The 288,358-nt window shown below is 44.0% G+C and overlaps 4 protein-coding genes across 7 annotated transcripts; 2 read left to right on the top strand and 2 right to left on the bottom strand.

Moving 5' to 3' along the window:
* The first annotated feature begins 7,169 nt into the window (after positions 1 to 7,169).
* Positions 7,170 to 8,437, top strand: LOC138671532 (basic salivary proline-rich protein 1-like). The gene is made up of 2 exons (XM_069759708.1): positions 7,170 to 7,366; positions 7,468 to 8,437. The coding sequence occupies exons 1-2, from the start codon at positions 7,170 to 7,172 to the stop codon at positions 8,435 to 8,437; spliced, it is 1,167 nt and encodes a 388-aa protein (XP_069615809.1).
* Positions 8,438 to 10,805: 2,368 nt separating this feature from the next.
* On the top strand, positions 10,806 to 129,302 carry POU2F1 (POU class 2 homeobox 1). Of its 2 annotated transcripts, none has more exons than XM_069760594.1 (16): positions 10,806 to 10,887; positions 90,321 to 90,383; positions 92,244 to 92,344; positions 94,050 to 94,103; positions 100,951 to 101,070; positions 107,674 to 107,853; positions 107,957 to 108,083; positions 108,580 to 108,674; positions 110,882 to 111,055; positions 113,325 to 113,466; positions 114,071 to 114,216; positions 114,482 to 114,661; positions 118,314 to 118,422; positions 119,799 to 120,144; positions 121,035 to 121,123; positions 128,768 to 129,302. In XM_069760594.1, exons 1-16 carry the CDS (start codon positions 10,833 to 10,835, stop codon positions 129,070 to 129,072), a joined length of 2,286 nt encoding a protein of 761 aa, XP_069616695.1. In that variant the 5' UTR covers positions 10,806 to 10,832; the 3' UTR covers positions 129,073 to 129,302. The 2 variants fall into 2 exon arrangements, with proteins under 2 accessions (XP_069616695.1, XP_069616696.1); XM_069760595.1 differs by lacking the exon at positions 10,806 to 10,887 and adding an exon at positions 79,360 to 79,630.
* Positions 129,303 to 140,410: 11,108 nt separating this feature from the next.
* On the bottom strand, positions 140,411 to 266,696 carry CD247 (CD247 molecule). 2 transcript variants are annotated; one of them, XM_069760592.1, is made up of 8 exons: positions 266,635 to 266,696; positions 167,224 to 167,327; positions 158,474 to 158,527; positions 158,100 to 158,174; positions 153,569 to 153,598; positions 150,830 to 150,883; positions 143,415 to 143,456; positions 140,411 to 141,939 (listed from the first exon to the last, which is right to left on the bottom strand). In XM_069760592.1, exons 1-8 carry the CDS (start codon positions 266,657 to 266,659, stop codon positions 141,880 to 141,882), a joined length of 444 nt encoding a protein of 147 aa, XP_069616693.1. In that variant the 5' UTR covers positions 266,660 to 266,696; the 3' UTR covers positions 140,411 to 141,879. The 2 variants fall into 2 exon arrangements, with proteins under 2 accessions (XP_069616693.1, XP_069616692.1); XM_069760591.1 differs by lacking the exon at positions 266,635 to 266,696 and adding an exon at positions 239,883 to 240,067.
* A 473-nt stretch (positions 266,697 to 267,169) lies between these two features.
* Positions 267,170 to 281,078, bottom strand: CREG1 (cellular repressor of E1A stimulated genes 1). Of its 2 annotated transcripts, XM_069760589.1 has the most exons (4): positions 280,748 to 281,077; positions 270,175 to 270,294; positions 269,913 to 270,097; positions 267,170 to 268,154 (listed from the first exon to the last, which is right to left on the bottom strand). In XM_069760589.1, coding segments are annotated over exons 1-4 (597 nt in total). In that variant the 5' UTR covers positions 281,039 to 281,077; the 3' UTR covers positions 267,170 to 268,153. The 2 variants fall into 2 exon arrangements, with proteins under 2 accessions (XP_069616690.1, XP_069616691.1); XM_069760590.1 differs by lacking the exon at positions 267,170 to 268,154 and having other exon boundaries at positions 269,912 to 270,097; positions 280,748 to 281,078.
* Positions 281,079 to 288,358: the final 7,280 nt, after the last annotated feature.

Genomic DNA, 288,358 nt, shown 5'->3' with positions numbered 1-288,358 from the left:
TAGTAGTTATATTCTTGTACATAGGAGCAGTATTATAGTAGTTATATTCTTGTACATATAGAGCAGTATTATAGTAGTTATATTCTTGTACATAGGAGCAGTGTTATAGTAGTTATATTCTTGTACATAGGGGGCAGTATTATAGTATTTATATTCTTGTACATAGGGGCAGTATTATAGTAGTTATATTCTTGTACACAGGGGCAGTATTATAGTAGTTATATTCCTGTACATAGGGGCAGTATTATAGTAGTTATATTTTTGTACATAGGGGGCAGTATTATAGTATTTATATTCTTGTACACAGGGGCAGTATTATAGTAGTTATATTCTTGTACACAGGGGCAGTATTATAGTAGTTATATTCCTGTACATAGGGAGCAGTGTTATAGTAGTTATATTCTTGTACATAGGGGGCAGTATTATAGTAGTTATAGTCTTGTACATAGGAGCAGTATTATAGTAGTTATATTCTTGTACATAGGGGCAGTATTATAGTAGTTATAGTCTTGTACATAGGAGCAGTATTATAGTAGTTATATTCTTGTACATAGGAGCAGTATTATAGTAGTTATAGTCTTGTACATAGGAGCAGTGTTATAGTAGTTATATTCTTGTACATAGGAGCAGTGTTATAGTAGTTATAGTCTTGTACATAGGAGCAGTGTTATAGTAGTTATAGTCTTGTACATAGGAGCAGTATTATAGTAGTTATAGTCTTGTACATAGGAGCAGTATTATAGTAGTTATAGTCTTGTACATAGGAGCAGTATTATAGTAGTTATAGTCTTGTACATAGGAGCAGTATTATAGTAGTTATATTCTTGTACATAGGAGCAGTATTATAGTAGTTATATTCTTGTACATAGGAGCAGTATTATAGTAGTTATAGTCTTGTACATAGGAGCAGTATTATAGTAGTTATATTCTTGTACATATAGAGCAGTATTATAGTAGTTATATTCTTGTACATAGGAGCAGTGTTATAGTAGTTATATTCTTGTACATAGGGGGCAGTATTATAGTATTTATATTCTTGTACATAGGGGCAGTATTATAGTAGTTATATTCTTGTACATAGGAGCAGTATTATAGTAGTTATATTCTTGTACATAGGAGCAGTATTATAGTAGTTATATTCTTGTACACAGGGGCAGTATTATAGTAGTTATATTCCTGTACATAGGGGCAGTATTATAGTAGTTATATTTTTGTACATAGGGGGCAGTATTATAGTATTTATATTCTTGTACACAGGGGCAGTATTATAGTAGTTATATTCTTGTACACAGGGGCAGTATTATAGTAGTTATATTCCCGTACATAGGGAGCAGTGTTATAGTAGTTATAGTCTTGTACATAGGGGGCAGTATTATAGTATTTATATTCTTGTACATAGGGGCAGTATTATAGTAGTTATATTCTTGTACATAGGAGCAGTATTATAGTAGTTATACTCTTGTACATAGGGGCAGTATTATAGTAGTTATATTCTTGTACATAGGGGCAGTATTATAGTAGTTATATTCTTGTACATAGGAGCAGTATTATAGTAGTTATATTCTTGTACATAGGAGCAGTATTATAGTAGTTATATTCTTGTACATAGGAGCAGTATTATAGTAGTTATACTCTTGTACATAGGGGCAGTATTATAGTAGTTATATTCTTGTACATAGGGGCAGTATTATAGTAGTTATATTCTTGTACATAGGAGCAGTATTATAGTAGTTATATTCTTGTACATAGGAGCAGTATTATAGTAGTTATATTCTTATACATAGGGGGCAGTATTATAGTAGTTATATTCTTGTACATAGGGAGCAGTATTATAGTAGTTATATTCTTGTATATAGGGGCAGTATATAAGTACTTATATTCTTGTGTATAGGGGCAGTATATAAGTACTTAATTTGGTAAGATAACTTGTAAATAGGTTTTAAAATAGTTCTTTTTTGAGAGAGAAATGTTGTGGGAGCAGTTGATATTTTTTGCCCCAACTCTTCTTTCCCGTTCATACAAACGGTCTTTTCCGTATGGGGCGAGGAGCAAGGAGAATATGATAGGACCATTAGTCAGTGGAGCTGCCAGCAGTGTGTGGCTGCACTTCCATTATTGACCACTGGCAGCACCAAATCCTTTCTAATTACGCCCTCGTGTTTGTGCCAACAGCTGTAAAACCTGCCTCTGCCAAAACGTAAGGGGTGACCTTTGTAATAAAATGAATGCATAAATAAACCGCCTGTATAAGTGGCAGATACCGCTTTGTGATCTGCAGATGAAGAGCTCTGGAAATGTTTATTTTGCTATTGTGTTGTACCTTTTAAATGCAACAAATGTTTTATTATTAATGTAACGCGATATTATTACAGGTGGGACGACCTTTGTGAAAATATTTAGGACGTAAAAGGCTTTGATGAAAAAACTTCTTTAGGAAAATTTTGCATGAGTCAGATTGAAAATTTGCTGCCTAAACTGAGCGGCGCAGCACGGTGTAGCATCCATAGCCTGCACATCACGGTGTGACCCCCAAGGCAAGGGAACTTCAGCGGTATTAGTCTGTCCAGATTAGGTAAGAAGAAGCGATTGTGAATCAATGTCACCGGCTTTGGTGCAATGGAGAGGCCCCCAAAAGGGAACGGTGTAGGTGGTGGCCATAGACAAGTCCTCTCGCCTTATCCTTCCTGATTCTTCTCTAGTTTTGCAATTTTCTCTGTGTCATTTTAACAGCCCCCCCCCCCCCCAATATCATGGGTCTCAAATAAATTGGGCTTGTCATATACGTCAAAGTGACTTTTCAGGTCCCCTCCAGGTGCGCATGCAACCCTTGCACACCCCTGGTACATTCAGGTGGAACAAGTCCAATTTCTACAAGATGGCGCAAGAAGGTTTGTGGAGTCTTCAAGTTCAGTCTCCAGGACATGGAGTAGATACCAAGACGTGAGCCATTACGTAAGGAAAACCGTCCATCAGAGCATCCATCCATCGGCAGGGCATCCATCCATCGGCAGGGCATCCATCGGCAGGGCATCCATCCATCCACCGGCAGGGCATCCATCCATCCATCGGCAGGGCATCCATCCATCCACCGGCAGGGCATCCATCCATCCATCGGCAGGGCATCCATCCATCGGCAGGGCATCCATCCATCCATCGGCAGGGCATCCATCCATCGGCAGGGCTGGCATATGCTCCTTTGTGTGGGGAAGAACAGGAGGAGCATGGCGAGAGCAATACAAAATACCTTCCAATGGCTACTGGTGACCAAACTGTCAGAAACAGGCTCAATGAGGGTGGCATCACGGTCCGATGCCTTGTAGTGGGATCTGTACGCACCGACCGTGCAGCTTTATTGGTCTTTGCCTGGAAACACCAAAATTGTCAGGTCTGCCATTCTCTTCGCAGATGAGAGCAGGTTCCAAATGAGAGAGCACGTGACCAACGTGAAAGAGTCTGGAGACGTTGAAGGGAAGGTCATGCCGCCTGCAACACCATCCAGCATGACCAGTTTGGTGGTGGTCAGTGATGGTCTTCGGGACACCGCACAAACCTTCACGATGCCAGCGGTGCCCTGATTGCTGTGAGATACAGAGATAAAATCTTCAGGGCCATTGCCTTATGCTGGTAGAGAACCAATAATACCGCATACAAAAAAAAACAAATTTTGCAATACTAGGACCGTATAATAGCACTATACAAACAGTAATACTACCCCCATACAATTATAGTATCATAGAAGTACAGGTACCTACAGTATTCACTAGTGAAGTAATTCATTTTAACTTTTCTTCTTCATTAGGTGCAGACCGCCATCACTTCTTCCAACCAGGACTTGCCTCTGCATAAAGTAACAAATCCATAGCGGATCACTTCTTGAGCACCCTCAACGCTTTTCCCCAAAATTCTACAGTAACAGTGTTGAACAGTAATGGTATACCCCAAAATAAAATACAATGAAGTAGTAAAGCACATGTCCCTTTTGTGCCGGCCAAAAAGTAAATTTGCCCCCAATATTGACCATACAGTAGACTTTTAAATGTATTATGCCCAAATACAAGTTAAAATCCCTCTTTGTGGCTCTGATATAAAATGGGGAAAATAAGTATTGGATACTCTGCTGATTTGGGAAGTTTTCCCACCTACAAAGAATGGAGAAGTCTGTAATTTCTATCATAAGTACACTTCACCTGTGAGAGACAGAATCTAAAAATAAAAAAACAGAAAATCACATTGTAGGATTTTTACATATTTAATTTGCATTTTATTGCATGAAATAATATTTGATACAATAGAAAAACAGAACTTAATATTCGGTAGAGAAACCTAGAAACCTTTGTTTGCAGTTACAGAGGTCGGACGTTTCCTGTAGTTGTTGACCAGGTTTGCACACACTGCAGCAGGGATATTGGCCCCCTCCTACATACAGCTCTCCAGATCTTTCAGGTTTCGGGGCTGTCGCTGGGCAAAACTGAGTTTCAGCTCCCTCTTAAGATTTTCTATTGGGTTCAGGTCTGGAGACTGGCTAGGCCACTGCAGGACCTTAAAATGCTTCTTACGGAGCCACTGCTTAGTTTCCATGGATGTGATTTGGGTCACTGTCATGCTGGAAGAACTAGCCACGACTCATGTTCAATGCTCTTACTGAGGGAAGGTGGTTGTTGGCCAAAATCTCGACATGCATAACTCCATCCATCCTCCCTTCAATACTGTGCAGTCATCCTGTCCCCTTTTCAGAAAAGCACCTCCAAAGTATGAAGTTTCCTCCACCATGCTGCACAGTTTGGATGGTGTTCTTGGGGTTGTACTCATACTATTTCTTCCTCCAAACACGGCGAGTGGAGTTGATACCAAAAAATCCTATTTTGGTCTCATCTGACCACATGACGTTCTCCTATGCCTCCTCTGAATCATCCAGATGGTCATTGGTGAACTTCAAATGCACCTGGACATGTGCTGAGTGAGCAGGGGGACCTTGCGTGCTCTGCAGGATTTTAATCCATGACGGAGTAGTGTGTTACTAATGGTAATGCTTGAGACTGTGGTCCCAGCTCTCTTCAGGTCATTGACCTGTTCCTCCCGTGTAGTTCTGGTTTGATCCCTGATCTTTCTCAGAATCATCCTCAACCCACGAGGCGAGATCTCGCATGGAGCCCCAGACCGAGGAAGATTGACAGTCATCTTGTGTTTCTTCCATTTTCTAATAATTGTGCCAACAGTTGTTGCCTTCTCACAACCAAGTTGCTTGCCTATTGTCCTGTAGCCCATCCCAGCCTTTTGCAGATCTACAATTTTGTCCCTGGTGTCCTTAGACAGCTCTTTGGTCCTGGCCATGGTGGAGAGGTTGGAGTGTGATTGAGTGTGTGGACAGGTGTCTTTTATACAGGTAATGAGTTCAAACAGGAGCAAATAATACAGTTAATGAGCGCAGAGTGGGAGGCTTCTTACAGAAAAAGTAAGAAGTATTTGAGAGACAGAATTCCTGCTGGTTGGTTGGTGATAAAATACTTATTTTGTGCAATAAAATGCAATTTAATTATGTATAAATCATACAATATGATTTTTCTGAATTTTTTTTTTTTAAAGATTCTCTCTCTCACCGGTAAAGTGTACCTACGATAAAAATAACAGATCTCTCCATTCTTTATAGGTGGGAAAACTTGCAAAAATCGGCAGCGGATCAAATACTTATTTTCTCCACTGTAATGGCAATACTCCTCATTGTGGCCCGCTTACAGTAATAATGTCCCTCTATGTTGCCTCTATATATTAACAATTTCACCCTATCTGGCCCCTATGAATTAATAATGTCCTCCTCCGACACTCTCGTACATTAATCTCCCCGTAAAAATACCACAAACTGGGGTAAAAAAAAACAAAACAAAAACGCTATAAGTAAAATGTGCTGAGATGTCTAAAAAGCTGCAAACAAAAAAGTGAAGTAAAATAAAACTAATAAAAATTGTACAAATATTCTGGCTTTTAAAACACATAGTGACTTTTATACTTTTGTACAATGTTGAGGGATCGTTGCATTTCCGGAGGCTTTTGTGGCACCTGGTAGTTGTTTTTTTGTGCTTTTGCTTCCCCCCTTCCCCCTCTAAGAGCCATAATTTTTTCAGTTTGCCATCTACATAGACGTATGAGGGCTGTTTTACTTATTTTTTTTTAGGTACGAGCTGTAGTTTTGAAAGGCAGAATTTGTTTTACAATATAATGTACTGAAAAAATGGCAAAAAAATTGCGAGCGAAATTGCGGAAAAAAAAAAAAGCAATTCGGCCATTGTCTTACCGTGTTCATTGTGACGTAAAAAGGAGCTGGCAACATTCTCTAGGTCAGTGCAATGACGGCGATACCAAACTTGTATAATTTTTTTTTTTTTTTTAGTGGTGAAGAAAATGTAGATTTTTTTTTTAATTGGTTTGTGTCACCATATTCCAAGGCCCCTAATATTTTTATTTTTCCGTCCACGTAACTGTTTTTTTGGGTGGCGAGCCGGAGTTTTTATTGATACATTTTTGGGTGTATACAGTGTCTTAATTGATTCTAATTGCAATTTTTGGCAAAGTTACTACAAACAGCAATTCTGGTCTTTTGATTTTTGTTTTTCTCTTTACAGCTTTTGTTGCATAATTTAATTATATAGTTTGATAGACTGGACTTTAACAGGCATGAAAATAAGAAATGTTTAATTTTGAGATTTCCTTATTTTTAATAAAAGAAGAATGGGGCGGTTTGAAGTTTAGTTTTTTTTCTTAATTACTTTCTTTTCTTAGTCCCTGTAGGGGTCTTAAACCTGCAATAGTCTGATCACTTATAGAATATACTGTAATACCAGAGCACCTTACAAGAACTACTGTATACAAGCAACACTCTACAAAAACACCACAAGACCTGCCGCTTACCGGAAACCCTCCATAAGGCCTTATGTATAGGGGAAACATCCCAAAAATACATAACATGCAAATACAAACATGTATATACAGGGAACACTTCACAAGATCCTTCACATACCGGGAACACCCCGCGAGAGCTGCCATATACTGGGAACACGTCACAAGATCCTTCACATACCGGGAATACCCCGCGAGAGCTGCCATATACTGGGAACACCCCACGAGAGCTGCCACATACAGGGAACATCCCGCCAGAGCTGCCGTATACTGGGAACATGCCACGAGACCCGCCATATACCGGAAACATCCCGCGAGACCCGCCATATACCAGGAATATCCCACGAGGCCCGCCATTTACCAGGAACATCCCACGAGGCCTGCCGTATACCGGGAACACCCTGCGAGGCCTGCCGAATACCGGGAACACCCCGCAAGGCCTGCCGCATAGCGGGAACATCCCGCGAGAGCTGCCGTATACTGGGAACATCCCACGAGACCCGCCATATACCGGAAACATCCCGCGAGGCCCGCCATATACACCAGAAACTTCCCGTGAGGCCTGCCGCATACCAGGAACATCCCGCAAGGCCTGCCGTATACCAGAAACTTCTTGCGAGGCCTACCGTATACCAGGAACACCCCGCGAGGCCTGCCGTATACCAGGAACACCCCGCGAGGCCTGCCGTATAGCAGGAACACCCTACAAGACCTGCCGTATACCGGGAACACCCCGCGAGGCCTGCCATATAGCGGGAACACCCTACAAGACCTGTCGTATACCGGGAACACCCCGAGAGGCCAGCCGTATAGCGGGAACACCCTACAAGACCTGTCGTATACCAGGAACACCCCGCGAGGCCTGCCATATAGCGGGAACACCCTACAAGACCTGTCGTATACCGGGAACACCCCGCGAGGCCTGCCGTATAGCGGGAACACCCTACAAGACCTGACATATACCGGGAACACCCCGCGAGGCCTGCCGCATACCGGGAACACCCCGCAAGGCCTGCCATATAGCGGGAACACCCCGCGAGGCCTGCCGTATAGAGGGAACACCCTACAAGACCTGTCGTATACCGGGAACACCCCGCGAGGCCTGCCGTATAGCCGAAACACCCTACAAGACCTGCCGTATACCGGGAACACCCCGCGAGGCCTGCCGTATAGCGGGAACACCCTACAAGACCTGTCGTATACCGGGAACACCCCGCGAGGCCTGCCATATAGCGGGAACACCCTACAAGACCTGTCATATACCGGGAACACCCCACGAGGCCTGCCATATAGCGGGAACACCCTACAAGACCTGTCGTATAGCGGGAACACCCCGCGAGGCCTGCCGTATAGCGGGAACACCCCACGAGGCCTGCCGTATATCGGGAACACCCTACAAGACCTGTCATATACTGGGAACATCCCACAAGCCCTGCCGTATATCGGGAACACCCCGCGAGGCCTGCCTTATACCAGGAACATCCCACGAGAGCTGCCATATACCGAGAACATCCTGCGAGACATTGCCATTTTGGACAAGCTCTGACCCGGTCATCCAGACAGAACATTCTGGCCCTTGTCGCTCATATCCTTCCATTTGCCTATTTTTCCTGCTGCCCCTTCAGACTCCAGAATGCGACGCTGGTCTGCAACCTGACATATTCCAGCCCTGACAGGCGCCATTGTCATCATTGTCCGTGGTTTTAATCTTCCAGATGATAACTGTGCATTACAATACGGTTTATTAATAACATTTATCACCGGCGGCAAAAAAAAAAAAAAAAGTTTTGTAATTTCCTATCGCCTCAGGACCACAAAGGGTTAACGGTGAACTTGCGGCAGCTGCTGGGTTCTCGGCACAAAGGATCAGTCATTCTGTAAGTTTCTTATGTTCTTTATTACAATGGGGTTTCTTTAAACAAACACAATCCTGGTAGAAGAGAGAAGACGAGTGCGGACACGACCGGCTGCAGGCAAACACCGCCGCCGTGCCTGCAGAGCCAGCGCCGACACCACAAGGCCCAGCATCTCCAAGAAACTTTATTCCTACCTATTACTACCTCATGATGAGGCTTGTAGTCCCCAATATAGGTAGCGTTCTGTACAGTCCTGAAAAGCCAGTGGTGGAACTACAAGTCTCAGCACACCTGTATAGCTTACAAAAAAAATTGTAATTACAGTGCATGATGAGACTTGTAGTCCCCAATATAGGTAGCGTTCTGTACAGTCCTGAAAAGCCTGTGATGGAACTACAAGTCTCAGCACACCTATATAGCTAACAAAAAAAAAAATTGTAATTACAGTGCACGATGAGACTTGTAGTCCCTCTACAATCCAATGCAGCTTGGCTTACCAAAGAGAGGAAGAAAATTATAAGTGGATGATGAGGATTATAGTTCTTACATAGTCACTTCGCACTGTATTACTGCATACCTTATCAGACTATAAAGGTCTCCAAGGTATAAGCGGATGCTGAGACTTGTAGTTCTCCACAGACACTCTATACTGTTTAACCAGAAGTCTCAACTAAGTAGAATGAAGTGAATGATGAGGATTGTAGTTTTACATAGACCCAGCATGTCCTGGAACCACAAGTCTCAGCATATCTTTACCAGATAATAGAGCTCTCAATTATAAGGGATGCTGAGGATTGTAGTCCTGCAAAGATGCGTAAATTGTAAAACTACGAGATCCTATACTCCGCATACCTTGCCAGTATACAAAGGATACTGGGACTTGTGGTCCCTCCTAGATGCTTCAGATTGTTGAACCAGCTTGATTTACCACAATCATCCGACCCATAAATCACCTAGAAGTGAATGCTGAGCATTGTAGTCCGTTATGGATGCCCCTGGATTGTGGTACTACAAGTCCCAGCAGATACCTTCAAGTCATTGATCAGCAGACGCTCCAGACTGTGGAACCACAACTTCCAGCTCACCTTACCAGCACCTGACGCATAAGAAAGAAGTTATAAGGAAATGCTGAGCTTTGTAGTCCTTCAAACATATCTTAGATTGTAAAACTGCAAGTCTAATCCCGTCCTGGGACCACAAGTCTCAGCAAACCCTACCAGCGTTTATGATCCAGAAGGTGGAAGTACAAGTCTTATCTAAAAAACAAAACAAAAAACAGTTATAAATGGATGCTGAGGATTGTAGTCCTGCAGAGATACTTTAACCCCTTAGTGATGTATGTGTTTGTCACAGGTTGGGTGAGGGGCTTCTGGCGCCCACCTCTAACAGCAGCGACCAGAGACAGCGCCGATCGCTGCTGATTAACCATAGAAATGCCACAATTTAAAGGTGGTGTCCTGATCTGTTACCATGGCAACCGGCCACTTTCTGAAGACTCAATCTGATTTATGAAAAACGTAAAAATAAAGCTAACCCATAAAGTAAAATAAATAAAATATCAAAAAGCCAGAATTATTCTTTTTCGGTCGCTTCATATCCCCCTGAATAAAAAAAATACAATAGAAAGTGACCAAAACATCGCACGTACCCCAGAATGGTATCAATAAAAACGAGAGGGGGGGGGGAAATTGTGGTCTTAAAGGGTTAAACGGTAAAACCTAGCACGTCTCGTCACTCTCAGACGTCTAGAAGTTTTATCAGTGCTCGCTGAGACTTCTGGTCCCTCCTGTATACTTTCACAGCCACCTGTTTCCGCCGTCCTCTCCTCCGCGCATGCGTGCCGCTAAAGCGCTAACAAGCTCCACCCACCTCTGAGCACCTGCAAGGCTCAGACTCACTGACTGACAACGGTTATGGGCGGAGCTAAACTTTGTCCTCTTTGTGGCTTTTTAAATAAAGCATTTTGATGACAGAGAAAAAAAAAAAAAACTCCTGAGCAGCAGCAGCAGCAGCCTGGAGGAGGAGGAGGGGGCGCGGGCAGGGGGAGGGGTCAGCGGCCGGGCGATTTTGGTTAAAATATTCAAAATGGCGGACGGAGGAGCAGCGAGTCAAGATGAGAGTTCAGCGGCAGCGGCAGCAGGTAATCATTACCGCGTTTTACATATTCATATTCATACACACACACGGGCGACTTAGCATAATTTATTAGTACTCCGGATTATTATAATTAACGTCGGGGGTGGTGGGGGCAGGACGGGAAATGCACCGGATCCCGGGGAGACAGGAGGCTGCAGCTGCAGCTGCAGCAGGAGAAGCACGGAGGCGGCGGCGGCGGAGGAGGATGAGAGCCGTCACCCAGAGCGGGGACCGGGGCCAGAGGGGCCACGAGGAGCACTCACCTGTAATAACCTTATAATGGACGAGTGCAATATATGTATGGACGCGGCAGGGGGGTCTACATCACAGGGACCCCCGGAATAATACATCAGGGGGGGGGTCTACATCACAGGGACCCCCGGTATAATACAGCAGGGGGTCTACATCACAGGGACCCCCAATATAATACAGCAGGGGGGTCTACATCACAGGGACCCCCGGAATAATACAGCAGGGGGGGGGTCTACATCACAGGGACCCCCGGTATAATACAGCAGGGGGTCTACATCACAGGGACCCCCGGTATAATACAGCAGGGGGGTCTACATCACAGGGACCCCCGGAATAATACAGCAGGGGGTCTACATCACAGGGACCCCCGGTATAATACAGCAGGGGGTCTACATCACAGGGACCCCCGGTATAATACAGCAGGGGGGGGGGGTCTACATCACAGGGACCCCCAGTATAATACAGCAGGGGGGGGGTCTACATCACAGGGACCCCCAATATAATACAGCAGGGGGTCTACATCACAGGGACCCCCGGTATAATACAGCAGGGGGGGGGGTCTACATCACAGGGACCCCCAGTATAATACAGCAGGGGGGGGGGTCTACATCACAGGGACCCCCAGTATAATACAGCAGGGGGGGGGTCTACATCACTGGGACCCCCGGTATAATACAGCAGGGGGTCTACATCACAGGGACCCCCGGAATAATACAGCAGGGGGGTCTACATCACAGGGACCCCCGGAATAATACAGGGGGGGGGTCTACATCACAGGGACCCCCAGTATAATTCAGCAGGGGGGTCTACATCACTGGGACCCCCGGTATAATACAGGGGGGTCTACATCACAGGGACCCCCAATATAATACAGCAGGGGGGTCTACATCACTGGGACCCCCGGTATAATACAGCAGGGGGTCTACATCACAGGGACCCCCAGTATAATACAGCAGGGGGTCTACATCACTGGGACCCCCGGTATAATACAGCAGGGGGGTCTACATCACAGGGACCCCCGGAATAATACAGCAGGGGGGTCTACATCACAGGGACCCCCGGAATAATACAGCAGGGGGTCTACATCACAGGGACCCCCAGAATAATACAGCAGGGGGGTCTACATCACAGGGACCCCCGGAATAATACAGCAGGGGGTCTACATCACAGGGACCCCCGGTATAATACAGTAGGGGGGTCTACATCACAGGGACCCCCGGTATAATACAGGCAGGTCTACATCACAGGGACCCCCGGTATAATACAGTAGGGGGGTCTACATCACAGGGACCCCCGGTATAATACAGGCAGGTCTACGTCACAGGGATCCCCGGTATAATACAGCAGGGGGGGGGGTCTACATCACAGGGACCCCCGGTATAATACAGCAGGGGGTCTACATCACAGGGACCCCCGGTATAATACAGCAGGGGGTCTACATCACAGGGACCCCCGGTATAATACAGCAGGGGGGTCTACATCACAGGGACCCCCGGTATAATACAGCAGGGGGGGGGTCTACATCACAGGGACCCCCGGTATAATACAGCAGGGGGGTCTACATCACAGGGACCCCCGGAATAATACAGCGGGGGGTCTACATCACAGGGACCCCCGGAATAATACAGCAGGGGGGTCTACATCACAGGGACCCCCGGTATAATACAGCAGGGGGGTCTACATCACAGGGACCCCTGGTATAATACAGCAGGGGGGGGTCTACATCACAGGGACCCCTGGTATAATACAGCGGGGGGGGGGGGTCTACATCACAGGGACCCCTGGTATAATACAGCAGGGGGGGGTCTACATCACAGGGACCCCTGGTATAATACAGCAGGGGGGGGTCTACATCACAGGGACCCCTGGTATAATACAGCGGGGGGGGGGGGTCTACATCACAGGGACCCCTGGTATAATACAGCAGGGGGTCTACATCACAGGGACCCCCGGTATAATACAGCAGGGGGGTCTACATCACAGGGACCCCCGGTATAATACAGCAGGGGGGTCTACATCACAGGGACCCCCGGTATAATACAGCAGGGGGGGTCTACATCACAGGGACCCCTGGTATAATACAGCGGGGGGGTCTACATCACAGGGACCCCTGGTATAATACAGCAGGGGGGTCCTGTCCTCTGTATACATCATGGAGACCCCTAGTATAATACAGCAGGGGGTCCTACATTCCGAATATATCATTATATTGTGATATTAGCTGGAGACCCCCAGTAAATTGCAGCAGGGTGGTCCTATAATATTCAGGCCGCTCTTGTCTATGACCTGTGTACCCCAGTAGTGATCTCCGCTGGATATATAATGTTATAATGTCCAGAGACTCTATAATATACACTGGAGGGGTCATGGCTGCTGTGTGTAGTATACAATGATAAGAGACCCCCGTATACAGTGCCAGATACCTGCTGTATATATAATAATGTCCAGAGACCCCATATACAGCAGCATAACCACTATATATAATGACCAGAGACCCCGCATACAGTGTGGTACCTGCTGTATATATCGTTCTAGTGTGTGGAGACCCCCGCATACAGTGTGGTACCTGCTGTATATATCGTTCTAGTGTGTGGAGACCCCCGTATACAGTGTGATAGCTGCTGTATATATCGTTCTAGTGTGTGGAGACCCCCGCATACAGTGTGGTACCTGCTGTATATATCGTTCTAGTGTGTGGAGACCCCCGCATACAGTGTGGTACCTGCTGTATATATCGTTCTAGTGTGTGGAGACCCCCGTATACAGTGTGATAGCTGCTGTATATATCGTTCTAGTGTGTGGAGACCCCCGCATACAGTGTGGTACCTGCTGTATATATCGTTCTAGTGTGTGGAGACCCCCGCATACAGTGTGGTACCTGCTGTATATATCGTTCTAGTGTGTGGAGACCCCCGCATACAGTGTATACAGCGGTGGAGCCTGGTGTGGTGGTACCTGCCGCACGTTCCCTGTGTGATATATTATGTATACGATGTGTATTATAATGGCGGCTATTATGTATTCCCCTCCCCCCTCATACATACACATTACACATCGTATATAATATGGCTGTTATTCCCTCTTGCTGTTCCCGCTGGTTCCTAGCAGGATAACTCCCATCATCCGCACCTGCCCCTGACATTAGAAGGCGGCCCTCGACCTGCGGCTTCCAGAAAGCCCCTCGCAGCCCCTGTTAGTTTTTTTTTTTTTTCTCGTTCCTTATATATCTGTCTGTGTCTGCTGCATTGGTGTCCTCGGGGTCCGTCTCTCGGGGGGGCCGCAGTATAATCTTATGATGAATATGGCGGTCACTATCCCTCTATTTACTTTTTTTTTAGATTGGTTTTGGCTGCCGGTCATCTATGTACCCCCCTATCTCTCCTCCACGGACCCCCTAATATAACTATATACATCTATTCTAGATTCCTAACTTTCCCTGCCCCTCTCTGACAGTACTATCACCCCAGCATCTCCTCCTAGTAATAATCTCGGCCTGTCGGGCCCCCCCCCCCCTCATTATTACCACCATTAATATTCCCAGAATCGTCCCGGCCCCCTCCTCCTCCTCCGTCAGGCCTCAGGGTGATGTTGGCCGCAGCTTTGCCCTCTACCTGCATATTATTACCTTCTCCGGTGCGGGGGTCCACCTATATAACACATGTGATATCATTTTGATAAATCCTATCGGGGGTCCGGATACAATGGGGGGCTGGTGCTAATGTCCATCTGTAAATAATGGCGTCTCCGATTTTATCCTTTACCGTCCGGCGAGGAGAGCGGATCCATGTCTAATGCCGGACTGTGATGTAACATATATATATATATATATATATATATATATATATATATATAATGTTACATTTATTTCTGCAGTGCTGATGTTGCTACAAACTGTTACTATTCATTTTGCAAAACAAATAGCCTTTTTTTTTTTTTTTTTTGATACATTGGTTTCTAGATTTGCTCAGTGATACATGACTTTGTCTTCAATTCCTCCTTTAAAGAAAAAATATAATATTTAGGTTTTGTTACATTATCTTTCTCCTTTTTTATGTCTTTTTGGGGTCTGCAGCCTCCTGTGACAGTTGCTCCTGTTTCCCCGCATGTTTTCGGCTTTGGATTTCCTCCCCCTGGTCCTTCTAATTTTACATATTCATTTCCGTGCTGGAGGTTTAGCATACTTTTTTTTTTTTAAAGGGACCACAAGTCTCCTGAATAACCCCATAGCCGCTGCTTTCATATGGTGATCTCGGTTGGAAGGGAGGGTTCCGCCATTAGGGGTCCGCAGGGTAATATTTGGGCCGGTGACGAGAACACATCAAGCACTTTATGCATTATTATTATTATTATTTTTTTTCTTTAGTGGCCCAGAGTCTCCCTCTTTCTCCCTCCACCTTCTCTCTTGTATGGGGCGTTCCCAGTTCCACCAGTAACCAGTACATTACAACAAAGCTTTAGCCGCATGGATGACATTCATGTAAGGAGGTGGAGTGGGGAGAGACATGTAGGAACCTGTAAAAGAAAAAAAAAAAAAGACAAATCCCATCATTTCCAGCGTTTCCGGCTCAGGTGTAATTAATGGCTTCTATATCACAGCGTAGGGACAAAGACGTGGATTTTCTGCGGGGTCAGAGGGCACCGACTTCCATTTCTCTTATGTTATGGCGGCCGGTGCCTGAGGTTACGGCTTTGTGATGCAGATCAGACACAGAACAGAGAAAAAAAATAATAATATAATATTATAAAACTAAACTTGGTAATGTATGTTCAGAAAGTGCGGGTTAATTGTAGGACCCCTCCTGTCGTTATTTCTGGGCAGTGATACCCTGATATTTCCAATGTGACCGCGCGCCCCTCACTTTGTGAACACACACAGCACAAATTGACAATCGGAAATGGAATATTATACACTTGATTTATTTTTTTGTCACCGCATGTTAGGCCTCAGCCGGCTCCTCAGAGGACAGATAAGGAGGTCAGGGTGTCACCCCGTTCCTACATCTATGACGGCGGGCCACTACTGGCCGTGTTGATAAAACGGTAACACAGTGTTCCATCGGAGCGGCAATTTTTGGTAGAAACCATTTAGGCTTCCCATTTTAAAATGTATAATTGGGAAGGATAAAAAAATGTTTAGATTTGCAGAATTTTCTGCATGTGAAAATTGGCTGCATTTATGCATAGATTGCTGCAATCTATCCTGCTGTGAAGAGAAAAAAATATATTTTTTTCATACAGCACAACTTTTTGAGCAATGCAATTTATATTCTAAACTTTATTTTTGTGAATATATATATATATATATATATAAGTTGGAACAGCATCCAAGTGTTATGCAAAGCTTTCCCAACCAGTAATCCAATGGTCTCCAATAGTAAAAAAAAAAAAAAAAGGAAAACCGCACAAAAAACTGAAGAAAAGAAGTGGACTTTATTGCCTGAACGGCGTGGCAACGTTTCGGATGTAATATCCTTGAAAAAGGATATTCCATCCAAAACGTTGCCACGCCATTTTTTTCTTCAGTTTTTTTTGTGCCGTCTTCCTTTTTTTGATTATATTTTTTGATTATATACTCTTGCATTGTACAAGAGGCCAGTTGATTGCAACAATCGGCGCAGCGTTCTATCCCGTTATTCCATGCATTGCATCTCTTGACCATCTCGGAGGGACCTATTGCAATTTTTCATCCAGCGCCTCCGGGTTCATGAACTGAATATTATTATTAATAATATTTATCATAAATGGTGCAAAAGTGTAGTAGAAGCGGAAATAGAAGGGGCAGAACACTAATGCGCTATGCCATTCAGGGTCCACAGAAAGCAGAGTCACCATCTCTATGATCACTGTCATGGCGGGCGGTAGTTATTATTGGGCTTTTTTTTTCTCTCTCAATAAGGCACAGCCTAAAATCTGCGAATTTTACAGCAAATCCACTCTACAAATACGAAGCGTTTCATGGTGATTTTTTTTCTGCGGATTTGCCTTAGATTTTCGTCCAGGCTTTGCAAATCCGCTGCATCATTTGCCGCGCTACATGCTTAAAAATGGCGGCGCTGATCAGTTTTTGGTGCAGATTTGTATTTTTTTTTTTTTAATGTAACGCTTTATACTTTCCACTTGCAAATCCACGGTTCAGACTTAACATTTTCACCGCTGGTCACTCTCTGCGGCACTGCAGGTTTTTTCGTCTGAAAAATCTGTCGGTTTAGGGAGAACATCATCGTGACGAGCAAAACTCAAATCAAGAGGAAAAAAAAATAATAAAAAAACCCCCTGGTTCCTCCGCAGATGGGCTCGGCGTGGTGCGCTGCAGACTTATTAATAAGGCGGCCTCCTGAATCCCCATATAGCGCCAGGCTGGCCGCACTGTGCCCCTCGTGTGCCTGCGTCTAATAATAATGCATGTGGCCGTGTCTGCCTGCTAACGAGAATGGATGGCACGTCGGTCATTTGCGGCGACCTTGGAACTCTGCTTACGCTTTTTTTTTTTTTATTAGTAAAATAATAGGTTGGCTTTTTGCTTTTGTTGGGTGAAATCTGACAACCCATAATTAAAATGAGGCCCCTGCTGTGGCCGCCGGGAGAGGGAACATCCGCTGCGATGGCCGGGGCGATGCCGCTGGGGACGAACTTCTGTATCCTCATCTGTTACCTGCATGCGGCATATATACAATTTCTCATACGGAGACTTATTGGCGCGGATTGTTTTTGGGTTTTTTCTATTTACATGATTTTATCAGAGCCTTTTTTTTTTTTTCTTTAGACCCCTCTAAAAGGAAAAAAAAAATGCTTAAAATTCATAGCGCATTATTTTAATTTTTTTAGTATGGTACATTTTATACATACAATTTCTCAGCCCTAAAATCAAGTCTATAAAAGGCCAAACCCAGAGCGTGCGACATGTTGAAGAAGGCGCTACAATCCAAAAAGTCCATAGGTTTTTATTTATCTGGCTGCAAGAAAAAAAAAAAAACGTTCCAAAATGAGTGGTGTGAACATGGCGGGCGTCTCGCAGGTGACTTGGGTTATTGTGATGCCACATGTTGTCCTCTGGCCGGATTTAGAGAATGTTTCATAAATCCCCATGAATGAAAGCCGCCGGTGTCTGATGATTTTTGTCGAGAAATTGCATTTCACCTATTTTTGCTGCTCTGAAAGGAGCGGACGCTGGTGGTCCGCAGGCCGTGGCGGATATTAGTCAATGGCCGCACTATGGACCATCTGCTGGATCACTGTAGGGCCCAGTTATGCAGCAATTGGGGGCATTCTTGGCATATTTGCCGCTCAGGCGTCTGGAAAAATTGGGTGACCATGCAGGAGCCATATTTGATGTAGCTGGATATTTCCTGTGATCCAGCAATAAATAATACAATCTCCATCCCCAGTGACTGTGTAGTAGAAGCTTTTGTTCTATAGGATTTGCAGGACTGAGGGGGTGGTATGGCTTATACAGGGTCCTGGCCCTCCCATTGGTAATGGTGCAGTCAGTGGACAGATGCATTTAGCTGGCTATGAAGTTGGTAGCCAGGGCTCAGTGCAGTTGATAGTGGTTCATGTAAAGGCATCATTGCAGGTTTTGTTTTAGCAGGAATTGGGTTAGAAAGGGGTTTTGAGGTGGCAGCAGGCAAAGGGTTAAATAGCTGGGGAGCAGAGGTTGCAGCAGCAGCAGCAGGCAGTGGATTAGGGAGCAGGTGTTGCAGCAGCTGGCAGAAGGACAATAATGGCTCTAGCAGGGGCTGCAGAAGGTTAATGGTGAGGGGTTGCTGCAGAATTAATAATGCTGGGCCAGAGGTTGCCGCAGTGTAATAAGAGGAGCAGGGGCTGCAGCAGGCAGGGGGTTAATAGTGGAATAGAAGGGGCTGCAGGAGGCAGAGGGTTAATAATCCTGGAGGAGTACAGCAGGCAGTGGGCAAATCATGATGGTGCAGCATCCAAGCATATAAGGGGTAATGTTGAAGAGGCTGATGTGGCAGAAGGCACAAGGTTAATATTCCAGGTTAGGCAGAGGATGTAGCGGGTAGAGGGCTAATCCTGGAGGAGCAGGGGATGCAGCACACGCAGGGTTAATCATGGAGGAGCAGGGGGTGCAGCAGGCACAGGGTTTATCCTGGAGGGGCAGGGGGTGTGCAGCAGGTGCAGGGTTAATCCTGGAGGAGCAGGGGGCGCAGGGTTAATCCTGGAGGAGCAGGGGGTGCAGCAGGCGCAGGGTTAATCCTGGAGGAGCAGGGGGTGCAGTAGGCGCAGGGTTAATCCTGGAGGGGCAGGGGGTGTGCAGCAGGCACAGGGTTTATCCTGGAGGGGCAGGGGGTGTGCAGCAGGTGCAGGGTTAATCCTGTAGGAGCAGGGGTGTAGCAGGCGCAGGGTTAATCCTGGAGGAGCAGGGGGTGCAGTAGGCACAGGGTTAATCCTGGAGGGGGTGTAGCAGGCACAGGGTTTATCCTGGAGGGGCAGGGGGTGTGCAGCAGGCGCAGGGTTAATCCTGGAGGAGCAGGGGGTGCAGTAGGCACAGGGTTAATCCTGGAGGGGGTGTAGCAGGCACAGGGTTAATCCTGGAGGAGCAGGGGGTGCAGCAGGCACAGGGTTAATCCTGGAGGAGCAGGGGGTGCAGCAGGCACAGGGTTAATCCTGGAGGAGCAGGGGGTGCAGCAGACACAGGGTTAATCCTGGAGGGGCATGGGGTGCAGCAGGCGCAGGGTTAATCCTGGAGGGGCATGGGGTGCAGCAGGCGCAGGGTTAATCCTGGAGGAGCAGGGGGTGCAACAGGGTTAATCCTGGAGGGGCATGGGGTGCAGCAGGCACAGGGTTAATCCTGGAGGAGCAGGGGGTGCAGCAGGCACAGGGTTAATCCTGGAGGGGCATGGGGTGCAGCAGGCGCAGGGTTAATCCTGGAGGGGCATGGGGTGCAGCAGGCGCAGGGTTAATCCTGGAGGGGCATGGGGTGCAGCAGGCGCAGGGTTAATCCTGGAGGGGCAGGGGGTGCAACAGGGTTAATCCTGGAGGAGCAGGGGGTGCAGCAGGCACAGGGTTAATCCTGGAGGAGCAGGGGGTGCAGCAGGCACAGGGTTAATCCTGGAGGAGCAGGGGTGCAGCAGGCACAGGGTTAATCCTGGAGGAGCAGGGGTGCAGCAGGCACAGGGTTAATCCTGCAGGGGGTACAGGGTTAATCCTGGAGGGGCAGGGGCTGCAGCAGGCACAGGGTTAATGAGGGCGGCGGGCGTATTTGAATAAACATGTCCGGGTGCGGGGGGAGGAGGCCGGCTTGTACTGGCGCCCTCCCCCGGCTCATGTATAGTAATGCCGCCTCCTGCGCCGCCCTGTTTATGTCTCCTGTGCGGCCCATGTGCTCAGCGCTTCCCTGTCCTCCCCAGCACAGCGCCCCCTCCCGGCTGCTCCATCCGTGCCTGCTCCATCCAGGCCTGCTCCCAGCTAGTGCTCTCTGTGATCAGCCGGGAAATAAGCCTGCTTCTGCTGGGACTTGTAGTTCTACTGCCCATTATCCGTCCACTACATGGAATCCTTGCAGAATGCTGCCATACACATGATACCTGGTGTGTTCTGCTGCAGTCAGAGGTTGTGCTGTGCACAGTGTGCTGGAGAGCGCCCGCCTCTGATACATGTGCCCACTTTGTATACAGTGCCCCCTCTGTGCCACAGTCACCATTGGGGTCAGGGGTTACGCTGACCCGGCCGGTGCGGACGCTCCACCGTGGTCCTCTGTGGAAGGGGTTAATGTGCAGAGGTGAGGCTACCTGTGACTCAGTCCTGACTCATGGACCCATCACAATGGGGAAACCTTCTTCATTCATAAAAAAGGACTCTGCGGTTTGGCGCCTCTTTCCAATTAATATTTATTTCCTCCTCCCCCCCCTCCTCTGCACCCTCCCCAAATAATTGCACTTTTTTTTCATTGTTTTTAATTTCAAAATCTTAAATAAACCTGGGGGTAAAATTGCCCAATATTATACCTTTTTAAAAAAAAAATTAACACTGTTCCCCCTCCTTGTCCCGTTCCCCCTTCTTGTCCCCGTAAATGTGCATCAGTCTCCAGGGCTTCTGCGGTATCCGGGCACCGAGAAACGTTTAGGGGGGGCTCATGCAGCACCAGGGAAATTTGCAGGCGACCAGCAGGGCCCCTTATCTTTAGGATCCCAGTAGCCCCTCTTCTGCGGCTCGGCTCGTTCACCGCCCGGCCTCTGGGGCTCTGCTCGTTCACCGCCCGGCCTCTGGGGCCCTGCTCGTTCACCGCCCGGCCTCTGGGGCTCTGCTCGTTCACCGCCCGGCCTCTGGGGCTCTGCTCGTTCACCGCCCGGCCTCTGGGGCCCTGCTCGTTCACCGCCCGGCCTCTGGGGCTCTGCTCGTTCACCGCCCGCCCTCTGGGGCTCTGCTCGTTCACCGCCCGCCCTCTGGGGCCCTGCTCGTTCACCGCCCGGCCTCTGGGGCCCTGCTCGTTCACCGCCCGGCCTCTGGGGCTCTGCTCGTTCACCGCCCGCCCTCTGGGGCTCTGCTCGTTCACCGCCCGCCCTCTGGGGCTCTGCTCGTTCACCGCCCGCCCTCTGGGGCTCTGCTCGTTCACCGCCCGCCCTCTGGGGCTCTGCTCGTTCACCGCCCGCCCTCTGGGGCTCTGCTCGTTCACCGCCCGCCCTCTGGGGCTCTGCTCGTTCACCGCCCGCCCTCTGGGGCTCTGCTCGTTCACCGCCCGCCCTCTGGGGCTCTGCTCGTTCACCGCCCGCCCTCTGGGGCTCTGCTCGTTCACCGCCCGCCCTCTGGGGCTCTGCTCGTTCACCGCCCGCCCTCTGGGGCTCTGCTCGTTCACCGCCCGCCCTCTGGGGCTCTGCTCGTTCACCGCCCGCCCTCTGGGGCTCTGCTCGTTCACCGCCCGCCCTCTGGGGCTCTGCTCGTTCACCGCCCGCCCTCTGGGGCTCTGCTCGTTCACCGCCCGCCCTCTGGGGCTCTGCTCGTTCACCGCCCGCCCTCTGGGGCTCTGCTCGTTCACCGCCCGCCCTCTGGGGCTCTGCTCGTTCACCGCCCGCCCTCTGGGGCTCTGCTCGTTCACCGCCCGCCCTCTGGGGCTCTGCTCGTTCACCGCCCGCCCTCTGGGGCTCTGCTCGTTCACCGCCCGCCCTCTGGGGCTCTGCTCGTTCACCGCCCGCCCTCTGGGGCTCTGCTCGTTCACCGCCCGCCCTCTGGGGCTCTGCTCGTTCACCGCCCGCCCTCTGGGGCTCTGCTCGTTCACCGCCCGCCCTCTGGGGCTCTGCTCGTTCACCGCCCGCCCTCTGGGGCTCTGCTCGTTCACCGCCCGCCCTCTGGGGCTCTGCTCGTTCACCGCCCGCCCTCTGGGGCTCTGCTCGTTCACCGCCCGCCCTCTGGGGCTCTGCTCGTTCACCGCCCGCCCTCTGGGGCTCTGCTCGTTCACCGCCCGCCCTCTGGGGCTCTGCTCGTTCACCGCCCGCCCTCTGGGGCTCTGCTCGTTCACCGCCCGCCCTCTGGGGCTCTGCTCGTTCACCGCCCGCCCTCTGGGGCTCTGCTCGTTCACCGCCCGCCCTCTGGGGCTCTGCTCGTTCACCGCCCGCCCTCTGGGGCTCTGCTCGTTCACCGCCCGCCCTCTGGGGCTCTGCTCGTTCACCGCCCGCCCTCTGGGGCTCTGCTCGTTCACCGCCCGCCCTCTGGGGCTCTGCTCGTTCACCGCCCGCCCTCTGGGGCTCTGCTCGTTCACCGCCCGCCCTCTGGGGCTCTGCTCGTTCACCGCCCGCCCTCTGGGGCTCTGCTCGGTCACCGCCCGCCCTCTGGGGCTCTGCTCGTTCACCGCCCGCCCTCTGGGGCTCTGCTCGGTCACCGCCCGCCCTCTGGGGCTCTGCTCGGTCACCGCCCGCCCTCTGGGGCTCTGCTCGTTCACCGCCCGCCCTCTGGGGCTCTGCTCGTTCTGTCTCCTCTCCCGCAGCAGACGCATGTGACGAATGTTGGCACTTGGAAACCTTTACAACAATTTTCTGCTCTCAAATGGTTCATAAGAACCTAAAAGTGGAGCTTGTAAAGAGATCAGCCACACATCCTTAACTCCCAGGCCGCTCATGAGACGACTGCTGTGAGCGCCAGGGTACACGCGCCGCGCCCGGGAACAGTCAGAGTCCTGCTGAGACCTGGTGCCGCACTTTAATTCTCCCGCAGAATCCTTCATTTACTGCTTTTTCAGTGCTAGGAATAACAATTTTGTGTGGAGAGATGTCACCCGCGCTGGCAGCGCTCCAGTCTTCTCCCTGGGCTGTACTGGTGCCCATCTCATTAGCTACGTATCGTCCTGGCTCACTGTTTATTAAGACGGCGGACAATTATTTAGGGGTCTAAAATTAGGGTCTGATAGGTTAAGATATACAGACCATCATCTGGCATCCAATCATTGCAACCGATAAAGCTACAGTGAAAATAAAAAAAAAAAAACACAAAAAAAACTGCCGTTTTGTGTTCACAGCTCCCATGCAGACTATGCATCTCCGTGGTAACCTCAGACCCATTCTACTGTGCAGTCTGATTTTTTGCAGCGTTCATTTAATAAAGCAGATTTGCTATGTTATTCAGAAAGAAGGGGAAGGACTGTGGGGTCAGACTACGCCGAGTTTGTTTTGTGGTCTGTTGCTATGGTGACTACGGAATCTGTAGAGAAAAAATAAGGTTGCAAATTTTTCTTAAACTTGTGGAAAAATTGTGAAAAATTGTGTTTTCTTGTGCATTGAGATGTAAAAGATGTAAAGGAATTGGTTTGATGGTGGATATGACCTTTTATAACCCAAGGCTCCACAACGCGTGAATAAACCCTAATAATATAATAGGGTCCCAATTAAAGGGGTAATGCAGATTGAGAATATGGATGACACATCGGTAGGGTAGAACATCGTTAGGGGTCTGACTTGTTTTTTTCCATCAAGTTTAATGCTGTAACACGAAAGACAGTGGCTGCTATGGAGATGGCACGATGGGTACAGTAAGGGGGTTGCAACTCAAATAGCGTCACGGCCACCTAGTAATGTGGGGGAACCCATAGTCTGACTCACCCACTGTTCTAATATTAATGCCCTCCCATTATTTGTGAATCATTAAACTTCTTGTTGCCTAAAGCCACCACTGGGGGGAGCTCACTGCAGACAGTCTCATTATATAGGTTGAAAGAAAAAAAAAAAAAAAAAAAAGATTCAGATCGATCACATTCCACCAGTTCTACATTCTCTCCATGGCTGGATTATTTATAAATGGTGGCAAGCGAAGGTGTTATCTGAGCATGCTCTTGTGCTGGCCGAGTGTCTTCAGCGTGCTCGAAAAATATGTCCCCCCACGGCTCCATGTCTCGCTGACAGGTGCAATGCATGCAGAGATTGTCTACCAAACAGGCTACGGTGACTCTAACATACTCCAGCACGCCGAAGACCCTCAGTTAGCACTCGAGCATGCTTGGATAACACCTTATCTGAGCACGTTCACTCATCACTATTTATAAACCCACAAATTAGAGCTGTTAAACCTTTGCGTGCACAAAAAAACCCCCTCTAATAGCTGTCTGGTCGTGTAGGAGCAAAATACTCAGGTTGATGGAGCAAAATACTCAGGTTGATGGCATTAAATTGCTTCCATGTGGTCATTCATGCCGGTGCTCCGGGGCGGCACATGGTCACCTCTCATACTTGGCAGACGTGTAAAGGTGGATGAATCGACAAAGAAACTTGTTGCCTCTCATAGACAATTCCTTTCTTTGTGTGCCCTGTGCTGGAATGATCAAAACTCGCCCCCTCCCTGCCAGCTGGGCACTCAGATTCTTCTTATTATTGCCCCTGACCCTCCCAACCTTCTTCTAAGGCCGCCGTCACACATGCGAGTTTTACGGACGTAAGAGCGCAGAATCTACGTCCGTAAAACTCGCAAAAAATACGGCACAATTATTCTCTATGCCCCTGCTCCTATCTGCCGTATTTTACTGATCAGTATTATACGGCTTTCTACGGCCGTACAAAATCGCAGCATGCTGCGTTTGTCACCGTACTGCGCAAGAAATACGCCAATGAAAGTCTATGGAAGCGTGAAAAATACGGATTTCACACGGACAAGCAGTGTGACTTGCGAGAAATACGCAGCGCTGTTAGAGAGAAAAGCCGGTAATTCAGTGCGGTGTACAGTAAAATCACACTGACAGCTTACAGTAGAATAGGTAGAATAAATGTGTACACATAGAATAGGTATATATATATATATATATATATATATATATATATATATATATATATATATATATATATATATATATATATATATATATATATATATACCTATTCTATGTCAGTGAGACACATATATGTATATATATTAATATTTATTCCAGCGCTATACAGCTTGAAAGCCGGTAATTCAATTACCGGCTTTTTCCTTCTCCTTCCTAAAACCCGACATGATTTGAGACATGGTTTACATACAGTAAACCATGTCTTCTCTCCATTTTTTTTGCAGATTCCACACTACTAATGTCAGTAGTGTGTATCTGCAAAATTTGGCCGTTCTAGCTCTTAAAATAAAGGGTTAAATGGCGGAAAAAATTGGCGTGGGCTCCCGCGCAATTTTCTCCGCCAGAGTAGTAAAGCCAGTGACTGAGGGCAGATATTAATAGCCTGGAGAGGGTCCACGGTTATTGGCCCCCCCCTGGCTAAAAATGTCTGCCCCCAGCCACCCCAGAAAAGGCACATCTGGAAGATGCGCCTATTCTGGCACTTGGCCACTCTCTTCCCATTCCCGTGTAGCGGTGGGATATGGGGTAATGAAGGGTTAATGCCACCTTGCTATTGTAAGGTGACATTAAGCCTAATTAATAATGGAGAGGCGTCAATTATGACACCTATCCATTATTAATCCAATACTAGTAAAGGGTTAAATAAAACACAAACACATTTTTTAAAATTATTTTAATGAAATAAAAACAATGGTTGTTGCAGTATTTTATTCAACGCCCAATCCAGTCACTGAAGACCCTCGTTCTGTGAGTAAAAAAACATAATAAACCAACAATATACTTACCCTCCGCAGATCTGTAACGTCCAACGATGTAAATCCTTCTGAAGGGGTTAAAACATTTTGCAGCAAGGAGCTGTGCTAATGCAGGCTGCTCCTCGCTGCAAAACCCCAGGGAATGAGGCTAAAAATAGATCAATGATCTATATTTAGCTTCATTTGCGGTGAGGCGCCCTCTGCTGGCTGTTCATAGATCGTGGGAAATTACCTAGAAAGCTCCCTGGCTTTCTAGGTAATTTCCCACGATCTATGAACAGCCAGCAGAGGGCGCCTCACCGCAAATGAAGCTAAATATAGATCATTGATCTATTTTTAGCCTCATTCCCTGGGGTTTTGCAGCGAGGAGCAGCCTGCATTAGCACAGCTCCTTGCTGCAAAATGTTTTAACCCCTTCAGAAGGATTTACATCGTTGGACGTTACAGATCTGCGGAGGGTAAGTATATTGTTGGTTTATTATGTTTTTTTACTCACAGAACGAGGGTCTTCAGTGACTGGATTGGGCGTTGAATAAAATACTGCAACAACCATTGTTTTTATTTCATTAAAATAATTTTAAAAAATGTGTTTGTGTTTTATTTAACCCTTTACTAGTATTGGATTAATAATGGATAGGTGTCATAATTGACGCCTCTCCATTATTAATTAGGCTTAATGTCACCTTACAATAGCAAGGTGGCATTAACCCTTCATTACCCCATATCCCACCGCTACACGGGAATGGGAAGAGAGTGGCCAAGTGCCAGAATAGGCGCATCTTCCAGATGTGCCTTTTCTGGGGTGGCTGGGGGCAGATATTTTTAGCCAGGGGGGGGCCAATAACCGTGGACCCTCTCCAGGCTATTAATATCTGCCCTCAGTCACTGGCTTTACTACTCTGGCGGAGAAAATTGCGCGGGAGCCCACGCCAATTTTTTCCGCCATTTAACCCTTTATTTTAAGAGCTAGAACGGCCAAATTTTGCAGATACACACTACTGACATTAGTAGTGTGGAATCTGCAAAAAAAATGGAGAGAAGACATGGTTTACTGTATGTAAACCATGTCTCAAATCATGTCGGGTTTTAGGAAGGAGAAGGAAAAAGCCGGTAATTGAATTACCGGCTTTCAAGCTGTCTAGCGCTGGAATAAATATTAATATATATACATATATGTGTCTCACTGACATAGAATAGATATATATATATATATATATATATATATATATATATATATATATATATATATATATATATATATATATATATATATATATATATATATATATATATATATATATATACCTACCTATTCTATGTGTACACATTTATTCTACCTATTCTACTGTAAGCTGTCAGTGTGATTTTACTGTACACCGCACTGAATTACCGGCTTTTCTCTCTAATATATATATATATATATATATATATATATATATATATATATATATATATATATATATATATATATATATATATATATATATATATATATATATATATATATATATATATACATATACATGGATCACTTCTATAGCGGTATGTTGGTTTTGCTAGCCTGCGAGAAAACCACGCAGTACGGATGCCATACGGATTACATACGGAGGATGCCATGCGCAAAAAACGCTGACACACCCTGCCTACGGAGGAGCTACGGACCACTTTTTTCGGGACTTTTCAGCGTATTACGGCCGTAATATACGGACCGTATTGTTTTACGCTGTGTGTGACGCCGGCCTAATAGTCTAATAATAGAGGAATTTCCTGCAAATAGTCTATCAGTAATGTTCCAGAAATGGCCTGAAAATACCCAGAAATGTCCAAACTGTGGAAACAAAAAAGTAGAGAACAGGGTTCGGTTCTTTCTTCCGTATTCGTTGGCATAAAGCTGTGGACCAAATGCTATTTGCTCATGCTATTTTGATACCTCTATGCCCTTTCCTCTCTTTTGGTTGATATACAATTTCATTTTGCTGATCCTTGCACCCTCCTGCACTCAGAGACCTTAGATTTGAAAGTCCTGATCTGCCAAAATATTTCACAAAAAAAAGAAATAACACATCTCTGGTCATCACACCTATTGCCCAACACGACTGAAATTTTATAATCGCTCATTGACACACCTGAAACGTTTGCAGCAATTACTGGCTTTTTTTTTTTTTCTTCACCCTCTTGCACTTGGAGACCTTAGACCCACAAGTCTTTATAAGCTAGATAGGAAAAAGGTGTTACAAAATGTGGGATGTCTCTGCTTATTATGCAAATTGCCTTCTGCCATTGGGTTTGGATGCAGGGTATGTATGAACGGTAAAGATTTTTTTGCCAAATAAAGATGAAGCATGTGTAGATTTAGGATGTCCGTGACGCAAGAAGTCTTGTGCTCGTCCTAGCATTGCACCACCAGTGAGGACAGTGCCATTCTGAGTGTGCGGAAAGTTGTGTGACCCTCTTTCTGGGCATAGGATATGTGAACTATGAACTGGATTTTGGGGTCTCACCCCGGGACTTGGGAATAAGAGGGGAATGCCCTACGATGGGTAAACATGGCAGATTTGTCTTCAGCGCCTTTCTCTGTTTGCCGCCCTCCCTAAGTTTTGTTTGTTTTGTTGCTTGCCCATAGGCAAGCGAGGAGAGGGTGGGCTTGGTCCCCTCTGCCCTGGGAAGCCCACCCGGCAAGTCCAGAGTGACCGTATTTGTGCAGTAATTGTTCTGAGACTTCTTATTTCTTCTTCTTTTCAGTAGAAAGGTCTCTGCCTCCCTCTGATCAGGGCCCATTACCGCATTCATCTCCTCCGCTTCGTCTTGGTTTGAGGCCTCTCCTCATAGTTACCCTTTATTGAAAGACGTGGGGGTCACCGCTATAATTGGGGAGTATCTTCGTGTTTTCCTTTCCACTCATTCGGAAGTTGTCAAGGCTGACCAGACCCTCAAATGTGTTTTTTTTTTTTTTTTTTTCTTTTTTTCTTCTGAATTGTAAGAACTTCGCTCCCTAAAATGCTATAAAAATAAATTGAAAAATTGGTTATCGGTCCCTTTGTACGCTGAATATTTAATACTGCGAATGAAGGCACAATATAAAAAAAAAATGGCCGCTCGTGCCATAGTCACGGGGCCAATTACAAATCTTTTCTATAAGGAAGCCGCCCCAGGCTAGGGAAAGCTAGCGGTATGCTTCACCTGCAGCGGCCACTACAGGGCAGATATGGTATTACATCAGAGCAAGTGAGCGTGTCCTATACACGACTGCATGGTTCCCGGGAGGACGCTGACTGGCAGACCTGTCATGGACGTCCCAGGATGGTGGCCAGGATGATATTGGGCTAGCTGGGTGGCCCAAAAAAAAAAAGCATAGGACAGATAAATGTGGGGTCCGTTTGCTGAATCCCCAACGATTTATAAGATGTTGTATGCACTTATCCTTACTAAAAAAAACAAAAAAACAAACCCCATCCTGGGGGGGATCCAGCTTAGGACCCTTCTTGTCAAATATTCTGCTCCCCTTTAGTCTTGTGCGGCGTGTAATACCTAATTTCCCCTGCGGTGGGCGCTGTGGGGTTTAGAAGTCGATCATCTGATTACCGGGCAGATTCATTTCCAGGGGATGTAGGGAGAAGTGTTTTTTTTTTTTTTTTTGCCATGTATATACGTTTTTATTATTATTACACAATTGTGTGTGTGATCCTCTCCTACAAAGCTTAATCTATGAGGTTGATATTCAGCATCGGCGTCTTCATACAGAGCTGTAATCACAGCGCGGTTTGCAATGGATCCCGGCCGCGGTTCTCGCACACGTTTGCATTGTGTCTCATTGGTTATGCTTTTACGCCTTTTGAAATCATTTCCAGCGATGTAAATGCGAAGTAGGTGTCGAAGTATTCTTGAAGGAATTCACATTACAAACAGGTTATTGTTGTAGCATCAAAAAGATTTGTCAGGGAATTTCCATGTAGGAGAGAATCGCTGGTGGCTCTGGTGTTACCAGGTTAAACACAAATCTATTAATTTTTGAAAAGCTCTAAACTCGTTCTGCCGCTGCCGACACGGCACAATCCCGATGTTACAGACTCCACAACTGTCTGCCGGTAGCGGGGTTTATTAAATGCGGAGATACAAGTTGTCAGACGCCGCACAGATCGTACCATGGATAAGATGGTGTGGATTATCAGAAGCCATTATAATCATTCTTACACCACGTCTTCAGTCACTGTGCACATGCATTACTGATCTACCGATCCAGCGTTACATCCTGTACTATACCCCAGAGCTGCACTCACTATTCTGCTGGTGCAGTCACTGTGTACATACATTACATTACTGATCCTGAGTTACCTCCTGTATTATACCCCAGAGCTGCACTCACTATTCTGCTGGTGCAGTCACTGTGTACATACATTACATTACATCCTGTATTATACCCCAGAGCTGCACTCACTATTCTGCTGGTGCAGTCACTGTGTACATACATTACATTACTGATCCTGAGTTACATCCTGTATTATACTCCAGAGCTGCACTCACTATTCTGCTGGTGCAGTCAATGTGTACATACATTACATTACTGATCCTGAGTTACATCCTGTATTATACCCCAGAGCTGCACTCACTATTCTGTTTAGTGCAGTCACTGTGTACATACATTACATTACTGATCCTGAGTTACATCCTGTATTATACTCCAGAGCTGCACTCACTATTCTGCTGGTGCAGTCACTGTGTACATACATTACTGATCGTGAGTTACATCTTGTATTATACTCCAGAGCTGCACTCACTATTCTGCTGGTGCAGTCACTGTGTACACACATTACATTACTGATCCTGAGTTACATCCTGTATTATACTCCAGAGCTGCACTCACTATTCTGCTGGTGCAGTCACTGTGTACATTCATTACATTACTGATCCTGAGTTACATCCTGTATTATACTCCAGAGCTGCACTCACTATTCTGCTGGTGCAGTCACTGTGTACATACATTACATTACTGATCCTGAGTTACATCCTGTATTATACCCCAGAGCTGCACTCACTATTCTGCTGGTGCAGTCAATGTGTACACACATTACATTACTGATCCTGAGTTACATCCTGTATTATACCCCAGAGCTGCACTCACTATTCTGCTGGTGCAGTCACTGTGTACATACATTACTGATCTACCGATCCAGCGTTACATCCTGTACTATACCCCAGAGCTGCACTCACTATTCTGCTGGTGCAGTCACTGTGTACATACATTACATTACATCCTGTATTATACCCCAGAGCTGCACTCACTATTCTGCTGGTGCAGTCACTGTGTACATACATTACATTACTGATCCTGAGTTACATCTTGTATTATACCCCAGAGCTGCACTCACTATTCTGCTGGTACAGTCACTGTGTACATACATTACATTACTGATCCGGAGTTACATCCTGTATTATATCCCAGAGCTGCACTCACTATTCTGCTGGTGCAGTCACTGTGTACATACATTACTGATCTACCGATCCAGCGTTACATCCTGTACTATACCCCAGAGCTGCACTCACTATTCTGCTTGTGCAGTCACTGTGTACATACATTACATTACATCCTGTATTATACCCCAGAGCTGCACTCACTATTCTGCTGGTGCAGTCACTGTGTACATACATTACATTACTGATCCTGAGTTACATCTTGTATTATACCCCAGAGCTGCACTCACTATTCTGCTTGTGCAGTCACTGTGTACATACATTACATTACATCCTGTATTATACCCCAGAGCTGCACTCACTATTCTGCTGGTGCAGTCACTGTGTACATTACTGATCCGGAGTTACATCCTGTATTATACTCCAGAGCTGCACTCACTATTCTGCTGGTGCAGTCACTGTGTACATACATTACATTACTGATCCTGAGTTACATCCTGTATTATAACCCAGAGCTGCACTCACTATTCTGTTTAGTGCAGTCACTGTGTACATACAGTGGGTATGGAAAGTATTCAGACCCCTTTAAATTGTTCACTCGTTGTTTAATTGCAACCATTTGGTAAATTAAGAAAGTTCATTTTTTTTTCTCATTAATGTGCACTCTGCACCCATCTTGACTGAAAAAACCCCAAAAATGTAGAAATTTTTGCAAATTTATTATTAAATAAAAAATGAAATATCACATTGTGATAAGTATTCAGACCCTTTGCTCAGACACAGTCCCATGCTCTCCATTTCCTTGTGATCCTCCTTGAGATGGTTCTGCTCCTTCATTGGAGTCCAGCTGTGTTTAATTAAACGGATAGGACTTGGTTTGGAAAGGCGCACACCTGTCTGTATAAGACCTCACAGCTCATGGTGCCTGTCAGACCAAATGAGAATCATGAGGTCAAAGGAGCTGGCCAAGGAGCTCAGAGACAGAATTGTGGCAAGGCACAGATCTGGCCAAGGTTACAACAGAATTCCTGCAGTACTCAAGGTTCTTAAGGGCACAGTGGCCTTCATGATCCTTAGGGTATGTTTCCACGTTCAGGAAACGCTGCGTGTTTGACGCTGCTTAGAGGTTTGACGCTGCTTAGAGCTGCAGCATCAAACACGCAGCGTCCAGATGTTACTGCATAGTGGAGGGATTTAAAGAAATCCCGTCTCCACTATGCGTAAACGGACATGCGGCGCGTCTTTTCAGAACGCAGAATGTCTTTACAGTGCGGCGATGCTCCGTCGCCGCGCCGTAAATTTACCATAGACTATCATTAGATGCGGTAAAATCGCATCTAATGATTAGTCACATGCGTAGTAACTGCGTAAACACAGCTTACTACGCATGTCTCCTAATTTACATGCTGGCGTACCGGTCCCGCATCCACTGCAGTTCTCTGGATAACTTATTGCGAGAACTGCCGTGCACGTGACCGGGAGTTCTCTGGTTACTAGTCTGGTTCTCACAAACAGCTGATTGTGATAATGCTGTAGTGTAGGTGATCGGTGGAGAGTAATCTCCGGCGATCATCTACAGGCTCTATGTCTGGATGTCAGGCATAAGATGTAGCACAGCCGGCCTCGTCTAGACTGTGTGCACATAGAACATGCACCACGCGACATAGAACATGCACCACGCGACATAGAACATGCACCACGCGACATAGAACATGCACCACGCGACATAGAACATGCACCACGCGACATAGAACATGCACCACGCGACATAGAACATGCACCACGCGACATACACTACATACATATAGACATAAAGTACATATAACATAGAGTACATACTCACCATCACCTTGTCACCTTGATCCCCGAAGCCATTGCCACCTGTAAAAAATATTAAAATAATAAACAAACAATATACTCCCTGATCCGCAAAAATCCAATTAAAACTGGTGTCCCACGACGATCTCCCGTGGAGAGTAGCCGCCACATCAGCTGATGTGACCGCTCTCCAGGGCTCCATGAATACATTGAAGGAAGGTATCCTTCAGCAATGTATTCCTCCGCCTCTGTGAGAAATAGTCTCACTTGTGGCACTGCTGTGTGGGAAAATTCCCACACAGCTTTGCCATAAAGTGAGACCCTGAAATCAGGTAACCTCTCAGTGATACACTGCAGGAGCCATTGTCTCCTGTCAGTGTGTCACTGGAGGGCCTATAGATCAGTCACATCACCCGATGTCACTGTTCTATAGGTGAGATCGTCATGGGACACTCATTATTAATTGGACTACGGCGTAAAGGTAGTATACGGTTGGTTTATTATTTTAATTTTTTGCAGGTGATGGAGTATGGTGAGATTAAGAATATTAAAATACTGGCTGTGTGTTTTTATTTTTAACTCTTTCACTACTCTACGATTAATAATAGATAGGTGTCTTATTGACGCCTCTCCATTATTAACCGGGCTTAATGTCACCTTACAATAGCAAGGTGACATTAACCCCTTATTACCCCATATCCCACCGCTACTCGGTAGTGGAAAGAGAGGGGCTAAGTGCCGGAATTGGCGCATCTTACAGATGCACCATTTCTGGGGCGGCTGCGGACTGGTATTTGTAGCCGGGGGTGGAGGGCAATATCCTTGGCCCCTCTCTAGGCTATGAATATCAGCCCGCAGCTGTCTGTGTAGCCTTTCTGGCTATAAAATATAGGGGGACCCCACGTCATTTTTTTTGGGGGGGAGGCCCCTAATTTAATAGCCAGTAAAGGCTACGCAGACAGCTGCGGGCTGATATTCATAGCCTGGAGAGATGCCATGGTTATTGCCCCCTTCCCAGACTACAAGTATTGGCCCCCGGCCGTCGGCTTTCCACCTCTGGCGCAGAAAATTGCGCGGGAGCCCAAGCCATTCCCCCCTTCCTTCTTTTTTTAACTTAAATTAATTATAGATCGATACGATAGATCGATACGATAGATCGATACGATAGATCGATACGATAGATCGATACGATAGATCGATACGATAGATCTATCGTATCTATTTATCATCTATCTAGCTGTGTGTAAAACATTCTTCAATGGAATATGTAAATGAAGAGGTTGGACAAGAAATGACATCATTTTTTTTTTTTTTGTGTATCTTTATTGAGTTTACTAAAACACACACAAATCCGCATCAAAAAACGCATGAAAAAGGCAGGTGACCTGCCAGTGACCTCAGGTGCAGATTTGTTGCAGATTTTACCTCCGTCAAATACTGATGCAATCCTGAACGTGGAAACATACCCTAAAATGGAAGAAGTCTTCCTAGACCTGGCCACCAGAAGTCTCCCTAGACCTGGCCGTCCAGCCAAACTGAGCAATCATTATTATTATTATTATTATTATTATTATTATTATTATTTATATAGCACCATTGATTCCATGGTGCTGTACATGAGAAGGGGTTACATACAAGTTACAAATATCACATACAGTAAACAAACTAACAATGACGGACTGATACAGAGGGGCGAGGACCCTGCCCTTGCGGGCATACATTCTACAGGATTATGGGGAAGGAGACAGTAGGTTGAGGGTTGCAGGAGCTCCGGTGTTGGTGAGGCAGTAGCTCCGGTGTTGGTGAGGCGGTAGCTCCGGTGTTGGTGAGGCGGTAGCTCCGGTGTTGGTGAGGCGGTAGCTCCGGTGTTGGTGAGGCGGTAGCTCCGGTGTTGGTGAGGCGGTAGCTCCGGTGTTGGTGAGGCAGCAGCGGGGTCAGTGCAGGCTGTAGGCTTTCCTGAAGAGATGAGTTTTCAGGTTCCGTCTGAAGGATCCGACTGTGGTTGATAGTCGGACGTGTTGGGGCAGAGAGTTTCAGAGGATGGGGGATATTCGGGAGAAGTCTTGGAGGCGATTGGATGAGGAGAGAAGGAGGTCTTGGGAGGACCGGAGGTCACGTGAGGGAAGATATCGAGAGATTAGTTCAGAGATATATGGAGGAGATAGGTTGTGGATGGCTTTGTAGGTCAGTATTAGCAATTTGAACTGGATACGCTGAGGGAATGGGAGCCAGTGAAGAGACTTGCAGAGGGGGGAAGCGGAGGAGTAGCGAGGAGAGAGATGGATTAGTCGGGCAGCAGAGTTAAGGATGGACTGGAGAGGTGCAAGGGTGTTAGCAGGGAGGCCACAGAAAGGATGTTGCAGTAGTCAAGGCGGGAAATGATGAGGGCGTGCACAAGCATTTTACTCCAATCATGGGAGAAGAGCCTTGGTGAGAGGTAAAGAAGAACCCCAAGATCACTGTGTCTGAGCTCCAGAGATGCAGTAGGGAGATGGGAGAAAGTTCCACAAAGTCAGACTGCGGCCCTCCACCAGTCGGCCTTTATGGCAGAGCGGCCCGACAGAAGCCTCTCCTCAGTGCAAGACACATGAAAGCCGCATAGAGTTTGCTAATAAACACATGAAGGGCTCCCAGACTATGAGAAATAAGGTTCTCTGGTCTGATGAGATAATAATAATATAATAATAATAATAATTTTTATTTATATAGCGCCAACATATTCCGCAGCGCTTTACAAATTATAGAGGGGACTTGTACAGACAATAGACATTACAGCATAACAGAAATACAGTTCAAAACAGATACCAGGAGGAGTGAGGGCCCTGCTCGCAAGCTTACAAACTATGGGGAAAAGGGGAGACACGAGAGGTGGATGGTAACAATTGCTTTAGTTATTCGGACCAGCTATAGTGTAAGGCTCAGGTGTTCATGTAAAGCCGCATGAACCAGTTACCTGCCTAAGTATGTAGCAGTACAGACACAGAGGGCTAATACTGCATAAAGTGAATGAGAACATGATGCGAGGAACCTTTTTTTTTATTTTTTTTTTTTTTTTATTATAAATAGGCCACACAGGGATAATTAGGTTAATGCATTGAGGCGGTAGGCCAGTCTGAACAAATGAGTTTTTAGGGCACGCTTAAAACTGTGGGGATTGGGGATTAATCGTATTAACCTAGGTAGTGCATTCCAAAGAATCGGCGCAGCACGTGTAAAGTCTTGGAGACGGGAGTGGGAGGTTCTGATTATTGAGGATGCTAACCTGAGGTCATTAGCGGAGCGGAGGGCACGGGTAGGGTGGTAGACTGATACCAGGGAGGAGATGTAGGGTGGTGCTGAGCCATGGAGTGCTTTGTGGATGAGGGTAGTAGTTTTGTACTGGATTCTGGATGAGATGAAGATAGACCTTCTTGGTGATAATTCTAAGCGGTATGTGTGGAGAAAACCAGGCACTGCTCATCACCTGCCCAATACAATCCCAACAGTGAAACATGGTGGTGGCAGCATCATGCTATGGGGTGTTTTTCAGCTGCAGGAACAGGACGACTGGTTGTCATTGAAGGAAATATGAATGCGGCCAAGTACAGAGATATCCTGGATGAAAACCTCTTCCAGAGTGCTCTGGATCTCAGACTTGGCCAAAGGTTCACCTTCCAACAAGACAATGACCCTAAGCACACAGCTAAAATAACAAAAGAGCGGCTTCAGAACAACTCTGTGACCATTCCTGACCAGCCCAGCCAGAGCCCTGACCTAAATCCAATGGAGCATCTCTGGAGACACCTGAAAATGGCGTCCACCAACGTTCACCATCCAACCTGACGGAACTGGAGAGGATCTGCAAGGAAAAATGGCCGAGGATCCTCAAATCCAGGGGTGGAACACTTGTCATTCCCAAGAAGACTCATGGCTGTACGAGCTCAAAAGGGGCTTCTACTCAATACTGAGCAAAGGGTCTGAAGACTTATGACCATGGGAGATTTCAGGTTTTCTTTTTTTAATAAATGTGCAAGCTCATTACTGGATCCACAGACTGTGGCGCTGTACAGACCTCGTCACGCTCTGCGGTCCAATAACGTCCCGTTCTCCCTGCCGGTCCCGAGACTTCATTGGAGGTGTCGTGGATTCTTCCAGTAGTCTTGGCCGAGCAGAGGGTCTCGGTTATGGTGCTGGGCGGTGGTGTCTTGTAGTTTGTCTTCAGTAACTTTGTAACTTCTTTGCCGTGGTGTCTGGTTTGGACCCTCGCCCAAGTCGCCTCTTGTCCCGGATTACTGATATCCCGTCCCCAGAGCTGTGATCGTACCCTGTGCTGCACATTATTGGCGCTGCATTCGTTCAATGCACATACCCCTAGAGGCGCGTCTCCCCCGGCGCGTGTACCGCTGGTTAGACGTGGGCTTTATGCTGGTGTGGTCCCTGTGTACAGATATTACAAGTGCTGATTTCCGCTCCGTCAGTTTCACCTTAGCCAGCAACAATCTGCTAAATACAAGTCTGTCGGCTCCTGTTTACCGGCCCGAAGAACAGAAGTGGGGGCAGAACAATGTCTGTAAATCACTGTGCAAATCAATGGCGCTATACAAGAGCGAAAACTAATAATTAGTAATAACCTGCTAATATGATCTTTCTGTGCCCAAACACTAATCCTGTTGTTGGCAGCACATTACCTGTTCACACTGTGCACACTGCTGCTGATAATAATTATATTTTTCATGACCTAAACGATCCAGTCTCCCAACAAATCAGCGTCTTGCTCTTTTGTCGGTTATCCGCAGACAGTTTTACACCTAGGAACGCTCGTTCAGCCACCATTACTGATCCTGTACAGATCCTGAGTTACATCCTGTATTATACTCCAGAGCTGCACTCACTATTCTGCTGGTGCAGTGACTGTGTACATACGTTACATCACTGATCCTGAGTTACATCCTGTATTATACCCCAGAGCTGCACTCACTATTCTGCTGGTGCAGTGACTGTGTACATACATTACATTACTGATCCTGAGTTACATCCTGTATTATACTGCTGCACTCACTATTCTGCTGGTGCAGTCACTGTGTGCATACATTACATCACTGATCCTGAGTTACATCCTGTATTATACTCCAGAGCTGCACTCACTATTCTGCTGGTGCAGTCACTGTGTACATACATTACATTACTGATCCTGAGTTACATCCTGTATTATACCCCAGAGCTGCACTCACTATTCTGCTGGTGCAGTCACTGTGTACATACATTACTGATCCTGAGTTACATCCTGTATTATACCCCAGAGCTGCACTCACTATTCTGCTGGTGCAGTCGCTGTGTACATACATTACATTACTGATCCTGAGTTACATCCTGTATTATACCCCAGAGCTGTACTCACTATTCTGCTGGTGCAGTCGCTGTGTACATACATTACTGATCCTGAGTTACATCCTGTATTATACTCCAGAGCTGCACTCACTATTCTGCTGGTGCAGTGACTGTGTACATACATTACATCACTGATCCTGAGTTACATCCTGTATTATACCCCAGAGCTGCACTCACTATTCTGCTGGTGCAGTGACTGTGTACATACATTACATTACTGATCCTGAGTTACATCCTGTATTATACTGCTGCACTCACTATTCTGCTGGTGCAGTCACTGTGTGCATACATTACATCACTGATCCTGAGTTACATCCTGTATTATACTCCAGAGCTGCACTCACTATTCTGCTGGTGCAGTCACTGTGTACATACATTACATTACTGATCCTGAGTTACATCCTGTATTATACCCCAGAGCTGCACTCACTATTCTGCTGGTGCAGTCACTGTGTACATACATTACTGATCCTGAGTTACATCCTGTATTATACCCCAGAGCTGCACTCACTATTCTGCTGGTGCAGTCGCTGTGTACATACATTACATTACTGATCCTGAGTTACATCCTGTATTATACCCCAGAGCTGTACTCACTATTCTGCTGGTGCAGTCGCTGTGTACATACATTACTGATCCTGAGTTACATCCTGTATTATACTCCAGAGCTGCACTCACTATTCTGCTGGTGCAGTCACTGTGTACATACATTACATTACTGATCCTGAGTTACATCCTGTATTATACCCCAGAGCTGCACTCACTATTCTGCTGGTGCAGTCACTGTGTACATACATTACTGATCCTGAGTTACATCCTGTATTATACCCCAGAGCTGCACTCACTATTCTGCTGGTGCAGTCGCTGTGTACATACATTACATTACTGATCCTGAGTTACATCCTGTATTATACCCCAGAGCTGTACTCACTATTCTGCTGGTGCAGTCGCTGTGTACATACATTACTGATCCTGAGTTACATCCTGTATTATACTCCAGAGCTGCACTCACTATTCTGCTGGTGCAGTCAGTGTACATACATTACATTGCTGATCGTCTGCAGGGGCACATTTTTTCCTTTATTAATCTGATCGTACTGTAGTCTTTAGCTTGATCCTCTCAGTAGCCCATTTGATTGTCCCAGTTGCCCGGCTCCGATCTCTCCTGGTGTTGATGATTTTCTCTTGTCTTTCCTTCTGCCCCCTGTATTATACTTTCCATGGTTTTGCTCTTGGTGCTGTTTTGATGATGTTTTATCCCGGTGTCGGCTCTTAACCCCGCGGTTCCGGGTAGATTAGGAGCCTCTCATTGGCACATAATACCCAGAGCGATTAGAGGAATGAGCCGCTGACCCAGTGACTCGCTCTCCGCTGGCTCCTCTTCTCCCGGAGTGACAGCTCCTTATTACACCGCCAGCTGATGGAGACACAAAGGTGTTAAGTTGGGCACAATCCATTTTGGAGACAGAAATGAAATCGTGGTTTATCAGCGTCTGCTCCTCCTCACAGGAACACGCAGAGAGCCGGGGCAGAAGTTACACAATGAGACGCCACCGCTGCTGTGAAATAATGGAGCGGCGAACCTAGCCAGTGGCTTATAGAAAATCACGTATGGATAGATCAAAGGTCTGTGCAATAATGTAGCGATCGCGGAATCCGAGGATCGTTGGACTACTTGTTAACTATCACATTGACACATGCGCTTTGTGTCCGGACGATCAAATCGCCAATTTTCTATGATTTTCATGATTTTTAAAGAGGCCTCCGGGTGAACATATAATAAATACATGTGATATGTTCCTGGCTCCCTAAAAAATGGTAGACCAAGCTTGGTAGTTCCCCTTCTTTTAAAGTTAACATTAAACCCTTCCTTATTGATCAGTCGAAGTGCACCGGTCACTCCAGTGTATGCACAGGAGAAATCGCTATTTCTGCCCATTTTATATGACTTGTTTTCTGCATTTTTCTCCGTTTTCCCTTCTGTAGTCTCTATCTCTAATTTTTAGTTTTTTCTGAGCTACTGGGTGCAGAATAACTGGTATGATGTTTCTCATACATATCACACACAGATAAGGATTCCTGCTCTGCTGTCTCTATGTACCACGTGCTCAGAAGCAGTATTTATGAAATTATACAGCTGTACTGTGCTGAGTAGCTGTGAATCCAGCATCCATCTCTGGGAAGAGACAAGACATTCAAAAGCAGCCTCATGTATAACTATAAAGTACAGAATTGTGCTGTCACTGTAAATCCAGTATCCATCTCTGGGAAAAGACAATACGCTAAAAAGCAGCAGTAGGACTATAGAGAGTAGTATTGTGCTGTGTAACTGTGAATCCAGCATGCAGCTCTATGGAGACAAAACGTTAATAGAAAGCAGTGGCGTTTAAGACTCTATACAGCAGTACTGTATTGCTTAACTTTGAATCCAGTTGTGGGGGTATTAAGAGACCCAATAAAGCAGCAGCATTTTGTAAGAATTCATACAGCAGGACTGTACTGTATATGTGTGAATCTTTCTCTGGGAAGTGATAAAACATTGAATTAAAGCTTTGTGTAGAACATTATATAGCAGTACTGTGCTGCATAGCTGTGAATCCAGCGCTGTGAGATAAAAAAAACCTTACTAGAAAACATCAGCTACATGTAGGACTTTATACAGCAGTACTGTGCTGCATAGCTGTGAATCCAGTGCTGTGGATATTAAAAAAAAAAAAACATACATGAAAACAGCAGCTACATCAGTACTGTGCGGTGTAGCTGTGAATCCAGCTCTGGAGTGGCGATTGCATGATCGCTGAAGCTCCTGCATTGTCTTAAACTGCTCTGTTTCCCAGCAGTGGCAACCACAGGTAAGATGTAGTATTGCATCCTCCATTCAGATTACATATTGCTCTTAAAGGGGCCACTGAGCGCGGCTTCTGAGAGACCTGCACTTTTATAAGCTGCTTCAGTTCTTAGTCCACTGTGTGTCCTTTTGTGTAGAGCCAGTCGCCTCTTATACTGACCGGCGCATTTTTATCTCAGTTTTATTGGGCTTTTATGTTGTTGTTTCTGGTTACCATAGTAACAAAGGTTTTTTTTTTGTTTCTGCTTGGGAACATCTTGCCGTGTCTCGTTCCTTGATTTTCTGCCATATTTTGCAAGGGCAAAGTTGTCAAAAGAAGCGGAGTCCGCTGCGTACTGCCGACACCATCCAAGCCACAGCAGCGCTATATTGTCCCTTTAAAGGGGGGGTATGTGAGCTGGTCACATGATCTGGGACCCCCAGCTAAACCTAGAGTGGAAATGCACTGTTTCCCCTGCAATGCACTAGACTGATACCCTTCCCTTCCCCCATGCTTTACACTGCAGCTTTGCCTTATAATCAGAAAATGTATCTATTCACACTAGTTTATTGTTAGAAATCTCGGGGCTCAGTCTGCAGTCCTCCATGCTTTACACCGCAGCTTTACTTACTCACATCGGCCAGAAAGTACAAGAAACTAAATCGCCGATGAGAAGATGATCTTGAGTCCACGGAGGGGGCCGATCCTGGAGCCATATTGGTAAGTTGGAGAGCCCCCTGAGTTTTGCATTTCCGCGACTTGACATGAGTTAGGTGTCCGCAGTCTTGTGAGCCGCAGCACGGTGCAGCTCGTCCCCCCGCAGCACGCTCCACTCACAATTGTCAATTTTTTCTTTTATCCCCTTTAGAAACCGAATTTGTTCTGAATGTCAGCCCGTGTGGAGGCCTTTGTGCTCAGACTCGCCCCTACTGGGACTTTCCTGTAGCAGATGGCCTTATGCATCCTGCAAGCCATTTAGTGAGATGGGGGCTGGGTCACGGGGGTCTCCTCACTTTGACCCCTCTCTGGGGTTTGGTCTTTAGGATGTTGGCGTTGACACGGCCTCTAAGTGACAGCATTACGCCCAATGTTGATGGACTTTTTTTTTTTTTTCTTTGCTTTTTGACCCTGTTTATCATATATACTAGGGCACAGCATGACGCGTCAATCCCGGGGAAAAAACCCTAATATTTCATGTGTCTGAGACCAATCTTGTTAACGATGGTGTTAAGGGGATCACACTCTCACCATCAGCTGGCAGGGCGGTTGGGTAAAAAGTAATAATTAATATACTGGCCTGGAAGTATGAGACATATACAGTGGGGCAAAAAAGTATTTAGTCAGTCAGCAATAGTGCAAGTTCCACCATTTAAAAAGATGAGAGGCGTCTGTAATTTACATCATAGGTAGACCTCAACTATGGGAGACAAACTGTGATTTTCTGGATTTTTTTTTCTCATTGTCTGTTTTTTTATCATTTTTTTTGCATATTATGGTGGAAAATAAGTATTTGGTCAGAAACAAACAATCAAGATTTCTGGCTCTCACAGACCTGTAACTTCTTCTTTAAGAGTCTCCTCTTTCCTCCACTCATTACCTGTAGTAATGGCACCTGTTTAAACTTGTTATCAGTATAAAAAGACACCTGTGCACACCCTCAAACAGTCTGGCTCCAAACTCCACTATGGTGAAGACCAAAGAGCTGTCAAAGGACACCAGAAACAAAATTGTAGCCCTGCACCAGGCTGGGAAGACTGAATCTGCAATAGCCAACCAGCTTGGAGTGAAGAAATCAACAGTGGGAGCAATAATTAGAAAATGGAAGACATACAAGACCACTGATAATCTCCCTCGATCTGGGGCTCCACGCAAAATCCCACCCCGTGGGGTCAGAATGATCACAAGAACGGTGAGCAAAAATCCCAGAACCACGCGGGGGGACCTAGTGAATGAACTGCAGAGAGCTGGGACCAATGTAACAAGGCCTACCATAAGTAACACACTACGCCACCATGGACTCAGATCCTGCAGTGCCAGACGTGTCCCACTGCTTAAGCCAGTACATGTCCGGGCCCGTCTGAAGTTTGCTAGAGAGCATTTGGATGATCCAGAGGAGTTTTGGGAGAATGTCCTATGGTCTGATGAAACCAAACTGGAACTGTTTGGTAGAAACACAACTTGTCGTGTTTGGAGGAAAAAGAATACTGAGTTGCATCCATCAAACACCATACCTACTGTAAAGCATGGTGGTGGAAACATCATGCTTTGGGGCTGTTTCTCTGCAAAGGGGCCAGGACGACTTATCCGGGTACATGAAAGAATGAATGGGGCCATGTATCGTGAGATTTTGAGTGCAAACCTTCTTCCATCAGCAAGGGCATTGAAGATGAAACGTGGCTGGGTCTTTCAACATGACAATGATCCAAAGCACACCACCAGGGCAACGAAGGAGTGGCTTCGTAAGAAGCATTTCAAGGTCCTGGAGTGGCCTAGCCAGTCTCCAGATCTCAACCCTATAGAAAACCTTTGGAGGGAGTTGAAAGTCCGTGTTGACAGGCGAAAAGCCAAAAACATCACTGCTCTAGAGGAAATCTGCATGGAGGAATGGGCCAACATACCAACAACAGTGTGTGGCAACCTTGTGAAGACTTACAGAAAACGCTTGACCTCTGTCATTGCCAACAAAGGATATATTACAAAGTATTGAGATGAAATTTTGTTTCTGACCAAATACTTATTTTCCACCATAATATGCAAATAAAATGTTAAAAAAACAGACAATGTGATTTTCTGGATTTTTTTTTTCTCAGTTTGTCTCCCATAGTTGAGGTCTACCTATGATGTAAATTACAGACGCCTCTCATCTTTTTAAGTGGTGGAACTTGCACTATTGCTGACTGACTAAATACTTTTTTGCCCCACTGTATATACAGCGCCACTGAATGACTCTGTACACAGACAGCTCCAGAGCTCCCCCTAGTGGTGGCTGTGGAGAATATTATCATTAAGCTTGAAAGCCATGATGGAGGATTGTGTTTTTTTTTTTTTTTTTTTCTTTTAGTTTATGCACAATATATTATATATTCATGTGGTTTTTTTTTATGGACCCACAGTACCTTTGACTCCTTTGCTCTGCTGTGACCATGGATGTAGGCTTGATGGATGGATTAGCACTTGTCACTTTTAGTTAAGCTGAATCACACCCTTTCGCTTTCGGTCCATTACTGATAAGGTTCATTACGCGCAGCATGTGACTTATTCCCTTGTGTATTTCTAGGCTGTATTTTTATATACGTGTACCTCTCCTGTTTATAGGCTGCATTGTAATGTACGTGCACTCTGTGCATTTGTAGGCTGTGTTTTAATATTCATGGACCCTATGTATTCCTGGGCTGTATTATAATGTATGTGGACCATGTATAGTTATGATGTTCTAATGTACAGATCTCTCCCACCTTGTCTCTATAGGCTTTTATTAATGTAGTGGGCCCTGTCTATTTACAGGCTGTATTTTATAAAATACCTGCACCCTGTGTACTTATTTATGTGCAGTATTTCATTATACTTGAACCTAAAGTATTTCTAGAATGTGTTTATACGTGTTATGTTAATGGATGTGGACAGTGGACATTTTATAGGCTGTGTTCTATTATACTTTGACCCTGTGTATTTTAAAGGCTTTTATAAAATACGGTATCTTTTGGTCTTGTAAATGTGTAGGCTGTATTCTAATATACCTGGATTCTGTGAACATTTATAGGTTGTGTTCAAGTGTTCTCGGACCCTGTGTGCTTAAAAACTGTATTCAGATATGCCTGGTCTTTATAATTATGTATAGGCTGTAACTATATAATTGTCTAAGGGTCACTTCCTTCTGTCTGTCGCGGATATTCATTGGTTGCGGCCTCTGTCTGTCATGGAAATCCAAGTCACTGATTGGTCGTGGCAAAACACCCACGACCATTGCGATGGCCATAGTCTGGCAGTGAAATGGCCGCTGCTTTACTGCCCTGCAGTCAGCGCTGAGCGCTCACACAGGGTTAATGCCCGCGGTCCATTAACGCAGCTAATAACCCTGTGTGACCAACTTTTTACTATTGATGCTGCGTATGCAGATCTAATGTTACAAATAATAACAATAAAAAAAAAAAAAGGTTATTCTCACCTTCCAAGGTGGCGCGCTGTGCTCAGCAGTACAAGCGGCAGGTTCCGGTGCCAAGGATGCTATGCGAGAAGGACCTGCCATGATGTTCATGGTCATGTGACCGTGACGTCATCACAAGTCCTGCACTCATACCAACCCTGGGACCGGAAGCTGCCGCGTGCACCGCACACAGGTGCCAGGACTACATGGGGCCTACGGAAGGTGAGTATATGTTTATTTTTTATTTTAAGTCTTTTTTTTTTAACCACGCATATAGTGCCCACATTGCTCTATACTACGTGGGCTGTGTTACATACTGCATGGGCCCTGTTATATACTACATCTCTGTGCTATATACTATGTAGCTGGGCAATATACTACGTGGCTGGGCAATATACTACGTGGCTGGGCAATATACTACGTGGCTCTGCTATATACTATGTAGCTGGGCAATATACAATGTGACTGTCTAATATACTACCTGGCTGTGCAATATACTACGTGGCTCTGCTATATACTACGTGGCTGACCAATATACTACGTACCTGTGTTATATACTGCGTCACTGTGCAATATAGTACGTAGCCTTTGCTGTATACTACCTACATATTCTAGAATACCCGACACGTTAGAATCGGGCCACCATCTAGTATATAGATGATGATAATAATAATAATCTTTATTTTTATATAGCGCTAACATATTCCACAGCGCTTTACAGTTTGCACACATTATCTTCGCTGTCCCCTATTCATCTTTTTTAAATTTAAAAAAATTACAAAAAGGAAAATGGTCCAATGCAAAAGTTTGTGTACCCTGCAAGTTTAGTATTGAGTAGCACCCCCTTTTGCAGGTATCGCAGCTTGTAAACACTTTTTGTAGCCAAAGTAGAGTCTTTCAATTCTTGAGGGATTTTCCTTCATTCTTTCTTGTAAAATTCCTCCCGTTCTGTGAGATTTCCGGGTCGTCTTCCATCCTCTGCTATTTTGAGGTCTAGCCACAGATTTTCAATGACGTTCAGATCAGGGGACTGTGAGGGACATTGTAAAACCTTCAGCTTGCGGCTTTTGAGGTACTCTCTTGTGGATTGTGACGTGTTTAGGATCATTATCCATTTGTAGAAGCCATCATCTTTTCACCTTCAGCTTTTTTTTTTTTTTTTTTACAGATGGTGTTATGTTTGGATCAAGAATTTGTTGAAATATGATTGAATCCATTCTTCCCTTTACCCTTGAAATGTTTCCTGTGCCATTTGCGGCAACACAACCCCAAAGCATGACTGATCCACCCCCATGCTTAATGGTTGGTGAGATTTGCCTCTCTAGCAATCCTACGAGCAGCTCTCACTGAAATTTTGTTTGGTCTTCCAGACCTTATCTTGACCTCCACTGTTCTTGTTAGCTGCCGTTTCTTAATTACATTTGAAACTGAGGAAAGGGCAACTTGAAAACGCTTTTCTATATCTTCTTATAGCCTCCTCCTGCTTTGTGGGCCTCCACCATTTTCAGAGTGCTAGGCAGCTGCTTAGAAGAACTCATGGCTGCTGGTTTTTGGCACTAGGTTAGAGGAGGCTGGGTTTTTATAAAGTTGGAAATTGTCATCACCTGACCTTTCCTAACGATGATGGTGAACAAGGTTACTTAAGGTCTGAAAACTTGGTCAAAGTTTTTGGAGCAAAGAAATCTCAAAGGGTGCCCAAACTTTTGTATAGTCCCATTTTCTTTTTTGTAATGTTGTAATACACCTCGGCCCCGTGTATGTATAGGCTGTGCCCCCGTACACCTGGGCCCCGTGTATGTATAGGCTGTGCCCCCGTACACCTGGGCCCCGTGTATGTATAGGCTGTGCCCCCGTACACCTGGGCCCCGTGTATGTATAGGCTGTGCCCCGTGTATGTATAGGCTGTGCCCGATACACCTGGGCCCCGTGTATGTATAGGCTGTGCCCGATACACCTGGGCCCCGTGTATGTATAGGCTGGGCCCCGTGTATGTATAGGCTGTGCCCGATACACCTGGGCCCCGTGTATGTATAGGCTGTGCCCCGTGTATGTATAGGCTGTGCCCGATACACCTGTGCCCCGTGTATGTATAGGCTGTGCCCGATACACCTGGGCTCCGTGTATGTATAGGCTGTGCCCTGTGTATGTATAGGCTGTGCCCGATACACCTGGGCCCCGTGTATGTATAGGCTGTGCCCGATACACCTGGGCCCCGTGTATGTATAGGCTGTGCCCGATACACATGGGCCCCGTGTATGTATAGGCTGGGCCCCGTGTATGTATAGGTTGTGCCCGATACACCTGGGCCCCGTGTATGTATAGGCTGTGCCCCGTGTATGTATAGGCTGTGTCACCATACACCTCGGCCCCGTGTATGTATAGGCTGTGCCCCGATACACCTGGGCCCCGTGTATGTATAGGCTGTGCCCCCGTACACCTGGGCCCCGTGTATGTATAGGCTGTGCCCCCGTACACCTGGGCCCCGTGTATGTATAGGCTGTGCCCGATACACATGGGCCCCGTGTATGTATAGGCTGGGCCCCGTGTATGTATAGGCTGTGCCCGATACACCTGGGCCCCGTGTATGTATAGGCTGTGCCCCGTGTATGTATAGGCTGTGCCCGATACACCTGTGCCCCGTGTATGTATAGGCTGTGCCCGATACACCTGGGCTCCGTGTATGTATAGGCTGTGCCCTGTGTATGTATAGGCTGTGCCCGATACACCTGGGCCCCGTGTATGTATAGGCTGTGCCCGATACACCTGGGCCCCGTGTATGTATAGGCTGTGCCCGATACACATGGGCCCCGTGTATGTATAGGCTGGGCCCCGTGTATGTATAGGTTGTGCCCGATACACCTGGGCCCCGTGTATGTATAGGCTGTGCCCCGTGTATGTATAGGCTGTGTCACCATACACCTCGGCCCCGTGTATGTATAGGCTGTGCCCCGATACACCTGGGCCCCGTGTATGTATAGGCTGTGCCCCCGTACACCTGGGCCCCGTGTATGTATAGGCTGTGCCCCCGTACACCTGGGCCCCGTGTATGTATAGGCTGTGCCCCGTGTATGTATAGGCTGTGCCCGATACACCTGGGCCCCGTGTATGTATAGGCTGTGCCCGATACACCTGGGCCCCGTGTATGTATAGGCTGTGCCCTGTGTATGTATAGGCTGTGCCCGATACACCTGGGCCCCGTGTATGTATAGGCTGGGCCCCGTGTATGTATAGGCTGGGCCCCGTGTATGTATAGGCTGTGCCCTGTGTATGTATAGGCTGTGCCCGATACACCTGGGCGCCGTGTATGTATAGGCTGTGCCCGATACACCTGGGCCCCGTGTATGTATAGGCTGTGCCCGATACACCTGGGCCCTGTGTATGTATAGGCTGTGCCCGATACACATGGGCCCCGTGTATGTATAGGCTGTGCCCGTTACACCTGGGCCCCGTGTATGTATAGGCTGTGCCCTGTGTATGTATAGGCTGTGCCCGTTACACCTGGGCCCCGTGTATGTATAGGCTGTGCCCGATACACCTGGGCCCCGTGTATGTATAGGCTGTGCCCGATACACATGGGCCCCGTGTATGTATAGGCTGTGCCCGTTACACCTGGGCCCCGTGTATGTATAGGCTGTGCCCTGTGTATGTATAGGCTGTGCCCGATACACCTGGGCCCCGTGTATGTATAGGCTGTGCCCCCATACACCTGGGTACCGTGTATGTATAGGCTGTGCCCCGATACACCTGAGCACCGTGTATGTATAGGCTGTGCCCCCATACACCTGAGCACCGTGTATGTATAGGCTGTGCCCCGTTACACTTGGGCCCTGTGTATGTATAGACTGTGCCCGTTACACTTGGGCCCCGTGTATGTATAGGCTATGCCCCCATACACCTGTGCCCCGTGTATGTATAGGCTGTGCCCCCATACACCTGGGCCCCGTGTATGTATAGGCTGTGCCCCGATACACCTGTGCCCCGTGTATGTATAGGCTGTGCCCGTTACACTTGGGCCCCGTGTATGTATAGGCTGTGCCCGTTACACTTGGGCCCCGTGTATGTATAGACTGTGCCCCCATATACCTGGGCCCCGTGTATGTATAGGCTGTGCCCGTTACACTTGGGCCCCGTGTATGTATAGGCTGTGCCCCCATACACCTGTGCCCCGTGTATGTATAGGCTGTGCCCCGATACACCTGTGCCCCGTGTATGTATAGGCTGTGCCCGTTACACCTGTGCCCCGTGTATGTATAGACTGTGCCCGTTACACTTGGGCCCCGTGTATGTATAGGCTATGCCCCCATACACCTGTGCCCCGTGTATGTATAGGCTGTGCCCCCATACACCTGTGCCCCGTGTATGTATAGGCTGTGCCCGTTACACTTGGGCCCCGTGTATGTATAGGCTGTGCTCCCATATACCTGGGCCCCGTGTATGTATAGGCTGTGCCCGTTACACTTGGGCCCCGTGTATGTATAGACTGTGCCCCCATATACCTGGGCCCCGTGTATGTATAGGCTGTGCCCGTTACACTTGGGCCCCGTGTATGTATAGGCTGTGCCCCCATACACCTGTGCCCCGTGTATGTATAGGCTGTGCCCCGATACACCTGTGCCCCGTGTATGTATAGGCTGTGCCCGTTACACCTGTGCCCCGTGTATGTATAGACTGTGCCCGTTACACCTGGGCCCTGTGTATGTATAGGCTGTGCCCCGATACACCTGTGCCCCGTGTATGTATAGGCTGTGCCCCGATACACCTGTGCCCCGTGTATGTATAGGCTGTGCCCGTTACACCTGTGCCCCGTGTATGTATAGACTGTGCCCGTTACACCTGGGCCCTGTGTATGTATAGGCTGTGCCCCGATACACCTGTGCCCCGTGTATGTATAGGCTGTGCCCCGATACACCTGTGCCCCGTGTATGTATAGGCTGTGCCCCGATACACCTGTGCCCCGTGTATGTATAGGCTGTGCCCGTTACACCTGTGCCCCGTGTATGTATAGACTGTGCCCCCATATACCTGGGCCCCGTGTATGTATAGGCTGTGCCCCCATACACCTGGGCCCCGTGTATGTATAGGCTGTGCCCCCGTACACCTGGGCCCTGTGTATGTATAGGCTGTGCCCCCGTACACCTGGGCCCCGTGTATGTATAGGCTGTGCCCCCGTACACCTGGGCCCTGTGTATGTATAGGCTGTGCCCCCATATACCTGTGCCCCGTGTATGTATAGGCTGTGCCCGTTACACCTGGGCCCTGTGTATGTATAGGCTGTGCCCCCATATACCTGTGCCCCGTGTATGTATAGGCTGTGCCCGTTACACCTGGGCCCTGTGTATGTATAGACTGTGCCCCCATATACCTGGGCCCCGTGTATGTATAGACTGTGCCCCCATACACCTGGGCCCCGTGTATGTATAGGCTGTGCCCCCATACACCTGGGCCCCGTGTATGTATAGGCTGTGCCCCCATATACCTGGGCCCTGTGTATGTATAGACTGTGCCCCCATACACCTGGGCCCCGTGTATGTATAGGCTGTGCCCCCGTACACCTGGGCCCTGTGTATGTATAGGCTGTGCCCCCGTACACCTGGGCCCCGTGTATGTATAGGCTGTGCCCCCGTACACCTGGGCCCTGTGTATGTATAGGCTGTGCCCGTTACACCTGGGCCCTGTGTATGTATAGGCTGTGCTCCCATATACCTGTGCCCCGTGTATGTATAGGCTGTGCCCGTTACACCTGGGCCCCGTGTATGTATAGGCTGTGCCCGTTACACCTGTGCCCCGTGTATGTATAGACTGTGCTCCCATATACCTGGGCCCCGTGTATGTATAGGCTGTGCCCCCATACAGTGGGGCAAAAAAGTATTTAGTCAGTCAGCAATAGTGCAAGTTCCACCACTTAAAAAGATGAGAGGCGTCTGTAATTTACATCATAGGTAGACCTCAACTATGGGAGACAAACTGAGAAAAAAAAATCCAGAAAATCACATTGTCTGTTTTTTTAACAATTTATTTGCATATTATGGTGGAAAATAAGTATTTGGTCAGAAACAAAATTTCATCTCAATACTTTGTAATATATCCTTTGTTGGCAATGACAGAGGTCAAACGTTTTCTGTAAGTCTTCACAAGGTTGCCACACACTGTTGTTGGTATGTTGGCCCATTCCTCCATGCAGATCTCCTCTAGAGCAGTGATGTTTTTGGCTTTTCGCTTGGCAACACGGACTTTCAACTCCCTCCAAAGGTTTTCTATAGGGTTGAGATCTGGAGACTGGCTAGGCCACTCCAGGACCTTGAAATGCTTCTTACGAAGCCACTCCTTCGTTGCCCTGGCGGTGTGCTTTGGATCATTGTCATGTTGAAAGACCCAACCACGTTTCATCTTCAATGCCCTTGCTGATGGAAGGAGGTTTGCACTCAAAATCTCACGATACATGGCCCCATTCATTCTTTCATGTACCCGGATCAGTCGTCCTGGCCCCTTTGCAGAGAAACAGCCCCAAAGCATGATGTTTCCACCACCATGCTTTACAGTAGGTATGGTGTTTGATGGATGCAACTCAGTATTCTTTTTCCTCCAAACACGACAAGTTGTGTTTCTACCAAACAGTTCCAGTTTGGTTTCATCAGACCATAGGACATTCTCCCAAAACTCCTCTGGATCATCCAAATGCTCTCTAGCAAACTTCAGACGGGCCCGGACATGTACTGGCTTAAGCAGTGGGACACGTCTGGCACTGCAGGATCTGAGTCCATGGTGGCGTAGTGTGTTACTTATGGTAGGCCTTGTTACATTGGTCCCAGCTCTCTGCAGTTCATTCACTAGGTCTCCCCGCGTGGTTCTGGGATTTTTGCTCACCGTTCTTGTGATCATTCTGACCCCACGGGGTGGGATTTTGCGTGGAGCCCCAGATCGAGGGAGATTATCAGTGGTCTTGTATGTCTTCCATTTTCTAATTATTGCTCCCACTGTTGATTTCTTCACTCCAAGCTGGTTGGCTATTGCAGATTCAGTCTTCCCAGCCTGGTGCAGGGCTACAATTTTGTTTCTGGTGTCCTTTGACAGCTCTTTGGTCTTCACCATAGTGGAGTTTGGAGTCAGACTGTTTGAGGGTGTGCACAGGTGTCTTTTTATACTGATAACAAGTTTAAACAGGTGCCATTACTACAGGTAATGAGTGGAGGAAAGAGGAGACTCTTAAAGAAGAAGTTACAGGTCTGTGAGAGCCTGAAATCTTGATTGTTTGTTTCTGACCAAATACTTATTTTCCACCATAATATGCAAATAAAATGTTAAAAAAACAGACAATGTGATTTTCTGGATTTTTTTTTCTCAGTTTGTCTCCCATAGTTGAGGTCTACCTATGATGTAAATTACAGACGCCTCTCATCTTTTTAAGTGGTGGAACTTGCACTATTGCTGACTGACTAAATACTTTTTTGCCCCACTGTATACCTGGGCCCCGTGTATGTATAGGCTGTGCTCCCATATACCTGGGCCCCGTGTATGTATAGGCTGTGCTCCCATATACCTGGGCCCCGTGTATGTATAGGCTGTGCCCCCGTACACCTGGGCCCTGTGTATGTATAGGCTGTGCTCCCATATACCTGAGCACCGTGTATGTATAGACATTGTACATACGGGATTTCCTTGGCTTCTCATCAAGTGTCTTCAAGGTCACAGAAAAGTGGCTGTCAAAGATGCCAAGGTGCAGATGTAAAAGCTAAAAAGTATCAGAAGAAATGACTTTGGTCAGAAGTTTGGGGCTGGAGCTGCTTCCAGAGTCCGGTGCCTTTAGCCAGGCGTGATTGATGCTTGAAAAGTTTTTTTTTTTTTTTTTTTTAAAGAGGAAATTCGTTTGAAGGCTTTTTCTTTTATTCCCTTTTTCCCCCCATCCCCCCTATCCTTTTTTTTTTTTTTCTGAGCCTGTCAAGTTCAAGAGCAGCTCAGATGCCATGAATTAAATGAAGCACAAAAGGGGAGAGGAGACCCTTTTGAAGAACAAAGAATTCCTATTAGGCTGCCGTGTTCTCTCCTGACCAAAGGCGCTCCCTACATGGCTGCCATTGTTATCCATGGCCTGCACATATGGTAAATACAGTAGGCCCTCGTTACTCGCCTCTCGGAGTAAATTTCCATGCCATGCCTTTTTATTATTTTCTTTTTTTTTATTATTTCTTTTATTTAATTTGTATAGTCATTTAGTCACTGTGTGCAGATCAGCTCTTCCTCCTCTTGGTGGGGTCCATCCACCTCCTTGTATGAACTGCCAAAAAGGAGTAACCATTATAACCAACCATTAAGAATAAATGACAATAGAGGTCACAACTCTTTATTGAGAAAGGGAACAGAGCTCTACAGCCTTCAATCTAGTGGGTCCATCACCTGGTTCTGCTGTACTGACTGTTTGTCACTATTTGTGCGGTTCATTGCTGTCACCACAGGTTATAACTACTATAATACTGCCCCTATGTACAGGAATATAACTACAATAATACTGCCCCTATGTACAAGAATATAAATACAATAATACTGCCCCTATGTACAGGAATATAACTACTATAATACTGCCCCTATGTACAAGAATATAACTACTATAATACTGCCCCTATGTACAAGAATATAACTACTATAATACTGCTCCTATGTACAAGAATATAACTACTATAATACTGCCCCTATGTATGTACAAGAATATAACTACTATAATACTGCTCCTATGTACAAGAATATAACTACTATAATACTGCCCCTATGTACAAGAATATAAATACAATAATACTGCCCCTATGTACAGGAATATAACTACTATTATACTGCCCCTATGTACAAGAATATAACTACTATAATACTGCTCCTATGTACAGGAATATAACTACAATAATACTGCCCCTATGTACAAGAATATAACTACTATAATACTGCTCCTATGTACAAGAATATAACTACTATAATACTGCTCCTATGTACAAGAATATAACTACTATAATACTGCCCCTATGTACAAGAATATAAATACAATAATACTGCCCCTATGTATAAGAATATAACTGCTATAATACTGCTCGTATGTACAAGAATATAACTACTATAATACTGCCCCTATGTATAAGAATATAACTACTATAATACTGCCCCTATGTACAAGAATCTAACTACTATAATACTGCTCCTATGTAAAAGAATATAACTACAATAATACTGCCCCTATGTACAGGAATATAACTACAATAATACTGCTCCTATGTACAAGAATATAACTACTATAATACTGCCCCTATGTACAAGAATATAACTACTATAATACTGCCCCTATGTACAAGAATATAAATACAATAATACTGCCCCTATGTACAGGAATATAACTACTATAATACTGCCCCTATGTACAAGAATATAACTACAATAATACTGCCCCTATGTACAGGAATATAACTACAATAATGCTGCCCCTATGTACAAGAATATAACTACTATAATACTGCCCTCTATGTGCAAGAATATAACTACTATAATACTGCTCCTATGTACAAGAATATAACTACTATAATACTGCCCCTATGCACAAGAATATAACTACTATAATACTGCCCCTATGTACAAGAATATAACTACTATAATACTGCTCGTATGTACAAGAATATAACTACTATAATACTGCCCCTATGCACAAGAATATAACTACTATAATACTGCTATGTACAAGAATATAACTACTATAATACTGCTCCTATGTACAAGAATATAACTACTATAATACTGCCCTCTATGTGCAAGAATATAACTACTATAATACTGCTCCTATGTACAAGAATATAACTACTATAATACTCCTCCTATGTACAAGAATATAACTAGTATAATACTGCCCCTATGCACAAGAATATAACTACTATAATACTGCTCCCTATGTACAAGAATATAACTACTATATTACTGCTCCTATGTACAAGAATATAGCTAGTATAATACTGCCCCTATGTACAAGAATATAACTACTATAATACTGCCCCTATATACAAGAATATAACTACTATAATACTGCCCCTATATACAAGAATATAACTACTATAATACTGCCCCTATGCACAAGAATATAACTACTATAATACTGCCCCATGTACAGGAATATGACTGCTATAGTCCGGCTGTTTTTCCTTCGTAGTAGTCTGATTTCTATGTTGTTTCTCAGTTTTCCGGTGACCTCTGATCTGCTGCTCGGAGATGCGTTATACTTTCCGATCTCTTGCTATGGATTGAGCTGAGACTGTCAGCGGCTGCAGATTTCTGAATGCTGTGACTAGTGGGGTCTCTGGTGTTGGGGGGTGGCCAGTGATTTTGTCCTGTATTATGGTAGCCGCCTTATAATGACACCTATACTTTGCCCTTAGTGTGGTGCGTCTTATGGACGGGCTCCTCTTCTTCCATGTTAGTCGTGTCCTCTTATCTGGCTGCCACAGATTCCTGCGTTTCGCCTCTTGTGTGGCGGGTTATGGTTTGTGCCACTAGGGTTAACGCCATCTTGCGACGAGGACGCGGCATCTGCTGGTTCAGTCATCTGTTACGTTATCCAATTACTGGGTGAAGCCTCCAGTCTCCCGCTGCTCCGGACAACCTGTGGCAGCGGCTGTGAATGCCGCTATCTGGGGATCTGTGTAACTTTTCATCCTCTCCTGAAACCCACAGATAATTGTGTTATTTTCTATATTTAACCCCTTAGCGACCGCCGATACGTCTTTTAACGGCGGCCGCTAAGGGTACTTAAACCATAGCGCCGTTAATTAACGGCGCTGTGGAAAAAGTAAATAGCGCCCCCCAGAGGCCGATTTTTTTTTTTTTTTTTTTTTTTTTTTCTGGGGTCTCGGCTGCCGGGGGTAGCCGAGACCCCAGAGAACATGATTCGGGGGGGGGGGGGGGGGTTTAACCCACCCCGCATTTGCGATCGCCGGCAATTAACAGTTTACCGGCGATCGCAAAAAAAACAAAAAAAAAAAACACGATCTCTTTTTAATTTCTCTGTCCTCCGATGTGATCGCACATCGGAGGACAGAGAAAAGGGGTCCCAGGTGGCCCCCCAATACTCACCTAGCTCCCCCGATGCTCCTCGTGTCTCCCGGTAGGCGCCGCCATCTTCAAAATGGCGGGCGCATGCGCAGTGCGCCCGCCGGCCGGCACCGGGAGAATCTTTGGTGTCTCGGCTGCCGGGGGTAGCCGAGACCCCAAAGAGCATGATCGGGGTCGGTTTTACCGACCCCTGTTTTGCGATCGCCGGTAATTAACTGTTTACCGGCGACCGCAAAAAAAAAAAAAAAAAGTAAAGTGTAATTCTCTGTCCTCTGATGTGATCGCACATCAGAGGACAGAGAAATAGGGGGATTCGGGGACCCTACAATACTCACCTGTGTCCCTGGATCCTCTTGCTGCTCCTCCTGGCCGCCGGCAGAAGAAAATGGCGGGCGCATGCCCAGTGCGCCCGCCATCTGTCTCCATCTGCCGGCCGGCAGGAGAACAGCAGTTGGGGCTAAAATTAGGGGTAGGGTTAGGGGTAGGGTAGGGTTAGGGTTGGGTCTAAATTTAGGGTTAGGGTTGAGGCTAAATTTAGGGTTAGGGTTGGGGCTAAATTTAGGGTTAGGCTTCTTTCACACTTATGTCGGTACGGGGCCGTCGCAATGCGTCAGCCCGACATACCGACGCACGTTGTGAAAATTGTGCACAACGTGGGCAGCGGATGTAGTTTTTCAACGCATCCGCTGCCCAATCTATGTCCTGGGGAGGAGGGGGCGGAGTTACGGCCACGCATGCGCGGTCAGAAATGGCGGATGCGACGTACAAAAAAACGTTACATTGAACGTTTTTTTGTGCCGACGCTCCACCAAAACACAACTGATCCAGTGCACGACGGACGCGACGTGTGGCCATCCGTCACGATCCGTCGGCAATACAAGTCTATGGGCAAAAAACGCATCCTGCGGGCACATTTGCAGGATCCGTTTCTTGTCCAAAACGACGGATTGCGACGGAATGCCAAATGACGCAAGTCTGAAAGTAGCCTTAGGGTTAGGGTTGGGGCTAAAGTTAGGGTTAGAGCTGGGGTTAGGGTTTGGATTAGGGTTGGTATTAGGGTTAGGGTTGGCATTAGGGTTACGCTTGGGATTAGGGTTAGGTTTGGGATTAGGGTTAAGGTTAGGGTTGTGATTAGGGGTGTATTGGGATTAGGGTTAGGTTTGAGGTTAGGGTTGAGATTAGGATTAGGGGTGTGTTGGATTTAGGGTTTTGATTAGGGTTATGGTTAGGGTTGACATTAGGGTTCTTTTGGGGTAAGGGTTGTGATTATGGTTAGGGTTAGTGATTAGGATTATGGATCGGGTTGGGATTAGGGTTAGGGGTATGTTGGAGTTGGGTTGGAGCTAGAATTGGGGGGTTTCCACTGTTTAGTTACATCAGGGGGTCTCCAAACACGACAGCCAATTTTGCGCTCAAAAAGTCAAATGGTGCTCCCTCCCTTCTGAGCTCTGCCGTGCGCCCAAACAGTGGGTTACCCCCACATATAGCGCATCAGCGTACTCGGGATAAATTGGACAACAACTATTGCAGTCCAATTTCTCCTGTTACCCTTGTGAAAATAAAAACTTGGGGGCTACAATATCTTTTTTGTGGAAAAAAAAATATTTTTTATTTTCACGACTCTGCATTCTAAACTTCTGTGAAGCACTTGGGCATTCAAAGTTCTCACCACACATCTAGATAAGTTCCATGGGGGGTCTAGTTTCCAAAATGGTGTCACTTGTGGGGGGTTTCCACTGTTTAGGCACATCAGGGGCTCTCTAAACGTGACATGGCGTCCGATCTCAATTCCAGTGAATTCTGCATTGAAAAAGTCAAACGGCGCTCCTTCACTTCTAAGTTCTGCGGTGCGCCCAAAAAGTGGTTTACCCCCACATATGGGGTATTGGCGTATTCAGGAGAAATTGCATAACAAAATTTATGGTTGCATTTCTGTTTTTACACTTGTGAAAATAAAAAAAATGGTTCTGAATTAAGATGTTTGCAAAAAAAAGTTAAATGTTCATTTTTTCCTTCCACATTGTTTCAGTTCCTGTGAAGCACGTAAAGGGTTAATAAACTTCTTGAATGTGGTTTTGAGAACCTTGAGGGGTGTAGTTTTTAGAATGGTGTCACACTTCATTATTTTCTATCATATAGACCCCTCAAAATGACTTCAAATGTGATGTGGTCCCTAAAAAAAAATGGTGTTGTAAAAATGAGAAATTGCTGGTCAACTTTTAACCCTTATAACTCCCTAACAAAAAAAATTTTGTTTCCAAAATTGTGCTGATGTAAAGTAGACATGTGGGAAATGTTATTTATTAACTATTTTTCGTGACATATCTCTCTGATTTAAGGGCATAAAAATACAAAGTTTGAAAATTGCAAAATTTTAAACATTTTTCGCCATATTTCCGTTTTTTTCATAAATAATCGCAAGTAATATCGAAGAAATGTTACCACTAACATGAAGTACAATATGTCACGAAAAAACAATCTCAGAATCAGCGGAATCCGTTGAAGCGTTCCAGAGTTATAACCTCATAAAGTGACAGTGGTCAGAATTGCAAAAATTGGCTCGGTCATTAAGTACCAAATTGGCTCTGTCACTAAGGGGTTAATCAGCTGAATAATGCAAAGGATTTAAAGAGCCATTTCCTCCTTGAAGGAGGCATCGCTGGGCAATGCTTCGCTGCTGTAATCTGCAGAGAGTTTTAGTCGTGTTTTTGTACAAGAGTCTGAAGGAACAGTTATGGGGTCCTTGAATGGTGACAATGTCATCTCCTCTATCATACACCGCAATAAATAGACGAGCTGCAGATCGTTTTGTTTTGAAAATTGTTGTCTTTCCTTGAAAAATTCCTTCCAGCGCCGGCCACTAAGTGTCTCCCATCTTGTATCCAACTGCTCACTGCCTGTTGTGAGGTGTAATCCACCTTTAGCAGCAGAGACACCGACCCAGAGTACATGGGGTGGGGGTGGTCTGTCGCCCTACATGGTGTGGGGGCCGGTCTCTGTCGCTCTACATGGTGTGGGGGGTCGTCTGTTGCCCTACATGGTGTGGGGGGCCGGTCTCTGTCGCCCTACATGGTGTGGGGGCCGTGCTCTGTCGCCCTACATGGTGAGGGCCGGTCTCTGTCGCCCTACATGGAGTAGGGGCCGGTCTCTGTCGCTCTACATGGTGAGGGCCGGTCTCTGTCGCTCTACATGGTGAGGGACGGTCTCTGTCGCCCTACATGGAATGGGGGGCGGTCTGTCGCTCTACATGGGATGGGGACTGTCTCTGTCGCTCTACATGGGGTTGGGGCCAGTCTTTGTCGCCCTACATGGGATGGGGACGGTCTGTCGCTCCTACATGGGGTGGGGACTGTCTCTGTCGCCCTATATGGGGTGAGGGTCGGTCTCTGTCACCCTACATGGGGTGGGGGTCGGTCTCTGTCGCCCTACATGGGGTGGGGGTCGGTCTCTGTTGCCCTACATGGGGTGGGGGGGTCGGTCTCTGTCGCCCTACATGGGGTGGGGGGGTTGGTCTCTGTCGCCCTACATGGGGTGGGGGTCGGTCTCTGTTGCCCTACATGGGGTGGGGGTCGGTCTCTGTTGCCCTACATGGGGTGGGGGTCGGTCTCTGTCGCCCTACATGGGGTGGGGGGGTCGGTCTCTGTCGCCCTACATGGGGTGGGGGTCGGTCTCTGTCGCCCTACATGGGGTGAGGGCTGGTCTCTGTCGCCCTACATGGGTGGGGGACTATCTCTGTTGCCCTACATGGGGTGGGGCCCGGTCTGTCTGCTTTTGCTTTATCCGATCTATAACTGCAAAGCTTTTAGTTCAGGACATTAAAACCATTGCACAATGCATACTGTAAAGTTAGGAGACGGTGGTTCTAGTGGCATCGTCACCTGTAGGCTCCATGTACAGCTGTATATAGGGAGCCGTGTGCTGCCAGTCACTGAGGACATAGTGACGGCGTTGCACGGTGTAGGTTATCAGCAGCAGACCTGGCGGTGCGCCGGTACCCGGCATCCACGCTGACACGTAGACGAGCAGAGGCTTAGAGCCTCCTCACATCTCGCAGTTTGGAGACGAGCTACATGAGCGCCTGTGATGCGATCCCCTGGTCCGTCATGGGCGCACAAGTCTGACATCAAAGCCTCCTCCATGACCAGTCTCGTCGGTGAACAGGCGCACGCAAGCTTCCAAGCTGCAAAATCCGCTTGTGAGCGGGCACAGCCAGGAACGCGTCGGGTTCTGCCCCGTGCGCTCGACGGCTCGTCTTCTTCAATTTCCCGCTTCTTGCTGCTCGCCATGCGCAAATAACATTAATATTTGAGGGACTTTTTCCGCGCGGTTTTCTGGAAAGGAAGAAATGCAAACATGTCTGGGCTTATAGATAAAAGGGGAAGAAAGGGAAGGCCGCGCTGACCCAAGTAACCGTGCGCAATAGTCATCCCGTATTATTAACGGCGACTTCTTTACTCCGTCAAACGGTGCGACGTCTATGAAAAGTGCAATCGGTGAGCCAGATCCGCTAACGAGCCAATGCGCTCCATTTACATCCAGAGCTTCCTTCTGAATCCCAATGGATTCCTCTCAGGTTCACATTTCTGCTGCCCCCTACTGGATGCTCTGTGATGGTACATTATGCTGAAAAGTCCTTTTACTGGAGTGATATTGCAGCTTTGACCACCATTGCTGGGAGTTGTGGTCCGCCAATTGCAGAGATTCATAGTGGATAACTTTACAGACCGCCACCATCCTCTTTACAATTATATTATTGGCCTCTGCGCGGTACATTAGGAGCTCATCAGCCAATTTTCTTTCTTTTTGTTTTTAATTCCCCAATTAATTTTGGATGTTAGTGGCAGGAAGCCATAACGCAGCGACAGGACGAGACACAAGGACAGGAGACACTGGCGTTGTGTCCGCACTTAAATTTATCCCCGGCGCTTGTAAACAGCAGCAAATGTCAGGGCGACGCTCTACAGAAAGAAGTCACTGGATGACATCATACTCCCTGAATGATGACATCACCTAATATGTGCAGTAGGAGGCGCCAGTGAGCAGTGTCGGGGCTGCAGGATCAGACTGTTGGCTTTTCCAGACACTGGGAGACTGTTCTCTGATCTAGGAGATGATGGAAGACTGCGCTCTGATCTAGGAGGAGATGATGGGAGACTGCGCTCTGATCTAGAAGGGGATGATGGGAGACTGCGCTCTGATCTAGAAGGGGATGATGGGAGACTGCGCTCTGATCTAGGAGGAGATGGTGGGAGACTGCGCTCTGATCTAGAAGGGGATGATGGGAGACTGCGCTCCGATGTAGGAGGAGATGATGGGAGACTGTGCTCTGATGTAGGAGGAGATGATGGGAGACTGCGCTCTGATCTAGAAGGAGATGATGGGAGACTGCGCTCTGATGTAGGAGGAGATGATGGGAGACTGCGCTCTGATGTAGGAGGAGATGATGGGAGACTGCGCTCTGATGTAGGAGGAGATGATTGGAGACTGCGCTCTGATGAAGGGGATGATGGGAGACTGCGCTCTGATGTAGGAGGAGATGATGGGAGACTGCGCTCCGATGTAGGAGGAGATGATGGGAGACTGTGCTCTGATGTAGGAGGAGATGATGGGAGACTGCGCTCTGATGAAGGGGATGATGGGAGACTGCGCTCTGATGAAGGGGATGATGGGAGACTGCGCTCTGATGTAGGAGGGGGTGATGGGAGACTGCGCTCTGATCTAGAAGGGGGTGATGGGAGACTGCTCCTATTTAGAAGGAGATGATGGGAGTCTCTGATCTAGAAGGGGATGATGGGAGACTGCACTCTGATGTAGGAGATGATTGGAGACTGCGCTCTGATGTAGGAGATGATGGGAGACTGCGCTCTGATCTAGAAGGGGATGATGGTAGACTGCGCTCTGATGTAGGAGATGATGGGAGTCTCTGATCTAGAAGGGGGTGATGGGAGACTGCGCTCTGATGTAGGAGGAGATGATGGGAGACTGCGCTCTGATGTAGGAGATGATGGGAGACTGCGCTCTGATGTAGGAGATGATGGGAGACAGCGCTCTGATCTAGAAGGGGATGTTGGTAGACTGCGCTCTGATGTAGGAGATGATGGGAGTCTCTGATCTAGAAGGAGATGATGGGAGACTGCGCTCTGATCTAGGAGGAGATGATGGGAGACTGCGCTCTGATCTAGAAGGGGATGATGGTAGACTGCGCTCTGATGTAGGAGATGATGGGAGTCTCTGATCTAGGAGGAGATGATGGGAGACTGCGCTCTGATGTAGGAGGAGATGATGGGAGACTGCGCTCTGATGAAGGGGATGATGGGAGACTGCGCTCTGATCTAGAAGGGGATGATGGGAGACTGCTCCTATTTAGAAGGAGATGATGGGAGTCTCTGATCTAGAAGGGGATGATGGGAGTCTCTGATCTTAAAGGAGATGATGGGAGACTGCGCTCTGATGTAGGAGATGATGGGAGACTGCGCTCTGATCTAGAAGGGGATGATGGGAGTCTCTGATCTTGAAGGAGATGATGGGAGACTGCGCTCTGATGTAGGAGGAGATGATTGGAGACTGCGCTCTGATGTAGGAGGAGATGATTGGAGACTGCGCTCTGATGAAGGGGATGATGGGAGACTGCGCTCCGATGTAGGAGGAGATGATGGGAGACTGCGCTCTGATGAAGGGGATGATGGGAGACTGCGCTCTGATGTAGGAGGAGATGATGGGAGACTGCGCTCCGATGTAGGAGGAGATGATGGGAGACTGCGCTCTGATGAAGGGGATGATGGGAGACTGCGCTCCGATGTAGGAGGAGATGATGGGAGACTGCGCTCTGATGTAGGAGGAGATGATGGGAGACTGCGCTCTGATGTAGGAGGAGATGATGGGAGACTGCGCTCTGATGAAGGGGATGATGGGAGACTGCGCTCTGATCTAGAAGGGGGTGATGGGAGACTGCTCCTATTTAGAAGGAGATGATGGGAGTCTCTGATCTAGAAGGGGATGATGGGAGTCTCTGATCTTGAAGGAGATGATGGGAGACTGCGCTCTGATGTAGGAGATGATGGGAGACTGCGCTCTGATGTAGGAGATGATGGGAGACTGCGCTCTGATCTAGAAGGGGATGATGGTAGACTGCGCTCTGATGTAGGAGATGATGGGAGTCTCTGATCTAGAAGGGGGTGATGGGAGACTGCGCTCTGATCTAGAAGGAGATGATGGGAGACTGCGCTCTGATGTAGGAGGAGATGATGGGAGACTGCGCTCTGATGTAGGAGGAGATGATGGGAGACTGCGCTCTGATGTAGGAGGAGATGATGGGAGACTGCGCTCTGATGTAGGAGGAGATGATGGGAGACTGCGCTCTGATGTAGGAGATGATGGGAGACTGCGCTCTGATGTAGGAGATGATAGGAGACAGCGCTCTGATCTAGAAGGGGATGATGGTAGACTGCGCTCTGATGTAGGAGATGATGGGAGTCTCTGATCTAGGAGGAGATGATGGGAGACTGCGCTCTGATCTAGAAGGGGATGATGGTAGACTGCGCTCTGATGTAGGAGATGATGGGAGTCTCTGATCTAGGAGGAGATGATGGGAGACTGCGCTCTGATGTAGGAGGAGATGATGGGAGACTGCGCTCTGATGAAGGGGATGATGGGAGACTGCGCTCTGATCTAGAAGGGGATGATGGGAGACTGCTCCTATTTAGAAGGAGATGATGGGAATCTCTGATCTAGAAGGGGATGATGGGAGTCTCTGATCTTGAAGGAGATGATGGGAGACTGCGCTCTGATGTAGGAGATGATGGGAGACTGCGCTCTGATCTAGAAGGGGATGATGGGAGTCTCTGATCTTGAAGGAGATGATGGGAGACTGCGCTCTGATGTAGGAGGAGATGATTGGAGACTGCGCTCTGATGTAGGAGGAGATGATGGGAGACTGCGCTCTGATGTAGGAGGAGATGATGGGAGACTGCGCTCCGATGTAGGAGGAGATGATTGGAGACTGCGCTCTGATGTAGGAGGAGATGATGGGAGACTGCGCTCTGATGTAGGAGGAGATGATGGGAGACTGCGCTCTGATGTAGGAGGAGATGATGGGAGACTGCGCTCCGATGTAGGAGGAGATGATGGGAGACTGCGCTCTGATGAAGGGGATGATGGGAGACTGCGCTCTGATGTAGGAGGAGATGATGGGAGACTGCGCTCTGATGTAGGAGATGATGGGAGACTGCGCTCTGATGTAGGAGATGATGGGAGACATCGCTCTGATCTAGAAGGGGATGATGGGAGACTGCGCTCTGATGTAGGAGATGATGGGAGTCTCTGATCTAGAAGGAGATGATGGGAGACTGCGCTCTGATGTAGGAAGAGATGATGGGAGACTGCGCTCCTATCTAGAAGGGGGTGGAGGTTAGACGCTTTTGGACTCCGCGGGTTGTGATTAGCCATGTTGGCCATACACATGATGCACACTGCACTATACTCTCATCCATTTGCACTAATATCTTTTAGATGAAGCTGTACATTTCTGATGAATGGCAAACAAAATTGTTGGATCTACGGTAGGGTGGAGCTGATGAAGTAAAGCTTTCTGAACGATCAGCACATCCATTATGCCATGCACGATGGTCGTACGGAAATAGCAGACATGCCCAATCCATGTTTAGGACAACTATGATCATTCTCCAACGAAAAGTCAATTTCTTGCCACCTAAAAACCATACACTGAAGGATCGATTAGGTCTGAAGCGTCTATTTAGTGCAGCTTTGGTCCTGTGTATGGGGGTCTTAACACTGGGACATCGATATGGTGTCTAGGGCAGGTGGGAGATCTCTGGGAAGTTGGTATGATCTCTGGGACACTGTTATGAGCTCCTGGGTGGGTGGGAGATCTCTGGAACATTGGTATGATTCTTGGGAATCTCTGGGACACTGGTATGCTCTCTGGGGGAGGTGAAGGATATTTGGGACATTGCTATGATCTGTAGGGGATCTCTGTGGGATTCCGGGACACTGCTATGATCTCTGGGACATTGGTGGGATCTCTGGGGAAATGGGAGATCTTTGGAACATTCGTGGGATCTCTGGGGAAGGTGGGGGATCTCTGGGACATTGGTGGGATCTCTGGGGATGGTGTGGGATCTCTGGGACATTGGTGGGATCTCTAGGGGACCTGTGGGATCTCTGGGACATTGGTGGGATCTCTAGGGGACGTGGGGGATCTCTGGGACATTGGTGGGATCTCTAGGGGACCTGTGGGGGATCTCTGGGACATTGGTGGGATCTCTGGGGACGGTGGGGGATCTCTGGGACATTGGTGGGATCTCTAGGGGACCTGTGGGATCTCTAGGGGACGTGGGGGATCTCTGGGACATTGGTGGGAACTCTAGGGGACCTGTGGGATCTCTGGGACATGTGGGGGATCTCTGGGACATTGGTGGGATCTCTGGGGGCAGGGTTATGATGTTTGTTGGATGTGATGCCGTGATGTAGATCCTGTTGTCACTCTTCTCGTTGGTGTTAAAGGGACACTGTCACCTGAATTTGGAGGGAACAATCTTCAGCCATGGAGGCGGGGTTTTGGGGTTTTTGATTCACCCTTTCCTTACCCGCTGGCTGCATGCTGGCTGCAATATTGGATTGAAGTTCATTCTCTGTCCTCCGTAGTACATGCCTGCGCGAGGTAAGATTGTCTTGTGCAGGCGTGTACTACGGAGGACACAGAATTAACTTCATTCCAATATTGCAGCCAGCATGCAGCCAGCGAGTAAGGAAAGGGTGAATCAAAAACCCCAAAACCCCGCCTCCATGGCTGAAGATTGTTCCCCCCAAATTCAGGTGACAGTGTCCCTTTAAGGTACCATCACACTAAGCGACGCTGCAGCGATACCGACAACGATCCCGATCGCTGCAGCGTCGCTGGAGAGCTGTCACACAGACAGCTCTCCAGCGACCAACGATGCCGGTAACCAGGGTAAACATCGGGTTACTAAGCGCAGGGCCGCGCTTAGTAACCCAATGTTTACCCTGGTTACCATCGGCGCTCTGCTTCTCTGCTCTGGCTGTGATGTCACCGCTCTGCTTTCCGGCCGCTGTGCTCACAGCCAGAGCAGAGAAGCAGAGCGCCGGGGACAGACAGCGGTAGGTAAGTATGAAGTGGTTGTTTTTTTACTTTAAAGATGGTAACCAGGGTAAACATCGGGTTACTAAGCGCGGCCCTGCGCTTAGTAACCCGATGTTTACCCTGGCTACCAGTGAAGACATCGCTGAATCGGTGTCACACACGCCGATTCAGCGATGTCTGCGGGGAGTCCAGCGACGAAACAAAGTTCTGGACTTTCTTCCCCGACCAGCGATATCACAGCAGGATTCTGATCGCTGCTGCCTGTCACACTGGACGATATCGCTAGCGAGGACGCTGCAACGTCACGGATCGCTAGCGATATCGTCCAGTGTGACGGGGCCTTTACTTTGGTGCAGATTTCTGTTCCCCGCCATTGGCTTCCATATCACTGAATATCTTCAGTCTCCAGCAGCCGTCACACCGGCTCTTTACAGTTTCACGGCATCCTCATTTAGTCGCCTGTTCCCTGCGGCACACACCAGCAGGAAGCTGAGACACGTTTTCCTTGTAATTAGCTGCATTATCTTCAGGTTTCTTGCCTCCTTTCCTGCGTCGGTCAGGTTTGTCCTGCTCGGCATCATCTGCTACCTTTCTTGTTATTAGTGACATATTTATATGTGTTTTTATATAGGCTAACCTTAGATTATTCCACATCCGGCCGTGCCGTAATAGAGCTTGTAATCTAATTACTTTACCGTACGTGCCGGGGCAGGTTCTTCGGTGGTCATCATCAGTAAACCAAACATTTGTATTGCTGGAAGAAATCTAATTACCCAGAGAAAACTCACATGCACCTTGGGAGAACGGAGTCAACTCAAGTCCTTGACTGATGTGTCTTGCAAGAATTTTTCCTAGGACATACTAGTTAGAGGAGTGTCTTTAGAGTTGAGCGAACTTGATCGGGTCCCTGCTTATTCGGTCAGCTATAGCGCTTACTGAACAAACTGCAGAGGGAGCCTGGATACATGGCCCCGCCGGCTGATCACTGTCGCTGGGATGGGGGCGGCCGTCTCCTGGTTGCAGGGATGGAGGACGGTCGTCTCCGGGTTACAGGGATGGGGGCAGCCGTCTCCTGGTTGCAGGGATGGAGGACGGTCGTCTCCGGGTTACAGGGATGGGGGCAGCCGTCTCCTGGTTGCAGGAATGGAGGACGGTCGTCTCCGGGTTGCAGGGATGGAGGGCGGCCGTCTCCGGGTTGCAAGGATGGGGGCGGCCGGCTCCGGGTTGCAAGGATGGGGGCGGCCGTCTCCGGGTTGCAAGGATGGAGAGCGGCCGGCTCCGGGTTGCAGGGATGGGGGGCAGCTGTCTCCGGGTTGCAGGGATGGGGGCGGCCGTCTCTGGGTTGCGGAGTGGCAGTCTCTGGGTTGCAGGGATGGGGGGCGGCCGTCTCCGGGTTGCAAGGATGGGGGCGGCCGGCTCCGGGTTGCAGGGATGGAGAGCGGCCGTCTCCGGGTTGCAGGGATGGGGGGCAGCCGTCTCCGGGTTGCAGGGATGGGGGGCGGTTGTCCCCGGGTTGCAGGTATGGGGGCGGCCGGCTCCGGGTTGCAGGGATGGGGGGCGGCCGGCTCCGGGTTGCAAGGATGGGGGCGGCCGGCTCCGGGTTGCAGGGATGGAGAGCGGCCGGGTTGCAGGGATGGGGGGCAGCCGTCTCCGGGTTGCAGGGATGGGGGGCGGCTGTCCCCGGGTTGCAGGGATGGGGGCGGCCGGCTCCGGGTTGCAGTGATGGGGGGCGGCCGGCTCCGGGTTGCAGGGATTGGGGGGCAGCCGTCTCCGGGTTGCAGGGATGGGGGGCGGCTGTCTCCGGGTTGCAGGGATGGGGGCAGCCATCTTTGGGTTGCAGGGATGGGGGGCGGCCGTCTCCGGGTTGCAGGGATGGGGGGCGGCCGTCTCCGGGTTGCAGGGATGGGGGGCGGTCGGCTCTGGGTTGCAGGGATGGAGGGCGGCCGGCTCTGGGTTGCAGGGATGGAAAGCGGCCGTCTTCGGGTTGCAGGCATGGGGGGTGGCCGGCTCCGGGTTGCAGTGATGGGGGGCGGCCGTCTCCGGGTTGCAGGGATGAGGGGCGGCTGTCTCCGGGTTGCAGGCATGGGGGGTGGCCGGCTCCGGGTTGCAGTGATGGGGGGCGGCCGTCTCCGGGTTGCAGGGATGGAGGGCGGCCGGCTCTGGGTTGCAGGGATGGAGAGCGGCCGGCTCTGGGTTGCAGGGATGGTGAGCGGCCGTCTTCGGGTTGCAGGCATGGGGGGTGGCCGGCTCCGGGTTGCAGTGATGGGGGGCGGCCGTCTCCGGGTTGCAGGGATGGGGGGCGGCCGTCTCCGGGTTGCAGGGATGGGGGGCGGCCGGCTCCGGGTTGCAGGTATGGGTGGTGGCCATCACATGGCAGCAGTATTTGCACTCGCTGAGATTTGCGGTGGTAAAGCAATAGGGCCACAGTCTGTTCCTGCACTGGGGCCCCGATTGCTGCGTCCACTCACGGCCCGCTATAGAAGTCCTGAGTCCATGTCTGTGACAGCCGGGATACGCTGCACGTTCAGTCCTCACCGCCGGGGTCCGACAACGCTAATTCACAGTGACAGGTGCACATGAAATTGACTCTCGTTATGTAAAAGATTGTGGAAATAAAGACGTCGGCAGCAGTTCACCGAGACATCATCGGATTAATCATCCTCCGCGTCTGAAGTCGTCCTCCTAGTGCAGAGCTGAGAGGGGTCCGCCAGCTTAAAGAGCCGTCGCTTCAGGGCAACATGGAATTAATGCAAATAATCTATTAGTGCTTGTTTGCCCAGGGACACGCGCGCCATAATACACAAGAAGTCTGAGAAATCTCTGCCACCGTGCACCATACAAATGTCAGCGCGCCATCATTACTGGTGCGCGCCGGCCGGCCATTTACCGCAGCGCCGCGCAGACACCGAATATGTCAAGCATCGGTTACATTGATTGGAAAATGCTGCATTTAATAATCCGACTCACAAGATCAGATGTCAAGTGTGGCCTCTTACACACTGGAAAATATGGCGGCTCCGTTCCTAAGAACAGGCGGCATTGTCTTGTAAATTGGAGGAGCCGCCGGGCACCCTGAGATAGAAGAAGAAGAAGAAGAAGAAGAAGAAGAAGAAGAAGAAGAATGGTCTAATTTATCGTCTGAGGATTAGTCAGGCATCTCAGATTGGGTCCAAAGTACTAGGAATAAACTTTAGTCTCCTCTTCTGTAGGACAAACGTGAGTGATAAAATTGCAGATATCTGTAGCCACCACTAGAGGGAGCTCAGGAGCTTACTGCAGACTTTCAGGCTTGAGCTCCCTCTAGTGGTAGCTGGCGTTATGACACCATGCTTCCTTACTGTAGACTCTTAAAGGGGTATTCCCGTCTTAGACATCTATGGGTGGAGACATTTGAAAGGTAATAGCTGCTGCTGTGACATCCAGTCAGAGATCATTTTAAGCACTTGGGAGTTTTATGATTTGGGCGGAGAAGCTGTTTATAGTCGCTAGTCTGTTAAGCAGTAAATCAGACCATAAACCTGTAATAATAGAGCCTCTACTTTAAGATGAAGAACCATGGAGGAAATCCAGAGACAATACTCAGATCATATCCCAGCATTACGAGCCCCAATAACATCCACAGTGATTATTTGATTGCCAGAACAGATTTTGTTCCAGAAGGGGTTGTTCAGACAAGCCCATCCCTTTAAGAACCCTTTTCCAGATGCTTGTCAATATCTCGGCTGCCTGTTTCCACCACTAGGGGGTAGTCTAAATACAGCCATATACCGTCTCGAATGGACCAGAATGGGAACTGCATAGAGATCGCCCCCTAGTGATGGATTATTTCTAGCAGTAAATCTGAAAAGGAAGAGCTGAAGTATAAAGCACTGACCTCATGAGCCCCAGAAAATCTTCTATCACGTGGTCTGGTTGTCCAATTTTAAGTGATTTCCCTCAAGCTAAACGAATCGGGCGCCTGTTTTCATAGTTTGTTGTGATCTATCAGGCGAGGAGTCCCAAGTTGTTTGCCTTAAAGGGAAATCTGTCACCAGGTTTTTACCTAATCTGAGGGTAGCGTAATGTAGGGACAGAGACCCTGATTCCAGCGATGTGTCACTTACTGGGCTGCTTGCTTCAGTTTTGATAAAATCCCTGCTTTATTTTCTGCAGTGCTCCAATACTGAGCTGTGTATAACCCCGCCCACACCACTGAGTGGCTGACAACAGCCAATCAGTGTTGTGGGCGGGGTTAGGCTGAGCTCTGTGTTTGCAGTACTGCTAGATCTGCAGCAGAAAAGGCAGTGATTTTATCAAAACTGCAGCTAACAGCCCAGTAAGTGGCACATCGTTGGAATCAGGGTCTCGGGGTCTATATTATGCTGCTGTCAGATTGGACCACAAAAACCTTGTGCAGATTCCCTTTAAATATGATTTTCTGGTTTAACGGTGTTGATGCGTTCCCCTCTGTCCATAAATCATTGATCGGAGGAATTACCGGCCCAAGCCGCCGTCTTTCATCTCCAGTGGTGAAAGTTTCATCCGACCTCCTCCTTCTTTCACCTGTGTCGTCCTCCGCTGCCGTCAGCATGAAGCAAAGCCGCAGGGCTGAGTTTTAGGATTGGAAATGCGCCTGAGGCAGAACTACCGAATTAACAGATCAGAGCCGCCGGTGACCCCACACCTTGTAGCCCCGGGCGAGGAGACAGCAGGTGGAGCCGAGCCTGGCCGCCCCCCAAATACTAATACACATCTATAATGCCCAGATAAAGGGGCACCTTTCTTGTGCGGCCCGCTCTTAACCTCCTGTTAGGGGTTTTTTGTTTTTGTTTTTTGTTTTTAAAAGGGGTTTTCCAGTTTAAAGACTGTCTAAACCAATTCATCACCATTTTCTAGATCACCATTTTCTAGAGAATGGGAACATTCTTTATATCTCCCCCCAAAAAAAACATTCGGACAGATCTCTCTGCTGTCCCGGACGGTTTGCTACAATGTATCAGCGCGGAGTATTATCTAAACTGGATCCAGATGAAGCAAACCACCACTCTTTATATCGTCTATTATAGGTACTGCTGCGCCATTTTACTTTACCACGTGCTGCGATTATACTGTAGAGGATTTTACAGTGCACTCTGGTGGTCAGGCTAGGAATTGCACAGATTCTTCACCTGTGATGAGCCAATCACACTAATGAAATTAGGGTTCTGGCCCCTTTAAACGCATAGAATTGCCGTCTGTGACAACGACTTTTTGCGATTAAATTCTGGATTTCCATCCCAGTTCCTACCTAACCCGAATCTGCAAATGCCAAAAATCCGTCCCTCGCCCCTCCTTTCATCCTGCGCCATAAATTAATCTTCCTGTGCGTGTGTGCCGTGGCGGAGAGGTGTGAAGCCGCAGCTTTCCACGCTCTGTGCGCTCTAATTTCCAGCGCCGGGTGCAGCGCCAGCCGCCGTCTCTGCCAGGGGCTCCTCTGTTTGTGCCTGTAGAGAGCTGGCAGCAGCTTGCATGCAGAGCGGGGAGATAGCCGGGCATCTGTCTGCAACATCTGCCTAACCTTTACCTCTTCCAAAACAGACAGGGCCGAGGGGAGCGGAGCAGCTCGGGGGGCGGACATTAAATGGATTATTTATTTATTTATTTTTTTACAAACATCCCCATAACAAATGGATTCAGATTGCATTTAATTATTTTTTTATATATTTAGTTTAACATTATTTTCAAACTTGCTTTATTTTTATTTATTTATTATAATTTTTTTTTTTTAATTAAGGTTGCACATTTTTATATAGTCGTGGCCAAAAGTTTTGAGAGACTAATTTTTGTTTTGTCACTTAATGCAGTGTAAAAACTGAAGCAGCCAACTAAGTTTGTCATTATCAAGAGCAAATTGTCAAATTTCATTGATCTTCTCCTTGGCTCAGGAGAAAGTGTTAACGAGGACAAGGCAGCTGATAACACTCCTATCATTAATCTGCAAATTGGTTGCTTTAAAACGGAACAGGCGCTTGAAATCAGTGTCTTCCGTTACCTCCAAGGCAAGCGTGTACAATCATCATTGCTTTCCATCAAAAGGGCTTTACAGGCAAGGACATTGCTGTCTGCAAGTTTGCCCCTAAATCAACTATTTTATCAGATCTTCAAGACCTTTAAAGACGGGAAGGTTGAGTTTCTTGGGAGGAAGCATTAGGGGCGTTAATGAAAGTTAAGCAAGTCAGGAAGCATCAGGGCACCCAAGAAAGTCCAGCACGTGTCAGGACTGTCTCCTTAAGAGGATACGGGCTCTGTAGAACAGCAGTGCAGAGCTTGCTCAGTAATGGTAGCAGGCAGGGGTCAGGACATCTGCAGGCACAGTGAGGCGAAGGCTCTGAAGGGCAGCAAAGAAGGAGGAAAAACCTCAAGAATGGACTGACATACTCCAGATAGTACAGGGATTGGACTTCTGGGAACATAACTGTCCCCCCATTTTTTGATTGGTAGGGGGGGGGGGCCTTCTCATCCATTGGGGGGCTCACTCATAATTTTGCTCATATATGATGAATGGATCTAAATCTTCTCAAAGAGCAAGTTCTCCCATCATCCAGGACAATGAGGTGATGATGATGGTTTCTCCAGTATGATGGAGACCATGTCAAAAGTGAGAACCAAGTGGCTCAGAGAGCAAAACCATTGACATTTTGGGTTCATGTCCAGGAACCCCCCCCCCAGATCTCAGTCCCATTGAGACTCTGTGGTCAATCCTGAGAAGACGACAAACAAAAACCCCAAAAATTATGCTCTGATCAGACGAGAAGGGGTGGCCATCAGTCAGGATCTGGCCCACACCTCCCGTAGCCGCGGGGTATTGCAGCCTGCGATGCCTTATTAAATACCCAAGATGTAGCTGCTGTTTACTGTCATTTATAACGAGGGGCGGCCTCTGTAGCCCGGGACTCGCCCCAGGAGATGGAGTGGCGGGACGGCCTCCTAGCGTGTCAGCTCGCGGCCCGGCTCGGTTGGTGGTGAGACCGAAGACCACAAGCCGATCTTTGATTACATAATTACACCCTTTCTGCCATCAGATCCACTCGCCCCTCTGCAGCGTGTCGGCCTCCGACTAATTAGACTATTAGTGGTCCATGTGTTCCTGATATCCTGCCACCATGACTGTGCGAGGAGCCGGCCGTTTCCCCACCGCCGATCATCAGTCTTCACCGCGTATTAATTAGAACAGATCTAGGAGAGAAAAAAACACGGAAAATAAAACCCCCGGAGACCGCAGCCATCTTATGTCCTACACCACAGATTTACCAAGGGCTGTGGATGCCTGGCAGTGCGGGCGACTGTGCCGACGTCTGAGAGGAGACTTGTGGGGAAGGGAAAAATAATGTGAGGTTACAAAAATGAACGATTTCCAGGTTACTAAATGTGTCTGCGAATGTGCAGATAGGAAGAGGCCGGCCCTGGTTATAGGGGAACTGCTGATAATGGGGATGTGTACTGTTACATCACTCTGCTGCAGGCGGACTGTACACTGCGACTGCACCAGCAGAATAGTGAGTGCAGCTCTGGGGCATAATACAGGATGTAACTCAGGATCAGTACTGTATGTACACAGTGACTGCACCAGCAGAATAGTGAGTGCAGCTCTGGAGTATAATACAGGATGTAACTCAGGATCAGTAATGTATGTACACAGTGACTGCACCAGCAGAATAGTGAGTGCAGCTCTGGGGTATAATACAGGATGTAACTCAGGATCAGTAATGTATGTACACAGTGACTGCACCAACAGAATAGTGAGTGCAGCTCTGGGGTATAATACAGGATGTAACTCAGGATCAGTAATGTAATGTATGTACACAGTGACTGCACCAGCAGAATAGTGAGTGCAGCTCTGGAGTATAATACAGGATGTAACTCAGGATCAGTAATGTATGTACACAGTGTCTGCACCAGCAGAATAGTGAGTGCAGCTCTGGGGTATAATACAGGATGTAACTCAGGATCAGTAATGTAATGTATGTACACAGTGACTGCACCAGCAGAATAGTGAGTGCAGCTCTGGAGTATAATACAAGATGTAACTCAGGATCAGTAATGTAATGTATGTACACAGTGACTGCACCAGCAGAATAGTGAGTGCAGCTCTGGAGTATAATACAGGATGTAACTCAGGATCAGTAATGTATGTACACATTGACTGCACCAGCAGAATAGTGAGTGCAGCTCTGGGGTATAATACAGGATGTAACTCAGGATCAGTAATGTAATGTATGTACACAGTGACTGCACCAGCAGAATAGTGAGTGCAGCTCTGGGGTATAATACAGGATGTAACTCAGGATCAGTAATGTAATGTATGTACACAGTGACTGCACCAGCAGAATAGTGAGTGCAGCTCTGGAGTATAATACAGGATGTAACTCAGGATCAGTAATGTATGTACACATTGACTGCACCAGCAGAATAGTGAGTGCAGCTCTGGGGTATAATACAGGATGTAACTCAGGATCAGTAATGTAATGTATGTACACAGTGACTGCACCAGCAGAATAGTGAGTGCAGCTCTGGGGTATAATACAGGATGTAACTCAGGATCAGTAATGTATGTACACAGTGACTGCACCAGCAGAATAGTGAGTGCAGCTCTGGGGTATAATACAGGATGTAACTCAGGATCCGTAATGTATGTACACAGTGACTGCACCAGCAGAATAGTGAGTGCAGCTCTGGAGTATAATACAGGAGATAACTCAGGATCAGTAATGTAATATATGTACACAGTGATTCCACCAACAGAATAGTGAGTGCAGCTCTGGAGTATAATACAGGATGTAACTCAGGATCAGTAATGTAATGTATGTACCCAGTGACTGTACCAGCAGAATAGTGAGTGCAGCTCTGGGGTATAATACAGGATGTAACTCAGGATCAGTAATGTAATATATGTACACAGTGACTGTACCAGCAGAATAGTGAGTGCAGCTCTGGGGTATAATACAGGATGTAACTCAGGATCAGTAATGTAATGTATGTACACAGTGACTGCACCAGCAGAATAGTGAGTGCAGCTCTGGAGTATAATACAGGAGGTAACTCAGGATCAGTAATGTAATGTATGTACACAGTGATTCCACCAGCAGAATAGTGAGTGCAGCTCTGGAGTATAATACAGGATGTAACTCAGGATCAGTAATGTAATATATGTACACAGTGATTCCACCAACAGAATAGTGAGTGCAGCTCTGGAGTATAATACAGGATGTAACTCAGGATCAGTACAGGATGAGTTTTTCTCAGGTGACAGGATGGATGATTTGTTAGGCGACATCTTGGTCTGTTTTTAGGATGCAAATCATTGAGCTTCCACAGAAGGTTGTGTGATTGCACATTTGTCCATGGTTCATGTCTGGAATTGCTGTGTCCTGGTGAATGGAGCTTTGCTGCAGTACCAGACACAGCCCTTGGTCAGATGTGGCGCTGTTTCTTGAAGAAGCAGCCTTCTTTTTCAGCCCTTACATTGCAATCAACCCACCACAGTGATTCTCTCATTAGGGTCTGTTTTATGAGAAGCCAATTAGCCCGGTATTATCGCCTGGATCATGGGAGGGCGAACACACACACTGATTGCAAATCACATCACGAGCGGAGCGCGCGCCCCATTACCGCAGCGCCCCATTACCGCAGCGCCCCGATACAGAGAGCCCACACTATATTGTAGCTCGCACAATACATCGGGCGTTCTCGGCATTTCATTACCGCCTGGGGATGTAAGGGAACATAATATAAGGCGAGTAATGAGCGCTGTGCCTTTAAGAAACCCTTCATGCATTACTGGAGAAGAATCAGAAGTATTCCTATTATTGTAATCTGGAGGATTTCCTCCGCTATAGACGGTGCCCAGAAGAGCAGCACTGAGCCCGCACCGCTAACAGCCTTGTTGTGAGGGGATTAGCAGCCAAAGGAATGCAAAAGACCCTGTGAGGGTCCCGCTGCTCCCCATCCTCCCCCTGTGCTGCCGCTCCTCACCCCGGGCGCCCAGCTTCTTTCCTGTAATTCGGCCATCTTTGTGCAAAAAATACAAAATACAGATGTAGCAGAGCTGAGTTTGTTGCTTTTTGTGAAAACCCCAAAATGTGTATCTGATAGGATCGCCATCTCTATGTGCCCGCTGGCTCTACAGCTACAAAGGGACTACAACTCTCAGTATGTGCTGACCCAGTGCCCACAGGCTCCCCCCAGCCTAGGTCACCAAGGAGGGATTCACATCACCTACATACAGGTGTTATCAGTCATTGTACATGAGGAGGAGGTGAGCTGTGACATCCCCTATTGTGAATGTTGGATCCTGTGTTATCTACTGTATATAGAGGTGTTATCAGTCATTGTACAGGAGGAGGAGGTGAGCTGTGACATCCCCTATTGTGAATGGTGGATCCTGTGTTATCTACTGTATATAGAGGTGTTATCAGTCATTGTACAGGAGGAGGAGGTGAGCTGTGACATCCCCTATTGTGAATGGTGGATCCTGTGTTATCTCCTGTATATAGAGGTGTTATCAGTCATTGTACAGGAGGAGGAGGTGAGCTGTGACACCACCTATTGTAAATGGTGGATCCTGTGTTATCTCCTGTATATAGAGGTGTTATCAGTCATTGTACAGGAGGAGGTGAGCTGTGACATTACCTATTGTGAATGGTGGATCCTGTGTTATCTACTGTATATAGAGGTGTTATCAGTCATTGTACAGGAGGAGGAGGTGAGCTGTGACATCCCCTATTGTGAATGGTGGATCCTGTGTTATCTACTGTATATAGAGGTGTTGTCAGTCATTGTACAGGAGGAGGAGGTGAGCTGTGTCATCCCCTATTGTGAATGGTGGATCCTGTGTTATCTACTGTATATAGAGGTGTTGTCAGTCATTGTACAGGAGGGGGAGGTGACCTGTGACATCCCCTATTGTGAATGGTGGATCCTGTGTTATCTACTGTATATAGAGGTGTTATCAGTCATTGTACAGGAGGAGGAGGTGAGCTGTGACACCACCTATTGTAAATGGTGGATCCTGTGTTATCTCCTGTATATAGAGGTGTTATCAGTCATTTTACAGGAGGAGGTGAGCTGTGACATCACCTATTGTGAATGGTGGATCCTGTGTTATCTCCTGTATATAGAGGTGTTATCAGTTATTGTACAGGAGGAGGTGAGCTGTGACATTACCTATTGTGAATGGTGGATCCTGTGTTATCTACTGTATATAGAGGTGTTATCAGTTATTGTACAGAAGGGGAGGAGGTGAGCTGTGATATCACCTATTCTGAATAGTATATCCTGTGTTATATTGAGGTGTTATCAGTCTTTGTAATCCTGACTGTGATGATAGCGAGACATCTGAAAAGTGTTCACTGAAGAACAGGAATTGCGACTGTCCCCAGTGGCCATTCTATAAATTGCCACAAAAGAAGAAAAAAGTATTGTTAAAATTTGTTTTAAAGAAATGTATTTAATAAAAAAAAAATTGATTTAATCTTCTCTGACATTTTCTGCACGTGCAAATGATTTAACGCGGTTACAAAGTGGCACATCTGAGCTGGGTAACTTCTTTTTTTTTTTTTCAAGATTTTACTACAAAAGTATGATAGATTTTCTCCGGAGCTTGCGGGTAAGATCTAGTGAAGTAGGCGTCTTGTTCATGCTGTAGACGGCGCCATCCTCGACCGCACTGAGCCGCCATTTATATAAAAAGCGTTAAACTTGCCGAAATGGCGCTGCAGGGCCGGAGAGTAGCGCCGTTTCGGCAGTTTGCCGCTGCAGATTAAAGTTCCTGCGGGGTGTCACCCGTGGAAATCTCCACCACAATGCTGGTAGCGTGCAGATCCGCAGCGCAATACTCTCTAGGTATCGGAGCAATGTGCCCCGCTGTGTCCATGGAACGCACTCGACTCTGCTGCATCTGATACAAATGCCCCAAACTTTATCCCCCATAGAACTTTCTCCGCGCTCCCTCGTTGGTCCTTCGTCTTCCTCTCGTAAAAAAAGAAAAAAAGAAAAAAAAAAAAGCCAAATCCGATGGAAGAAAAATATTCATTTAATTATTACGCTGGCGCTCAGGAGATAATTTTTTTTCTTTTTTTTCTTCCTTTTCTCTATCCCCCCCCCCTTCCTGCACTTTTCTCCCCGGCTGCTGAGCTTGCTTGGAATGTTTGCGCTAACCAATTAATATGCAAATGAGCTGATAAATATTTATGCCGCGGTTTTAAATTATGCAGGGAGCGCTTTCAGTGTACTCTGCAAATGAATTGCTCACGGACTTCAAAGTGCTGGCTGCCGCGCTAACGAGGGAAGATTTGCATAAGGCCCTAATCAGCCGCATACTGATTAAGCTTCATTATGGAAACTGCCAGCTGCAATCTTTGTTTCTATTTTATTACAAAAAAAAAAAAAAAAAAAAGGGGAACTTTTTCATGCTTCAGTTGCCTTGACAATGTCAGAGCGAGCGACCGAGCAAGCGAGCGGCGGCTAAAACTCCACACAGCAACTCAAGTTTTCGTCTTCGCCTGGCCGCTGCTATGGTATAGTCCGGAGTAATAGCGATTACTTCCACCCCCCCACCTCTCCTTTTTCTTTACCCCCCCCACACCCCAAAAATTAGCCGCCTCCTATAGACCCATCAGGCATAGTCTTCTTCCACCTGTTTGGACCCTGGGCGAAACGGGCGCTTCATCTGACGGCATGCTAGACTGCAGTGAGTATGCACTAGGTGGGTACGGTCTGAGCACTTTTAATATGGAAATAGCTGCGGGTAGGAGGGGTGCGGGCGGCGGTGACTATGCATGGGCTCATAGCATATGTAGCAGAGCTCGTGGGGTCGGGGGCCGGAGCAGCGCCTTTAGTTTTGTCTTTAACAGTTTGCCGCTAACATTCTGCAATTCTCTCCTGCTGCTATTGTTCTCTGTTTTCAGGCTGAGGATAGCCGATAGGAAGTATGCACGGCTCCTTAATTTTTTCTTTTTGTTTTTTTTTCTATACTACTGGACTGGTCCTTTTTTACTGTTTCCTCCACTGTTCCTGTGCTACATGTGCCGGACACAGTCGCCGATTTTTTTATTTTTTTTAAAAAATTTTTATTTATTTATTTTTTTATATTTTTCACGTCTACGGTTGTGTGACGCCATGCAGGGGAAGTGAAGGGGGTCTCGTATCTGATTAAAGTTTTACCTTTTTTTTTGACAATTCCATTATAGAGATCCATCCGGAACTTGCAGTCCTATGTAAGAGCATATTTGCTGATCCACTTGTTGGATGCAGGAAAAAGAAATCTAAAGGCAAAAAAAAAAAAAAAAAAATGCACGTTTTTGGAACTGGAGGGGGGGGGGGAGAGATGGTTCATTGAGTGTCTGTTATCACTGGATGTGTAGGAGATGGTTCACACGGTCACTCGCCGCCCTGAGAGGAAAGTGTAGGGGGCAGTATTGAGATCGGATGGGGTACAGTCGCCATGTTTGGCTCCTCTTCACTCGGTTGCTGATTTTTTTTTTTTTTTTTTTTTTTAGATATCCACTATAGGAATCCCCTATCTAGGGGTATGTCAGCTCACGAGCATTGGGGATTAACCTCTTTTTTTTTTTTTTTTTTCTTTTTTTTTTTCTAAGTGTGGGACCCCCTGATCCTAGCTGTGAATAGGGGATAGCTCTCATACATACACATTAGATGAACCAACCAACCATCAAACGTGTCCTAAGTTTCCTAAAAGAATGATTGGGCTGTTGGATTTCAGTATGCCTGATCATTTGTCCCCAGCAGCTTTTATCACCCTCTCCTCATCCAGTACATGCACGCTCGGCCAACGTGAATGTGGATCAGGAGGAATTGCCTTGTCCAAACCGTGCGGCCTTTATCTGTCAGATATCCCTTTTTAAAGGGGAGGTTTACCTTTTTAATTATACCAAAAATGCTCACATTTGCAGAAGGGTTAAGGTTTTCTTTGGGAGGATCAGCACCCACATTAAAGGGGTTGTCTCTACCCATTTCAGATGGGGGAAATATTATAAATTATTTGATTAGCAACTTTGCATTTTACCTGTATATACTGCTCGTGGGCTAAGTTACCAGCTCCCTCTGCAGTCTTATCAGCGGTGGTCGGTCTCCTAGGCAATGGGCGCACGACTGAAGCTTGTGAGCTTCGTTGGCTCATGTGCTGCAAAGGTAAAGCTTGCAGGTGCGGTGCGCAGTCATCAAGAGTGCACTGGCCATCCTTGCTGATGGTTTCCTTTTTGGTGCATTCAGCACAGGTATCTCCGTTGTTGCGCAGATTAATGTGCCGCTGTTTCTGGAGTCTTGCTGTACTCCTGTATTGTTTCTGGCAGAGCGCTGGTTAATTGCTCATCCTCTATTTTGTGCACTGAGGAGATGGACGGTTCAGTTCAAGAGATTTTTAATGAATCAAGACCCAGACGGTCATTTCCCCAGGTACCTGATCTGCCGATCTGTGCATCACCTGGAGCGTCGTCCTGTGAAAGATGAACCGTATACAAGACCCGCAGAGAATAACTCCGCCATATCCTGCGCTGAGGTCGTGGTGGGAACAGACAGCGGCCCCCTCATAGACCTCCCCTCATTATGGTGGGGTTAATATAGTGGAGGCCGTATTGATGAAGACATTAAATGGAAACTCAGGAGCCGGCGATGCACAAATATAGTAACGTAAATCTGTAACTTACACTTGGGGGTAGCATTGCTCATATGTCGCCATATTGTACTGTGCTCCTGTGTAAAATTATACTGCAGGGGAAACTTAATTTTCCAAAACATACGATAAGACTGCCCCTATGTACAAGAATATAATTACTATAATGCTGCTCCTATGTACAAGAATATAACTACTATAATAATGCTCCCTATATACAAGAATATAACTACTATAATACTGCTCCTATGTACAAGAATATAACTACTATAATACTGCTCCTATATACAAGAATATAACTACTATAATACTGCCCCTATATACAAGAATACAACTACTATAATACTGCTCCTATGTACAAGAATATAACTACTATAATACTGCCCCTATGTACAAGAATATAACTACTATAATAATGCTCCCCATGTACAAGAATACAACTACTATAATACTGCTCCTATGTACAAGAATATAACTACTATAATACTGCTCCTATGTACAAGAATACAACTACTATAATAATGCTCCCTATGTACAAGAATATAACTACTATAATACTGCTCCTATGTACAAGAATATAACTACTATAATACTGCCCCTATGTACAAGAATATAACTACTATAATACTGCCTCCTATGTACAAGAATATAACTACTATAATACTGCCCCTATGTACAAGAATATAACTACTATAATACTGCTCCTATGTACAAGAATATAACTACTATAATACTGCCCCCTATGTACAAGAATATAACTACTATAATACTGCTCCTATGTACAAGAATATAACTACTATAATACTGCCCCTATGTACAAGAATATAACTACTATAATACTGCCCCTATGTACAAGAATATAACTACTATAATACTGCTCCTATGTACAAGAATATAACTACTATAATACTGCCCCCTATGTACAAGAATATAACTACTATAATACTGCTTCTATGTACAAGAATATAACTACTATAATACTGCACCCAATGTACAAGAATATAACTACTATAATACTGCCCCTATGTACAAGAATATAACTACTATAATACTGCCCCTATGTACAAGAATATAACTACTATAATACTGCCCCTATGTACAAGAATATAGCTCCTATAATACTGCTCCTATGTACAAGAATATTGCTACTATAATACTGCTCCTATGTACAAGAATATAACTACTATAATACTGCCCCTATGTACAAGAATATAACTACTATAATACTGCTCCTATGTACAAGAATATAACTACTATAATACTGCCCCTATGTACAAGAATATAACTACTATAATACTGCTCCTATATACAAGAATATAACTACTATAATACTGCTCCTATATACAAGAATATAACTACTATAATACTGCTCCTATGTACAAGAATATAACTACTATAATACTGCCCCTATGTACAAGAATATAACTACTATAATACTGCCCCTATGTACACGAATTTAACTACTATAATACTGCCCCTATGTACAAGAATATAACTACTATAATACTGCTCCTATGTACAAGAATATAACTACTATAATACTGCTCCTATGTAAAAGAATATAACTACTATAATACTGCCCCTATGTACAAGAATTTAACTACTATAATACTGCTCCTATGTACAAGAATATAACTACTATAATACTGCCCCTATGTACACGAATTTAACTACTATAATACTGCTCCTATGTACAAGAATATAACTACTATAATACTGCCCCTATGTACACGAATTTAACTACTATAATACTGCTCCTATGTACAAGAACATAGCTCCTATAATACTGCCCCCTATGTACAAGAATATAACTACTACTAGCTATTGAACCCGTTCTACGCCCGGGTGGCGAGCATTTATATTGGTATATGGTCTCCATCCTGTCATGTGCTGCTCCCATCCTGCGCCTCCATTCTGTCATTTGCTGCTCCCATCCTGCGCCCGTTCTGTCATGTGCTGCTGCCATCCTGCGTCCCCGTTCTGTCATTTGCTGCTCCCATCCTGCGTCCCCGTTCTGTCAATTGCTGCTCCCATCCTGCGTCCCCGTTCTGTCATTTGCTGCTGCCATCCTGCGCCCGTTCTGTCATGTGCTGCTGCCATCCTGCGCCCGTTCTGTCATGTGCTGCTGCCATCCTGCGCCCGTTCTGTCATGTGCTGCTGCCATCCTGCGCCCGTTCTGTCATGTGCTGCTGCCATCCTGCGCCCGTTCTGTCATGTGCTGCTGCCATCCTGCGCCCGTTCTGTCATGTGCTGCGGCCATCCTGCGCCCGTTCTGTCATGTGCTGCGGCCATCCTGCGCCCGTTCTGTCATGTGCTGCTCCCATCCTGCGCCACCATTGGATTATATGCCCCCCGCTCCAGTGTGTATGCCCCCGAATGCTGCTGCCATATAAAAAAAAAAAAAATACCATACTCACCTATCATCCGGCTCCACTGCAGGTATGTCTTCAAGAAAATGGCGCCGGAAAGCAGGGACTGCGCAGGCGCCGATTCCGGCAGCAGGAATCAGCGCCTGCGCAGTCCGCGCTTTCCGGCGCCATTTTCTTGAAGACACACCTGCAGTGGAGCCGGAGTGTGTCTTCAAGAAAATGGCGCCGGAAAGCGCGGACTGCGCAGGCGCCGATTCCGGCAGCAGGAATCGGCGCCTGCGCAGTCCGCGCCCTCCGGAGCCGGGAGCAGAGGAGCCGGGAGACGGAGCCGCAAGCAGCGCTGGAACCGGGAAAGGTGAGTATACTTACCCTCCCTCCTGGCGGTCCCTGACTCTCCGGTGGAGATCGCGGTATTCGTTCAGTGCTTACGCATACCGCGATCTCCCGGGAGCGTCGCTCTGTGAGGCCCAGACTGCGCCGGCGCTTGCGCTTGCGCAGTCTATAGAGGCTTCGGACAGAGTGACGCTCCCAGCGTTATATTATAGATAATACTGCCCCTATGTATAAGAATATAGCTACTATAATACTGCCCCCTATGTATAAGAATATAACTACTATAATACTGCCCCATGTACAAGAATATATATATATATATATACATATATACATACAGTGGGGCAAAAAAGTATTTAGTCAGTCAGCAATAGTGCAAGTTCCACCACTTAAAAAGATGAGAGGCGTCTGTAATTTACATCATAGGTAGACCTCAACTATGGGAGACAAACTGAGAAAAAAACATCCAGAAAATCACATTGTCTGTTTTTTTAACATTTTATTTGCATATTATGGTGGAAAATAAGTATTTGGTCAGAAACAAACAATCAAGATTTCTGGCTCTCACAGACCTGTAACTTCTTCTTTAAGAGTCTCCTCTTTCCTCCACTCATTACCTGTAGTAATGGCACCTGTTTAAACTTGTTATCAGTATAAAAAGACACCTGTGCACACCCTCAAACAGTCTGACTCCAAACTCCACTATGGTGAAGACCAAAGAGCTGTCAAAGGACACCAGAAACAAAATTGTAGCCCTGCACCAGGCTGGGAAGACTGAATCTGCAATAGCCAACCAGCTTGGAGTGAAGAAATCAACAGTGGTAGCAATAATTAGAAAATGGAAGACATACAAGACCACTGATAATCTCCCTCGATCTGGGGCTCCACGCAAAATCCCACCCCGTGGGGTCAGAATGATCACAAGAACTGTGAGCAAAAATCCCAGAACCACGCGGGGGGACCTAGTGAATGAACTGCAGAGAGCTGGGACCAATGTAACAAGGCCTACCATAAGTAACACACTACGCCACCATGGACTCAGATCCTGCAGTGCCAGACGTGTCCCACTGCTTAAGCCAGTACATGTCCGGGCCCGTCTGAAGTTTGCTAGAAAGCATTTGGATGATCCAGAGGAGTTTTGGGAGAATGTCCTATGGTCTGATGAAACCAAACTGGAACTGTTTGGTAGAAACACAACTTGTTGTGTTTGGAGGAAAAAGAATACTGAGTTGCATCCATCAAACACCATACCTACTGTAAAGCATGGTGGTGGAAACATCATGCTTTGGGGCTGTTTCTCTGCAAAGGGGCCAGGACGACTGATCCGGGTACATGAAAGAATGAATGGGGCCATGTATTGTGAGATTTTGAGTGCAAACCTCCTTCCATCAGCAAGGGCATTGAAGATGAAACGTGGCTGGGTCTTTCAACATGACAGTGATCCAAAGCACACCGCCAGGGCAACGAAGGAGTGGCTTCGTAAGAAGCATTTCAAGGTCCTGGAGTGGCCTAGCCAGTCTCCAGATCTCAACCCTATAGAAAACCTTTGGAGGGAGTTGAAAGTCCGTGTTGCCAAGCGAAAAGCCAAAACATCACTGCTCTAGAGGAGATCTGCATGGAGGAATGGGCCAACATACCAACAACAGTGTGTGGCAACCTTGTGAAGACTTACAGAAAACGTTTGACCTCTGTCATTGCCAACAAAGGATATATTACAAAGTATTGAGATGAAATTTTGTTTCTGACCAAATACTTATTTTCCACCATAATATGCAAATAAAATGTTAAAAAAACAGACAATGTGATTTTCTGGATTTTTTTTCTCAGTTTGTCTCCCATAGTTGAGGTCTACCTATGATGTAAATTACAGACGCCTCTCATCTTTTTAAGTGGTGGAACTTGCACTATTGCTGACTGACTAAATACTTTTTTGCCCCACTGTATGTATATATATATATATATATATATATATATATATATATATATATATATATATATATATATATATATATATATATATATATATATATATATATATATATATATATATATATATATATACACACTAATGGTTTTTCCGTCTGTCTGTCCTGGAAATCCCGCATCCCTGATTGGTCGAGGCCGCCAGGCCTCGACCAATCAGCAACGGGCACAGCGACGATGATGTCATAAAGGACGTAGACATCCCACGTTTCTGATTCAGCGACGGGCACAGTATCGACGTAGATGTCATAATGGTTGCCATGGCGACGATGATGTCATAAAGGTTGCCTCGACCAATCAGCGACGGGCACAGTCTGCTGCGAATTCTGGAATCATCATTGTCCATATACTACGGGGACATGCATATTCTAGAATACCCGATGCGTTAGAATCGGGCCACAATCTAGTAACTACTATAATACTGCCCCATGTACTAGAATACAACTACTATAATACTGCCCCCTATGTATAAGAATATAACTACTATAATACTGCCCCATGTACAAGAATATAACTACTATATTCTTGTACATAGGAGCAGTATTATAGGAGCTATATTCTTGTACTTAGGGGCAGTATTATAACTACTATAATACTGTTCCTATGTACAAGAATATAACCACTATAATACTGCCCCTATGTACAAGAATATAACTACTATAATACTGCTCCTATGTACAAGAATATAACTACTATAATACTGCCCCTATGTACAAGAATATAACTACTATAATACTGCTCCTGTGTACAAGAATATAACTACTATAATACTGTTCCTATGTACAAGAATATAGCTCCTATAATACTGCTCCTATGTACAAGAATATAACTACTATAACACTGCTCCTGTGTACAAGAATATAACTACTATAATACTGCTCCTATGTACAAGAATATAGCTCCTATAATACTGCTCCTATGTACAAGAATATAACTACTATAACACTGCTCCTGTGTACAAGAATATAACTACTATAATACTGCCCCCTATGTACAAGAATATAATTACTATAATACTGCTCCTATGTACAAGAATATAACTACTATAACACTGCTCCTGTGTACAAGAATATAACTACTATAATACTGCCCCCTATGTACAAGAATATAGCTACTATAATACTGCTCCTATGTACAAGAATATAACTACTATAATACTGCTCCTATGTACAAGAATATAACTACTATAATACTGCCCCCTATGTACAAGAATATAACTACTATAATACTGCTCCTATGTACAAGAATATAACTACTATAATACTGCTCCTATGTACAGGAATATAACTACTATAATACTGCTCCTATGTACAAGAATATAACTACTATAATACTGCCCCCTATGTACAAGAATATAACTACTATAATACTGCCCCTATGTACAAGAATATAACTACTATAATACTGCTCCTATGTACAAGAATATAACTACTATAATACTGCCCCCTATGTACAAGAATATAACTACTATAATACTGCCCCTATGTACAAGAATATAACTACTATAATACTGCTCCTATGTACGAGAATATAACTACTATAATACTGCCCCTATGTACAAGAATATAACTACTATAATACTGCTCCTATGTACAAGAATATAACTACTATAATACTGCCCCCTATGTACAAGAATATAACTACTATAATACTGCCCCCTATGTACAAGAATATAACTACTATAATACTGCCCCTATGTACGAGAATATACCGTAACTACTGTAATACTGCTCCTCTGTACAAGACTATAATACTGCCCCCTATGTACAGTGGCAGTGAGCAGTAGGTAATGTGCACTTCGGGGTCATTTCTGGGCCACTGGTGATGTAGTGATTCCCCATAGACCCGATTTCTAGAGATTATACCTGGAATATTAGGTATTTGTTATTACAACTTTCTCATATACTTTGTTTTCATTTTTCATCGTTTTTATCATCTCCTCTTACTGTTGGAGAATGTGACTTATATTTTGTAGCCTCCTGTTCAATGATTTCTCCCAGTTTTTTGTTGTTACACTTGGTTCCTTCCTTGAGACTTTTATCTACAGTTACGCTTTATAAAGTTTAGGTTGCTAAGTTCCATTCTCACTTTACAACACTGCTGTGAATGGTTTCCTGGGTGCACACCTGCTACTTTCTGGAGTCATTTCGATAATTGTGTGTCTGAATGCCGGAAGCCCCACTTTTCCATCCGAGCTGTTCATTTACTATAGAAGGGGGACGAACAAGTCACCACTATGGTTTCTGATCACGAGATGAATGACTGTAACCTCGCCCCATTCTACAAATATGTCGGTATATGGATACCAGTTGTAACACAGAACTGCAGACCTTATATTTGCACTCGTTTGCTGTCCCCTTTTTTATTTGCACCTTCTCTGTCCCCTCTTTTATTTGCACCCGCTCACTGTCCCCTTTTTTATTTGCACCCGCTCACTGTCCCCTTTTTTGTTTGCACCTTCTCACTGTCCCCTTTTTTATTTGCACCCGCTCACTGTCCCCTTTTTTATTTGCACCCGCTCACTGTCCCCTTTTTTATTTGCACCCGCTCACTGTCCCCTTTTTTATTTGCACCTTTTCGCTGTCCCCTTTTATTTGCACCCGCTAGCTGTGCCCCTTTTTAATTTGCACCTGCTCGCTGTCCCCTTTTTTTATTTCCACCTTCTCGCTGTCCCCTTTTTTTATTTGCACCTTCTCGCTGTCCCCTTTTTTTATTTGCAGCCGCTCGCTGTCCCCTTTTTTATTTGCACCTTTTCGCTGTCCCCTTTTATTTGCACCCGCTAGCTGTGCCCCTTTTTTTATTTCCACCTTCTCGCTGTCCCCTTTTTTTATTTCCACCTTCTCGCTGTCCCCTTTTTTTATTTGCACCCACTCGCTGTCCCCTTTTTTACTTGCACCCGCTCGCTGTCCCCTTTTTTACTTGCACCCGCTCGCTGTCCCCTTTTTTACTTGCACCTGATCGCTGTCCCCTTTTTTACTTGCACCTGCTCGCTGTCCCCTTTTTTGCTTGCACCTGCTCGCTGTCCCCTCTTTTATTTGCACCTTCTGTCCCCTTTTTTATTTGCACCCGCTCGCTGTCCCCTCTTTTATTTGCACCTTTTCGCTGTCCCCTTTTTTTGCACCTTTTCGCTGTCCCATTTATTTGCACCCATTCGATGGACTCCACCAATCTGAGAAGCACGGTGGTGCTAATTGATGTGTGAATGAAGCGGACGTGGCGCGGCCTCCATCACTGAGGACATATATGTGTATGACTGCTATATGGAGGGGTCTGCGCTGCAGGCTCAGGGGGATTAGGTGCAGCCGGTAATTTGTGCACCAAAAAAAAGTTACTGAAAAGCTGTGCATCAATATCCACATCGCAGAGACAGAGATTTGTGCCCGATCATTTCACACCAGCCCCGTAATTTCCACCTTCTGAAATGACTGTGGCGAAATGGGCAAAACGTGCTCCCTGCAAACGACGGAGGCCACAATCTGTTGTCCTGAATCCCGCGGCCGTTCTTCGAAAACTAGGAAATGTAATTTCGAGTCACAATTTAGTTGTGAAAGGTAAAAATGATCGGGCCGGGGGTGGTGGGACATCTGCAGGGATGGGGGGCTCTGTAGATCCCCCTTTGAGTGGAGCGGAGGGCGAGCATGCACACCACCCCTCCAATCATTGTCTATGGAACTGCTGGGGATCGGCATGTGCAGCACTGGGTCATCCTCCGCCGTCCCTGAAAGATTTTTTAACTTTATTTAGGTTGGTTTTTTTTTGTTTGTTTTTTTTTTGAGCCTCTTACACTTCACTCCCGTCCTATAACTGCCCCCTATGTTGTGACTGACGCTCTCCTCGGACCAGGAGAGAATCTTTGAGTTATTGGCGGCTGTTACTTTCGGCAGCGCTTTAGCTTTATGTACAGAGGTGGTGACGATGAGCTCTGCTATACAGCACACTGCATCTCCACTCTGCACAGACTTGCTCCCGTCTCGTCCCACCACTGACTTCATTGGCTAATCTGTAGGTGTTGATTTATTTTTATTGTTCATCTGAGAATTTTTAATTTTCAATTCAATTTTTTTTTTCTTTCTCTTCAGATGCAAGAATGAACAATCCGTCAGAAAACAGTAAATCAGCAGAGAGCGGAGATGGAAACACAGGTATTACTGTGGTGGTCCGCATGCGGCCTCCTCGCAGGGGGCGCACTTGTTCTACGGATCATCACCTCCTAGATTGGGGAGGGCCATTATTCCAATTTGTGGTTTATGATGTGGAAACTCAGGGGCTGAGGAGGAGCACAGTGTATTTCATGGACCTGTCATTGGGGCGGATAGATGGCGACCTCTGACCTGTGTAGAAGGCAGTCCCTGTAACGTGCGTCCTGTCAGGCCATGAGGGGTTAATAATTATAATCACCCAATCTGGATATTAACCAAAGTATTGATCTCCTTATTCTCCATGTAATTCTGCACGTCCTTGCAAAATGTGTGGTGTCCGCTGCCCTAATGGTTCTCTATGCACCCTGTTAGCGTTGTGCACTTGCTCGCTATCCCCGTTTTTTTGCACTTGCTTACTGTCCTGTTTTCTTTTTGCACCTGCTCACTTTCCTCTTTAAAATCTCTTACTTTTCTGTTTTGTTTTTTTGCCCCCGACTCGTTGCCCCCTTGTTTTGCCCCCCCTGCTCGCTGTCCCCTTGTTTTGCCCCCCCGCGCTCGCTGTCCGCTTGTCTTGCCCCCCCTGCTCGCTGTCCGCTTGTCTTGCCCCCCTGCTCGCTGTCCGCTTGTCTTGCCCCCTCTGCTCGCTGTCCCCTTGTTTTGCCCCCGTCTCGCTGACCCCTTTTTTTTGACCCCCCCAGCCCCTCCCCTCGCTGTCCCCTTGTTTTGCCTCCCGGCTCGCGCTCGCTGTCCCCTTGTTTTGCCCCACGCTCGCTGTCCCCTTGTTTTGCCCCACGCTCGCTGTCCCCTTGTTTTGCCCCACGCTCGCTGTCCCCTTGTTTTGCCCCACGCTCGCTGTCCCCTTGTTTTGCCCCACGCGCCCACTGTCCCCTTGTTTTTCGCCCCCGGCTCGCTGTCCCCTTGTTTTGCCCCCGGCTCGCTGTCCCCTTGTTTTGCCCCACGCTCGCTGTCCCCTTGTTTTGCCCCACGCTCGCTGTCCCCATGTTTTGCCCCACGCTCGCTGTCCCCTTGTTTTGCCCCACGCTCGCTGTCCCCTTGTTTTGCCCCACGCTCGCTGTCCCCTTGTTTTGCCCCCCCAGGCCCACTGTCCCCTTGTTTTGCCCCGCACCTCGCTGTCCCCATGTTTTGGGCCCCCGGCTCGCTGTCCCCTTGTTTTGCTCGCTGTCCCCTTGTTTTGCTCCCCCCCCCCCCCCCTGGCTCGCTGTCCCCTTGTTTTGCCCCCCCCCCGGCTCGCTGTCCCCTTGTTTTGGGCCCCCGGCTCGCTGTGCCCTTGTTTTGTCCCCCGCCTCGCTGTCCCCTTGTTTTGCTCGCTGTCCCCTTGTTTTGCCCCCCGGCTCGCTGTCCCCTTGTTTTGCTCGCTGTCCCCTTGTTTTGCTCGCTGTCCCCTTGTTTTGCTCGCTGTCCCCTTGTTTTGCTCGCTGTCCCCTTGTTTTGCTCGCTGTCCCCTTGTTTTGCTCGCTGTCCCCTTGTTTTGCTCGCTGTCCCCTTGTTTTGCTCGCTGTCCCCTTGTTTTGCTCGCTGTCCCCTTGTTTTGCCCCCTGCCTCGCTGTCCCCTTGTTTTGTCCACGGCCTCGCTGCCCCCTTGTTTTGCTTGCTGTCCCATTGTTTTGTCCCCCGCCTCGCTGTCCCCTTGTTTTGTCCCCCGCCTCGCTGCCCCCTTGTTTTGCCCCCCCCCCGGCTCGCTGTCCCCTTGTTTTGCCCCCAGCTCGCTGTCCTTTCACACCCCTTTATTTGCACAGTGGTGCTCTCCCGATTTTTGCTGGTTTGCACACACCCGCTCGCTCCCTAATTCTCTGGAACTTGACTCCGCAGAGCAAAGTGTCACTATTTTCCTTGTATTTGCAGGCACACAAACAAATGGTCTGGACTTTCAAAAACAACCGGTGCCTGTGGGACCGGCCATTTCATCAGCCCAGGCACAGGCCTTCCTCGGACATCTCCACCAGGTGAGAGCGCGGCCTGTGCAGGTAGAGCGCGGGAGGAACGCCCGTGGCGTGTTCCCAAAACACAGAGCACAACTATGGGAGTGAAGCTTCCTCCGTCGTACAGTCACCATGTGACAGCTGTGGCATCTGTTACATCTCGGCATCTTTGTGTTTTTGTCTTTGTTTCTGTTTTTTTTTTTTTTTTACATAGAAACAGTCAGCAAGTTGCTGTTGATGAATCTGTGATTTTTCTTGTTGATGGTTTCCAGTTGAGAAAAAGCCAACAGAACAAGTGTAAACAATCAGTATTGGGTTGAATTGGACTGCAAAATTATTGTTTTCCGAGGTTGGAGCTTATTTTACAACTACAAGTGCTCTTAAAAAGGCCGCCCTGGTTGTCCTCTACTAAGCTCCTCCGGCTGTGAGGATACGATATTCCTACATCTTATTTCCACCACTTTCAATCTGTCATCATCGGCATATTACAAGAGCACAGTCAGCATAGGGTTACGTGATGACCGGAGTTCTTCCTTAAACCTTGAAGATTACCCTCGTGCTTTTCTCTTGAACTTCCAGTCGAGGTCGGACTCTGTCAAGGGGTCAAACAGGTTTTTGGTTTTGTCAGGCCAGCAGCAAAGCCTCTGCAATCCGTACAAAAAGAGCCAAGAAAATGCCTTCTATTGGGGGATTTAGGACTGGATTACATTATCGGCTGCCAGAGGGGGAAGGAGATTGATTCTGTTCAGAAAGCTGATTAGCGGAAGCAAAAATAAAGGTTTTTTTTTTGGTTTTTTTTTTTATACAATGAACATAAATTTTAAAAACACAAAGGACTTTAGGGATGAAAATGAGATAAGGGATAACCCACTTTAATGACCACTGTCCAGATATTGACCGGCTTCAGAAATCTGAATTATTGACTGACCCCATTTCAAAGGTGTTATCCTATTGTTTCAAAAGCCGGCAGACCTGGCAGGTATCGTCCTGATCATTAGAAATGGATGCTCACGCAACACTTCCTTAGTCTCAACTGGCCTGCCATCGATGCAACGTCAATATTCGTCCCATATACCAGGTGGTGATGTCATCGTGTGGTGATGTCATCGTGTGGCGATGTCATCATACGATCCTTTTCCTTTGGTGTCCGATAAAGGATCAAACATGGGGTCGCTGACACCCAGTCCACAATTTGACTGAAAGAGGGAAGATTTAACCTCTCAAGTGCCAGAAAATGCAGCCTTGTAAAAGCAAATATGGCCGACAGGAAGTAACTTTCTGCCTGTACGCACAGAAAGGCCTCCACCGTGCTTACTGGATGCTACATAATGTGTGAAGCCCACCCAGTGATAGAATATACAGATCCGTTACATGTGATAATATCGACTAGTTACTATTGAATCCCTGATTTTGCCTTTTTATTTCTCCACAAAGTGACCATTTTTTAAATGTGCGCTCCCATGGCTTAAAAAAATGGCGCCACTAATGACCACAGGTTGTGTCTGGTACTGCAACTCCTCTGAATTATAGTAATTGGAACTGAACTGGAATACCCGACACTGCCTGTACAATATGGTGGCGCTATGATTTGGCATTGTGTTTTTTTTTTTTTTTAATTATTATTTTTTACGGGGTATAGTACTGTCTATAGTCACATTATAATACCCAAGCCACTGTACGTTTAACTCTATGCGAGCCAAGCTTTGACTGTGTTTGCGCTGTATTCTAGGTCCAGCTCGCTGGCACGAGTTTACAGGCCGCTGCACAGTCCTTAAATGTACAGGTAAGCATCATAGTGACGCTCGCTGGGGGTCCGCCATTTTTGCTGGAGCGCGAGTGCCTTAATCTTGTACCGGTGGCTTCAGCTCACAGCACATTGGTGCTGATTGCAGATTGTCAGGGAGGTGCTGGAGTTGGCTTGGTTTTTTTTTCCTGGAGTCTATACCGCAGAGACAGATCATAAAGCTTCTTCAGTGGGCTCATAGAGAGAGAATGCTAAAAGTTTGTCCATCAGCTTGGCACCAGGAGTTGTAGTTTACTACAAGATCTACCTTCTAATAAAGCCCATGGTCGCCTGATTCTGACACTCTTTTCCGATTTTCTCTGCGTCGCTCCATTGCAGAGATATCCACATTTGTCTCTTAGAAGTGCAGTATGAGAAATCTCTGCTTGTAGCGGAACTGGTTGTATCTTCAGAGTCTTTTCTGGGGTCGTGTGCTTATTCAGATGCAGCCAATCACAGCTATCCGTCTCAGAGGCTGCTGGGCTATGATTGGCAGCATGCAGGAGGGTAGAGTCAAAGTGCACGCCCCCAGAGAAGACTGTGAAATCTCTCCTTGTCTTTTTTTTTAATACTTTGCTCCCGAAGAAACAAATGCAAATATCTCTGCAATGGAGTGACGCAGCGTAAAATGGAACAGATCGTCAGAATCGGGGGAAGATCAAGGATTATTATAAGGTATTTAACTTTAAAAGAAGACCGGTCATGGTTTTTTTTTTTTTTTTTTTTTTTTTAAGGGTGATTGCCTGTCCATCCTTACTGATCTCTGGGTGACCGACTGCGTGACCCACCACCACCACCGCACCTCCTGTAATCCTACAATCATGGCAGTCAGTTGCACAGGAGGAGTACAGCACTACCTTCGTCTTTTGCAGTCCTATAGACCGAGTGAACATACTTGTCCTTCTCGGCATTTTTTACGGGACATTTCTGATCCCTTTTTTCGGCATTGGGTCAGGTGTTGGCCGCCTAGTAATCAACACGTCACCTTGTTGGCCGGTGAGACCATTCCTTTAGAGGTCATGGACTAAACCTCTCTTTACCCCGGTAGCCCACTTTCATCTTTGCCATTGAACATCTTGGTGGCGAACACGGCACGTCCTACCGTAACACTCCGGAGCCGGGTTCTGCCTTCTAGTGTGGCCTCACCCTCGCCCACTAAGGGGAACTCTCCCGAAATGCAGTGATATTTCCCGTATTCCAATATTTTGCCATCCCGCGAATGGCAGCCATACTAGTGGTCACCCGCTGTCGGGTATGCCAGCGCTGAAGACCTGTCCTTCTCCTCTCGCGCAGTTTTCTTTTGTGAGCGCTCATCTGCAAACATTGGCGAGTGGGGGGGGGGCTGCATACCAAGACCCCTGACGACCCCTCTCTTGGTTTTACCACCACACGACGGTCAACCAGGACCCCCAACGCTGTTTTTCCATTAGTCACCACTTAGGCAAACAGGCGTCCATGCCGTTGCTGAACCGAAACCCCTGAGAAGGTAAATGGAGCCCCTGCGATCAGTCATCGGGAGAGGTCGCTCGTTGTTTTGCCTAGGACACCGCGACACTTCTTACCTATCTGCCAGCGAGGCCTTTCACGGACGACAATGGATTGTGATCACCCCCCCGACGGCGCTGAGAGGAAGGTAGAGCCGGCGATGCGGAGGGGGCCGAGCCGTTACTATGCAGCGACGATGACCTTCCATTTCCAGTGAAAGAAGCTTAAAAATTGTCTGTCGTTGCCATGGTAAAACTTTTTTTTTTTTTGTCATCCCCACCCCCTCCCACCACCACCACGTCAAGAGGGATGTTGGCAAACAGGCAGCATCTCCGGAGCGCAATGTTTACCGTCCTGCGCTGTAATTATCTCCGAATGACTGGCAGAATTAATCAGAGCTTTATGTTAATTAGCCGTCTCTGCAGTCCCTGAAACAGGTGGTGGAAAATATGCAAATTAATGCAGGATTCAAATGCTCGGCCCTAATTACCATAAAACGCACGCACCCGAGCGCTCCTCTCTGTCCCCGTCATCTATCCTCAAGACTACAGAATTTCACTCAGACCTGTGACTGCTCCCACTCTATCCATATGCAACCATGCAATAACGCCGCAGTTTATTATTTCCTGTTATAAACGATAATGGTAATGTTCATTTACACGATTATCGCGATGATCGCCGACAGGACATGACAGAGAAAAGGAGCTTCCTACATATCACACAACTCGTGCCATAATTATCCTCTAAGTAATATAAAATCGGATCAGATACCATAATACTGCCCCTATATACCAGAATGTAACTACTATGATACTGCCCCTATATACCAGAATATATCTACTATAATACTGCTCCTATGTACAGGAATATAACTACTATAATACTGCTCCTATGTACAAGAATATAACTACTATAATACTGCTCCTATGTACAAGAATATAACTACTATAATACTGCTCACTATATACAAGAATATAACTACTATAATACTGCTCCTATGTACAGGAATATAACTACTATCATACTGCCCCTATGTACAAGAATATAACTACTATATTACTGCCCCTATGTACAAGAATATAACTACTATAATACTGTCCCTATGTACAAGAATATAACTACTATAATACTGCTCACTATATACAAGAATATAACTACTATAATACTGCTCCTATGTACAGGAATATAACTACTATAATACTGCTCCTATGTACAAGAATATAACTACTATAATACTGCTCACTATATACAAGAATATAACTACTATAATACTGCTCACTATATACAAGAATATAACTACTATAATACTGCTCCTATGTACAAGAATATAACTACTATAATACTGCTCACTATATACAAGAATATAACTACTATAATACTGCTCCTATGTACAGGAATATAACTACTATAATACTGCTCCTATGTACAAGAATATAACTACTATAATACTGCTCCTATGTACAAGAATATAACTACTATAATACTGCTCCTATGTACAGGAATATAACTACTATAATACTGCCCCTATATACCAGAATATAACTACTATAATACTGCCCCCTATGTACAAGAATATAACTACTATAATACTGCCCATATATACAAGAATATAACTACTATATTACTGCCCCTATGTACAAGAATATAACTACTATAATACTGCCCCTATGTACAAGAATATAACTACTATAATACTGCCCCTATGTACAAGAATATAACTACTATTATACTGCCCCTATGTACAAGAATAAAACTACTATAATACTGCCCCTATGTACAAGAATGTAACTACTATAATACTGCCCCTATGTACAAGAATATAACTACTATAATACTGCCCCCTATGTACAAGAATATAACTACTATAATACTGCCCCTATGTACAAGAATATAGCTACTATAATACTGGCCCTATGTACAAGAATATAACTACTATAATACTGCCCCTATGTACAAGAATATAACTACTATAATACTGCCCCCTATGTACAAGAATATAACTACTATAATACTGCCCCTATGTACAAGAATATAACTACTATAATACTGCCCCTATGTACAAGAATATAACTACTATAATACTGCCCCTATGTACAAGAATATAACTACTATAATACTGCCCCTATGTACAAGAATATAACTACTATAATACTGCCCCCTATGTACAAGAATATAACTACTATAATACTGCCCCTATGTACAAGAATATAACTACTATAATACTGCCCCTATGTACAAGAATATAACTACTATAATACTGCCCCTATGTACAAGAATATAACTACTATAATACTGCCCCTATGTACAAGAATATAACTGCTATAATACTGCTCCTATGTACAAGAATATAACTACTATAATACTGCTATGTACAAGAATATAACTACTATAATACTGCTCCTATGTACAAGAATATAACTACGGTACTATACTACTGCCCCCATACACTAGATATTACATATAGTACTGGTCCAGTTCTGTGTCGTGCCTTGTTCGGTACCGGTCCCCTCGCCTTCGTCCCTTTTCTCGTCACATTATGTGCACCATCATGGTGAGCAGACGTGACGTTGCACAATGTCTATACGTTTCCCAGTCTCAATCACTCACATTATGACACATAAATGGAAGTTTTGCAGGCTGAACGCTCCCAGGAGGAACACATTCATGAGTGTTAATGCTTTTCTCCTGGCCGACAAATCAATTTTATCTCCTATTTTGCTGCATATTCTTTGTGACTGCATGAAATGTCTTCATTAGGGAAAATTACGCGGCGCGGTTTAGGGGCCTTGGTCTCTAAGGATGAGGCTGCACTTCTCGTCCTCGCAGACACTGATGTTCTCCGTAGTCGCTCTGTATAATCGCTCCACTGCGGAGTATTTGTTTATTTCCATGAAAGTCTAATAGCCGTTGAGGTAGTCATGACTCGTCTGACAACCTTCCGTCACCTTTTGGCACAAAATACTGGCGCAGGGATGTTATAGAGTTAGACTGGGTGATGTGAGCGGGACGCAGCAGTCATTTTTGGCATTTTAAAGTAAAAAAAGAATCAGGTTTTCGATGCTGATATTTAATTTTTTTCCATTAAAATCTGACTTAAAGGGGACTTTTCACTGTATTTTTTTAATTCAATCTGCGTCCTCCTCCAATTTTAACTTCTCTGCTGATTCTGGAACAGTTTTTCTTTCTCTTCTGTGCCTTTCCGTTCCAAAGTTATGCCCTCCAGGACTTAAGGTGCAAATTTTCCCTTCAACCTACCGGGCGTACACTATAGAACTTCACTGTGGGTGTGGCCGTGCACTGATTGGTCAGCTGCAGATCAGAAATAGAAAACGCCCACAGAGAACTCCTCTAATACATGCTCATCTTTATTTCTGGGGGGCGTAACTTTGGAACGGAGGGGCACAGAAAAAAAAGAAAAACTGTTCCAGAATCAGGAGAACAGTGGAAATTGGAGAAGGTACTCTGTTTAAATAAAAACAATTCGATGAAGCTCCCCTTTAAAAGGGTTTGTTTATCGTCTGTAACCATGGAGATGCATAGGATCTGTGTACACGAAACAATGGTGACCATTTGCAAAGATGTCTCCTTTTGTTTTTCTATATTGTCCATAGACAATCAAGAAGGAACAGAATGGGAGCGGAGTAACGTATGACTGCAGCGTTGCTTGTAGAATTTGTAATTCCGTAACCATGGAGACACATATGTTTGCACAGGAGCTGTAGACTTAAAATTAGTAGGATTTTCCAATCAAGACTATATGCACCTTTGCTTTTTGGAATAAAAGGCAGAACATGGGTGCATAAGTATACACGTCCTCGAGGAAAACCTTCAGCTATTGGTAGCTGGCGTTAGAGGCAGTAAATACAGTAAAGCCGCGTGGTTTGTAGCAGTGTAGATCTGAAGATGTCGTCTCCTTGTGATGATTGCAGCCGGGATCTCCATTAGTATTAAGTGGCCGTGTCGCTGAGCAGATGGCTACTTATGCAGCCGGCAGATACAAATACGGTGTCACCGTGCGCTCACCGCCCGGGCCGTGTCACGCGAACATGCTTACCGTGCCGCATTCAATTACCCGCACAGTGCTAATCTGGAAGTGTGACGTAAGGATGATTTGTATCAGCAGATCTTGTAAATGACTCCTGACGACATAAACGCCGGCTGCGGAGCACTGACTGCAGCGGCTGCTGCTCCGGCGGGGACCTGTAATCCGCCGTCTCCCCGAGTGGCCTCCATAGCTGGTTACATGTATTTTATTAAAAACGTTACACCAGTTTTGTGGCATAGCAAAGTTGCAGATTCACGGGGTGCGCTGTATTTTGTGACTTTGGCGCTTTTTAAAAGTAGGCGGGATCCATAGCGAGAAGGCGGAGTGGTCCACTTTTACCATCACTTATAATTTGCATTTGGAACATCTCAAACCTAAGCCCAAGATCAACCAAATTTATGGCGGGCGCCTCTTAATACATTTGTCAGATTGTTCTCTGTCCCGTTAAGACTGCGGCCTGTAAAACACCAGTGTCAGAAAATTCCTCCCAAAGTTTTTAGAAAGTTTTCCAACTTTTTTTTATTTATGGAAATGATGTACAAGTATCAAAAAGGACCCTGGTTCAGCAGCCGTGTCAGTGGTCCTGAGCCCTGCAGACCCCCTCCTGCCTGCTAGCATCCTCGGTGCCTCTTCTGGCATCACACCGGGATTACCTCCGAAGAGGCATCTGGGATGCCGGCAGTCTATAGGGCTCTGGTCTGGCGTTGCCAATCATTTTGCTCAAATTCAGCAGTTATGAAAGAGGGCACATGATGCCCCCATTCCTGGAGGGTTTTTTCTTTTTGTGTATACAATTCCAATGCTGACCTATGTGTCTCCATGGTTACAGACTACAACCCAACCCTGCGCGTAGTCTGATCCTGCAGTCGCATGGTACTCCTCTGTCTTTGTGCAGGGGGCTGTAGGATCTGACTACGCACAGGGTTTGTAGTCTGTCGACATGGAAACTAAATCCTGAAAAACAAAGGGGAAGATCTCCGTGATTCGCAAGAGCGCTACTAGAAGTTTTCCTGACGGAGGACACGTTTGGGGTGGGTGGAGAAGGTATGGGATAAAAGTTGTCACGTATTATACAAACACATGGGTCCGCATCAGAGCTGTATACATAAAACGACACTTTTTTTAATGAAAAAAAAAAAAGTGCAAAGTTGCGCTAACTCTTTAACTTTTTTTTTTTTTAAAAGACCATTGCAAAAGTATACACACCCCAGCAATGAATCGCTGGTGAGGGGAGCTTGAGTTGTGCGTGGAGCGTGTACCATGGGTGTATAATGGGGCGTAGAGCTTCTTTGAGTAATCGAGGCTTCTATATTATAGACTAAATTCAAAGAAGAACCCGGGGAGCCCCCGCAGGCAGTCCAGCCTTCCCAGCAGCCCTCCTTGCAGGCGGCCATCCCCCAGACACAGCTTATGGTGGCCGGTGGACAAATCACTGGGGTAAGCAATCCCGAAATACTGTTGATTTGTATCTGTAGCGTATGGAGGCTGGAGTTGCAGGGCGGAATGTCACAGCAGGGGTGGGGGGGTTATCGGATGGTGGGGGTCTTTTAATTTTTTTTCTTCTATGCATTTACTTGAAATTTGCATGGACAGATGACCTCATACCCCCCATAAAAAAAATGAAAAAACTAAAAAGCGTGAGTCACAGGGCGGCGCTGTCCGTCAGGAGGTTCTGCCCTGGAGGTCCAGCCTTGTGGATGCGAAGAAATGTGGGATGGAACATTTTTTTTTTCTTTTTAGTTTCTATTTTGTGTGGTTGAGTAGGTCGTAATGTTTTACACGGCTTCCATGTTAAGGGGATAAAAAAAACCTTTAAATTTATGGATGGAGGTGGCAAAGCCTCCCCGAGCCGTCTCTGGAGGACGCAGCAAGTCTTATTGTATTGCACTTGTCGTGCAGTACTGTATTTCTCCAGCGGAGGTCACTGCAGGAAAAATAAGGAGCTAGGTCAGACTTCTTCTTGAAATATGGGTCGTTCTTGTGTGATTTAGAAGCTTGACCTGTAGAACGAGGCGGATTTTAGTGACCCGGCCCCACGTACGTCCGAATGGGGGTGATATTCCAGATGAATTCTCATCCTAGTGCATTAAATAACCTTTGTTTGCTCACTCCGGAATATCCCTTTAAGCAACCTCACCTATCTGCTTATGTTCTATTAAGTTGGTGCTTTTTTTTTTTCTCTCGTTCTTCTTTTCTCAGCAGATATTTTTCACCCAATTTTTTTTTCCCCCAAATTTACTGGAATAAGTTCTGTCATGTTGACAGATTGATGCCTGATATAATTACTACTTCCAGACTTTATAATCGTCTGTTAACGCGCCCGTGCCAAATGTGAGAAACGCGTGGATGTGCGGACCGCAATCTGTTCACGTCAATATCATCTCTCACTTTTTTGCATTTTACGTGGAGACGGGGGCACAGCGCCCCTTAAACTTTTAAAGCGGTTTTCTTGCTTCAGTAGACTTCTGCCCCCAATATTTTTGTGTATACTAATAATAGTAATCGTGCTTTACACACTCTACTCAGGTCCAGCACTGAGTCTCTGCTCCGTTTATCTGCGCGCTAATGTCACATGGACAGCACTGCAGCCAATCGGCAAGCTGAACAGAGGTGCAATGTAGACTGTGCGAGCTGCTGAGCTCAGTGATTGGCTGCAATATTGTAGAAGTGACATCAGCGCTGCAGACAATCAGAGACCAGTAGCAGAGCATCAAGATGACCTGGTGAGGGGGGTGAGCAAAGAAGTGGGGTTTTTTTTCCTTCTACACAGAACTGTTCCTGAAATTGGAAAACCCCTTTAATGCCGCAGTACCGCTGCCCTTCTATATATTTAGGTGCGGAGAGCAGTGCTTTGTGGGAGCTCCTCAGATGCTCATTGCATTAAGCAAAGTTTTGATATCCGAAGTCTTAACAGCAGATGGAAATAAATTGTCCATTTCCAAGGTCCTCCGGTCGGAATCAGTCCTCTGGTTGGTCGGAATCGGTCCTCTGCTCGGTCGGAATCGGTCTTCTGGTTGGTCGGAATCGGTCCTCTGCTCGGTCGGAATCGGTCCTCTGCTCGGTCGGAATCGGTCCTCTGCTCGGTCGGAATCGGTCCTCTGCTCGGTCGGAATCGGTCCTCTGCTCGGTCGGAATCGGTCCTCTGCTCGGTCGGAATCGGTCCTCTGCTCGGTCGGAATCGGTCCTCTGCTCGGTCGGAATCGGTCCTCTGCTCGGTCGGAATCGGTCCTCTGCTCGGTCGGCATCGGTCCTCTGCTCGGTCGGCATCGGTCCTCTGCTCGGTCGGCATCGGTCCTCTGCTCGGTCGGCATCGGTCCTCTGCTCGGTCGGCATCGGTCCTCTGCTCGGTCGGAATCGGTCCTCTGCTCGGTCGGAATCGGTCCTCTGCTCGGTCGGAATCGGTCCTCTGCTCGGTCGGAATCGGTCCTCTGCTCGGTCGGTCCTCTGCTCGGTGGGAATCGGTCCTCTGCTCGGTGGGAATCGGTCCTCTGCTCGGTGGGAATCGGTCCTCTGCTCGGTGGGAATCGGTCCTCTGCTCGGTGGGAATCGGTCCTCTGCTCGGTGGGAATCGGTCCTCTGCTCGGTGGGAATCGGTCCTCTGCTCGGTGGGAATCGGTCCTCTGCTCGGTGGGAATCGGTCCGCTGCTCGGTCCTAATCAGTGTCTGACTTGATCACTAAATAAGACCCAGGTTCCCAGTTATTTGGCTCTGAAGAGACATCAGCCGCCATCAGACCTCTGGCCCATCCGCCGTACATGCACGCTCAGCTGAGCAGAATGTGCATGTGTGTGGGGAAGTCGGGAGAATTAGATATCGGCCGTACAAGCCTTTGATCCGCATCTTCCCAGCTTTACTTACTCCCATGAGACCTTTTCTACCCTCTTTAGAATATAATACCTCGAACAATAGAATAAGTGATAGGAAATGTGACCAGACGACTACAGAATTTGTAGTCTGTAACCATGGAGATACATTGATCTCCATAACAGCTGTGAACACACAACTGAAATTTTTTTTTTTTTTACATCAAGATTTGCTTTATTTTTTATCCATTTTTTGGTGGATGGAGAAATGGCAAACTGCACAACGTTGTGAGGTAGATGAGCAGAAGAAAAGCTGAAACTGCTCCTCCCTATTGGCCCCAATCAGCCATAACCATGTTTCTTTCTTTCTCCTCCAAGACCTATAGTGCAACACAGCCGCATGAGAATGGTTATATATATATATATTTTTCGGGGTTTTACTGTGTTTTAAAATTGAGATGGTAGCATGATTCCCAGGTCCGTACAATCGTGGCAATTTGGAAATATTTTCACACAAAATCCAAAAATGGTCAGGACAAAATTGTTGGCACCCTCAACTTAATATTTGGTTGCACTCTTTGGAATAAATAACTGCAATTAATCATTTCCTATAACCATGCACAAGTATCTTACACCTCTGACCTGAAATTTTGGACGACTCTTTTGCAAACTGCTCCAGGTCTCTCATATGTGAAGGCGCCTTCTCCTACCAGCAAATTTGATCTTTCCACAGGGGATCAATGGGATTTAGATCCGAACTCATCGATGGCTACTTCAGATCTTTCCAGTGCTTTGTTTCCATCCATGTCTGGGGGTTTCTTGAAGTATGTTTGGCATCATCAGGCACCCAATCAATCAAGGCAGCAAAACAACCCCAAAACATTTTTGAACCTCCACCATATTTGACTGTAGGTTCTGTGTTATTTTCTTTGTAGGTCTCATTCCGTTTTCAGTAAACAGTAGAATGATGTGCTTTACCAAAAAGCTCTATCTTGATCTCATCTGTCTACAAGACACTTTCCCAGAAGGACTTTTTGCTTCCTCACCTACATTTTGACAAATTGCAGTCTAGCTTTTTTTTATGTCTGTGTCAGCAGTGGGGTCCTCTTGGGTCTCCTGCCATAGCGTTTCATTTCATTCAAATGTCGACTGATAGTTTGCGCTGACACTGATGCACCCTGAACCTGCCGGACAGCTGGAATTTCTTTTGATTGAGGCTGCTTTGCCACCATCCGGACTATCCTGCGTTGCAACTTTTCATTAATTTTTCTCGGCCGTCCACGTCCTGGTAGATCAGCTGCAGTGTTGTAAACTTCTTGATTATGTTGCGCATCATGGACAAACGAACATCAAGATCTCTGGGGATGGACTTGTAACCTTGAAATTCTTCAGCAATTTTGGTTCTCAAGCCCTTAGACGGTTCTCTTCTCCTCTTTCTGTTCTCCCTGCTTAGTGTGGCACACACAGAAACACAATGCAAAGATTGAGTCAACTTCTCTCCTTTTATCTGGTTTCAGGTGTGATTTTCATATTGCCCACACCTGTTACTTGTCACAGGAGAGTTTGAACCAGCATCACACGATTGAAACAAAGTTGTTTACGCACAATTTTGGAAAGGTGCCAACAATTTTGCCCTGAAATTGAGTGAAATGGTGTCAATTTGCATCTTTTTCTCTTCTTTTTTTTTTGTTCCAATCAGGGCTGTGGAGTCAGTACGGTGAGGAGACAGCCGGGGGACTAAGTTCGTTATCTGAATCGGAATGATATGAATCTTAAATTTAGGTTTAACATACAATATAATAAAATGGATTTTTGGGATATTTCCCTCAAATTTACATCAGAGGAACTACAGATTACTCCCTTTAGAAAAAAAGCTTAGCAAAGATTGAGTCAACTTCTCCCCTTATACTGCCCACACCTGTTACTTGCCACAGGTGAGTCTGAACGATCATCATATGCTGGAAACAAAGCGGTTTACTCAGTTTTGGAAAGGTGTCAACAATTATGTTCAACTTGCCTTTTTTCCTTTTTGTTTTTTTTGTGTCGTTCCAAAATAAACGTGTATAACAAAACACGTGTAATTTCAATATTGTTGAAATAATGTGAAATACATAATTTTGTGGCACGATTTCCAAGGGTGCCAACACTTTCGTCCATGACTGTATTTAAAAGAAGAAAAAAAAGTTATATATAAATAATTTATAAACTTTTATATATAAATGTTTTGATTTCTTTTAAACCATCTCCAATAATGGAGGCGCAGTGTAATAAAACTTTTCCTACTTTTTTGGGGGAAAAAACCCCAGAGCATAATTGGAAATTATTCTTGTAATTATTGGCGTTTCCTGATTTTCTTTTTTTTTTCCCAGCATTTTTTTTAATCACCAGGTTTTTTCTTTTTCAAATGTTTTTATTGGGATTTTATCTTTTAACAAGGATAATCACCAGGTCTTAAAAAAATGTTTCCAAATGCCCTTTTTCTTTCCCCCGTTTAACACCGGTGTAACAAGCCGCGTCCGCCTTTATTTAATGCTTTAGGACTTTTTTTTTTTTGTTGTTTAAAGTGCCTGCGCTCCAGACCTGTAATTTCGCCGTCATCACCCACCGCCTGATACGATGTAAACCCCCCCAGCACTGGTGGAAAGTAACAATCTGCTGCCCCGAGTGTACCATTTACTTCACGCTGACAATTTTTCGTATGTTATGAGAAATTATACATATTTTCCGCACACTTCAATGTCGCTCGCGTCTCTCGAGAACGAACTGGAGACACAAGAGTCGTGTCTGGAGCGACCCGGCGATTTCTTACTTCTCTCCGTGGATAAAAACTTGGCGGGTAATGCTCCATAGCATGAAAGGAGGTTGCAATCCTCGTACTACTCCGCCGTCACATTTACAGCGTTGGGAAATTTAAAGGGACGGTCCCCAGTGTTTTCCTGCGTCCCTTAACTTGTCACATTATATGGGCTTTATACACCTCGTGTTCGCTGTTCTCTGACTCTCCTGGCTCCCTACTTAACTCTCATGGCTCATTTTCTTGAAAAAAAAACAAAAAAACACTTGATTAGGATTTTTTTTTTGCGCAGAACGGGGGACACCTGACATGCACATGGACCCAAGTCCCTCCTCGATCTAGTATAGTTTGACTTCAAACCCTCGTGATCAGTGCAGGTCCCAGAAGCGAGCAATTCTTCTTTAAGACAAATGCAAACGTCCCTTTAAAAGGGTTTATCCACTTAGAATGATTCCTTTTTCCACCTAAATGAGCTGAACACTGGCCGTCCTTATAGCTGGGAGCCAAAATTGATCAACTGCAATCGTCAAGAAAGGCGGAAAGCAAGCGTCTAATTTTCCTGCAGCTCCCCCACAGGAGAAGAGAAGTATTACATGGTGAGATTTGGGTCCTCCAAAAGGAGGCAGACTCTTGTCGTTAACCTCTACTTCTGGGGCGGCTGGTGCTCCACAAGCTGTTTGTTTTTAGGGACCCAGGAGCCAATGCAGTCTCCCCGTATAGACCAGTGCCCCCTGACCTCCGGCTGTTGACGGTCACAGGTCGGGGGGGTTTGCTGACAGCTGGTTGTCCCCAGTATATCTAGAATTAAAGCCATGTCTCCGGCTGCATGTGAAGGGATCTGTCGCCGCTGTGACTTCTCGTTGCATTTGGGGTTTTTATTAGGCGGTGTCGGTGTGTTAGCAGAGCCGCCGTCTGCACACGTGATTAGAATGGCTGAGCAGGCGTAGAGGCGCTGAAAATGAATCGGGGGTTTGGCTTCAGCTCCCAAAAAAAACCAATTAGCTTTGGAAGTGGCACAAGGTCAGTGATACGTGACGCCTACTGTTGCGCCGCCTGAACCGTCCCTTCTCCGGCACGCCATTTCCGGAGGTCTGGGCCGCTCCTGCACCGCAGGGGATGTAGTTGGTTTTTGTGCTCTCCTTTCTGTGAGTGAATGGATCCGGTCCAGCTGACACCTGGTGGTGTAGGAGTGTTCACACCGGGCCGGATGCAGCGGGTGCATCGGGAGGATATCGGCCACGTGTTCCCGCACCAGGGCCGCGCTGCTTCTGTTACCCTGCAACTGCAGAGTCCACGCTTTGTTAAACAGAAGAAGTTCTGAGCGTGACCAGAATCGCTGTCCCATGTGGGTGGTGTACCCTAAGAGTGCTCTTTTTACTACTTGCTCGCCGTTATTGCACGCCATCTTGCTATATTCACATCCTTTCTCCTCTTTGTTTGCAGTTAACACTGACGCCGACCCAGCAACAGTTGCTCCTACAACAGGCGCAGGCACAGCTGCTGGCAGCCGCCGTACAGCACTCCGCAAGCCAGCAGCATAGCGCCGCCGGCGCCACCATCTCCGCCTCTGCTGCTACTCCAGTGACACAGATCCCCTTCCCCCAGTCACTACAGATTGCACCGGTCAGTTCCCCACATCGCTCCACCCGTCGTCTGTATACACATTTTACAATCTTGCAGGTGAAACGCGTCTGATTATTTATTTATTTTTTTTATATTTTTTCAGGATCTGCAACAGTTGCAGCAACTTCAGCATCAAAATCTTAACCTGCAGCAATTTGTCTTGGTGCATCCGACGACCAACCTGCCGCCAGCGCAATTCATCATCTCACAGACGCCGCAGGGGCAACAAGGTAACCGAGGCCATCTCCCCTGGGTCAGGCTCGCGCTCTGTCCACCAGATTCTGCCCCCTCGCTGTTAGCGCTCAGGATGCAGCACGTTGTGTCCGGCTGGATCGGGGTCTCGGCGGTAGGAGTCCTCCTTTGTGCACATGTTGGCTTCACCGCACCCTGATCATCTTGCACGATGAGACTTTCCTGCACCCTGGGTGGTACTGAGGGCATCGTGGACACTATGCGGGTGCACGGTATCCGAACCCCCCCACGCCAGTGCACAGGAACATTTCTCCAGGTCAGACAGAAGATCGGAAATGTATTTGAGCTAATTACGTGCAGAACAAGACGTCACCCCGGACTCGGACGGCTCGGGAAGAGAGGCCCTTTAAGTGCCGTACAGCCGTCTCCGGATCCTGACGCGTTTCAGGGACCATGTTCTGGTGACGCGAGAACCTGAGCGCCTGATCCTCCTCCTCCGCTGGGCGTCTCACCGATTCTCTTCTCTTTCCCCAGGCCTCCTGCAGGCACAGAATCTCCTAACACAGCTACCTCAGCAAAGCCAAGCCAACCTCCTGCAGTCTCAACCAAGCATCACCCTCACCTCACAGGTCAGACCCCGCACCCCTCTCCTTGCCTCTGCACCCACCAGTGCCAGTACATAGAGGTGTAATCCTGCAGCGCCAGTACGTAGGGGTGTAATCCTGCAGTGCCAGTGCTTAGGGGTGTAATCCTGCAGCGCCAGTACATAGGGGTGTAATCCTGCAGCGCCAGTACGTAGGGGTGTAATCCTGCAGCGCCAGTACATAGAGCTGTATTCCTGCATTGCCAGTACATAGGGGTGTATTCCTGCAGCGCCAGTACATAGGGGTGTAATCCTGCAGCGCCAGTACATAGAGGTGTATTCCTGCAACGCCAGTACATAGGGGTGTAATCCTGCAGCGCCAGTATGTAGGGGTGTAATCCTGCAGCGCCAGTATGTAGGGGTGTAATCCTGCAGCGCCAGTATGTAGGGGTGTAATCCTGCAGCGCCAGTACATAGAGGTGTATTCCTGCAGCGCCAGTACATAGGGGTGTAATCCTGCAGCACCAGTACATAGGGGTGTAATCCTGCAGCGCCAGTACATAGGGGTGTAATCCTGCAGCGCCAGTATGTAGGGGTGTAATCCTGCAGCGCCAGTATATAGGGGTGTAATCCTGCAGCGCCAGTACATAGAGGTGTATTCCTGCAGCGCCAGTACATAGGGGTGTATTCCTGCAGCGCCAGTACATAGGGGTGTAATCCTGTAGCGCCAGTACATAGGGGTGTAATCCTGTAGCGCCAGTACATAGAGGTGTATTCCTGCACCGCCAGTACATAGGGGTGTAATCCTGCAGCACCAGTACATAGAGGTGTATTCCTGCACCGCCAGTACATAGGGGTGTAATCCTGTAGCGCCAGTACGTAGGGGTGTAATCCTGTAGCGCCAGTACGTAGGGGTGTAATCCTGTAGCGCCAGTACGTAGGGGTGTATTCCTGCACCGCCAGTACGTAGGGGTGCAATCCTGCAGCGCCAGTACGTAGGGCACAAAAGCGCACAGAGAGGTAAAAAAATACTCTGTTGTAAAAAAGTCACAGTAAATAAGCAAGTGCTAGTCAAAAAATGAAAAAATACAGGGTATTTAGTAAATACGTTTTTTTGCAAAAAAAGTGTGTTAAGCTGCTCCACCAATCGCCAAGGTATACCCATAATAGAGCAGTCCTGTCTAATGTATATAATCCCTATCTGATGTATTTAAAAACCTGATCATCTGTATAGTACCTGTATGAACAGGGCTCAGAGAGAAAATATACACGTAGAACATGCGAGATGGAACAGCTACAATGCAAATGACCCACAATGCAAAACGTTAATACGTTTTGTCTCTGAGCCCTGTTCATACAGGTACTATACAGATGATCAGGTTTTTAAATACATCAGATAGGGATTATATACATTAGACAGGACTGCTCTATTATGGGTATACCTTGGCGATTGGTGGAGCAGCTTAACACACTTTTTTTTGCAAAAAAACGTATTTACTAAATACCCTGTATTTTTTCATTTTTTGACTAGCACTTGCGTATTTACTGTGACTTTTTTACAACATAGTATTTTTTTTTTACCTCTGTGCACTTTTGTGTCTTTAAGTTCTTTGGTGGTGTGAACAGGTTTCTACAGACTTGTTTGCTATGCAGGTGGCCCATGTGTTTTTTGCCAGTACGTAGGGGTGTAATTCTGCAGCGCCAGTACGTAGGGGTGTAATCCTGCAGCGCCAGTACGTAGGGGTGTAATCCTGCAGCGCCAGTACGTAGGGGTGTAATCCTGCAGTGCCAGTACGTAGGGGTGTAATCCTGCAGCACCAGTATGTCGGGGTCTAATCCTGCAGCGGCAGTACGTAGGGGTGTAATCCTGCAGCGCCAGTACGTAGGGGTGTAATCCTGCAGCACCAGTATGTCGGGTTCTAATCCTGCAGCGGCAGTACGTAGGGGTGTAATCCTGCAGCGCCAGTACGTAGGGGTGCAATCCTGCAGCGCCAGTACGTAGGGGTGCAATCCTGCAGCGCCGCTACAACGTGAGCCTACAAAAGTTCACTCACGCGTTTTACGACCAATATGGGGCCGTTATAGCGCTCCGCAGTGATTGAGGCAGGTTACCAGTTCTGGAGGCTGCAGAATCTGAGCGTTACTGCCCCATATTGGTCGTAAAACGCGTGAATGCAATACCAGACCTGGACAGATGTGGCGCTGTTTCAGCACACCCTTGATTTTTGGGGCTACCCCTTTATTTTTTCACAGCCAGCAACCCCCACCCGCACAATAGCTGCGACCCCTGTACAACATCTTCCACAGAGCCAGACAACACCAAAGCGAATCGACACTCCGAGCCTGGAGGAACCCAGCGACCTGGAGGAGCTCGAACAGTTTGCAAAGACTTTTAAACAAAGACGCATCAAACTCGGATTCACTCAGGTAAAAGCAAAGTGGGGGGCAGGGGGTGCAGTGACCCTCATCCCAGCGGGACACCCACTTAACACCTCCATCTAGGGAGGCGTCCCTTAATAAACAGGTAGCTTCCTCCTAAACCTACAGTTTAAAAGCCTCGGTGTTTTTCTCAGCAGGCCCCTGCTCTTACTCCTCACCCCGCACACTTTCCTGCTCGCTAATGTAGAATTTCAGGCTTAAAGGTTAATACTCCTAAATGCTGCTGGCGAGCACGTAACCTTTACAAGTCTTAATTACGCTCTTTAAGTGTAGCAAACGGCTTCACCACCCTGAAATCACACAAAGGGGTATTAAGTGCCCCCGTCCGTGTACACAGCAGGTGAACCGGGCACAGGATGGTTTTTGGGAGTCATGTGGCTCCACCAAGCGCTTCACATATTTTGCATACGTGCATAAAACCAATGCGTGATTGCAAGAGCTTCTGTAAGATGGGACAGGTTTATTTTTGCACTTACAGCGGCATGTAAAAGTGTGTGCACCCCTGGTCAAAATTGCTGTTACTGTGAACAGATAAGCAAGTTGAAGAAGAATGATCTCTATAGGGTCTAAAGAAAAATGTATTATAGGCAAAAAAAAAAAGTCATTCTTTAAATTTTAAAAATTACAAAAAAGGAAAATGGGTCAATTTGAAAGTTTGTGCACCCTGCATGGTTAGTAACTAAATAACACCTCTGTTACAAGTGTCACAGCTTGTAAACACTTTCTGTAGCCAGACAAGAGTCTTTCAATTCTTGTTTGAGGGATTGTCCTCCATTCTGTGAGATTCCTGGGTCGTTTTGCTTCCTCTGCTATTTTGAGGTCTTGTCACAGATATTCAATGATGCGCAGATCAGGGGACTGTGAGGGCCATTGTAAAACCTTCAGCTTGCGCCTTTTGAGGTCGTCTGTTGTGGATTTTGCTGTGTGTTTAGGATCATTATCCATTTGCAGAAGCCATCCTCTTCCTCTCTTCACTTTTCATCTTCAGCTTTTTTACCGATGGTTTTATGTTTGCATCAAGAATTTGTTGAAATTTCATTGAATCTATTCTTCCCTCTACCCGTGAAATGTTCCCCGTGCCATTTGATGCACCACAACCCCAAAGCATGATAGATCCACCCCCATGCTTAATGGTCGGCGAGACGTTCTTTTCCTGAAATTCTGTGCCCTTTTACACCACACATACCTTTTATCATTGGGACCAGAGTTCTATTTTAACCTAATCGGTCCACAGGACTTGTTTCCTAAATGCATCAGGCTTGTTTAGATCTTCTTTTGCATACTTCTGACGCTGTATTTTATGGTGAGGATCCGTTTTTTTTTCTTTTTCATAGACTTGTATTTGCGACGGATGGCCTCGTTTTTTGCCGGATCCGTTGAAAATTGTTTATCCAGCAGTCCAAGAAAATAAACATAGTAACCTTTTTTTTGTGTGTGTCCGTCGAAAAACGGACAGCGACGGATCCGTTGCCATCCTTCGTTTGCTAGAATGGAAGCCTATGGGTGCCGGATCCGTCAAGTGACGGAATCCAGCGAGAGATTCCGTTTGTTTTTTTAACTGAGCATGCCCCGTTTTTTTGTTTGTTTGTTTTTTTGTTGTTTTTTTTAAGGATCCAATTAGCTAGTAGGATCGGCGAAAATAGGGATCCGTCGAAAAAAAAGAAAGGGGCCTAACAGGCTAATAACTGTGACCAGGGTTTCAGACCTTATCTGAGCGCACACATCTCAAAGGGTGCCCAAACTTTTTTATCGGCCCACTTTCCATTTTGTAATTATTAAAATGTAAACTATGACAATTTTTTTATTTTTTTTTCCCCCTAAAATGCAAAGGAAATGTGTCATCTGTAACTTTAGGCCTTTCAGAGATCATTTCTTCTTGCTTAACTGTTCACAATAACAGTCATTTTGATCAGAGGTGCAAAATAAAATGTGTAATCCTGCACTTTTCACACCGGCCACTAGGGGCAGTTTTAGACTCTTACTTCCAGTCCTTTACGGTAGAGTTTCCAGCAGTTTCCTTATCATCAGAGTCAGGGTCGCATTTCCAGATAACGCCTCCGCTGATGACTAAGGACCTGAATGGACGACTTCATAGGGATCTGTTTAGGCCCTGTTCATACTGCAGTATTTGCTGCATTTTTTTGTGAAGGCCTTTTTTTTCTGCTGTACAAGGAGTATAAATTGCACGGCGCGGTTGTAGATGTCGCCGTGTGGACACATCCGAGCACTCGCCACTCTTTCTTTCTTTCTTTTGCAGGGTGATGTGGGGCTTGCTATGGGCAAACTCTATGGAAATGACTTTAGCCAAACTACTATTTCTCGCTTCGAAGCCTTGAACCTCAGCTTTAAAAACATGTGCAAATTAAAGCCTCTCCTGGAGAAGTGGCTGAACGACGCAGGTGAGCATGTGACAGCGGCTGTAAAGTTCCCAGCCTCCTCTGCTTAGATCTCCCAAGTCATTATCTGCAGACCACATGGGGATATGATGACCACAGCGGATGTCGGACTGACCCGTTCATAGCATGTCCGGCCCTTGCATACAATTCTGCTTGCTGTGCACCGTATAATACCCCCCCCCCCCCCACCTACACATAATGATCAACTTTCTGGCTGCCTGCGGCTGCCACTAGAGGGAGCTCACTGCATCCTCCCTGCACGTACAATTCCATATTAGTGCAGTGAGCTCCCCCTAGTGGTGGCTGCAGGAAACACTTCTTTATTTATTTTTTATTTTTTTCATTTAAAGGGGCTGTCCTCTCTGAATCAATAAGTCTATGTGACTGAACACTTATCGATTTGGACCGGACAACCCCTTTAAAGGATCATATGAAGTTTCATAAGTTATAACTTACTAGATGTCCGTTTTCAGTTGTGAGAATATGTATTTGTGCAGAAGATTTGGAACTTTTCGTACAAGGTTATAATAAGAAAATCGTTCTTTATTAGGGCAGACTTAGAAAAATCATCTTTTTTTCTTTTTCTCACTCTCTCTCATTACCCCAGAGAACATCACAACGGACTCTGCTCTCTCGAGCCCCAACGTCATGAATTCCCCCGGGCATGGGATCGAGGGGCTGAACCGCAGGAGGAAAAAACGCACCAGCATAGAGACCAACATACGCGTGGCCTTAGAGAAGAGTTTCCTGGAGGTCAGTCCTGACTTGTGCTGATTGTCTGGAGGACCGACCACTGGGACCCCCCCACCCACCATTCCCAAAAATGGGGCTCACAGTAGACCCCACCGCTCCATTCATCGTTTATGGGGCGGGCAGAGTATAGCTGGGATGCCACCGCTCCATAGTGGTAGGGAATTTGAGAGCCCCCTTCTCGGGAACATTGGGGGTCTCAGTGGTCGTAGCCCTAGTAGGGAACATGTCTTGTGTCAGTAATTTCTCACTTAGATTTCTAACACAGAACCAAAAGCCTACCTCGGAGGAGATCACCATGATTGCCGACCAGCTGCACATGGAGAAGGAGGTGATCCGTGTTTGGTTCTGTAACCGGCGTCAGAAGGAAAAAAGGATCAACCCTCCGAGCAGCGGCTTATCCAGCAATTCTCCCATCAAAGCAATGTACCCAAGTCCGACTCCTTTGGTAAGGTTTCAGAAAGGCTTAGGTTTTCTTAATATTTTGTAGATATTATGGAGTTGTATTAAAAATCCCCTGCAGAGCAGTGTTCAGCCACTAGAGGGAGCTCAGGAGCACTGTGTAGACTTTTACATAGGGCTCAATGGTCCCTGTATTCAGCAAGCGCCTGAGCTCCCTCTAGTGGTGGCTGCAGGGAAACATAATTTTATGATTTACTTTTGTGGTGCGTTTGGAGCTCTGTACCATGATCCAGATGTTTGGGGTCTATTTGGATGCTGTTGAGTTACCAATGGCCTCCATACCACTATTATGGTGTCCCTGGGAAGCCAAGTCATAGGCAGAGCTTATTCTCCCAAGGAGGGTGCTAAAAAATATATATTTTTTAGCTAAATGTTTTACTTTATTAAAAGGCAGATATTTAAAAAAATAATAATAAAATTAATAATAATAATCTATGTGTGTGTGTATATATATGCACGCACGCACGCACGCACACACACACGATGGTGGCCCGATTCTAACGCATCGGGTATTCTAGAATATGCATGTCCACATAGTATATTGCCCAGTCACGTAGTATATTGCCCAGTCACGTAGTATATTGCCCAGCTACATAGTATATTGCCCAGCCACGTAGTATATTGCCCAGCCACGTAGTATATTGCCCACTCATGTAGTATATTGCCCAGCTACATAGTATATTGCCCAGTCACGTAGTATATTGCCCAGCCACATAGTATATTGCCCAGCTACATAGTATATTGCCCAGCCACGTAGTATATTGCCCAGCCACGTAGTATATTGCCCACTCACGTAGTATATTGCCCAGCTACATAGTATATTGCCCAGTCACGTAGTATATTGCCCACTCATGTAGTATATTGCCCAGCTACATAGTATATTGCCCAGTCACGTAGTATATTGCCCACTCATGTAGTATATTGCCCAGCTACATAGTATATTGCCCAGCCACGTAGTATATTGCCCAGCCACGTAGTATATTGCCCACTCACGTAGTATATTGCCCAGCTACATAGTATATTGCCCAGTCACGTAGTATATTGCCCAGCCACATAGTATATTGCCCAGCTACGTAGTATATTGCCCAGTCACGTAGTATATTGCCCAGCTACATAGTATATTGCCCAGTCACGTAGTATATTGCCCAGCCACATAGTATATTGCCCAGCTACGTAGTATATTGCCCAGTCACGGAGTATATTGCCCAGCCACGTAGTATATTGCCCAGCTACGTAGTATATTGCCCAGTCACGGAGTATATTGCCCAGCCACGTAGTATATTGCCCAGTCACGTAGTATATTGCCCAGCCACGTAGTATATTGCCCAGTCACGGAGTATATTGCCCAGTCACGTAGTATATTGCCCAGCCACGTAGTATATTGCCCAGCGACGTAGTATATTGCCCAGCGACGTAGTATATTGCCCAGCCACGTAGTATATTGCCCAGTGACGTAGTATATTGCTCAGTGACGTAGTATATTGCCCAGTCACGTAGTATATTGCCCAGTCACGTAGTATATTGCCCAGCCACGTAGTATATTGCCCAGCCACGTAGTATATTGCCCAGTCACGTAGTATATTGCCCAGTCACGTAGTATATTGCCCAGCCACGTAGTATATTGCCCAGCGACGTAGTATATTGCCCAGCCACGTAGTATATTGCCCAGTCACGTAGTATATTGCCCAGTCACGTAGTATATTGCCCAGCCACGTAGTATATTGCCCAGCCACGTAGTATATTGCCCAGCGACGTAGTATATTGCCCAGCGACGTAGTATATTGCCCAGCCACGTAGTATATTGCCCAGTGACGTAGTATATTGCTCAGTGACGTAGTATATTGCCCAGTCACGTAGTATATTGCCCAGTCACGTAGTATATTGCCCAGCCACGTAGTATATTGCCCAGCCACGTAGTATATTGCCCAGTCACGTAGTATATTGCCCAGCCACGTAGTATATTGCCCAGCCACGTAGTATATTGCCCAGTCACGTAGTATATTGCCCAGTCATGTATGTCACAGGTTAAAAAATAAACAAACATACTCACCTTCTGATCCGAGGGCCCCTTGTAGTTCTGTCACCGCGTGGCAGCTTCCGGTCCCAGGGTGTGATGACGTCGCAGTCACATGATCGTGATGTCATGGCAGGTCCTTGTCGCATACCATCCTTGCCACCGGAACCTGCCGCTTGCATGGAGCGGTCACCGGAGTGTCGCTAGGAGCGTGAAAGGCGCCGGAAGGTGAGTATATGTTGATTTTTTATTTTTTTAATTATTTTTAACATTAGATCTTTTTACTATTGATGCCGCATAGGCAGCATCAATAGTAAAAGGTTGGTTACACAGGGTTAATAGCGGCAGTAACGGAGTGAGTTACCCGCGGCATAACGCGGTCCGTTACCGCCGGCATTAACCCTGTGTTAGCGGTGGCTGGAGGGGAGTATGTGGGCGCCGGGCACTGACTGCGGGGAGGAAGGAGCGGCCATTTTCTTCCGGACTGTGCCCGTCGCTGATTGGTCATGGCTGTTTTGCCGCGACCAATCAGCGACTTGGATTCAATGACAGACAGAGGCCGCAACCAATGAATATCCGTGACAGACAGAAAGATGGAAGTGACCCTTACACAATTATATAGTGTGTGTGTGTATATATATATATATATATATATATGTATTAGAACAGCATCATATTACCACATTTGTAGTGCAAAGCTCTCCAAACCAATATTCCAATGGCTCCAACAATAAGAAAAAAAGGAAAACCGCACACAAAAAAAAAATAGAAAAAGTGGGCTTTTAGTGCCTGAACGGCGTGGCGACGTTTCGGATTTCCAATCCTTTTTCATATATATATGTGTGTGTGTAATATTTGTAAGAGAAACGTTTTGCTCAAAGGTTTTTTTTTTTTTTTGCTTTTTGTCACAATCAAACCCCCGCACCCCTTAAGAAAAATGTAATGGCTCTTGGGAAAATAAAAAATGGGACCCGTCTCTAAGGGCTGAAGATGATTTCTGCCTTTGCATTATATGTTGTGGGAGAGAATTTTTCGCATGCGGCACCTAGACTGTGCTGCCTATTGAAGTGGCTTTTTTTTAATCTTCCCCTGTGACCATCATTTTACCCGTCGCCCGCTGTCAGTCATACGTCTCTCCTTAAAGCGACAGCAGCCGGGGTCAGGTGTAAAGCAGTGAATTGTACAGAATGATTTATCCGCGGCTTATAAATACCCGTGCGTTTCACTGCTCTGCTCTCCCTGCTTATTCGGGGTAATTGAGCGGCAGCGAGCAGGTGGCGGCTGTCAGTGATTAACTGTGCGCGACGCCGCACGTCTCACCTGACTGCTCTGACCGTAACGCGGCCTAATGGTGGCGCTGCTGGTTTTAGGTCAGGTGTGCGTCCTCTGCACGTCCATTACATCTGCACATCTGCTCCATCATTTCTTCTACTCCTGCAGTTCTCTATACAGTCCTCAGGTATCTCCAGGTCGCCTGTGCACAATATGGTGGCGATATAGCATTAATAGCATTACCAGTGTTTTTTTATTGTTTTTTTTTTTAGTTAATAAATCAGATGACAAAGATTCAATTGTGTTTTTATTAATCTGTGTCCTGAGCGCTGACATTTCTGTGCTTCTCTAGGTGGCCTCTACACCGAGCCTTGTGACGAGCAGCGCAGCGACCACGCTAACTGTAAACCCTGTGCTGCCATTAACCAGTGCCGCCGCCGTGACCAGCTACTCCACCACAGGTGAGCGCATATATCACCTTATATATCATTTATAAACCTAGATCATCCTGTACTGATCCTGAGCTACGTCATGGATTATACCCCAGAGCTGCACTCACTATTCTGCTGGTGCAGTCACTGTGTACACACATTACATTACTGATCCTGAGTTACCTCCTGTATTATACCCCAGAGCTGCACTCACTATTCTGCTGGTGCAGTCACTGTGTACATACATTACATTACTGATCCTGAGTTACCTCCTGTATTATACTCCAGAGCTGCACTCACTATTCTGCTGGTGCAGTCACTGTGTACATACATTACATTACTGATCCTGAGTTACCTCCTGTATTATACCCCAGAGCTGCACTCACTATTCTGCTGGTGCAGTCACTGTGTACATACATTACATTACTGATCCTGAGTTACCTCCTGTATTATACCCCAGAGCTGCACTCACTATTCTGCTGGTGCAGTCACTGTGTACATACATTACATTACTGATCCTGAGTTACCTCCTGTATTATACTCCAGAGCTGCACTCACTATTCTGCTGGTGCAGTCACTGTGTACATACATTACATTACTGATCCTGAGTTACCTCCTGTATTATACTCCAGAGCTGCACTCACTATTCTGCTGGTGCAGTCACTGTGTACATACATTACATTACTGAACCTGAGTTACCTCCTGTATTATACTCCAGAGCTGCACTCACTATTCTGCTGGTGCAGTCACTGTGTACATACATTACATTACTGATCCTGAGTTACCTCCTGTATTATACTCCAGAGCTGCACTCACTATTCTGCTGGTGCAGTCACTGTGTACATACATTACATTACTGATCCTGAGTTACCTCCTCTATTATAATACAGAGCTGCACTCACTATTCTGCTGGTGCAGTCACTGTGTACATACATTACATTACTGATCCTGAGTTACCTCCTGTATTATACTCCAGAGCTGCACTCACTATTCTGCTGGTGCAGTCACTGTGTACATACATTACATTACTGATCCTGAGTTACCTCCTGTATTATACTCCAGAGCTGCACTCACTATTCTGCTGGTGCAGTCACTGTGTACATACATTACATTACTGATCCTGAGTTACCTCCTGTATTATACTCCAGAGCTGCACTCACTATTCTGCTGGTGCAGTCACTGTGTACATACATTACATTACTGATCCTGAGTTACCTCCTGTATTATACTCCAGAGCTGCGCTCACTATTCTGCTGGTACAGTCATTGTGTACATACATTACATTACTGATCCTGAGTTACCTCCTGTATTATACTCCAGAGCTGCGCTCACTATTCTGCTGGTGCAGTCACTGTGTACATTGGTTTCTGTGTTTCCTGATACATTTGTTTTCTCACTTTCTCCAGGCACCACCGGAGCCCCCACCGCAAACACGGCCACCGTGATATCTACTGCTCCCCCCGTCTGCTCTGTCCTGACGTCTCCGTCTCTCAGTCCTTCCCCGTCTGCTCCTGCTGGTGCTACAGAGTCGTCCAGCGCAAGTGAAACCGGTACGACCCACACCACGTCCACCCCATTGACCTCGGCATTGAGTTCTGGCCCAGTGGTGGTGACGACGTCCGGACTGCACACCGCAGCCGCCACAGCACTACAAGGAGCAGCACAGCTGCCCGCCAATGCAAGTCTTGCTGCCATGGCGGCCGCGGCTGGGCTCAGCCCTGGCTTGATGGCATCCTCGCAGTTTGCTGCTGGGTAAGGAATATACATATACAGTATATAGTGCTTTATAGCTTCGTTCTTCTCCCTGTACTGTGTACAATGATTGTCTGTGTTCTTGTATAATATAAATATTTCTCACCTTATATTTTATTCTGGATATGTTGTCATTCACTGATGATCCACTACATTGAGTTTTCATCTTACTAATGTATTCTGTAATTGTTTTTTTATAATCATTGGAAAAAAATCAATACATATAGTCAGTTTTTATTTTATAGCATTGTATTGAATTTTTTTTTTTTTATTGAAAGGTGTTTTGTTTGTTTTTTTTGTTTTTAATCAAATTGAAGGGATTATCTCATTAGGAAAGAACCTATCGTGTATATCAGGCTTTTATGTTTTTCATATTTAGTATGGAACACAATAGGTGATATCACAGCTCACCTCCTCCTCCGGTATAATGACTGATAACACCTCTATATACAGTAGATAACACAGGATCCACCATTTACAGTGAATTGGCACAGCTCACCTCCTCCTCCTTCCTTCACAATGAACTCACATGTGTTTCACTCCCAGGTTTCCCCTGTTTTCCCCTTTCACATCACCAAATAAACCTTTTATGACGTTAGTGATTACGCTGCTTAGTTACGCGCTTACTGTATACCATCGGCCTCTGTATCTGTGGATCCGTTCTCTGCCACTTTCACTCCCGTATGTAACTTTTGCTCAGACAATGGGCCTCGGTGAGTGTGACCCCGGGGCGACGTCCTGTCTGAACATACGGCATCTGCTCGCTGCCGCACGTATGACGCGTGCACTACATGCCGTGACACGCTCCCTTTGTGCCGGGATCGGGGGGGTTTGCATTGTTCACCACATTATTCATAAATAAAGGAGGTTTTGTGTCTTTTTGTTCACAGAGGCGCCTTATTCAGTCTCAATCCGGGGACGCTGGGCAGCGCGATCAGCCCGGCTCTGCTGAGTAACAGCACGCTGGCAACAATACAAGGTCAGTCGGGCAACGCTTATCTTTTCATCCTGAAGATGTTTCTGTATGGACGTCCATGAATACCCGGGATTAGGCACCAGTGTACTGATCATAATGGAGCTTTATTGTATCTATATGTCCTGTTAGTGCAGATCTGAGTAATTGGGAAGGTCACCCGAACAAGACCTTTCAGTCTGTGCATATCCTTTGTCAGAACAGAACTATTGCAGAAATGATAGGTTGCTATGGATACACTGCCTGGAAGTTCCAACATTCTAATTCCGGTTGTCAGGCAGCATGTCCCTAGCAACGAGTGCAAATGTTAATTCAAGCAGCGTCGCCCCTATGAGCTTCATGTTGAGAAAATATATATATATATATATATATATATATATATATATATATATATATATATATATATATATATATATATATATATATATATATATATATATATATATATATATATATATATATATATATATATACAGTACAGACCAAAAGTTTGGACACACCTTCTCATTTAAAGAAACTATGAATTAACACATGTGGAATTATATACTTAACAAAAAAGTGAAACATCTGAAAATATGTCTTATTTTCTGGGTTCTTCAAAGTAGCCACCTTTTGCTGTGATGACTGCTTTGCACACTCTTGGCATTCTCTTGATGAGCTCCAAGAGGTAGTCACCGGGAATGGTTTTCACTTCACAGGTGTGCCCTGTCAGGTTTAATAAGTGGGATTTCTTGCCTTATAAATGGGGTTGGGACCATCAGTTGTGTTGTGCAGAAGTCTGGTGGATACACAGCTGATAGTCCTACTGAATAGACTGTTAGAATTTGTATTATGGCAAGAAAAAAGCAGCTAAGTAAAGAAAAACGAGTGGCCATCATTACTTTAAGAAATGAAGGTCAGTCAGTCCAAAAAATTGGGAAAACTTTGAAAGTGTCCCCAATTGCAGTTGCAAAAACCATCAAGCGCTACAAAGAAACTGGCTCACATGAGGACCGCCCCAGGAAAGGAAGACCAAGAGTCACCTCTGCTTCTGAGGATAAGTTTATCCGAGTCACCAGCCTCAGAAATCGCAGGTTAACAGCAGCTCAGATTAGAGACCAGGTCAATGCCACACAGAGTTCAAGCAGCAGACACATCTCTACAACAACTGTTAAGAGGAGACTTTGTGCAGCAGGCCTTCATGGTAAAATAGCTGCTAGGAAACCACTGCTAAGGACAGGCGACAAGCAGAAGAGACTTGTTTGGGCTAAAGAACACAAGGAATGGACATTAGACCAGTGGAAATCTGTGCTTTGGTCTGATGAGTCCAAATGTGAGATCTTTGGTTCCAACTACCGTGTCTTTGTGCGATGCAGAAAAGGTGAACGGATGGACTCTACATGCCTGGTTCCTATCGTGAAGCATGGAGGAGGAGGTGTGATGGTGTGGGGGTGCTATGCTGGTGACACTATTGGGGATTTATTCAATATTGAAGGCATACTGAACCAGCATGGCTACCACAGCATCTTGCAGCGGCATTCTATTCCATCCAGTTTACGTTTAGTTGGACCGTCATTTATTTTTCAACAGGACAGTGACCCCAAACACACTTCCAGGCTGTGTAAGGGCTATTAGACCAAGAAGGAGAGTGATGGGGGGCTACGCCAGATGACCTGGCCTCCACAGTCACCAGACCTGAACCCAATCGAGATGGTTTGGGGTGAGCAGGACCACAGAGTGAAGGCAAAAGGGCCAACAAGTGCTAAGCATCTCTGGGAACTCCTTCAAGATTGTTGGAAGACCATTCCCGGTGACTGCCTCTTGAAGCTCATCAAGAGAATGCCAAGAGTGTGCAAAGCAGTCATCAAAGCAAAAGGTGGCTACTTTGGAGAACCTAGAATATAAGACATATTTTCAGTTGTTTCACACTTTTTTGTTAAGTATATAATTCCACATGTGTTAATTCATAATTTTGATGCCTTCAGTGTGAATGTACAATTTTCATAGTCATGAAAATACAGAAAAATCTTTAAATGAGAAGGTGTGTCCAAACTTTTGGTCTGTACTGTGTATATATATATATATATATATATATATATATATATATATATATATATATATATATATATATATATATATATATATATATATATATATATATATATATATATATATATAATATTCTAATATATATAGCTGTGTGTATGTCCGGGATTGGCATCGGCACCGTCGCCGCTACAGCCACAACATTTTGCACAGTCACACATCTGGACCCCAAGAGCGTCGTAGGCTACGTTGTGAGGCAAAATTTTAACCCCGCGCGTTCCAATTCACCAAACAATTTTTCCCCTATCTACATAATGGGGAAAAAGTGAAAAGAAAAGTGTTGGAGGCAAATTGACAGCTGCCAGATGTGAAACAAGGGGGACTTAAAGAGTGAGAGTGATGGCGCCAAAGAGTATATACCGTACAGTTGCTAAGGTGGGGCCCCGACATGGGATACTCACCACACACGGGGATATGAACACACACACAAAATGCGCCACACACTACCACGTGCTTGAACACATATACCACCCTCAGCACACATTTCACCACACATACACCAACCTCGCCACATAAAAGTCGAAACACAAAAGTCGCCTCACGCAAAACTCGCCTCACGTGCAAAACTCCCCACACGTGCAAAACTCGCCTCATGGAAAACTCGCCACCCGCAAAACTTACACATACTCAAAACGCACCACACATAAAACTCGCCACGCGCAAAACTCGCCATGCGCAAAACTTGCTGCACACAACTTGCTACACTAACCTGTCACATGCAACTCGACACATAAAAAGTTGCTACACACATGTCGTCACACGCAACTCAACACACACAACTTGACACATGAAACTCGCCCTAAAACACACACAAGTCTGGTATTATCCTTTAAAAAATAAAAATCTGATTAATAAGCAGACAAACTACAAGAGCAACAAATGTCCCATATAGAAAATACGGCAGCTGTCAGTCACATGACCTGTCTATTATGTGTATGTGTGAGCTAATATATACTGCCAGGGGGAGGGCTTCCTGTTGGCTGGGGATTTATCAGGCTGCCAATTTAGCTTACAAATACTGAGGTAAAAATACTGACCAAATAACGTGTGAACGCAGTCTAATACAGGAGGAGATGACATACAGATATATACTATATACAGGAGGAGATGACACAGGTATATACTATATACAGGGGAGATGACACACAGATATATACTATATACAGGGGAGATGACACACGGGTATATACTATATACAGGAGGAGATGACATACAGATATATACTATATACAGGAGGAGATGACATACAGATATATTTTATATACTGGAGGAGATGACATACAGATATATACTATATACAGGGGAGATGACATACAGATATATACTATATACAGGAGGAGATGACGCACATGTATATACTATATGCAGGAGAGATGACATACAGGTATATACTATATACAGGGGAGATGACACAGGTATATACTATATACAGGGGAGATGACACACAGATATATACTATATACAGGGGAGATGACACAGGTATATACTATATACAGGGGAGATGACACACAGATATATACTATATACAGGAGGAGATGACACACAGGTATATACTATATACAGGGGAGATGACACACACACATATACTATTATACTATATACAGGGGAGATGACACACGGGTATATACTATATACAGGAGGAGATGATATACAGGTACATACTATATACAGGGTAGATGACACACAGGTATACAGTCATGGCCAAAAGTATTGACACCCCTTCAATTCTGTCAGATAATATTCAGTTTCTTCCTGAAAATGATTGCAAACACAAATTCTTTGTTATTATTATCTTCATTTAATTTGTCTTAAATGAAAAAACACAAAAAGAATTGTCCTAAAGCCAAATTGGATATAATTCCACACCAAACATAAAAAAGAGGGTGGACAAAAGTATTGACACTGTTCGAAAAATCATGTGATGCTTCTCTAATTTGTGTAATTAACAGCGCCTGTAACTTACCTGTGGCCCCTAACAGGTGTTGGCAATAACTAAATCACACTTGCAGCCAGTTGACATGGATTAAAGTTGACTCAACCTCTGTCCTGTGTCCTTGTGTGACCACATTGAGCATGGAGAAAAGAAAGAAGACCAAAGAACTGTCTGAGGACTTGAGAAACCAAATTGTGAGGAAGCATGAGCAATCTCAAGGCTACAAGTCCATCTCCAAAGACCTGAATGTTCCTGTGTCTACCGTGCGCAGTGTCATCAAGAAGTGTAAAGCCCATGGCACTGTGGCTAACCTCCCTAGATATGGACGGAAAAGAAAAATTGACAAGAGATTTCAACGCAAGATTGTGCGGATGTTGGATAAAGAACCTCGACTAACATCCAAACAAGTTCAAGCTGCCCTGCAGTCCGAGGGTACAACAGTGTCAACCCGTACTATCCGTCGGTGTCTGAATGAAAAGGGACTGTATGGTAGGAGACCCAGGAAGACCCCACTTCTTACCCCGAGACATAAAAAAGCCAGGCTGGAGTTTGCCAAAACTTACCTGAAAAAGCCTAAAATGTTTTGGAAGAATGTTCTCTGGTCAGATGAGAAAAAGTAGATCTTTTTGGGCAAAGGCATCAACATAGAGTTTACAGGAGAAAAAAAGAGGCATTCAAAGAAAAGAACACGGTCCCTACAGTCAAACATGGCGGAGGTTCCCTGATGTTTTGGGGTTGCTTTGCTGCCTCTGGCACTGGACTGCTTGACCTTGTGCATGGCATTATGAAGTCTGAAGACTACCAACAAATTCTGCAGCATAATGTAGGGCCCAGTGTGAGAAAGCTGGGTCTCCCTCAGAGGTCATGGGTCTTCCAGCAGGACAATGACCCAAAACACACTTCAAAAAGCACTAGAAAATGGTTTGAGCGAAAGCACTGGAGACTTCTAAGGTGGCAGCAATGAGTCCAGACCTGAATCCCATAGAACACCTGTGGAGAGATCTAAAAATGGCAGTTTGGAGAAGGCGCCTTCAAATATCAGGGACCTGGAGCAGTTTGCCAAAGAAGAATGGTCTAAAATTCCAGCAGAGCATTGTAAGAAACTCATTGATGGTTACCGGAAGCGGTTGGTCGCAGTTATTTTGGCGTAGGCTGTGTTCACACGTTGCGGTTTTTTCGCGGTTTTTCCCGATAAAAACGCTATAAAACCGCAAAAAAAACGCATACAATAAGCATCCCATCATTTAGAATGAATTCCGCATGTTTTGTGCACATGATGCGTTTTTTTCCGCAAAAAAAACGCATACCTCACAAAATCCGGACATGCTCTATCTTTTTGCGGATTTCCCACTCCAAAATGCATTGGGAAGTGTCCGGAAAAAAACACGGTCAAAACCGCGGCAAAAACACGGCAAAACGCATGCGGTTTTCTTGCGGATTTCATGCAGAAAATGTCCGGAATTCTCAGGAATTTTCTGCATGAATTCCTGAACGTGTGCACATAGCCTAAAGGTTGTGCAACCAAGTGTTAGGCTGAAGGTGCCAATACTTTTGTCTGGCCCATTTTTGGAGTTTTGTGAGAAATGATCAATGTTTTGCTTTTTGCTTCATTCTCTTTTGTTTTTTTCATTTAAGACAAATTAAATGAAGATAATAATACCAAAGAATTTGTGTTTGCAATCATTTTCTGGAAGAAAATGAGTATTATCTGACAGAATTGCAGGGGTGTCAATACTTTTGACCATGACTGTATACTATATACAGGAGAAGATGACATACACATACATACTATATACAGAGGAGATGACACACACATATATACTATATACAGGAGGAGATGACACACAGGTATATACTATATACAGGAGAGATGACACAGGTATATACTATATACAGGGGAGATGACACACAGGTATATACTATATACAGGAGAGATGACACAGGTATATACTATATACAGGAGGAGATGACACACAGGTATATACTATATACAGGAGAGATGACACCGGTATATACTATATACAGGAGGAGATGACACACAGGTATATACTATATACAGGGGAGATGACACACAGGTATATACTATATACAGGAGAGATGACACAGGTATATACTATATACAGGAGGAGATGACACACAGGTATATACTATATACAGGAGGAGATGACACACAGGTATATACTATATACAGGAGGAGATGACACACAGGTATATACTATATACAGGAGGAGATGACACACGTATATACTATATACAAGGGAGATGACACACAGGTACATACTGTTTACAGGGGAGATGACACACAGGTACATACTGTTTACAGGGGAGATGACACACAGGTACATACTGTTTACAGGGGAGATGACACACAGGTACATACGGTTTACAGGGGAGATGACACAGGTATATACTATATACAGGAGCAGATGACACACAGGTATATACTATATACAGTAGAGATGACACAGGTATATACTATATATAGGAGGAGATGACACATAGGTATATACAATATACAGGAGGAGATGACATACAGCAGGTATATACTATTTACAGGGGAGATGACATACAGGTATATACTATATACAGGAGATGACATACAGGTGTATACTATATATAAGGGAGATGACAAACATGTAAATACTGAGTGCAAAATGAGAGGAGTGAGGGAAAATAGTGGAGTGATCGGAAAATGACAGATGGGAGGTCGAAATGACAAGTGTTAGGGGGAATGAGAGGAGTGAGGGGGAAATTGAGAGGAGTGAGGGGGAAATTGAGAGGAGTGGGGGGAAAATGAGAGGCGTGACGGGAAAATAAGAGAAGTGAGGTGCTATAACTAACCACAGATATTTACTATGCCCAGGCAATGCCGGGCTCTTCAGCTAAAATATATCTCACACACACACACACACACACACACACACACACACACACACACACACACACACACCACCTCCTGTACAGTAACACCTCTGTATACAGTAGACAACACAGGATCCACCATTCACTATAGCTGATGTCACAGCTCACCTCCTCCTTCTGTACAATGACTGATTAACATCTCTATATACCGTAGATAACACAGGATCCACCATTCACAATAGGGGATGTCACAGCTCACCTCCTCCTTTTTTTCCCCCAGATTAGCGCATGTTGACAAAATGATTCAATACATACGAATGTGCATTGGGTCCAATATCTAAAAAAAAAAAATTTTTCCCCACTGCTGCTTCACCAGTGCTTCCTGGTCTTTGCTTACAAGTGAACAGCATGCGCTCTCTGCTTTTCTCAGCGGGCTGGTGGCCCTCTCTGCTTTTCTCAGCGGGCCGGTGGCGTTCTCAGCGGGCCGGTGGCGCTCTCTGCCTCCCTCGGCGGGCCGGTGGCGCTCTCTGCTTCCCTCAGCGGGCCGGTGGCGCTCTCTGCTTCCCTCAGCGGGCCGGTGGCGCTCTCTGCTTCCCTCAGCGGGCCGGTGGCGCTCTCTGCTTCCCTCAGCGGGCCGGTGGCGCTCTCTGCTTCCCTCAGCGGGCCGGTGGCGCTTTCTGTGTCTCCGGTGAGCTGTTGGCGCTCGCTGATGAGTTGTTTTTGTTATTAGATCTTTACTGAATCACTACTTTGTGTTTTTTCGTCACCAGCTTTGGCATCCGGTGGATCTCTTCCAATAACATCACTGGATGCTTCTGGAAACTTTGTTTTTGCCAACGCAGGAGGAACTCCTAACATTGTGACTGCACCCTTGTTCCTCAACCCTCAGAACCTTTCTCTGCTCACCAGCAGCCCGGTCAGCTTGGTCTCTGCAGCCGCCGGAGGGGCACCGACGCCCATCACAAGCCTTCACGCCGCCACCTCCTCCATCGACTCCATCCAGAACTCTCTCTTCACAGTGGCCACTGCCAGCGGACCAGCTTCCACCACCACATCGGGCTCCAAAGCACAGTGAGCCGAGGCAGAAGGATCACTTTCCACTAGTGATCGACTAACCCATGCAAATTACGGCGTTCTCTCTGACAAGTGCGGGAGCTGCGTACGTGAAACGAAAAGGAGGGGCCGGAAGGAAGATAAAAATATAACGTCAAGAACAAATAACAGATGGACGATTTGCCTAATTTTTTAATAAACACTCTCTTTTCAGGATAACTACTGATCAGAGAACTTTCTAACCAAAAATGTAAAAAAGGAAAAAAAAATCCAAAAAAAATTCACAAACATTTAAAAAAAAAAAAGGAAAAAAAAATAATCACAAAACGTGAAAGGACTACTTCTCATTTCCAGCAGTCTCATGGACAAGTTAAGGTTGGTTGTTTAAAACGGATTCAAAGAAAAAAAAATCCGATATTGGAAGGGGAATTTGCTTTAGTCGGAATCTACTTTTTTTTATTATTTTTTTGTAATTATCATTTTTGTATCGGTCTGTTGTACAGACCTTTATGTCATGCAAGGTGTTTATAGTCATATCGAATTGTTGGGGGTTCCTTTTCGTAACTGGTACAATTTAGGCAGGCCTGTATTACTAATGCTTTTTGTTTATTTAGGTTTTTTTTCCGTTTTTCTTTGTCCCTGATTTTTATGTATGTTTTTTTTTTTTTTTTTTCTCCAGTCCCCTCGGACGTATTGGAATAGTTTTGGTTTGTGTGGGTTACAGCAATACGGACGTGCTTACAGATCTGTGGTAACCAAGCCCGAGACTGTGCAGAGTTAATGGCGAGCGAAAGGCCATCGTTTAATCCGCGCAGATTATAGACGCCGGCGCGGGTTGTTGATTGGGTCGGCAAAAAGATTGGCCGGCTGATATCACCCTAGATATTGGTTTAGATCAGAATGTGACTTAAAGGTGTTGTCTCATCTTTTGTAAATACGAGCTCTTTCCTGTCTATCCAGCCACCTTTAGTGCTGCAGAGACAAAACTGCCTCTGCTTGCATCCTATTCTGAACTGTCAGCGATCAGCAAGCAGGAGGCAGGGGAGAGCTGTGCGCTTCTGAAGATAGAAGATGAGAAAACCCCTATATCGCCACCTTTCCTGCATCTCCTACTGCATAATGCGGCTTATTATTAATCTATTTTTACCAGATATATTTTCAGACTGAGGATATTGAGTTGCCATGTCTGGATATAAATTGTTATAAACTCTTGAGCTGTTACCAAATGAAGGCATTGGAAACCACCGCTGTGCCCGATGTGTGCAAAGCAGAGTCGGAGGGTTGGCAGAAGGATTTTAGTTTTTTTTTCTTCTCGTATTTTACACTACAGAGACTTCACAACCTCGAGGCTCCTTTTTGTTGCAAGGGATGGCGGGAGTTTTATTCCAGGCAGCAGCTGGAGTGACAAAGGTTGCGCGGCTGATTGTGCTCGGCTTTGTTGTTCCGGGAGGGAGTGCACACATCATAAGGGCCTGGTGTCCCGGTGATTGAGCGCGCTCAGTAGAAACGTCAATAAGTTATGATCCGGGGATCAGGTGCTCGCGGCGCGTGAGGGATGAGCGTCTACTGTTGTCTCCGCAGGCCTGGAAGTCGTCCATTCTGATTTTTTTATTTTATTTACTGATCTAAGAAAACCAAAAATTTGAATGAATGATAACGCAGAATGGATCGTCGCCCTGCAGTTCACACTACGCCTTTCGGCGGGGTCGTCTTCTGCCTGAGTTCTAGCCGCGTCATTGTAGACATGTCCCTTCTGTGTGTTGGACATCCCCGGTGCACTAAGTTGTTGGGAAAATCCTGAATAGGGCAGAAAACTTCCCTCAACTCCATTTCTTTATTTTTTTTTATATATGCCTTTATTATGTTGTTTTTGTTTTTTTTTGCTTGTAACTCCTAAAAGTCATTTTTTTCCCCATCTCTAACGTGATAGACTAGTGAACTGCAAGCAGTCAACTAACCCGTTTCATTCAACCTTGTTTGTTTGTGCGTGTGTATATATGTTTTTGTATATATTTTTTTTAAGTTGTTGAATATATATTTTAACCCCTCCAATGCTGAAGAAAAGCCAAGCGCGCCGTCTCGGTGTGTGGCTTTGCCTCTTTTTGCAATAGAGGACGGTTAACCAAGCTTGAACCAAAGTCAATTTCTAGCAAGCTGCTGTACTAATGGACTAGTTTGTGTAAGTGCAGTTCAGAGGCAGTGAGTGACAAGATAGATGCTACTGACAATTTTATTTGTTTTGTTTGGTTATTTTGGTGGGGGGTTTTATTTTATATATAAATGTTGCTGCTTTCTGTAATAATTTTTTTTTGTTCTCTTTCATTTTTGGTATGTTTAGGGCAAACTCTAATTTTATTGGGTTTTTCCATTTGTAAATATCAGAATTTTGTTTGACCACCTCTGTTCCTCCACACTTCCTATCATTTTTGTAATCCCCACTGGTAAAATTGTCTTTTCATTATCTGTGTAGACTTGGTACAACAGATGTAAAAGGAGAAGCTATGATTTTGTGCACTTAACCTTCAAGCATCATCAATGCTTTTTTTTTTTTTTTTTTTTTTTTAAATGACAGTTTTTCATAAATCTTTTCTGATGAGGGACCGCCATGGACTCTACAGTCAGGGCATCAATCGGAAAAAAAAATGGCAGTGTGATTGGATTTATGAGATGTTCCTAAACCTTAGCTGTGAAGGGACCGCTATGGTCCCAAACTGGGGCCACTAAATTTCAATAATACTATTGTATTTGGATCTTTTGGTAGAATTTTAAAAATTCTCAACCTTTTACCTGTAAGGACTACTGATGAGTGAAAATACTCGTTGCTTGGGTTTTCCAGAGCAAGCTCGGGTGGTCTCCGAGTGTTTGTTAGTGTTCGGAGATTTAGATTTCATCGCCTCAGCTGAATGATTTACAGCTTCTAGCCAGCCTGAGTACATGTGGGGGTTGCCTGGTTGCTAGGGAATCCCCACCTGTAAGCAAGCTGGCTAGTAGCTGTAAATCATTCAGCTGAAGCGATGAAAACTAAATCTCCGAACACTAACAAACACTCGGAGACTACCCGAGCAACAAGTATACCCGCTCATCACTAGTAAGGACCAACATGGTCTCCAACCAGGGAAGCCATAATTTAAAACAAAAACAAAAAACAATGTATTTGGGTCTGCAGAATTGTCTTGGAGATGGTCCCGATGTTTATAAAAGATCATAGTGTGATTTGGGTTTTGGAGAGTCTTCTGATCCTTAGTTGATGTGGGACTGCCTTGGTCTCTAGCCACGGCAGCTAAAGTAAAAAAACCAATGTAATTGGATTTGCTGGCAGGGTTTTAGAAGTTCTTCCTGACCTTAGCTGATAAAAGATCTCCATGCTCTCTATCCAGGGCAAATATAACAGCAGTGAAGTTTGACCCTCATAAAGGGTTATGGTGATGTTCCTGACTTTTAGATGGCATATGGCCACCATGGTCTACAAGCGGAGTCTTTATAGCAATATATTACCTGTATGATTGGGTTTTAGAGCTTCTTCTAAACTTTAGTTTAGAGGGACAGCCATGGCCTCAAGCCAAGGCCACTAAAAAGAAATATCCACAGTATGGTAGGTTCTTCTGGCAGGCTCTTGAAAGCTCTCAGGAACCTTAGCTTTAGAAGGACTGCCATAGTGTCCAGCCAGAGCAAGGTCCTTAGAAATGTCAATGTAACTCATCAATGAAAGGACCAGTATGGTCTCCAACCTGCATCCCTCTCTGTTGTAACCAAAGATTTAACAACTGTCCATGTGAATCCTGTTTTGTAGGCAGCACAGACTCTGTGTGATTGCCAAAAATCACTTATTTAAGGGGTTCAGTTTTGAAAATGCCCATTTGCCAACACGGCCATTTCTTAAAGTTGGCAGAAATGGAAAAGCTTTAAATATGATGACTTGAGCTCTAAATTTTAAAGGCTTGGACAAAGCCTAATGCACTGTCAGTGACTAGAGTCATCTACTTTGGGCTCATCAGCAGAAACCATAGACTGTTTACCCATCATTGACCACTGGGCCAGGATTCATTCCAAAAAAAAAAAAACCTTATCGAAAATGAAATATTGTGCCAGTGGGGACTACAATGACTTTCCCTTCCATCTCCGGAAATGAAATCTACTCTGTAGTCCATCGCATGTTAAGTTATTCCTTTTACACATCCTATACTCTTAGTTCTCATGGCAGCTCCTGCATTGTCCAGACTGTGTTCTGGCCTCCTAATAAAAAATAAAAAAAATACCTCAAATCATCTCGGCGTTGACGAAAGCGGGCTCAGAAATTGTGGAGAAATAAATAATTATAATATAAGTTTCATTGAAGAACATTACATCTACGGTAACTTTGTTTGGATTTCTTTTTTTCCAATTTGTGTATTTTATTTTTATTTTTTACAGAATATATACAAGTGGGCTTGGTTGGATTTAGGGAAACCAGAATTATGGTATAGCAGGATTATATTTTATACAGATGTTTTGCCAAAGCTTTGTCCGATCCAGCCGTCAGCTCTGTGCAATGCAATGCTCTTATTTAGGCAGTAGGGGTATGTTTGGTGGTCAGGGGAACCCATTAGTTCCTTCCCGTCCCCCTCCTCGTTGCTTCCCTTTTTCTTTTTTGTCCTACCTATCCTGGGAGAATTTTTTTTGTTGTACTTTTAGCGAAAAGTATAGTTGATGCATCGTGTAGTCTAACCGGGAAAGCAAAAAATGGAAGAGGTTCCTTGTTTTAATTTTTTTCCCCCTACCCCCCAGATGTATAGTCCTAATCTGATATGTTTCAAGAGCAGAGGGTTAAAAATTTGTAATGGAGAATGATGAAATTTCCATTGTATAATTGTACGGCTTCGAAGCCTACCTTTTACCAAAAAGTACTCGAAAGAAAAGTTGAAGGGAAGTTAGCCCAGTTCTCCTCTTTGCACCTGACCTTTACGTCGCCAAGAATCCAAAAACTGTGAGATACAGAGTCCTTCTATGGGGCTGGTGTTTGTATTGTGTTTGTATTGTGAGTGTGTAATGTATACGTCTGGAGGTACGGAGGTAACGCGTCTCTCCGGGACACATGTCTACTTGCCGACCCTCGGGCCAGTGTTGGGTCTTTCTTCTGCCAGTAGAGCCGAAGACCTTCCGAAATGGCCAGTTGTGAATATATGTAAGGGGCTTCTATATTACCAAAAATAAAAGTGACCACTCGTCGGTGGGTATGATGGAGGGTTTGGTCTTCGGGAGACCGCGATTGCCTCAATACACTGAAAATACTGCAAAGATGTGTGCAAGTCCGAGTCTTTCTATCCTGATCGTGTTGTTTCCAAATCTTCAAGATTTCCTTCAGGAACTGCAATTCCAAAGATTGTGTAATTATTCCTGTGCGTAATGTCTATTTTTTTTTTTTTTTTTTTATCGTTCTTTTAATTATTGTGGTGTCTGTTGCTCTTGGTATTAAAAAACAAAAACGCTTAAGACCAAATTTCCAATTGTAGGGCTACCTAACAACTGAAGCTATAGATATATACTGTAGAGGTTTTTTTTATTATTATTATTTTGCTGCATACAACTTTTGAAAGAAAGCACTCAGACAGCCTTTTGCTTTTGGATAGAATATTTATTAAGTAATACTCCGTGAGAGAAGGGTGGGATCTTTTGGTCAAGTACTTGAGTCTTGGTTGGCACATAGCATTTAGTTGGCAATTTTTTTTTTACCGCCGGCAGCAACATAAGCAGATCCTGACCATTTAAAAAAAAAAAAAAAAAAAGGATTTTAAAATGAAAATTTTTCAATTGTTTTTTTTTTTTTTGTTTTTCTATTCACGTAAAAGCTTTATTAACATGTTTGCTTTGCAAACGTGCTGTAAGTGGTATTAATTCATGTTTGACTTGATGAAGAGCTCGATACGTATGTTTGTGACTATGATTTCTAATGAATTCTGAGCACCTATCAAGGAACTAATGTCAAGAGGTTACGGGGAAATATAGTGTTCATAAAATGTGAAAAGAAGGGAAGGAGAAAAAAAAAATTTGAACGGCCAGTCATTTTCTCTTTTACCGTCGTCAATATATTGATGACGTTTTTAAATATTTTTTTTCCTTTCATTGTTTTTTTTTGTTCTTTTTCCAAAAGGGCAGCCATGAAAATAGATTTACATTACTAAAAATGTTATTGTAAATTTGCACTTTTTTTCCCCTTTCCTTCTTTCAGTAGCAAAGCCTAGTTGCATCGTCTTGGGGGTCTTCGTTATTATAGGTACAGGGGCTGTTGTATACCTCATTATAGAACTTTGTGACTGAATAGTTTGCTTTAACTTTTGTCTAGAATCCCTACAGAGTTGCCAACGATGCGCTTTGTGTATAGTTGACCTTTTTGGCTTGTAGCAACATGTGACCGGTAACGTTACAGGTATCACCTGTAAATCACCAAGTCTTGTCCTTTCTCAGTAGATGGAGGATGTGTAGAATTTGGCAGAGGATTTCTGTTGCCTTTTTCTTACCAAACGGTCGATACACACGAGCTCCGCACAAGACACGTCACGGTTCACTTTGGTTCCATTTCATCGAGACTAGACGAAACCACGGTTCTTTATGTTCTTACACTGGTTTATTTCTCAAGCTTAACCAAAAAGAAAAAAAATAGGGTGAAAAAATGAAAAGTTTTTGTTTGTTTTTTTTGGTTTGTGGACAATCTCGTCTAAACATCCGGTGGTTAGGAGTCACGAGAATGTAGCAATTCCGTATCCCTCTTGTTTTTCTCGCCACGTCACTGTGCTGCTCTTAATCTCCGGGGAATCAGTTTCTTTGTCTTGTTTCACTATTTTTTTTCTATCTTTTTGATTATTTTTTTTCAGCCAAACCAAAGATTTCTCTATGATTGTATGAACTCAAAACAAACAGAAAAACCAAAAAGAAAAACTGTTGGAAGGATAACCCGTTCATTTCCGGGGAAGCAACCTTTTTTGGGATATGGAAGACAAAGCACTAAGACGCTTGGGTGAATTAGTTTTTAGTCTTGCCATAGTCTTCAGCCATCTGGTGTTGTCTGGCAAATCTCCTGGTACTTTGTCCTCCTAAATCCTAACGTTCTCCGGCAGAAAACCCCTCGCGAACTGAAGATAAAGCCGGTACATTATTGGCTGCTCTGATTGGGTTTGTTCAACCTTCCGGGGCTGGAGCGTCTTGGATCCCAAAAGAGCAATGCATATGCCAAGGCTTCTCCAGTCTGTTGGGTCTTACCCATCATGGGGCGTGGTTGACTAGTACACGCTGAGGTGCACGTCTTCTTTTTCATATTTTTTTTTTGTTTTGTTTTTATGGGTTTTTTATGTGTTTTTTTTTTTTTTTTTTTTTTTACAATTGTCTTCTACGACTACTAGAAATTATTTTTTTTGTCCTGCGAGAAAGACAAAACAGGACGACATCTCGATCACAAAGCTTTGTCCTTTTTTTTTTTTCACTTTCGCTTTATTCTCGGCACCACGTGCAACTATGCATTGTATTTGTTTAGTTTTGTGTGCTAGGCGCTAGATAGATGCCTGTGACTTTTTAAAAAAACAAAACTTTTTTTGGAGGGGGGGAGGGGAATCGCAAATGAAGGAACTTTTTACATGGAAGTTTTTATTCTCAGTTGATTTTGGGGTGTTTGGTCGTAGGGTCATACAAGCTCTATCCCAAAGCGAAATAAAATAAAAAATCCAAATGTTAATAATAATAATAATATTAGCCTGATGCAGATACCAAAGATGATTTCTTTCCCGCAGAACCTTAGACTTGTGTATTAAGTACTATGACCCAGCACTTGCATTAGTCTAACCTCAGTAATTCCAAAGCTTAGATGTATATTTTGATATATTTCTGGGATATTTAAAAAAAAATAAATAAATAAAAAAAAATAAATAAACAAGCTAAAAATAATAATTAAAAAAAAAAATCAGTTGTTGAATTCTCGTTTGTTTCAGTGTAATGCTCTTAAGAAGTCATAGCATGGAGATTAACTGACCGTCTTACTCTTAGTAGTTTGAGATAATAGTATTTTTGTATGTTTTGGGTGTGTCTGTGTATGTATTAACATAACAGTTTTCACTGCCTAGGTGTTCATATTAAAGGAAAAAAATAATAAAAAAAATACCGAAAGTTCTAAACGTGTACATAATTATTCAACAAGAAGAACGTCATCTACGTACCTGCTTCTGGTTGCATCTTACACTGATAACAGTATCCATCTTCGGAATTATTTTTTTTATTTATTTTTTTAAAGAGACTTTTTAAAGTGTTTTTTTTTTGTTTGTTTTTTCTTTGCCATTTTTATTTTAAACATGGACTTGTTGTTTTGGACTTTCGCTCATGGTTTATTTATACCCTGCCAATCGAAAGCAGGCGTCTTTCACTGAAATATATATACATTATTATTATTATTTTTTTTACTCTAAATGTTTTTGCCAAATTTTTTGGAAGATCTACTGATAGGTCTGAACTGTCCTTGGTCAATGTTTGTTGCTTTTTTTTTTCAATACTAATATATAGAGAAAAAAAAAATAGTGGTCCGACACTAACCCGGTCATGATGTATATAGCTGAACTGACCAAATTCTGATTTTTTTTTTTTTTTTTTTATGGATCCAATTTTTCTTTCTAACCAATTTGACGTAGAGAATATGAACATCTGTCTCTTTAAAATAAATAAATAAAAATGACATAAAATGATAAAAAATCTAGTGTTTTGTTTTTTTTTCTTCTAAAACTGGCTGCTCCTAAGTGAGCCGAAACCTTGGAAGATCATATAGACTACAGTGAATCGGGATAAATGGTAGATTTTTGTGTTACATGCATTTGTCTGCTGTAATTTTTTTTATATATTAAACTTACTGTAACTGTACAGTTCATTTCTGTTGTAAACTTCATTAAACCATTTTTCAAGTGTTTTAATTTTGTGAGATTATTTATTGGTTTCTGTCGTAGAGAAAAATTGTAATATCCATACAGGGATATCCAGAGATGGGACAGATCACCCTCACGTTGTACACATGGAATTAATTATAACTGGGGAAGTAAAAAGAGCTGGCACTTCAACATCCATTGAAGTAGGAATCTCCTGCAGTGACCAGGTAAAACAGCAGAGATTTGCTTTGAGAACCAGCCAACAAGTCTAGGATTCATATATTCAGAGGAGGAGAAGTACACTTCTGAGGCAAGAGCTTCCTCTTTTTAAAGGACTAGTTTCAGATTTTCTGGAGCTATTGGATAGTGATGAATATTCGGGTTTACATCAATCTGATATTTATGGGAGATATACACTGTGTGCAGAATTATTAGGCAAGTTGTATTTTGATCACATGATACTTTTTATACATGTTGTCCTACTCCAAGCTGTTCAGGCTTGAGAGCCAACTACCAATTAAAGGGAACCTGTCACCCTCCCACCCCCCCAGGCGTTTGTAACTAAAAGAGACATCTTTTAGTTACAGCACTAATGCTGCATTCTGACAAGGTAGCTCTTTTAGTTCTCATTGCTGTAACCGCTGAAATAATCGTTTATGAAATTTGTCCTTCATACCTTAAAATCGTCCTGGGGGCAGGTCTTTCCCCCTAATCCAGACGCACCACAGCAGTCACTCATGACCTCTGGGCGCTGCCTCCTCAGCGTTATTTAATTGTCCCGGCGCCTGCGCTGTCATATTGGGCCTTGGGCATGCGCAGTTAGCGCTGCCCATCCACTGACATCAATTGATGTCTTGCTTACTGCGCCTGCGTGTACGCACGGCCCGAGATCCCGCTCCGCAGTCTTATGATTTATTTACACTGCGGGGCTGGGGATCTTGGGCATGCGCAGTACTTATCTGCGGCTCTCCCTCATCTCCCTCCGCCTCTTTCCTACTGTGCAGCGTCAGAGGAATCGTTTCCTATGGGACGAGTTCAAGGTATGAAGGATCGAATTTCATAAACGATTATTTCAGCGGTTACAGCAACAAGAACTAAAAGAGCCACCTTGTCATAATGCAGCATTAGTGCTGCACAAAGTGGCTCTTTTAGTTACAAACGCCTGGGGGGAGAGGGGGAAGTGATAGGTTCCCTTTAAGTAAATCAGGTGATGTGACATCAAAACCCTATCTAAGTTGTGCTTAATTATTAGGCAACTTCCTTTCCTTTGGCAAAATGGGTCAGAAGAGAGATTTGACGGGCTCTGAAAAGTTCAAAATTGTGAGATGTCTTGCAGAGGGATGCAGCAGTCTTGAAATTGCCAAACTTTTGAAGCGTGATCACCGAACAATCAAGCGTTTCATGGCAAATAGCCAACAGGGTCGCAAGAAGCGTGTTGGGGAAAAAAAGGTGCAAAATAACTGCCCATGAATTGAGGAAAATCAAGCGTGAAGCTGCAAAGATGCCATTTGCCACCAGTTTTGCCATATTTCAGAGCTGCAACGTTACTGGAGTAACAAAAAGCACAAGGTGTGCGATACTCAGGGACATGGCCAAGGTAACGAAGGCTGAAAAACCACCACCTGTGAACAAGAAGCATAAGATAAAATGTCAAGACTGGGCCAAGAAATATCTTAAGACTGACTTTTCAAAGGTTTTATGGACTGATGAAATGAGAGTGACTCTTGATGGGTCGGATGGATGGGCCAGAGGCCGGATCAGTAAAGGGCAGAGAGCTCCACTCCGAGTCAAACACCAGCAAGGTGGAGGTGGGGGACTGGTATGTGCTGGTATCATCAAAGATGAACTCGTGGGACCTTTTCGGGTTGAGGATGGAGTGAAGCTCAACTCCCAGATCTACTGCCAGTTTCTGGAAGACAACTTCAAGCAGTGGTACAGGAAGAAGTCGGTATCGTTCAAGAAAAACATGATTTTCATACAGGACAATGCTCCATCACATGCCTCCAAGTTCATTCTCTGCTCTGTCCTCCGTAGTACACGCATGCGCAAGGTAATCTTGCCTTGCGCATGCGTGTACTGCGGAGGACAGAGAATGAACTTCAATCCAATATTGCAGCCAGCGGGTAAGGAAAGGGTAAATCAAACACCTGAAAACTCCTCCCATATGACCGAAAACCGGTCCCGCCAAATTCAGGTGACAGGTTCCCTTTAATCTTATTTCTGCACACCCCTTGTGAGTGTCAGAGCAAAATGACTTCAAACCAAGCACGGGCACTCTGTGCTCCCCCTGGCATGGCCGAGCAGTACACTGGCCCTTCCAACCTACTTGATTTGCATTCTTCACCCCCCCGCCCCCCGCTCTTCCTTGATTGACAGCTCCGGCTTTACAGGAGCCAGCGAAGGACGATGGATACATAAAGCAGGTGAACTGCGAGGCCATCGTGGCGGAGGGTCATGATTAAAAAAAAAAGAGAACAAGTATTTACATTTTGCTTTTTATTCTTGAGCTTCAAGACAGTAAAACACCAAGATACAAGAGCAAGTTATCGCTAATCGGAGAAAAAGAGCGCAGTACGACTCCAAGGAATGACGTCTGCAAGGAGAAAACGTTGGCAGAAAACGTTGGCGGTTTTATTCTTGATCATCTTGTTCATTTCTTGATCATTTTTCCAACTGTTTCGGCCACCAGCGTTTTTTTTTTATAGGAAGGGTTTTTTATTTTACATAGTTTTTGTGACCTCTTTGTTTTTTTTACTGTCGTTTACAGTCGGATTTTCTTTACTCATTGAATAATAAAGAAATCTCTTAACAGTTTTATGGCAAAACGATCCAAAAAACATCCATGCGTCTTCTGATCTTTCCTGTTCACTTGTGTTGTAAAGTACAAAGTATCTTCCAGGTGGTAAATGCCAGAAGAACGGACCGGTCCCGTCTTGTAACCACGTGGCATTTTTAGAAACCTAAATGGTTAAAAGCCTGAACATCAGCATTTCTATGGAAGAAGCACAGTTGTATCCAGCAGGTTCTGCCATGCTGACTATGGGTGTCTGACAGTGCTGCTGATTAGCTCTCCTGTGCTGGAGGCTGAGCTACTGATGGCACGGTTTCTAAACTTTTGCTTTTAAAAAAAAAAAAAAATGATGGGATTGTGAAACAAAAAAAAAACCTTGTAAATGAGCACAGAGATTTCTCATTGTTACAACACTATCTTATAGCCCAAGAAATACGATAATTTTCTTCATATTAATATTAGAAGATAGTTTAACTTTTTTTTTTTTAAAGATTTTATTAACACCAACAGAAAATCTAAAACCTCTCAAAAATCCACATTTAGCCCGCAGCTTCAAATATCATTCCAATATTCAATTTAACAAAAATCATTAAAAAATATTTACAGCAAAAAAACTAAAAAAACAAAAACAAAACTGTCCTATACAATCCGCTAAAGCTCCCACAGCCAGGATCAGGCATGTCCGCTGACAATATGACCGGCCACCCTGCAGACTGTCGCGTTCTGTTTTTATCTTCTACTCCAATCGCAGGCTGTGTAGTTGTCTTTTCAGCTCTTGCAGGAAATCGGCAGAATTTTGCATTTTTCTTCGTATGTGGCCGGAGTAGAAGGTTTCTTGTGACTCCTAATGTGTTAATTTTTGCAAAGTCGATCAGAATGTTAAGCAGATAACAAGTGGGGAAAGTTGTGATGAGGATGAAACCCCAGGTCAGACCAGAGTCCGCCACGTGTCCCAGCAATGACCTACAGGCTGCAGTACCGCAGACAACCTGTGGCTCATGGTGGCGCCCTTAGTCATTAAACATTTTAACCTGTGTTTTATGCGTTTTGTAGAATAAATCTTGTTACTTTTGTGAACGATCTAATAAAACAAAAATACTTTTTTTTATGATTTGCAGGAATACTCAGGATTGTAATCTCCATTTTCTTAAGTCGCCCTCTCGCCTCAGTGCAGCACCTGCATCTGCAGAGCGTCGTACGTGTCTCTTTGGGCTCCGCTTAATCCCTGAGGGCAAAAATAAATGGAAAATCACCAAGGGTTCATGGGTTCAAAAGCAGAAAAAAAAATTGGAAAGTTCATTATAGACTTATAAAAAGTGACACACACCCTACACTCCGTGATGTCACGCTTCCTACACCGTGTGATTTCATGCTCCCTACACCGCCTGTCACACACCCTGCACCACATGTCACATACCCGACACCGCGTGATGTCACACACCCTATGATGTCATGCTACCTACACCGCGTGATGTCACACCCTACACTTTATGATGTCTTGCTGCCTACACCGCGTGATGTCACACACCCTGCACCGCGTGATATCACATACCTTGCACCCCATGATGTCACACTCCTTACGCTGCGTGATGTCACACACCCTGCACCCCATGATGTCACACTCCTTACGCTGCGTGATGTCACACACCCTGCACCCTATGATGTCACGCTCCCTACGCTGCGTGATGTCGCACACCCTGCACCCCATGATGTCACGCTCCCTACGCTGCGTGATGTCACACACCCTACACCCCATGATGTCACGCTCCCTACGCTGCGTGATGTCACACACCCTACACCCCATGTCATGCTCCCTACGCTGCGTGATGTCACACACCCTGCACCCCATGATGTCATGCTCCCTACGCTGCGTGATGTCACACACCCTGCACTCCATGATGTCACGCTGCGTGATGTCACACACCCTACACCCCATGATGTCACACACCCTGCACCACGTGATGTCACACACCCTGCACCCCATGATGTCACACTCCCTACGCTGCGTGATGTCACACACCCTGCACTCCATGATGTCACGCTCCCTACGCTGCGTGATGTCACACCCTGCACTCCATGATGTCACGCTCCCTACGCTGCGTGATGTCACACACCCTACACCCCATGATGTCACACACCCTGCACCACGTGATGTCACACACCCTGCACCCCATGATGTCACACACCCTACATCGCGTGATGTCACACTCCATACACAGCGGGATGTCGCACACCCTGCACCACGTGATGTCACGCACCCTGCACCACGTGATGTCACACACCCTGCACCACGTGATGTCACACACCCTGCACCCCATGATGTCACACACCCTACATCGCGTGATGTCACACTCCATACACAGCGGGATGTCGCACACCCTGCACCACGTGATGTCACGCACCCTACACCGCGTGATGTCACGCACCCTACACCGCGTGATGTCGCACACCCTGCACCGCGTGATGTCATCAGAGCTGTAGCTACTGGTGCAGGCGACGTCACTCGGGGTCTGGTGGTTGACGACCCCACTGCCCAATATGAAGGCATGCGGTATACGGGGGCCCAGGAGTCTCGCGTGTCGCCGCTGATGGTCAGGCGGATCTTTGGAGGTTCGTCAGCTACGAAATCAGTTGCCCAAATAAGGGTCAATATTTACAAAACTAAAGCTGCCCGAAGTGACCCATATTGCGGGATGTTACCTGATAGACCACGTCGTTGCCTTTCCCTTTTCTTCTGGCGTGCTGGACAGAAAAAAAAAACAAAATCAGTTGTCACATTGAAGAGCCGACCCCGCAGTCTCTCCAGCACTAATTGGGGTCCCCACGACGGCCATGACAGGAGTGGTAAAAGGATTGGGAATGTTTCAATATTCGGAATGTTCACATTAAACCACTAAATCGGTCAAAAGGTGCAAGTTTTACCACCCACCACAGCAGCACTTAGAGTTTTTTATGGGTCGGTCTCGGACTGGACCACTGGGGATGCGGTGTATCTTCGGGTGGGCCACCCTGCCTGTTCAAGCATAGGGCTGCACTGATTGGTGCACGGTCTCCTTCCTCTGCTGTGGGAGCGATGGTAAATGAAGTCAGACTGACACCTCTGTAGGAAAGCTAACACGAACACCGAGGTGTCAGTTACTAGGGTTAGAATAGCACGAGGATGTTTCCCCTCTAGTCTGTGAAATCTGTAATGTGAATGTCTGTCCTTTACATCTAACTAGGCCCCAAATTCTTTGCTTAATCATTTTCTGATATTGTTCTGATACAAAGCTCCAAATCCTCTGCATAGAGAGAAATTCTATCGTTTTGTCTGCCATCAGTCTCCACCAGGGGGAGCTGAAGAGTTTACTGCATACTCGTATACACTGGACACACATCTGTATGCAGTGAGCTCCCTCTAGTGGTGGCTGCAGGAAGTCAGAAACTCATCATTTCACTCTACTTCTATGCAGAGGATTTGGTGCTCTGTATCGGGAAAAAAAAAACCCCTGAGCTTATGAAACGAATCGGCACAAATCGATGGAACTAATGCATTTATAAGGTGGATATTCGCAGGAGGTAAAGGTCTGTCGACAGACACTGGCTCATTGTCATACCCTTGTGGGCATGTTTATGGTGGGCTCGGAGGGGGTCTTGCTTAACTATGTAACACACGATATGAAGGGGGGGGGGGACAATGCTTCCTACATCAAATTTGCAGCTAGATGCCGAGGTTCAGCTCAGGAAGGGGTTAAGTTGACATATTTGGGGCGGCAGTATGTTTTCGGCTGCTTCCTTCACCTGCCTCACTGTGGGGGCTCCTGAGCCGAAAAACATTATTTGTCACTTTCCTTTTTCTTGTTTTTTTTTTTTCCCTTTTTCTTCATTATTCGGCATTTTTCTCCTTCCCCAGATAGTTGTACATCGCAATAAAAGTCTTGGCGCTCCGTCTCGGTGTCGGCGAGTTATAAAGAGCGCTCTCCCGTGCCGCTCAGTGGTGCGCCTTTTTATTTTATAAATATATACGAGCAAACTATCCGACATTATCAAAATAAATAGGGAACCCACAGGGGCCCCATCTGCGGCCCTCCGGCCTGCGCTCGCAGAGAACGCTGCACGGATAGAGGCCGATATTAGACAACCACCATTATTCTTCCTCGGAGGCTTGAAAGCGAAGGATCAGGAAACGTGAACTTTAAGAGATGATCGCTCTAACGGCTCCTCGTTAATAAGGAGCTTCCCCTCCCCCACCTCTCGGCGAGACCCCCATGGGCTCCATCCAGATACACTATGACTGACTACAGCAGCAATGGCGCAAACAGCGGCCGGAGCGCAGCATCCCGCTCCCTCCAGGGATGCACCAGGCGCCAGGAGATATTAAGGAGCTTCTAGACAGATTTACAGGGGGCTTCCTGGATTAAACGACCTCCAATTATTGCAGTTTAAGGGGGTATTCATCCACCATTCTTCTGGAATCCGTCACCAACAACTTCCTTTTTACAGTCAGTTTCATAAAGAAGAGGGTTAAAAAAAAAACCAGTAACAGACCCCAAAGGCGACCCCACAGGGGGTGATGTCCGTTCCTTCCATGATGTGAGATGGCCTCGGTGTGGCGGTATTATTCCAGCACTGTTTGGGATTCTTATAGTAGGTGTTATTGGGCACAGGATGGCGGTATTGTTTAAGTGAACAGTTTGGCAGCTTTACACCTGTGTCTTACTGTGGAAGTGTCACCGTGGGAAAAAAAAAGTTTACGTGAAATGTATATGTTTTAGTCCTGGATAACATTAGTTGGAACAGTGAAGGTAACGGCGTCGTTCCAAACAACGGTATCAACCAAAAGAGGAAAAAAAGGTAAAAACCTACAATGTATCGGCGACGTGCGACAATCTCATATCTGACCTGCAAGAAGATGGTCCTGTGACGGTATGAGCGCAGCTCCTGAGGCGAGTGAGCGCAGCTGTAAGTGTACGGGGTCTCTATACAGTAAGGGGTCTGATCTGGGATCTGTATTATTTTAGGGGTCTAGTTTGGGGTCTGTATTGTTTTAGGGGTCTAGTCTGGGGTCTGTATTGTTTTAGGGGCTCTGGTCTGGGGTCTGTATTGTTTTAGGGGTCTGATCTGGGGTCTGTATTGTTTTAGGGGCTCTGGTCTGGGGTCTATTGTTTTAGGGGTCTGGTCTGGGGTCTTTATTGTTTTAGGGGCTCTGATCTGGGGTCTGTATTGTTTTAGGGGCTCTGGTCTGGGGTATGTATTGTTTTAGGCATCTAGTGTGGGGTCTTTATTGTTTTAGGGGTCTAGTCTGGGGTCTGTATTGTTTTAGGGGTCTGATCTGGGGTCTGTATTGTTTTAGGGGCTCTGGTCTGGGGTCTGTATTGTTTTAGGGGCTCTGGTCTGGGGTCTGTATTGTTTTAGGGGTCTGATCTGGGGTCTGTATTGTTTTAGGGGTCTAGTCTGGGGTCTGTATTGTTTTAGGGGTCTGATCTGGGGTCTGTATTGTTTTAGGGGCTCTGGTCTGGGGTCTGTATTGTTTTAGGGGCTCTGGTCTGGAGTCTGTATTGTTTTAGGGGTCTAGCCTGGGGTCTGTATTATTTTAGGGGTCTAGCCTGGGGTCTGTATTATTTTAGGGGTCTAGGCTGGGGTCTGTATTATTTTAGGGGTCTAGCCTGGCGTCTGTATTATTTTAGGAGGTCTGTTCTGCTGTTTCTATTAGTTTACAAAGTCTGGGTCGGGGTCTGTGTATAATTAGGGGTCTGATCTGGGGTCTGTGTATAATTAGGGATCTGATCTGGGGTCTGTAAATATTTAGGGGTTTTTATGTATTTAGTGGTCTGGGGTCTGTATATAATTAGGGGTCTGGACCAGGGCTTGTATTAGTTTAGTGAATCTGATCAGGGGTCTGTATTATTTAAGGGGTCTATTAGTTTACAGAGTCAGGGTCGAGGTCAATACATTTAGGGGTCTTTGTATAATTAGGGGTCTATTCTGATGTCTATATATTTAGAGCTCTGGTCTTTAGTGGTCTGGTTCAGGGACTGTGTTAGCTTAGGGGTCTGGTCGGGGATCTGTATACATTTGGGGGTCTGATCTGGGGTCAGTATGTGTATTTAGGGTTCTCGTCGGGGGTTTGTATTGATTGAGCCTTTTTTGGGGTCTGTATAAATTTAGGTGGTCTGGTCTACGATGTGTATTAGTTTAAAGGATCTAGAATGAGGTCTTAACTTATTTAGGTGGTCTCGTGTTCTGGATCAGTCCAGGCTTATGGGTTTTTTTTTTAGGATGCCTGGGGTATGGATTTATTTTGCCATCTGTTTCTACCTCGGCTCATTATTTATTTTGGGGTTTTGGCTTCGGTCTGTACCTTGGGATTTCCTGAGCTTGGAGCTCAGTAGGTTAGCGATATTTGGGGGGTGAGACCCCAATTGCCTTTTGGGGTCTTTATTCCTTTTGAGATGTGATAATGCCCATATGGACTGACGTAGCGGTAAATGGTATGCTATGCTATGTAAATGGCAGATGTAGGATGGAAGAGTTTGGAGCAATGGTCTTGGAATCTCCGGAATCTCAGAATCTCCGGAATCTCAGAAAAGGTGACACGATCCCCTCCCTTTCAGTAACACAATGGTTGGAGAGTAAGGAGGTGAAGTAGTAACTGGACACCGGGTACTGGACTCAGAAATGGACCCCATAAGTCATTTACTCCCGTAGACCACCAATGATGTTTCCATTAACCTCTTCTCTGCCAATGCCCCAATCACAATACAGCTGGTTTGGAGTCTTGCCTTGTCCTGCATAGACCGCCGTGTCCTCCTGTCGCTTGGCAGACATGTCGTCATCCCCGCTCTTTGTAGTCACACTCTCCTCTCGGTCCTGACTTTCCTCTTGGAATTAGCAGCGAGCGGCCGACGTTCCCTTTTCCATTCTGAACCCCCGGATTCACATTACTTTCAATTTCCTTCTCGGCGGTGAAACCTGTGTTGTTTCCCCCGGGAGATTTTCTTCTCCGTTGCTTGGGAAAATTGCAGGTTGTTTATTACCGGAGGACCAGTGCAGCAGGACCGCGCCGACACATACCGTCGTGTGCAAAAAAATTCTTTTAGAAAAGTTTCACATTTAAAACACGATTTTCGAAACCCATCTTTTAATTAAATGTTTAACTCGGTTTTAGATAAATATTTATCTGTTTGCAAAAAAAAAGGATCTAAAAATGAAAAAAAAAAAACTAATTCTAATTAAAAAAACTACGGTAATTTCAATCTGAAAAATGTTCCTCGCCCACAGTGTCAGTCTGTAGGGTTGTCTGCTGCTTCTACACTTGTGGGGGGAGGATCCTGCTGCAGAATGTTGCCTAACAGACAGTTTATGCACTGCGGAATATGTTGGAGCTACCGGTATATAAATATTTATTATTATATGATTTATTAAGGAAGAAAATATCTCTTTTCCCGGACATGCTTCCTTTTCCCTGTTTCCTACCACAGACCCGGGAAGCACGGCTGTTATATGGCCCAGTCTAAGTATTTCCCCTCCTTCCTATCACATAGTCATTACCTGAAGTTGTCCCTAGGTGGCGCCCACTGCATACTGTCCCGTCCATAATAACTGTATACATCTATCTGCTGGTAGCTCCCCCTAGTGGTGCTTGCAGGCAGAAGTCAGGGAACAACACCCTTCCGCACAGATATACACAGGGGCCCATTTAGAGTTTTATTATGGGCCCCTATGATTTCTCTAATATATTTAATGTTATGAAAGGGCCATAAATATTTTTTTTTTCTACAGAAAACCCTCTATATATGGCTTTCCTGTCTTTATGAAGGCAAAATGATCAGATCCAGCCTGTGTAAGCAGAGATTGGATTTGTGCTGTGCTCCAGGAGGGTTTTGAAGTGTGAAACGCGTCGGCTCCACGATTGATGAGACTCGCAGGAGAGAAATGAGCACCGGACCGTCCTGGGAGAACAGATTTATTGATCTGAATTTTTGGCCGACCCAACCTGACTCCTCAGGAGGCGACCGCCGCACCTCGGCTTTAATCACTTGTTAGAGGTTTGGATCAGGTTTTGTTTTTTTTTCTCTCTGTTCATAACACAATATGTCTGATTGACGGGTGAAGGAGGGATGGAACAGACGTGGGTCACAGATAAACCGGCCGCATTGTGGAACCAAATTATGTTGTCGTCCTTTGTATCTTCTCAGCTGAAAGCTGCAGTCAGATAAGGATAATGGGGTCAAGTCTACGAGGAGCCAAGGACGCGCGTGACATGGAGGCCGGACACTGCGCCGAGGCTGACGCTAATGTGAGGATGACACTGACGGGAGGATGACACTAATGTCAGGATGACACTGACGGGAGGATGACACTAATGTGAGGACGACACTGATGTGAGGACGACACTGATGTGAGGATGACACCAACGTGAGGACGACACTGACGTGAGGACGACACTGACGTGAGGACGACAATAATGTGAGGACGACACTGATGTGAGGACGACACTGATGTGAGGACGACAATAATGTGAGGACGACACTGATGTGAGGACGACACTGATGTGAGGACGACACTGATGTGAGGACGACACTGATGTGAGGACGACACTGATGTGAGGACGACAATAATGTGAGGACGACACTGATGTGAGGACGACACTGATGTGAGGACGACAATAATGTGAGGACGACACTGATGTGAGGACGACACTGATGTGAGGACGACAATAATGTGAGGACGACACTGATGTGAGGACGACACTGATGTGAGGACGACAATAATGTGAGGACGACACTGATGTGAGGACGACACTGATGTGAGGACGACACTGATGTGAGGACGACAATAATGTGAGGATGACACTGATGTGAGGACGACACTGATGTGAGGACGACACTGATGTGAGGACGACAATAATGTGAGGACGACACTGATGTGAGGACGACACTGATGTGAGGACGACAATAATGTGAGGATGACACTGATGTGAGGACGACACTGATGTGAGGACGACACTGATGTGAGGACGACAATAATGTGAGGACGACACTGATGTGAGGACGACACTGATGTGAGGACGACACTGATGTGAGGACGACACTGATGTGAGGACGACACTGATGTGAGGACGACACTGATGTGAGGACGACAATAATGTGAGGACGACACTGATGTGAGGACGACACTGATGTGAGGACGACACTGATGTGAGGACGACACTGATGTGAGGACGACACTGATGTGAGGACGACACTGATGTGAGGACGACACTGATGTGAGGACGACAATAATGTGAGGATGACACTAATATGGGGATGACACTAATGTGAGGACGACACTGTAGCATGGTCAGTACAGATTTGCGGGATGTCATACAATGGTCGACCACTGGAGGAGGAGGGGGGGGCACTACTGCAGATGTTTGTGCTATAATAACACACAGTCAGCGCACAGTGCTGTAGAACTACAAGTAGCAGCAGTGCAGCACACCCACTACACTGCTGAGATAATGGACTGCCCCCGATGCCCTGCTCATTCTGCGGCTTTCTACGCCTCGGGCAGACAGTGCATTATTTTGTCATTTCCTCGGCGGCACACAGCAGACGAAGCACGCGCTATACGGTATACATCTCCTTGTGCGCGCTGTGCCCTCTGCTGTCTCACTGAACATACTGCACATTGGAGACCCCATAAAGGAGCGTGGAGCCGGGCGCGGGGGGCACCGGCCATAGATAACACCCTGTGCTTTATGCCCTAATAATAATAATACAGTGCCACAACACAACCCGCCGCTAAAGCAGCCGCCAGCACTGTGTACCGCCATATAACAAGTCACCGCCGGATTACTGCTCCCACCATCTGTGCCCCCTCTGCTCCACACTGCTGCCTGCGTCACCGTCCCCTCACACCTAACTGGATATTAGGTATCTGCTACATATGAAACGCCTAAATATAATAATATAGCCCCGCCCCCGCGGATTTATGTAAATTAAACTTAATTATTCCCAATTATTTGCCAAAACTGAGGCCACAGTCCATCAAAAGCCAATTCACACAGCTGTATAGCGGTTGTATCAATGAGCCCTAATAGCGGGTAACAGCTGACTGATTCTTTACAATTAGTTTTTGGTAAGGACACCGACCTGCTTGACCCGGAGGTCGCTGTAGGGATCGTTCATCTTGTCTCTCTGCAGATCCTGAAATGTTCAAGGCAAAAATAGTGCAATTAGGAATCAAGAAACTTCCCGTCACACAATGCCCGTAATGAAGGACACACGGCAGAAGATATGGCGGTATAACTGCTATACAACATCCAGATCACTTCATATCTTGAGCTGTTATTTGGTCATTGTATGGTAGCGATTGAGCGCCGCGTGGCGGTATTCATTTTGCATTGTATATTGTGGCACTACTACGTCTAGTACTGCAGTATATGAGGGCGGCAGCAATGCAAAGCATTGTTATATAAGCAGCTGCAGTATATCGAAGTATTATTTAGTTACTGTGTGGTAGTATTTTATCACTGCATGACAGAATTTTCGTTATATTGTATATATTGGCATTACTAAGTGCTTTACGGTATATTATATTTGCAGTACATGGCGTTGGCAGCAATGAGTCCTATATAACAGAATTTGAGCATTGTATGGCGGTATTACTTATACATTGCATATTGTGACAGTGCTACGTATATTCCAGTATATGATGCCCGCAGCAATGTGTCCTGTATAACATAATTTGAGCACTGTATGGCGGTTATTAGTATACGTTGCATATTGAGACACTGCTAAGTACATTACGGTATATAATACTTGCAGTATATGGTGTCGGCAGCAATGTGTCCTGTATAATAGGATTTGAGCACTGTATGGCAGTATTTTTTATACAGTGTATATTTGTGGCATTACGAAGTACATTACGGTATATAATACTTGCAGTATATGGTGTCGGCAGCAATGTGTCCTGTGTAACAGGATTTGAGCACTGTATGGCAGTAATTTTTATACAGTGTATATTTGTGGAATTACTAAGTGCATTACGGTATATAATACTTGCAGTATATGGTGTCGGCAGCAATGTGTCCTGTATAACAGGATTTGAGCACTGTATGGCAGTATTTTTTATACAGTGTATATTTGTGGCATTACTAAGCACCTTACGGTATATAATACTTGCAGTATATGGTGTCGGCAGCAATGTGTCCTGTATAACAGGATTTGAGCACTGTATGGCAGTATTTTTTATACAATGTATGTTTGTGGCATTACTAAGTACATTACAGTATATAATACATGCAGTATATGGTGTCGGCAGCAATGTGTCCTGTGTAACAGGATTTGAGCACTGTATGGCAGTAATTTTTATACAGTGTATATTTGTGGCATTACTAAGTGCATTACGGTATATAATACTTGCAGTATATGGTGTCGGCAGCAATGTGTCCTGTATAACAGGATCTGAGCACTGTATGGCAGTATTTTTTATACAGTGTATATTTGTGGAATTACTAAGTGCATTACGGTATATAATACTTGCAGTATATGGTGTCGGCAGCAATGTGTCCTGTATAACAGGATCTGAGCACTGTATGGCAGTATTTTTTATACAGTGTATATTTGTGGCATTACTAAGTGCATTACGGTATATAATACTTGCAGTATATGGTGTCGGCAGCAATGTGTCCTGTATAACAGGATTTGAGCACTGTATGGCAGTATTTTTTATACAATGTATGTTTGTGGCATTACTAAGTACATTACGGTATATAATACTTGCAGTATATGGTGTCGGCAGCAATGTGTCCTGTGTAACAGGATTTGAGCACTGTATGGCAGTAATTTTTATACAGTGTATATTTGTGGCATTACGAAGTACATTACGGTGTATAATACTTGCAGTATATGGTGTTGGCAGCAATGTGTCCTGTATAACAGGATTTGAGCACTGTATGGCAGTATTTTTTATACAGTGTATATTTGTGGCATTACTAAGCACCTTACGGTATATAATACTTGCAGTATATGGTGTTGGCAGCAATGTGTCCTGTATAACAGGATTTGAGCACTGTATGGCAGTATTTTTTATACAGTGTATATTTGTGGAATTACTAAGTGCATTACGGTATATAATACTTGCAGTATATGGTGTCGGCAGCAATGTGTCCTGTATAACAGGATCTGAGCACTGTATGGCAGTATTTTTTATAACAGTGTATATTTGTGGCATTACGAAGTGCATTACGGTATATAATACTTGCAGTATATGGTGTCGGCAGCAATGTGTCCTGTATAACAGGATTTGAGCACTGTATGGCAGTATTTTTTATACAGCGTATATTTGTGGCATTACGAAGTGCATTACGGTATATAATACTTGCAGTATATGGTGTCGGCAGCAATGTGTCCTGTATAACAGGATCTGAGCACTGGTCTTGGTATTTTACATTGTGGCACTACTACAAATAGTACAGTATATTACACGTGCACTATATGGCGGTGTAAAGCATAGTCATTTAGGCATCTTAGGTATATGGGAGTGTTATTTCAGTTGATAGAGCTGTTATTTGGTTACCGTATGGTAGTGTTTAGTCACTGTGTAGCGGTATATTTACTTTGCACGTGCATTTTAGGATAGGATACTACACCATAGGAGGCAGCCACAGAAAGTACCGCACAGGGCATCACTCGACATAAGACCGACCCTAGCGACATTTGTCTTTGAGACTGACATAGGCATCTATATACCAAAAATGTGCATGTCCAAATTTTGGTAAAATTTTTACTGATCCCAAACCGTACAATCACTCCCTACTGTCTGCCCCCCACATGATCCACCTACCCTTCACTACCTGGACCTTTCATGTCGTCCCGCGAGATACTTACATTATAGACGGAATTATCTGGACTCTTCATCTGTTGCGGGAGAAAGCGGAGAATATTATCAATGATTGGTGATAAATAATAACATATTTTACTAATTTCTTTCATTATTAGGTGAATTTCAGGGTCAGACTACATAGGACTTGTTTGTAGTCTGTAACCATGGAGATGCATAGGACATCCTGGGAGCTGCGTACACAAAACGACATCATTTTTTTTTTTTTTACTAAATCAGGACAATTTTAAATGCATTGGGAGTGGGGAAAGTTCACATAACCCTTTGAGTGAATTTCCATTGTGCAGCGTTTAAGGGTAACATTTTATAATGATCGATCTTTTAACTTATTTTGGTTGGTATCGATTTTGCTGATACACGGCTATAAATCATTTCTGCAAGGCCACAGAAGGAAAGGGCAAAATCTGCACTGCCGGCAGCCACCACTAGAGGGAGCTTAAATTTCTACAGTCTGCGGTGCGCTCCTGAGCTCCCTCTAGTGGTGGCTGCAGGTAGGATCGATTTTAACATTATTTTTATGAGACATTGCAGGGAATTTGGAGCTCTGTATCATAAAAATGGAGCTTTGACCGGTGTAAAGATATATTAAACAATTAATGAGCAGAGAATGCTGGATCTAAAAACAGCGAGACTGTGAAATAATGCCGCAGTAGTGCTCCAGACAGTTTATTTGTATGTTATGTATGTCGCTACTGAGAAGGCATCACTTATTGACAGAAATGGCTGTAAATCTCCGGTCCCTGAGCACAAAGCCGCCCGTCGCTGAGACTCTGCACTTCAAAGCCGCAGAAAGCTTTTTGTTGTTTGTTTTCCAGGGTAGCCGCGGCCGTGTGATGTTTCTGAGCCCCGACGTCCCCCCGTACCTGAAGGCGCGGGCAGCAGACATCACAGGAGGATCGCCCGCCCGCCCGCGCCTTCCTACTGCGGGGACACAGAGGGAATGAGACGGCTGACGGCGATCTCTCCGGAGGCTTCAGAGGCGCTCGCCTGTCCTCTCCTTCACAATCTCTTCATCTGGATGCCGCAAATCCCGGCCAATTAGCGCCTCCGCCATCTGATGGACGAGGGCGCGACAACCGGGCAATATCCGCCGGATGATGACCGAGATCCTGACCATCTACTGCGGCCGAGAGCAGAAGCCGCACATGACGGCCATTACTATAGACAAGGGGTCCGTCATCGCAGGTCCGCGCTGGAAGACCACCAGAGGAGGAGATTTAAAGGGGAGCTCCACCCGAAGAAGAAAAGTGAAAATCCGGAGATACAGCAGCAGCAAAAGTCTGAATACATTTATTATATTCACCGAGAAGATAATGTTATGAGGCGGCAACCATGAGATTCACAGCGGAAGTCCGAAGATAGATGGACACACAGAACATGATGGATGGATAAATGGAGAGATAGATAGATAGAAAGATAGATAGATAGATAGATAGATAGATAGATAGATAGATAGATAGATAATAGATAGAGGATAGATAATAGATAGAGGATAGATAATAGATAGATAGAATGAGATAGATAGATAATAGATAGATAGATAATGGATGATAAATAAATAGAGAGATAGATGATAGATAGATAACAGATAGATAATAGATGAATAATTGATAGATAATAGATAGATAGATAATAGATGATAGATAGATAATAGATAGATAGATAGATAATAGATATATAGATAATAGATAGATAGATAATAGATAATAGATAGATAGATGATAGATAGATAATAGATAATAGATAGATAATAGATGATAGATAGATAATAGATAGATAGATAGATAATAGATATATAGATAATAGATAGATGATAGATAGATAGATAATAGATAGATAGATAATAGATATATAGATAATAGATAGATGATAGATAGATGATAGATAGATAGATAGATAATAGATAATAGATAGATAGATAATAGATAGATGATAGATAGATAGATAATAGTTAGATAGATAATAGATAATAGTACAAAACACTATCACCGGCGCTCTACACCTCAACCCACTATATAAATGGGGATAACCTGACACAATAACCCAGCTGCTGGTGGCCACAGAACATGTGCCACTTTCTGAAAGAACCAAAAAAATATTGTAAATAACGGCACCGCGCTCGGGTTATAAAAGAAATGTCATTACCCTAATACTCCTGGATATGCTGATGAACACATATGTCCTGCTGACCACAAGATATAGGCTGGTGTACTAAAGTCAGGGGCTGCACTGCTATGTGCTTACAATGAGCCCCTTCTAGGAAACAATACTAAGGGGCCAAATAGAAAAAAAGGAGGAAAGGAAGAGGTTCCTTACCATGAATGACAATACTGGGCACACTCCGCTGCTGATGGGCGTGTGAACGGATGAGGCACAGTCATGGACGCTGGCAATGATCAGAGGGTGGGCACGCAGGAGCGTGTGCGGTCGGGCGGCACGGATGCAGCACAATCCGTGCCAGCTGGCGATGACCGGAGGGTGGGCACACAAGAGCGTGTGCGGACGAGCGGTATACAGTGCCGCTACTGAGTGCAGAGCCAGGGAACGTCCCGGCCGGAGGCGTCCCTGGTTGCACTAGGAAATCAAGATGGCCGACGCTGACAAGCAGCGTGTGACGTCACAGGCCTACGGAGGCTCCCGAGGACCAAAAGGATTACCGACGCGTTTCAAAGGGTGAGCGCCCGTCTTCATCAGGGTTATGGCCCTGCAGGAGGACTCCTCAACTAAATACCTTTGCTCGTCCTATATCCCCACCCACCGAGAAACATTGCCCACCCCAGTGTCTAGAATGACCAGTGCCCTATAATATCTATTGACATCTCTTACTCATCTCCAAATCCACAGCGCTGAGTAGGCAAAGTCTAAACTGTAATTGGAACACATGACCCACACCTAAAAACTAAAGAATAAATAAATCAAAAATGGCAACCGTGAGCCGCCAAACAGGGAAAATGATTCAAAAATATATGAAATACCAGTGTAAAATTTACTTTATTAGGTGCAAAATTGCTGCTAAAATGTTTCTCGGTGGGTGGGGATATAGGACGAGCAAAGGTATTTAGTTGAGGAGTCCTCCTGCAGGGCCATAACCCTGATGAAGAAGGGCGCTCACCCTTTGAAACGCGTCGGTAATCCTTTTGGTCCTCGGGAGCCTCCGTAGGCCTGTGACGTCACACGCTGCTTGTCAGCGTCGGCCATCTTGGTTTCCTAGTGCAACCAGGGACGCCTCCGGCCGGGACGTTCCCTGGCTCTGCACTCAGTAGCGGCACTGTATACCGCTCGTCCGCACACGCTCTTGTGTGCCCACCCTCTGGTCATCGCCAGCTGGCACGGATTGTGCTGCATCCGTGCCGCCCGACCGCACACGCTCCTGCGTGCCCACCCTCTGATCATTGCCAGCGTCCATGACTGTGCCTCATCCGTTCACACGCCCATCAGCAGCGGAGTGTGCCCAGTATTGTCATTCATGGTAAGGAACCTCTTCCTTTCCTCCTTTTTTTCTATTTGGCCCCTTAGTATTGTTTCCTAGAAGGGGCTCATTGTAAGCACATAGCAGTGCAGCCCCTGACTTTAGTACATCAGCCTATATCTTGTGGTCAGCAGGACATATGTGTTCATCAGCATATCCAGGAGTATTAGGGTAATGACATTTCTTTTATAACCCGAGCGCGGTGCCGTTATTTACAAGATAATAGATAATAGATAGATAATAGATAGATAGATAATAGATAATAGATAGATAGATAATAGTTAGATAGATAATAGATAATAGATAGATAGATAGATAATAGATAGATAATAGATTAATAGATAGATAATAGATAGATAGATAGATAATAGATAGATAGATAGATAGATAGATAGATAGATAGATAGATAATAGATAGATAGATAATAGATAGATAGATAATAGATAATAGATAGATAGATAGATAATAGATAGATAGATAATAGATAGATAGATAATAGATAGATAATAGATGAATAATAGATGGATAATAGATAGATAGTAGTTAGATAGATAATAGATAGATAATAGATAGATAATAGATGAATAATAGATGGATAATAGATAGATAGATAGATAATAGATAGATGAATAATAGATGGATAATAGATAGATAGATAATAGATAGATAATAGATGAATAATAGATAGATGGATAATAGATAGATAATAGATAGATGATAGATAATAGATAGATAATATATAGATAGATAATAGATAATAAATAGATAATAGATAGATAATAGATGATAGATAGATAATAGATAGATAAATAATAGATAGATAAATAATAGATAGATAATAGATAGATAATAGATAGATAAATACAAAAAGAGTTAAGAGCAGCACAAAGAAAAAAACAAAAAAACAAATTTAGTGTGCAGAGCCCCCCAGTCATGTACCTAACCTTGTCATAAGAGTTCAAAATTAGAGGCAGCACGCCATTATTGATTAAAGGTGCTGAGTTTTAATAGCCCATTGATAATAGATAATAGACACACAGTTACTTACTCTGTTCATCCCTTTCTCTGTATCTCCCCCAGTATTTATTACATCGTATCCCGCTTGGTTTCGATATTGAAGTTCCTAGAAATAATGAGAAGATATTTTTTCTGTCACACATTTGACATTTCTCTGGATTTAGAGGGGTCCTGCTAAGCTGCAGTTATCCAGGGACCCCAACAACTAGACCACTGGGGCGTATATGACTGGAGCATGCAATCCCTCACTACCTAGGACCACCGGGGATTGTACATTATGATTTACCAATGGCGTTCACTCTTTCTGAACATAACGAATGAGCCTCAGTCACTGCAAACGGAAGATGTGCAAGAACGATTCCCAAAAATCTAATCACAATAACAGCGAGATTAGCGAATACTCACACTGTAGTCGCCTCCTGATTTCACATCAACGTTCACTGCGTCTCTCTTTATCAGCTGAACAAAACAAACAATTATTACAGATACAAGGAACACAATTAACACAAAAAATATACACAAAGTAATATTCCAACCAATATACAAAAATAGAAATCCTACTACAACGCCCCCTATGTACAGGAATAAAACTACTATAATACTACCCCTATAAGAATATACCTACTATAATACTGCCTCTATGTACAAGAATATAACTACTATAATACTGCCCCTATGTACAAGAATATAACTACTATAATAATGCTCCTATGTACAAGAATATAACTACTATAATACTGCCCCTATGTACAAGAATATAACTGCTATAATACTGTCCCTATGTACAAGAATATGACTACTATAATAATGCTCCTATGTACAAGAATATAACTACTATAATAATGCTCCTATGTACAAGAATATAACTACTATAATACTGCCCCTATGTACAAGAATATAACTACTATAATACTGCTCCTATGTACAAGAATATAACTACTATAATACTGCACCATGTACAAGAATATAACTACTATAATACTGCCCCTATGTACAAGAATATAACTACTATAATACTGCTCCTATGTACAAGAATATAACTACTATAATACTGCCCCCTATGTACAAGAATATAACTACTATAATACTGCCCCATGTACAGGAATATGACTGCTATAATACTGCCCCATGTACAGGAATATGACTGCTATAATACTGCCCCTATGTACAAGAGTATAACTACTATAATACTGCCCCTATGTACAAGAATATAACTACTATAATACTGCCCCTATGTACAAGAATATAACTACTATAATACTGCCCCTATGTACAAGAATATAACTACTATAATAATGCTCCTATGTACAAGAGTATAACTACTATAATACTGCTCCTATGTACAAGAATATAACTACTATAATACTGCCCTCTATGTACAAGAATATAACTACTATAATACTGCCCCTATGTACAAGAATATAACAACTATAATACTGCTCCTATGTACAAGAATATACAGTGGGGCAAAAAAGTATTTAGTCAGTCAGCAATAGTGCAAGTTCCACCACTTAAAAAGATGAGAGGCGTCTGTAATTTACATCATAGGTAGACCTCAACTATGGGAGACAAACTGAGGAAAAAAAAATCCAGAAAATCACATTGTCTGTTTTTTTAACATTTTTTTTGCATATAGTAACATAGTAACATAGTAACATAGTTAGTAAGGCCGAAAAAAGACATTTGTCCATCCAGTTCAGCCTATATTCCATCATAATAAATACCCAGATCTACGTCCTTCTACAGAACCTAATAATTGTATGATACAATATTGTTCTGCTCCAGGAAGACATCCAGGCCTCTCTTGAACCCCTCGACTGAGTTCGCCATCACCACCTCCTCAGGCAAGCAATTCCAGATTCTCACTGCCCTAACAGTAAAGAATCCTCTTCTATGTTGGTGGAAAAACCTTCTCTCCTCCAGACGCAAAGAATGCCCCCTTGTGCCCGTCACCTTCCTTGGTATAAACAGATCCTCAGCGAGATATTTGTATTGTCCCCTTATATACTTATACATGGTTATTAGATCGCCCCTCAGTCGTCTTTTTTCTAGACTAAATAATCCTAATTTCGCTAATCTATCTGGGTATTGTAGTTCTCCCATCCCCTTTATATTATGGTGGAAAATAAGTATTTGGTCAGAAACAAACAATCCAGATTTCTGGCTCTCACAGACCTGTAACTTCTTCTTTAAGAGTCTCCTCTTTCCTCCACTCATTACCTGTAGTAATGGCACCTGTTTAAACTTGTTATCAGTATAAAAAGACACCTGTGCACACCCTCAAACAGTCTGACTCCAAACTCCACTATGGTGAAGACCAAAGAGCTGTCAAAGGACACCAGAAACAAAATTGTAGCCCTGCACCAGGCTGGGAAGACTGAATCTGCAATAGCCAACCAGCTTGGAGTGAAGAAATCAACAGTGGGAGCAATAATTAGAAAATGGAAGACATACAAGACCACTGATAATCTCCCTCGATCTGGGGCTCCACACAAAATCCCACCCCGTGGGGTCAGAATGATCACAAGAACGGTGAGCAAAAATCCCAGAACCACGCGGGGGGACCTAGTGAATGAACTGCAGAGAGCTGGGACCAATGTAACAAGGCCTAAAATAAGTAACACACTACGCCACCATGGACTCAGATCCTGCAGTGCCAGACGTGTCCCACTGCTTAAGCCAGTACATGTCCGGGCCCGTCTGAAGTTTGCTAGAGAGCATTTGGATGATCCAGAGGAGTTTTGGGAGAATGTCCTATGGTCTGATGAAACCAAACTGGAACTGTTTGGTAGAAACACAACTTGTCGTGTTTGGAGGAAAAAGAATACTGAGTTGCATCCATCAAACACCATACCTACTGTAAAGCATGGTGGTGGAAACATCATGCTTTGGGGCTGTTTCTCTGCAAAGGGGCCAGGACGACTGATCCGGGTACATGAAAGAATGAATGGGGCCATGTATCGTGATATCTTGAGTGCAAACCTCCTTCCATCAGCAAGGGCATTGAAGATGAAACGTGGCTGGGTCTTTCAACATGACAATGATCCAAAGCACACCGCCAGGGCAACGAAGGAGTGGCTTTGTAAGAAGCATTTCAAGGTCCTGGAGTGGCCTAGCCAGTCTATAGATCTCAACTCTATAGAAAACCTTTGGAGGGAGTTGAAAGTCCGTGTTGCCAAGCGAAAAGCCAAAAACATCACTGCTCTAGAGGAGATCTGCATGGAGGAATGGGCCAACATACCAACAACAGTGTGTGGCAACCTTGTGAAGACTTACAGAAAACGTTTGACCTCTGTCATTGCCAACAAAGGATATATTACAAAGTATTGAGATGAAATTTTGTTTCTGACCAAATACTTATTTTCCACCATAATATGCAAATAAATTGTTAAAAAAACAGACAATGTGATTTTCTGGATTTTTTTTCTCAGTTTGTCTCCCATAGTTGAGGTCTACCTATGATGTAAATTACAGACGCCTCTCATCTTTTTAAGTGGTGGAACTTGCACTATTGCTGACTGACTAAATACTTTTTTGCCCCACTGTAACTACTATAATACTGCCCCTATGTACAAGAATATAACTACTATAATACTGCTCCTATGTACAAGAATATAACTACTATAATCCTGCTCCCTATATACAAGAATATAACTACTATAATCCTGCTCCCTATATACAAGAATATAACTACTATAATCCTGCTCCTATGTACAAGAGTATAACTAGTATAATACTGCCCCTATGTACAAGAATATAACTACTATAATACTGCCACTATGTACCAGAATATAACTACTATAATACTGTTGCTATGTACAAGAATATAACTACTATAATACTGCTGCTATGTACAAGAATATAACTACTATAATACTGCCACTATGTACCAGAATATAACTACTATAATACTGCTGCTATGTACAAGAATATAACTACTATAATACTGCTGCTATGTACAAGAATATAACTACTATAATACTGCCACTATGTACCAGAATATAACTACTATAATACTGCTCCTATGTACAAGAATATAACTACTATAATACTGCTCCTATGTGCAAGAATATAACTACTATAATACTGCCCCTATGTACAAGAATATAACTACTATAATACTGCTCCTATGTACAAAAATAAAACTACTATAATACTGCCCCCTATGTACAAGAATATAACTACTATAATACTGCTCCTATGTACAAGAATATAACTACTATAATACTGCCCCATGTACAAGAATATAACAAAATAGAAGAGAAAATCCAGCTTCCAAAAATATCCAATTTATTAAAGTTAAAATCCAAGGTCCAAAAACATGGTTCACAGGAGAGGAGATAGCAGCATGCTACGCGTTTCGAACACTAGGTTCTTTTTCAAAGCTTTGAAAAAGAACCTAGTGTTCGAAACGCGTAGAATGCTGCTATCTCCTCTCCTGTGAACCATGTTTTTGGACCTTGGATTTTAACTTTAATAAATTGGATATTTTTGGAAGCTGGATTTTCTCTTCTATTTTGTTCTATTGTTTCACGTGAAGACTGCACGGCATCCGGGCTTCCCCCACAACAAATGCCTAGTAGGTGAGCTGGTTTCTCTCCATTTTTTTTTTTACAAGAATATAACTACTATAATACTGTCCCTATGTACAAGAATATAACTACTATAATACTGCTCCTATGTACAAGAATATAACTACTATAATACTGCCTCATGTACAAGAATATAACTACTATAATACTGTTCCTATGAACAAGCTGGCTGATTAATGCTTGTCTCCAAGCCTATCCCAATAGTAGCCATCTTTTGGCATTTGTTTCATGTTTTTTCACATCAGTACAGTCTGGTATTATAAATACACTGGGCATCCAGGAGATGTCTGGCTGATGTAAGTGTGCACCAGCTGAAGCCACATGGTGGAGAATTATAAAGGAGATGTGTACCAGCTTTGGGCCAGTTTCTGCAGCTCCTGCCACAGCAGTACAGTCTAGAACTATGAAAACAGTAGGTAGCCAGGACATGTGTGGCTGACATGGCCGTGCAGTGGTAGTAACAGCGTGAAAATCCACACGGTCCTGAATTAGGATGTAGCAGGCAAGGAGGTGTGCGAAAGCTTACGGCAGATAATGGCAGCCCTGGCACTGGCAGTATTACAGTATAGATTACATGATGAACCAAGTTTAGCTTGGACCATCGGCACTGGCACCAGCAGAATGGTGCATAAGACAGTCAACATACAGGCAGGAGGGTGGCGAGGCCGATTTCATCATTGGCATCAGTGAATGAAAGTTGGCACTGATCCTTGCCTGATTCATTTTGTCAAATTACATTTTGCCTTCATAGTGAGGGTCTGAGAGTGACTATCCAATAGTTATCTCTTTGCTTGATGTTAACAATATGCTGGGTAATTTTCATCACTCCGCTGTGATATTTGGTCGTTATCGTGGTCTTCATCATCATTTTCACTTTGACCATCAGCCTGCCTGTTCCAATTCTAAATCCCCCTCTATATCCACCTGCCGCCGCACCTCCTCTAAATCCTGCAGCATGTAACATAAACCTTGAGGATCCCCAACAGTGAGTGCACTGTGATAAACAGGTGTAAGTTGCTGTTCTTCCTCGAACCCTTATTTCATTCAGGTGAGTGTTTTTTTTTCCAGGATAAATATTACCGGTGCCACATTTTTTGTTTCCACACATGTTCCTACGGACAGATTTTGTCTTCTCTTCGAAGGGTTTCAATAGGCAACTCACATCCTTCATCAGCTGCCAACGTAGGATCTCAAGTTAAACAATGCCACGGTTTGACTTCTGAGTGATGAAGTCCGACACCACTTTATCCTGCTTGTACAGATGATGAAACATGTACAGGATTGAACTGCAGAAGGATGCGACGTCACAAACCAGCAGACTATTCTCTCTTTGCAATTCTAGGAGGGCGATCTTTGCCCCATAAGATGGAAATTATCTGACACTTTCCTGTCCTCAGACACCACCTTCCTGAAGTGGGAATATTTGTGATGGAAATGTTACACAATTAAATTCCGGATTTGGGCCATTCAGGGTACGTGAGTTACTTTGCCCAACCGTAAGGCAGCCAGAAGGTTGCGTGCATAGTTGCTCATGATAATTCCTGGTTGCAGTTTTTCAGAAAATGACAAGTAGTAGTAGATGACAATCATGATGGTGGTGATGAAGTCATCCAGATACAGCCTACAAAAAAGGCTGCAACAGACCACAGTATACTTGTGTGGTGCAAAAAGTAAAATGTGTGTAGCTGTGTTACTTTTTTATATAGATATTTTCTGTTTAAGATTCTCCACCTTCCCTTAATAAAAATTGCTTAGCCTTAAAAAAAAAAGAAAAAAAAAGGTCTCTACATAGGTACAGTGGGGGAAATAAGTATTTGATCCCTTGCTAATTGTGTAAGTTTGCCCACTGACAAAGATATGAACAGTCTATAATTTTAAGGGTCGGTTAATTTTGACATAGAGAGATAGAACATCAAAAATAAAATCCAGAAAATCACATTGTATAAATTATATTAAGTAATTTGCATTGTTCAGTGAGAAATAAGTATTTAATCCTTCTGGCAAACAAGAGTTAATACTTGGTGATAAAACCCTTGTTGGCAATCACAGCAGTCAGACGTTTTTTGTAGTTGATGATGAGATTTGCGCACATGTCAGGAGGAATTTTGCTCCACTCCTCTTTGCAAATCATCTCTAAATCATTAAGATTTTGAGGCTGTCGCTTGGCAACTCGGAGCTTCAACTCCCTCCATAAGTTTTCTATGGGATTAAGGTCTGGTGTCATGGGGTCCTTCTCCGGTATCACACAATCAGCAGAGCATGAGAAGAGTGAACAATCCTAAGACCTTTATTTAGGCAAAAATATGAAAGGTCCATATACGTTCCACCACACAAAGGATAAAATAGTCCAGAACAGGAATGCAGTTCAGTAAGAGGATAAAAGTCCAACAATCCAGCAGACAGAGGATAACATAGTCCATACACTCTTCTTTCTCTCAGAGATGCTGTGAACACATCATCATTCCACACAGGACTGATCTGTGTCTCACCTCCCTGATATTTACAAGTCTCCCTCCTCATTCACAGGTCAGGAGGGGGAAGGTCTCAGGGGCTCATTGTTTCAACAAGCTAGGTCAACATGTCATTAGCATATTAGCAAACAATGCAGTACTGTGGGGGCTGATATCAGATGGCAGCAACAGCCATTCATCAATTAGCAAATAACTCCTTCTACAAGAGAACACCATGAAAATAAGTAAAATAGAAATATACACAAAAATTATACCCACATAGCATATCCCACCATCACAACCGGAGACTGGCCAGGCCACTCCATGACCTTAATGTGCTACTTATTGAGCCACTCCTTTGTTGCCTTGGCTGTATGTTTTGGGTCATTGTCTTGCTGGAAGACCCAGCCACGACCCATTTTTAATCACCTGGCGGAATGAAGGAGGCTGTCACTCAGGATTTTACTGTATATGGCTCCATCCATTCTCCCATTGATGTGGTGAAGTAGTCCTGTGTCCTTAACAGAGAAACTACCCCAAAACATAATGTTTCCACCTCCATGCTTGACAGTGGGGATGGTGTTCTTTAGGTCATAGGCAGGATTTCTCTTTCTCCAAACACGGCGAGTTGAGTTAATGCCAAAGAGCTCAATTTTTGTCTCATCTGACCACAGCACCTTCTCCCAATCACTCACAGAATCATCCAGGTGTTCATTGGGAAACTTCAGACGGGCCTGCACATGTGCCTTCTTGAGCAGGGAGACCTTGCGGGCACTGCAGGATTTTAAAGCTTTACGGCGTAATGTGTTACCAATGGTTTTCTTGGATTCTGTGGTCCCAGCTGCCTTGAGATCATTAACAAGTTCACCCGTGTAGCTTTAGGCTGATCTCTCACCTCCTTCATGATCAAGGATACCCCACGAGGTGAGATTTTGCATGGTGCCCCAGATCGATGTCGATTGACAGTCATTTTGTATTTCTTCCATTTTCTTACTATTGCATCAACAGTTGTCTCCTTCTCACCCAGCGTCTTACTTATGGTTTTGTAGCCCATTTCAGCTTTGTGCGGGTCTATGATCTTGTCCCTGACGTCCTTTTAAAGCTCTTTGGTCTTGCCCATGTTGTAGAGGTTACAGTCTGACTGATTAATTGAGTCTGTGGACAGGAGTATTTTATTAAGGTGACTATGTAAGACAGCTCTCTTTAATGCAGGTAACGAGTTGATTAGGAGCATCTAACTGGTCTGTAGGAGCCAGAACTCTTAATGTTGGTAGGGGATCAAATACTTATTTCTCACTGTAAATAAATTTATATAATTTATACAATGTGATTTTCTGGATTTTATTTTTGATATTCTATCTCTCAATGTTAAAATTAACCTGCTCTTAAAATTATAGAATGTTCATGTCAGTGGGCAAACTTACAAATTCAGCAAGGGATCAAATATTTATTTCCCCCACTGTATATGCACAGAAAGTAATTTTCAGCAACGAGTATTATTGTTGTAGCATCTACAATTGTTAAATGCAACTAGCAAAACAGTTGCTAAACCTTACTTCTTATTTTTTTTTATTTATTTTCTAATTCTGAACTATCCCCCATTTCAACAAAATGCAGTGCAAGTTATGTGACCCTAAAATTCTACGCTGCGAAATAGCTACGAGTAGGTTCACGGGCAGAAATAAAAACATGACAACAACATGCAGTACGGCCTTGGGGATTTTGTTGTATGGTTGATAAACTGGACAATAAAACAGGTACTGAAAAACTAAACTGTGACACTTCGATTAAATTATTTTTCTATTAACGAAACAAAGAAAACCACGACCTCATGCCTTTACATAATAGGATGGGACAAGAAAAGCTAAGAAAATTCACGGCCCTAAAGCCATCATCGGCGACAGGCTGCTGTATTCAGGTGGCGCGGGTATAGTAGTGGACAACAACCAAGTGTGCAAAAATTACTTCTTTATAATGTGCACAGCTCTTAGGGATCACGGTGTGTTTAAATTTTCTGTTCATGGGGACGCGTGAAACCCGCCAACTGATGAAGTCGCAGGCAAATAATTCATCATGTAGGACACTAAGTATGCAAATAAACAATAACCCTTACCTTCTCTCTGAAGAACAGTGCAGTGACAATGATTGCATAGAAAAACAATACTCCGTCCAAAAGGTAACAGTATTTGGGATCCGTCAGACCAAAAAATTGTGCATCTGTAGAAAAAATAAAATAGAAGGCTTGTGAAGAAATAGGTCAGGATTTAATTGTCAACTACAATATTACAGAGCTCAACGTTATGCACAAGAAAATATCAGTACAAACATATAACTACTATAATACTGCACCTCTATACAAGAATATAACTACTATAATACTGCACCTATGTACAAGAATATAACTGCTATAATACTGCTCCTATATACAAGAATATAACTGCTATAATACTGCTCCTATGTACAAGAATATAACTACTATAATACTGCACCTCTATACAAGAATATAACTACTATAATACTGCACCTATGTACAAGAATATAACTGCTATAATACTGCTCCTATGTACAAGAATATAACTACTATAATACTGCCCCCAATGTACAAGAATATAACTACTATAATACTGCCCCCTATGTACAAGAATATAACTACTATAATACTGTCCCTATGTACAAGAATATAACTACTATAATACTGCACCTCTATACAAGAATATAACTACTATAAGACTGCACCTATGTACAAGAATATAACTGCTATAATACTGCTCCTATGTACAAGAATATAACTACTATAATACTGCTCCTACGTACAAGAATATAACTACTATAATACTGCCTCCTATGTACAAGAATATAACTACTATAATACTGCCCCTATGTACAAGAGTATAACTACTATAATACTGCCCCTATGTACAAGAATATAACTACTATAATACTGCTCCTATGTACAGGAATATAACTACTATAATACTGCTCCCTATGTACAAGAATATAACTACTATAATACTGCTCCTATGTACAAGAATATAACTACTATAATACTGCCCCTATGTACAAGAATATAACTACTATAATACTGCTCCTATGTACAAGAATATAACTACTATAATACTGCTCCTATGTACAAGAATATAACTACTATAATACTGCTCCTATGTACAAGAATATCACTACTATAATACTGTCCCCATGTACAAGAATATAACTACTATAATACTGCTCCTATGTACAAGAATATAGCTACTATAATACTGCTCCTATATACATGAATATAACTACTATAATACTGCTCCTATGTACAAGAATATAAGTACTATAATACTGCTCCTATGTACAAGAATATAACTACTATAATACTGCTCCTATGTACAAGAATATAACTACTATAATACTGCTCCTATGTACAAGAATATAACTACTATAATACTGCCCCCTATGTACAAGAATAGAACTACTATAATACTGCTCCTATGTACAAGAATATAACTACTATAATACTGCTCCTATGTACAAGAATATAACTACTATAATACTGCTCATATGTACAAGAATATAACTACTATAATACTGCTCCTATGTACAAGAATAGAACTACTATAATACTGCCCCTATGTACAAGAATATAACTGCTATAATACTGCTCCTATGTACAAGAATAGAACTACTATAATACTGCTCTTATGTACAAGAATATAACTGCTATAATACTGCTCCTATGTACAAGAATATAACTACTATAATACTGCTCCTATGTACAAGAATATAACTACTATAATACTGCTCCTATGTACAAGAATATAACTGCTATAATACTGCTCCTATGTACAAGAATATAACTGCTATAATACTGCTCCTATGTACAAGAATATAACTACTATAATACTGCCCCTATGTACAAGAATATAACTACTATAATACTGCTCCTATGTACAAGAATATAACTGCTATAATACTGCTCCTATGTACAAGAATAGAACTACTATAATACTGCTCCTATGTACAAGAATATAACTACTATAATACTGCTCCTATGTACAAGAATAGAACTACTATAATACTGCCCCTATGTACAAGAATATAACTGCTATAATACTGCTCCTATGTACAAGAATAGAACTACTATAATACTGCTCCTATGTACAAGAATATAACTACTATAATACTGTTCCTATGTACAAGAATATAACTACTATAATACTGCCCCTATGTACAAGAATATAACTACTATAATACTGCTCCTATGTACAAGAATATAACTACTATAATACTGCTCCTATGTACAAGAATATAACTACTATAATACTGCTCCTATGTACAAGAATATAACTGCTATAATACTGCTCCTATGTACAAGAATATAACTACTATAATACTGCTCCTATGTACAAGAATATAACTACTATAATACTGCCCCTATGTACAAGAATATAACTACTATAATACTGCTCCTATGTACAAGAATATAACTGCTATAATACTGCTCCTATGTACAAGAATAGAACTACTATAATACTGCTCCTATGTACAAGAATATAACTACTATAATACTGTTCCTATGTACAAGAATATAACTACTATAATACTGTTCCTATGTACAAGAATATAACTACTATAATACTGCTCCTATGTACAAGAATATAACTACTATAATACTGCTCCTATGTACAAGAATAGAACTACTATAATACTGCCCCTATGTACAAGAATATAACTGCTATAATACTGCTCCTATGTACAAGAATAGAACTACTATAATACTGCTCCTATGTACAAGAATATAACTACTATAATACTGCTCCTATGTACAAGAATATAACTACTATAATACTGCTCCTATGTACAAGAATATAACTACTATAATACTACCACTATGTACAAGAATATAACTACTATAATACTGCTCCTATGTACAAGAATATAACTACTATAATACTGCTCCTATGTACAAGAATATAACTACTATAATACTGCTCCTATGTACAAGAATATAAGTACTATAATACTGCCCCTATGTACAAGAATATAACTGCTATAATACTGCTCCTATGTACAAGAATAGAACTACTATAATACTGCTCCTATGTACAAGAATATAACTACTATAATACTGTTCCTATGTACAAGAATATAACTACTATAATACTGCCCCTATGTACAAGAATATAACTACTATAATACTGCTCCTATGTACAAGAATATAACTACTATAATACTGCTCCTATGTACAAGAATATAACTACTATAATACTGCTCCTATGTACAAGAATATAACTGCTATAATACTGCTCCTATGTACAAGAATATAACTACTATAATACTGCTCCTATGTACAAGAATATAACTACTATAATACTGCCCCTATGTACAAGAATATAACTACTATAATACTGCTCCTATGTACAAGAATATAACTGCTATAATACTGCTCCTATGTACAAGAATAGAACTACTATAATACTGCTCCTATGTACAAGAATATAACTACTATAATACTGTTCCTATGTACAAGAATATAACTACTATAATACTGTTCCTATGTACAAGAATATAACTACTATAATACTGCTCCTATGTACAAGAATATAACTACTATAATACTGCTCCTATGTACAAGAATAGAACTACTATAATACTGCCCCTATGTACAAGAATATAACTGCTATAATACTGCTCCTATGTACAAGAATAGAACTACTATAATACTGCTCCTATGTACAAGAATATAACTACTATAATACTGCTCCTATGTACAAGAATATAACTACTATAATACTGCTCCTATGTACAAGAATATAACTACTATAATACTACCACTATGTACAAGAATATAACTACTATAATACTGCTCCTATGTACAAGAATATAACTACTATAATACTGCTCCTATGTACAAGAATATAACTACTATAATACTGCTCCTATGTACAAGAATATAAGTACTATAATACTGCTCCTATGTACAATTACGCTGTAGATAATAGGGCTGAGATACTGCCTGGTATCCCGCATTCAGCAGTGACTTGTGTGTGTTACAGTGGGTATTGTGGTTTCTGTAGGATAGACTTTCTTTTGTCAGTTTGCAAAATTCTCAGAATTGAGATGTAACCCTGAAGCCTGGACTGCGCACACCGCGCGGTTTTTCTACTTTCTGGCCTCTCTCTCTGTCCTGGGTTCTCGCTCCTTGTAGTTATCTGCTTTGGTTTTGCAGTTATGTGATGAGTTCCTCTAGATTCTCTCAAGATCAGATTGTCATCTTTTATTATATTTCTCTATATTATAATCTTTATTTTTTTTTTTTAAACCACAGACTTGGGATTCCTACTGATTACAGATCAAGAAATCACTTTCTACAGAAACACTAGACTCAAGCGTCCTCGCTCCAGCCTCAGTTCTGTTCGTATTTGTCATTTCTGCTTAAAAAAACTCATAATAAAAAAAATGATGTTTTTTGGAGATTTTGTAAGAAAAAAAAAACAAAACAAAATTAAAAACAAGAGCAAACTTTTTATGTATTACTATGAAGGAGGAGTTTACAGGCATTTGAGTTTTTTTTCTTTATATCTGTTTTTTTTCACACATTTATGTATTTTTTTTTAATAAAAATAATTCTTAATAAATTAACAAAAATGTAAAAAAAATTCCCCCCAAAATAGATTTGTTTTAAAAAAAAATCAAACTTGGAGAAAATTAACATTTTTACAAAGTTGTATTCATAACTGCATATATTACTGCGTATATTTAGATTTTGCCCATATATGTGTATATATATTAGGTATTTTGGCCGCTCCTCAAGAGCAAACTGCTCCAGTTCTCTCGTGTTTGAAGGTCGCCTTTTCCAGACGCCATGTCTCCGCTCTTTCCAAAGATGTTCAACAGGATTTAGGTCAGGGTTCATAGAAGGCCACTTCAGAATAGTCCAATATTTTTCACTTACCCGTTCTTGGGTGTTTTAAGCTGCGTGTTTTGGGTCATTATCCTGTTGTAAGACCCATGACCTGCGACTGAGACCAAGCTTTCTGACACTGGGCAGCACATTTCTCTCTAGAATCCCCTGATAGTCTTGAGATTTCTGAGATTTCATTGTACCCTGCACAGATTCTAGACACCCTGTGCCAGATGCAGCAGAGCAGCCCCAGAACATAACAGAGCCTCCTCCATGTTTCACAGTAGGGACAGTGTTCTTTTCTTGATATGCTTCATTTTTCCGTCTGTGAATATAGAGCTGATGTGCCTTGCGAAAAAAGTTCCATTTTTGTCTCATCTGTCCATAGGACATTCTCCCAGAAGCTTTGTGGCTTGTCAACATGTAGTTTGGCAAATTCCAGTCTGGCTTTTTTATGATTTGTTTTCAACAATGGTGTCCTCCTTGGTCGTCTCCCATGAAGTCCACTTTGGCTCAGACAACGACGGATGGTGCGATCTGACACTGATGTTCCTGGAGCTTGAAGTTCACCTTTAATCTGTTTAGAAGTTTTTATTTTGTTACCATTTTATCCGTCTCTTTGATTTGTCATCAATGTTCCTCCTGCGGCCACGTCCAGGGAGGTCGGCTACAGTCCCAGGGATCTTACATCTCTGAATAATATGTGCAGCTGTAGTCACTGGAACATCAAGCTGCTTGGAGATGGTCGTATAACATTTACCTGTAACATGTTTCTCTACAATGTTCTTTCTAATCTCCTGAGACAACTCTTTCCTTCGCTTCCTCTGGTCCATGTTGAGTGTGATACCCACCATGTCACCACACAGCACAGTATCTGTAGCCCTATATACCAGGCACTCACTGATTCCAAGATTGTAGACCCCTGTGATGCTCATTACTGGACACACCGCGATGTAACATGTCCCTTTTGTCACATTTTTCAGGGGTCCCATCATTTCTGTCCAGGCCGATTTTATTAGTTTTATTTTTTAAATTCTGTGGAAAAGCAATGTCTGACTTTCATTTGTTCCTTTTCATTTATTCATTTGTTCTTTTATTTATTATTACTTTTGTCAGGTTCAAGTTATTTCTTTGACCATTGTGGGATTTTCTGTCATTAAACGAGGGGGATCAACAATTTTGACCACGTGTGTATGTATTTTTTTCTTTTTAAGTGAACCCATAGACAAGAGTAATGCTGCTTCAGAGAGAAAGGAGCATTATTTTTCTTATCATCTGCAAATACTTTAAGGGATAGTTTTGAGGGTTGTTTTTTTCTTCCAGTGGGGACCCTATCTATGACATTGAGGGCCCCATGAAATTAGAAGTTTAAAAAAAAATAGTTACAAACAAAAAAAACCCACGATTTAATCCACATCCTCACCCAAAATGATTAATAATTTCTATAAATTATTTTAATATTCAAATGGAAAAAAAAAACAACTTTATATAGTATGCTGTGATGAAAGAAAACAAAACATTAATGTTGTGTTGTGCTCGGTGCGGTTACTAAGTGTAGATCGGCATCTGTGCTTCTCAACGTCGAGGTTTCCTGTGCCTCTGAACAGGGCTGGGAACTTATCTACCTGCCATCTGCTCGCAATAAGTTCCCACTTGTGGGTCATACATGTGACGTTGAGCGTAAGCCCGATGGAGGGCCCTCGCTAAAATCATTAGTTGTAAAGAAACAAAAAAAAAAGTTGTGATACTCCATCCGAAATCCAAACTTTGAAAAACTCAAAATTAAAAAGAAATATATATTTTTTTTATTATTATTATTTTTCTAGATAAAAATACATTTGAAAATATAAATAAATAAAATAAATGATATATGTTGACCCATTAAGGACACCTATTATTTATGGATATTTATTTCATTTATTTTTTTTTATTTTTTTTATTTTATGTTGACGGTTATACTATTCCAAAAAAATGTGACTTTTCGGAGGTAGCGAATTGTAAAAGATAAGATATCTGTGCAAAAGGTTTTATCCTATTGAATCGGGTTTAATTTAAAAAAAAAATTGACATTAAATATAAATAAACGCTGATGCTTTAGGATTTTCTTTTTAGGAATTAAAAAGTTAATATAGTTGTAAAATTGTAATTGTGTAAATTATTAAAATGTTCAAAAATGAAATATTTTGCGTAATTAAGTTAAAGATAAGGAAAGGACTATATTCTCATACCAGGCCAAGAAAATAAATTAGCTGCCCTCGTGTTTAATAGTTACGATCGTTCTATAAAAAGTTTAGGAAAGTTTTTGAAAATACATGTTTAATGAAAGAAAAAGCTTATAGGCTGATATATAAATATTATATAATTATATTGTATTATAATATACTATTTACTGTATATACCGTATATATATTTATATATATATACATATATAAATAATATATATTATATTTTAAATAATATTATAGTACCAATATATAAATAATATATCTGTACAATAAGTCTACCATATCCGGCTCACTTTAAAGAAAAAGTATATCAATTTACGCTGATGGTTTTTGTACTCCTTATATTCTGGGGGGAGGTTTTATTAAGTAAAGTGAAAAAATATGTCTAAAATTATAATTCTATGAATATTGAAAAATAAATATTTTTCAAATTAAGTTGAACAGTAAAAGAAAAAGCTTTCCAAACTTTGTAGAATTCATTTATTAAAAGGGATCAAAATAAATATAAAATATACCGTAAATATTTTTCAAATTAAGTTCAGTTAATACTGGAAAGAAAAAAAGGAAGATATTATCAAATTTACGGCAGGTCAAAAAGTAAGAAAATGAAAATATAAAAAGTGTAAGAAACTTATATATTTCGTAACAATGGTTTAAAATTATAATGATATCATCTCAGATATTCAATGTATATCCTGTTTCTAAAAAAAGACTATAGGAAATGTAGTTTTTAATTTTTTTTTATTATTATTCTTTTAACTTGTATTTATAACATTTCCTTTTTTTATGCTATCATTTTTTTTAGCTATTTCATAAGAGAAGGTTATAAACCGTATCAGATTTCTCAGTATATTTTCTTAGAAATATAAGAATAAATACATGTGTTCAATATTTTGGGGTCAGCAATCTGTGTGTGATGCTATTTGAGGAGTCTAGGTAGCTAAGCTTTTTGTGTGTGATGCTCTCACCATGTGTGAGACTGTCTACTTATCTGATACTAGATGGTGGCCCGATTCTAACGCATCGGGTATTCTAGAATATGCATGTCCACGTAGTATATTGCCCAGCCACGTAGTATATTGCCCAACCACGTAGTATATTGCCCAGCCACGTAGTATATTGCCCAGCCACGTAGTATATTGCCCAGCCACGTAGTATATTGCCCAGCCACGTAGTATATTGCCCAGCTACAAGTATATTGCCCAGCCATGTAGTATATTGCCCAGCCACGTAGTATATTGCCCAGCCACGTAGTATATTGCCCAGTCACATAGTATATTGACCAGTGACGTAGTATACAGCACAGAGCCGCGTAGTATATTGCACAGTCACGTAGTATATTGCCCAGTCACGTAGTATATTGCCCAGCCACGTAGTATATTGTCCAGCCACGTAGTATATTGCCCAGCCACGTAGTATATTGCCCAGCCACGTAGTATATTGTCCAGCCACGTAGTATATTGCCCAGCCACGTAGTATATTGCCCAGCCATGTAGTATATTGCCCAGCCACGTAGTATATTGCCCAGTCACGTAGTATATTGCCCAGCCACGTAGTATATTGCTCAGCCACGTAGTATATTGCCCAACCACATAGTATATTGCATAGTCATGTAGTATATTGCCCAGCAACGTAGTATATTGCCCAGCAACGTAGTATATTGCCCAGCCACGAAGTATATTGCCCAGTCACAAAGTATATTGCCCAGCGACGTAGTATATTGCCTAGTGACGTAGTATATTGCGCAGTGACGTAGTATATTGCCCAGCCACGTAGTATATTGCAGAGCAGCGTAGTATACAGCACAGAGCCACGTAGTATATTGGCCAGTCACGTAGTATATTGCCCAGTGAGGTAGTATACAGCACAGAGCCACGTAGTATATTGCACAGCGAAGTAGTATACAGCACAGAGCCACGTAGTATATTGGCCAGTCACGTAGTATATTGCCCAGTGAGGTAGTATACAGCACAGAGCCACGTAGTATATTGCACAGCAAAGTAGTATACAGCACAGAGCCACGTAGTATATTGGTCAGTTACGTAGTATATTGCCCAGTGGCGTAGTATACAGCACACAGCCACGTAGTATATTGGCCAGTCACGTAGTATATTGGCCAGTCACGTAGTATATTGCACAGCGACGTAGTATATTGCCCAGCCACGTAGTATACAGCACAGAGCCACGTAGTATATTGCTCAGCCACGTAGTATATTGCCCAACCACGTAGTATATTGCATAGTCACATAGTATATTGCCCAGCAACGTAGTATATTGCCCAGCCACGAAGTATATTGCCCAGCCACGTAGTATATTGCCTAGTGACGTAGTATATTGCGCAGTGATGTAGTATACAGCCCAGAGCCATGTAGTATATTGGCCAGTCACGTAGTATATTGCCCAGTGAGGTAGTATACAGCACAGAGCCACGTAGTATATTGCACAGCGAAGTAGTATACAGCACAGAGCCACGTAGTATATTGGCCAGTCACGTAGTATATTGGCCAGCCATGTAGTATATTGCCCAGTCACGTAGTATACAGCACAGAGCCACGTAGTATATTGCCCAGTTACGTAGTATATTGCCCAGTCACGTAGTATACAGCACAGAGCCACGTAGTATATTGGCCAGTCACGTAGTATATTGGCCAGCTACGTAGTATATTGCCCAGTCACGTTTGTCACAGGTTAAAAAATAAACATATACTCACCTTTCCGGGGGCCCCTTGTAGTCCAGGGCAGCTTCCGGTCCTAGGGTTGGTATGAGTGCAGGACCTGTGATGACGTCGCGGTCACATGACCATGACGTCATAGCAGGTCCTTCTCGCGCAGGGCCTGTGATGGTGTCACGTTCACATGACCGTGACGTCATGGCAGGTCCTTCTCCCATACCATCTTTGCCACGGGAACCTGCAACGGAAGATGGCGGCCGGCGCGAGCGGCTCAGCGGACCACAAAGGGTGAGTATAGCAGGTTGTTTTTTATTATTATTATTTTTAACATTACATTTTTTACTATTGATGCCGCATAGGCAGCGTCAATAGTAAAAAGTTGGGGACACACAGGGTTAATAGCGGCAGTAACAGAGTGCGTTACCCGCGGCATAACGCGGTCCGTTACCGCCGGCATTAACCCTGCGTTAGCGGTGACTGGAGGGGAGTATGCGGGCGCCAGGCACTGACTGCGGGGAGTAAGGAGCGGCCATTTTCTTCCGGACTGTGCCCGTCGCTGATTGGTCGCGGCAGCCATGACAGGCAGCTGGCGAGACCAATCACTGAATGAATATCCGTGACAGACAGACAGAAGGAGAGACGGAAGTGACCCTTAGACAATTATATAGTAGATATTTAATCCTACCATGTGTGATACTTTCTGCTGCCCACATGTATCTCAGCCTACTTTGTGTGGCACTGTAGGCTGACGCGATGTATCTAAGCTTTCCATTCATGATACAACCTTCTAAGTTGCTCTATCTGACCTACAGGAGCTTCTCACAAAATTAGAATATCATCAATAACTTAATTTATTTCAGTTCTTCAATACAAAAAGTGAATCTCATATATAGAGTCATTACACGCAGAGTGATCTATTTCATGTGTTTATTTCTGTTAATGTTGATGATTATGGCTTACAGCCAATGAAAAGCCCAAAGTCTTTATCTCATTAAATTAGAATAATTAGCAAAACACACCTGTAAAGGCTCCTAAGTGTTTATAAAGGTCCCTTAGTCTGTTTCAGTAGCTCCACAATCATGGGGAAGACTGCGGACCTGACAGATGTCCAGAAGGCGTCATTGACACAGTCCACAAGGAGGAGAAGCCACAAAAGGCCATTGGTAAAGAAGCCGACTGTTCACAGAGTGGAGTGGAAGGAAAAAGTGTGGTAGAAAAAGGTGCACAAGCAACCGGGATAACCGCAGCCTGGAAAGGATTGTTAAGAAAAGACCATTTAATAATATGGGGGAGATTCACAAGGAGTGGACTGCTGCTGGGGTCATTGCTTCCAGAGCCACCACACACAGACGTATCCAGGACATGGACTACAAATGTCACATTCCTTGCGTCCGGTGTTGTGAATTCTGTTGTCAAGCTCCCTCCTGTGGTCATGAATGGTACTTCGGCTGGTTCTGTCCATGGGCTTCCTCTGGTGGTTGTGAGTGGGGCTGCGGCTTCTGAGTTTCCTTCCACAGGTGACGAGGTTAATTCGTTAGCTGGCTGCTCTATTTAACTCCACTTAGATCATTGCTCCATGCCACCTGTCAATGTTCCAGTATTGGTCTGGTTCGCTCCTGGATCGTTCTTGTGACCTGTCTTCCCAGCAGAAGCTAAGTTCCTGCTTGTTTTTCTCTGGTTTGCTATTTTTCTGTCCAGCTTGCTATTTTGATTTTTGTCTTGCTTGCTGGAAGCTCTGGGACGCAGAGGGAGCGCTTCCGCACCGTGAGTCGGTGCGGAGGGTCTTTTTGCGCCCTCTGCGTGGTCTTTTTGTAGTTTTTGTGCTGACCGCAAAGTTACCTTTCCTATCCTCTGTCTGTTCAGTAAGTCGGGCCTCACTTTGCTAAATCTATTTCATCTCTGTGTTTGTAATTTTCATCTTAACTCACAGTCATTATATTTGGGGGGCTGCCTTTTCCTTTGGGGAATTTCTCTGAGGCAAGGTAGGCTTTATTTTTCTATCTTTAGGGCTAGCTAGTTCCTTAGGCTGTGACGAGTTGCATAGGGAGCGTTAGGAGCAATCCACGGCTATTTCTAGTGTGTGTGATAGGATTAGGGATTGCGGTCAGCAGAGTTCCCACGTCTCAGAGCTTGTCCTGTATTATTAGTAACTATCAGGTCATTCCGTGTGCTCTTAACCACCAGGTCCATTATTGTACTAACCACCAGGTCATAACAGTCCGGCCGCTCATGACCAATAGACACCGCCAGAAGCGTCTTACCTGGGCCAAGGAGAAAAAGAACCGGACTGTTGCTCAATCGTCCAAGGTGTTGTTTTCAGATTAAAGTAAATTTTGCATTTCATTTGGAAATCAAGGTCCCAGAGTCTGGAGGAAGAGTGGAGAGGCCACAATCCAAGCTGCTGGAGGTCTAGTGTGAAGTCTCCACAATCAGTGATGGTTTGGGGAGCCATGTCATCTGCTGGGGTAGGTCCACTGTGCTTTATCAAGACCAAAGTCAGCGCAGCCGTCTACCAGGACATTTTGGAGCACTTCATGCTTTCCTCTGCCGACATGATTTTTGGAGATGGAAATGTCATTCTTCAGCAGGACTTGGCCCCTGTCCACACTGCCAAAAGTACCAATACCTGGTGTAAAAACAACAGTATCACTGGGCTTGATTGGCAGCAAACTTGCCTGACCTTAACCTATGGAGTATTGTCAAGAGGAAGATGAGACACCAGACCCAACAATGCAGATGAGCTGAAGGCTGCTATCAAAGCTGTTGTGAATTCTGCTTTTGGGCTCCCTCCGGTGGTTGTAGGTGGTAATGCAGTTGTCCCTGGGTTGCAGTCCTGGTCAGGTGTATCTGCTGATTGCAGTTCTGACTGGGGTATTTAGGTGTGCAGGATTCATTAGTCCTTGCCAGTTGTCCATGGTTGTTGAGAGGTGTTGGACCTCTGTCTGGTTCCTCCTGCCTTGCTGCCAAATCAGCAAAGATAAGTGTCTGGTTTTGTTTCTGTGGCACACATGCTGTGTGCTTGATAATTCAGTGCTATTCATTTTTTTTTTCTTGTCCAGCTTAGATTGTGTCAGTATTTTCTCAGTCTTGTTGGATTCTCAGGAGTTGCAGATATACGTTCCACGTCTTTAGTTAGATGGTGGAATCTTTTGTATTATCTGCTGTGGATATTTTTGGAAGGGTTTTAATACTGACCGCTTAGTATTCTGTCCTATCCTTTCCTATTTAGCTAGAGTGGCCTCTTTTGCTAAATCCTGTTTTCTGCCTGCGTGTGTCTTTCCTCTCCTACTCACAGTCAATATTCGTGGGGGGCTGCCTATCCTTTGGGGTTCTGCTCTGAGGCAAGGTAGAATTCCTATTTCCATCTATAGGGGTATTTAGTCCTCCGGCTGTGTTGAGGTGTCTAGGGTTTGTTAGGCACACCCCACGGCTACTTCTAGTTGCGGTGTTAGTTCAGGATTTGCGGTCAATACAGTTTCCACCTACTCCAGAGAAAGTTTCATGCGGCTCCAAGGTCACCGGATCATAACACAAAGCAACCTGGGCCTCCATAACCCCTCAGCAGTGACACAGGCTGATCGCCTCCATATCACACCGCATTGATGCAGTAATTGATGCAAAAGGAGCCCCGACCAAGTATCGAGTGCATTTACTGAAAATGCATTTCAGTAGGCCAACATTTCAGATTTTAAAATAACTTCTCAACCCGGTGTTATAACGTATTCTAATTTACTGAGATAATGGCTTTTGGGTTTCCATTGGCTGTAAGCCATAATCATCAACATTAACAGAAATGAACACATGAAATAGATCACTCTGTGTGTAATGACTCTATAGAATATAGGAGATTCACTTTTTGTATTGAAGAACTGAAATAAATTAATTTTTTGACGTTATTCTGATTTTGTGAGACGCTCCTGTAATTGTGCAAAACACTCTCTCCTAAGCATTTGTATCCAAGCCTAATAAGTATGGCATTGTTTGATGAGCTGCTGTATCTAAGTTTATCGTGTATGGTACTGTATGCTGTGCTGGTGTATCTAAGTCTACTAGGTGTAACATTTTCTGCTGAGCTGCAGGACCTCAGTCTGTAGTGAGTGATACCGTCCGCTCAGTGTATCTAATCCTATCATGTGACACTGCACCTGGCCATCATATGTTAAGGTTATCTATACCGCCTCACATACACTTGACTGACACTGATACCAAGGGGTTAATGATGGAGATGTCAGGCGCAGGCTCACGTGCGCTGTCTGCCTCTGATATGGGGCGGCGGGTTGTCTCTTTTTTCCACTTGTGGTTGATGTAGCGCTCTCGTTGTGATCAGATGGAGTGGTGTGAATCTTATATTTAGCTTGAGGCTCCAGAGACCTAGTTGTAATCCCCCCTCAAATACTGCAGCCCCCAATCTGCTGACTATGGAGAACACAGTCCTTCTAATATGATTACGGTATATTTTATCTGCACCAGTATGTGCGAATATATTAATACCAATAATACCAATAAAACTGGTCACATAATACCGCCATGTAGTGTATGAATAAACTGCTACACCGTTCCTAAATAAACCACTAATATCTTAGTTACATAGTACTGCCGTATAGTACTTACATAAAACACTGCTACATCGGTCCTAAATAATACCACTTATTTATAAAGTGCCTACATAATACTGCCATTATACAAAACGGTTTTATGGTTCCTAAAAAATACCACTCTATAATTTTAGCATAAAGTGTACACAGAATACTGCCATATATTACTTACATAAGGCTGCTATACAGTTGTTAAACAGTACCACTATTACTATTGTTATAAAGAGTGCATTTAATAGTGCTATGTAATACTTACATAAAACTGCTACATAGTTCCTAAATAATACCGCTAATACCTTTATTACAAAATGCTCACGTAATACCGCCATGTAGTGCTTGCATAAAACTGCTACACAATTCATCAACAATACCACTTACCACTTAATTATGAAGTGATAAGTGGCCATTAAACAAACACTGCTTTACGGTTCCTAAAAAATACCACCTTATAATTTTACCATAAAGTGTCCAAGTTATACTGCAATATAGTACTTACATAAAACTGCTATATAGTTCTTAAACCATACCATTATTAATTTTTAGAAAGCGGCCACTGCCATGTAGTACACAAAACTAGTTTCTAAATAATACATCAAATAATTGTATTATAAAGTAAGCACATAATACTGCCATTAAGTACTTACATAAAACTGCTATAGCGTTCCTAAATAATACCACTCACCCATTTAATGATAGTGTCTGCATAATACTGCTATATAGTGCTTATTTGTGTGCAGAAAACCACCAAATAAAAAGCGAATAATAAAAGGACTGAAAGTACGAACAGAGCCGGCCTAAGCGACCATATTCTGTGAGGTTGTGGGCGGCCTAATATTAGACACGACACTCGACCACAATAGTCCTCGCTGCAGCTGATGAGACCGCACAGCGCGGACACGTGACTCATTTACTGTCGGCCGTGGAATTAAAGTGAAACTAGATAATAATAAGGAACGTGGCCCTGAAATGTCGCCAGAGTCTCGGAAACTAATCAGCAACTGGTTCTATATCTATATCATATGTCTGTTCAGTTAAAGTGGCACTATATGGCAGTAATGATTTCTGCACTTTATGGCAGCATTACTCGCGTCAGTGTGTGGACTGCTCATGACGTGAGATAGAACTTTATGTGAGGGCAAGTGACAACTTCTGCATGAAATCTATAGAAACAGAAGACAAAACTTACATCAGAGAAATACACGGTATCTATTATCTACCTATCTATCGATTATCTATCTATTATCTATCTATTATCTATCTATCTATTATCTATCTATTATCTATCATCTATCTATTATCTGTTATATGTTATCTATCTATTATCTATCCATCTATTATCTATCTATCTATCCATCTATTATCTATCTATTTATCTATCTATTATCTATCTATCTATTATCTATCGATTATCTATCTATTATCTATCTATCTATTAGCTATCTATTATCTATCTATCTATTATCTATCTATTATCTATCTATCTATTATTTATCTATCTATTATCTATCTATCTATTATTTATCTATCTGTTATCTATCATCTATCTATTATCTGTTATATGTTATCTATCTATTATCTATCCATCTATTATCTATCTATCTATCCATCTATTATCTATCTATTTATCTATCTATTATCTATCTATCTATTATCTATCGATTATCTATCTATTATCTATCTATCTATTAGCTATCTATTATCTATCTATCTATTATCTATCGATTATATATCTATTATCTATCTATCTATTAGCTATCTATCTATCTATCTATAATCTATTATCTATCTATCATCTATCTATTACCTATTATCTATCTCTCTATCTATTATCTATCTATTATCTATCTATTATCTATCTATTATCTATTATCTATCTATTATCTATCTATCTATTATCTATCTATCTATTATCTATCTATCTATTATCTATCTATTATCTATCTATCTATCTATCTATCTATCTATCTATCTATCTATCTATCTATCTATCTATTATCTATCTATCTATCTATCTATCTATTATCTATCTATCTATCTATTATCTATCTATTATCTAACTATCTATTATCTAACTATCTATAATCTATCTATCTATTATCTATCTATAATTTATCTATCTATTATCTATCTATAATCTATCTATCTATCTATTATCTAACTATCTATTATCTATCTATCTATCATCTATCTATTATCTATCTATTATCTAACTATCTATTATCTAACTATCTATAATCTATCTATCTATTATCTATCTATAATTTATCTATCTATTATCTATCTATAATCTATTATCTATCTATCTATCTATCTATTATCTAACTATCTATTATCTAACTATCTATCATCTATCTATCTATTATCTATCATCTATCTATTATCTGTTATATGTTATCTATTATCTATCTATTATCCATCTATTATCTATCTATCAATTATCTGTTATATGTTATCTGTCTATTATCTATTTTATATCTATTATCTATTTATCTGTTATGTTATCTTTTATCTATCTATTATCTATCTATTATCTATCATATATCTATTATCTATCTATTATCTGTTATGTTATCTATCTATCTATTTATTGATAATAATTTTATTTCTATAGCGCCAGCACATTCCGCAGCACTTTACAATTAATTCTAGTTCTCTATCTCTCATCTATCTACAGGTCTTTTTATCTATTATGCTTCTGTCCGTCTATCTATCTACAGTGCAGATTTGGACTTTATAAATGTGGCCACATTTCTGGGTTAATAAAATCCCAACCTGCCTTGTATCCTGGAGTTCTTCTGCCTTATTTCGTAGTGATCTGGCTTGAAGACTGGAATTATTATATTTTAAATACATTCACATTTTATTCATTTTTTTTACATTAAGTAAAATAAATAAAGAATTTTGATTTTTCTTTTCATCTTTGCTTTAATTAATATAAAACAAATGCTAATAATAATAATAATAATAATAATGCTAATCCGGCCCAGCAGGATTACAGCGCAGCTAAAAGTTGCAATAAATTGTGTCCAGTGGAGGAAAACTCATTTTAGGAAAAAAATAAAAATCTCAGCAGCTTTATTTTGTTCAGATCAGATAATAACAACATTGGGAGTGAAGGCAGAGCAGACATTATTTACAAGTAATTGAGCCAAATGGTCTATTTTCTCTGGATGTGCATTAAAAGATGGACGCTCCCTCTATTTCCTTGAAGTCGAGGTCACGGTGTTACACTGAGAACGTTGGGACATTGTGTGTTGGGACTTGGAAAAAAAAAAAATAGAAAAAAAAAAAATATATATATATGGGTGGGGGTCGGGGGAGGGGCAGAGTACAAAAAGATGAAAAGAAAGAAAAAGAAAATAATGAAATATAAAGAACAATAAATAGATAAAAACAGCAATAAATATCATGCTTGGCTCTGCCTCTAAATTCTTATTAGCTGAAATAAAAAAAAAGAAATTAAAATCGATCACATAAACAAAAATTGAAAAAAATATATCTACATATATTTTTACCTCTACATCAGCAATTTAATTAGGTATAAAATAAAATATTTAATCTAAAAAAAAAAAACAACTAAAAATTATACATAAAAAAATTGAAAATAAATAAAATACATAAAAAATAAATAAATTAGAAATACTAAAAAGAATAGTATAATCTTTATCTATTCGTTGAGAATTTTAGTTGGTGCATATGTGGTTAAGTGTAAAATTAAATTTGGAGTAGAAAGAAAAATCTATTTAAAGAAAAAGATAGAAAAAAAATGGAAAAATAAATAAAATATAATTAAACAAGAAAAATAATTTTAAATAAAAATGGGTGTAAAATAAAATATTTATTGAAAAAAAAAAAAAAAAACATTTTTTTCCCCATATTAAAAAATATGAGAAATAAAATATAAATTAAAAACCGAGATAATGAATTTAAAAAATGTATTATTCCTATATACGAGCCTGTAGGGATACATGACGTGTGCCAGGGGCTGGGGGCCATTACATATGGCGGAGCCGTGACTGGAGAAGGGTCTTTTGTTTAGGCGACATATTCATATAACATGACAGACGCCGCTGAGTCAGGGGGCAGCCGACATTTTATTTTACTCCAATAAATAATTCATGATTTTACCAGACGCAGCAAGGAGAAAGGTCACAGAGGTGCTGGGGGGCGAACGCATCACTTCAGACCATGGAGGAGGAGGAGGAGGAGGAGGAAATACACGTTGCCAGGAGCAGTGTGAGGGGTTCTACTCCTCATATTAATACTTCTATATAATGTGAGGGGCCGCCATCTACCATTGCTAATACTGGAGCCATTAGGCCCTATGGGACACCTAGGCCCGGAGAGAATTGCGGACTTTGCCCCCTCTAACAGTCACACCCGCTGCCACCTATCATTCCTCGCCCTCCATGTAGGAAGCCTCAAACAACATGTCTACATAATGAGGCAGATTTATCTGTCTAAAAGGCAAAATGTCTGTTGCCCGTAGGAACCAATCACAACGCAGCTTTTATTTTACCAGAGATGTTTAAAAAATGAAAGCTGTGCTATAATTGGTTAATATGGACAATTCAATGATACAGTGAACGACACAATCACAACGTCCACAATGCCCCTATGTTAGCCACTGATGCTCCACGCCAGTCACAATGACCCGTTTGTCAGCCACAATGCTTCATACTAGCCATAATGATCATTATGCCAGCTAACGTGTTCAATATAAACCTGTATGCCAGCCATTAATGCTCTATATCACCACAATGACCCATGTCACCCACAATGCCCTCATGTTAGCAATAATGGCTCATGTGAGCCATAGTTCTACATACCATCCACCGTTTCCTGTATGTCACAGCCACCATGCTCAATACCAGCCACAATGTCCTGTATGTCACAGCCACAATGCTCAATACCATCCACCATTTCCTGCATATCACAGCCACCATGCTCAATACCAGCCACCATGTCCTATGTCACAGCCACCATGCTCAACACCAGCCACCATGCTGAACACCAGCCACAATGTTCTGTAGGTCACAGCCACCATGCTCAATACCAGCCGCCATATCCTGTAAGTTACAGCCACCATGCTCAATACCATCCACCATGTCCTGTATGTCACAGTCACCATGCTCAATACTATCCACCATGTCCTGTATGTCACAGTCACCATGCTCAATACTATCCACCATGTCCTGTATGTCACAGCCACCAGGCTCAATACCAGCCACCATGTCCTATGTCACAGCCACCAGGCTCAATACCAGCCACAATGTCCTGTATGTCACAGCCACCAGGCTCAATACCATCCAGCATGTCCTGTATGTCACAGCCACCAGGCTCAATACTATCCACCATGTCCTGTATGTCACAGTCACCATGCTCAATACTATCCACCATGTCCTGTATGTCACAGCCACCAGGCTCAATACCAGCCACCATGTCCTATGTCACAGCCACCAGGCTCAATACCAGCCACAATGTCCTGTATGTCACAGCCACCAGGCTCAATACCATCCAGCATGTCCTGTATGTCACAGCCACCATGCTCAATACCAGCCACAATGTCCTGTATGTCACAGCCACAATGCTCAATACCATCCACCATTTCCTGCATGTCACAGCCACCATGCTCAATACCAGCCACCATGTCCTATGTCACAGCCACCATGCTCAACACCAGCCACCATGCTGAACACCAGCCACAATGTTCTGTAGGTCATAGCCACCATGCTCAATACCAGCCGCCATATCCTGTAAGTTACAGCCACCATGCTCAATACCATCCACCATGTCCTGTATGTCACAGTCACCATGCTCAATACTATCCACCATGTCCTGTATGTCACAGCCACCAGGCTCAATACCAGCCACCATGTCCTATGTCACAGCCACCAGGCTCAATACCAGCCACAATGTCCTGTATGTCACAGCCACCAGGCTCAATACCATCCACCATGTCCTGTATGTCACAGCCACCAGGCTCAATACCAGCCACAATGTCCTGTATGTCACAGCCACCATGCTCAATACCATCCAGCATGTCCTGTATGTCACAGCCACCATGCTCAATATCAGCCACAATGTCCTGTATATCACAGCCACCATGCTCATATACAATAAACAAAAACAACTGAAGTCTGAATTCCTGGGTAGATGTGAATACCTCTCTTCAAAGTCTGATTTTATGGGTAGGTAGGACCCTGTTGCAATTAAAATCCACCACATGCTGAAGGGCGGAGTGCTCAGAGAGCTAATAAACAAATGACAAAAGACTGACTGGTACTTCCAAGCTAATGTGAACAGGAGCATACAAGAAGCAGCCATCTCCATATACTATAAACAAAAAAAGTTGCACACGGCAGTGCAATATGAATAGTAATACTGCTTCTGGATACGAGGAAAAAATGAGACACTTAGCACATAATTTGGCCAATTCATGCATGCCCAGCAACCAATGACAAGGCGTTCTCAAATCTGCATGATTTGGCCAAATTATGTGCTAAGCGTCTCATTGTTTTTCCTATTATAAAGAAGTAGTATTGCTATTCATATTTCATATATTTCATATTGACATGCTTTAGCACTACAACTCTTTTTGTTTATTTTACAGCCACCATGTTCAATACCAGCCATCATGTCCTGTAGGTCACAGCCACCATGCTCCATACCAGTCACAATGTCCTGTATGTCACAGCCACCATGCTCAGTACCATCCACCATGTCTTGTGTGTCACAGCCACCATGCTCAATATCAGCCATCGTGTCCTGTATGTCACAGCCTCCATGCTAAACTCCAGCCACAATGTCCTGTATGTTACAGCCACCATGCTCAATACCAGCCATCAGGTCCTGTATGTCAGTCTCTGTGCTCCATACCAGTCCCAATGCCTCCTATGTTAACATTGCTACATTGCTCTCAAATTAAGCTACAATTTCCCCCCGTTGGTGACCATGTCCCATGCCGACACCACTGTCCTCCATCTTGTACAGGCCCGGCCCCTGAGGTCCGATATTGGTCACATCCGATTTTGTCACCAAAAACAGCTTCAACTTCAGCATCTCCAGGGACAAAAGAACTAGGGACGAGGAACAGCAAATCGACCGCAGATGACAACTACCATAACCAGATTTGTGGTTCCTGTTGGTCGTTCATATGGAGCGCCCCAAGGGCTAGGGGTACTCGGTACCGGGTCCTTCGGTTCACGGGGGGATGTCACAATGGCTGACCCGGTCCGTGGCCCTGGGATGTCTGTGTAAAAGGGAAAGGTCTTTAAGGGAAATGTTTGTGATGCCACCTGTGGTATTCGGTCAGGGTGACCGATGCTGCTTTAAGGGGTCTGCTGGGGTGATGGAATGGCAGCTAGATGGTATACCTTCCCACAGGTGAAGTATATCCCCAGGGCTTCCCAGTGTGTAGATGGTGGATGGTGTGAGGCGCAGTGAAGAATGAAGACACAAGGTTGCAGTCTCTTTACCTTTACTGAAGGCTTCAGCATCCACAGTCCAGAGCACAGATCACAGGGCAGGGAGAGTCTGGCCAGTTTGGAGACAAGTCCAGAGTCCCCTTGTCCAGGTAGAAATCAGTAGCCTTCCTCTAGCACCGTAGTGTTGTAGTACATCCCTGCTGGGCCTCTCATAAGGTCCTCACAACTGTTGTAGATGTTATAGATGTTATGTCTCTCTCTGTCCCCCAGATGGATAGGACAAACCCGTATGACCGGTGGCTTGAGGCATTTTACAGGGACTTTATCATGCCCCAGCCTCTAAAGGATGCCACCTTGCCTCCTGGGTATAGGGCGGGCTGGTAACGTGAAATTAGCTGTCCTGCCGGTCTCTGGAGCAAGGCATAAAGGATCGTTGCTCCCTCGGTGTTCCGGCTACCAGGATCCTGCGCCTCAGAAGGAGGCAGCCTGTGTAGGGCAGAACTCCAGATATCCACTCCTTTGCTACGACTTCTTCACCCTCTCTACAATACAGTTCTCCTTCGGTGTCTATTCCTAGAAGCTGCCGCACTTAGGGCAGGCGCAGCTCCGTGTCCTTCTGTCTGTATCTCTGACAGGATCCCACGCCTGTCAGGGACCAACTAACTGAGCGAAGCTCAACCAGCAACTATCTCACTTCCTCTCCAGGCAACCAGTTTTACCTAAGTGTGAGGAGTGCCCTAATAAATAGGAGCAGAGCTCCCCCTGGCGGCCTGGAGTATGAAATGTGTTGCACGTTTGTGATACCTGGATTCAGTTGTCTTTCTTTGCCTCCAAACGTAACACCATTCCCCCTTAGAGGAGAACAATATTACTGCAACCACCAGGACCCTGGGGCGCTGCACATACAAAATGTGTTGTTACAGCTAGCGAAACCCAATGCAAATCACCAGCAGTGACTTTCAAAAAAGGGGCAAACTTTTCTCACTGACAAAATGAATATAACAGGATAACCTCACAGTGTCCACAGCTAACACATCAGCATCATTACCAACAGACAGATACCAGTACAATGCTAGAATTCTAAGGATTTTTAGAAGCATATTATAAGTATTGATGTCAGTTTAATTGCAATTTTTACAAAAAGGAGCAGTATTATAGTAGATATATTCTTGTACATAGGAGCAGTATTATAGTAGTTATATTCTTGTACATAGGGGCAGTATTATAGTAGCAATATTCTTGTACATAGGAGCAGTATTATAGTAGCAATATTCTTGTACATAGGAGCAGTATTATAGTAGTTATATTCTTGTACATAGGAGCAGTATTATAGTAGTTATATACTTGTACATAGGGGGCAGTATTATAGTAGTTATATTCTTGTACATAGGAGCAGTATTATAGTAGTTATATTCTTGTACATAGGAGCAGTATTATAGTAGCAATATTCTTGTACATAGGAGCAGTATTATAGTAGTTATATTCTTGTACATAGGAGCAGTATTATAGTAGTTATATACTTGTACATAGGGGGCAGTATTATAGTAGTTATATTCTTGTACATAGGGGGCAGTATTATAGTAGTTATATTCTTGTACATAGGAGCAGTATTATAGTAGTTATATTCTTGTACATAGGAGCAGTATTATAGTAGTTATATACTTGTACATAGAAGGCAGTATTATAGTAGTTATATTCTTGTACATAGGAGCAGTATTATAGTAGTTATATTCTTGTACATAGGGGCAGTATTATTGTAGTTATATTCTTGTACATAGGAGCAGTATTATAGTAGTTATATTCTTGTTCATAGGAGCAGTATTATAGTAGTTATATACTTGTACATAGGGGACAGTATTATAGTAGTTATATTCTTGTACATAGGAGCAGTATTATAGTAGTTATATTCTTGTACATAGGGGCAGTATTATAGTAGGTATATTCTTGTACATAGGGGCAGTATTATAGTAGTTATATTCTTGTACATAGGGGCAGTATTATAGTAGCAATATTCTTGTACATAGGAGCAGTATTATAGTAGTTATATTCTTGTACATGGGAGCAGTATTATAGTAGTTATATTCTTGTACATGGGAGCAGTATTATAGTAGTTATATTCTTGTACAAAGGAGCAGTATTATACTAGTTATATTTTTGTACATAGGAGCAGTATTATAGTAGTTATATTTTTGTACATAGGAGCAGTATTATAGTAGTTATATTCTTGTATATAGGGGCAGTATTATAGTAGTTATATTTTTGTACATAGGAGCAGTATTATTTATAGTAGTTATATTCCTTTACATAGGGGCAGTATTATAGTAGTTATATTCTTTTACATAGGTGCAGTATTATAGTAGTTATATTCTTGTACACAGGGGTAGCATTATAGTAGTTATATTCTTGTACATAGGGGGTAGTATTGTAGTTTTTTTTATTACACAACCTCTTTAAGGTCACCTCCCCTTTAAACTGTTTATCACCATGTAGAATATAGCAGAAGAAACAAGACTTTTTTCTTTACTCGGCTCCAATAAAATTGAGAATGGGCCAAAAGGGATTTCAGGAAGAGGAATCATCGCAATATCTGCTGATATCATTGAAGGGGAAGCAGCTTCGGATGAAGAGTTCTGCTTGTGTCATCATCAGATACATGAGTATGGTACTACTACTGCCATCAGGAAAGGGGGAGGGAAGACAAATGTGCCGATATCTGCGCTCTCCAGCCTTCTTAGTGTCCAGGGTCCGGGTCCTCATATCAAGGCTTAAATCACTGCTCAAGGCCTCGTTTTCTAATATCGGTCTATGTGGCCACTGGGACTCGGGCTATGATTAGCCACTTGACATCTGTCACGTCCTAAACTGGTCTCCACAGAAGCCGCAACCATTATAAAGATGTATTGTACGGGAGGCGGATAGGAATAACATAGGAATTATTCAGGACGATGCAGAATGGCGGACATTTCTTTCCGTAGATGATCATTACAGAAAAAGGGGACATCACTTATTTTACCATATTACTGCCAAAGGCATAAAGTTACACCGGGTATCAGATGAATTACCAGTAACCATCGTCGGGGGATCACAGGGACATGTAGACTGCGCCGATAGCTGTAAAATGGCAAAAAAATATCCTAAGTTATGAAAGCTCTGACATTAATCTATTATCGAAACCAGAGAGAGGCTACAAAGAGCACCTCTTGCTTTGGAGGACCCAACATGTCGACTGTTTCCATGGACGGCCCATTCATTTTAATGGACGTTGTGTAATGCCTCAGTTCTCCTGCGGTGGCGCTGCAGAAAATATGAATAGTTGATTTTCAATGATCACGGGAAATCGCAACATCAAATTACAAGGATGTGATTATCAAGGATCATCCAACGTCTACAACTGATCATTACAGTCGGGTGGATTTCCTCGTAACTGGGGCTGGGATGGCGTAAACGTGTCCTCTGATGATATGACAGTGCCTTCTTACCATGATCTCATACGATATGTTTCCGTATCCATGATATATACCGTAACCCTTGATAAAGCGGCGGATTAAACACGCGAAACGCGCGTCAGGGTTATCTAACACCGGCCCAGGGACTGTCTACTCTTGCTCCTGCCCGTGGTAAGTGTCCTCCTTATACTGGGGGAGTTTATATTATTGCATTTAGCTACCTGCCTACCTGATCTTATATAGGAGGTCTTCTTACCACTAATAATATTATTGCACAAGCACTTTCATATTACCATTTAATGATCGGGCGGTTGCAATGGGTGTTCCTGGGGCTTTGCTGTCTCTTTTCCTGTGTATGTGTTATTTTTTATGACTATTGTTTTATGGTGACTTCTTTTCTATCATTGGACTCTTAATAAAATATATATCTTTTTATCTAAACGTATCTGATGACTCCGGTTATATATAACTAGCTGAAGAGCCCGGCGTTGCCTGGGCATAGTAAATATCTGTGGTTAGTTATAGCACCTCACTTCTCTTATTTTCCCATCACGCCTCTCATTTTCCCAATCACATCTTTCATTTTCTCCCTCACACCTCTCATTTTCTCCCTCACATCTCTCATTTTCTCCCTCACTCCTCTCATTCCCCCTAACACTTGTCATTTCGACCTCACATATAATAATAATAATAATCTTTATTTTTATATAGCGCTAACATATTCCGCAGCGCTTTACAGTTTTGCACACATTATCATCACTGTCCCCAATGGGGCTCACAATCTAGAATCTCTATCAGTATGTCTTTGGAATGTGGGAGGAAACCGGAGTGCCCGGAGGAAACCCACGCAAACATGGAGAGAACATACAAACTCTTTGCAGATGTTGTCCTGGGTGGGATTAGAACCCAGGACCCCAGCGCTGCAAGGCTGCAGTGCTAACCACTGCACCACCGTGCTGCCCATCTGTCATTTTCCGATCACTACACTATTTTCCCTCACTCCTCTCATTTTGCACTCACACCTTTTCATTTTCACCTCACACCTCTCATTTTCACCTCAGTATATACATGTTTGTCATCTCCCCTGTATATAGTATATACCTGCTGTGTGTCATCTCCCCTGTATATAGTATATACCTGTATGTCATCTCCTCCTATATATAGTATATACCTGTATGTCATCTCCTCCTATATATAGTATATACCTGTATGTCATCTCCTCCTATATATAGTATATACCTGTATGTCATCTCCTTCTATATATAGTATATACCTGTGTGTCATCTCCTGTATATAGTATATATCTGTGTGTCATCTCCTCCTGTATATAGTATATACCTGTATGTCATCTTCTATATATAGCATATACCTGTATGTCATCTCCTCCTGTATATAGTATATACCTGTAGGTAATCTGCTCCTGTATATAGTATATACCTGTGTGTCATCTCCTCCTGTATTTAGTATATACCTGTATGTCATCTCCTCCTGTATATATATGTACCTGTATGTCATCTCCTCCTCTATATAGTATATACCTGTGTGTTATCTCTCCTGTATATAGTATATATCTGTGTGTCATCTCCCCTGTATATAGTATATACCTGTGTGATCTCCTGTATTAGACCTCGTTAACACGTTATTTGCTCAGTATTTTTACCTCAGTATTTGTAAGATAAATTGGCAGCCTGATAAATCCCCAGCCAACAGGAAGCCCTCCCCCTGGCAGTATATATTAGCTCACACATACACATAATAGACAGGTCATGTGACTGACAGCTGCCATATTTCCTATATGGTACATTTGTTGCTCTTGTAGTTTGTCTGCTTATTAATCAGATTTTTATTTTTGAAGGCTAATACCAGACTTGTGTGTGTTTTAGGGCGAGTTTCGTTTGTCAAGTTGTGTGTGTTGAGTTGTGGGTGGCGACATGCATGTAGCGACTTTTGTGAGATGAGTTTTGTGTGGCAACATGCGTGTAGCAACTTTTTGTGTGTCGAGTTGCATGTAACAGGTTAGTGTAGCAAGTTGTGTGCAGCAAGTTTTGCGCATGGCGAGTTTTGCGCGTGGTGAGTTTTATGTCTGGTGCCTTTTGAGTATGTGCAAGTTTTGTGTGAGGCAACTTTTGCATTTGTTGCAAATTTTGTGCATGTGGCAATTTTTCCGCGTGTGCAAGTTTTGCGTGTGGCGAGATTTCCATGAGGTGAGTTTTGCACTTGTGGCGAGTTTTGCGTGAGCCTAGTTTTTGCATGTGGGCGTGGCGAGTTTTGAGCGGCGACTTTTGTGTTTCGACTTTTATGTGGCGAGGTTGGTGTATGTGTGGTGAAATGTGTGCTGAGGGTGGTATATGTGTTCAAGCACGTGGTAGTGTGTGGCGCATTTTGTGTGTGTGTTCATATCCCCATGTGTGGTGAGTATCTCATGTCGGGGCCCCACCTTAGCAACTGATCGGTATATACTCTTTTGCGCCATCGCTCTCATTCTTTAAGTCCCCCTTGTTCACATCTGGCAGCTGTTAATTTGCCTCCAACACTTTTCCTGTCACTTTTTCCCCATTATGTAGATAGGGACAAAATTGTTTGGTGATTTGGAAAGCACGGGGTTAAAATTTCACCTCACAACGTAGCCTATGACGCCCCCAGGGTCCAGACGTGTGACTGTGCAAAATTTTGTGGCTGTAGCTGCGACGCCTCCAACACTTTTCCTTTCACTTTTTTCCCCATTATGTAGATAGGGGCAAAATTGTTCGGTGAATTGGAAACACGCGGGGTTAAAATTTCTCCTCACAATATAGCCTATGACGCTCTCGGGGTCCAGACGTGTGACTGTGCAAAATTTTGTGGCTGTAGCTGCGACGGTGCAGATGCCAATCCCGGACATACATACACACACACACACACACACACATTCAGCTTTATATAGTAGATTACATACAGGAGATGCCCAGGTTATACCAGCGATACATATATGTTTATAGTCCAGTCGTAGTTTGTGGGTCCGATGTCAGTGAATCCATGCTACAGCTTTTTGCTTTGTCAGTTCTCACGTCGGCGGCGATCAGAGCCCTCAGTGAATAATATATACAGTTGTGGCCAAAAGTATTGACACCCCTGCAATTCTGTCAGATAATACTCAGTTTCTTCCTGAAAATGATTGCAATCACAAATTCTTTGGTATTATTATCTTCATTTAATTTGTTTTAAATGAAAAAACACAAAAGAGAATGAAGCAAAAAGCAAAACATTGATCATTTCACACAAAACTTCAAAAATGGTCCAGACAAAAGTATTGGCACCCTCAGCCTAATACTTGGTTGCACAACCTTTAGCCAAAATAACTGCGACCAACCGCTTCCGGTGACCATCAATGAGTTTCTTACAATGCTCTGCTGGAATTTTAGACCATTCTTCTTTGGCAAACTGCTCCAGGTCCCTGATATTTGAAGGCGCCTTCTCCAAACTGCCATTTTTAGATCTCTCCACAGGTGTTCTATGGGATTCAGGTCTGGACTCATTGCTGGCCACCTTAGAAGTCTCCAGTGCTTTCTCTCAAACCATTTTCTAGTGCTTTTTGAAGTGTGTTTTGGGTCATAGTCCTGCTGGAAGACCCATGACCTCTGAGGGAGACCCAGCTTTCTCACACTGGGCCCTACATTATGCTGCAGAATTTGTTGGTAGTCTTCAGACTTCATAATGCCATGCACACGGTCAAGCAGTCCAGTGCCAGAGGCAGTAAAGCAACCCCAAAACATCAGGGAACCTCCGCCATGTTTGACTGTAGGGACCGTGTTCTTTTCTTTGAATGCCTCTTTTTTTCTCCTGTAAACTCTATGATGATGCTTTTGCCCAAAAAGCTCTACTTTTGTCTCATTTGACCAGAGAACATTCTTCCAAAACGTTTTAGGCTTTTTCAGGTAAGTTTTGGCAAACTCCAGCCTGGCTTTTTTATGTCTCGGGGTAAGAAGTGGGGTCTTCCTGGGTCTCCTACCATACAGTCCCTTTTCATTCAGATGCTGACGGATAGTACGGGTTGACACTGTTGTACCCTCGGACTGCAGAGCAGCTTGAACTTGTTTGGATGTTAGTCGAGGTTCTTTATCCAACATCCGCACAATCTTGCGTTGAAATCTCTGGTCAATTTTTCTTTTCCGTCCACATCTAGGGAGGTTAGCCACAGTGCCATGGGCTTTTAACTTCTTGATGACACTGCGCACGGTAGACATAGGAACATTCAGGTCTTTGGAGATGGACTTGTAGCCTTGAGATTGCTCATGCTTCCTCACAATTTGGTTTCTCAAGTCCTCAGACAGTTCTTTGGTCTTCTTTCTTTTCTCCATGCTCAATGTGGTCACACAAGGACACAGGACAGAGGTTGAGTCAACTTTAATCCATGTCAACTGGCTGCAAGTGTGATTTAGTTATTGCCAACACCTGTTACACTAACTAGAGAAGCATCACATGATTTTTCGAACAGTGCCAATACTTTTGTTCACCCCCTTTTTTATGTTTGGTGTGGAATTATATCCAGTTTGGCTTTAGGACAATTAATTTTGTGTTTTTTAATTTAAGACAAATTAAATGAAGATAATAATAACAAAGAATTTGTGATTGCAATCATTTTCAGGAAGAAACTGAGTATTATCTGACAGAATTGCAGGGGCGCCAATACTTTTGCCCACAACTGTATATATACGCTATATACTGATCCTACCACTGTTGAGATGAGCAGTAACTTGGGAGCAGCCAGAGGGAAGATGTGACTTTCCAGCTCTGCCTGATCCGAGTGTGAATCATCCGCCGGACGTCTCTCTGTTGTCTGATTTCAGCTCAAATTGAACGATTTCTACCAAAATGTCACAAACAATGGAAAAAATGTGCAAAATCGGACTTAAAGAATTTTTTTTGGTTTAGTTTGTTTTCCCATTGTCATGGATATGTAGTTATTTTGCATCAATTTTATAACTTATTTTTATTATCACTTGTGTGTTGTACAGTATGGTGGTATTTATTCACTGCACCACGGTACTTTTTATACCACTGGTCGCAGTAATGTGCTGGTGGAGCGCCCCCAGACACAGGGCCACAAGTCACTCGGTACCGGTCCCTTCTCCTTCGGTTCTGCGGTTGTCACGGTGGCTGGACCCGGTCGTGACCCTGCTAAGGGGCGTCCAATGATAGTGGTAGTACAGTCTGTCAGTAGTTCGTGACGCCACCTGTGGTGTTCGGTCAGGGGGACCGACGCTGCTGTGGGGTCCACTGTGGTGATGGAATGGCAGCTGGATGGTATACCTTCCCACAGGTGAAGTATGTCCCCAGGGCTTCCCAGTAGTGTGGATGGAGATGGTGTGAGGTGCAGTCAATAACGAGGACACAGGGTTGCAGTCTCTTTACCTCTTTACTGAAGGCTTCAGTACACTCAGTCCAGAGCACGTTCAACAGGGCTATCAGAGACCGGCCGGTCCGATGGGCACATCCAGAGTTTCCCTAGCAGATGGAAATCGTTGCCTACCAATAGCGCCTGTGTGTTGTAGTCCTACCCTGCTGAGCATTCGGAATAGTCCTCACAACTGCTGCTCTCATTCGTTCGTTCTCTACAGCTTTCTCTCTCTCTCTCTCGTTCTTTGGTTCCAGATGTTGCTAGTTTCTAACGTCCCCCAGATATGTTATGGCTAGGACGCCACCCGTATGACGGGAAGGCTTGGAGGTCTTCCGGGACCCTAGAGACGCCCCTCTCCCACTGTTGCCCCTGTGTCTTCGTAGGTGTAGAAGGTAGACAGCCAACCTATAATCAACTGTCCAGCGGAGTTTGAAGTAAGGCCTGAAGTCAGTTACTCCTACGGTGATCCGGCCACCGACTACGCGCCTCAGTAAGATGTTGCCTTTCTCTCTCGGCACGACTCTTACTGGTTCTCCTTTGTGCTGATCTCGTTTACACTGTTCCACAATATTCTTCCCTTCGTGTCTCTCTCTTAGGATACCGCCGCAGGGTGTGCAGGCGCGGTTCCGTAACGTTCTGTTCTGTCGCTAGGAACCTGCCAGCTTCCCACGCCTGACAGGGACCCCCCTGTGTCTTCTCCCCGCAACACCCCCTGCCACGGGATGTTGCCTGGTTCCAACCCAGTCAGCTTCTGCCTAACTTCCTCCCCAGCCCCTAGTTTTACCAGTGTGAGGAGTGGCCCAATAAATAAAGCCTTTTTCTCCCCCTAGTGGCCGGAGTGTGAAGTGTAATGTGTTCTGGTGATACCTGGTCAGGAGAACTCTTTAGTGCCATCGGACGTACCGCTACTCGCCTTGGGGCCATACTGCAATGACCAGATCTCTGGGGCGCTGCACTGGAACTACGGTATATGACAATATTATTCTTCATTATTTGGATAGAGCTATTGCTTAGGTTTTGCGTGCTGATATTATTTGGTCACTATTTGTCAATATTATGTAGGCATTTATGATATACAGTTGTGCTCAAAAGTTTACACACCCCGGCAACATTTTTGCTTTATTGGCCTTTTAGCAGAGAATATGAATAATAACACCAAAACTTTTTCTCCACTCATGGTTAGTGGTTGGGTGAAGTCATTTATTGTCAAACTACTGTGTTTTCTCTTTTTAAGTCATAATGACAACCCAAGACATCCAAATGACCCTGATCAAAAGTTCACATACCCCATTACTTAATGCCATATATTGCCCCCTCTAACATCAATGACAGCTTGAAGTCTTTTGTGGTAGTTGTGGATGAGGTTCTTTATTTTCTCAGGTGGTAAAGCTGCCCACTTTTCTTGGCAAAAGGCCTCCAGTTCCTGTAAATTCCTGAGATGTCTAGCATGAACTGTGCGCTTGAGATCTCCCCATAGTGGATCAATGATATTGAGGTCAGGAGACTAGGATGGCCACTCCAGAACCTTCACTTTGTTCTGCTGTAGTCAATGACAGGTCGACTTGGCCTTGTGTTTTGGATCGTTGTCATTTTGAAACATCCAAGTACGTCCCATGCGCAGCTTCCGGGCTGATGAATGCAAATTTGCCTCCAGTATTTGCTGATAACGTGCTGCATTCATCTTTCCTTCAACTTTGACCAAGTTTCCTGTGCCTTTGTAGCTCACACATCCCCAAAACCTCAGCGATCAACCTCCGTGCTTTACAGTAGGAATGGTGTTTCTTTCATCATAGGCCTTGTTTACCTCTCTCCAAACGTAACGTTTATGGTTGTGGCCAAAAAGTTAAATTTTGGTCTCATCACTCCAAATTACCTTGTTCTAAAAGTGTTGAGGCTTGTCTCTGTGCTGTTTTGCGTAGTGTAGGCGAGATACTTTGTGGCATTTGCGCAGTAATGGTTTTCCTCTGGCGACTCGACCATGCAGCCCCTTTTTCTTCAAGTAACCAGATAAGGCAGCACTGTGTAGCGCTATAGCATGCAAACATAAAATATGAAAATTGAATTGCATTACTGCACTCATCCTGGCAACAAGAAACACCTTAGCGTGGCTGCCGGGTACACATGAATTGGCCAATTTATGCGCTAAGCTTTCTCAATTTTTCATATTTATAGAGGCAGTAATGCAATTCAATTTTCATATTTTATGTTTGCAACGGGGTTGCCCAATCTTGTGACTGATACCGTATGTCCATGTAGTGACTAACGGTCTAAATTGCAGTGCGGCAACAAATGTCCATTACGGCCAATAAGGGAAGGAGGGCGCAGGAAAAGGGAATCCTACTTTCCACCTGATAGACTCTATACTGTGCCGTCACACTGTGCAAATGTTCAGTTCTGCGGAAGTCAAAGCTGCTGAGGTTGTCTGCAGACTCGGCAGATGTAGCGAGACCACTGAAACATCCTGTAAAGGCGGGTGAACCTATCTACAAGTGAGGAGACCCCGGCAGGAAGGAAGATGGAGGCGCAGCACCAGAAAAGTCAACATATCTACACACTAGGAGGATTTATGTTTAGGTTTCGTTCAGGTGTTTTTTAGGCTTTTTTATACCCATCAACAATTTGTATGGGATTACCCTAATTACAACGGAGGAACCCCATCTTCAATAACCCTGTTACGTGACATGTCTTCCTGCCTCCAGCCTTTATTACACTTTCCTTGACAACTTTTTCATAGCCGTGCCACTTTTATTCGCTGCTTAATATATGGTTTGAATAATTTTATATTTCGGCAGATCTGACTTTTATGGATACAGAGATACAATTGTTACCATCCACCTCTCGTGTCTCCCCTTTTCCTCATAGTTTGTAGCTTGCGAGCAGCAGGGCCCTCATTCCTCCTGGTATCTGTTTTGAACTGTGATCTCTGTTATGCTGTAATGTCTATTGTCTGTACAAGTCCCCTCTATAATTTGTAAAGCACTGCGGAATATGTTGGCGCTATATAAATAAAAATTATTATTATTATTATTACCGAATATTTTACATTTTTATTTAATTTTTGATCTGAGGAAAACAAGGGGAATTTAATCTTTTACTTTTTTATATATTTTCTAAAACATTTGTTTTATTATTATTTTTAATTAAAGGGGCTTTATTTAAACTTTTATATTTAAAAAAAAAGCATTTATATTTTCTAAAACTATTTTTTTACTTTATTTCTTAGCCTTACTCAACTTTTATATATATATTTTTAAATTTGTTTAATATTTTCTAAAACTATTTTATTTTTATTTACCGTAAAAGGGTGTGATTTAAACCTTTATATATTATTTAATTTTTTTATATATTTATTTTTACGTAAAGGGGTGGGATTTAACCTTTTGTACATTTTCTAAAACTTAATTTTTATTTTTACTTAAAAGGGTGAGATTTAAATTTGTATACATTTTTTAAATATTTTCTAAAACATTTTTTTTTATTATTATTTTTACTTAAAGGGGTGTGATTTAAACTTTTATATAGTTTTATTTTTTTTTTATATTTTCTAAAACTTTTTGTTTATTATTATTTTTACCAAAAGGGGTGGGATTTAAACTTTTATATATTTTATTTGTTTATATTTTTTTTCTAAAACCTTTTTCAATTATTATTTTTACATAAAGTGGTGAGATTTAAACTTTTATATATGTTTATTTTGTTTATTTTCTAAAACTTTTTTTTTGTTATTATTTTTACTTAAAGGGATGCAATTTAAACTTATATCTTTTTTTTATATTTTCTAAAACTTTTTTTTATCCACATTTTTACTTTAAAGGAGTGAGACTTAAACTTTTATTTTTATATATATATATATTTTCTAAAACGTACTTTTTTTTTTTACTTAAAGGGTTGTGATTTAAACTTTTACCTATTTTTTAAATTTCAAAAATCCCCTTCAAGACCACCACTTGACTGTCCATGTGATGGATGAATGTACCAAGTCTTACAGAGAATAATGAAGGAGGACCTGAAATTTGGGACCTTCACCCTCTATATTGCTGCATCTCAATGTCAAGCACTTTTCTTGTCAGTTCACTAAAAAGCCACCAGATGGCAACATTGAGCAAACAAAGAGAGCTCCTCCCAGAGTAAAGAGGCGGCCCCATCAGGCTCATGATGGGGGGTGACATTCAGGATGAAATAAAAGCTTTGATACAATGTTCATTGTTGAGATTTGTATCACATGTGGCTTAGTAAAATTTCACGCATCAATGACATCAATATCAATAGTGTCTGGAGTTGCCCTTTAAATATTAATAAACGTTGATATACTAAAAGGAAAAACAAGAAGTTAGTGGGAGATGATCAGCGACGTTAAGATAGCAATTTAGCCCAATCTCCTAAACTTTGCCTGCATTACAATTTTCTACAAAGTGTCAGGTTCTTGATTTCCCTCCTGATATTTGCAATTTCGTGAAACACTACAGGAAAGCGAAATGAGCAGACAATCCGACCGTCTGCTATCCAGGCGCACACTGGCGGACATATATAAATAAGGGTTAGGATGTTTAGGTATGAAATGGTTGGAAATTGCCCCATTATTAAAGCAATTGTCTGCTGGTGTTAAATTGTAGCACTTAGAGCTCCCAAAATATAACATTCATGACGCTTTTTCAAAAGCGATCTCTCTCTCCCTCTCGCCTCTTGTGTCTGTTCCGTTTACCGAAAGTGACCACCCCATAATTTCAGGATGTAAAGAGCTCTAAATGTAACACCCCATGGAAATATAGGCTTAGGAAGGGGGGGACGGAAAGTCAAAAGATGAACTTCATGGAATGAACACTAGGGGCAGCAGGAGAAAATGAAATAAAAAATGTGTAATTAAAAAATGACATGTTATTTGCAAATATTATTACAGCACCACCCACAGTTTTTTTTTTTATTTTCTAAGTAACTATTCGTGCAAAAAAAATAAAAATATTCCAATAGACTAAGTGCCATCTGCAGGCCAGATGCCAGTTTTGTGGTGTAGACTGGGACAGAATCTGCAGAGTAATCTTATCATGAGAGAGTGATGTCAGCAGAGTCATCTCATTACTATTAAAAAGGCTGAGATTTAAAGTTCCAAATACACAAGATACCCGATAAGTGGATCCCCACAGATTGTAGTCCATGTTACAGAGCAGGGGGTGATACAATTGGTGCCTATCCCTGTGCGTCCATCCGTGCTGAGAGATCAATACTAGCTCCCGTGGACTCACAGCAAACTGAGAAACCAATCCAGACAATGCCTCAGGATCAATGGGGCTAGGGGTATTGATGCAGCCGCACCTTTGGGATCCATGTCCTGAGTAATTTGAGATATCTCACCTGATCAGGTGGATCTGTGAAGCTTCTGGTCCAAAAGAGCAGTTATTGGACAATATGGATGGGTGGTGCTGGTAAAGCAGGATGGTTGAATCATGGTGAAGTGGCGTCTAAGATGCAGAGAAGTAGCAAAGCTGGAACAGTCATGACTCATGTAGCATAGCTGAAATAACAACTGATGCAGCAGAGGTGGAAAAGTGTTGAGTAATGTAACAGATGTGGAATAAGAATGACAGATGTACCAGAGCTGGAACAGCGATGACCAATGTAATAGAGCTGGAACAGAGATGATGCATCTAATGTGGATTAGCATGGCTGATGTAGCAGATGTGGAACAGGGATGACTGATGTATCAGATCTCGTACAGTGACTGATGTATTAGAGATGAAACTGGAATGACTGATAGAACAGCGATGACTGGACCATCAGGGCTGGAACAGCAATGGCTCATGGATCAAAGCTGCAAAGTCGATGAGTGATGTATCAGGGCTGGAACAGTGATGAGTGATGTAACAGAGCTAGAACAGCGATGACTGATGTAACAGAGCTAGAGCAATGATGACTGATGTATGTAACAGTGCTGGAACACTTTGAGTGATGTAACAGAGCTGGAACATCGATGAGTGATGTAACAGTGCTGGAACATCGATGAGTGATGTAACAGAGTCACAATGGCAATAACTGACGCATCAGAGCTAGAACAGCGATGATTAATGTAACAGAAGTGGAATAGCGATGACTGATGTAACAGAGCTGGAACAGTGACGAGTGATGTAACAGAGCTGGAACAGCGATAAGTGATGTAAGAGAGTCACAATAGTGATAACTGATGTATCAGAGCTGAAAAATCAATGACTGATGTAATAGAGCTGGAACAGCAATGACCAATGTAACAGCTGGAACAGCGATGACCGATGTAACAGCTGGAACAGCGATGACCGATGTAACAGCTGGAACAGCGACGAGTGATGTAACAGAGCTTGAATAGTGATGACTGATGGAGCAGAGCTGGAACAGCGATGACAGATATATTAGAGCTGGAACAGCGATGACTGATGTAACATAGCTGGAACAGTGATGAGTGATGCAGAAGAGATTTAACAGTGATGACTGATGTAACAGAGCTGGAACAGCGATGACCAATGTAACAGAGCTGGAACAGCGACGAGTGATGTAACAGAGCTTGAATAGTGATGACTGATGGAGCAGAGCTGGAACAGCGATGACTGATGTAACATAGCTGGAACAGCGATGACTGATGTAACATACCTGGAACAGCGATGACTGATGTATCAGAGCTGGAACAGCAATGACTGATGTAACAGAGCTGGAACAGCGATGACCGATGTAACAGAGCTGGAACAGCAATGACTGATGTAACAGAGCTGGAACAGCAATGACTGATGTAACAGAACTGGAACAGCGATGACCGATGTAACATAGCTGGAACAGCGATGACTGATGTAACAGAGCTGGAACAGCAGTGGCTGAGGTAGCAGAACTGGCACAATATTAACTGATGTAGTAAAACTGGGACAGCTATGACTGATGTAGTTAAGCCATTGGTTTTTCACCTCTTTACATACATGTGAATGAGAACAAATCCATTCAAATGCACATAGTAGCAAAATTAATCAAAAATGCATTTTAGGAGTGGATTTACCCCCAAACTTTCTAGTCCTTGATGTTATCTAGAAAGATGCAGCAAACCAGTGTATTGCTCTTTAAGATTCTCATAGTCTCTTGACTTTTGTTTGCATCTGGTAAATATTTCACTTAATATTTCCAGAGCTGGAATTACATGTACCTGGTCGGATTCTTCCTCTCATCTGTCAGCGCCTTCCTCAGGGCACAGGAGATTTGCGCACATGACAGGCCCCAGTATTCCTATGACTGGATGTTTGATCTTGTTTAAATGAGAACCCAGGGGACTGGAGAGCGAATCCCTGACAGTGAGATGGAGGCGGAGGTAGACAAAGGCTCGGAACATTCTACAGCAAGGTTCCGCAAGATTTCCCGTAAACCTGATTAATCCCTTTATATGAGATATGAGTCGGACGCCGAGGCTTATGACGTGGACCGGACAAGATATGTATGGGATATCTCACAATCACACTCGGCAGTAATTCCTGTCTTATCACCTGTCAATCATACTTAGTCTTTCCCCCCCGACCCAATAATTACACATGGCTGACAGGAAGCCGCCGGAGGTCAGGAGGGGCTGTCACATAACGGCCGGGAGACACTGCAGACGTGAATAAGGAAATTCACAGCTATCAAAATGCTAATGGTTAAGGTTTTCCTAAAGGAGTCGATGCAAAGTTTATCTGCAAGGAGTCGACATGGTCAATGGCACCTGTGGTTACAGTTACCTCTAGGAAAAGCCACACAAGGAACAACAAAATGAAATTACTAAACAAATCGGTTGGTCAGTGCTACCCAGCACAAAGAGAAGCATGATGGAAGGGGTAATTGTTATGAAAGGTAATTCAGTACCACAATGGACATAGAGGTCAGCGCACATACAGTGACCTGGCAATAACCCAAAAAACAAGAACGAGCTCTGAGACATGGGAACTCTGTTGACCGCAATCCCTAATCCTCTCAAACCACACTAAAGGCAGCCGTGGATTGCGCCTAACGCTCCCTATGCAACTCGGCACGGCCTGAGAAACTAGCTAGCCTGAAGATAGAAAATAAGCCTACCTTGCCTCAGAGAAATACCCCAAAGGAAAAGGCAGCCCCCACATATAATGACTGTGAGTTAAGATGAAAAGACAAACGTAGAGATGAAATAGATTTAGCAAAGTGAGGCCCGACTTTCTGAACAGAGCGAGGATAGGAAAGGTAACTTTGCGGTCAACACAAAACCCTACAAAAACCACGCAAAGGGGGCAAAAAGACCCTCCGTACCGAACTAACGGCACGGAGGTACACCCTCTGCGTCCCAGAGCTTCCAGCAAGCAGTAAAAAACAAATTGACAAGCTGGACAGAAAAAAACAGCAAACAAATAGCAAAGAGGAACTTAGCTATGCAGAGCAGCAGGCCACAGGAACGATCCAGAAGGAAACAGGTCCAATACTAGAACATTGACTGGAGGCCAGGATCAAAGCACTAGGTGGAGTTAAATAGAGCAGCACCTAACGACTTCACCACATCACCTGAGGAAGGAAACTCAGAAGCCGCAGTACCACTTTCCTCCACCAACGGAAGCTCACAGAGAGAACCAGCCGAAGTACCACTTGTGACCACAGGAGGGATCTCTGCCACAGAATTCACAACAGTACCCCCCCTTGAGGAGGGGTCACCGAACCCTCACCAGAGCTCCCAGGACGACCAGGATGAGCCATATGAAAGGCACGAACAAGATCGGGAGCATGGACATCAGAGGCAAAGACCCAGGAATTATCTTCCTGAGCATAACCCTTCCACTTAACCAGATACTGGAGTTTCCGCATTGAAACACGAGAATCCAAAATCTTCTCCACAATATACTCCAACTCCCCCTCCACCAAAACCGGGGCAGGAGGATCAACAGATGGAACCATAGGTGCCACGTATCTCCGCAACAATGACCTATGGAATACGTTATGTATGGAAAAAGAATCTGGAAGGGTCAGACGAAAAGACACAGGATTAAGAACCTCAGAAATCCTATACGGACCAATAAAACGAGGTTTAAACTTAGGAGAGGAAACCTTCATAGGAATATGATGAGAAGATAACCAAACCAAGTCCCCAACCCGAAGTCGGGGACCCACACAGCGTCTGCGATTAGCGAAACGTTGAGCCTTCTCCTGGGACAAAGTCAAATTGTCCACTACATGAGTCCAAATCTGCTGCAACCTGTCCACCACAGTATCCACACCAGGACAGTCGGAAGACTCAACCTGCCCTGAAGAGAAACGAGGATGGAACCCAGAGTTGCAGAAAAACGGTGAAACCAAGGTAGCCGAGCTGGCCCGATTATTAAGGGCGAACTCAGCCAAAGGCAAAAAGGACACCCAGTCATCCTGATCAGCAGAAACAAAGCATCTCAGATATGTTTCCAAGGTCTGATTGGTTCGTTCGGTCTGGCCATTAGTCTGAGGATGGAAAGCCGAGGAAAAAGACAAGTCAATGCCCATCCTACCACAAAAGGCTCGCCAAAACCTCGAAACAAACTGGGAACCTCTGTCAGAAACGATATTCTCTGGAATGCCATGTAAACGAACCACATGCTGGAAAAACAATGGCACCAAATCAGAGGAGGAAGGCAATTTAGACAAGGGTACCAAATGGACCATCTTAGAGAAGCGATCACAGACCACCCAAATGACTGACATCTTTTGAGAGACGGGAAGATCTGAAATAAAATCCATAGAGATATGTGTCCAAGGCCTCTTCGGGACCGGCAAGGGCAAAAGCAACCCACTAGCACGAGAACAGCAGGGCTTAGCCCGAGCACAAATCCCACAGGACTGCACAAAAGTACGCACATCCCGTGACAGAGATGGCCACCAAAAGGATCTAGCCACTAACTCTCTGGTACCAAAGATTCCAGGATGACCAGCCAACACCGAACAATGAACCTCAGAGATAACTTTATTCGTCCACCTATCAGGGACAAACAGTTTCTCCGCTGGGCAACGATCAGGTTTATTAGCCTGAAATTTTTGCAGCACCCGCCGCAAATCAGGGGAGATGGCAGACACAATTACTCCCTCTTTGAGGATACCCGCCGGCTCAGATACACCCGGAGAGTCGGGCACAAAACTCCTAGACAGAGCATCCGCCTTCACATTTTTAGAGCCCGGAAGGTATGAAATCACAAAGTCAAAACGGGCAAAAAACAACGACCAACAAGCTTGTCTAGGATTCAACCGCTTGGCAGACTCGAGATAAGTCAAGTTCTTATGATCAGTCAAGACCACCACGCGATGCTTGGCTCCTTCAAGCCAATGACGCCACTCCTCGAATGCCCACTTCATGGCCAGCAACTCTCGATTGCCCACATCATAATTTCGCTCAGCAGGCGAAAACTTCCTGGAAAAGAAGGCGCATGGTTTCATCACCGAGCAATCAGAACTTCTCTGCGACAAAACAGCCCCTGCTCCAATCTCAGAAGCATCAACCTCGACCTGGAACGGAAGCAAAACATCTGGTTGACACAACACAGGGGCAGAAGAAAAACGACGCTTCAACTCTTGAAAAGCTTCCACCGCAGCAGAAGACCAATTGACCAAATCAGCACCTTTCTTGGTCAAATCGGTCAATGGTTTAGCAATACTAGAAAAATTGCAGATGAAGCGACGATAAAAATTAGCAAAGCCCAGGAACTTTTGCAGACTTTTCAGAGATGTCGGCTGAGTCCAATTATGGATGGCTTGGACCTTAACAGGGTCCATCTCGATAGTAGAAGGGGAAAAGATGAACCCCAAAAATGAAACCTTCTGAACACCAAAGAGACACTTTGATCCCTTCACAAACAAAGAATTAGCACGCAGGACCTGAAACACCGTTCTGACCTGCTTCACATGAGACTCCCAATCATCCGAGAAGATCAAAATGTCATCTAAGTACACAATCAGGAATTTATCCAGGTACTCTCGGAAGATGTCATGCATAAAGGACTGAAACACTGATGGAGCATTGGCAAGTCCGAATGGCATTACTAGATACTCAAAATGGCCCTCGGGCGTATTAAATGCAGTTTTCCATTCATCGCCTCGCTTAATACGCACAAGATTATACGCACCACGAAGATCTATCTTGGTGAACCAACTAGCCCCCTTAATCCGAGCAAACAAATCAGATAACAATGGCAAGGGGTACTGAAATTTAACCGGGATCTTATTTAGAAGGCGGAAATCTATACAAGGTCTCAGTGAACCATCCTTCTTGGCTACAAAAAAGAACCCTGCTCCTAATGGCGACGATGACGGGCGAATATGCCCCTTTTCCAAAGACTCCTTCACATAACTCCGCATAGCGGCGTGCTCAGGCACAGATAAATTAAACAGTCGACCTTTTGGGAATTTACTACCAGGAATCAAATCGATAGCACAATCACAATCCCTATGCGGAGGTATGGTATCGGACTTGGGCTCATCAAATAAATCCCGGTAATCAGACAAGAACTCAGGAACCTCAGAAGGGGTGGATGACGAAATAGTCAGAAATGGGACATCACCATGTACCCCCTGACAACCCCAGCTGGACACAGACATGGATTTCCAATCTAATACTGGATTATGGACTTGTAGCCATGGCAACCCCAACACGACCACATCATGCAGATTATGCAACACCAGAAAGCGAATAACCTCCTGATGTACAGGAGCCATGCACATGGTCAGCTGGGTCCAGTACTGAGGCTTATTCTTGGCCAAAGGCGTAGCATCAATTCCTCTCAATGGAATAGGACACTGCAAGGGCTCCAAGAAAAACCCACATTGCCTAGCATACTCCAAGTCCATCAAATTCAGAGCAGCGCCTGAGTCCACAAATGCCACGACAGAATACGATGACAAAGAGCAGATCAAGGTAACAGACAGAAGAAATTTTGACTGTACCGTACCAATGGTGGCAGACCTAGCGAACCGCTTAATGCGCTTAGGACAATCAGAGATAGCATGAGTGGAATCACCACAGTAGAAACACAGCCCATTCAGACGTCTGTGTTCTTGCCGTTCAACTCTGGTCAAAGTCCTATCGCACTGCATAGGCTCAGGTTTAAGCTCAGGTAATACCGCCAAATGGTGCACAGATTTACGCGCGCGCAAGCGTCGACCGATCTCAATGGCCAAAGACATAGACTCATTCAGACCAGCAGGCATAGGAAATCCCACCATGACATCCTTAAGGGCTTCAGAGAGACCTTTTCTGAAAATAGCTGCGAGCGCACCTTCATTCCATTGAGTGAGCACGGACCACTTTCTAAACTTCTGACAATATACCTCTATCTCATCCTGACCCTGACACAGAGCCAGCAAATTCTTCTCTGCCTGATCCACAGAATTAGGCTCATCGTACAGCAATCCGAGCGCCAGGAAAAATGCATTGATATTACTTAATGCAGGATCTCCTGACGCAAGAGAAAATGCCCAGTCCTGAGGGTCGCCACGCAAAAAAGAAATAACGATCCTAACTTGTTGAACTGGGTCACCAGAGGAGCGAGGTTTCAAGGCCAGAAATAGCTTACAATTATTTTTGAAACTCAGAAATTTAGTTCTATCTCCAAAAAAACAAATCAGGAATAGGGATTCTCGGTTCTAACATAGAATTCTGAACCACAAAGTCTTGAATAGTTTGTACTCTTGCCGTGAGCTGATCCACACATGAAGACAGACCTTTAATGTCCATTGCTACACCTGTGTCCTGAACCACCCAAATGTCTAGGGGAAAAAAAAGGCAAAACACAGTGCAAAGAAAAAAAAATGGTCTCAGATCTTCTTTTTTCCCTCTATTGAGAATCATTAGTACTTTGGGCCTCCAGTACTGTTATGAAAGGTAATTCAGTACCACAATGGACATAGAGGTCAGCGCACATACAGTGACCTGGCAATAACCCAAAAAACAAGAACGAGCTCTGAGACGTGGGAACTCTGTTGACCGCAATCCCTAATCCTCTCAAACCACACTAAAGGCAGCCGTGGATTGCGCCTAACGCTCCCTATGCAACTCGGCACGGCCTGAGAAACTAGTTAGCCTGAAGAAAGAAAATAAGCCTACCTTGCCTCAGAGAAATACCCCAAAGGAAAAGGCAGCCCCCACATATAATGACTGTGAGTTAAGATGAAAAGACAAACGTAGAGATGAAATAGATTTAGCAAAGTGAGGCCCAACTTTCTGAACAGAGCGAGGATAGGAAAGGTAACTTTGCGGTCAACACAAAACCCTACAAAAACCACGCAAAGGGGGCAAAAAGACCCTCCGTACTGAACTAACGGCACGGAGGTACACCCTCTGCGTCCCAGAGCTTCCAGCAAGCAGTAAAAAACAAATTGACAAGCTGGACAGAAAAAAACAGCAAACAAATAGCAAAGAGGAACTTAGCTATGCAGAGCAGCAGGCCACAGGAACGATCCAGAAGGAAACAGGTCCAATACTAGAACATTGACTGGAGGCCAGGATCAAAGCACTAGGTGGAGTTAAATAGAGCAGCACCTAACGACTTCACCACATCACCTGAGGAAGGAAACTCAGAAGCCGCAGTACCACTTTCCTCCACCAACGGAAGCTCACAGAGAGAACCAGCCGAAGTACCACTTGTGACCACAGGAGGGAGCTCTGCCACAGAATTCACAACAGGTAATGATAGAGAGGGGGAAAGATGGATGATAGATAAAAGATAGATAGGTAATAGACAGATAGATAATAAATAGATGCAAAACTCGATTGATAAAGTAACAAGTCAGAAGAAGAATCTTTGAACACCTTTGAAATGTAGCGCTGGATGTTATCAATACCATGGATGGCAAGAAGAACAAACAAATCAAGCCAGACTTGTCACTAGAAGCAAGGATCACCAAGCTACGACTTGTCTACTTTGGACACATCATACGAAGAGAGCGATCACTGGAGAAGGACATCGTGGTTGGAAGAATAGAAGGAACAAGGCGAAGAGGAAGACCAGCGACCCGATGGCTTGACGCTCAGAGAAGACCCTGGTGGACCTCTCTAGGCTGCACAAGATCGATCTTCCTACAGATCTTTCATCCATCAGGTCACCACGCCTCGAGACCGAGCTGAAGGCCGTTAAATAATAAAAAGACAGATATATTTCATATCCATCTGTCTGAGATTGTGGGGTGTAGGAGAAGAATTAGACCAATAATCCATATCAGAACATAACATTGCAGAATCAGAGATGGAAATCTTGCACAAGTCAGACTTATGAGAATGAGATGTCACCCAGGCGGAAAGTTTGGTGTTCGTAACAAAAGACAGTGGAAATGACAATAGCAGCAGATCTGTCCATCCACGTCCGTTCCTAGAATACGAGTCATCTTTATTGCTGACCTGCTTCTTCCATCATTCTGCCCTAAGTCGCAGAAAAACATCAACCCACAGCAGATGACAACAGATGAAGGATTCCTATAATTGTCGAACAATGAGCGATTACAGACTGCGTGTAATTTCCACAGAACATGATCTCATATATACAAATACATAGAAGCAGAACGCCGACAGTGGTGGAACGTGGCTGAATGACAATCCGTGTGCAGTCGGGTCTAGAAATATTTGGATAGTGACAAGTTTTGGCATTTTAGAAGTCTACCAAAACATATTGAAGATCCAGTTCTATAATCATTATCGGCTTACAGTGCCAACTCTCAGTTTTAATTTGAAGGGATTCCCATCCTGATTGGAGGGTTTATGAATTACGGCCCGTTAATATGGAGCTGTCTCTTTTTAAAAAGGACCAAAAGTAATTGGACAATTATTTTATAAGCTCTTTAATGGGCTGCATGAGCTTTTCCCTCGTTAATCCATCATCAATTAAGGGTATGTGCCCACGCTGCGGATTTTCCTGCGGATTTTTCCGCTGCGGATTTGGAAAATCCGCAGTGCAAAACCACTGCGGTTTTCATTGCGGATTTTCTTGCAGTTTCTTCTGCGGATTCTTCTGTGGTTTTTCACCAGCACTTTCCTATTGGTGCTGGTTGAAAACCGCTGCGGAATCCGCACAAACAATTGACATGCTGCGGAAAATAATCCGCAGCGTTTTCGTGCGGCATTTTCCGCAGCATGTGCACAGCGGTTTTTTTTCCCCTTAGGTTTACATGGTACTGTAAACTTTGGGAAAACTGCTGCGGATCTGCAGCGGTCAAATCCGCTGCGGATCCGCAGCAAAATCCGCAGCGTGTGCACACAGCCTAAAGGTCAGTAGCTGATTCCAGATATGGCATTTGCATTTGGAAGCTGTTGCTGTGAACCCAAAACATGCGATCAAAAAAGCTATCAATGGAAGAGAAACCGACCATCAATGGACTGAAAAAAAGAAGGCATCATTCAGAGAGATGGCAGAAATGTTAGGAGTGGCCAAATCAACAGTTTGGTACTTTCTGCAAAAAAAAAAAAAAAGGGCGTCCCGGTGAGCTCGGCAACTCAAAAAGGCATAGACGTCCATGGAAGACAACAGTGGTGGATGATTGCAGAATCCTTTCCATGGTGAAGAAAAGCCCCTTCACAAAATCCACCCAAGTGAAGAACATTGTCCGACAAGTCAGTGTCTGACCCATCCTTAAAGAGAAGACTTCATGAGAGCAAATACAGAGGGTTCACGACAAGGTGCAAACCATTCATCAGCCTTAAATAGAAAGGTCAGATTAGACATTGCCAAAAAAAACATTTAAAGAAACCCCCCAGTTCTGGAAAAGCAAATCTAAGATTAACCTGTGCCAGAATGGTGGGAAGAAGAAAGTCTGGAGAAGGCTTGGAGCTGCTCATGACCCAAAGCACAAAACGTCCTCTGTAACACATGGTGGAGGCGGTGTGATGGCGCAGGCATGCATGGCATCCAATGGCACCAGGTCACTAGTGGTTATTGATGATGTGTCTGACGACAGAAGCGGCCGGATGAATCCTGTGTACGGGGCGATAGTATCTTCTTCTATCTTCTCAGATTCACCCGAATGCAGCAAGGCTGATAGGACGACGCCTCACAGGACAGATGGACAATGGCCCAAAACATCCTGCGAAAGCCAAGAAGAGGAATATTCTGCAATGGCCGAGTCCTCCCCAGATCTTCACATGAAGACAAAACTGAAGGCAGAAAGAGCCACAAACCAGGAACAACTGAAGTCACCGCAGTGAAGCCTCACACCGGAGGAGACCAGCGATGGTGACGGCCATGGCCTCCAGACCTCAGGCCGTCATTGCTGCAAAGGAATCTCCACATAGTGTTTAAAAATGAACATTTTATTTATAGTGAAGTTAACTTGTCCAGTTATTTTTGAGCCCCTGAAATGAGGAGACTTTGTAGAAAAATGGCTGCAATTCCTAAACGTTTCACAGAGTATTTTTGTTTAACCCCTTTAATTACACCTGAAAGTCTCCTCTTCAATTGTATCTCAGTTGTTTTATTTGACATCCAAAAAAGCAAAAGAGCAAAATAGCGGCTGCAGAGCTGAAATCACAGAGATTGGTCACTGGCCAAATATTTCTGGACCGAACTGTATGGATCTGTACACCTATGTCTATCATCTATTGTCTCGCTCTTAGGCTACTTTCACACGTCTGTCTTTGAGCTCCCGTCGAAATCTGTCGATTTTTGAAAAAACAGGATCCAGCAGATTTTTCTGCAGGATACTTTTTTTTTCCCCGTAGACTTGTATTATTACACAGAGGAACGTTTTTTGTGTACGTTGGAAAATCGCTCAGTGACGGGTCCTGCGCTGCCCGTCGTTGGCTATAATGGAAGCCTATGGACGCAGGATCTGTCGCTGACTGTGAAAAGCAGGAATCCAGCGACGGGTTCCGTGTTTTGAAACTGAGCATGCGCGGAAGAATTTACAGTCAGGAAAATTCTCTCTCGCTCGCTCTCTTTTTACTATTGATGCTGCCTAGGCATAACAAGATATAATGTTAAAAATAAAATTTAAAAAAATCGCAATATTCTTACCTTCCGGCGTCCTGCGCAGGGTTACCGATGCTCGCGATGCTCCCGGCAGCTGGCGTTCCCAGTAATGCATTGTGAAATGTCCTGATGACGTCGCAGTCTCACGAGACCGCACGTCATCAGAGGTCATCGCACGCAAGGCATTACTGGGAACGCTAGTTGCGGGAACATCGGAGCATCGGTAACCCTGCGCAGGACGCCGGAAGGTAAGAACATTGCGATTTTTTTTTTTTTTTAATTATTTTTAACCTGGGTTGTGTTGTGTATGCTGCAAAGACGCACACACAACAGGTGCACATAGCCACGACGGGTCCGTCAGAAAAACGGGCCCAGTGCACAGGTTTTTTTGACAATCTGCACAGGATCCGTCATTTCAACATTTTGTCGCATCCTGTGCAGATTGTAAAAACAGAAGTGTGAAAGAGGCCAAGATGGGGCAGAGTGAACATTAACGAGAAAAAATGAACTTTTATGACTTTACCAAATGGCTGCAATTAAACAACGACTGAACAATTTAAAGGGGTATGAATACTTTCTGTACCCGCTGTCCGTATTTATCCATCCATTCATCCAGCTGTGCGTCCGTCCTTTCCTCCGTCTATGATCTGTCCATTCTCTCTCCCTCCGCTGACCCCCTGCATTATTCAGGAGTCAGGACCCCTCTTTCCAGCACACGCTCCTTTCCTCCGGTAATTATTGTAATGCCGGAGCGGCGTCTTCCCCACATAAAGGTGTAATGTCCCCGCAGAGAGCGGCCGCGGCTCCGATCACGGGGAAAATATTAGATCTAATCCACACGGGAGACAGAGATAAAGGGGAATAAATGGCCGATTATTGCTTTACTGCGAAAATAAGAGAAGAGCGGAGGAAAACGGCTGAGAAAGCAGAAAACGGGCCGAGCGCAGAGCAAAGCCCCCCGTCAGCATCCGAGCAATGTATCACACGTGTGAGGATCAGATACCCAGCTCCGCAGACAGTATCACACAGGAGAGGATTAGATACACGGCTCAGCAGACAGTATCACACAGGAGAGGATTAGATACCCAGCTCCGCAGACAGTATCACACAGGAGAGGATTAGATACACGGCTCAGCAGACAGTATCACACAGGAGAGGATTAGATACCCAGCTCCGCAGACAGTATCACACAGGAGAGGATTAGATACACGGCTCAGCAGACAGTATCACACAGGAGAGGATTAGATACACGGCTCCGCAGACAGTATCACACAGGAGAGGATTAGATACACGGCTCAGCAGACAGTATCACACAGGAGAGGATTAGATACCCAGCTCCGCAGACAGTATCACACAGGAGAGGATTAGATACACAGCTCAGCAGACAGTATCACACAGGAGAGGATTAGATACACGGCTCAGCAGACAGTATCACACAGGAGAGGATTAGATACACGGCTCAGCAGACAGGATCACACAGGATAGGATTAGATACACGGCTCAGCAGACAGTATCACACAGGAGAGGATTAGATACACAGCTCCGCAGACAGTATCACACAGGAGAGGATTAGATACACGGCTCAGCAGACAGTATCACACAGGATAGGATTAGATACACGGCTCAGCAGACAGTATCACACAGGATAGGATTAGATACACGGCTCAGCAGACAGTATCACACAGGAGAGGATTAGATACACAGCTCCGCAGACAGTATCACACAGGAGAGGATTAGATACACGGCTCAGCAGACAGTATCACACAGGAGAGGATTAGATACACGGCTCAGCAGTCAGTATCACACAGGAGAGGATTAGATACACAGCTCAGCAGACAGTATCACACAGGATAGGATTAGATACACAGCTCAGCAGACAGTATCACACAGGAGAGGATTAGGTACACAGCTCAGAAGACAGTATCACACAGGATTGGATTAGATACACAGCTCAGCAGACAGTATCACACAGGAGAGGATTAGATACACGGCTCAGCAGACAGTATCACACAGGAGAGGATTAGATACACGGCTCAGCAGACAGTATCACACAGGAGAGGATTAGATACACGGCTCAGCAGTCAGTATCACACAGGAGAGGATTAGATACACGGCTCAGCAGACAGGATCACACAGGATAGGATTAGATACACGGCTCAGCAGACAGTATCACACAGGAGAGGATTAGATACACAGCTCCGCAGACAGTATCACACAGGAGAGGATTAGATACACGGCTCAGCAGACAGGATCACACAGGAGAGGATTAGATACACAGCTCAGCAGACAGTATCACACAGGAGAGGATTAGATACACAGCTCCGCAGACAGTATCACACAGGAGAGGATTAGATACACGGCTCAGCAGACAGTATCACACAGGAGAGGATTAGATACCCAGCTCCGCAGACAGTATCACACAGGAGAGGATTAGATACACGGCTCAGCAGTCAGGATCACACAGGATAGGATTAGATACACGGCTCAGCAGACAGGATCACACAGGATAGGATTAGATACACGGCTCAGCAGACAGGATCACACAGGATAGGATTAGATACACAGCTCAGCAGACAGGATCACACAGGATAGGATTAGATACACGGCTCAGCAGTCAGGATCACACAGGATAGGATTAGATACACGGCTCAGCAGACAGGATCACACAGGATAGGATTAGATACACGGCTCAGCAGACAGGATCACACAGGATAGGATTAGATACACGGCTCAGCAGACAGGATCACACAGGATAGGATTAGATACACGGCTCAGCAGTCAGGATCACACAGGATAGGATTAGATACACGGCTCAGCAGTCAGTATCACACAGGATAGGATTAGATACACGGCTCAGCAGACAGGATCACACAGGATAGGATTAGATACACGGCTCAGCAGACAGGATCACACAGGATAGGATTAGATACACGGCTCAGCAGACAGTATCACACAGGATAGAATTAGATACACGGCTCAGCAGACAGTATCACACAGGATAGGATTAGATACACAGCTCAGCAGACTGTATCACACAGGATAGGATTAGATACACAGCTCAGCAGACAGTATCACACAGGATAGGATTAGATACACGGCTCAGCAGTCAGTATCACACAGGATAGGATTAGATACACGGCTCAGCAGTCAGTATCACACAGGATAGGATTAGATACACAGCTCAGCAGACTGTATCACACAGGATAGGATTAGATACACAGCTCAGCAGTCAGTATCACACAGGATAGGATTAGATACACAGCTCAGCAGACAGTATCACACAGGAGAGGATCAGATACACGGCTCAGCAGACAGGATCACACAGGATAGGATTAGATACACGGCTCAGCAGACAGGATCACACAGGATAGGATTAGATACACGGCTCAGCAGACAGGATCACACAGGATAGGATTAGATACACAGCTCAGCAGACAGTATCACACAGGAGAGGATCAGATACACGGCTCAGCAGACAGGATCACACAGGATAGGATTAGATACACGGCTCAGCAGACAGGATCACACAGGATAGGATTAGATACACGGCTCAGCAGTCAGTATCACACAGGATAGGATTAGATACACAGCTCAGCAGACAGTATCACACAGGAGAGGATCAGATACACGGCTCAGCAGACAGGATCACACAGGATAGGATTAGATACACGGCTCAGCAGACAGTATCACACAGGATAGGATTAGATACACGGCTCAGCAGACAGTATCACACAGGACAGGATTAGATACACGGCTCAGAAGACAGTATCACACAGGATAGAATTAGATACACGGCTCAGCAGACAGTATCACACAGGATAGGATTAGATACACGGCTCAGCACACAGTATCACACAGGATAGGATTAGATACACGGCTCAGAAGACAGTATCACACAGGATAGAATTAGATACACGGCTCAGCAGACAGTATCACACAGGATAGGATTAGATACACGGCTCAGAAGACAGTATCACACAGGATAGAATTAGATACACGGCTCAGCAGACAGTATCACACAGGATAGGATTAGATACACGGCTCAGAAGACAGTATCACACAGGATAGGATTAGATACACGGCTCAGAAGACAGTATCACACAGGATAGAATTAGATACACGGCTCAGCAGACAGTATCACACAGGATAGGATTAGATACACGGCTCAGCAGACAGTATCACACAGGATAGGATTAGATACACGGCTCAGAAGACAGTATCACACAGGATAGAATTAGATACACGGCTCAGCAGACAGTATCACACAGGATAGGATTAGATACACGGCTCAGCAGACAGTATCACACAGGATAGGATTAGACACACGGCTCAGCAGTCAGTATCACACAGGAGAGGATTAGATACACGGCTCAGCAGACTGTATCACACAGGATAGGATTAGATACACGGCTCAGAAGACAGTATCACACAGGATAGGATTAGATACACGGCTCAGCAGACAGCATCACACATGATAGGATTAGATACACGGCTCAGCAGTCAGTATCACACAGGATAGGATTAGATACACGGCTCAGAAGACAGTATCACACATGATAGGATTAGATACTTGGCTCAGAAGACAGTATCACACATGATAGGATTAGATACATGGCTCAGCAGACAGTATCACACAGGATAGGATTAGATACACGGCTCAGAAGACAGTATCACACAGGATAGGATTAGATACACGGCTCAGAAGACAGTATCACACAGGATAGGATTAGATACATGGCTCAGCAGTCAGTATCACAGGAGAGGATTAGATACACGGCTCAGCAGACAGTATCACACAGGATAGGATTAGATACACAGCTCAGCAGTCAGTATCACACAGGATAGGATTAGATACACGGCTCAGCAGACAGTATCACACAGGATAGGATTAGATACACGGCTCAGCAGACAGTATCACACAGGATAGGATTAGATACACAGCTCAGCAGTCAGTATCACACAGGATAGGATTAGATACACGGCTCAGCAGACAGTATCACACAGGATAGGATTAGATACACAGCTCAGCAGACAGTATCACACAGGATAGGATTAGATACACGGCTCAGCAGACAGTATCACACAGGATAGGATTAGATACACGGCTCAGCAGACAGTATCACACAGGATAGGATTAGATACACAGCTCAGCAGACAGTATCACACAGGATAGGATTAGATACACAGCTCAGCAGTCAGTATCACACAGGATAGGATTAGATACACAGCTCAGCAGACAGTATCACACAGGATAGGATTAGATACACAGCTCAGCAGTCAGTATCACACAGGAGAGGATTAGATACACAGCTCAGCAGACAGTATCACACAGGATAGGATTAGATACACGGCTCAGCAGACAGTATCACAGGATAGGATTAGATACACGGCTCAGCAGACAGGATCACACAGGATAGGATTAGATACACAGCTCAGCAGACAGTATCACACAGGATAGGATTAGATACACGGCTCAGCAGACAGGATCACACAGGATAGGATTAGATACACGGCTCAGCAGACAGTATCACACAGGATAGGATTAGATACACGGCTCAGCAGACAGGATCACACAGGATAGGATTAGATACACGGCTCAGCAGACAGTATCACAGGATAGGATTAGATACACGGCTCAGCAGACAGTATCACACAGGATAGGATTAGATACACGGCTCAGCAGACAGGATCACACAGGATAGGATTAGATACACGGCTCAGCAGACAGTATCACACAGGATAGGATTAGATACACGGCTCAGCAGACAGTATCACACAGGATAGGATTAGATACACGGCTCAGCAGACAGGATCACACAGGATAGGATTAGATACACGGCTCAGCAGACAGTATCACAGGATAGGATTAGATACACGGCTCAGCAGTCAGTATCACACAGGATAGGATTAGATACACGGCTCAGCAGACAGGATCACCTATGTGATAAGGTAACTGAGCTCGCTCTTCCTGTCATTTCTGGAGCATTCTCCTCCTGACAATACTATGAGCTCCGGTCTCATTGCTGGCGGCGGCGCACAGACACGGACATATCTCAGTGTATATATACAGGTCCTTCTCAAAAAATTAGCATATAGTGTTAAATTTCATTATTTACCATAATGTAATGATTACAATTAAACTTTCATATATTATAGATTCATTATCCACCAACTGAAATTTGTCAGGTCTTTTATTGTTTTAATACTGATGATTTTGGCATACAACTCCTGATAACCCAAAAAACCTGTCTCAATAAATTAGCATATTTCACCCATCCAATCAAATAAAAGTGTTTTTTAATAACAAACAAAAAAACCATCAAATAATAATGTTCAGTTATGCACTCAATACTTGGTGGGGAATCCTTTGGCAGAAATGACTGCTTCAATGCGGCGTGGCATGGAGGCAATCAGCCTGTGACACTGCTGAGATGTTATGGAGGCCCAGGATGCTTCAATAGCGGCCTTAAGCTCATCCAGAGTGTTGGGTCTTGCGTCTCTCAACTTTCTCTTCACAATATCCCACAGATTCTCTATGGGGTTCAGGTCAGGAGAGTTGGCAGGCCAATTGAGCACAGTAATACCATGGTCAGTAAACCATTTACCAGTGGTTTTGGCACTGTGAGCAGGTGCCAGGTCATGCTGAAAAATGAAATCTTCACCTCCATAAAGCATTTCAGCCGATGGAAGCATCAAGTGCTCCAAAATCTCCTGATAGCTAGCTGCATTGACCCTGCCCTTGATGAAACACAGTGGACCAACACCAGCAGCTGACATGGCACCCCACACCATCACTGACTGTGGGTACTTGACACTGGACTTCAGGCATTTTGGCATTTCCTTCTCCCCAGTCTTCCTCCAGACTCTGGCACCTTGATTTCCGAATGACATGCAAAATTTGCTTTCATCAGAAAAAAGTACTTGGGACCACTTAGCACCAGTCCAGTGCTGCTTCTCTGTAGCCCAGGTCAGGCGCCTCTGCCGCTGTTTATGGTTCAAAAGTGGCTTTACCTGGGGAATGCGGCACCTGTAGCCCATTTCCTGCACACGCCTGTGCACGGTGGCTCTGGATGTTTCCACACCAGAGTCAGTCCACTGCTTCCTCAGGTTCCCCAAGGTCTGGAATCGGTACTTCTCCACAATCTTCCTCAGGGTCCGGTCTCCTCTTCTCGTTGTACAGAGTTTTCTGCCACATTGTTTCCTTCCAACAGACTTACCATTGAGGTGCCTTGATACAGCACTCTGGGAACAGCCTATTTGTTGAGAAATTTCTTTCTGGGTCTTACCCTCTTGCTTGAGGGTGTCAATGATGGCCTTCTTGACATCTGTCAGGTCGCTAGTCTTACCCATGATGGGGGTTTTGAGTAATGAACCAGGCAGGGAGTTTATAAAAGCCTCAGGTATCTTTTGCATGTGTTTAGCGTTAATTAGTTGATTCAGAAGATTAGGGTAATAGGTCGTTTAGAGAACCTTTTCTTGATATGCTAATTTATTGAGACAGGTTTTTTGGGTTATCAGGAGTTGTATGCCAAAATCATCAGTATTAAAACAATAAAAGACCTGACAAATTTCAGTTGGTGGATAATGAATCTATAATATATGAAAGTTTAATTGTAATCATTACATTATGGTAAATAATGAAATTTAACACTATATGCTAATTTTTTGAGAAGGACCTGTATATGTATCAGGCCCCATTATACGTAATCTCACCGCCTGACTTGACGCCGCTCAGATTAATTCATCCGGCAGGAGGAGAATATCGGAAAGTGCCGATCCTTTAATCCTCTGCTGGAGCGGGGCAGCGCTGTGACTGCCTGCAGCGCCCCGGGCAATGTGCTACCCACGACCTCTGACCCCAGGAGCGTGCTCAGTGTTCCCTCCCGTCTCTGACCCCAGGAGCGTGCTCAGTGTTCCTTCCCGTCTCTGACCCCAGCGGGAGAGGCAGAGTGTCCCCCGAAACCCCAGCACTTCATTGATATCCATTGGTAGCTGGGAGCGTTCAGCTTTATTCACTGCCCACCATAGGCCGTTAGTGACGGCCCCACAACAAGCACCATACAGCAATATATATATATATATATATATTCCATTGTACTACTGTATATATATGTACATATAAAATTGTTATTATTGTCACTTTTTTATATATAAAGATACTTTGTATTTTTTATATATATATTTTTTTTATTAGGATTGTTTTTATATATTTTTTTCTTATTAATATTTCCTTCTTCTATATACATATAAAAACAATGAAAGAAAATGAAAAGCAGCTGATTCTTCTATCCCTTATGGGCAAATTGTAAGATAATAATTAAAGGTGATATACTGTGTGTATATATATATATATATATATATATATATATATATATATATATATATATATATATATATATATATATATATATATATATATATATATATATACATATATATATATACATATATATATATATACATATATATATATATACATATATACATATATATACATATATACATATATATACATATATACATATATATACATATATACATATATATACATATATACATATATATACATATATACATATATATACATATATATATATATATATATATATATATATATATATACACACATACACTTTTTAAATTTTTTTTTACAAAGATTAAAGATAAGTTTCACGCGTATTTATCATGTCAGAAAGAAAAATTCTAAGTAAAAAACTATGCACAGAAATAATACAATTTATTAAAAAAATACATATATATAAGGCTAAATAATGCAATATACAAAATGTATGTACATAAATAATAAAATACACCAAAAAATTAAGTTATAGCGCAGTTTGTATCTATTTACCTTATGTGAAATGGTTTTATATTTTCATTTTTACTTTTTTTGTTTTATTTAAACTTTCCAATTTATGTTAATTTTTAATGTTCATTTCTTTATTTTATTTTGTTTTTATTATCTATTTTTTTGCTGATTTGTTTGTTTTTTTGCATTTTTTTTATTTACTTATTTATTTTTTTTTAAAGATCTAATGGCTTCTTCTAAAACCCCAGCCGCACTATAACATGAGGGCATTGCTATTCATTGCTAGCTGGGAGAGCGGTGATCTAAGGGGCCGTGTAATTCATCAGCTCGCCATGTTATTAGTGGCTGGAATGATATATGTGAGATATTATCTCTCCTGGTGTTTCTATATTGAAAAAAAAAAAAAAAAAGAATGAAATCTATATAATATGGTATTATGTGCTGTATATATAATATATGAGGAATCCCCGCCACATACACCGCCTGTTTGCAAGTGAAATTATTAAGAAAGAGCAGATGTCGCATTATTATTACCCATGAATATGTTTTATCTGGAGGTCGAGAGAACTCTCGCTTTGTCCAGGCTTTTTATTCATATTTTGAAACTTTTTTTTTTTATATTAACGCTACATATGTTTATTTCATATCTATCGTTTATGTATTTATTCTGGCTCCGATCTATATCTATAATGTATATTATCTGTCTATCTTTTATATCTATATTATGTATCAATAATCTTTGTTACAGAAACCTTTGTTTGCAGTAACAGAGGTCGGACGTTTCCTGTGGTTCTTGACCATGTTTGCACACACTGCAGCAGGGATATTGGCCCCCTCCTCCATACTGATCTTCTCCAGATCTTTCAGGTTTCGGGGCTGTCGCTGGGCAACGTTGAGTTTCAGCTCCGTCCAAAGATTTTCTATTGGGTGCAGGTCTGGAAACTGGCTAGGCCACTACAGCACCTTTAAATGGTTTTTATGGATCCGCTCCTTAGTTGCCCTGGTTGTGTGTTTCTGGAAGACCCAGCCACAACCCATCTTCAATGCTCTTACTGAGGGAAGGAGGTTGTTGGCCAAAATCTCACTATACATGACCCCATCCATCCTCCATTTAATACAGTGCAGTCGTCCTGTCTCCTTTGCAGAAAAGCACCCCCCCCAAAGTATGATATTACCCCCACCATGCTTCACGGTTGGGATGGTGTTCTTGGGGTTGTACTCATCCTTCTTCTTCTTCTAAACACAGCGAGTGGAGTTGATACCAAAAAGTTCTATTTTGGTCTCATCTGACCACATGACCTTCTCTCATGCCTCCTCTGGATCATCGTGATGGTCATTGGTGCATTCGGGCCCGGACATGTGCTGGCGTGCGCAGGGGAACCTTGTGTGCCCTGCAGGATTTTAATCCATGATGGAGTGTCACTAATGATAATGCTTGAGACTGTGGTCCCAGCTCTCTTCAGGTCATTGACCAGGTCCTCCTGTGTAGTTTTGGTCTGACTCCTGACCTTTCTCAGAATCATCCTTACTCCACGAGGCGAGATCTTTCATGAAGCCCCAGACCGAGGAAGATTGACAGCCATTTTGTGTTTCTTCCATTTTCTAATAATTGCGCCAACAGTTGTTTCCTTCTCACCAAGCTGCTTGCCTATTGTCCTGTAGCCCATCCCAGCCTTGTGCAGATCTACAATTTTGTCCCTGATGTCCTTAGACAGCTCTTTGGTCCTGGCCATGGTGGAGAGGTTGGAGTGTGATTGAGTGTATGGACAGGTGTCTTTTATGCAGGTAACGAGATCAAACAGGTCAAATTAATCCAGGTAATGAGTGCAGAGTAGGAGGCTTCTTACAGAAAAACTAACAGGTCTGTGAGAGCCAGAATTCTTGCTGGTGGGTCGCTCATCAATTACTGATTTTATGCAGTAAAATGCAAATTAATTATATAAAAATCATATAGTGTGATTTTCTGGATTTTTTTTTAGATTCTGTCTCTCACAGGTGAAGTGTACCTACGATAAAGATTACAGATCTCTCCGTTTCTTTGTAGGTGGGAAAACCTGCAAAATCGTCAGTGTATCGAATACTTATTTCTCCACTGTGTATATTCTATATCAATCTACTATATATATATATATAGTTACTGTATACATACACAAAAATATATAACCTATCTATATCTGTCCGTCCCATATTCATCCTTCTATCTCTGTCTCATATCTAAATATATTACTAAATGCAAAGCCGATGTCACCAATATCACAGAGAGAACTGCGAGACCGACAGAAAACGGAACGTAAAAGATGCATAGAATCTCATCAGTGTCAAATATATCTATTCTATTATTTATTATCTATCTATCTATTATCTATCACATATCTATCTATCCATTATCTTTCATCTATCGATTATCTATCGATTATCTATCTATTATCTATCTATTATCTATCTATTATCTATCTATTATCTATCATCTATTATCTATCTATCTATCAATCTGTTATCTATCATCTATTATCTATCTATTATCTATCTATCATCTATCTATTATCTATTATCTATCTATTATCTATCATCTATTATCTGTTATCTATCATCTATTATCTATCTATCATCTATCTATCAATCTGTTATCTATTATCTATCTACTAGATTGTGGCCCGATTCTAACGCATCGGGTATTCTAGAATATGGATGTCCCCGTAGTATATGGACAATGATGATTCCAGAATTCGCGGCAGACTGTGCCCGTCGCTGATTGGTCGAGGCAACCTTTATGACATCATCATCGCCATGGCAACCATTATGACATCTACGTCGATACTGTGCCCGTCGCTGAATCAGAAACGTGGGATTTCTAAGTCCTTTATGACATCATTGTCGCTGTACCCGTTGCTGATTGGTCGAGGTCTGGCGGCCTCGACCAATCAGACGCGGGATGTCTACGTCCTTTATGACATCATCGTCGCTGTGCCCATCGCTGATTGGTCGAGGCCTGGCGGCCTTGACCAATCAGAGACGCGGGATTTCTACGTCGATACTGTGCCCGTCGCTGATTGGTCGAGGCCTGGCGGCCTCGACCAATCAGAGACGCGGGATTTCCAGGACAGACAGACAGACGGAAAAACCCTTAGGCAATTATATATATAGATTATAAGTGACAATCAGACATTATGTTGTATGTTCTATTCCCCCATTGTACTTATTACAATAGGTAAATCCCGCACGGCACTCCCCTGGTGGATTCATACGGCCCCCGGTGGGATTCATTACGGCCCCCGGTGATCGGCGCTGACCTCTGACACATCACATTTTGCATTAGTGATGACGCCGGGCGCAGCGGTGACTATAACACTGATTATATATTATATCCAGCCCCATCTGTTGCTATATACAATATATCACATTATATTATGTCCTCTCCCCTCTGTACCCAGTCTGTCACTGTAAATTTGTTTACTGTTAACAATATCTATAACCCTGTATGTAACCCCCTTCTCATGTACAGCACCATGGAATTAATGGTGCTTTATAAATAAATAATATTAATAATTATATATTATATTCTTACACCCGCAGCGTTTTTTTTGTTTTTATGTTTCAGATTGGTCTTTGGTGATGAAATCCCCTTTGAGCCGAGACCACAAGCAGAGAACAATGGTTGGGGTGGTGTCTCCGTCAGCAGAGCGGGGGACTCGCTGCGACTGTCACACTTTCCGCTGGGCTTGTGGAAAGTGACTATGCCCCAGTCCAGGGAGGCCGGCGGCAGAGCTGCAGCGCAGAAGACACTGGCAGAGGTAGCAGAGCCGACTTCATCATTTGTACTTTTTTTTATAAAGGTTTTTTGTTTTTTTTTTACCTTTTTTTTTTGCATTTTGCGCTGCCCCCCCGGGCGTCCTTTTTATAGGGTCGGTTGAAGTCACATGAACTTTCGCTGTGATTTCCCCAGAGAAATAGAAGCCCTGGTAATCTAAATGCATGAGCTGCGCAGGATACTCACTTGTATTCCTGACGGCGGATTATCAGTCTTCCCCATCACTGCCGCCGCTGACATATAACTTAAGCATCAAGGAGGAGAGAGACATTTTCTAGTTTTCTAGGATTCACTAAATGTCTGGAAATAGAAGCCCCAAAAGTCGCCCCGAAGTTTTTTTTAAATTTCATGTTTAACCCTTTCACGGTCCCGAATTTGGCGCCCCTGTGGGTCACTACCCAACACCCAGCGTTTGTTCTTTCCGGTTCTATCTGTGTAAGTATCATTTCTCAATCTTGCTCTTCATGAACCAGAAGCTCTGGATGAGCAGTTATCAGTTTTGGACCAATGATTCACCAGCGTCAAGTCCTGGGGGGTGATAAACATTTGTCTGTTATCGTGAGCTGACGTGTGCCCACTCCTGCCTGCTGACGTCATCCCGAAAGCACATATGATGCACATTACATGGGAGTACCCTCATTCCCGTATACGTAGGAGAAAGAAACATAAGAAAATGGCCCGACAGTGATGAGAAACTGAGCAGAATAGAAGGGAGTTGGATCCCCCTCCCCCTATATTTCAAAAGCTCCATCCTAATATTGGCCATATAGTCAGAAAAAAGTAAAAATCCAACATACATGAATACATACAGTATAATGGACCCTACATAGTGCTCAATACAATATAATAGCCCAACATAGAGCTCCATACAGTCTAATGGCCCCACATAATGCACCACACAGTATAATGGCCGCACATAGTGCTCCATACAGTCTAATGGCCCAACATAGTGCTCCATACAGTCTAATGGCCTCACATAGTCCTCCATACAGTCTAATGGCCCCACATAATGCACCACACAGTATAATGGCCTCACATAGTGCTCCATACAGTCTAATGGCCCCACATAATGCACCACACAGTATAATGGCCTCACATAGTGCTCCATACAGTCTAATGGCCCAACATAGTGCTCCATACAGTCTAATGGCCTCACATAGTCCTCCATACAGTCTAATGGCCCCACATAATGCACCACACAGTATAATGGCCTCACATAGTGCTCCATACAGTCTAATGGCCCAACATAGTGCTCCATACAGTAAAATGGCCTCACATAATGCACCATGCAGTAAAATGGCCTCACATAATGCACCATGCAGTATAATGTCCTCGCATAGTGCTCCATACAGTCTAATGGCCGCACATAGTGCTCAATACAATATAATAGCCCAACATAGTGCTCCATACAGTATAATGGCTGCACATAGTGCTCCATACAATATAATAGCCCAACATAGTGCTCCATACAGTATAATGGCCTCACATAGCGCTCCATACAGTATAATGGTTTCCACATAGTGCTCCATACAATATAAAAGCCCAACATAGTGCTCCATACAGTATAATGGCCGCACATAGTGCTTAATATAATATAATAGCCCAACATAGTGCTCCATGCAGTATAATAGCCTCACATAATGCTCTATACAGTATAATGTCCTTGCATAGTGCTCCATACAGTATAATAGGCTCCACATAGTGCTCCATACAGTATAATGGGCCCCACATAGCGCTCAATACAGTCTAATGGCCCCCACATAATGCACCATACAGTATAATGACCTCAGACAGTGCTCAATATAGTATAATGATCCCACATAATGCACCATACAGTCTAATGACCCCACATAGTGCTCTATACAGTATAATGGCCCCACATAGTCCTCCATACAGTATAATGCCCCCACATACTCCTCCATACAGTATAATGATCCCACATAATGCACCATACAGTCTAATGACCCCACATAGTGCTCTATACAGTATAATGGCCCCACATAGTCCTCCATACAGTATATTGGCCCCACATAGTGCTCTATACAGTATAATGGCCCCACATAGTCCTCCATACAGTATAATGCCCCCACATACTCCTCCATACAGTATAATGATCCCACATAATGCACCATACAGTCTAATGACCCCACATAGTGCTCTATACAGTATAATGGCCTCACATAATGCTCCATACAGTATAATGGCCTCACACAGCGCTCCATACAGTATAAAGTTCTCACATAGCGCTCCATACAGTATAATGGCCCCACATAGTGCTCCATACAGTATATTGGCCCCACATAGTGCTCCATACAGTATATTGGCCCCACAGTCCTCCATACAGTATAATGTTCTCACACAGCGCTCCATACAGTATAATAGCCCCACATAGTGCTCCATACAGTATATTGGCCCCACATAGTGTTCTATACAGTATAATGGGCCCAACATAATGCACCATACAGTATAATGGGCCCCACATAGTGCTCCATACAGTATAATGGGCCCCACATAGTGCTCCATACAGTATAATGTTCTCACACAGCGCTCCATACAGTATAATGGCCCCACATAGTGCTCCATACAGTATATTGGCCCCACATAGTGTTCTATACAGTATAATGGGCCCCACAAAGTGCTCCATACAGTATAATGGCCCCACATAGTCCTCCATACAGTATAATGGCCCCATATAGTAATCCATATAGTATAATGACCTCAGGCAGTGTTCCAAACAGTGTAACAGGCCCCACATAGTGCTCCATACAATATATAATGGACCCCACATAGTGCTCAATAGAATATAATGTCCCCACACAGTGCTCCATACAGTATAATGGTCCCCACATAGTGCTCCATGCAGTATAACGGCCCCACTGAACTCAACGTACTTCAGTGCCTTAATCAGTGGTGGTCGGGCTCAGCCTCCTCACCTCGGCCGTGTCTCAGATAAGGTTCAGATTTCTCTATCCTAGGCGCTAAGTATGTTGGGTGCATATAAAGGGGTCCAACCATTGGTAATATGGGATTCCGGGAAACTGTCCCTAACGTGTGTAAGAAGATGGAAACAGATACACAGGTGGGATGTTTCCTTCTGGAGGACAGCTACTTTGCGTATATTTTTCCCAGAGTGCATTGCTTTTTCCTGCATTTCCTCTATGTGTATCAGTGCCACAAGCAAATGTATACAAGATATGATAGTGAGCTGAGAACTCCGGCAGCGTGACCCTGCTCTTATCTCTGGTGGGCAGGATGGGGTTAACATGTCTCACTTGCTTTGAGTTCATGTTGCAACATCAAAGTCAGAAACTGGGTTGTCAGCGGTGACCTAAAAAAAAACCTGAATGCACATAAACATTTATTCCATCACTTGCATTTGCTTGATGATCGCTGTGAGAGAGGATTCCTGCCTAGTGCACCGAATCATGGAAGATTATAAAGGCTGCAATCTAATACTCAGCCACTAGGGGGCAGTAATACAGGATACAACTCAGGATCAGTAATGTAATGTATGTACACAGTGACTGCACCAGCAGAATAGTGAGTGCAGCTCTGGAGTATAATACAGGATGTAACTCAGGATCAGTAATGTAATGTATGTACACAGTGACTGCACCAGCAGAATAGTGAGTGCAGCTCTGGGGTAGAATACAGGATGTAACTCAGGATCAGTAATGTAATGTATGTACACAGTGACTGCACCAGCAGAATAGTGAGTGCAGCTCTGGGGTATAATACAGGAGGTAACTCAGGATCAGTAATGTAATGTATGTACACAGTGACTGCACCAGCAGAATAGTGAGTGCAGCTCTGGAGTATAATACAGGATGTAACTCAGGATCAGTAATGAAATGTATGTACACAGTGACTGGACCAGCAGAATAGTGAGTGCAGCTCTGGGGTATAATACAGGATGTAACTCAGGATCAGTAATGTAATGTATGTACACAGTGACTGCACCAGCAGAATAGTGAGTGCAGCTCTGGGGTATAATACAGGATGTAACTCAGGATCAGTAATGTAATTTATGTACACAGTGACTGCACCAGCAGAATAGTGAGTGCAGCTCTGGGGTATAATACAGGATGTAATTCAGGATCAGTAATGTAATGTATGTACACAGTGACTGCACCAGCAGAATAGTGAGTGCAGCTCTGGGGTATAATACTGGATGTAACTCCGGATCAGTAATGTATGTACACAGTGACTGCACCAGCAGAATAGTGAGTGGAGCTCTGGAGTGTAATACAGGAGGTAACTACAGGATCAGTAATGTAATGTATGTACACAGTGACTGCACCAGCAGAATAGTGAGTGCAGCTCTGGGGTATAATACAGGATGTAACTCAGGATCAGTAATGTAATGTATGTACACAGTGACTGCACCAGCAGAATAGTGAGTGCAGCTCTGGAGTGTAATACAGGAGGTAACTACAGGATCAGTAATGTAATGTATGTACACAGTGACTGCACCAGCAGAATAGTGAGTGCAGCTCTGGAGTATAATACAGGAGGTAACTCAGGATCAGTAATGTAATGTATGTACACAGTGACTGCACCAGCAGAAAAGTGAGTGCAGATCAGGGGTATAATACAGGATGTAATTCAGGATTAGTAATGTAATGTATGTACACAGTGACTGCACCAGCAGAATAGTGAGTGCAGCTCTGGGGTATAATACTGGATGTAACTCAGGATCAGTAATGTAATGTATGTACACAGTGACTGCACCAGCAGAATAGTGAGTGCAGCTCTGGAGTATAATACAGGATGTAACTCAGGATCAGTAATGTAATGTATGTACACAGTGACTGCACCAGCAGAATAGTGAGTGCAGCTCTGGAGTATAATACAGGACGTAACTCAGGATCAGTAATGTAATGTATATACACAGTGAATGCACCAGCAGAATAGTGAGTGCAGCTCTGGGGTATAATACAGGATGTAACTCAGGATCAGTAATGTAATGTATCTACACAGTGACTGCACCAGCAGAATAGTGAGTGCAGCTCTGGGGTATAATACAGGATGTAACGTAAAAAGCAGAAAGTTTGTTAAATTGTCAGAAAGCCTCATACATTTTCTATATTGTTGTTTCAAACAATTTGTTCTTTAAAATCCATTCCCTGTTCTCAGTCCTCAGGGTGACGATCTCCTCATGTAACACTGGATACAGATGATTGCTCCTCGCTCTGACGTCCTCTGCATTTAGCCTTGTCACAGACATTCAATAATAATATCAGACACTACCTTGTCCCTTCTGTGATATTACACATGGCGATGAGAGCCGGGACGCCACCGACCGCTGATCAATAGGAGAACAATCAACAGCGACAAGACGAACATCGCAGTCAATAAAGTCACTTCTATTCCCACCAAGTGCAGACAATAAGGAGACATTACTCAGCATTGTCACATTGTCACCTCCACTCACAGCCTGGTGGCACCGACCGCGCCACATAGTAAAGATGTTTATTAAGTAGGCTCATCATCCATCAATAATACTGCCCCTATGTACAAGAATATAACTACTATAATACTGCTCCTATGTACAAGAATATAACTACTATAATACTGCCCCTATGTACAAGAATATAACTACTATAATACTGCCCCTATGTACAAGAATATAACTACTATAATACTGTCCCCTATGTACAGTAATATAACTACTATAATACTGCTCCTATGTACAAGAATATAACTACTATAATACTGCCCCTATGTACAAGAATATAACTACTATAATACTGCTCCTATGTACAAGAATATAACTACTATAATACTGCCCCTATATACAAGAATATAACTACTATAATACTGCTCCCTATGTACAGGAATATAACTACTATAATACTGCTCCTATGTACAAGAATATAACTACTATAATACTGCTCTATGTACAAGAATATAACTACTATAATACTGCCCCTATGTACAAGTATATAACTACTATAATACTGTCCCTATGTACAAGAATATACCTACTATAATACTGCTCCTATGTACAAGAATATAACTACTATAATACTGCCCCTATGTACAAGTATATAACTACTATAATACTGTCCCTATGTACAAGAATATACCTACTATAATACTACTCCTATGTACAAGAATATAACTACTATAATACTGCTCCTATGTACAAGAATATAACTACTATAATACTGCCCCTATGTACAAGAATATAACTACTATAATACTGTCCCTATGAACAAGAATATAACTACTATAATACTGCCCCCTATGTACAAGAATATAACTACTATAATACTGTCCCTATGTACAAGAATATAGCTACTATAATACTGCCCCTATGTACAAGAATATAACTACTATAATACTGCTCCTATGTACAAGAATATAACTACTATAATACTGCCCCTATGTACAAGAATATAACTACTATAATACTGCCCCCTATGTACAAGAATATAACTACTATAATACTGCTCCTATGTACAAGAATATACCTATTATAATACTGCTCCTATGTACAAGAATATACCTACTATAATATAGCCATCTTATAATATCTATCCCTTCTTCTAACGCTTGCTGACCTCTGTAGTGCCTCTGTTCGCAGTGAGGCTGTGTACGCCGTAGGTGTGGATACAAGTCCTCACAGTAAGTATGTGACAGTGGACGCCGTACTCTCTTCCTGCAGTATACAGGATTACACTCTGATAATCAGGTCGGTGTTTAGCGGTAGGAATACATTTTCAGGAGTTGGCGGTATTAATATTCATTTGATTTTAGATCAGTCTTGTAAGACCTGGAACATCTCGGCCTCAGTAACTAGCCCTGAATTGTTGTTGTGCTCGGCGCCCGCTCGCTCGTTTGCAGGTATCGGCTCGTTTATGTGACCGGGATCAGACGGTGATAGAAGAGGATTGGCCAATTACCGTATTACGGGTTTATTCTAGAGTTCTTACTGAAATGTCCGTGGTCGGTATATAAATAAGATATTCACATTGTCATTGGCGAGAGGATGTGGAAGTGAACAACCTCTTAGGATGTCACATCCAGACAACAGCTATGGAAATCTGTCCTCAGCCACTGGCATGGCCTTCTTCTAAGGTCTCCCCCTCAAAAAAAAATTATAGTGGATATAAAAAGTCTACACACCCTTGTTAAAATGCCAGACTTGTGTAAAATAAAAAAAAATTATACCAAGAAGAATCAATTCAGAATTTACATGGTTAATCCTACGGAAAGTTTCACTGTTCTAGCAAGATTTTCTTGACATTTTCTTGAATTTTACCTGCTATGCCACAGTCTAATCAGCTGACAACACAGCAAAGGCATATCATTGTTGAAAGCTATCACTTGGGAAGGGGGGGGGAGGGGGGTGGTAGTAAAGATTTTCCAAAAGTGTTAAAAATACCTTAAAACCCTCTGAAGACATCATCAAGAAGTGGCTTGAGTTTGTCACAGCAATTACATTACCTAGAACTGAACATCCTTCAAAATTTATGAAAAGACAAAAATAATTGGTCTGGGATGCAATAAAGAGGCCTAAAGCAACATTAATGGAGCTGTAGGAATTTCGGGCAAGTATTGGTTGCGTACTGCATGTGACAACAATCTACCATATTCTACATATGTCCAACCTGTGAGGTAGAGGGGAGACGGAAACATTTTCTTAAAGAAAAACATCCAAGCCCTGCTATGTTTTGCCAAATCCTACAACAAGTCTGCCATAAGCAGGTTAGAATGTGTGCTTTGGTCTGATGTAATTACAAAAGCCAATCACCAAAAACACCATCCCCACAGTGAGGCAAGGTGGAGGCAATATTGTTCTATCGGTCAGTTTTTCAGCTGCTGGAACTGAGGCTTTAGTCAAGGTGGAGGGAACTATGAACAGTTCAAAATATCAGTCGATTTTGCATCAAAACCTTCAGGCCTGTGCTAAAAAGCTGAAGATGAAGAAGAATTTCATTTTTTCAGAACAATAATGGCCCTAAGTGACCTCCAAAATCAGCAAAAGAATGACTGTGGCAGAAAAAAGATTGAGGTTTTGCAATGGCTAGGCCAAGCCCAGACCAATCCGAATGACCTGAAGAGGGCGCTGTACACAGGAGATGCCCCCGCAGTCTGACCGATGTGGAGTTACTGGAAGAAACAACTTTTTAGTTCTTTATTTTTTTGGTTTCCCACCTGAAAAGATTTTTATTTATTTGTCAATAGGTTTGCAGAGATTATGGGCGACATTAACCCCTTCCCGACATATGACGGACTTGGTCCGTCATGGTGATCGCATGGGCACAGGAATGGGAGTCGGGAGCTCGGCTGCATTGATAGCCGAGCCCCGACTGTCACAGCTCGCACTGCTCCCGGCTGTTCAGTCCTCTGAATGTCAAAATAAAGAACAAAAAAAAAAAAAAAATCACACAATAAATGTGTACATTTATACATAAACAAAAACAAACAACAAACAAAAAAAGTACACATATTTGGTCCAGAACGACCCGACCTATAAAACTGTCCTGCTAGTTAATCCCGTTAGTGAATAACGTTAGAAAAAATAAAAATAGCAGCTAAAAACAATGCTTATTCATCACATAGAAAAATTATAGCTATCAAAATATCATGATGCAAAACCTTTGTTTTGCAAAAAAAAAAAAGAATGTTTTAGTGTGTGACAGCAGCCAAACATAAATACCGTACGTGATTCCGACGGAACCTCCGACAGAAGAGTCCCTATAATGAGGCAGATGGAGGCACTGTGGACCCCGTCTGACCTGTGATCTGGCAGTGCATAAAAGTTCCATCGTCCACAGTTTTGTGCACTTCTGAAAAGGACACCGCTGAAGAGAGGCCAGACGGAGTCCAGAGTAACTCTGCTGCCTCATTAAAGTGAATGGATCCCTCGGGTATTTTATCTGTCACGTAACTCGGAGATTTAGATGGAAATCCCAAAGAAAGTGCTCAGCGTAGAGCGCAGGATAAATGTGATCCCGAGTGTTATACAAAATGTTCCCAATAAAAGCTTCAACTCAATCCACAAAAAAAATCAAGTCCCCACTCAGGTCCGTCATCTGTTAACGGAAATATAGGAGGCTTCCACGTTACTGGTAGCACAAAGGCTCTGGAAAAGCGAAATGGCTCCTCGCTCCCCAAAAGATATGTAGCAAATTCAGGGCTCACAAATCCAAATTACCCCCTTTGTAAACCACATTTAGCTTCCATGTTTGGCATCTCTGTAGAAATGACAGCCTGATGAATTTATGGGGTCTCAGGAAGCAGAAGCTGGGCATAACGTACTGGGCAGTGGGCACTACAACGTACTGGGGACTACAACGTACTGGGCACTACAACGTACTGGGCACTACAACGTACTGGGCACTACAACTTACTGGGCACTACAACTTACTGGGCACTACAACGTACTGGGCACTACAACGTACTGGGCACTACAACGTACTGGGCACTACAACGTACTGGGCACTACAACGTACTGGGCACTACATCGTACTGGGCACTACAACGTACTGGGCACTACAACGTACTGGGCACTACAACGTACTGGGCACTACAACGTACTGGGCACTACAACGTACTGGGCACTACAACGGCAAATTTGCAATTTTCACTCCGCAACATCCACCGCTGCTTGTTTCTGCAAAACATCCATGGAGTAAAGTCATCACTACAACTGTAGATACATTCTCGGAGGGGTGTAATTTGCTAAATTTGGTCACTTAATGGGGGGATCTGCTCTTCTAGCACTTAGGGGCTCTGTATACGGAGTCGGCAAACTCTTCTACAGTAATTTGTTTTCCATGAGTCCCTCCCGAGTCTCGCCGTGTGGCTAAGGACTACAGTATAGACACATTTTGGGTATTTCTACGTTTGGTAGAAATTGTGTGACATTTTTTTTTTGCCATTTTTACCAATTTTCTCCATGTGAAAATGTAAAAATTTGGGGCTAGACAAAAATTTTGTGCTAAAAATGTAATTATTATTTTTTCACTGCCCAATGGTATAAAATTTTGTAACACACCAATGAGGTCAATATGACCACTGCACCCTTAGATGAATTTATTTGAGGGTGCAGTTTGTAAAATGGGGTCACTTGTGGGGGGGTTTCCACTGTTTAGGAACCTCGAGGGCTCTGCAATCCATTCCAGATAATTTTGCGCTCCAAAAGTTGAATGGCGCTCCTTCCGTTCCTCATCCCTGACGTGCGCCCAAACAGTGTTATCCCACCACATATGGGGTATCGGCGTACTTAGGAGAAATTGTACAACAAATTGTATGGAGCAATTCTTTGTTACCTTTTGTGAAAAATCAAAAATTTGGGACTAAAGCAACATTTTTGTGAGAAAAATTGAAATGTTCATTTTTTTACTTCCACATTGCTTTAATTCCAGTGAAACCCTTAAAGGGTTCACAAACTTCCTTAATGTGGTTTTGAGTACTTTGAGGGGGTGCAGTTTTTAGAATGTTGTCACTTTGGGGTATTTTCTGATACATAGGCCCCTCAAAGTTATATGGTTCCTAGAAAAATTGTTTTTTTAATATTTTTGGAAAAATGAAAAATTGCTGATAAAATTTGAACCCTTCTAACATCTTAACAAAAAAATATATTATTTTTAAAAAATGCCGCAGATGTAAAGTAGACATGTGGGAAATGGTATTTATTAATTATTTTGTGTGCTATAACTATCTGTTTTGGGGGCATAAAAATTAAAAGTGATGCAAATTGCTAAATTTTCACATTTTTTGGACAAATATTTTTAAAAAATTAACGCAAATCGTATTGACCAAGTGTACTACTAATATGACGTACAATATGTCACAAAAAAAAACAATCTCAAAATCACTGGGATGTATTGAAGCATTTAGGATTTGTTATCTCATAAAGTGACAGTGGTCAGAACTGAAAAAATTGGCCCGGTCAGAAAGGTGAAAACAGGCTTTCGAGGTGAAGGGGTTATGATGGAAAACGTTCTGAAATCATTCTTATTGGTACGATTTTTTTAATATGTCAAAAACTTGGCATTTTAACAGGGGTGTGTAGACTTTTTATATCCGCTGTAGATGGATGTACATTGTAGCTGTTGGTTTTTCTCTTTTGTTTTTAGAATTCGTGTTTCGGATTTGATTTACATTGATGGGTCTATGAATCTTTCTCTTTTTGTCCCCCTCCTAGAGGAGTGCTGGGTGATATTGGTGGTCCCCGCTTTACGTTCAGTAATTCTGACATCTTCTATCTAACGCTTCTATGCGGTGTAATGATGTGTAGTGATGTACAGTAATGCCAAAGATATGGCTTCTATTTCCTGAGACGTGATAACATCTGTTTAAGTCTCATGTACAGTATGATGTGGGGATGAGATTCAGGCGAACAGTTCCCGAATTATATCCTGGGATACGAGCACAAGTTGTGCTAAATCGTACTTTGTATGACCTAAAGTGCTAAAATAATACAATAATCCAAGGCAGAAATAAACATATACCAAAGCGTGCCCTAGCACCACTGCCACACAGTGATCAAATAACTCTGCCACATAGTGACCAAAAACATTGCCACATAGTGACCAAATAACACTGCCACGTAATGACCAAATAACATTGCCACACAGTGATCAAATAACACTGCCACACAATGATGAAATAACACTGCCACACAGTGACCAAATAACACTGCCACATAGTGACTAAATAACACTGCCACAGTGATCAAATAAACACTGCCACGTAGTGACCAAATAACACTGCCACACAGTGATGAAATAACACTGCCACACAGTGACCAAATAACACAGCCACACAGTGATCAAATAACACTGCCACATAGTGACCAAATTACTGCCATTCATACTCCTGCTACCAAAATTAGATATTGTAACTGCGCCAAATGCGTGATTTCACTTCAGTCTTATAATAAACATTATAATATATTCAAATAAATGTAAAAAAAATCCCCAAAGTTCTACAGTGCTCTTAACTACATCACAGTACCGATAAGTAAACTACAGTGCCCATAACTACATCACAGTACCCATAAGTAAACTACGTCCCCCATACTCCCCATAGGAACATCATTATTACATAAGGGCACAGAGGACATGACCTACAAAAAGTGCAGTCCTACAACCCTCCCACGCTCATTGTACCCAAAAATCTACATAAAAATAATATTTTATTATTCGAGAGGATAAATCTCACGCCTAAATCAGCAGAATTGCACTATAAAGAGACAAAGGAACCAACGATAGGAAGTTACATGTTCACGACGTCGTGTTCTTTGAACTCATAAATCTTTATATTTACAAAACAAACAAACAAACAAAAAAAAACGTAAAAATTATGAAGATTTCAAAACTGTCTCGCGGTCTGGGCCAGGGGGCAAATGACCTTGAGTGTTTTTGTCCGTTCTTTCCATCGGATGCGGTGACTTGTGCACCTCCAGATGCGGTGGGTCAGATCGGATCGAAAAGTCGAGTCCACAAATGTAAAATCATAAAATCTAATTAAGGTCAATAGATAGAAAATTTATACAGAATGAGATGATAAAGCACAAAAAAAAAAAAAAAGTTAAAATTTCTCAAAACGTTTCTAGAAAGTTTTGACAAGTTGTTGGTTTCGATGTTGGGCATTACCTGCTGTGGAGAGGTGAGTGTGGAGGGCGGCGGACAGGGCGATCCAGGTGGGCTTCATGGCGAGTCAGGGCCGCTCTTTGTTGTACCGGTCGTCGTCACCTGCTCGGAGCAGAGCTTTCGACGTTTCCACCCACACGGCTCTGCTTCTGAGCTGCACAGGAAGTGGAAGATCTAAGACATCGTATATACGAGCTGCAGCGCACTCACTGGTATATACCGTACTGCATGCACAGCCACAAACCGCACACCACGGCTCCGCCTGAGCTCAGCCGCCAGCCAGGAAGCTCATACAAATGTTATCTCCTGGGGTTCTCATAGTAATCCAGAGCTTCCACTGAGGGAGTGGATAATATGTGCACTATACAACATGACTGTGTGCACTGCATGGTGGTATTATTTATGTAGTGCAGGGCAGCATTATGTGAGGACTGTATAGAGGTATTATTTATGTATTGCACGGCAGTATTATGTGAGGACTATATAGAGGTATTTATGTAGTGCACGGCAGTATTATGTGAGGACTATATAGAGGTATTATTTATGTACTGCACGGCAGTATTATGTGAGGGCTATATAGAGATATTATTTATGTAGTGCAGGGCAGTATTATGTGAGGACTGTATAGAGGTATTTATGTAGTGCAGGGCAGTATTATGTGAGGACTATGTAGAGGTATTATTTATGTAGTGCAGGGCAGTATTATGTGAGGACTATGTAGAGGTATTATTTATGTATTGCAGGGCAGTATTATGTGAGGACTGTATAGAGGTATTATTTATGTATTGCAGGGCAGTATTATGTGAGGACTGTATAGAGGTATTATTTATGTAGTGAACGGCAGTATTATGTGAGGACTATATAGAAGTATTAGTTATGTAGTGCACGGCAGTATTATGTGAGGACTATATAGAGGTATTATTTATGTAGTGCAGGGCAGTATTATGTGAGGACTATGTAGAGGTATTATTTATGTAGTGCAGGGCAGTATTATGTGAGGACTATGTAGAGGTATTATTTATGTAGTGCACGGCAGTATTATGTGAGGACTATATAGAGGTATTATTTATGTAGTGCAGGGCAGTATTATGTGAGGACTATGTAGAGGTATTATTTATGTAGTGCAGGGCAGTATTATGTGAGGACTATGTAGAGGTATTATTTATGTAGTGCACGGCAGTATTATGTGAGGACTATATAGAGGTATTATTTATGTAGTGCAGGGCAGTATTATGTGAGGACTATATAGAGGTATTATTTATGTAGTGCAGGGCAGTATTATGTGAGGACTATATAGAGGTATTATTTATGTAGTGCAGGGCAGTATTATGTGAGGACTATATAGAGGTATTATTTATGTAGTGAACGGCAGTATTATGTGAGGACTATATAGAAGTATTATTTATGTAGTGCACGGCAGTATTATGTGAGGACTATATAGAGGTATTATTTATGTAGTGCAGGGCAGTATTATGTGAGGACTATGTAGAGGTATTATTTATGTAGTGAACGGCAGTATTATGTGAGGACTATATAGAAGTATTAGTTATGTAGTGCACGGCAGTATTATGTGAGGACTATATAGAGGTATTATTTATGTAGTGCAGGGCAGTATTATGTGAGGACTATGTAGAGGTATTATTTATGTAGTGCACGGCAGTATTATGTGAGGACTATATAGAGGTATTATTTATGTAGTGAACGGCAGTATTATGTGAGGACTATATAGAAGTATTAGTTATGTAGTGCACGGCAGTATTATGTGAGGACTATATAGAGGTATTATTTATGTAGTGCAGGGCAGTATTATGTGAGGACTATGTAGAGGTATTATTTATGTAGTGAACGGCAGTATTATGTGAGGACTATATAGAAGTATTAGTTATGTAGTGCACGGCAGTATTATGTGAGGACTATATAGAGGTATTATTTATGTAGTGCAGGGCAGTATTATGTGAGGACTATATAGAGGTATTATTTATGTAGTGCAGGGCAGTATTATGTGAGGACTATATAGAGGTATTATTTATGTAGTGCACGGCAGTATTATGTGAGGACTATATAGAAGTATTAGTTATGTAGTGCACGGCAGTATTATGTGAGGACTATATAGAGGTATTATTTATGTAGTGCAGGGCAGTATTATGTGAGGACTATATAGAGGTATTATTTATGTAGTGCAGGGCAGTATTATGTGAGGACTATATAGAAGTATTAGTTATGTAGTGCACGGCAGTATTATGTGAGGACTATATAGAGGTATTATTTATGTAGTGCAGGGCAGTATTATGTGAGGACTATGTAGAGGTATTATTTATGTATTGCAGGGCAGTATTATGTGAGGACTGTATAGAGGTATTATTTATGTAGTGAACGGCAGTATTATGTGAGGACTATATAGAAGTATTAGTTATGTAGTGCACGGCAGTATTATGTGAGGACTATATAGAGATATTATTTATGTAGTGCAGGGCAGTATTATGTGAGGACTATATAGAGGTATTATTTATGTAGTGCAGGGCAGTATTATGTGAGGACTATATAGAGGTATTATTTATGTAGTGCAGGGCAGTATTATGTGAGGACTATGTAGAGGTATTATTTATGTAGTGCACGGCAGTATTATGTGAGGACTATATAGAGGTATTATTTATGTAGTGAACGGCAGTATTATGTGAGGACTATATAGAAGTATTAGTTATGTAGTGCACGGCAGTATTATGTGAGGACTATATAGAGGTATTATTTATGTAGTGCAGGGCAGTATTATGTGAGGACTATGTAGAGGTATTATTTATGTAGTGCACGGCAGTATTATGTGAGGACTATATAGAGGTATTATTTATGTAGTGAACGGCAGTATTATGTGAGGACTATATAGAAGTATTAGTTATGTAGTGCACGGCAGTATTATGTGAGGACTATATAGAGGTATTATTTATGTAGTGCAGGGCAGTATTATGTGAGGACTATGTAGAGGTATTATTTATGTAGTGAACGGCAGTATTATGTGAGGACTATATAGAAGTATTAGTTATGTAGTGCACGGCAGTATTATGTGAGGACTATATAGAGGTATTATTTATGTAGTGCAGGGCAGTATTATGTGAGGACTATATAGAGGTATTATTTATGTAGTGCAGGGCAGTATTATGTGAGGACTATATAGAGGTATTATTTATGTAGTGCACGGCAGTATTATGTGAGGACTATATAGAAGTATTAGTTATGTAGTGCACGGCAGTATTATGTGAGGACTATATAGAGGTATTATTTATGTAGTGCAGGGCAGTATTATGTGAGGACTATATAGAGGTATTATTTATGTAGTGCAGGGCAGTATTATGTGAGGACTATATAGAAGTATTAGTTATGTAGTGCACGGCAGTATTATGTGAGGACTATATAGAGGTATTATTTATGTAGTGCAGGGCAGTATTATGTGAGGACTATGTAGAGGTATTATTTATGTATTGCAGGGCAGTATTATGTGAGGACTGTATAGAGGTATTATTTATGTAGTGAACGGCAGTATTATGTGAGGACTATATAGAAGTATTAGTTATGTAGTGCACGGCAGTATTATGTGAGGACTATATAGAGGTATTATTTATGTAGTGCAGGGCAGTATTATGTGAGGACTATATAGAGGTATTATTTATGTAGTGCAGGGCAGTATTATGTGAGGACTATATAGAGGTATTATTTATGTAGTGCAGGGCAGTATTATGTGAGGACTATGTAGAGGTATTATTTATGTAGTGCACGGCAGTATTATGTGAGGACTATATAGAGGTATTATTTATGTAGTGAACGGCAGTATTATGTGAGGACTATATAGAAGTATTAGTTATGTAGTGCACGGCAGTATTATGTGAGGACTATATAGAGGTATTATTTATGTAGTGCAGGGCAGTATTATGTGAGGACTATGTAGAGGTATTATTTATGTAGTGCACGGCAGTATTATGTGAGGACTATATAGAGGTATTATTTATGTAGTGAACGGCAGTATTATGTGAGGACTATATAGAAGTATTAGTTATGTAGTGCACGGCAGTATTATGTGAGGACTATATAGAGGTATTATTTATGTAGTGCAGGGCAGTATTATGTGAGGACTATGTAGAGGTATTATTTATGTAGTGAACGGCAGTATTATGTGAGGACTATATAGAAGTATTATTTATGTAGTGCACGGCAGTATTATGTGAGGACTATATAGAGGTATTATTTATGTAGTGCAGGGCAGTATTATGTGAGGACTATATAGAGGTATTATTTATGTAGTGCAGGGCAGTATTATGTGAGGACTATATAGAGGTATTATTTATGTAGTGCACGGCAGTATTATGTGAGGACTATATAGAAGTATTAGTTATGTAGTGCACGGCAGTATTATGTGAGGACTATATAGAGGTATTATTTATGTAGTGCAGGGCAGTATTATGTGAGGACTATATAGAGGTATTATTTATGTAGTGCAGGGCAGTATTATGTGAGGACTATATAGAAGTATTAGTTATGTAGTGCACGGCAGTATTATGTGAGGACTATATAGAGGTATTATTTATGTAGTGCAGGGCAGTATTATGTGAGGACTATGTAGAGGTATTATTTATGTATTGCAGGGCAGTATTATGTGAGGACTGTATAGAGGTATTATTTATGTAGTGCACGGCAGTATTATGTGAGGACTATATAGAAGTATTATTTATGTAGTGCACGGCAGTATTATGTGAGGACTATATAGAGGTATTATTTATGTAGTGCAGGGCAGTATTATGTGAGGACTATGTAGAGGTATTATTTATGTAGTGCAGGGCAGTATTATGTGAGGACTATGTAGAGGTATTATTTATGTAGTGAACGGCAGTATTATGTGAGGACTATATAGAAGTATTAGTTATGTAGTGCACGGCAGTATTATGTGAGGACTATATAGAGGTATTATTTATGTAGTGCAGGGCAGTATTATGTGAGGACTATGTAGAGGTATTATTTATGTAGTGCACGGCAGTATTATGTGAGGACTATATAGAGGTATTATTTATGTAGTGAACGGCAGTATTATGTGAGGACTATATAGAAGTATTAGTTATGTAGTGCACGGCAGTATTATGTGAGGACTATATAGAGGTATTATTTATGTAGTGCAGGGCAGTATTATGTGAGGACTATGTAGAGGTATTATTTATGTAGTGAACGGCAGTATTATGTGAGGACTATATAGAAGTATTAGTTATGTAGTGCACGGCAGTATTATGTGAGGACTATATAGAGGTATTATTTATGTAGTGCAGGGCAGTATTATGTGAGGACTATATAGAGGTATTATTTATGTAGTGCAGGGCAGTATTATGTGAGGACTATATAGAGGTATTATTTATGTAGTGCACGGCAGTATTATGTGAGGACTATATAGAAGTATTAGTTATGTAGTGCACGGCAGTATTATGTGAGGACTATATAGAGGTATTATTTATGTAGTGCAGGGCAGTATTATGTGAGGACTATATAGAGGTATTATTTATGTAGTGCAGGGCAGTATTATGTGAGGACTATATAGAAGTATTAGTTATGTAGTGCACGGCAGTATTATGTGAGGACTATATAGAGGTATTATTTATGTAGTGCAGGGCAGTATTATGTGAGGACTATGTAGAGGTATTATTTATGTATTGCAGGGCAGTATTATGTGAGGACTGTATAGAGGTATTATTTATGTAGTGAACGGCAGTATTATGTGAGGACTATATAGAAGTATTAGTTATGTAGTGCACGGCAGTATTATGTGAGGACTATATAGAGATATTATTTATGTAGTGCAGGGCAGTATTATGTGAGGACTATATAGAGGTATTATTTATGTAGTGCAGGGCAGTATTATGTGAGGACTATATAGAGGTATTATTTATGTAGTGCAGGGCAGTATTATGTGAGGACTATGTAGAGGTATTATTTATGTAGTGCACGGCAGTATTATGTGAGGACTATATAGAGGTATTATTTATGTAGTGAACGGCAGTATTATGTGAGGACTATATAGAAGTATTAGTTATGTAGTGCACGGCAGTATTATGTGAGGACTATATAGAGGTATTATTTATGTAGTGCAGGGCAGTATTATGTGAGGACTATGTAGAGGTATTATTTATGTAGTGCACGGCAGTATTATGTGAGGACTATATAGAGGTATTATTTATGTAGTGAACGGCAGTATTATGTGAGGACTATATAGAAGTATTAGTTATGTAGTGCACGGCAGTATTATGTGAGGACTATATAGAGGTATTATTTATGTAGTGCAGGGCAGTATTATGTGAGGACTATGTAGAGGTATTATTTATGTAGTGAACGGCAGTATTATGTGAGGACTATATAGAAGTATTAGTTATGTAGTGCACGGCAGTATTATGTGAGGACTATATAGAGGTATTATTTATGTAGTGCAGGGCAGTATTATGTGAGGACTATATAGAGGTATTATTTATGTAGTGCAGGGCAGTATTATGTGAGGACTATATAGAGGTATTATTTATGTAGTGCACGGCAGTATTATGTGAGGACTATATAGAAGTATTAGTTATGTAGTGCACGGCAGTATTATGTGAGGACTATATAGAGGTATTATTTATGTAGTGCAGGGCAGTATTATGTGAGGACTATATAGAGGTATTATTTATGTAGTGCAGGGCAGTATTATGTGAGGACTATATAGAAGTATTAGTTATGTAGTGCACGGCAGTATTATGTGAGGACTATATAGAGGTATTATTTATGTAGTGCAGGGCAGTATTATGTGAGGACTATGTAGAGGTATTATTTATGTATTGCAGGGCAGTATTATGTGAGGACTGTATAGAGGTATTATTTATGTAGTGAACGGCAGTATTATGTGAGGACTATATAGAAGTATTAGTTATGTAGTGCACGGCAGTATTATGTGAGGACTATATAGAGGTATTATTTATGTAGTGCAGGGCAGTATTATGTGAGGACTATATAGAGGTATTATTTATGTAGTGCAGGGCAGTATTATGTGAGGACTATATAGAGGTATTATTTATGTAGTGCAGGGCAGTATTATGTGAGGACTATGTAGAGGTATTATTTATGTAGTGCACGGCAGTATTATGTGAGGACTATATAGAGGTATTATTTATGTAGTGAACGGCAGTATTATGTGAGGACTATATAGAAGTATTAGTTATGTAGTGCACGGCAGTATTATGTGAGGACTATATAGAGGTATTATTTATGTAGTGCAGGGCAGTATTATGTGAGGACTATGTAGAGGTATTATTTATGTAGTGCACGGCAGTATTATGTGAGGACTATATAGAGGTATTATTTATGTAGTGAACGGCAGTATTATGTGAGGACTATATAGAAGTATTAGTTATGTAGTGCACGGCAGTATTATGTGAGGACTATATAGAGGTATTATTTATGTAGTGCAGGGCAGTATTATGTGAGGACTATGTAGAGGTATTATTTATGTAGTGAACGGCAGTATTATGTGAGGACTATATAGAAGTATTATTTATGTAGTGCACGGCAGTATTATGTGAGGACTATATAGAGGTATTATTTATGTAGTGCAGGGCAGTATTATGTGAGGACTATATAGAGGTATTATTTATGTAGTGCAGGGCAGTATTATGTGAGGACTATATAGAGGTATTATTTATGTAGTGCACGGCAGTATTATGTGAGGACTATATAGAAGTATTAGTTATGTAGTGCACGGCAGTATTATGTGAGGACTATATAGAGGTATTATTTATGTAGTGCAGGGCAGTATTATGTGAGGACTATATAGAGGTATTATTTATGTAGTGCAGGGCAGTATTATGTGAGGACTATATAGAAGTATTAGTTATGTAGTGCACGGCAGTATTATGTGAGGACTATATAGAGGTATTATTTATGTAGTGCAGGGCAGTATTATGTGAGGACTATGTAGAGGTATTATTTATGTATTGCAGGGCAGTATTATGTGAGGACTGTATAGAGGTATTATTTATGTAGTGCACGGCAGTATTATGTGAGGACTATATAGAGGTGTTATTTATGTAGTGCAGGGCAGTATTATGTGAGGACTATATAGAGCTATTATTTATGGAGTGCAGGGCAGTATTAAGTGAGCACTATATAGAGGCATTATTTGTACACTGCATAGCAGTATTATGTGAACATTTATTGCCTAAACATTAGTATGTACATCAGATTATCCTTGGCTTTCAAGGGGATGTATTAGATTAGGAAATATGGCTGTGACCTTGAAGATTTAACACATTCATGATGGGGACAAAAGAAAATACAATTTATGTCAATTAAAAATTTTGGATAATGTGGCACTTTTTTCTGCTACAGAACTTCAGTATAATGCTGAGACTTCCAATAATCCAGAATATATGCCGATCTATCTCATCTAGACAAACCAAAGCCACTAGACATCTCTTAGATGCAGCATTTCTGTAGCTCCCAAAATCGCGGATACCCATCATGTGCGGAAGTGACAAAATATCGTACTTTAGCGCCATCTAGTGTATATCCAGGAGAAGGCAACATATGTCTCCACTGTATGGCCCTTCTGTGTGTGAGAAAGCCCTGTGTGTGTTCTGTATGGCGGTATTATGCAAGCCTATGGTTGTATTAAATACTTTATGACAGTGTTATCATGTAAGCACCACATGGCGATGTTATTATAGCTCCAGAGGTCAATATTGTCAAAGCATTATTTGAACAATACAGTGGCATGTAAAAGTTTGGGCGCCCCTGGTCAAAAGTACTGTTATTGTGAACAGTTAAGCAAGTTGAAGATGAAATGATCTCTAAAAGGCCTAATGTTACAGATGACGCATTTCCTTTGTATTTTAGTGGGGGGGAAAATATATATTCTCATCTTTTACATTTAAATAAATTACAAAAAGGAAAATGGGTCAATGCAAAAGTTTGGGCACCCTTGGAGATTTTCTTGCCCAAATAACTTTGGCCGAGGTTTCAGACCGTCTAACTTTAGGCCTTTTAGAGATCATTTCATCTTCTAATTGCTGAGCAGTTCACAATAACAGAAATTTTGACCAGGGGGTGCACAAACTTTGACATGTCACTGTAGATGGCAATATTATGTGAGAAAAGTATTATTTCAGCAAAATATGACCGTTATGTGAGCACCGGTGGATGGCATTATTCGCACATGATACGTTGTTATGTGAGCAGTCTACGCCGCCATTATTTGAGCACAATATGACAGTATTATTGGGGAAATTGAAGGTTATACGAGTGCTTCTCACTAAATTAGAATATCATCAAAAAGTTAATTTATTTCAGTTCTTCAATACAAAAAGTGAAACTCCTGTATTCTATAGAGTAATTACACACAGTGATCTATTTCACGTGTTCATTTCTGTTAATGTTGATGATTATGGCTTACAGCCAATGAAAACCCAAAAGTCATTATCTCAGTAAATTAGAATAATTATCAATAAACATCTGTAAAGGCTCCTAAGTGTTTATAAAGGTCCCTTTAGTCTGTTTCAGTAGCTCCACAATCATGGGGAAGACTGCTGACCTGACAGATGTCCAGAAGGCGTCACTGACACAAGGAGGGGAAGCCACAAAAGGCCATTGGTAAAGAAGCCGGCTGTTCACACAGTGCTGTATCCAAGAATATTAAAGGAAAGCAGAGTGGAAGGAAAAAGTGCGGTAGAGAAAGGTGCACAAGCAACCGGGATAACCGCAGCCTGGAAAGGATTGTTAAGAAAAGACCATTCAATAATGTGGTGGAGATTCACAAGGAGCGGACGCTGCTGGAGTCATTGCTTCACCACACACAGACGTGTCCAGGACATGGACTACAAGTGTCACATTCCTTGTGTCCGGCCACTCATGACCAGTAGACAACGCCAGAAGCATCTTACCTGGGCCAAGGAGGAAAAGAACTGGACTGTTGTCAGTGGTCCAAGGTGTTGTGTTCAGATGAAGGAATTTTGCATTTACTGAGCAGGTATCTGGATGGGTAGACGGTATTCTTAAACCCTGGTAAAGGATACACCCAGCTTCATTCAGGACACAACTCACCTATTGAATAAACTATCAGCAATAGGTTCTCTACCAGAAGGAACCATCCTGGCCACCATGGATGTGGAATCTTTGTACTCCAATATCCCACACCAGGATGGACTAAATGCCTGCAAATTCTTCCTGGAAAACACAGGGACTGATGCAGATTATGTGGTGAAACTTATAGAATTCTTCCTCACCCACAATTACTTTGAATTTGACAAGAAGATCTATCTACAGGAGACTGGCACAGCAATGGGAAGTAAAATGGCCCCACAGTATGCAAATCTTTTCATGGCCAAGCTTGGAAGCGACTTTTTGTCCTCATGTCCCATCAGGCCTCTGGCGTACTACTGCTACATTGATGATATTTTAATCATCTGGACGGAGTCGGAGCCACAGCTAAAGACGTTCCATGATCAGTTTAATCAATTTCATCCGACCATCAACTTGACGCTCAACTACTCCTGCACTGAAATTAACTTTTTGGACACCATCATTAACCCCTTCAAGACCCAGCCTATTTTGACCTTAAAGACCTTGCCGTTTTTTGCAATTCTGACCAGTGCCCCTTTATGGAGGTAATAACTCAGGAACGCTTCAACGGATCCTAGCGGTTCTGAGATTGTTTTTTCGTGACATATTGGGCTTCGTGTTAGTGGTAAATTTAGGTCAATAAATTCTGCGTTTATTTGTGATAAAAACGGAAATTTGGCGAAAATTTTGAAAATTTCGCAATTTTCACATTTTGAATTTTTATTCTGTTAAACCAGAGAGTTATGTGACACAAAATAGTTAATAAATAACATTTCCCACATGTCTACTTTACATCAGCACAATTTTGGAAACAAAATTTTTTTTTGCTAGGAAGTTATAAGGGTTAAAATTTGACCAGCGATTTCTCATTTTTACAACGAAATTTACAAAACCATTTTTATTTTTTTTTTAGGGACCACCTCACATTTGAAGTCAGTTTGAGGGGTCTATATGGCTGAAAATACCCAAAAGTGACACCATTCTAAAAACTGCACCCCATCAAGGTGCACAAAACCACATTCAAGAAGTTTATTAACCCTTCAGGTGCTTCACAGCAGCAGAAGCAACATGGAAGGAAAAAATGAACATTTAACTTTTTAGTCACAAAAATGATCTTTTAGCAACAATTTTTTTATTTTCCCAATGGTAAAAAGAGAAACTGAACCACGAAAGTTGTTGTCCAATTTGTCCTGAGTACGCTGATACCTCATATGTGGGGGTAAACCACTGTTTGGGCGCACGGCAGGGCTTGGAAGGGAAGGAGCGCCATTTGACTTTTTGAATGAAAAATTGGCTCCACTCTTTAGCGGACACCATGTCACGTTTGGAGAGCCCCCCGTGTGCCTAAAAATTGGAGCTCCCCCACAAGTGACCCCATTTTGGAAACTAGACGCCCCAAGGAACTTATCTAGATGCATAGTGAGCACTTTGAAGCCCCAGGTGCTTCACAAATTGATCCGTAAAAATGAAAAAGTACTTTTTTTTTTTTCACAAAAAAATTCTTTTCGCCTCAATTTTTTCATTTTCACATGGGCAATAGGATAAAATGGATCATAAAATTTGTTGGGCAATTTCTCCCGAGTACACCGATACCTCATATGTGGGGGTAAACCACTGTTTGGGCACACGGCAGGGCTCGGAAGGGAAGGAGCGCCATTTGACTTTTTGAATGGAAAATTAGCTCCAATTGTTAGCAGACACCATGTCGCGTTTGGAGAGCCCCTGTGTGCCTAAACATTGGAGATCCCCCACAAGTGACCCCATTTTGGAAACTAGACCCCCCAGGGAACTTATCTAGATGCATATTGAGCACTTTAAACCTCCAGGTGCTTCACAGAAGTTTATAACGCAGAGCCATGAAAATAAAAATAAAAAATTATTTTCTCAAAAATGATCTTTTAGCCTGGGTAAACTACTGTTTGGGCACATGCCGGGGCTCGGAAGTGAAGTAGTGACGTTTTGAAATGCAGACTTTGATGGAATGCTCTACGGGCGTCACGTCGCGTTTGCAGAGCCCCTGATGTGGCTTAACAGTAGAAACCCCCCACAAGTGACCCCATTTTGGAAACTAGACCCCGAAAGGAACTTATCTAGATATGTGGTGAGCACTTTGAACCCCCAAGTGCTTCACAGACGTTTACAATGCAGAGCCGTGAAAATAAAAAATCATTTTTCTTTCCTCAAAAATGATGTTTTAGCAAGCATTTTTTTATTTTCACAAGGGTAACAGGAGAAATTGGACCCCAGTAATTGTTGCGCAGTTTGTCCTGGGTATGCTGGTACCCCATATGTGGGGGTAAACCACTGTTTGGGCGCACGTCGGGGCTCGGAAGTGAGGGAGCACCATTTGACTTTTTGAATACAAGATTGGCTGGAATCAATGGTGGCGCCATGTTGCGTTTGGAGACCCCTGATGTGCCTAAACAGTGGTAACCCCTCAATTCTACCTCCAACACTAACCCCAACACACCTCTAACCCTAATCCCAACTGTAGCCATAACCCTAATCACAACCCTAACCCCAACACACCCCTAACCCCAACACACCCCTAACCGTAACCACAACCCTAATTCCAACCCTAACCCTAACCACAACCCTAATTCCAACTGTAGCCATAACCCTAATCACAACCCTAACCACAACCCTAATTCCAACTGTAGCCATAACCCTAATCACAACCCTAACCACAACCCTAATTCCAACCCTAGCCCTAAGGCTATGTGCCCACGTTGCGGATTCGTGTGAGATTTTTCAGCATAATTTTTGAAAAATCCGCTGGTAAAAGGCACTGCGTTTTACCTGTGGATTTACCACGGATTTCCAGTGTTTTTTGTGCGGATTTCACCTGCGGATTCCTATTGAGGAACAGGTGTAAAACGCTGCGGAATCCGCACAAAGAATTGACATGCTGCGGAAAATACAACGCAGCGTTTCCGCGCGGTATTTTCCGCACCATGGGCACAGCGGATTTGGTTTTCCATAGGTATACTTGGTACTGTAAACCTGATGGAACACTGCTGCGAATCCGCAGCCAAATCCGCACCGTGTGCACATAGCCTAATTCTAAAGGTATGTGCACACGCTGCGGATCCGCAGCAGTTTCCCATGAGTTTACAGTTCAATGTAAACCTATGAGAAACAAAAATCGCTGTACACATGCTGCGGAAAAACTGCACGGAAACGCAGCGGTTTACATTCCGCAGCATGTCACTTCTTTGTGCGGATTCCGCAGCGGTTTTACAACTGCTCAAATAGAAAATCGCTGTTGTAAAACCGCAGTGAAATGCGCAGAAAAAACGCGGTAAATCCGCCATAAATCCGCAGCGGTTTAGCACTGCGGATTTATCAAATCCGCAGTGGAAAAATCCGCAGAGGACCAGAATACGTGTGCACATACCGAAACCCTAACCCTACCCCTAACCCTACCCCTACCCCTATTCTAACATTAGTGGAAAAAAAAATATTCTTTATTTTTTTATTGTCCCTACCTATGGGGGTGACAAAGGGGGGGGGGGGGGGGGGGGGGGGTCAATTAAAAATTTTTTTATATTTTGATCACTGAGATATAATCTATCTCAGTGATCAAAATGTACTTTGGAATGAATCTGCCGGCCGGCAGATTCAGCGGGCGCACTGCGCATGCGCCCGCCATTTTGGAAGATGGCGGCACCCAGGGAGAAGACGGACGGACCCCGGCAGGATCGGTAAGTATGATGGGGTGGGGAGGAGCACAGGGGGGGGGGGTATCGGAGCATGGGGGGGTGGATTGGAGCGCGGGAGGGGTGGAACGGAGCACGGGGGGGGGGGGGGGGGGGGTGTGGAACGGAGCACGGGGGGGTGGAACGGAGCACGGGGGGGGTGGAACGGAGCACGGGAGTTACTCCTTTCACCCGATCTGCAGGGACGCGATCTTTCCATGACGCCACATAGGCGTCATGGGTCGGATTGGCACCGACTTTCATGACGCCTACGTGGCGTCAAAGGTCGGGAAGGGGTTAAGCTGCAGAACAATAAAATAGAGACATCCCTGTATCAGAAGCCAATCGACCGTCCAACATACCTTAAATGGGACAGTTTCCATCCAAAACACAAAAAAACTCTACTGTCTACAGCCAAGCCATCAGATACAATCATACAGTTAGGTCCATATATATTTGGACAAAGACAACATTTTTCTAATTTTGGTTATAGACATTACCACAATGAATTTTAAACAAAACAATTCAGATGCAGTTGAAGTTCAGACTTTCAGCTTTCATTTGCGGGTATCCACATTAAAACTGGATGAAGGGTTTAGGAGTTTCAGCTCCTTAACATGTGCCGCCCTGTTTTTAAAGGGACCATAAGTAATTGGACAATTGACTCCAAGGCTATTTCATGGACAGGTGTGGACAATCCCTTCATTATGTCATTCTCAATTAAGCAAATAAAAGGCCTGGAGTTGATTTGAGGTGTGGTGCTGCATTTGGAAGGTTTTGCTGTGAAGTAAACATGCGGTAAAGGATCTCTCCATGCAGGTGAAACAAGCCATCCTTAAGCTGCAAAAACAGAAAAAAAAACATCCAAGAAATTGCTGCAATATTAGGAGTGGCAAAATCTACAGTTTGGTACATCCTGAGAAAGAAAGAAAGCACTGGTGAACTCATCAATGCAAAAAGACCTGGGCGCCCACGGAAGACAACAGTGGTGGATGATCGTAGAATAATCTCCATGGTGAAGAGAAACCCCTTCACAACAGCCGACCAAGTGAACAACACTCTCCAGGGGGTCGGCGTATCAATATCCAAATCTACCATAAAGAGAAGACTGCATGAAAGTAACTACAGAGGGTTCACTGCACGGTGCAGCCACTCATAAGCATCAAGAGTAAAAAGGCTAAAAAACATCTAAAAAAGCCGCACAGTTCTGGAAGAAGATTCTATGGACAGATGGAACCAAGATCAACCTCTACCAGAATGATGGAAAGAGAAAAGTATGGCGAAGGCGTGGTACAGCTCATGATCCAAAGCATACCAAATCATCTGTAAAACACGGCGGAGGCAGTGTGATGGCGCGGGCATGCATGGCTGCCAGTGGCACTGGGTCACTAGTGTTTATGGATGATGTGACACAGGACAGAAGCAGCCGAATGAATTCTGAGGTCTTCAGAGCCGCCATACTGTGTGCTCAGATCCAGCCAAATGCAGCCAAACTGATTGGTCGTCGTTTCATACTACAGATGGACAATGACCCAAAACATAAAGCCAAAGCAACCCAGGAGTTTATTAAAGCAAAGAAGTGGAATATTCCGGAATGGCCAAGTCAGTCACCTGATCTCAACCCAATTGAGCAGCATTTCACTTGTTAAAGACTAAACTTCAGACAGAAAGGCCACAAACAAACAGCAACTGAAAACCACCGCAGTGAAGGCCTGGCAGAGCATCAAAAAGGAGGAAACACAGCGTCTGGTGATGTCCATGAGTTCAAGACTTCAGGCAGTTATTGCCAACAAAGGGTTTTCAACCAAGTACTAAAAATGAACATTTTAGTTAAAATTATTGAATCTGTCCAATTACTTTTGGTCCCTTTAAAAACAGGGTGGCACATGTTAAGGAGCTGAAACTCCTAAACCCTTCATCCAATTTTAATGTGGATACCCTTAAATGAAAGCTGAAAGTCTGAACTTCAACTGCATCTGAATTGTTTTGTTTAAAATTCATTGTGGTAATATCTATAACCAAAATTAGAAAAATGTTGTCTGTCTAAATATATATGGACCTAACTGTATATGTTCCAACCCCATGGATAGGGATGAACACCTTGGTCGCCTCAGAAAGACCTTTGTGAATCAGGGCGACCATCCAAGAACAATTGAAAACCAGATTACAAGAGCCACCAGAATATCAAGGAATCACCTGCTACATTACAAAGCTAAAGAAGAAAATAACCGGGTACCTCTAGTAGTCACCTACAATCCAAATCTGGAGGTGCTAAGGGGAGCTGCACGGAAATTACAACCTTTACTACAAATAGATGCCCGCTTACAATCCATTTTTCAAGACCCCCCACTACTGTGTTTGAGGCAGCCCCCAAATCTAAGAAGCATCATTGTCAGAAGCTCCCTGTCCTCTCCAACAGCTGCAGGAACCTTTCCTTGCAATCAGAAAAAATGTAAAACCCATCCATTTATAATGACCACGGACAAGATAAAGATCCCCAATTCACATCAGGACTACAGATCCCAGGTACTTTCAGCTGCGTCACTTCTAATGTGGTGTACCTAATTATTTGTACTAAATGTCCAACTGGGGGTCTGTATGTGGGGGACACAGGGCAAAAACTGAGAACAAGGATGAACTCTCGTCGCCATACAATAAGAGAAAAAAGAATGGATCTACCTGTGGCAATACATTTCTGTCTCCCAAATCATAACATTATGGACATGAAATTACTTGTGCTAAAGGGTAACTTCAAATCTCAAAGATACAGAAGAGTCTGGGAATATAAACTGATGACGACCTTTGACAGTCTTAGTGCAGGAATGAATGTGTTGCATGGATTTATGTCTTTTTACATCAACTAAGGAACTTGCCCATCAGACCATGTGGGGTCATCACAACAGAACCAGACCCCAATCAGAGGACAATAAAACAATCCTTATCTAAGAACTGGCCCAATATTTATGGACATAACTTTATTACCCATGGTAATTATGCTTCATGTCACCTGTCTTATCCATGGTTTTTCCTTTTTTTTCTATACCATGTTGTGCATAAATATGTGATTCTTCAGAATTTCTTTTAGTCTTTGCCTGATGAAGAGACCTGTGTAGTCTCGAAAGCTGCAATTTGTTACCATCTTTTCAGTTAGCCATTAAAAGGTATCAACCACTGAGGACTCTCAATTCTAAATGCATTTCATTTGGAAATCCAGATCCCAGAGTCTGGAGGAAGAGTGGAGGCCACAATCCAAGCTGCTGGAGGTCTGGTGTGAAGTCTCCACAATCAGTGATGGTTTGGGGAGCCATGTCATCTGCTGGTGTAGGTCCACTGGGTCTTATCAAGACCAAAGTCAGCGCAGCCGTCTACCAGGACATTTTAGAGCACTTCATGCTTCCCTCTGCCGACAAGCTTTTTGGAGATGGAAATGTCATTCTCCAGCAGGACTTGGCACCTATCCACACGGCCAAAAGTACCAATACCTGCTGTAAAAACAACAGTATCACACTTGGCTTGATTGGCAGCAAACTCACCTGACCTTAACCCCATAGAGAATCTATGGAGTATTGTCAAGAGGAAGATGAGACACCAGACCCAACAATGCAGACGAGCTGAAGGCTGCTATCAAAGCAACCTGGGCTTCCATAACCCTTCAGCAGCGCCACAGTCTGATTATTATTATTATTATTATTTATATAGCACCATTAATTCCACGGTGCTGTAGATGAGAAGGGAGTTACATACAGGGTTATAGATTACGTTTACAGTAAACAAATTTATGATGACAGACTGGTACAGAGGGGAGAGGACCCTGTCCTTGCGGACTTACATTCTACGGGATAGTGGGGAAGAGACAGAAGGTCGGGGGTGCAGTAGCTCTGGTGGTGGTGAGGTGGCAGCTCTGGCGGTTGGTGAGGCGGCAGCTCTGGCGGTTGGTGAGGCGGCAGCTCTGGCGGTTGGTGAGGCGGCAGCTCTGGCGGTTGGTTCAGAGATATAGGGAGGGGACAGGTTGTGGATGGCTTTCTAGATCAGTGTTAGTAGTTTGATCTGGATTCGCTGGGGAGTTGGGAGCCAATGAAGAGATTTGCAGATGGGAGAAACGGGAGCAGCGAGGTGGATTAGCCGGGCAGCAGAGCTGAGGACAGACTGGAGCGGTGCAAGAGAGTTAGCGGGGAGGCCACAGAGGAGGATGTTGCAGTAATCGAGGCGGGAGATGATTAGGGCGTGCACAAGTGTTTTAGTAGACTGAGGGCTGAGGAAGGTTACACCGAGGCAGCGGATTTCAGGTGCGGGAGAGAGCTTGATGCCATTTACCATAATAGATAGGTCAGGTAGGGGGGATACGCGAGATGGAGGAAAGATGATGAGTTCGGTTTTGTCTACATTGAGTTTTAGGAAGCGAGAGGTGAAGAAGGATATGGCTGACAGACACTCCGGGATTCTGGACAGCAGAGAGGCGACATTTGGGCCAGAGAGGTAGATCTGAGTGTCGTCCGCATACAGGTGGTACTGGAAGCCGTGGGACTTTTGAGTTGTCCTAGGCCAAGGGTATAGATGGAAAAGAGTAGGGGCCCTAGGACAGAGCCTTGAGGGAGTCCAATATAGAGAGAGGGCGGGATGAGGAGATAGTGTGGGAGTGGGAAACGCTAAATGTGCGCTCGGAAAGGTATGAGGCAATCCAGGACAGGGCAAGGCTTTTGATGCCGAGGGAATAAAGAATCTGTAGCAGTAGGCAGTGATCGACTGTGTCGAAAACAGAGGACAGGTCAAAAAGGAGGAGGATGGAGAACTGTCTGTTAGCTTTGGCTGTGAGTAAGTCATTAGTAATTTTGTCAGGGCAGTCTCGGTGGAGTGATGGGGTGGAAGCCAGATTGGAGGTTGTCAAGGAGAAAGTTAGATGAGAGGTGGGAGGAAAGTTGACCATGGACGTGCTGCTCAAGGAGTTTTGAAGCAAACGGGAGCAGTGTTATGGGGCGATAGCTGGGCATAGCAGTTGGGTCAAGGTTAGTTTTTTGAGGATGGGTGTGATGGTGGTATGCTTGAAGGCAGAGGGGAAAGTACCAGAAGATAGCGATAGGTTGAAGAGATGGGTTAGGGCTGGAATGAGCATGTTAGTGAGGTTGGGGAGCAGGTGGGAGGGGATGGGGTCAAGTGCACAGGTGGTGAGGTGCGATTTGGAAAAGAGGCGAGTAAGCTCTCCTTCAGTGATGTTGGAGAGGGAAGTTATTGGGGAAGGGCAGAGGTCTGGTATATGGAGTGGTTGGGGTGATCACCTCCATGCCACGCTGCATTGATGCAGTAATTGATGCCAAAGGAGCCCGACCAAGTACTGAGTGCATTTACTGAATATACGTTTCAGTAGGGGAACCCCTCAGATTTTAAAATAATTTTTTCAAGCCGGTGTTATAAAGTATTCTAATTTACTGAGATAATGACTTTTGGGTTTTCATTGGCTGTAAGCCACAATAATCAAAATCTTGTTTTTGTAAACTGTATTGCTTTCTTGTGTGAGCATATTATAGCGGTATTATGAGGGTACTGTCTTTGTAAATAGTATTGCTTTTTTATGTGAGCATATTATAGCGGTATTATGAGGGTACTGTCTTTGTAAATAGTATTGCTTTTTTATGTGAGCATATTATAGCGGTATTATGAGGGTACTGTCTTTGGAAATTGTATTGCTTTCTTGTGTGAGCACATTATCGCGGTATTATGAGGGTACTGCCTTTGAAAATTGTATTGCTTTTTTATGTGAGCACATCAAAATACTACATATCTGTATAATAATTTAAAAAAAAAAACACGACATGGGGCATTAACATGTGCGGTGATGCAGCCCGAGATCTATCGGGGGAAACAAGCAGAATTCTGAGAGCAGCTTTGGATGTGACTAGAGTACAAAACCTGACAAACGAGGAACCGTCGGGAGGAATCTGTGGGCGCGCGGGGAAGCAGCCGGTGTGAAATAACATTTTTTCAGCGCTCCGATTCCTTTTCTTAGAGATTGGAAACATGTGTAGAAAGAAAATAAATAGTTTACAGAGTGGAGGGATCGATATCCAGTCACCGCAAACCGCGGGAGGATTCAGAATCAATAGCGGCAATGCCGCCGAGATTACAGCCGCTATTGACGAGTCCTCGGACGGCCGCTCTGTGCCCAGAGAAATTAACTTTTCTAATTACATAACGGAAACATTCGTCCTCGCAGGAAACAATCTACTGACAACCACTTTCCCGCGCTGCCAGGACGCCATTGACTTTCCTGGAGAATATAATTATTATCTCGTGCCGGGTTCATTGCTCGAAGGAAAGAAAAACCCTCCGCAGCAACGACGGCTTCCACGTGTCACTACTTATTTCATCATCATCCCCTGACCTCTGTGGGGGTCCGCCGGCGCCATAGAAGAACCCAAAAGGTTGTCAGAGTCTAACTGGGTGTCAGCGGAGTCATCACCTGCAATATTTAACCCTTCGCAGTTCCCCTTTAAATCAACCATTATGCACAGGGGGGGGTAGTCCATGCCATGTAGTGACATTGTATCTTGTCAACTTTGCAAATACTTTTGATTAACCCACTCACTTCCATGGCATTTTAAGTTTTGGTTCCTCTTCTTCCCAGAATAATAACTTTTTTTTAAAAATGTTTCCAATCACTATGGACACGTGAGGTCTTGTTTTCTTTCTGGGACGAGTTGTGCTTTTGAACGACACCATTGATTTTATCATATCGTGTAATTTCCAAGCGTAGTGAAATTGCCAAAAAAAAATAAAAATTGTGCCATTCCACTATTGTTATTTTTTTTTTTTTTAAATTCGTTTATTAATTCCAGAATAAACTGCACAATACACACGTTTGCATTTGTCATTATTAGTAACAGTATGAAATACAGATAGGGGTCATGCATTATTATATCTAAAAGTATTACAAAAGTGACAAACTGTGTATGTTAAATCACTGACGTCTTACAAATCACCTAATATACAACATTTAACTACATTAACTTAACAATAGCAATAATGCGCCGCCAAAGGAAAATTAATACAGATTTCACCCCGTAAGTGATGCCCCCCAAACCACGAGCCCAACCTCCACATAGTAGCCAAGCTAATGAGGATTATAAAGTATTATAAGAGGAGTTCCATCTACCCCAAATCTTTTCAAACTTGCCTGGGCATCCTCTATTTTGATATAGTGTACGCTCATACGGGATAATCGAATTCACCAGATCAACCCAGGCTCTGAGAGACGGGCAAGAACCACCCATCCATCGTAATGCTAACACCTTTCGTGCCATAAAAAGTGACTCTCGTAGAAATATTCCGGTGCAATGATCCCAAGCTTCCGCATCCCACACCCCAAATAAGCAGATCAGTGGTTCAAGTGGGACAGGGATCAGTAATAAGGATGTTAAAAAAGACGTCACCTCACTCCAATACTGACGAATAACAGGGCATTTCCAAATCATGTGGATGAAATCCGCATCACCCGAATGGCACCTCAAGCAATCCGACGAGTGGAAGCGGCCCATTTTAAAAAGCCGTACCGGGGTCAAATAAGACTGATGCAGAATATATAATTGAGTCATTTTATTATTAATTGAGGGAGAGACTTTAGTTGGGGACTCCAAAATATCCTCCCATTCTTCTCCCGATACATCAGGAAGAAGTCCCTCCCACTTCCCTTTGACGGAATTTATAGTAGACCCATCTCCCATGGACAACAAATAAGTATATAAGGAGGAAATAAGTCCTTGAGGGCCCTGTGAGTTGAGAATACCTATCAAAGGTAAGGATGAAATAGCTCGATCCCCACCCATACTCCGCATATGTGATTGAAAGGCTGATCTTAGCTGTAAATAACGGAAGAACTGAGACCTCGGAACACTGTGGGTATTCTGTAATTGTACAAAGGATGCAAAGACCCCCTGGTTATATACATCTCTCACCGAGAGAACACCATGCGAGATCCAAAAATTAGTGGATGGATGGTTCAACAGTCCCGGAAAGTAACTATTATTCCATAGAGGCATTTCAGCCACTACATCTACAAATCCAGTAACTTTTTTAATTTGTCTCCATATTGATCGTGCCAGCCGGTGCAACTGTAGCAAACGGGGGGCATTAACTTTCTCTAGTTCTAGAAACCCCAGTGGACAATCAGCCCGGGCACCATGGAGCAAATGACTCTCCGAGTTAGGCAGGGAATTATTAGGCATCCATTTATTTATCGCCTTGGCCTGGCCGGCGAGATAATATAAGTAGAAATCTGGCAAAGCCGCCCCACCCCCCTGCTTCGGCCTCTGTAATGTCGACAATTTAAGTTTGGGCCTAGTTTTCCCCCATATAAAGGATGTAACCAGGGAGTTTAACCTTGCGAAGAAGTGTTTGGGTATGGGCACGGCACTATGTTGAAGGCAATAGTTAAGCTTAGGGAGCAGTATCATTTTAATTAGATTAATTCGGCCGGCAACCGAGAGCGGGAGTTTGTTCCAGGTTGAAAATTTAATTCTAACCAAATCTAATAGTGGGTAGATATTAAGTTGTAGATCTAATTGGCTGTATTTGGACATGTGAATACCTAAATATTTGAAACTGGATACAATGGGGAGCGGCGAGAGAGTTTCGAGGCAGGGTGCCTGGGTATGTGAGAGAGGGAACAAGGCAGATTTATCCCAGTTTATATATAGCCCTGAAAATTTACTAAACTTATCTATAGTCGCAATCACCTGTGGTAACGTTTCCTCTACTTTGTCCATAAATATCACCATATCGTCAGCATAGAGACCGATGGTATCCACTCGATCCGCAATATTTATTCCCTTAATACCATCAGAGGTTCTTATGCGTATTGCCAAGGCCTCTATTGCCAAGGCGAAGAGGGCCGGGGATAAAGGACATCCCTGGCGAGTTCCCCTATAAAGGGAAAAGGGCTCAGAAATGGTATTATTCACAACTATACGTGCCCTGGGCTTCCTATATAGTATATCTATCCCTCTTAGAAATTTGTCCCCAAAACCGTATTTCCTCAGACATGCAGATAGAAAGGGCCATTCGAGAGAGTCGAAAGCCTTGGCTGTATCTAACGATGCTAGTGCCCAGTTATTATCTGTTTCTAGGGAGCTATACTGAATCACTGATTGAACCCGTCTAATATTGATGGAGGTGCTTTTTCCCGGCATGAAGCCAGTCTGGTCAGGGTGTATAAGGTCTAATATGATTGCGTTCAGTCTAGTAGCCAGAATTTTAGTAAAGATTTTATAATCCACATTTACCAACGATATAGGACGATATGACCCACATTCCAGAGGATCCTTCCCCTCTTTCCTGAGCATAACAATATTTGCATCATAAAATGTTTCGGGCACAGGTCCTCCCTCCCATATTTCCCGAAGTACCTTCAATAAGAGTGGTGCCAGTTGATCACAGTATTTCTTGTAAAACTCAATAGGAAACCCATCCGGCCCAGGGGCCCTCCCAGTGGCCATATCCGCCATAGCATGTTCTACTTCCTCCATGGTAAATTCAGCGTCCATATAGGCCCGCTGGGTTGGACTCAACAAAGGAAACACTATATCTGATAGATAATCCAGACACTCAAAGACATCAAGACCACTACCAGATTTATACAGCGTCTCATAGTAATCATGAAAACACTGAAGTATCTTATCCGTGGAGGACACCAATGTGCCATCGAGTGTGCGGATTTGTAGTATAGTATTGGAGGTATTATGTTGGCGTACTAAGAAGGCAAGGAGTGTGCTAGCCTGGTTCCCTAGCTCGAAGTAGGATTGACGGGTAAAGAATAATTTGCGTTTTGACTTGGTGTCCGCATGTTGAACATATAACCTCTGAGAAGCAAGCCACTCAGCCCTGTTACCACTAGTTTGACTAGATATATAGGCAGCCTCCGAGTCTTTCAGCCGCTGCTCTATCTCATCATCTTCCCTCGCCGTCACCCTTTTAATGTAGGAAATTGTGGAGGACAAACACCCCCTCAAATAGGCTTTTAGAGTATCCCAGAACAAGCCAAGATTTTGGGGTTCCGGGTGAGTTGAATTAAAACAATTCAGCTGGTCAACCGTTCTATCATTAGAGTCCATTAATTTTAACCAAAAGGGGTTCAACTTCCAGGGCATATTATTATATGATTGGCCATATTTAAGTTTGAGGATAACCGGACTGTGGTCCGAAATCCCTCTACTGCCATGCTCAACACCATCCACCCACAGTGCCAAATTACTAGAACCGAATATGTAATCTATGCGAGATAAAGATTGCCTAGTGGATGAGTGGCAGGTATATCCTTTAGTCTCTGGGTGATGCACTCTCCACAAATCCAGCCATCCACTACCATCCATAAACAACGCCAGTTGGGAGGGGGGCCAAGACCGGGGATCCCCAATTGTCGCGTCATCTAATCTCAATCTGTCCAGGGACCCATCCATGACTAGGTTAAAATCTCCCATACAAATAACACTAGCATCAGGATAATTTAAGGAGAAACCCAATGCCATACGAAGGATCGAAGTACCAGCGGGGGCAGGGGGATTATAGATACATAATATCACATATTCTCGCGAGTTGATAAATGCATGCACAAAGACAAAGCGACCCTCCGGATCCCGCCGTGCCTCCCTGGCCTCCCATCTAACATCTCTATGTATTAACAGAGACACCCCTCTCGAGTAGCTGGTGTGGAATGCGTGAAGAGACCACTGCACCCACGGTTTTTTTGTATATCGAGCTGTGTCTCTAGTCAGATGTGTCTCCACCAGTGCCACAATGTGTGGGCGATACCGTCTAATCTGCGAGAATACTTTAATTTTCTTCCGGGGGGTTTTGATACCTCGTATATTCCAGGTCATAAATATGATCTCAGATCCCATATTGATACTTAAAAGAAAGGAAGATGTGAAGTAGTACTCGGGTCCGGTTCAGAGGCACCAAACAAGGCTTAAAAATAGTGTTAGCGGCAACCATACACATTGAACAATCAAAACTAATACAAAAAACAACAACCCAACATAATGTAACTTTAACAGTAGAGAAGTACAATCCTGCACTCCTGTGATCAAATAGAAAAGGGGATACCCTCACTGACTCCAGCGTCCGGTATTATTAATAAGCTCAGCACCCACACGGAGAGCTCCTTTTTCCCCCATATTGCCATTGGACAGAAGAAGCCGATTAGGAGTCATTTACAGTGGACACCTTGTAGGACCGCAACCATTCAGTGACCTCCGCCGGGTCCGTAAAGAATAAGGAGGAGCCATCATGGACAATACGTAGTCGAGCAGGATAAAGCATGGCGTAGATAATATTTTTATCCCGTAGTTGTTTCTTAATTTCCATAAATCGCGCCCGCTGCTTCTGAAGCTCCATTGAGAAATCCGGGAAAATTGATATGGTAGCATTGTTGAATTTAATAGGACCCTTCTGTCGCGCCAAGCGGAGAATAGCATCCCTATCCCTGCAGTTGAGAAGGCGCGCCAAAAAAGGTCTAGGCGGAGTTCCAGGGGGGAGAGGTCTCGCTGGGACCCTATGGGCCCTCTCCACCGAGAATGTTGAGGAGAATCCATTTCCCAGAGAGGTTTTAAGCCAGTCTTCCAAAAATTGTTCAGGTTGCTGACCCTCCGAGCGCTCTGGCAGGCCAATAATTCGAATGTTATTGCGGCGCAGCCTATTCTCCAGGTCATCTGCCTTTTGTTTCCAGGCGTTTATGGAACCGGCGACCTTTTTCAGAGTAGTCTCCATAGGGGTGATAGTATCCTCCACATGGGACACTCGTGTTTCAACCTCTGAAATACGTCCTCTCATGGCCTGCATATCATGCCGCAGACGACCCACTTCAGTGTGCACGTCCTCTATCTTTTCAGTAAGGGACGATCTAGTGAGGGATATAGCCTGCATTAATTGCTCAGATGCTTGCTTAAGGGTCAGTTCCTCTTCTTGCTCTCCCTCCTCAACATCATCGGAGGGGCGATTTTTACGCTGGGCCGGCGTAGAATTATTCCTGAGAGTACGTACATTATCAGGGGGATCCTCCCTGGAGTATTTCCTCAATTTCTCAGCAGCCCCTGCCCCTTTGGAGTGATACATGGTGGGCAGCAGAAGGAGCCACACAAGTCAGCGGGCACAGGATATAGGGCTGTTTTTTTTTTGGAGAAAAAAGGGCCACAAAACAAGCAGCTGGCGTAAGGAGAGTTGTAAAAAGTATTAAATGTAGCCTGAGGTGTTATATATCAGGACAGGCCCACAGCCACCACAGGAGGACCAGCAGGGAGGGGGTTAATCCCTCCAAAGTTATGGCGCCAATAAAAGAGATGTCTATCTGGCAGGGGGGGCGTGGGGCCCAATCTTTCAGGGCACACACACCACGTCGCCCCTGTATATCCCGGGTTATCTGTTCACCTCTTGAGCAGCACCGTTAAAGTAATGAAGAGCGCCTCTCCCCTCACTGTCAGGGAGTGCGCACTGGTAATGGCCGCCGTCCCCTGCAGCCACTGCCGCCCGTCCCGGAGCTCTCAGCCCCTGCACTCCTATGCCACACAGCGTTCACCGCCGAAGAGCGCAGCCCCACCGAGTCCACCAGAAGAGAAGCCGGGTGTCAGAAGAGGCCAGTGCCGCGTCTTGTCCCGCCGGAGCGCGTGCTCCAAGATGGCCGCCGCCGCACAGGTACCCTCCGTCCGCCCAGACCACTCACGGATTCCAAGTCCCGGGTCCTTACTGCAGCCTTTTGGGGAGGTCACCTGACTCCCGGGGGTCCCAGGCGCCAGTGCCAGCCGATACCGCTGGCAAATAAGGGGTCTTAATGGCAGGATATTATCAGGATGGCCGGAGCTCTCACGAGGCACGTCTTCCCTCCTCCGTTACATAGCCACGCCCCCGGGTTCCCACTATTGTTATTTTTAAGTTGTGTTTTACCATGTTCAATAAATGTTACAACTGACCTGCCGATATGATTCTCCAGGTCATCACGAGTTCATAGACACCAAACACGACTAGGTTCTTTTTTTATCTAAGGGATAAAAAAAAAAAAAAAATCCAAAATTTGTAAAAACAAAACAAAACAAAACAAAAAAAAACACGCCCTTTTCCGAGACCCTCCATTAGCGAGTCTGCCTTCAGTCTCGTAGTGATTGTCCGCTCGCCCCGTGTCCTTCTACATCTCGGCCTGCAGAATTAATCAGATTTTTCCAAAATTAAAGGGATTGTCCCTAGAAGGCGGCTCCTATCTGTCTTTGTCATAGATGTGGGTCCTCAACTTGGGACCGCCCTCTAGGAGCGAGAAAAGAGCGGCTCTGGCCCACCGGCCTACCGTACGATCACTTACCTGGCCAGTCTGAGCAGATGAGCGCTGGTCTGAACCCCTTTAATTATAGTGTGAACTTAGAATCACTTTTTTAGCAACAATGTATCAGTAAAATATACTTTGAACAGGACGGCGGGTCTGCAGCAGCACAAAGTATTTCAGGAGACTGGATGTAATTGTTAAATAAAAAAAACAAAACTTTATTTAAAAAGCACAAATCATTCGGCACTCCTTATATGTCAGCAAGCGTTATTAGAGTAAGATGGAGGATACTTAGATGGCGTACCAAAAGTCCCAGCAAGCCCTGGCCGTTACATGTCTAAGCGTTTAGAACAGAACATCACTATTCATGGTAATGATAACCCCGTCCCTGATCTGTGCCCACAAAGTGGGAAAGTGGCAGTTAAAGGGGTAGAAAAACCCCTTGTCACACTCCCCGACATTCATGGTTTCCCCAGCGATCAGGTATAATCTGCAGCAGCAAGAGTTTGATTTTCTTGCAGCGCACCCGCAGGACAAATGAAGTATTACACAGGATGTGTCCTCCAGTGCGAGAGATGCTCTTTGTAGGATCCTGAATGGCAAATTAAGACGGGACTATAAGAGGCATCTCAATATAATTCTGCATCTGGATGGTATGTCCCTTTTAAAAAAAAAAAAAAAAAAAAAAAAAAAAAGCAAACAAACCCCAGCAGACATCATAAAAGCTTTCACAGTTTTGCCCCCTTTAATCAACTCAAAATGAAAAAAGTTTGAAAGTTTATTAGGAAGTTTGCAATCTCACGTCGTCGTCCCGTCCAAGATCTCTGCTTCCAGTCAGTGAATGGAAACATTCATTTTTCACATACCCTTTCCGACACTGATCCATTGTGACAAACTGCAGCTGTCAGAGCAGGACAAGACTAGGATGAGATTTTAGCCTCCGCTTGCTGTCAGTGAAAGAAAATTTTCTTCATACATTCAAAGTTCTTGAAAGGAATTTTAAAGTCTCTTAGAAAGTTGTAGACGTTTACTTTCATGCGACGATAAAACTTAATATAAAACCAGGGCGCTCCTTTAAGATTAGATTTATGCAGAGAAGATAATGAACAAAAAGGCACATCGGCATCAGATCGAGAAAGTCTCCGCCCCCGAGGAGCCGGATCCGCAAGATCAGACCTTTAGGATAAAAAAAGAAGATATATCGTGATCATGTATGTAAGGCCGCGCTCACAGAGGCCAACACAATTCCTGCGCCACCTGACAGTCGTTTCTTCCACTCAGTGGCTGTCAGGTGGCAGTCATTCCTCCTAGTGTACAGAGTGGCTGTCAGTCATTCCTCCTAGTGCACAGAGTGGCTGTCAGTCATTCCTCCTAGTGCACAGGGCGGCTGTCGGGGCAGTCATTCCTCCTAGTGCACAGAGTGGCTGTCAGTCATTCCTCCTAGTGTACAGAGCAGCTGTCGGGGGCAGTCATTCCTCTATTGTACAGAGCGGCTGTCAGTCATTCCTCGTAGTGCACACAGTGGCTGTCGGGAGCAGTCATTCCTCTAGTGTACAGAGCGGCTGTCGGGGCAGTCATTCCTCTAGTGTACAGAGCGGCTGTCGGGGGCAGTCATTCCTCTAGTGTATAGAGCGGCTGTCGGGGGCAGTCATTCCTCTAGTGCACAGAGCGGCTGTCAGTCATTCCTCCTAGTGTACAGAGCGGCTTTCAGTCATTCTTCCTAGTGTACAGAGCGGCTGTCGGGAGCAGCCATTCCTCCTAGTGTACAGAGCGGCTGTCGGGAGCAGTCATTCCTCCTAGTGCACAGAGCGGCTGTCAGTCATTCCTCCTAGTGTACAGAGCGGCTTTCAGTCATTCTTCCTAGTGTACAGAGCGGCTGTCGGGAGCAGCCATTCCTCCTAGTGTACAGAGCGGCTGTCGGGAGCAGTCATTCCTCCTAGTGCACAGAGCGGCTGTCAGTCATTCCTCCTAGTGTACAGAGCGGCTTTCAGTCATTCTTCCTAGTGTACAGAGCGGCTGTCGGGAGCAGCCATTCCTCCTAGTGCACAGAGCGGCTGTCAGTCATTCCTCCTAGTGCACAGAGCGGCTGTCAGTCATTCCTCCTAGTGCACAGAGCGGCTGTCAGTCATTCCTCCTAGTGCACAGAGCGGCTGTCAGTCATTCCTCCTAGTGCACAGAGCGGCTGTCAGTCATTCCTCCTAGTGCACAGAGCGGCTGTCAGTCATTCCTCCTAGTGCACAGAGCGGCTGTCAGTCATTCCTCCTAGTGCACAGAGCGGCTGTCAGTCATTCCTCCTAGTGCACAGAGCGGCTGTCAGTCATTCCTCCTAGTTGCACAGAGCGGCTGTCAGTCATTCCTCCTAGTTGCACAGAGCGGCTGTCAGTCATTCCTCCTAGTGCACAGAGCGGCTGTCAGTCATTCCTCCTAGTGCACAGAGCGGCTGTCAGTCATTCCTCCTAGTGCACAGAGCGGCTGTCAGTCATTCCTCCTAGTGCACAGAGCGGCTGTCAGTCATTCCTCCTAGTGCACAGAGCGGCTGTCAGTCATTCCTCCTAGTGCACAGAGCGGCTGTCAGTCATTCCTCCTAGTGCACAGAGCGGCTGTCAGTCATTCCTCCTAGTGCACAGAGCGGCTGTCAGTCATTCCTCCTAGTGCACAGAGCGGCTGTCAGTCATTCCTCCTAGTGCACAGAGCGGCTGTCAGTCATTCCTCCTAATGCACAGAGTGGCTGCCGGGGGCAGTCATTCCTCCTAGTGTACAGAGCAGCTGTCAGTCATTCCTCTTCATATACAGAGCGGCTGTCAGTCATTCCTCTAGTGCACAGAGCGGCTGTCGGGGGCAATCATTCCCCCCATTATTAGGACACAGACTGTCAGCTGATCGGCAGGCTCTGTATATAGTATATACTAGGCAGCTGCTATATGCGGTACTCACTAAGGTTTGGCTTGGTAATATTCTTCCGGGGTGACTGTTTTGATTCCTCCAAAGTAATCGAGTACCCAAATGTTTGTGATGTTGAGTTTGGCAAAAAACCAGCTGTGGTCGCGCGGCCAGGTCGCCATCTCCGGGTGGCGGCTGAACAATGCCGTCTTCGCCTTGTCAGACTCGGGGGCGGCCACCTGGGTGTAAAGCATCGGTTATATATACACTATATGCATCAGATATGCGGGCACACCGGGGCCGTGGGGGTTCTCACCTCCTGGATAATGCCGGACATTATAATGTGAGCGCACAGCGGACTCTGGGGGTCGTAGTGTTCCTGCCGGCAATATGGGGTCTGCGCCAGAGACATGGTCAGGGAGGCGTTGGCGTTCACCTGATACGGAAGAGAAGACTGAGGTCAGAGGCGTCCTCCGGACACACGGACATAGGTACTGCCATCTGACGAGTACCTGTCCACAGCAAGCAGAGCTGCAGTGTAAAGCAAGAGTGCGGCGACAAGAAGCCGACAGACCAACAGGAAGCAATAATAAGAAGCAGAGCTGCAGTGTAAAGTAAGAGTGCGGCGACAAGAAGCCGACCGAGACCAACAGGAAGCAATAATAAGAAGCAGAGCTGCAGTGTAAAGCAAGAGTGCGGCGACAAGAAGCCGACAGACCAACAGGAAGCAATAATAAGAAGCAGAGCTGCAGTGTAAAGTAAGAGTGCGGCGACAAGAAGCCGACCGAGACCAACAGGAAGCAATAATAAGAAGCAGAGCTGCAGTGTAAAGCAAGAGTGCGGCGACATGAAGCCGACTGAGACCAACAGGAAGCAATAATAAGAAGCAGAGCTGCAGTGTAAAGCAAGAGTGCGGCGACATGAAGCCGACCGAGACCAACAGGAAGCAATAATAAGAAGCAGACCTGCAGTGTAAAGCAAGAGTGCGGCGACAAGAAGCCGACAGACCAACAGGAAGCAATAATAAGAAGCAGACCTGCAGTGTAAAGCAAGAGTGCGGCGACAAGAAGCCGACCGAGACCAACAGGAAGCAATAATAAGAAGCAGAGCTGCAGTGTAAAGCAAGAGTGCGGCGACATGAAGCCGACCGAGACCAACAGGAAGCAATAATAAGAAGCAGAGCTGCAGTGTAAAGCAAGAGTGCGGCGACAAGAAGCCGACCGAGACCAACAGGGAGCAATAATAAGAAGCAGACCTGCAGTGTAAAGCAAGAGTGCGGCGACAAGAAGCCGACAGACCAACAGGAAGCAATAATAAGAAGCAGAGCTGCAGTGTAAAGCAAGAGTGCGGCGACAAGAAGCCGACCGAGACAAACAGGAAGCAATAATAAGAAGCAGAGCTGCAGTGTAAAGCAAGAGTGCGGCGACAAGAAGCCGACCGAGACCAACAGGAAGCAATAATAAGAAGCAGAGCTGCAGTGTAAAGCAAGAGTGCGGCGACAAGAAGCCGACAGACCAACAGGAAGCAATAATAAGAAGCAGAGCTGCAGTGTAAAGTAAGAGTGCGGCGACAAGAAGCCGACCGAGACCAACAGGAAGCAATAATAAGAAGCAGAGCTGCAGTGTAAAGCAAGAGTGCGGCGACAAGAAGCCGACCGAGACCAACAGGAAGCAATAATAAGAAGCAGAGCTGCAGTGTAAAGCAAGAGTGCGGCGACAAGAAGCCGACAGACCAACAGGAAGCAATAATAAGAAGCAGACCTGCAGTGTAAAGCAAGAGTGCGGCGACAAGAAGCCGACCGAGACCAACAGGAAGCAATAATAAGAAGCAGAGCTGCAGTGTAAAGCAAGAGTGCGGCGACAAGAAGCCGACCGAGACCAACAGGAAGCAATAATAAGAAGCAGAGCTGCAGTGTAAAGTAAGAGTGCGGCGACAAGAAGCCGACCGAGACCAACAGGAAGCAATAATAAGAAGCAGAGCTGCAGTGTAAAGTAAGAGTGCGGCGACAAGAAGCCGACCGAGACCAACAGGAAGCAATAATAAGAAGCAGAGCTGCAGTGTAAAGTAAGAGTGCGGCGACAAGAAGCCGACCGAGACCAACAGGGAGCAATAATAAGAAGCAGAGCTGCAGTGTAAAGTAAGAGTGCGGCGACAAGAAGCCGACCGAGACCAACAGGGAGCAATAATAAGAAGCAGAGCTGCAGTGTAAAGTAAGAGTGCGGCGACAAGAAGCCGACCGAGACCAACAGGGAGCAATAATAAGAAGCAGAGCTGCAGTGTAAAGTAAGAGTGCGGCGACAAGAAGCCGACCGAGACCAACAGGGAGCAATAATAAGAAGCAGAGCTGCAGTGTAAAGCAAGAGTGCGGCGACATGAAGCCGACCGAGACCAACAGGAAGCAATAATAAGAAGCAGAGCTGCAGTGTAAAGTAAGAGTGCGGCGACAAGAAGCCGACCGAGACCAACAGGAAGCAATAATAAGAAGCAGAGCTGCAGTGTAAAGCAAGAGTGCGGCGACATGAAGCCGACCGAGACCAACAGGGAGCAATAATAAGAAGCAGAGCTGCAGTGTAAAGCAAGAGTGCGGCGACAAGAAGCCGACCGAGACCAACAGGAAGCAATAATAAGAAGCAGAGCTGCAGTGTAAAGCAAGAGTGCGGCGACAAGAAGCCGACCGAGACCAACAGGGAGCAATAATAAGAAGCAGAGCTGCAGTGTAAAGCAAGAGTGCGGCGACAAGAAGCCGACCGAGACCAACAGGAAGCAATAATAAGAAGCAGAGCTGCAGTGTAAAGCATGAGGGTGGAACTTAGGAGCAGCCGGAGTCACATGGAGCGTTACATAAGGCCTCGGTCATGTGACCCGGTGATTCTATAGGCTCCGTATACAGCACCTCTGCCTTGGTCTCACAGACACAAGAGGCTCCGGTCACAAGCCGGGAACATTGCAAAACCGCGGATTCTGCAGCGTCATCTGCTGAGTCAGCGGGAGAAAAACACAGAAAAAAGGAAACTACGAAAAAGAAAACTCAGCGAGTGTCAGTGAGGGCAGCAATAACAGTGAGGGCAGAAATAGTGAGGGCAGCAGTAGTAGTCATAGTGAGGGCAGTAGTAGTAGTCATAGTGAGGGCAGTAGTAGTCATAGTAGTGAGGGCAGTAGTAGTAGTAATAGTAGTGAGGGCAGTAGTAGTAGTAGTGAGGGCAGTAGTAGTAATAGTGAGGGCAGTAGTAGTAATAGTGAGGGCAGTAGTAGTAATAGTGAGGGCAGTAGTAGTAGTAGTAATAGTGAGGGCAGTAGTAGTAGTAGTAGTAATAGTGAGGGCAGTAGTAGTAGTAATAGTGAGGGCAGTAGTAGTAGTAATAGTAGTGAGGGCAGTAGTAGTAATAGTAGTGAGGGCAGTAGTAGTAATAGTAGTGAGGGCAGTAGTAGTAATAGTAGTGAGGGCAGTAGTAGTAATAGTGAGGGCAGTAGTAGTAATAGTGAGGGCAGTAGTAGTAATAGTGAGGGCAGTAGTAGTAATAGTGAGGGCAGTAGTAGTAATAGTGAGGGCAGTAGTAGTAATAGTGAGGGCAGTAGTAGTAATAGTGAGGGCAGTAGTAGTAATAGTGAGGGCAGTAGTAGTAATAGTGAGGGCAGTAGTAGTAGTAATAGTGGGGGCAGTAGTAGTAGTAGTAATAGTGAGGGCAGTAGTAGTAGTAATAGTAGTGAGGGCAGTAGTAGTAGTAGTAATAGTGAGGGCAGTAGTAGTAGTAATAGTGGGGGCAGTAGTAGTAGTAATAGTGGGGGCAGTAGTAGTAGTAGTAATAGTGAGGGCAGTAGTAGTAGTAATAGTAGTGAGGGCAGTAGTAGTAGTAATAGTGGGGGCAGTAGTAGTAGTAATAATAGTGAGGGCAGTAGTAGTAGTAGTAATAGTGAGGGCAGTAGTAGTAGTAGTAATAGTGAGGGCAGTAGTAGTAGTAATAGTAGTGAGGGCAGTAGTAGTAGTAATAGTAGTGAGGGCAGTAGTAGTAGTAGTAATAGTGAGGGCAGTAGTAGTAGTAATAGTAGTGAGGGCAGTAGTAGTAGTAATAGTGGGGGCAGTAGTAGTAGTAATAATAGTGAGGGCAGTAGTAGTAGTAATAGTAGTGAGGGCAGTAGTAGTAGTAATAGTGGGGGCAGTAGTAGTAGTAATAATAGTGAGGGCAGTAGTAGTAGTAATAGTGAGGGCAGTAGTAGTAGTAATAGTGAGGGCAGTAGTAGTAATAGTAGTGAGGGCAGTAGTAGTAGTAGCAATAGTGAGGGCAGTAGTAGTAGTAATAGTAGTGAGGGCAGTAGTAGTAGTAGTAATAGTGAGGGCAGTAGTAGTAGTAATAGTAGTGAGGGCAGTAGTAGTAGTAATAGTGGGGGCAGTAGTAGTAGTAGTAATAGTGAGGGCAGTAGTAGTAGTAATAGTAGTGAGGGCAGTAGTAGTAGTAGCAATAGTGAGGGCAGTAGTAGTAGCAATAGTGAGGGCAGTAGTAGTAGTAATAGTGAGGGCAGTAGTAGTAGTAATAGTAGTGAGGGCAGTAGTAGTAGTAATAGTGGGGGCAGTAGTAGTAGTAGTAATAGTGAGGGCAGTAGTAGTAGTAATAGTGGGGGCAGTAGTAGTAGTAGTAATAGTGAGGGCAGTAGTAGTAGTAATAGTAGTGGGGGCAGTAGTAGTAGTAGTAATAGTGAGGGCAGTAGTAGTAGTAATAGTAGTGAGGGCAGTAGTAGTAGTAATAGTGGGGGCAGTAGTAGTAGTAATAATAGTGAGGGCAGTAGTAGTAGTAATAGTAGTGAGGGCAGTAGTAGTAGTAGTAATAGTGAGGGCAGTAGTAGTAGTAATAGTAGTGAGGGCAGTAGTAGTAGTAATAGTGGGGGCAGTAGTAGTAGTAATAATAGTGAGGGCAGTAGTAGTAGTAATAGTGAGGGCAGTAGTAGTAGTAGTAGTAATAGTGAGGGCAGTAGTAGTAATAGTAGTGAGGGCAGTAGTAGTAGTAGCAATAGTGAGGGCAGTAGTAGTAATAGTGAGGGCAGTAGTAGTAGTAGCAATAGTGAGGGCAGTAGTAGTAATAGTGAGGGCAGTAGTAGTAGTAGCAATAGTGAGGGCAGTAGTAGTAGTAATAGTAGTGAGGGCAGTAGTAGTAATAGTGGGGGCAGTAGTAGTAGTAATAATAGTGAGGGCAGTAGTAGTAGTAATAGTGAGGGCAGTAGTAGTAGTAATAGTGAGGGCAGTAGTAGTAGTAATAGTGGGGGCAGTAGTAGTAGTAATAATAGTGAGGGCAGTAGTAGTAGTAATAATAGTGAGGGCAGTAGTAGTAGTAATAGTGAGGGCAGTAGTAGTAGTAATAGTGGGGGCAGTAGTAGTAGTAATAATAGTGAGGGCAGTAGTAGTAGTAATAGTGAGGGCAGTAGTAGTAGTAATAGTGGGGGCAGTAGTAGTAGTAATAATAGTGAGGGCAGTAGTAGTAGTAATAATAGTGAGGGCAGTAGTAGTAGTAATAGTGAGGGCAGTAGTAGTAGTAATAGTGGGGGCAGTAGTAGTAGTAATAATAGTGAGGGCAGTAGTAGTAGTAATAGTGAGGGCAGTAGTAGTAGTAATAGTGAGGGCAGTAGTAGTAATAGTAGTGAGGGCAGTAGTAGTAGTAGCAATAGTGAGGGCAGTAGTAGTAGTAATAGTAGTGAGGGCAGTAGTAGTAGTAGCAATAGTGAGGGCAGTAGTAGTAGTAATAGTAGTGAGGGCAGTAGTAATAGTAGTGAGGGCAGTAGTAGTAGTAGTAATAGTGAGGGCAGTAGTAATAGTAGTGAGGGCAGTAGTAGTAGTAATAGTGAGGGCAGTAGTAGTAGTAATAGTAGTGAGGGCAGTAGTAGTAGTAATAGTGGGGGCAGTAGTAGTAGTAGTAATAGTGAGGGCAGTAGTAGTAGTAATAGTGGGGGCAGTAGTAGTAGTAATAATAGTGAGGGCAGTAGTAGTAGTAATAGTAGTGAGGGCAGTAGTAGTAGTAGTAATAGTGAGGGCAGTAGTAGTAGTAGTAATAGTGAGGGCAGTAGTAGTAGTAATAGTAGTGGGGGCAGTAGTAGTAGTAATAGTGAGGGCAGTAGTAGTAGTAATAGTGGGGGCAGTAGTAGTAGTAATAATAGTGAGGGCAGTAGTAGTAGTAATAGTAGTGAGGGCAGTAGTAGTAGTAGTAATAGTGGGGGCAGTAGTAGTAGTAGTAATAGTAGTGGGGGCAGTAGTAGTAGTAGTAATAGTGAGGGCAGTAGTAGTAGTAATAGTGAGGGCAGTAGTAGTAGTAATAGTAGTGGGGGCAGTAGTAGTAGTAGTAATAGTGAGGGCAGTAGTAGTAGTAGTAATAGTGAGGGCAGTAGTAGTAGTAATAGTGGGGGCAGTAGTAGTAGTAATAATAGTGAGGGCAGTAGTAGTAGTAATAGTAGTGAGGGCAGTAGTAGTAGTAGTAATAGTGAGGGCAGTAGTAGTAGTAGTAATAGTGAGGGCAGTAGTAGTAGTAATAGTAGTGGGGGCAGTAGTAGTAGTAGTAATAGTGAGGGCAGTAGTAGTAGTAATAGTGGGGGCAGTAGTAGTAATAATAGTGAGGGCAGTAGTAGTAATAATAGTAGTGAGGGCAGTAGTAGTAGTAGTAATAGTGAGGGCAGTAGTAGTAGTAATAGTAGTGAGGGCAGTAGTAGTAGTAGTAATAGTGAGGGCAGTAGTAGTAGTAATAAGTGAGGGCAGTAGTAGTAGTAATAGTGGGGGCAGTAGTAGTAATAATAGTGAGGGCAGTAGTAGTAGTAATAGTGAGGGCAGTAGTAGTAGTAATAGTGAGGGCAGTAGTAGTAATAGTAGTGAGGGCAGTAGTAGTAGTAGCAATAGTGAGGGCAGTAGTAGTAGCAATAGTGAGGGCAGTAGTAGTAGTAATAGTGAGGGCAGTAGTAGTAGTAATAGTAGTGAGGGCAGTAGTAGTAGTAATAGTGGGGGCAGTAGTAGTAGTAATAATAGTGAGGGCAGTAGTAGTAGTAATAGTGAGGGCAGTAGTAGTAGTAGTAATAGTGAGGGCAGTAGTAGTAATAGTAGTGAGGGCAGTAGTAGTAGTAGCAATAGTGAGGGCAGTAGTAGTAGTAGCAATAGTGAGGGCAGTAGTAGTAGTAATAGTGGGGGCAGTAGTAGTAGTAATAGTGAGGGCAGTAGTAGTAGTAGCAATAGTGAGGGCAGTAGTAGTAGTAATAGTAGTGAGGGCAGTAGTAGTAGTAATAGTGGGGGCAGTAGTAGTAGTAATAGTGGGGGCAGTAGTAGTAGTAATAGTAGTGAGGGCAGTAGTAGTAGTAATAGTGGGGGCAGTAGTAGTAGTAATAATAGTGAGGGCAGTAGTAGTAGTAATAGTGAGGGCAGTAGAAGTAGTAGTAATAGTGAGGGCAGTAGTAGTAATAGTAGTGAGGGCAGTAGTAGTAGTAGCAATAGTGAGGGCAGTAGTAGTAGCAATAGTGAGGGCAGTAGTAGTAGTAATAGTGAGGGCAGTAGTAGTAGTAATAGTAGTGAGGGCAGTAGTAGTAGTAATAGTGGGGGCAGTAGTAGTAGTAGTAATAGTGAGGGCAGTAGTAGTAGTAATAGTGGGGGCAGTAGTAGTAGTAGTAATAGTGAGGGCAGTAGTAGTAGTAATAGTAGTGGGGGCAGTAGTAGTAGTAGTAATAGTGAGGGCAGTAGTAGTAGTAGTAATAGTGAGGGCAGTAGTAGTAGTAATAGTAGTGGGGGCAGTAGTAGTAGTAGTAATAGTGAGGGCAGTAGTAGTAGTAATAGTGGGGGCAGTAGTAGTAGTAATAATAGTGAGGGCAGTAGTAGTAGTAATAGTAGTGAGGGCAGTAGTAGTAGTAGTAATAGTGGGGGCAGTAGTAGTAGTAGTAATAGTAGTGGGGGCAGTAGTAGTAGTAGTAATAGTGAGGGCAGTAGTAGTAGTAGTAATAGTGAGGGCAGTAGTAGTAGTAATAGTAGTGGGGGCAGTAGTAGTAGTAGTAATAGTGAGGGCAGTAGTAGTAGTAGTAATAGTGAGGGCAGTAGTAGTAGTAATAGTGGGGGCAGTAGTAGTAGTAATAATAGTGAGGGCAGTAGTAGTAGTAATAGTAGTGAGGGCAGTAGTAGTAGTAGTAATAGTGAGGGCAGTAGTAGTAGTAGTAATAGTGAGGGCAGTAGTAGTAGTAATAGTAGTGGGGGCAGTAGTAGTAGTAGTAATAGTGAGGGCAGTAGTAGTAGTAATAGTGGGGGCAGTAGTAGTAATAATAGTGAGGGCAGTAGTAGTAGTAATAGTAGTGAGGGCAGTAGTAGTAGTAGTAATAGTGAGGGCAGTAGTAGTAGTAATAGTAGTGAGGGCAGTAGTAGTAGTAGTAATAGTGAGGGCAGTAGTAGTAGTAATAAGTGAGGGCAGTAGTAGTAGTAATAGTGGGGGCAGTAGTAGTAGTAATAATAGTGAGGGCAGTAGTAGTAGTAATAGTGAGGGCAGTAGTAGTAGTAGTAATAGTGAGGGCAGTAGTAGTAATAGTAGTGAGGGCAGTAGTAGTAGTAGCAATAGTGAGGGCAGTAGTAGTAGCAATAGTGAGGGCAGTAGTAGTAGTAATAGTGAGGGCAGTAGTAGTAGTAATAGTAGTGAGGGCAGTAGTAGTAGTAATAGTGGGGGCAGTAGTAGTAGTAATAATAGTGAGGGCAGTAGTAGTAGTAATAGTGAGGGCAGTAGTAGTAGTAGTAATAGTGAGGGCAGTAGTAGTAATAGTAGTGAGGGCAGTAGTAGTAGTAGCAATAGTGAGGGCAGTAGTAGTAGTAGCAATAGTGAGGGCAGTAGTAGTAGTAATAGTGGGGGCAGTAGTAGTAGTAATAGTGAGGGCAGTAGTAGTAGTAGCAATAGTGAGGGCAGTAGTAGTAGTAATAGTAGTGAGGGCAGTAGTAGTAGTAATAGTGGGGGCAGTAGTAGTAGTAATAGTAGTGAGGGCAGTAGTAGTAGTAATAGTGGGGGCAGTAGTAGTAGTAATAATAGTGAGGGCAGTAGTAGTAGTAATAGTGAGGGCAGTAGAAGTAGTAGTAATAGTGAGGGCAGTAGTAGTAATAGTAGTGAGGGCAGTAGTAGTAGTAGCAATAGTGAGGGCAGTAGTAGTAGCAATAGTGAGGGCAGTAGTAGTAGTAATAGTGAGGGCAGTAGTAGTAGTAATAGTAGTGAGGGCAGTAGTAGTAGTAATAGTGGGGGCAGTAGTAGTAGTAATAATAGTGAGGGCAGTAGTAGTAGTAATAGTGAGGGCAGTAGTAGTAGTAGTAATAGTGAGGGCAGTAGTAGTAATAGTAGTGAGGGCAGTAGTAGTAGTAGCAATAGTGAGGGCAGTAGTAGTAGTAATAGTGAGGGCAGTAGTAGTAGTAATAGTGAGGGCAGTAGTAGTAGTAATAGTGGGGGCAGTAGTAGTAGTAATAGTGAGGGCAGTAGTAGTAGTAATAGTGGGGGCAGTAGTAGTAGTAATAGTGAGGGCAGTAGTAGTAGTAGCAATAGTGAGGGCAGTAGTAGTAGTAATAGTAGTGAGGGCAGTAGTTATACTGAGGGAATTATCATTATTATCCCCCTCCGCTGGGCGGCTGCAGTGTGAGATAAGCGGCGCCCCCTGCCGAGTGTGAGATAAGCGGCGCCCCCTGCAGAGTGTGAGATAAGCGGCGCCCCCTGCAGAGTGTGAGATAAGCGGCGCCCCCTGCAGAGTGTGAGATAAGCGGCGCCCCCTGCAGAGTGTGAGATAAGCGGCGCCCCCTGCAGAGTGTGAGATAAGCGGCGCCCCCTGCAGAGTGTGAGATAAGCGGCGCCCCCTGCAGAGTGTGAGATAAGCGGCGCCCCCTGCAGAGTGTGAGATAAGCGGCGCCCCCTGCAGAGTGTGAGATAAGCGGCGCCCCCTGCAGAGTGTGAGATAAGCGGCGCCCCCTGCAGAGTGTGAGATAAGCGGCGCCCCCTGCCGAGTGTGAGATAAGCGGCGCCCCCTGCAGAGTGTGAGATAAGCGGCGCCCCCTGCAGAGTGTGAGATAAGCGGCGCCCCCTGCCGAGTGTGAGATAAGCGGCGCCCCCTGCAGAGTGTGAGATAAGCGGCGCCCCCTGCAGAGTGTGAGATAAGCGGCGCCCCCTGCAGAGTGTGAGATAAGCGGCGCCCCCTGCAGAGTGTGAGATAAGCGGCGCCCCCTGCAGAGTGTGAGATAAGCGGCGCCCCCTGCAGAGTGTGAGATAAGCGGCGCCCCCTGCAGAGTGTGAGATAAGCGGCGCCCCCTGCAGAGTGTGAGATAAGCGGCGCCCCCTGCAGAGTGTGAGATAAGCGGCGCCCCCTGCAGAGTGTGAGATAAGCGGCGCCCCCTGCAGAGTGTGAGATAAGCGGCGCCCCCTGCAGAGTGTGAGATAAGCGGCGCCCCCTGCAGAGTGTGAGATAAGCGGCGCCCCCTGCAGAGTGTGAGATAAGCGGCGCCCCCTGCAGAGTGTGAGATAAGCGGCGCCCCCTGCAGAGTGTGAGATAAGCGGCGCCCCCTGCAGAGTGTGAGATAAGCGGCGCCCCCTGCAGAGTGTGAGATAAGCGGCGCCCCCTGCAGAGTGTGAGATAAGCGGCGCCCCCTGCAGAGTGTGAGATAAGCGGCGCCCCCTGCAGAGTGTGAGATAAGCGGCGCCCCCTGCCGGCCGGCACTGATAACGATTCTCCTCCCGCCGCTGCAGGGAATATCCTGTCCTGTCACCAGTAACGCGCGCTGCTTTACCGCCTCCTGCTCGTCCGGATTATCGAATATTCCGGATTATCGGACTGTGATGACGAGCAGAACTATTAACCCCTCCTGAGCTGACCGCACGCTCGGGCCTCCCGGGGAAGCCATGACGTCACCCTCGGCGGCCGCCGCTCACCTGCAGGTCCTGCACGGAGATCTCCATGGCGGTCAGGTAGAAGTACAGCACGCCGCCGCTCTGGCCCCGCGGACCGTCACTCACGGAGAACACATTGGCGAAGGGCAGCCCCCGCACCGGCTCGTGGCTGGAGAGAGTGGCCAGAGCGCCCCAGTCACACTTGTGCGCCACGTACCGGGCGACCCGGGCGGTCTCATTGTGAGGGGGGATCGCAGCAGCTGCCCCCAGTGATAAGACCAGGAAGAAAACCAGAGAAACCCCCCAGGACACGATCACACCGGCCCGGCTCATCCTCCCTGCCTCACTGACAGGACTGGAGGCACCTAGTGATAGAAGGAGAAGCACACCGCCCCAGGGGAGGAGCCCGGGAACGTGCGACCAATAGGGGAGGAGAATAGTGCACGGTGGCCAATCACAACAGCCAGTAGGCGTGGTAACAATGAGGATGTAAACAACGAGTTAGAGGAGGAGTTTGTTATTTAGCAACCAATAGAAAGATCGTGACTAAACAAAATAGAGAAACGTTGTGTGGGCGGGGCGACACATGTCACCTTGTAGCCTCAGCATAGCGCTTCGTAGTGGCAATTCTCGGTACTGCAGCTCATAACAATCCCTTCAATAAGACCTGAGTTGCAGTACCGACAGCGGCCACTACACATTGTGTGGCGCTGTGCTGTTCAGGGCTTCATACACAGTACAGTCCAAATGTGTGTATTTTTTAATTTTTTTTAATTGGGGGGAAAAGGGGAGGGGGGTGATTTGAATTTTCTGGGTTTTATAATTTTTTTTAAATATTTTTTAAAACTTTTTTTTTTCAATTTTTTACTTTAATAGTCCCTTTAGGGATTGTCAGCAGGTGTAGCGACTGCGCCCTGGATGGAAAGGTTTTTTTTTTTTTAGTTTTTTCTTCCATTACGAAATTTTTTTTCGCAGTGGATCCTCCTTTGAAATAGTCTTCAAAAAAACTCTTGGGAAACTTTTCCTGTTCTCTTTTCTATTGGTGCAGTTCACACTTGAAAAAAATTTTTGTTTTTAAAAGTCTTAAAAAAAAAACAAAACCCTCAGTGTGCATATAAAAGCTCTGTTTTTGCATTTTTTTTTATTATGCGGCATTTCGGTCATTTTTTTCCTGAATAATACAGGAAGGGGCCAGGATGGGGGACATTATAACAGGAAAGGTGCAGGATGGGGGACATTATTACAGGAAGGGTGCAGGATGGGGGACATTATTACAGGAAGGGGCCAGGATGGGGGACATTATTACAGTAAGGGGCCAGGATTGGGGACATTATTACAGGAAAGGGCCAGGATGGGGGACATTATTACAGGAAAGGTGCAGGATGGGGGACATTATTACAGGAAGGGCCAGGATGGGGGACATTATTACAGGAAAGGTGCAGGATGGGGGACATTATTACAGGAAGGGGCCAGGATGTGGGACATTATTACAGGAAGGGGCCAGGATGGGGGACATTATTACAGGAAGGGGCCAGGATTGGGGACATTATTACAGGAAGTGTGCAGGATGGGGGACATTATTACAGGATGGGGCCAAGATGGGGGATATTATTACAGGAAGGGACCAGGATGGGGGACATTATTACAGGAAGGGGCCAGCATGGGGGACATTATTACAGTAAGGGGCCAGGATGGGGGACATTATTACAGTAAGGGGCCAGGATTGGGGACATTATTACAGGAAGGGGCCAGCATGGGGGACATTATTACAGTAAGGGGCCAGGATGGGGGACATTATTACAGTAAGGGGCCAGGATGGGGGACATTATTACAGTAAGGGGCCAGGATGGGGGACATAATTACAGGAAGGGGCCAGGATGGGGGACATTATTACAGGAAGGGGCCAGGATGGGGGACATTATTATAGGAAGGGTGCAGGATGGAGCACATTATTACAGGAAGGGGCCAGGATGGGGGACATTATTACAGGAAGGGCCAGGATGGGGGACATTATTACTGTAAGGGGCCAGGATTGGGGACATTATTACAGTAAGGGGCCAGGATGGGGGACATTATTACAGGAAGGGTGCAGGATGGGAGACATCATTACAGGAAGGGGCCAGGATGGGGGACATTATTACAGGAAGGAGCCAGGATGGGGGACATTATTACAGGAAGGGGCCAGGATGGGGGACATTATTATAGGAAAGGGCCAGGATGGGGGACATTATTACAGGAAGGGGCCAGGATGGGGGACATTATTACAGTAAGGGGCCAGGATGGGGGACATTATTACAGGAAGGGGCCAGGATGGGGGACATTACTACAGCAAGGGGCCAGGATGGGGGACATTATTACAGGAAGGGGCCAGGATGGGGAACATTATTACAGGAAGGAGCCCAGTATGGGAGACATTATTACTGGAAGAGGTCAGAATGGGGAACATTATTACAGGAAGGGGCCAGGATTGAGACATTATTACAGGAAGGGTGCAGTATGGGGACATTATTACAGTAAGAGGCCAGGATGGGGGACATTTTTACAGGAAGGATGCAGGATGGGGGACATTATTACAAGAAGGGGCCAGGATTGAGACATTATTCCAGGAAGGGTGCAGGATGGGGACATTATTACAGGAAAGGGCCAGGATGGGGGACATTATTACAGGAAAGTAATGGGAGACATTATTACTGGAAGGGGCCTAGGTGGGGGACATTGTTATATTTGTATTAAGACCTCGGAGACTACTAAGAAAAATGGGGCCAAAGCCCATACGCTCATAGGTGGATTATAATAAGGACAATCTGGGTTACCGCCCGGGGCCTGTAGCTCCAGGGGCCACATGGTCAGATTGCCCTCAGTATGAGGGGGTGGTGGTGCACAGCAGAGAGGGGGCTGTGAACATTTTGATATAATGTTTGATAAAAGAGGCGGCCTATAAGGCTGGAGTCACACTCAGCGTAAGACAATACGGTCCGTATCTTACGGCCGTAATGCGCTGAAAAGTCCCCAAAATAGTGGTCCGTAGCTCCTCTGTAGGCAGGGTGTGTCACCGTTTTTTGCGCATGGCATCCTCCGTATGTAATCCGTATGGCATCCGTACTGTGCGTTTTTCTCGCAGGCTTGCAAAACCGACATATGGACATACAAGGGATCCATGTGTAAAAAAAAAACATATATACTGTATATATATATATATATATATATATATATATATGTCAGTAGACACATATATATATAAATTAATATTTCATACAGCGCTAGATAGCTTTAAAGCCGGTAAGTCAATTACCGGCTTTTGCTCTCTCCTTCCTAAACCCGACATGATATGAGACATGGTTACATACAGTAAACCATCTCATATCACCATTTTTTTTTGCATATTCCACACTACTAATGTTAGTAGTGTGTATGTGCAAAATTTGGCCATTCTAGCTATTAAATTAAAGGGTTAAATGGCGGAAAAAATTGGCGTGGGCTCCCGCGCAATTTTCTCCGCCAGAGTAGTAAAGCCAGTGACTGAGGGCAGATATTAATAGCCTGGAGAGGGTCCATGGTTATTGCCCCCCCCGGCTAAAAACATCTGCCCCCAGCCACCCCAGAAAAGGCACATCTGGAAGATGCGCCTATTCTGGCACTTCCCATTCCCGTGTAGCGGTGGGATATGGGGTAATGAAGGGTTAATGCCACTTTGCTATTGTAAGGTGACATTAAACCAAATTAATAATGGAGAGGCGTCAATTATGACACCTATTCATTATTAATCCAATAGTAGTAAAGGGTTAAAAAATACAAACAAACACATTATTAAAAAGTATTATAATGAAAAAAATCACAAAGGTTGTTGTAATATTTTATTCTACTCTCAATCCACTCACTGAAGACCCTCGATCTGTAACAAAAAAAAAAAACAAAAAAACAACAATATACATACCTTCCGAAGATCTGTAATGTCCCACAATGTAAATCCATCTGAAGGGGTTAAAATATTTTGCAGCCACGAGCTTTGCTAATGCAACCTTTGTTTGTGGCTGCAAAACCCCGGGGAATGAAGGTAAAGTAGGTCAATGACCTATATTTACCTTCATTTGCGGTGAGGCGCCCTCTGCTGGTTGTTCCTAGATCGTGGGAACTTTCCTAGAAAGCTCCCAGGCTCGAGATCATAAGAGGCACCCTCTGCTGGTTGTCCTCATATGAACTCGAGCCTGGGAGCTTTCTAGGAAAGTTCCCACGATCTAGGAACAACCAGCAGAGGGCGCCTCACCGCAAATGAAGGTAAATATAGGTCATTGACCTACTTTACCTTCATTCCCCGGGGTTTTGCAGCCACGAACAACGTTGCATTAGCAAAGCTCGTGGCTGCAAAATATTTTAACCCCTTCAGATGGATTTACATCGTTGGACGTTACAGATCTGCGGAAGGTATGGATATTGTTGGTTTATTTTATTTTTTTTTGTTACAGATCGAGGGTCTTCAGTGATTGGATTGAGCGTAGAATAAAATATTACAACAACCTTTGTTTTTATTTCATTAAAATAATTTTTAATAATGTGGTTGTGTTTTTTTTTAACCCTTTACTAGTATTGGATTAATAATGGATAGGTGTCGTAATTGACGCCTCTCCATTATTAATTTGGCTTAATGTCACCTTACAATAGCAAGGTGACATTAACCCTTCATTACCCCATATCCCACCGCTACACGGGAATGGGAAGAGAGTGGCCAAGTGCCAGAATAGGTGCATCTTACAGATGTGCCTTTTCTGGGGTGGCTGGGGGCAGATATTTTTAGCCAGGGGGGGCCAATAACCATGGACCCTCTCCAGGCTATTAATATCTGCCCTCAGTCACTGGCTTTACTACTCTGGCGGAGAAAATTGCGCGGGAGCCCACGCCAATTTTTTCCGCCATTTAACCCTTTAATTTAATAGCTAGAACGGCCAAATTTTGCATATACACACTACTGACATTAGTAGTGTGGAATATGCAAAAAAAATGGGGATATGAGATGGTTTACTATAATAATAATAATAATCTTTATTTTTATATAGCGCTAACATATTCCGCAGCGCTTTACAGTTTTGCACACATTATCATCACTGTCCCCGATGGGGCTCACAATCTAGAATCCCTATCAGTATGTCTTTGGAATGTGGGAGGAAACCGGAGTGCCCGGAGGAAACCCACGCAAACACGGAGAGAACATACAAACTCTTTGCAGATGTTGTCCTGGGTGGGATTAGAACCCCAGACCCCAGCGCTGCAGGGCTGCTGTGCTAACCACTGCGCCACCGTGCTGTCCGTACATGATTTACTGCATGTAATCATGTCTCATATCATGTCGGGCTTAGGAAGGAGAAAGCAAAAGCCGGTAATTGAATTACCGACTTTAAGGCTATATTCACACTTTGCGGATTTTGCTGCGGATCCGCAGCGGATTTGACCGCTGCGGATCCGCAGCAGTTTCCCATGAGTTTACATTTCAATGTAAACCTATGGGAAACAAAAAACGCTGTGCACATGCTGCAGAAAAATCCGCGCGGAAACGCTGCGGATTACATTCCGCAGCATGTCACTTCTTTTCTGCGGATTTTCAGCTGCTCCAATAGAAAACTGCAGTTGAAAATCCGCAGAAGAAAACGCAGTAAAAACCGCGATAAATCCGCAGTAAAAACCGCGATGGGTTTTCACTGCGGATTTTGCAATTCCGCTGCGGAAAAATCCGCAGTGGAATCTGCAAAGTGTGCACATAGCCTTAAGCTATCTAGCACTGTATGATATATTAATATATATACATATATGTGTCTCACTGACATATATATATATGTATATATATATATATATATATACCTATTCTATGTGTACACATTTATTCTACCTATTCTACTGTAAGCTGTCAGTGTGATTTTACTGTACACCGCACTGAATTGCCGGCTTTTCTCTCTAACAGCGCTGCGTATTTCTCGCAAGTCACACTGCTGGTCCGTGTGTGATCCGTATTTTTGGGGCTTCTATAGACTTTCATTGGCGTTTTTTTTGCGCAATACGGTGACAAACGCAGCATGCTGCGATTTTCTACGGCCGTAGAAAGCCGTATAATACTGATCAGTAAAATACGGCAGATAGGAGCTGGGCCATAGAGAATCATTGGGACGTTTGTTAGGTGAGTTTTACGGACGTATTTTCTGCGCTCTTACGTCCATAAAACTCGCAAGTGTGACTCCAGCCTAAAAGTCACACTCTGAATGAGCATCATTAGATTTGGGAATTACAGTTATACGGGCTGAGTTGGAATAGTGACCGAGCTGAACCCAGACTGGAGACGATGAAGCGGAGGTAACGTCTTCACAGTATTGATCTGATAAACCATCGGGGCCCAGAGAATTGTGATTGTGGCCCATTTACACCGTGTTTCAAATTATTATGCAGATGACATTTTTCTCGGATTTTCCTAAATGGTCGGTGCAAATGACAGTCAGTCTAATAAAAGTCATCACCCGTTAGATTATACATCGCATTTTATTGAAGAAACCTCCCAATGATAACAGTATAATCTCCAAAATGAATAAATCCCCACAATGCACTGCTCCAAATTATTATTCACAGTAGAATTTCTAAACATTTGATATAAAGAACTGAAAAGTCTCATTTGTGGAATTTGCAGCATTAGGAGGTCACATTCACTGAACAAAAAAGCTATTTAACTCCAAAACCTCCTAACAGGCCAAGTTACATGTAACATAGGATCCTTCTGTGATGTCACCTTCACAATTCTTGTACATTGAACTTGTGAGTTTTTGGAGAGTTTCTGCTTGTATTTCTTCCCTCCCAGAGCTGCTCTTTGATGTGAACGGCCTCCCACCCTCATAGATCTTTTGCTTGATGATCCTACAAAGGTTCTCTATAGGGTTGGGGTCAGGGGAAGATGGTGGCCGCACCATGAGTTTATCTCCTTTTATGCCCATAGCAGCCAATGACTCAGAGGTTTCTTTGCAGCAGGAGATGGGGCATTGTCAGCATGAAGATGATTTTGCTCCTGGTTTCTGCTTTTAGACCATGGAAGAAAGTTGTCTGTCAGAAGCTCTCTATACTTTGCAGAGGTCATTTTCACATCTTCAGGAACCTAAATGGGCCTTACCAGCCGTTTCCCCGTGATTCTGGCCCAAAACACGACTCCTCCACCTCCTTGCTGACGTCGCAGCCTTGTTAGGACATGGTGGCCATCCACCAACCATCCACTACTCCATCCATCTGGACCATCCAGGGTTGATCGACACATCAGTAAACAAGACTCTTTGGAAATTAGTCTTCATGTAGGTCTGGGCCCACTGCAACCGTGTCTGCTTGTGAACACTGTTCAGGGGTGGCCGAATAGTAGGTTTATGCTCCACAGCAAGGATTTGAAGGATCCTACACCTTGAGGTTCGAGGTACTCCAGAGGCACCAGCAGCTTCAAATAACTGTTTGCTGCTTTGTAATGGTATTTTGGCAGCTGCTCTCTTAATCCCATGAATTTGTCTGGCAGAAACCTTCCTCATTATGCCTTTATCTGCATGAACTCTGTCTGTGCCCTGTTTCAGTCACAAATCTCTTCACAGTATGATGATCACAAAGTTTTTGTGAAATATCTAATGTTTTCATACCTTGACCAAG

Source organism: Ranitomeya imitator, chromosome 3 (assembly GCF_032444005.1).
Source record: "Ranitomeya imitator isolate aRanImi1 chromosome 3, aRanImi1.pri, whole genome shotgun sequence".
In the NCBI taxonomy this organism is placed as follows: Eukaryota; Metazoa; Chordata; class Amphibia; order Anura; family Dendrobatidae; genus Ranitomeya; species Ranitomeya imitator.
Note: the sequence above shows the minus strand (reverse complement) of the source record. Positions and strands in the feature narration are given on the sequence as shown.

Bases quoted from the DNA above. Each gene is read 5' to 3' on its own strand.
- CREG1 (XM_069760590.1), bottom strand. From the start codon at position 281,038: ATGAGCCGGGCCGGTGTGATCGTGTCCTGGGGGGTTTCTCTGGTTTTC. The intron at 270,295-280,747 runs GTGAGCGGCGGC...CTTCCGTATCAG, and splicing joins TCTCCGTGCAGGACCTGCAG to GTGAACGCCAACGCCTCCCT. The intron at 270,098-270,174 runs GTGAGAACCCCC...CTTTACACCCAG, and splicing joins TGTCCGGCATTATCCAGGAG to GTGGCCGCCCCCGAGTCTGA.
- POU2F1 (XM_069760594.1), top strand. From the start codon at position 10,833: ATGGCGGACGGAGGAGCAGCGAGTCAAGATGAGAGTTCAGCGGCAGCG. The intron at 107,854-107,956 runs GTCAGTTCCCCA...ATATTTTTTCAG, and splicing joins AGTCACTACAGATTGCACCG to GATCTGCAACAGTTGCAGCA. The intron at 108,084-108,579 runs GTAACCGAGGCC...CTCTTTCCCCAG, and splicing joins GACGCCGCAGGGGCAACAAG to GCCTCCTGCAGGCACAGAAT.
- CD247 (XM_069760591.1), bottom strand. From the start codon at position 239,940: ATGAAGCCCACCTGGATCGCCCTGTCCGCCGCCCTCCACACTCACCTC. The intron at 158,528-167,223 runs GTAAGGGTTATT...TGTTTTGTTCAG, and splicing joins CACTGTTCTTCAGAGAGAAG to CTGATAAAGAGAGACGCAGT. The intron at 150,884-153,568 runs GTAAGTATCTCG...TGAACATTTCAG, and splicing joins CAGATAATTCCGTCTATAAT to GATCTGCAGAGAGACAAGAT.
- LOC138671532 (XM_069759708.1), top strand. From the start codon at position 7,170: ATGCCACGAGACCCGCCATATACCGGAAACATCCCGCGAGACCCGCCA. The intron at 7,367-7,467 runs GTATACTGGGAA...GCCGCATACCAG, and splicing joins AACATCCCGCGAGAGCTGCC to GAACATCCCGCAAGGCCTGC.